Raw genomic sequence first — 234,368 nt, forward strand, 5'->3', positions numbered from 1 at the left:
TGCTTGCCTGTAATCCCAGCTACTCAGGAGGCCGAGGCAGGAGAATTGCCTGAACCCAGGAGGTGGAGGTTGCAGTGAGCTGAGATCGCGCCATTGCACTCCAGCCTGGGTAACAAGAGCGAAACTCCGTCTTAAAAAAAAAAAAAAAAAGGGCCGGGCGCGGTGGCTCAAGCCTGTAATCCCAGCACTTTGGGAGGCCGAGGCGGGTGGATCACTTGAGGCCAGGAGTTAGAGACCAGCCTGGCGAACATGAAACCCTCTCCCTACAAAAAATTCAAGAATTAGACAAGTATAGAGGCCAGGTGCAGTGGTCATGCCCATAATCCCAGCACTTTGGGAGGCCGAGGTGGATGGATCACTTGAGTTCAGGAGTTCAAGACCAGCCTGGCCAACTTGGCGAAACCCTGTCTCTACTAAAAATACAAAAATTACTCAGGTGTGGTGGTGTGGGCCTATAATCCCAGCTTCTTCGGAGGCTGCGGCTGGAGAATTGCTTGAACCCCAGAGGCAGAGGTTGCAGTGAGCTGAGATTGCACACTGCACTCCAGCCTGGGCAACAGAGCAAGACGCTGTCTCAAAAAAAAAAAAATTAGCTAGGCATGGTCAAGGGTAGTGGCACATGCCTGTAGTCCCAGCTACTCAGGAGGCTGATGTGGGAAAATCATTGAATCTGGGAGGTGGAAGTTGCACTGAGCCAAGATCACATCCCTGCAATCCAGCGTGGGTGACAGAGAAAGACTCTGTCTCAAAAATAAAAGAGATTTATTTATTTGTTTATAGCCCATCAGCTATCAGTGTATTTTATGTGTGACCCAAGACAATTCTTCCAATGTTGCCCAGGGAAGCCAAAAGATTGGACACTCCTGATAGAAGCTGAGCATGGGCAACAAAATTGAGAGCCCATCTCTACAAAACCAGAAAAATAAGCTGGGCATAGTGGCACACACTTGTAATACCACGTATTTGTGATACTGAGGTGGGAGGATCACTTGAGCCCAGGAGTTCAAAGCTGCAGTGAGCTATGATCATACTACCGCACTCCAGAATGGGCCACCCACACTTCTTCCCTCTCCTCTCGCTTCCTGAAGCACTCAGTTCTGTCATCATCTTGGGTTATAATGCACCACCATGCCCAGCTAATTTTTTTGTACTTTTAGTAGAGATGGGGTTTCACCATGTTGACCAGGATGGTCTCTATCTCTTGACCTCGTGATCCACCCACGTTGGCCTCCCAAAGTGCTGGGATTATAGGCGTGAGCCACCGCGCCCAGCCTCAGTTGAGATGATAAAAGGATGAGGTGCTTGATGGCTGGGGCCAGGAGTCATTTGGAAGTAACATCATTCATGTTTGGCAAGTTGATCTATACCAAGATGCTGGTAGACAGAGATCTTTGGCCAGAACATTTGTACATGGCCTATCCATGTGGCCTTGGATTTCTTACATGGAGGCTTGTACTCTAAAGGTGAGTGTCCCAAGAGAACAAAGCAGAAGTTGTATAGCCTTTTTTAGCCTCAGAATTCACCTAGCATCACTTATGCCACGGTGCCAGATTCAAAGATTCAGAGGAGGGAGCAGAGACCCCACCTCTCACTGGGAGGAGCATCGAGTCCACAGGATAAAAGAAGAGCATATGGGTTGGGAGATAATTGTTGAGTACATTTTGGGGATGTATTCTGAACAGCCTGCCACAGCATTCCCCAGGGCTGTCCTCTAGCTGCTTATCTCCCAGCTCTCAGAGCCCCCAAGTTCTGCCCGTGGAGTGGCCTCCCCTTGCCCAGTGCTCTGCCCTGGCTGGCTTCTCTGAATAAGCTGTGTACTAGGCCTTGAGTATGGGAGAGAATGGAAGCCTATGAACAGAGCTTTGCCATGAATAAATCATTTGAAATTCAGGATTTGACTAGAGCCTTTCTTCCCAAGGTTTTTTTTTCTTGAGACGGAGTTTCGCTCTTATTACCCAGTCTGGAGTGCAATGGCACGATCTCGGCTCACCGCAACCTCCGCCTCTTGGGTTCAAGCAATTCTCCTGCCTCAGGCTCCCGAGTAGCTGGGACTACAGGCGTGTGCCACCATGCCCAGCTAATTTTTGTATTTTTAGTAGAGATGGGGTTTCATCATGTTGACCAGGATGGTCTCGATCTCTTGACCTCGTGATCCACCCGCCTCGGCCTCCCAAAGTGCTGGGATTACAGGCGTGAGCCACCGCGCCCGGCAATCTTTTGTATTTTTAGTAGAGACAAGGCTTCACTACCTTAGCCAGGCTACTCCTGACCTCAGGTGACCTGCCTGCCTCAGCCTCCTAAGGTGCTGGAATTACAGGCATGAGTCACTACTTCCAACCTAATTTTTATATTTTTAGTAGAGATGGGGTTTCATCGTGTTCATCATGTGAGCCATCATGCCAGGCCAGGTTTGGGCATTTCTGTTTTTTTTTTTTTTTTTGAGATGGAGTCTCGCTCCGTTGCCAGGCTGGAGTGCAGCGGCGTGATCTTGGCTCACTGCAACACCTGCCTCCCAGGTTCAAACGATTCTCCTGCCTCAGCCTCCCGAGAAGCTGGGACTACAGGCGTGCACCACCACACCCAGCTAATTTTTGTATTTTTAGTAGAGATGCGGTTTCACCACGTTAGCCAGGATGATCTCGATATCTTGGCCTCGTGATCCGCCCCCCTCGCCCTCCCAGAGTGCTGGGATGACAGACAGACGTAAGCCACCTTGCCCGGCCAGCCGAATGGCCCCACCTGGACCTGCCAATCAGTTCTGTGGCCCACACCCAAGAACTGACTCAGCAGAAGAACAGCTTCGACTCCCTGGGATTGCATCCCGGAGCCAACCAATCAGCACTCCCGATTCACTGCCCCCCCCCCACCACCATATTATCCTTAAAAACTCTGATCCCCGCCCCCCCCAAAAAAGAAAACAAAAACTCTGATCCCCCAGTTTTCGGGGAGGATGATTTGAGTAACAAACTCTGGTGTCCCGCACAGCCAGCTCCGCGTGAATTACTCTTTCTCTTGGAATTCCCCTGTCTTGATAAATCGTCTGTGTCTAGGAAGCAGGCAAGGTGAACCCACTGCGCAGTTACAGGGCTGCCCTTCCACAGCACGCGATCTAATTGCTGAGAGAAATTAACCTAGTTAAGAGTTGCAAACGGGACACCGAGCAGGAAGGAAATCTGCAGTGTAAGGAACTTGTCCAGAGCCTCTGACCTACACTGGGGAGTCAGGGACGGTTCAGAGCAGGGGGCGACAGAACGTCCAAGGCCGGCGACCTCCCGCCCTTGCTCTTCCTCATCCCCGCGACTTTCCTTCATCCGTCCTCCACGCGAACGAGACGACGCCTCCCCGAGGAAGGCTCTGGGGCGCAAGGCTGGCGGGAGCCAAAAAAGGCCCCGCTGCAAGGCGTCAGGCACCCTTGCGCGTGGACGCCTCATGGTGACGTCAGGGACGCGACTCCCGGGATGCCCCGCGCGGCGCCGGATCCCAGGCGCAGGTTCAGATTGTGATCTCTGAGTTTCCCTCCGCCTTCCTGACGGTGCGAACTGGCGGCCCAGGGCGTGGGTGCTGCTATCGGACAGCCTGAATTCTTTGTCCTCAGTTTACATGGGAGGCCCCTCGAAACAGAGCACGTTACTTGCCCCGGGTCACCTGCGAGCGGCGAGACTGCCGGGTTGACTGCAAGGTCTGACATCCCCCTCCGTTTTCACCGAGGAGTGTGAGGATGTTGTTAGTAGCTGCCGCAAGGCTGGCGGACCTTACGGTTGGGTCCACCTGCCTCTGGACAGGCCTTAGCGTTCACTCGCGATTTCTCCCTGACTTTGAACCCAAACTCCCTACCCTGCAAGTCCTTCTCTGTTTGCCGAACTGCAAGTGACAAAAGAACTAAGTGTTGGCGAAAACTGATGTTTCAGAGGGTGCAGAGTAGAGGTCGGGGGTGGACGCCTCGCCAGGTGTTGTGTAAGGTAGCCCAGGGTCCTGGCACTGAGTCTCATCAGGAATGCAAGGGATTTGGATTAGATGGTTTCTTAGAGACCTAAATTCCCCTTTGCAGATGCATACCTAAGGAAACCGCTGGGGCTGGCGTGAACCAAGACAAACCCAGGAAGGGTTGATGGCCCTGTCCTTTAGCCACGCTTCTTCCAATGACTCAGGAGGGGCTCCTGGAGTCAGGTACATAGAACTTATCCATCATGTACCAAAACGCCCTTGTGTCTCATCCCTTCCTCTTCACAACCATGGCCACTTTAAATTGGTTTCTGTCACTTTAGATTTGTGTGTAATTTCTAGAATGTGTTTTTCTTTTTCTTTTCTTTTTTCGCCGCCTCCCTGAGTTTTTTTTTTCTTTTTTGAGACTCTTGAGACAGAGTCTCACTCTGTCAGCCAGGCTAGAGTGCAGTGGCATGATCTCGGCTCACCACAACCTCTGCCTCCCGGATTCAAGTGATTCTCCTGCCTCAGCCTCCCAGGTAGCTGGGATTACAGGCGCGAGCCACCGCACCTGGCCTAGAGTTTTTGTTTTGTTTTGTATTGTTGTGCCTTTTTTGAGATGGAGTCTCATTCTGTTGCCCAGGCTGGAGTGCAGTGGTATAATGTCAGCTCACTGTAACCTCTGCCTCTCAATTCTCCTGCCTCAGCCTCTCAAGTAGTAGTAGGCACACTATATACCACCATGCCCAGCTAGTTTTTTTTTTTTGAGACGGGAGTTTTGCTCTCCAGGCTGGAGTGCAATGGCGCTATCTCGGCTCACCGCAACTTCCGCCTCCTGGGTTCAGGCAATTCTCCTGCCTCAGCCTCCTGAGTAGCTGGGATTACAGGCACGCACCACCGTGCCTGGCTAATTTTTTGTATTTTTAGTAGAGACGGGGTTTCACCATGTTGACCAGGATGGTCTCGATCTGTTGACCTCGTTATCCACCCGTCTCGGCCTCCCAAAGTGTTGGGATTACAGGCGTGAGCCACTGCGCCCAGCCTGTGTTTTTTTTTTTTTTTTTTTTTTTTTTTAAAGAGACAGGGTCTCGCTATGTTGCCCAGGCAGGAGCGAAGTGGCTCTTAACAGGTGGGATCCCACTACTGATCAGCACAGGAGTTTTGACCTGCTCCATTTCCGACCTGGGCCGGTTCACCCATCCTTAGGCAAGCTGGTGGCCCCTTGCTCCCGGGAGGTCACCATATTGATGCCGAATTTAGTGCGGATACCAGATCAGCATAGTGCACTACAGCCCAGAACTCCTGGACTCAAGAGATCCTCCAGCCTCAGTCTCCCCAATAGCTGGGACTACAGGCACATGCCACCACACCCAGCAGTTTTTGTATTTTTTAGTAGAGACAGGGTTTCACCATATTGGCCAGGCTGGTCTCAAACTCCTGACCTCGTGATTCGCCCACCTCGGCCTCCCACAGTGGAGTTTTATATAAATACTCTCATAGGGCAGGTGTGCTGGCTCACACCTGTAATCCCAGCACCTTGGGAGGCCTAGGTGAGTAGATCACTTGAGGTCATGAGTTCAAGACCAGCCTGCCCAACATGGGGAAACCCTGTCTATACTAAAAATACAAAAATTACGCCGGGTGCTGTGGCTCACGCCTGTAATCCCAGCACTTTGGGAGACCAAGGTGGGTGGATCACGAGGTCAGAAGATCGAGACCATCCTGGCTAACACGGTGAAACCCCATCTCTACTAAAAATACAAAAAGTTAGCCGGGCATGGTGGCACACGCCTGTAGACCCAGCTACTCAGAAGGCTGAGGCAGGAGAATCACTTGAACGCAGGAGGCTGAGGTTGCAGGGAGGTGGAAGTTGCAGGGAGCTGAGATTGAGCCACTGCACTCCATCCTGGGCAACAGACTGAGACTCCATCTCAAAAAAAAAAAAAAAAAAAGTACAGCCTCTACAGCCAAACGTCCTGGGGTTTGAGTCCTAGTTCCACCATTCAGTTGCAATATTTTAGGCAAATTACCTAACTCTTTTTATTTTTTGAGACGGAGTTTCACTCTTGTTACCCAGGCTGGAGTGCAATGACGCGATCTCGGCTCACCGCAACCTCTGCCTCCTGGGTTCAGGCAATTCTCCTGCCTCAGCCTCCTGAGTAGCTGGGATTACAGGCACGCACCACTGTGCCCAGCTAATTTTTTTGTATTTTTAGTAGAGACGGGGTTTCACCATGTGACCAGGATGGTCTCGATCTCTTGACCTCGTGATCCACCTGCCTCAGCCTCCCAAAGTTCTGGGATTACAGGTGTGAGCCACTGCGCCCGGCCTTTTTTTTTTTTTTTTTTTTTTTTTTGAGAGGAAGTCTCATTTTATTGCCCAGGCTGCAGTGCAATGGCATGATCTCGGCTCACTGCAAACCCCACTTCTCAGGTTCACTCAGGTTCAAGTGATTCTCCCACCTCAGCCTCTGGAGTAGCTAGGATTACAGGAGTGTACCACCATGACTGTCTAATTGTTTGTATTTTTATAGAGATGGTTTTCTTTCTTTCTTTTTTTTTTTTTGAGACGGAGTTTCGCTCTTGTTCCCCAGGCTGGAGTGCAATGGCACGATCTCAGCTCACCACAACCTCCGCCTCCTGGGTTCAGGCAATTCTCCTGCCTCAGCCTCCTGAGTAGCTGGGATTACAGTCATGTGCCACCATGCCCAGCTAACTTTTTGTATTTTGAGTAGAGACGGGGTTTCACCTTGTTGACCAGGATGGTCTCGATCTCTTGACCTCGTGATCCACCCGCCTCGGCCTCCCAAAGTGCTGGGATTACAGGCTTGAGCCACCGCGCCTGGCCGAGAGATGGTTTTCATCACATTGGTCAGGCTGACCTCAAACTCCTAACCTCACATGATCTACCTGTCTCAGCCTCCCAAAGTGTTGGGATTACAGGTATGAGCCATCATGCCCAGCCAATTACCTAATTCTTCTGTGCCTGGATTTTCTCAACCTGTAAAAATGGGATTTATCAACATCTTACATCATTTTTAAGTATGTTCCAGCCACCATTTTGTTTATAAATTGTAATTCATTGCCAGGCGCGGTGGCTCATGCCTGTAATCCCAGCACTTTGGGAGGCTGAGGCGGGTGGATCACCTGAGGAGATCGAGACCAGCCTGACCAATATGGTGAAACCCTGCCTTAAAAAAAAAAAAATTGGCCGGGCGCGGTGGCTCAAGCCTGTAATCCCAGCACTTTGGGAGGCCGAGGCGGGTGGCTCACGATGTCAAGAGATCGAGACCATCCTGGTCAACATGGTGAAACCCCGTCTCTACTAAAAATACAAAAAATTAGCTGGGCATAGTGGTGTGTGCCTGTAATCCCAGCTACTCAGGAGGCTGAGGCAGGAGAATTGCCTGAACCCAGGAGGCGGAGGTTGCGGTGAGCTGAGATCACGCCATTGCACTCCAGCCTGGGTCACAAGAGCGAAACTCGGTCTCCAAAAAAAAAAAAAAAAAATTGTAATTTATTTAATCCTTGTAACAATTCTATGAGGTAGATACTGGGATTATCCTCTTTTAGCAGATGGGGAAACTGAGATACAGACTTCCCCAACTCCCTGCCAGTAAATGGCAGAGCAGGGGTTCAAACCTTGGCTGGCTGGTTCTAGAATCTATGCTCTTAATTACTACACTGATACCTACTTTGTAGGTAGTTATAGGATTAAGTAAATTAATATCCTATCCATAAACCACAGAAAACAGTTCCTGACACAATGAGAACTATATTGGCCAGGCTCGGTGGCTCCTACCTACCAATAATCCCAGCACTTTGGGAGGCTGACACAGGTGGGTCACCTAAGGTCAGGAGTGGTTTTTTTGTTTGTTTGTTTGTTTTGATTTTTTGAGACGGAGTTTCGCTCTTGCTACCCAGGCTAGATTGCAATGGCGCGATCTCGGCTCACTGCAACCTCCGCCTCCTGGGTTCAAGCAATTATCCTGCCTCAGCCTCCCGAGTAGCTGGGACTACAGGTGCGTACCACCATGCCCAGCTAATATTTGTATTTGTATTTTTTTTTTTTTTTTTTGAGACGGAGTGTCACTCTTGTTACCCAGGCTGGAGTGCAATGGCGCGATCTCGGCTCACCGCAACCTCTGCCTCCTGGATTCAGGCAATTCTCCTGCCTCAGCCTCCTGAGTAGCTGGGATTACAGGCACGTGCCACCATGCCCAGCTAATTTTTTGTATTTTTAGTAGAAATGGGGTTTCACCTTGTTGACCAGGATGGTCTCGATCTCTTGACCTCGTGATCCACCCGCCTCGGCCTCCCAAAGTGCTGGTATTATAGGGATGAGCCACCGCGCCCAGCCGGGTCATGAGTTTGATACCAGCTTGGCCAACGTGGTAAAAACCCCATCTCCACTAAAAATACAAAATATTAGCTGGGTGTGGTGACATGTTTCTGTAACCCTAGCTACTCAGGAAGCTGAGGCAGGAGAATTTCTTGAACCTGGGAGGTGGAGGTTGCAGTGAGCCAAGATCCTGCACTGCACTCCAGCCTTAGAGACAGTGTGAGTCTCAGTCTCAAAAAAGAAAAAAAAAAAGAGGCCAGGCGCGGTGGCTCATGCCTGTAATCCCAGCACTTTGGGAGGCTGAGGCCGGTGGATCACAAGTGGTCAAGAGATCAAGACCATCTTGGTCAACATGGTGAAACCCTGTCTCTATTAAAAATACAAAATTTAGCTGGGCATGCTGGCACAGCCTGTAGTCCCAGCTCAGCTACTCGGGAGGCTGAGGTAGGAGACTTGCTTGAACTCAGGACATGGAGGTTTCAGTGAGCCGAGATCGCGCCATTGCACTCCAGCCTGGGTAATAAGAGCAAAACTTCATCTAAAAAAAAAACTCTATTACTATTAGCTATTGTTACTACTGTAACTCTTCAGCTGCCCTCACTCTTACCCTCTGAGGTCCACACATTATTCGTCCTATTTCAGGGAGAGGCTTGACCTGACAGTTTGAGCAAGGTATTTGCCCAAAACAAGAGGCAGGAACAGCTGCAGAGTCCGCTTGCAACCTGGAACTGGGGCCAGTTAGCCAATGCCCGAGATCCAAAGGAGCCTGGAGTCAGTGCTGTGAGAGGAGATCACCCTGCTGCCAGATGGAATCTGATGATCTCCACACATGTCCTCTCCAGTTATATCATATCGACAGATAACCGTGGAGAGAGGATTCTCAGTGTCCCCAGTGCAGCCACACCTGGAATGATCCCTGGGTCCTGGACTGATAACATACAGACTTTACCTCTGCTGGGAAACTTATCCTGAACATGCCCTCTGTGGACAGTGAGGCTCCAAGCATTCAGTTATTCCACAGTTTGCCCCAATCTGGCTCCAGACCGAGGCCTGATCATGTGTTGGGAAAATAAGGATCAAATCAATTTCTTTTTTTGTTTTGAGATGGAGTTTTGCTGTTGTTACCCAGACTGGAGTGCAATGGCACGATCTCGGCTCATCACAGCCTCCGCCTTCTGGGTTCAAGCAATTCTTCTGCCTCAGCCTCCCGAGTAGCTGGGACTACAGGAGCGCACCACCATGCCCAGCTAATTTTTGTAATTTTAGTAGAGACGGGGTTTCACCATGTTGACCAGGATGGTCTCAATCTCTTGACCTCGTGATCCACCTGCCTCGGCCTCCTGAAGTGCTGGGATTATAGGCATGAGCCACCATGCCTGGCCTCAAATCAATTTCTTAATGCTCAGGGCCCAGCACCAGCTTGGACACTAAACAAACACTGAGTGATGATAAGTAGAATCACATGCCATGTGCCTTCTGATTGGAATCTTCCCCTCCACCTCCAGAATCATCCTCCTTATTATTTTTGTCCTCATCACACTTCTTCCACCCACTATTTTATTTCTCTCTTAAGAGAAAGGACAGCCCCATATGCACATTTTAAGCATCAGATCTTTACCATAGCTTGGCTTCTGGTAGGTATTCATGGAAGGGGTTTTACACATTCCATGTAAATTGAGTGGGTGCAAGGTTACAAGGCTAACATTTGGGGTAGAGAGTTAGAAAGGCTTGGACCTCAAATGAGAAAGCTAGGAATGCTAGTGTTTGAATTGTGTTTCGTAAAATATAGGGACATCCAACAAGGTGAAACCCCGTCTCTACTAAAAATACAAAAATTAGCTGGGCATGGTGGTGTGGACCTGTAGTCCCAACTACTTGGGAGACTGAGGCAGGAGAATTGCTTGAACCCAGGTTGCGGTGAGCTGAGATTCTGCCATTGCACTGCAGCCTGGGTAACAACAGCGAAACTCTGTAATAAAAAATATATATATATATGGACATCACCTGGCGCGGTGGCTCACACCTGCAATCCCAGCACTTTGGGAAGCCAAAGCGGGATGATTACAAGGTCAGGAGTTCAAGACCAGCCTGGCCAATATGGTAAAACCCTGTCTCTACTAAAAATATAAAAAAGGCTGGATGTGGTGACTCATGCCTGTAATCCCAGCCCTTTGGGAGGCCAAGGCAGGTAGATCACCTGAGATCAGGAGTTTGAGACCAGCCTGGCCGACATGGTGAAACCCTGTTTCTATTAATACAAAAATTAGCTGCATGTGGTGGTGCATGCCTGTAATCCCAGCTACTTGGGAGGCCAAGGCAGGAGAATTGTTTGAACCCAGGAGGCAGAGGTTGCAGTGAGCTGAGATCGCACCATTGCATTCCAGCCTGGTCAACAAGAGCAGATTACCTCTGGAAAACAAAAAACAGGCAGGGCGGGGTGGCTCATGCCTATAATCCCAGCACTTTGGGAGTGGATCATGATCCACCCAAAGCGGGTGGATCACGAGGTCAAGAGATGGAGACCATCCTGGTCAACAGGTGAAACCCCGTCTCTACTAAAAATACAAAAATTAGCCAGGCATGGTGGGATGGGCCTGTAGTCCCAGCTACTCGGGAGGCTGAAGCAGGAGAATCGTTTGAACCCAGGAGGTGGAGGTTGCAGTGAGCCGAGATCTTGCCACTGCACTCTAGCCTGGGCGATGGAGCAAGACTCTGTCTCAGAAAATACATATATATATGTATGTTGGGAACCAGCCCAACCCTGTTCATGGGTGCCCCTTGTCCTGGAGGTGAGGAGGGATTGAGAAAAGGAAATAAAGACACAAGACTAGAAGCTCACAGCATGGATTCAGGGGTCCAAGGCACTCTCTTAAGAGGTCAACTCTGGTGGCTCTGAGCTCTGGGATCTGCATGCATTTATTAGGTGTATACACTTGTTAATTGAGGGGTGGGTAAGCAGGGAGGGATGATCAGGGGAGAACTTGAAACTATTGGGAGAGGCCTTGAAACTAAGATGGGCAAGTAGCCAAGGGGGAGAGGTGTGGTCTGCAGTATTCAGTAACAGATGTGATTCTTATGCAAACTTAGAACACTGTGTTCTACCAAGGTGCATTTGCATCAGAAGCTGAGTGGATAAGGTGCTACCAGGTTTGACCACACCCAATGCATGAAGGTGCTTTATCTCCAGAGCATTCAGGACACAGAGCAATCAAGATTATTCCATATTCTGAGAACCTAGGCAGAGCCTGTGGCGTTCCTGTAATCTCTGCCCTGCAAGGCTTTTCCCCATTGCAAGCTCCCATTTGCGAAGACCCTCCCAGATGTTGTGAGCAGAGGTTGCCTCCCTTCTCAGAGATCTAACACAAGTCCTCTTTATGAGATCCTCATGCAACCTCTGCTCTGCACCCACCCCTCAGTGTTCCAGGGTTCTACAGCACTCTCAGATGGTCTTTGGTCCTTAGGCCACTTGATTTCTATTTTACTGCACCAATATTTGATATAGCTTAGTTTGGGGTATAAACTTCAGTGTACAATAAGCAAAGCAAGCTTATACTTATTTAACTAGAAATAACATAGGTCTACCCCGGCCAACTTGACTTACATATATATGAGACATCAAAGGAGATTCAGGTCGGGTCGGGGGCTTGTTCCTGTAATCCCAGAACTTTAGGAGGTCAAGGTGTGACATGGTAAAAGCCCCATAAAACTGCATACCTCAGTCATACCTCGGCTTTCTATTGAAACTGCTCTCTGTAACCCAAATGTGACAAGCAAGCAGTCCAAACCCATGTCATTTTGGCTCCTGCGACTTGTAATAAGTAATTAAGGACTGTAATTTCCACCCTACCCAGACAATGTGTAAACAAATGCTAATCTTGACTTTTGTGAACCACTTAAGTAACAATCAGAGTGTCAAAAGTCCCCTGGCCCTCGGAGTGTCCGGAGCCCCTCACCCTCATCTCCACCCAGGAGGTGATCTACAGAATCAACTAGCCCTCAAAACATCTGAAGCCCCTCACCCCCAGCCCTGCCCCTCACCCTCACTCCTGAGATGTTTTTTTTTTTTTTGAGACAGAGTTTCGCTCTTGTTACCCAGGCTGGAGTGCAGTGGCGCAATCTCGGCTCACCGCAACCTCCGCCTCCTGGGTTCAGGCAATTCTCCTGCCTCAGCCTCCCGAGTAGCTGGGTTTACAGGCGTGTGCCACCATGCCCAGCTAATTTTTTGTATTTTTAGTAGAGACGGGGTTTCACCATGTTGACCAGGATGGTCTCGATCTGTTGACCTCATGATCTACCTGCCTTGGCCTCCCAAAGTCCTGGGATTACAGGCTTGAGCCACCGCGCCCGGCCCGGTGTTGACTTTCTATGCTCGGGCCAGTACAACAAAGGCAGGCAAATCACTTGAGGTCAGGATTTTAAGACCAGCTTGGTCAACATGGTGAAAACCCATCTCTACTGAAAAAAAAAAAATTAGTTGGGTGTGGTTGCATGTACCTGTAGTACCAGCAACTTGGGAGGCTGAGGCACCAGAATCACTTTAACGCAGGAGAAGGTTGCAGTGAGCCCAGATTATGCCACCGCACTCTAGCCTGGACAACAGAGCAAGATTCTGTCTCAGAGAGAGATTTGGGCCAGGTGTGGTGGCTCACGCCTCTAATCCCAGCACTTTTGGAGGCTGAGGTGGGCAGATCACCTGAGGTCAGGAGTTGGAGACCAGCCTAACCAATGTGGTGAAACCCTGTCTCTACTAAAAATAAAAGATTAGCTGAGCATGGTGGCAGGCGCCTGTAGTCCCAGCTACTCAGGAGGCTGAGACAGGGGAATTGCTTAAACCCGGAGGCAGAGGTTGCAGTGAGTCGAGATCATGCCACTGCACTTCAGTATGGATGACAGAGGCTGGGCGCGGTGGCTCAAGCCTGTAATCCCAGCACTTTGAGAGGCCGAGGTGGGCGGATCATGAGGTCAAGAGATCGAAATTAGCTGGGCATGGTGGCGCACACCTATAGTCCCAGCTACCCGGGAGGCTGAGGCAGGAGAATTGCGTGAACCCAGGAGGTGGAGGTTGCGGTGAGCCAAGATTGCGCCATTGCACTCCAGCCTGGTAACAAGAGCGAAACTCCGTCTCAAAAAAAAAAAAAAAAGTATGGATGACAGAGTGAGACTCTGTCTTAAAAAAAGAAGAAGTGAGAGATTTGGGGTCAGATGCAGTGGCTCACATCCGTAATCATCACAGCACTTTGGGAGGACAAAGTGGGAGGATTGTGTAAATTCAGGAGTTCAAGACCAGCCTGGGCAACATAGTGAGACCCCTCCCCACCGGCCTCCGTCTGTACAAAAAAAATTTTTTTTAATCGAAACCTAAATACCAAGTCCTCTTAAACTATCACATACACCTATTGGCTGGGTACAGTGGCTCGCCTGTAATTTCATAACCCCAACACTTTCGAGGCCAAGGGTGGAGGATTGTTTGAGGCTAGGAGTTCAGGATAAGCCTGGATAACATAGCCAGACCTTGTCGCTAACTAAAAATTTGAGAGAGGGTGGGCACGATGGCTCACATTTATTATCCCAGCACTTTGGGAAGCCAAGGCAGGTGGATCACCTGAGGTTGGAAGTTTGAGACCAGCCTAACCAACATGGAGAAACCCTGTCTCTAGACCAGGCATGGTGGCTCAAGCCTGTAATCCCAGCACTTTGGGAGGCCGAGGCGGGTGGGTCACGAGGTCATGAGATCGAGACCATCCTGGTCAACATGGTGAAACCCCCGTCTCTACTAAAAATACAAAAAATTAGCTGGGCGTGGTGGTGCATGCCTGTAATCCCAGCTACTCAGGAGGCTGAGGCAGGAGAATTGCCTGAACCCAGGAGGCGGAGGTTTCAGTGAGCCGAGATCGGGCCATTGCACTCCAGCCTGGGTAACAAAAGTGAAACTCTGTCTCAAAAAAAAAAAAAAAAAAGAAACCCTGTCTCTAGTAAAAATACAAAATATTAGCCAGGCATGGTGGCACATGTCTATAATCTCAGCTACTCAGGAGGCTGAAGCAGGAGAATCACTTGAACCTGGGAGATGGAGGTTGCGTTGAGCCAAGATCACACCATTGCACTCTAGCCTGGGCAACGAGTGAAACTCCATCTCAAAAAAAAAAAAAAAAGACATTACAGAGAGAGAAACTTTGAAATAAAGGGTTGTTTTTCAGACACTTCTGTCCCACCCCCAGGAGGAACAGAAAAAAACAATACAAAAATTAGTTGGGCGAGGTGGCTTGCGCCTCTAATCCCAGCTACCTGGGAGGCCAAGGCAAGAGAATCCCTTGAACCCAGGAGGGCAGATGTTGCAGTAAGCTGAGGTCATACCACTGCACTACAGACAGGGCAACAGAGAGAAACTTTCTCTCAAAAAAAAAAAAAAAAAAATTAGCCTGACATGGTGGTGTGCACCTGTAGTTCCAGCTACTTGGGAGGCTGACGTGGGAGGATGGCTTGAGCCTAGGAGACAGAGGCTACAATGACCCGATATTGCTTCCGCTGCGTTCCAGTCTAGACCATAGAGCTAGACCTCATCTCTAAAAAATATTTAAAAACAGTATCACGCTGTATGTTCTCTTTTGCATTTTTTTTTTTTTTGAGACGGAGTTTGCCTATTTGCCTGTTGTTACCCAGACTGGAATACAGTGGCACGATCTCAGCTCACCGCAACCTCCGCCTCCTGGGTTCAGGCAATTCTCCTACCTCAGCCTCCTGAGTAGCTGGGATTACAGGCACATACCACCATGCCCAGCTAATTTTTTGTATTTTTAGTAGAGACGGGATTTAACCATGTTGACCAGGATGGTCTTGATCTCTTGACCTCGTGATCCACCCGCCTCGGCCTCCCAAAGTGCTGGGATTACAGGTTTGAGCCACTGCGCGCCCGGCCTCTTTTGCATTTTTTTTTTGAGACAGAGTCTTGGTCTGTTGCCAGGCTGGAGTGCAGTAGCACAATCTCAGCTCACTGCATACTTGGCCTCCCGGGTTCAAGTGATTCTCCTACCTTAGCCTCCCGAGGAGCTGGGACTACAGGAATGTGCCACCACGCCCAGCTAATTTTTTTGGATTTTAGTAGAGATGGAGTTTCATTGTGTTGGCCAGGATGGTCTCAATCTCCTGACCTCGTGATCCATCCCCCTTGGCCTCCCAAAGTGCTGGGATTACAGGTGTGAGCCACTGAGCCCAGCCTCTTTTGCTTCTTTTATCACAATTAGTTTGTAACTTATTTATATTTTATCAGTAATTTATTCCTTTGGCTAAGTAGTATTCCACTGTATAGATATATTTGTTTTTTATCTATAATTTGTCCAGTCACCTGTTGACATTTGGGTTATTTCCAGTTTGGGGCTGTAACAAAGCTATGTAAAAGTTTTGTGTGGATATATGTATTCATTTTTCTTGGAGTGGCTGGTGATATGATAGGTGTATATTTCTGTTTTTTTGTTTTTTTTTTTTTGAGACAGAATTTCGCTGTTGTTACCCAGACTGGAGTGCAATGGCATGATCTTGGCTCACCGCAACCTCTGCCTTCTGGGTTCAAGCAATTCTCCTGTCTCAGCCTCCCGAGTAGCTGGGACAAGAGGCGCGCACCACCATGCCCAGCTAATTTTTGTATTTTTAGTAGAGACTGGGTTTCACCTCGTTGACCAGGATGGTCTCGATCTCTTGACCTTGTGATCCACCCGCCTCGGCCTCCCAAAGTGCTGGGATTATAGGCATGAGCCACTGTGCCCGGCCCTGTTTTTTTTTTTTTTTTTTAAGACAGAGTTTTGCTTTGTTGTCCAGGCTAGGGTGCAGAGGTGCAATCTTGGCTCACTGCAACCTCTGTTTCCTAGGTTCAAGTGATACTTCTGCCTCAGCCTCCCAAGTAGCTAGGATTACAGGCACACACCACCACACCCAGTTAATTTTTTTGTATTTTTAGTGGAGATGGGTTCCACTGTGTTGGTCAGGCTGGTCTTGATCTTCTGACTTTGTGATCTGCCCGCATTGGCCTCCCAAAATTGGTGGGATTACAGGCATGAACCATAGTGCTGGGCCAAGGTTCTGCTTTCAATGAAGAAGGCATGTCCACATTAATTTATAAGGAGAGTGGGCAAGGGAAACCCTGAATTAAGGGACATGGAAGCTTCTAGCACTTAAGATATGTGTTAGTCTTCTGCTGTGGTAAGTGAAGTTTGCAGCAGCTGGCTGGACTGTGGTCAGGTGGCCAGCAGCTTCTGCAAGGGGGCGCTGAGGCCTGAACAGGGGCCAGAAGGCTGGGATTTGCGTGATCTCTTCAGCCTCAGGTCTCAGCTAATTTTTCTTCCACTCAGCACTGTTTCCAGGCCAGTGTGGCTTGATGCTTGGTACTTGGTAAATGGCAATCTAAAATAGAAAATCTTTGCTAAATCTCAGGAGAGATAGTCTCACTGTCTGTCACCCAGGCTGGAGTGCAGTGATGCTATGAACTCCTGGGCTCAAGCAATTCTCCTGCCTTAACCTCCCAAGTAGCTGGGATTACAGGCATGTGCCACCATGACAGGTTAATTTCGTAATGTTTTGTAGAGACAGGGTCTCATGATGATCCCTAGGCTGTTCTCAAACTTTTGGACTGAATCTGTTCTCCCACCTTGGACTCCCAAAGTGCTAGGATTACAGGCATATGCCACCATGTTTGGCCTAATCGCTGGGAGTTTAAACCCGAGGTAAACTGGATTCAATTCAAGAAAGCTTTGCCTGGGGCTTCTTATTACTGGGCCCAGGAGATACTGAGGTGCATTGAGAGGCCACCTAGACCCCAGGATGCTCCCAGTCCAAAGGGGGAAACGTGGAAGTCTACAGGTAGATCCCGGGTAGTAGACCCCAAATTAAATAGGAATCAGCCACGTGGGAGGGGCAGGAAATATTTCTGCCCCAGGTAGTAGCTCAGACAAAGGCAAAGAGGCTGTTTCCTTTGGCCAGGTCTGGGTGGTGGCCTGGAAGTTCCGATAAATCTGATTGTGGAGTAAGGAATTCATCCTGGGGGAGAGTAGGACAGTTTTTAAATTGTGGAAAGGTAAAGTTAGTTTTGCATTGAGGGAGAGTCATTCTTGCCCAGGGCTCACCCCTGGAATCCCAGCATATTGGGAGGATGAAGCCGTAGAATTGCTTGATCCCAGGAGTTTTCTTTCTTTCTTTTTTTTTTGACACGGAGTTTCGCTCTTGTTACCCAGGCTGGAGTGCAATGGCGCGATCTCTGCTCACCACAACCTTCATCTCCTGGGTTCAGGCAATTCTCATGCTTCAGCCTCCCGAGTAGCTGGGATTACAGACATACACCACCATGCCCAGCTAATTTTTTATATTTTTAGTAGAGACGGGGTTTCACCATGTTGACCAGGATGGTCTCGATCCACCCGCCTCGACCTCTCAAAGTGCTGAGATTACAGGCTTGAGCCACCGCGCCCGGCCAAAGCCCAGGAGTTTTCAAATCAGTCTAGGCAATATCGCAAGACCCCCGTCTGTATTAAAAAAAAAAAAAAAAAAATTGGCCGGGCTCCGTGGCTCATGCTTGTAATCCCAGCACTTTGGGAGGCTGAGGCGGGCAGATCAGGAGGTCGGGTTCAAGACCAGCCTGACCAACATGGTGAAACCCTGTCTCTACTTAAAAATACAAAATTAGCCGGGCGTGGTGGTGCACACCTGTAATCCCATCTACTTGGGAGGCTGAGGCAAGAGAATTGCTTGAACCCGGGAGGCGGAGGTTGCAGTGAGCCGAGCGCGCCATTGCACTCCAACCTGGGCGACAGAGCGAGACTCCGCCTCAAAAAGAAAAAAAAAAGTGTATTAAGGAGGGTCTATCGGAGGCAGGAGAGGAAGCAGGGAGAGACACAGACTGGTCTTAGTAGGGGTGAAGAGCCGCTTTAGGGTGGGGCTGCAGGGACGCAGAAGTGGCTAGGACTAGCGTGAGGGATTCCGCCCTGGCGCTTTCCCATGCTCCCGCCTCACTCCCCTTCCAAGGTTTTCGCTATGTGGGCTACTCCTGGGCACCCCAGACTGACACCTGAGCAGTCTTCCGGTGTCCGCTCTGCGACTCCGAAGTAGCGGCCGCAGCCCCAGTCACACAGCCAGCCCTAGCGGGTCTGGGCAGGTGCCTTCCAGCAAGCCCCGCCCCTCCCCGCCCCTCCTCCCCCGCCCCTCCCGCAGGCCCCGCCCCGCCGCCCGCGCGCGGGCGGCGCCGACGCGCTTGGCGGGAGATAGAAAAGTGCTTCAGCTCGCGCCGGCGGCGGCTGTAGTTCCTGCGAGCGGGGAGCGCGGGACCTGTGGACACGCTGACGACCTCGAGCGCCGCCCGGGGCCCGGAGCGGCTGGAGCAGCCTGGGTCTTGACCCCGGCCCGGCTCCCGCTCCGGGCTCAGCCAGCGGGCAGGCGAGCGCGGCGCGGTCCGGGCCGGGGGGATGTCTCGGCGGACGCGCGGGTGAGACGTGCCGGGCGGGCCGAGGGCCCCTCCCTCTCTCTTTAATCCACCCTTCCCCCACTCACTCCCCACACCCCCTTCAATCTGGGCGTCCGTGTGTGTGTGTGTGTGTGTGTTGGCTGGGGGGGGTGTTTTCGCGAGAATGCTGCGTCCTGGGCCCTCCGAGGCAGGGGACGCGGGCCAAGCTGGAGGGCTCTTGGGGGTCCCTCGCGGCTCCCCGAGCCTGCTGGGCCTCCGAGCTGGGACGGGCGGGTCTCCTGGGACCCGGGCCAAGCCTTGTATGATGTCATTTTGTCTCCCGCCTAATTGCGGGATGGGGGTGGACCGGCCAGTGTCAGCTGGCAGGGCCTTCGCCTGGGAGGGAGGCGACCCCTGGGAGGGAGAGGGAGTCTCCAAGCCCCAGCCTGTGGGAGGCCGAGCCTGGGAGACACTTGTCGTTCCAGCCTAGTTTTAGGTCAGCTTGGCGGGTGGGCTTTGCTCCTCAGCATTCCGGGGTGCACAGAGCCCCCCCAAGCCCTCTCCCCCCGACTGTGAGGGGGGTGCTGAGTTGGGGGCTCTTTGTCTCTCCCACCTCGGGTCCGTGCCCTACCTGGGTTCAGTTTGAGACCTCTTCCTGTTCCCATGAGGAGTTTTGGGCAGCTGGGGTCGAAGGTGCTAGGGAGAGCGAGTCCCTGGGGCAAAGGCAGGAACTGCGGTCTCCATTTTACTTATTTCCCCAGAGACTTAAGTGGCTGAGGCGAGCCCGGAGCCCGGATCCCGGATCCCGGAACTCAGTCTGTGGCTCTAGATCCCTGTCTTACACCTGTGTGCCTGGGGCCTGAGCTCCAGGCTTTTCAGCCCGCCTGGGAGACAGGATTGTGGAGTCCTGACCTCTTCCCTGTCTGGGTCCTTCCCTGCCTAGATCCCTGCCGCTCAGAGAACCTTTCGTCCCTCTTCAGATGATAGCTTCATTTAAAGATGAGGCCTTCCATCTCTCTAGATTTTTGCCCTTTCGGGCTGAGGATAGGGATCTGAGTGGTGGTTGGGGCGCCTACCACAGGGACTGTGTTCCTCAGGCCCCACTTTCCCAGGGCAGCGCCAGTGTCCAGGAAGAATTTGCTGTTCAGGCACCTATCAGACCCTGCTCTGATTTTTTTTTCTTCGTTTTTTTTTTTTTGAGGCAGGGTCTCACTCTGCAGCCCAGGTTAGAGTGTAGTGGTACAATCAATAATAGCTAACTGCAGCCTCAACCCTCCCGGGTTCAAGTGATCTTCCCACCTCAGCCAGCTGGGACTATAGGCTGGGTAGCTGGGATTATGGGCACATGCCACCACAACTGGCTACTTGTTTTATTTTATTTATTTATTTTGAGACGGAGTTTCGCTGGGAAACTCGCAGCGAAAAGTGCTGGGATTATAGGCGTGAGCCACCGCGCCCGGCCTAATTTTTGTATTTTTAGTAGAGATGGGGTTATAATCCCAGCACTTTGGGAAGCCGAGACGGGTGGATCACGAGGTCAAAAGATCGAAACCATCCTGGTCAACAAGGTGAAACCCCGTCTGTACTAAAAATACAAAAACTAGCTGGGCATGGTGGTTGCGCGCCTGTAGTCCCAGCTACTCTGGAGGCTGAGGCAGGAGAATTGCTTGAACCCAGGAGGCGGAAGTTGCGGTGAGCCGAGATAGCGCCATTGCACTCCAGTGTGGGTAACAACAGCGAAACTCCGTCTCAAAAAAAAAAAAAAAGTATATTATCTCACAGAAATGTCCCAGCTATCTGAGATGCTGACCGTATCAAACAGCACTGGAGGCTGGGCATGGTGGCTCACCGAGGCCAAGAGTTCGAGACCAGCCTGACCAACATAGTGAAACACCATCTCTACTAAAAATACAAAAATTAGACTCTCAAAAATAAAAAAAATAAATAGCATTGGAGCACCAGAGAGTGTACATGCAGACACCCTTCTCATCTTTGAAAAGAGTATTTGTGAGCTTCTGCTAGAAGCCAGGCCTTGTTTGTGCTGGATGCTGGAGAAGCGAAGATGGTTTCTGTCACGAGCAGTCTGGGGGCAGTTGTTTTTAAAGTCAGCTTCCTTCTGTTACTAGTATCTTCTGGATTTTTGCCTTTTATATGGCAATGGTGGTGGACCCATGAACTGGGTCAGGAATGAATTCCAGAGCCTTCTGTGACTGATGTATTGCTGGCAGTCGACACCATTTCTTCCTTTTTTCCCCCCCTTATTTATTTATTTATTTTATTTTTAAAAAACCGCTCCCTGTCCCCCATCTCTTCCTTTTCTATTCCTGAAAATTTTTTCTTTTGAAACCGGGTCTTGCCTGGCCTAAAAAATTTAATTAGTATTTCTTATCGACTACTAGGCAGCTGCTTTGCACATTTTTTTTCATTCATTTGTGGCGTATTTAGTCACTGGGCAAACATTTCTTAAGGCTTTTGGTGATAAGCCCTGGGATGCGGAGGTGGAGCTGACCTTTGTAGACTGTGTAGAGATAGGCAGTTGCAGTGTAAGGACCTGAGGCAGGAAGTTTTTCCATGTGCTGTGGAAATGTAGGAGTGACTCTAGGAAGGAATGGTGAGCTGTGGAGAACAAGGAGAAGGTAATGTGGATAGCACAGTAAGTCGCCTTTCATTTGGTCATGAGACCTAGACTTGCCTTGTTTGGAACCTGTAAGCTTCTTCCAGTTTACAAATGCATGACCTAGCAACTCAGCAGACCAAGATGATCTGATGCAGTTTCTGTTGTTGAGTTGGGGAAAGGTTACTAACTTTCCTCATGTGCCTGACATCTCTGGACGTGGATTGTGTGATTTCCATTTTTGTAACTATTACACTGGGTAAATACAAGGGCTTTTTGGAGCAACTTGGAAAATTCCCTTGTACAAGAAAAACACCCAGCCTTCAAAGCAGCTTGTACTTTTTTTTTTTTTTCCTCTGCAGCCATGTTAGAATATACTGTACACTGATTTTTCTTTCTTTTTTTTTTTTTTGTGAGACGGAGTTTAGCTCTTGTTACCCAGGCTGGAGTGCAATGGCGCGATCTCAGCTCACCGCAACCTCCGCCTCCTGGGTTCAGGCAATTCTCCTGCCTCAGCCTCCTGAGTAGCTGGGATTACAGGCACGCACCACCATGCCCAGCTAATTTTTGTATTTTTAGTAGAGACGAGGTTTCACCATGTTGACCAGGATGGTCTCGATGTCTTGACCTTGTGATCCACCTGCCTCGGCCTCCCAAAGTGCTGGGATTACAGGCTTGAGCCACCGTGCCCGGCCTCTTTCTTTTTTTTTTTTTTTTTTGAGACAGAGTCTTGCACTGTCTCCTGAGCTGGAATGCAATGGCGCCATCTCAGCTCACTGCAACCTCCATCTCCCGGGTTCAAGTGATTCTCCTCCCACAGCCTCCCAAGCTGCTGGGATTATAGGCGCCTGTATTTTTTTTTTTTTAAATCATGTATGACACCTGCTATTGAGGATAGGCGCCTGTATTTTTAGTAGAGACGGGGCTCAGTGTGTTGGCCAGGCTGGTCTCGAACTCCTGACCTCATGCTCTCTCCTCAGCCTCCCAAAGTGCTGAGATTACAGGTGTGAGCCACTGTGCCTGGCCAGTACACTGATTTTTCTTTCCATTAATTATGCCTGTGTGTAGGCAAGGATTGAAAAGGGATTTGCAAAAGAGAGAAGCGATTTGCAAAAATGGACATAAGCTGGATATGGTGGTGCACACCTGTAATCCCAGTTGCTTGGGAGGCTGAGGCAGGAGGATCACTTGAGCCCAGGAGTTCAAGATGAGTCTGGGCAACATAGCGAGACTGTCATTACAAAATAAAAGAAAAAGGGGCCGGGCGCGGTGGCTCACGCCTGTAATCCCAGCGCTTTGGGAGGCCGAGGCGGGGGTGGATCACGAGGTCGAGAGATTGAGACCATCCTGGTCAACATGGTGAAACCCTGTCTCTACTAAAAATACAAAAAATTAGCTGGGCATGGTGGTGCGTGCCTGTAATCCCAGCTACTCAGGAGGCTGAGGCGGGAGAATTGCCTGAACCCAGGAGGCGGAGGTTGCGGTGAGCCGAGATCGTGCCATTGCACTCCATCCAGCCTGGGTAAGAAGAGCGAAACTCCGTCTCAAGAAAAAGAAAAAAATCCAAGCACAAGCAACAACTTGGCCAGTTACGGTGGCTTAGGCTTGTAATGCCAGCACTTTGGAAGGCCAAGGTGGGAGGATTGCTTGAGCCTAGGAGTTGGAGTCTGCAGTGAGCTATGATTATGCCACTGCATTCCAGTCTGGGTAACAGATCCATTCTGTCTCAAGAAAAACAACAAATGGGCATAGTTACCGCTCAATTGTTGTTGTTTTTTTAGTTACTCCCGAGGTGGGAGAGTTCGAGATCACTCTGGGCCCCATGTCTGCATAAAAAATACAAACAATTAGCTGGATGTGGTGGCATGCCCCTGTAGTCCCAGCTACTTGGGAGGCTGAAGTGGGAGGATTATTTGAGTCCAGGAGTTAAGGCTGTGATCATGCCATACTGATCTCCAGCCCAGTGACATCCTTAACCTTTTGGCCTGCTTTCTCCATAGCGAGGAGTTGGATGAGCTGCACTACCAGGACACAGATTCAGATGTGCCAGAGCAGAGGGATAGCAAGTGCAAGGTCAAATGGACCCACGAGGAGGTGAGTGCCATGGGGAGGAGATGGCTGATGGTAGCTGGGGCTGGCCAGAGGAGCTGAGCCTGGAGTGTCTTCCTGATGTCCTGTCAGAGGGGATGAAGAGGAGGAGCCAGTGAAAGGATAGGTCCTCTGGGGGACTTAATTCTGAGGACTCGGTGGATGGGAAGGGGATGTGTGTCTCAGACCTTAGGGCCCATTGTGTCTCCTCAGCAGCTGGGATGTTCTGTTTCATGGACGTTGATTATGCTTCTTGCCATTTGACTGCTAGGAGGTTTGGCCAAGCCTGTAATTTCCCGCTTTCTTCTTTTTTTTTGTCGGGGGGTGAGATGGAGTTTTGCTCTTGTCACCCAGGCTAAAGTGCAATGATAAGACCTCCTTGGGTCACTGTATCCTCCGCCTCCCGGGTTCAAGCAGTTTTCCTGTCTCAGTCTCCCAGTAGCTGGGATTATAGGCATGAGCCACCACACCTGGCTAATTTTTGTAATTTTAGTAGAGTCGGGGTTTCACCATGTTGACCAGCTTTGGCCTCCTACAGTGTTGGGATTACAGGCGTGAACCACTGCCCCCAGCCAACTCTCCCTTTCTTTTTCTAAAAAACTATTGAACCTTGTAACATGAAGCCTGACTTGGTTTTCTTCTAGCTCCATCTTTTTGTTCTTTTTTTTGAGACGGAGTTTCGCTGTTGTTCCCTAGGCTGGAGTGCAGTGGCGCGATCCTGGCTCACCGCAACCTCCGCCTCCTGGGTTCAAGCAATTCTCCTGCCTCAGCCTCCTAAGTAGCTGGGATTACAGGCACATGCCACCATGCCCAGCTAATTTTTTGTATTTTTAGTAGAGACGGGGTTTCACCATGTTGGCCAGGATGATCTCGATTTCCTGACTTCCTGATCTGCCCGCCTGTGCCTCCCAAAGTGCTGGGAAAACAGGTGTGAGCCACCACGTCTGGTCTTTATTTTTAACCCACAGTTAACATCATAAATGTCTTTAATTTTAGGCTTGGTTGTTTTTGTTTGTATTGTATTGTTTATATTGGTTTCTTTTCTTTTTCTTTTTCTTTTTTATTTTTCTTTTTTTTTTGAGATGGAGTTTCGCTCTTGTTATCCAGGCTGGAGTGCAATGGCACGATCTCGGCTCACCGCAACCTCCGCCTCCTGGGTTCAGGCAATTCTCCTGTCTCAGCCTCGCGAGTAGCTGGGACTACAGGCACACGCCACCATGCCCGGCTAATTTTTGTATTTTTTTTTAGTAGAGACAGGGTTTCACCGTGTTGACCAGGATGGTCTCGATCTCTTGAGCTTGTGATCCACCTGCTCAGGCCTCCCAAAGTGCTGGGATTATAGGCGTGAGCCACTGCGCCCGGCCTTCTTTTTTTTTTTTGAGAGAGTCTCACTCTGTCGCCAGGCTAGAGTCCAGTGGTACAATCTCCTGAATAGCTGGGATTATAGGCGCGTTTCACCACACCCAGCTAAGTTTTGTATTTTTAGTAGAGATGGGTTTTCACCGTGTTGACCAGACTGGTCTTGAATGTCTGACCTTGTGGTCCACCCGTCTCGGCCTCCCAAAGTGCTGGGATCACAGTTGTGAGTCACTGAACCTGACAGATAAAAGGTTTTTAAAGCAGGGAATGATGTGAATGTAGCTGGGTTTCACAGGAGCTCATCTGTGTGGGGGATCAATGAGATACAGAGCAGGCTGGGGCTGAGAGACCAGTGCGAAGGGAGTGGGAGGGGGCCCTGTGCCAGGCAGGCAAGAGGTGACTGTGGAGAGGGCAGTGCGGGGATGGAGCTGACCAGGTGGGGGAGGCCCAAGAGGAATGGGAAAAGTCTAAGTTTGGAAAAGATAGTATCCATATCAGTTGTCAGGGAGGGTGGTGGTGCTGGAGATGGACTGGGGAACATGGGAGGAAGCAGGTGTGAGCCTGGCCAGGGGCGGGAGGGGCATGGTATAGATAGGGAAGGGTGTCCTGTGCTGGCTGTGGGTGGACATGTGGGTGTAGGCCTGGGCTGGCTCACCCAAAGGATTTACAGTGATTTTGCCTAGCCTGTGCTGGTTCTAGCTAAGATGTGGTTGAGGGCTTAGATTCCTGTCATGGGCCACATGGTGATGAATTTTTCTGTCTAGGAGCATATATACATATATACACACATAAATTTGTATGTTTGGCAAAAGCATCTCACTTTAAATTTATCCTCGTTTTCTCCCCCTTAAATCTACCCTGTTAACCACCTTTAACTTTGTAATTTCATGGTGTTAAGTATTTTCAGATTGTTTTGCAAAAGATCACTCAAACTTTTTCATGGAAACTTGATTGGGTATGGTAGTTTATGCCTGTAACCCCAGCACTGTAGGAGGCTGAAAAGCAGGAGGATTTCTTGAGTCCAGGAGTCCTTAGACCAGCCTGGGCAACATAGCAAGACCCTGTCATTAAAAACAAAACAGAAAATACCCACTAACTTGGCGAGTCACGGTGGCTCAGGTCTGTAAGGTGGCTCAGTTCTGTGATCCCAGCACTTTGGGAGGCTGTGGCAGGAGATTGCTTGAGGCAGTCTAGACCAGCCTGAGTAACATGTAAGATCCTGTCCCTACAAAAAAACAAAAATTAGCCAGGCGTGGTAGTGTGTGTCTGTGGTCCCACCTACTTGGGAGGCTAAGGTGGGAGGAACACTTGAGTCCATGAGGTTGAGGATGTGGTGGGTGTGTTTGTATCACTGCACTCCCGCCTGGGTGACAGAGCGAGACCCTGTCTCAAAAAAAAGGAGGAAGGAAAACTGAAACTAATTAAACATGAGTTACTCTCCTCCCACCCTCCAGTCCTTGGCAGCTACCTTTCTACTCTGTTTCTGTGATTTTGAGTATTTTATTTTTTTTCCAACAGTCTCGCTCTCTGAAAAAATTTCGGTTCACTGCATCCTCCACCTCCCAGGTTCAGGTGATTGTCTTGCCTTAGCCTCCCGACTAGAGGACTAGAGATGAGGGTTCACCGTGTTGGCCAGGCTGGTCTGGAACTCCTGACCTCAGGTGATCCGCTTGCCTTGGCTTCCCAAAGTGCTGGAATTACAGGCATGAGCCACTGTGCTTGACCTGATTTTGACTATTTTAGATGCTTTGTGTGAGTGGAGTCATGAGTATTTGCCTTGTTGCGTCTGGCTATTTGACATAGCATTGTGTCCTCAGCTTTCATCCATGACTTAGTAATATTTCATTGTATATATGCATCACATTTGCTTTCTTTTTTCTCTTTGAGATGGAGTCTCAGTCTTGCTCTTGCCCAGGCTGGAGTGCAGTGACATGATCTTGGTTCACTGCAACCTCCACCTTCCAGGTTCAAGCGATTCTCTTGTCCCAGCCTTCTGAGTAGCTGGAATTAAAGGTGTACGCCACCACACCCAGCTAACTTTTATTTTTATTTATATATATATATATATATATTTTTTTTTTTTTTTCTGAGACGGAGTTTTGCTCTTGTTACCTAGGCTGGAGTGCAATGGCGCTATCTCGGCTCACCGCAACCTCCGCCTCCTGGGTTCAGGCAGTTCTCCTGCCTCAGCCTCCTGAGTAGCTGGGATTACAGGCATGCACCACCGTGCCCAGCTAATTTTTTGTATTTTTAGTAGAGACGGGGTTTCACCATGTTGACCAGGATGGTCTCAATCTCTTGACCTTAAGTGATCTGACTGCCTCGGCTTCCCATGAGTGCTGGGATTACACGCCTAAGCCAACGTGCCTGGCTGATGTTTTCTTTAAATATTAATCAGTTTGATTGAGGAAAACTTTATATGCAATTAACTACGGCTGTTTATAGTACGATTCAATGGAACCACCAGCATAGCCAGGCTATAGAACATTTCCGTTGTCCCCAAGACATTCCTTGCCCCGCTTTGCTGTTCTACCCTTTCCAACACTGGCCTCAGAAACCACTTTTTGTCCCTATAGCTTAGTTTGCATTTTCTAGAATTTTGTATGGATGAAATCATATGGTGTGTACCCTTTTATGTCTGACTTTCATACATCATAGTGACTGAGATTCATGTTATTGTGTGAATTGGCAGTTCCATTTTGGGAGGAATTTTTTTTTGAGATGGAGTCGCCTAGTAGTAGGTATTCACTTTATGACGGAATGAATGAACAAGGCTGTTCCTTTTAGACTGGGCTCCATCACAGACAGCCCTGAGGTTTTCTGCACGTATGTGTGCTGAGCCCCTGTCTTTCTGGTGTTGGCAGGACGAGCAGCTGAGAGCCCTGGTGAGGCAGTTTGGACAGCAGGATTGGAAGTTCCTGGCCAGCCACTTCCCTGTGAGTACAGTCCCTCTGTGGCCCTCCCTTGGGGCAAGGGCTCTAGGAGAACAGTGTGCCTGGGACACACTTTCTGCCAAGGAGGAGAAAAGGGAGTTCCTTGCTAAGCCTCTCAAAACACAACCAAATAAAACAGGGCAAATTGACCTTTGTAGGATCTGTCTTCCCAAACTGGCATTCAAGGCACCCTGATGTAAACATCTCCAGGCTCCTCAGTGTGCCTGGTAGTCTTCAGACTGTGAGACATTTGCAGCATATGATGCATATCTGCATTTCTTCCTGTTAAGTCAGGAGTGAACAGGTGTTCGGTTTCTCAACAGTGAGACTGAAACTGAGGGGAAGTGATGCTTTCAGCAGGCTTCATGGTGAGGCCCCTACAGGGCTGTGAGGTGCTACCACATCTGAGCATTTAGAGTTTCCTGATGATGAGGGGGTCCTCCCTCAGGACCTCTTTCTCAGGCCCTCCCACCCCTGACCTGCAGGTGTCTGGGAGGGAGAGAGGGGTTATGGAAGGAGCTGCCCTGTGGCTTACCGCCTGGGATGCTCAGGGACCAAGTCACCAGACCCCTTCCTGGGCCATTTCCTCACCTCCCCCTCTTCTGTGTAATCTGAACTCTTCAGGGAATAAAAATGTTCTAGAAAAAAACAGGGGTCCCTGACATACAAGGAGTTAAAGACTTGTGATGGTGGCCCCTTGTGTTCAGATGGTGGGGGGGTGGCTTCCCACAAGGGCCCGATTTTGCCCTCTTGAAGCAAAGAGAAGCCTGTCTGCGTTCTGGGATTTGGAGGTGTAATGTGTGGTGGCCACATGGAACAGACACACCTACTTAAGGTGTGCCTAGTCCTAGGCCATTGGCCCCTGATCCTAGTACTTTTTTTTTTTTTTGAGACGGAGTTTCGCTCTTATTACCCAGGCTGGAGTGCAATGGTGCGATCTTGGCTCACCGCAACCTCTGCCTCCTGGGTTCAGGCAATTCTCCTGCCTCAGCCTCCTGAGTAGCTGGGATTACAGGCACGCGCCACCATGTCCAGCTAATTTTTTGTATTTTTAGTAGAGATGGGGTTTCACCATGTTGACCAGGATGGTCTCGATATCTGGACCTCGTTATCTACCCGCCTCGGCCTCCCAAAGTGCTGGGATTATAGGCTTGAGCCACCACGCCCGGCCCGAGCCTAGTACTTAACCAGGGTCCCAGCCTGAGGTCCCAGAAGTTCTCATGGATTGGTTTGTTCTTCTGTTCTTTTCCCAGAACCGCACTGACCAGCAATGCCAGTACAGGTGGCTCAGAGTTTTGAATCCAGACCTTGTCAAGGGGCCATGGACTAAAGAGGAAGACCAAAAGGTAACTGCTGTGGCAGTGCCTTGCACAGTGGGCCTTCACCCATCAGTGAATCTGGGGACTGTGAGATTGTCCCTGTGGGGTTGTCAGGCTAAGCACTGAGTTGTCTACCAGCAAGTCTGGACACTCCCATGCTGCCCTGGCTCTAGCCCCGAGATTCCAAGTCTCTGAATGTCTCAGATGATTTGGCTTCTCTTGCTCTAGCCATAGAGGGGAACAGCCACAGTGCAGCGTTGTTATGAGTTAAGCAGGTGATGCTTGTATGGGGCTTGCAGATCCTGTACATGGTGAGCTCTCAGCAAATGGCAGCTGCTGCTATCCCTAATTTAATGATGATTGTGCCCTGTGACCTTCTTCACAGGGCACAGAGCATCACATGTGCCTTCTTTTTTTTTCTGAGATGGAGTTTCGCTCTTGTTACCCAGGCTGGAGTGCAATGGCATGATCTCAGCTCACCGCAACCTCTGCCTCCTGGGTTCAGGCAATTCTCCTACCTCAGCCTCCAGAGTAGCTGGGATTACAGACACGTGCCACCATGCCCAGCTAATTTTTTGTATTTTTAGTAGAGATGGGGTTTCACCATGTTGACCAGGATGGTCTCGATCTCTTGACCTCGTGATCCACCCGCCTTGGCCTCCCAAAGTGCTGGGATTACAGGCATGAGCCACCGTGCCTGGCTCATATGCCTTCTTTTGATCCCCATGGCAGTCCTATGGAGGTGGGCAGAAGTTGTTGGTCTCATTTTATAGATGGGGAGAGTAAGACTCAGAGGTTGGGGATGTCCCCAGGCTAGAACCAGCAGTAGTATTACCACGACTGCCCTGGGCTGCCTTGGGAGTTCTGCATCTCTTTTCCCTGATGCCAGCCCAGAGGATGTCATTCCACCAAGGCAGGCATGGCTCAAGGGAAGGAGTGAGACATGGGAACTAGGCATTTTTAAATTAATTTCTTTTGAGATGGGTCTTACTTTGTTGCACCGGTTGGAGAACATTGGCTAATTTTTTATTTGATTGATTTTTTGAGGTGGGAGTTTGTGCTGTCATCCAGGCTGGAGTACAGTGGCACAATCACAGCTTATTGGAGCCTCGACCTCCTAGGCCCAAGCATTTCTCCTACCCCCAAGTATTCTTCCCACCTCAGCTTCCAATGTAGCTGGTACTACATGTGCCACCATGCCTGGTTAATCTTTTAAAAAATTTTTTGTAGAGACAGCATCTCGTTATGCTGCCCAGGCTGATTGAACTTCTGGGCTCAAGTGATCCTCCCACATCAGCCTCCCAAAGTGCTGGGATTATAGGTATGAGCCATCATTCCTGGTCTTTTTTTTTTAATTTGTAGAGATGGGGTCTCCCTGTGTTTCCCAGGCTGGTCTTGAACTACAGGGTTAATGGTATCCTCTTGTCTTGGCCTTCCAAAGTTCTGGGATTACAGTCATGAGCCGTGACCAGCACCTTGCCTTAAAATTAACTCAGTGCGGTGGTAGGGTGCCTTTACTCTGGAGGCTGAGTTGGGAGGATCATTTGAACCCAGGAGTTCAAGGCTGCAGTGAGCCATGATCACACCACTGCATTCTAGCCTGGGTGACAGAGTAAGACCCTGGCTCTTAAAATAAATAAATAAATAAATAAAATTTAGTTGGTGTTTTTTTTAGTTTTATTCTTATCTCTTCCTATTGCTTTGAGCAAAAATAAAAAATTTAGGTTTTTTTTTTTTTTTGAGATGGAGTTTCACTCTTGTTGCCCAGGCTGGAGTGCAATGGCCCTATCTCTGATCACTGCAACCTCTGCCTGCTGGGTACAAGCGATTCTCCTACCTCAGCCTCCTGAGCAGCTGAGATTACAGGTGCACACACCACCATGCCTGGCTGAGTTTTGTATTTTTAATAGACGGGGTTTGCCATTTTTGGTCAGGCTGGTCTTGAACTCCTGACCTCAGGTGATCCACTCACCTTGACCTCCCAAAGTGCTGGGATTACAGGCATGAGCCACCATGCCCAGTTTGAGACCTTGTCTCTCTCTTTTATTTTTTTCTGAGATGAGTCTTTCTCGGTTGCCAGGCTGGAGTGCAGTAGTGTGATCTCAGCTCACAGTAAACTTCGTCTCCTTGTTTTAAGTGATTCCCCTGTCTTAACCTCTTGAGTACGTGGGACTACATGTGTATGTCATGATGCCCATCTGGTTTTTTTGTAGTTTTTAGTAGAGATGGGGTTTCACCGTGTTGGCCAGAATGGTCTCGAGCTCCTAACTTCATGATCCACCTGCCTCAGTCTCCCAAAGTGCTGGGATTACAGGTGTAACCCACTGTGCCTGGTCTGATGCCAGGCTGGAGTGCAGTGGCAGTATCTGAGCTCACTGCAACCTCTGCCTCCTTGGTTCAAGTGATTCTGCCTGAGCCTCCCAAGTAGCTGGAATTACAGGCTCCCACCATGACTCCTGTAATTTTTTGAACTTTTAGTGGAGATGGGGTTTCACCATTTTGTCCAGGCTGGTCTGGAACTCCTGACCTGAGGTGATCTGCCCCCACCTTGGCCTCCCAAAGTGCTGGGATTACAGGTATGAGCCACCAAGCCCAGCCGAGACCTTGTCTCTTTAAAAAAAAAAAAAAGAATAAAATTTAATTTGAAAACCCTTTTTTTGGTTGGTTGTGGTGGCTCACACCTGTAATATCAGCACTTTGGGAGGCCGAGGTGGGCAGATATTCTGAGGTCAGGGGTTCGAGAACGGCCTGGTCAACATGGTGAAACCCTGTCCATTTCTATTTAAAAATACAAAAATTAGCTAGGTGTGGTGGTGTGCCTGTAATCCCAGTTTACTTGGGAGGCTGAGGCGGGAGAATTGCTTGAACCTGGGAGGCAGAGTTTACAGTGAGCTGAGATTATCCCACTGCACCCCAGCCTGGGCTACAGAGTGAAACCCAGTCTCAAAAAAGTAAAAACATAAAATCCCTTAAAAGAAAAATGAAAGTGATACGTGGTTGCTATAAAAATTTAAACCATACAGAAAGGAAGTCAAGTATTTCTTCACCCAAATCTTTGTCCAAGAGGCATCCATTCTTCATTTTGCTGTGGTCTGTGTGCACATGGGAACATGTGTGTCTGTTGCATAGGCTGGGTCTAGCCTGGCTCTTGTGGCTTCCTATGTTGTGGTTTGTGTCCTGAGCTAGGAAGCCTGCCTGAGAGGGCAAGTGGGGACTCGGGTCCAGCTAGGTCAGCCTGCAATGCCTGATACCACGGCTTAGCCTGTACCCTCCCAATTTCCATGAAAGTGCTGGAGGGTCTTGTGGCAGCCTGGGGCATGGCTGGGGTGGGAAAGTCTATTTCCCATCTTTAGTTTGGACCCCCCCATGTGGGTTGGTCCTCTTTATCCCTCTGCTTTTTTTTTTTTTTTTTTTTTTTAATGGATTGGAGGTTTCAGTGGGACGGGAGAATCACAAGGAATCAGGTGTTCAGAGGAATGTATTGAGTAGAGGTGAGGAACTAGGATGTTGAAAAGTAGAAAAAGGAGAGAAGGAGAGGAAGAAAAAGAGGGAGAGAGAACAGGAGTATTGCTTCATTCTAAAAATGGGTATTAATAATGGCCGATCAATATTTTGTGTATTTAAAATGGAGAACTCTATAAATATTTATTGAGTTTACTTGTTCCAGATCTGAGTTGAAGTCCTGGATATACTTAATAATTTTCTGTCTCGTTGAGTCTAAATCTCGTTATGGGTCTTATGTACCTGAGTATTAAGATCTCTTATTGTTGCATTGTCCTTTTACCACTGTATCTTTTTTTTTTTTTTTGAGGCAGAGTTTCGCTGTTGTTACCCAGACTGGAGTGCAATGGCATGATCTCGGCTCACCGCAACCTCCACCTTCTGGGTTCAAGCAATTCTCCTGCCTCAGCCTTCCAAGTAGCTGGAACTACAGGCGCGCACCACCATGCCCAGCTAATTTTTGTATTTTTAGTAGAGACAGGGTTTCACCATGTTGACCAGGATGGTCTCTATCTCTTGACCTCGTGATCCACCCGCCTTGGCCTCCCAAAGTGCTGGGATTATAGGAGTGAGCCACCGCGCCCGGCCTTGCCTTTTTGTTTTTTTGAGATGGAGTGGCACAATCTCAGCTCACTGCAACCTCCGCCTCCTGGGTTCAAGTCTCCTGCCTCAGTCTCCGGAGGACTGGAACTACAGGCGCCTGCCACCACCATGCCTGGCTAATTTTTGTATTTTTAGTAGAGATGAGATTTCACCATGTTGGCTGGGCTCATCTCCATCTCTCGACCTTGTGATCTGCCTGCCTTGGCCTCCCAAAGTGCTGGGATTACAGGTGTGAGCCACCACACCCAGTTTCCTCTGCTCTTTTCTACTTAACTTACTGGATTGAGCCCTGAAGAGGGAAGCAGAACTCTGGTTCCCTTCTTTACCCGACTTGATCACCAATCTAGAAAGAGTTTCTGGCATTTTTGGCCTGGATTTATTCCAGGCAGTAAATGAGAGGGAAGGTCAGATCCTTAGGTAGCCTCTGTGGGCTATACAAAGGCATCCTGGGTGGCATCCCCACAACCTGCTCAGTGGCTTCTGTGTTACCTGAGAGGGTGTGGTAAGTGGCGCCTCTGAGGGCCACAGCAAGGCTTAAGTGGATGTGAGGGGCTATGGTGGGCGAGGGAGGGGCCGGTGCCACTGGCTACCCAGAGGCTTTTCTCCAAGGTCATCGAGCTGGTTAAGAAGTATGGCACAAAGCAGTGGACACTGATTGCCAAGCACCTGAAGGGCCGGCTGGGGAAGCAGTGCCGTGAACGTTGGCACAACCACCTCAACCCTGAGGTGAAGAAGTCTTGCTGGACTGAGGAGGAGGACCGCATCATCTGCGAGGCCCACAAGGTGCTGGGCAACCGCTGGGCCGAAATCGCCAAGATGTTGCCAGGGAGGTGAGCTGTCTTCTTGGGGCTTAGGGAAGGCTCCCAGGAAGTCATGTCCGTGTTTCTGATAGAGGAGGTTTCCATGGTGGGTGCGGTGGTCTTGTTCTCTAACACCCAGCCTCGGCTCCAGGGCATGGTGGCTCATGCCTGTAATCCCATCACTTTGGGAGGCCCAGGTGGGTGGCTCACTTGAGGTCAGGTGTTCTGAGATCAGCCTGACCTCTTAAATCACTCTACCAAAACAGACTCATCTTTTTGAGTTCTTTATCACTATCTCTGTAAGTGATGTGCCATTTTACATGTTGATCTTCTGCTATAGGAGATGAGCTTTCTTAGGTTTTCCAACTTCACCATAACGTCTCTGTTGTTCCAATAATTTTTGATAGTTATTATTAAAATAATGTTTATGGCTGGGCATGGTGGCTTACGCCTCTAATCCCAGCACTTGGGGAGGCCGCCTCCCAGGTTCAAGCAATTCTGCCTCAGCCTCCTGAGTACCTGGGTTTACAGGCATGCATTGCCATGCCTGGCTGATTTTTGTATTTTTAGTAGAGATGGGTTTTACCATGTTGGCCAGGCTGGTCTAGAACCCCTAACCTCAGGTGATCCGCTTCCAAGGGCTGTTCTACGGGAAAGGTCATAGGTAGAAGTTGTTGGCAACACGCTGGGCAGCTGGGGGACTGGATGCGCTGTAGGTACAGAAGATTTTGCCCGGTGAGCATTGTGTCCCTGAGGGCTTGTGGTGCAGATCTGAGGATATCCTCTTAGACAGGGTGCTCAGTCAAGCTATTATTCCCTGTTCACTTTTGAAGGGAGGAGCACTCTGCTTGGCACTCCAAAAAAGCTAGTGCCTACTGTGTGTCAGCACCTCTGCCCTACTATGGCACTGTGTGTTGCTGCAGGGCCTTACTGCCTCTGCAGCTTACCTCTTGCAAGCTTCTCTGGTAGCACACCACCCTGCCCTCTGTACTCCTCTACCGATGCTTGCTGCCTTTTTTTTTTTTGAGATGGAGTCTCGCTCTGTCACCCAGGCTGAAGTGCAATGGCACAATCTGGCCTCACTGCAACCTCCAACTCCTGGGTTCAAGCGATTCTCCTACCTCAGCCTCACAAGTTGCTGGGACTACAGGTGCGTGCCACCATGCCTGGCTAATTTTTGTATTTTTAGTATAGATGGGGGTTCCACCATGTTGGCCAGGCTGGTCTCAAACTCATAACCTCAGGTGATGGGACTGCATTGGCCTCCTAAAGTGCTGGGATTATAGGTGTGAGCCACTGCACCTGACCTGCTGCTTGCTTCTCACCACTATACTTCTATACGCTTTCATGGTACCACCCCATTCTTCTCTATTATTCCGTGCCTCTCTGTTACTTACTACATGCTTCTCTACTAACCTACTCTCTGCTTTATGCTACTGTTCTGTTAAAGATGTGTCTTCTCCCTGAATCTTCAGTGAGTGTTGGAGTATGACATAGTCTTCTGACTTCCAGATAAAGAAACCAAGGCTCAGGGAGGTGAACAGTAGTGGGCCTTCTGATCTCTGGCAACTTACTGGTCTGTGGGAGGTGAACAGGCCTTGAGTCTGAGGTCAGCGTGAGACTCAGTGGGAATGAGCAGGCAGTGTTTGCTTATGGTTTCTACACATACAAAGTGGGCAGGGAAGGGGGTGAGAGTTCCAAGCACATATCTTCAGTTTTTGTTTTTTTTTTTTGAGACGGAGTTTCGCTCTTGTTACCCAGGCTGGAGTGCAATGGCGTGATCTCAGCTCACCGCAACCTCTGCCTCCTGGGTTCAGGCAATTCTCCTGCCTCAGCCTCCTGAGTAGCTGGGATTACAGGCACGCGTCACCATGCCCAGCTAATTTTTTGTATTTTTAGTAGAGACGGGGTTTCACCATGTTGACCAGGATGGTCTCGATCTCTTGACCTCGTGATCGACCCGCCTTGGCCTCCCAAAGTGCTGGGATTACAGGTGTGAGCCACCGCGCCCAGCCCATATCTGCGGTTTTATCATTTTTAAAATTTTTATTATTTTTTTAATTCTTATTTTTATTCATTTTTTTTTTTGAGATGGAGTCTCACTCTGTTGCCCAGGCTGGAGTGCAGTGGCATGATTTCGGCTCACTACAACCTCCACCTCCTGGGTTTCAGCAATTCCCATGCCTCAGCCTCCCAAGTAGCTGGGACTACAGGTGCCTGTCACCATGCCCAGCACCTCCCAAAGTGCTGGGATTACAGGCATTAGCCACTGTTCTGCTTTTACAATTTTTTAAAATTAAATGTTGTTGTTGTTGATTTTTTTTTTTTTACCTGAACCTGACAGTAGCTGATGTCAGTTTATAATTTTTGTCATAGCCTGAGTGATTCAGTTGCTTATTTTATAGAGTTTCATGGAAATGCTCTGTAAATCATTAGGGCTAGAGACTCATGAGACTTCATCTTGGAGCTGAAAGAGACCTTAGAGTTCATCCAGTGGAAGATTCATGTACAGGAGCAGGAGTGTGGCTTTGGGAGGTTAGTGATGTGTCTGGTGGCACCCCACTCACAGAACTAGGGTTCAGAGGCCCCCTGCTGCCCCCCCTGCAGGACAGACAATGCTGTGAAGAATCACTGGAACTCTACCATCAAAAGGAAGGTGGACACGGGAGGCTTCCTGAGCGAGTCCAAAGACTGCAAGCCCCCGGTGTATTTGCTGCTGGAGCTTGAGGACAAGGACGGCCTCCAGAGTGCCCAGCCAGCGGAAGGGCAGGTGAGACAGCTGCTCAGCCTCCAACTTGGTTTGATTTCACATTCATCTAACACCATCTCATTGAACACCTTGTCCGCAGCTATTCATCTGTTTCTGCCACAGAGTCTAAAAGTGGGCCATGTGCTTCAGGGGCCTTGTGACACCTTTGCACGTAACTGGCACTTGTCTGCCTCCAGATGAAGGATAGCAGAGAAAGCTGAATATATAAAACTATGAATTAGTTAAGGAGATCCTCAGCCTCCATCTGTCCTTGTTGGTGGCCTCCTTCTTACCTGTTGCTCATTCTCATTTTTTAAAACTGAAAGCATTTTTGCAATGAAAAATAAAACCAGATGTGACCCGTAATCCCAGCACTTTGGGGAACTGAAGCTGAGGTGGATTGCTTGAGCCCTGGAGTTGGAGGCCAGTGCAGGCAACATGGTGAAACCCCGTCTCTATCTTTTTACTTTAAAGAAATTAGAAAATGTATTGAGTTGTAATTTATATGCTCTAGTGTAGTTTTGAGTTACGACAAAGCATACAGTCATGTAACCACTGCCACAATCAAGGTATGCCACAATCAAGGTATACCAAAGTCCCATCACCCCAGAATTCCCTTGTGCTCTTTTTCTTAGCCTTTTTTCTACCCTTAGCTCCTTGCATTCTAATCTGTTTTCTGTCTCTATAATTTTGACTTTTCTAGAAATTAACAAATAATATATGGTATTACATTTGCAGTCTTTTGTTTGTTTTGTTTTGAGACAGTCTTGCTCTGCTGACCAGGCTGGAGTGCAGGGGTGTGATCTCGGGTTCAAGTGATTCTGATGCCTCAGCCACCTGAGTAGCTGAGATTACAGGTGTGCACCACCATGCCTGTCTAATTTTTGTATTTTTAGTAGAGATGGGGTTTCACCATGTTGGCCAACTCCTAGCCTGAAGAGATCCATCTGCATTGGCCTCCCAAAGTGCTGGGATTAGAGGTGTGAGCCAGCATGACTGGCACTACATTTGCAACATTTATTTATTTATTTATTTATTTAAAGAGATGGAATCTCACTCTGTTGCCCAGGCTGGAGTGCATGACTTGATCTCAGCTCACTGCAACCTCCGCCTCCCAGGTTCAAGCAATTCTCTTAAGTTAGCATCCTGAGTAGCTGGGATTACAGGTGTGCACCACCATGCCTGGCTAGTTTTTGTATTTTTAGTAAAGGCAAGATTTCACCGTGTTGGCCAAGCTGGTCTCAAACTCCTGACCTTAATGATCCACCCACCTTAGCCTCTCAGAGTGCTGGGATTACAGGTGTGAGGCACCGTGCCCCAGCTAACATTTGCAGTTTTAAAAATGAAATCAGTATATACTTATGTTAACATTCCCTGTTCTATACACCAGAGCAAAGTGTATATTTCTATTTTTGTGTTTGTTTGTTTGTTTTTTTGACACGGAATTTCGCTCATTACCCAGGCTGGAGTGCAATGGCACTATCTCAGCAACCTCCACCTCCTGGGTTCAGGCAATTCTCCTGCCTCAGCCTCCTGAGTAGCTGGGATTACAGGAACGCGCCACCATGCCCAGCTAATTTTTTGTATTGTTAGTAGAGACAGGGTTTCACCATGTTGACCAGGATGGTCTCGATCTCCTGACCTCATGATTGTGATCCACCCGCCTCGGCCTCCCAAAGTTCTGGGATTACAGGCTTGAGCCACCGCGCCTGGCCCCTTATTTCTATTTTTTAACGATCTCTGTAAGGTTATATTTCAAAATAAAAATTTGGGCAGGATGTGGTGTAATCCCAGCACTTTGGGAGGCCAAGGCATGTGGATGGATCTCTTGAGCCCAGGAGTTTAAGACCAGCCTGATCAATATGGCGAAACCCCATCTCTATAAACAGAAAAAAAAAACAAATTAGCTGTGCGTGATTGTGTGCACCTGTCATCCCAGCTACTTGGGAGACTGAGGTGGAGGTTGCAGTGAGTCAAGATCCTGCCACTACTTTTCAGCTTTTATTTATAAATAAAATAACAGTTTGAAGCAAGCATGACAAAACATTAAGATTTGGTGATGCTGGATATGTGGTAGGTAACAATTGTCCTCTATACTATATTCTAATCTTTTCTGTAATGGTGTGAACTATTTAATAATTTTTTAAAATCTTCCCCTCTTTTTATTGGCTAGAGGTAACTTGTTGACAGCTAAAATTCTTCCACAGTGCCCTGCTAGAGCAATATATTATGTTTTTTGCTCTATTTCTTGATTTTTCAATTTTAGAGACTGTCTCTCGATTTTTCCAATATGAATTCTCCTGTTGGATGACTTTCTTTTCTTTTTTTTTGTTTTTGAGACGGAGTTTCGCTCTTGTTACCCAGGCTGGAGTGCAGTGGCGCGATCTCACTGCAACCTTCACCTTCTGGGTTCAAGCAATTCTCCTGCCTCAGCCTCTCAAGTAGCTGGGACTACAGGCGCGCGCCACCACGCCCAGCTAATTTTTGTATTTTAGTAGAGATGGGGTTTCACCATGTTGACCAGGATGGTCTCGATCTCTTGACCTCATGATCCACCCATCTCGGCCTCCCAAAGTGCTGGGATTACAGGCTTGAGCCACTGCACCCTGCCCTGGATGACTTTCAAATGGTAGAGAAAGGTATAAAATGAACAGTAAAATGACTTCTTTTTCTAGTTTCAACTCCCTGTGCATCTCTTAACCAGAGGAGTCTTCTTCTGACAGTTTCTTGTACATCTAAGTAGTATGCTTTCGATCTTTTACTTCTGATTGAAGAAAAGATCTTTGTTTCACAAAGCGAAACAGTGGGCATCAGGCAACTCATAGAAGACTTTCAGCATAGGACAGAGATAACTGATGTTAGTCTCTCAAAACTCGACTGTGCTGAAAGCTAGTTATTGACTTGCCTTTTGTCCCCTGACACTTGGAGTGTTTGAAGTGCTGACTGTGCTGGGCTGCGACTGAGCCTCAGACCATGACCCTGAGGACAGGAGGTCAGTTTTTTTTTTTTTTCTTTTTCTTTTGAGACAGAGGCTCGCTCTTGCTCAGACTGGAGTACTGTGGCGCCATGTCTGCTTGCTACAATCTCCACCTCTTGGGTACAAGTGATTCTCCTGCCTCAGCATCCCAAGTAGCTGGGAAGTTGGAATTACAGGCATGTGCTGCCATGCCCGGCGAATTTTTGTATTTTTAGTAGAGATGGGTTTTACCATGTTGGCCAGGCTGGTCTCGAACTGCTGACCTCAGGTGATCCACCCACCTCAGCCTCCCAAAGTGCTGGGATTGCAGGCATGAGCTACTGTGCCCAGACTTGTTGGTTTCAGCCTTACTCATTCCTCTCCAGTGTCTTCTTTCTGGTGTGCTATTTATTTAATTAGTTTCTTTCTTTTTTTTTGTTGAGATGAAGTTTCGCTCTTGTTATCCAGGCTGGAGTGCAATGGCATGATCTCGGCTCACCGCAACCTCCGCCTCCTGGGTTCAAGCAATTCTCCTGCCTCAGCCTCCCGAGTAGCTGGGACTACAGGCACGCACCACCATGCCCAGCTAATTTTTGTATTTTTAGTAGAGACGGGGTTTCACCATGTTGACCAGGATGGTCTCGATCTCTTGACCTCATGATCCACCCACCTTGGCCTCCCAGAGTGCTGGGATTATAGGCCTGAGCCACCGCGCCTGGCCGCCTGTTTGCTTTTTTAAAGGCATAGTCTCACTCTGTTGAATTACTGGGCTCAAGTGAACTTCCTGCTCCAGGCTTGGAAGTAGCTGGAACTACAGGTGTGTGCCACTGTACCCAGCATTTTTTTTTTTTGTAGGGCTAGAGTCTCCATATGTTGCCCAGGCTGGTCAACAATGCCTGGTCTCAAGCAATTCTCCCACTTGGGCTCCCAAAATGCAGGGGTTACAGGAATAAGCCACAACACTCAGCCAAGAGGGTTCCCCCAAGCACCAAATGTATCTCTTCATCTCTAGGACATTCTCAAGACATAACTGCACAATGAAACAGTGCAGTTACTAAAAATACAAAAATTAGCTGGGCATGGTGGCACGTGCCTGTAGTCCCAGTTACTCAGGAGGCTGAGGCAGGAGAATTGCTTGAATCCAGAAGGCGGAGGTTGTGGTGAGCTGAGATCGTGCTGTTGCACTCCAGCCTGGGTAACAACAGCGAAACCCTGTCTAAAAAAAAAAAAAAAAGCAAACAGGCCAGGTGTGGTGGCTTACACCTGTTACCTCAGCACTTTTGAGAGGCCAAGGTGGGCGTGGTGACACTGGCCTGTAATCCCAGCTACTGGGGAGGCTGAGGCATGAGAATTGAGAATCACTTGAATCGGTGTGGCAGAGGTTGCAGTGAGCCAAGTTTGCACCATTGCACTCCAGCCTGGGTGACAGCGAGACTCTGTCTTTAAAAAAAAAATTAAAAATTTGAAAAAATGAACAGAAACCTCTTAATACATTTTCTTAGATTACTGCCAGAAGAATTTTGCCTGTTAATTCATATATGGGAACACACCCAACTGCCCCCACTCATGGTCAGTGCTTGCCATTATAAAATTGCTTCCTCTGCTTCAGAAGTAATGTGTGATCATTGCAAAAACTAACAACTTTTTAGGATTGGACAATGCAGAAGGCTGAGCCTGCTCATCTCAACTTTCATAAAGAATCAATATATTGTTGAATATGCCTGCCAACACTTTTTAAGGTTAATAAGCTTGCTTGTCTAGTTATTTATTCATTTAGAGATGGGGTCTTGCTCTGTTTACCTGGCTGGAGGGCAGTGGCATCATCTCAGCTTGCTGCAACTTTCACCTCCTGAGTTCAAGTGATTCTTCTACCTCAGCCTCCTGAGTAGTTGGGATTATAGATGTGCGCCACCACACCGGCTGATTTTTGTATTTTTAGTAGTGATGGGGTTTCACCATGTTGGCCAGTTTGGGCTCGAACTCCTGACCTCAGGTAATTTTCCACCCTTGGCCTCCCAAAGTGCTGGGAGTACAGGCGTGAGCCACTGTGCCTGGCATAAAATTAGATTATATCTTATTGTTTTACAGCTTTTTTTCTATTTAATACACCTTTCCATGTTGTTATATGTATTCAGATCTCCAACATTCCTGAATATGCTTTATCTTACTTAAAACCATTATGTTGATCTGTTACTATTTCCATCAGTGCTATAATGATTATCATTGTAACTATGTGTGGTTCATTTGTTTTTTTGAGATGAGTCTTGGTTCTGTCACCAGGCTGGAGTGCAGTGGTGAAATCCCGCTCACTGCAACCTCCACCTCCTAGGTTCAAGTGGTTCTTCTGCCTCAGCCTCCTAAGTAGTTGGGACTACAGGTGTGTGCCACCACGCCCAGCTGATTTTTGTATTTTTAGTAGAGATAGGGTTTCACCATGTTGGCCAGGATGGTCTTGATCTCTTGACCTCATGGTCCACCCTCCTCAGCCTCCCAAAGTGCTGGGATTACGGGTGTGAGCACGGTGCCTGGCTGGTTGATTTTATAGATGTGGATTGGTTGGGTAAAATTGTGTGGACGTTTGAAGATTTATCAGCATTACTGAATTACTGCCAGAGAGGTTGTACAGTTTAATCCTGATGTTGGCATTATATGGGACTGTTTGTTTTTTATATAACCATAGCCAGTACTGATAATGGGACCTCATTGTCAGTACTGGGTATGGTTATATAAAAAACATCTTTGCCAGATTTAATAAGCAACAAATTCATTACATGTTCTTATTTTAATTTAATTGAATTACTTTGCAGTTGGTCCTTTTTTTTCAGCTTTATTAAGATATAATTGACAAATAAATTGCATATGTTGGCCAGTCATGGTGGTTCATGCCTATATTCCCAGCACTTTGGGAAGCTGAGGCTGGCAAATGAATTGAGGCCAGGAGTTTAAGACCAGCCTGGCCAGTATGGGTGAAACCCCGTCTCTACTAAAAACATAAAAAATTGTCCTGGCGAGGTGGCTCATGCCTGTAATCGTAACACTTTGGGAAGCCAAGGGCGTCGGATCATGAGGTCAGTAGTTCAAGACAAGCCTGACCCGACCAACATGGTGAAACCCATCTCTACTAAAAATACAAAAATTAGCTGGGCACGGTGGTGTGTGCCTGTAATCACAGCTGCTCGGGAGGCTGAGGCAGGAGAATCGCTTGAACCAGGGAGTCAGAGGTTGCAGTGAGTGAGGTGATGCCATTGCACTTCAACCTAGAGAGAGAGTGAGACTCTGTCTCAAAACAAAACAAAACATTAACCAGGTGTGGTGGTGCATACCTGTAGTCCCTGGCTGCTCAGGATCCTTAGGCATGAGAATTACATGAACCTAGGATGTAGAGGTTTTAGTGAGTTGAGAGTGTGCCTCTGCACTCCAGCGTGGGCGACAGAGAGACTTTTCTCAAGAAAAAAAAACAAAAACCACAAAAGAAAAAGGAATTGCATGTATTTATGGTTTACAATATGTTTTGGTTTTCGTTTCTTTTAGTAATGAGGGTAAGAAATTGCCCCCTAATTTGTTATTTGCCTTGGTCTTCCCTTTTTTTTTTTGTCTTGTTTTTGATTTGTAAATTTTATTTGTATGTTAAGAATGTTACTCCTTTATCATGTAGTAACTATTTTTTCCCAGTTTGGTAGCTTTTTTTCTTTATCTTATAAAGATATAAAGGTATGATTTACATACAGTAAAATTCACTTTGTGGGGGGCGTGTTCGGAATTTTGCTCTTGTTGCCCAAGCTGGAGTGCAATGACCTGATCTCAGCTCACTGCAACCTCAGCCTCCTGGATTCAAGCGATTCTCCTGCCTCAGCCTCCTGAGTAGCTGGGATTATAGGCATGCACCACCACACCCACTAATTTTGTATTTTTAGTAGAGACGGGGTTTTCCCATGTCGGTCAGGCTGGTCTCAAACTCCTGACTTCACGTGATCGGCCTCCCAAAATGCTGGGATTACAGGCATGAGCTATTGCACCCAGGCTTTTTTTTTTTTTTTTTTTTTTTGAGACGGAGTCTTGCTCTGTCACCAGGCTGGAGTGCAGTGGTGCAATTTTGCCTCACTGCAACCTCTGCCTCCTGGGTTCAAGCAAGTCTCCTGCCTCAGCCTCCCGAGTATCTTGGATTATAGGCACACACTACCACGTCCAGCTAATTTTCTTTGTATTTTTAGTAGAGATGGGGTTTCACCATGTTAACCAGGATGGTCGCCATCTCTTGACCTGGTGATCTGCCTGCCTCAGCCTCCCGATGTGCTGGGATTACAGGCGTGAGCTACCTCACCCAGCCTTTTTTTTTTTTTTTTTTTTTAAATGAGACGGGGTCTTCCCCTGTACCTCAGTCTGGAGTGCAGTGGTGCAATCACAGCTCACTGCAACCTTGAACTCATGAACTCAAGGGGTCTTCTTGCATGAAACCTTCAGAGTTCTAAGATTATAGGTGTGAGACACTGCCCCCAGCTCCCTCTCTCCAACTTTTTCTTTTTATTAGACAGAGTCTTGCGATGTTGCCCAGGCTGGAGTGCAGTGGTGTGATCATAACTCATTGCAACCTTGAACTCATGAACTCAAGGGATTCTTTTGCCTCAGCCTCCCAAAGTGCTGGGATTACAGGCATGAGCACCTGGTCCTCTATCTAATTTTTAAATTTTTATTTAAGCATTAAAAGTTTTATTTTTTTTATTTTTTCAAAGTGGAGTTTTGGTCTTGTTGCCCAGGCTGGAGTGCCATGGTGTGATCTCAGCTCGCTGCAGCCTCTACCTCCCAGGTTCAAGCAATTCTCCTGCCTCAGCTTCCCAAATAGCTGGGATTATAGGTGCCTGCCACCATGGCTGGCTAATTTTTTGTTGTGTTTTTTTGTTTTTTGTTTTTTGTTTTTTTGAGATGGAGTTTCACTCTTGTTACCCAGGCTGGAGTGCAATGGCGCCATCTCACTGCAACCTCCACCTGCCTGGGTTCAGGCAATTCTCCTGCCTCAGCCTCCTGAGTAGCTGGGATTACAGGCACGCGCCACCATACCCAGCTAATTTTTTGTATTTTTAGTAGAGACGGGGTTTCACCATGTTGACCAGGATGGTCTCGATCTCTTGACCTCGTGATCCACCCGCCTCGGCCTCCCAAAGTTCTGGGATTACAGGCTTGAGCCACCGCGCCCGGCCTGTTGTTGTATTTTTAGTAGGAATGGTGTTTCACCGTGAAAATGTTGGCCAGGCTGGTCTCGAACTCTTGACCCCAGGTGATCCACCTGCTTCGACCTCCCAGAGTGCTGGGATTACAGGTGTGAGCCACTGCACCCAACCTCTGTGTATTACTTCTTTCATCTGAGCCCTTTGAGAGTTAGTTATGTAGCACAGATTCCTAAGAATAAGTCCATTTGCTTACATAAACACAGTAAAGCTAAATTCAGTACAGGGAATTTAAGCTTGATTCAGGATGCTTATCTACAGTTTATATTTCATGTTTTCCTGCCCATGATGTGGTCTAGAACCAGACATTGCATTTAATTTTGAAGTAAATGGTGTGGCTGATTCTTTTGTAGAATGTCTATTTGGGTTCATCGGAGTTTCCTTCTTAGATTCAGGTTGTGTCTTGTAGTTGGCAACTACTGTATAGTCTATATCTCAGCAAAATCCACACGGTGTATTCTTGTGTCTTACAGGGAAGTCTTCTGACCAGCTGGCCCTCTGGCCCTCCTACCATGAAGGAGGAGGAGAGCAGTGAGGAGGAACCTATAGTAGCCACCACTTGGAAGGAGCAGGAACCCATCCCTACAGATCTGGATGCAGTGCGAACACCAGAGCCCTTGGAGGAATTCCCGAAGCGTGAGGACCAGGAAGGCTCCCCGCCAGAAATGAGCCTGCCCTACAAGTGGGTTGTGGAGGCTACAAACCTCCTCATCCCTGCCGTGGGTTCTAGCCTCTCTGAAGCCCTGGACTTGATCGAGTCGGTATGTTGGTCGCAGCACTTCGCAGTGGCACAGAGCACTCCTGGCAGTAATGCTTCTCTTGTGGGCCCACATCGTTTTGCCCATTCTGTTGCTAACAGTTACTGACTTGATGCTGAGTGGCTAGCCCTGACTCAAGGGCTGTGGACACTAGGGTTGTCACCACGCAGTCCCTGTTCTTGGGGAGCTCCCAGTGTGTGCAGCAGGAGTTTGTGGTGGCATCTGACTTCTACGTATGGCACGGGGTGGGGTGGGAAGGCTGCCCAGAGGAGGTGTCACTGCACTGTGTCCTAAAGGTTGACTGGCAGGTGACAGCACAGGACAGCATGTTATTTGTGACGTCACACATGGTTGGGCCTCCCTGAAGAGGTCCCCAGGAAGTGTCAAGGCTTGGTGTTGGTCTTGGAGTGGTGAGTGGGTTCTGGTTACTCAGGGTGGGGCAGGCATTGAGCCCATGTTGTGGTTACTGTGTTGGCTGTAGGGTTGTGTCCTCTGAGGAGGGCTTCTTGGTGTGACACTCCAGCTTCTGGCTGCATTGACCAGGACTGCACTGTAGAGCGGGTTTTGGGAGGTGAGAGACCCAGAGGCCTGGTCATTGGGGTGGGGAGTTCAGTATGAGGGCTCCACATTTGCCTTCCCACGTGAGTGTCTGCCATCCTAGAACATCTACTAACTGCCAGGCTCTGAGCTACACATACAGTCTGCGTGGTATCCTGTGAAGTGTGTCATTTCTGTTTTATAGGTGAGACTGAGGCTCAGAGAGGTCAAGTAGTATACCCAGGGTTGCACAGCAAGTATGCTTGGTGGTCTTGACTGCCATGCTGTACTCCTGCTATTACCTGATGAAGGGTTGGAGGGCCATCTGCTCAGACCCTCTTTCACTGTAGGCCTCACCTCTTGACCCCAGTGGCTGGGACTGGAACCAGCTGCAGGGTCTGTCTGTGGTACCCCCACCTCCAGGGGGTTTTGGAGGAGTTTGACAGGCACCAGCACATTCATGGATTCTCAGCATAGCTCTGAAGCAAGCACTGGACACCATCTCTCCCGCCAGCCCTGAGGGGAGTGCCAAGATGGGAGTCAGTCCCTCTATGCCTGGCACATTGTGTGTACCACAGCATCATCTCCCTTTACCTCAGACCATTCTGTTTCCTTTTGCTTGGTAGGCATAGCTCACTTGTATTGAGCACACACTAATTGCCATACCTGATGCTTAATGAGTAATGACAGTACCTAACATTTGAGTGCTTGCCGCGTGCCAGGCCCTTCACTTGCTACCTAATGTGTGGGTTCTTCGTTGGTCTTTAACAACCTGTGAGGTGGGTAGTGAGAGCACCCCACGCTCCCAGGAACACGAGTCAGACCCTGCTGTCTAGCTCAGCACTCAGGCTATTTCCACAGTGATCTTCTTCATCTGTTGGGGGAGTTAGTGCATGTGTGGAAATTCCGTCCTCCCTTCCCTGCTCTGTCCACTCCAGGTGGTCCTTGTAGGATCTACTTCTTGTCTATCAGACGCCTGCAATGCTGGGGCCACCCTGAGGTTGGGATGTGGGCCTGAGGTCGGTCCTGCCCCCAGGTGGCCTTCACCTTTGGGAGTGAACTGCCCCAGGCTCCTGTAAGTCCTGGGAAGCAGAACTTACAATCAGCTCTGGGGTCCCCTCAGAGGCCAGATTTCCGCAGACCAAAGTGGAAGCCTCTGTGTCCAGAAGACTTTTGGTTTGTGTTGTGATTTATTGAGTAAAGGAGGGAAAACCTGGAATGATTCACGGGCTTCTTAGAAGCTGAGTAACTTCAGGGAGACTAAATCCCCTTAGCTCATCTTCCTTGGTATGAAGGTGAAAGCTCATCATGGGTCAGGATGGCTAGTGACTTCCCTAGGAGAATTGTAGGGATTGGAAACAACTTTTGTGAGCTGCCCCAAGCAGGCACCAATGATGAGTGACATCCCATTCAATGCTCTGTATTTCGTTCTGTAAAAATAACGTGCAGGTAGGGTACTGTGGTTCATGCCTATACTCCCAGCACTTTGGGAGGATCATGTGAGCCCACAAATTTGAGATCAGCCTGGGTAACATAGCGAAGCACTGTATATCAAAAAGCTTTTATCAAAATTAGCCAAGGCCAGGCACAGTGGCTCACACCTGAAATCCCAGCACTTTGGGAGGCTGAGGCAGGCGGGTCATGAGGTCAGGAATTTGAGACCAGCTTGGCCAATATGGTGAAACCCGTAACCCATCTCTACTAAAAATACAAAAATTAGCTGGGTGTGGTGGCACAAACCCGTAGTTCCAGCTACTCAGGAGGCTGAGGCAGGAGAACTGCTTGAACCCAGGAGGTAGAAGTTGCAGTGAGTGGAGATCGTGCCACTGTACTCCAGCCTGGGTGACAGAACAAGACTTAATCAAATAAATAAATAAATAAGAAATAAATTAGCCAAGAGTATCAGTACATGTCTATAGTCCCAGCCACTCAGGAGGCTGAGGTGGAAGGATCACTCGAGCCCAGGAATTCAAGCCTGCAGTAAACTGTGATTGTGATTGTGCTACTGTACTCCAGCCTGGGCAACAGAGACCCTGTCTTTTTTTTTTTTTTTTTTTTTGAGATGGAGTTTCACTCTTGTTACCCAGGCTGGAGTGCAATGGCGCGATCTCGGCTCACCACAACCTCCACCTCCAGGGTTCAAGCAATTCTCCTGCCTCAGCCTCCCGAGTCGCTGGGACAACAGGCGTGCGCCACCATGCCCAGCTAATTTTTGTATTTTTAGTAGAGACGGGGTTTCACCATGTTGACCAGGATGGTCTCAATCTCTTGACCTGGTGATCCACCTGCCTCGGCCTCCCAAAGTGCTGGGATTATAGGCGTGAGCCACCGTGCCTGGCCCTAGAGACCCTGTCTTTTTAAGGAAAAGAAAGAATCTGTGAAAATATAGATGTACAGTCATAGAAAACTGAGGAAATGCATGAGATATTAATAATTAGTCCTGGGCTATAGGTTCATACTTGACACTTAAATATTTCCCTTAATGGACAAGTCCTCTTGTATTAAAAGCAGAGTAATTGCAATTTTAACCTCCCTCCCTGGACAGGACCCCGATGCTTGGTGTGACTTGAGTAAATTTGACCTTCCTGAGGAGCCATCTGCAGAGGACAGTATCAACAACAACCTGGTGCAGCCGCAAGTGTCACATCAGCAGCAGGTCCTGCCACTCCGGCAGCCTGCCACCCCAGTGCCCAGTGTGACCGAGTACCGCCTGGATGGCCACACCATCTCGGACCTCAGTCGGAGCAGCCGGGGCGAGCTGATCCCCATCTCCCCCAGCACTGACGTTGGGGGCTCCGGCATTGGCACACCGCCCTCAGTGCTCAAACGGCAGAGGAAGAGGCGTGTGGCTCTGTCCCCTGTCACTGAGAATAGCCCCAGTCTGTCTTTCCTGGATTCCTGTAACAGCCTCACTCCCAAGAGCACACCTGTTAAGACCCTGCCCTTCTCACCCTCCCAGGTGTGTGGACCCCACTCTGGCTATTTTTTGGGTCGGTATAGACACCTGGTGTTCAGTGCTGGGGGCATGGGTGAGCAAACCAGAACTGGCTCTGCCCTTAGGCAGCTTATGCTCTGACAGGAAGACCAGTTAACTAAACAAGACCCAGAAATGTGAGAGGCAGGATGAAGGAGAAGGCTTATGGTGCTGCATACATGTATCTAGTGTGGGCAAGTCCAGGAAGACTGCCAGGAGGAAGAGGGGGGTGGTGGTAACTGGGTAATGAAGGGGAAGAAGAGAACTGTTGTGTTTGTTCAGTCCATTTATGGAACCTATTTTATAGCAGACTTGCTAGCATTGGGGAGCAAAGATGAAGATGATGGGGTGTCCCCAGTGCTGGGAAGACCTGGGATAGCCAGTGCTGAAGATAGGCTTGTGATGAATTAATCAGACTAGAGTGTGGGAGGTGCCATGGTGATAGCAATTGCAAAGTCACTGAGAACTCACTGTAGAGGTGTTGCCCCTGGGTGCTCTGTCGGGCACCACAGCGCCTCAAGGGAGCTGGGGACGGGTGCCAGGGTCTCTCTGAGATAAAGGTCGTGGGAGGCACCTGGTCTTCCTGCAGAGAGGTGTCTGGGCTGGATCTCCTTGAGCACCTTGACCAAAGGCACAGAAAAGGAAGGGCAGAATGGAGGTGTGGAGTTCAGGGCTAGAAGTGGTGGGTGGCGCAGGGCCTTGGTGGGCTTAGATATATAACCTAGGTCTTTGGCTCTTGTTAGGTCTGCTCTTCTCGTAAGGCTGCAGGAGAGAGCAAGGCTCTGAGGTGGCCTGGTGCAGGAGGCCACCCTGTCATCACTATGGCATTTTGAAACAGACCCTGTATTGGTTTGCTCCGGCTGCTTAACAGAGTACCACAGACTGGGTGGCTTTGACAAATTTAGCAACGTTGGTTTAGATGCTGGCTCATCCTGTGTTTTCACATGGTTGCCTGTGTCCTAATCTATTCTTTTTTAAAACCTCTTATTTTATAACATTATAAGGATACTAGTTACTGGATTAGGGCCTACTCTAATGACTTAAACTTACCACTTTATTTTTTTTGAGATATAGTCTCACTCTGTTGCTCAGGCTGGAGTGCAGTGGCATTATCTCAGCTCACTGCAGTCTCCATCTCCTGGGTTGAAGCAATGCTCCCACCTCAGGCTCCTGAGTAGCTGGGATTACAGGTGCCCACCACCTATGCCTGGTAAAGTTTTGTTTTGTTTTTTGTGTTTTGTGTTTTTTTTAGATGGAGTTTCACACTGTTGCCTGGGTGGGTATGTATGCAGTGGTGTGGTCTCAGCTCGCTGCAACCTCTGCCTCCCGGGTTCAAGTGAGTCTCCTGCCTCAGCCTCCCGAGTAGGTAGGATTACAGGCACCTGCCATCATGCCCAGCTAATTTTTTTTTTTTTTATTTGAGACGGAGTTTCGCTGTTGTTACCCAGACTGGAGTGCAATGGCGTGATCTCGGCTCACCGCAGCCTCCGCCTCCTGGGTTCAAGCAATTCTCCTGCCTCAGCCTCCCGAGTAGCTGGGACTACAGGCGCGTACCACCATGTCCAGCTAATTTTTGTATTTTTAGTAAAGACAGGGTTTCACCTCGTTGACCAGGATGGTCTCGATCTCTTGACCTTGTGATCCACCTGCCTCGGCCCCCTAAAGTGCTGGGATTATAGGTGTGAGCCACTGCACCCGGTCTAATTTTTTGTATTTTTAATAGAGACAGGATTTGAGTGTGTTGGCTAGGCTAGTCTCGAACCCTTGACCTCATGATCTGCCTGCCTCAGCGTCCCAAAGTGCCTGGATTACAGGCATGAGCCACCTCGCCCAGCCGAAGTTTTGTATTTTTAGTAGAGGTGGTTTAACCTTGTTTATTGGGCTGTAACTTACCACATTATTTATTTATGAGATGGAGTCTCACTCTATCTCACTCTTGGCTCCCTATAACCTCCGCCTCTAGGGTTCAAACAATTCTCCTGCCTCAGCCTCCCGAATAGCTGGGATTGCAGGTGTGAGCCACTGTGCCCAGCCTAACTTACCCCTTTAAAGGCCCTATTTTGGCCGGGCGTGGTGGCTCACGCCTGTGATCCCAGCACTTCTGGAGGCGGAGGTGGGTGAATCGCCTGAGGTCAGGAGTTCGAGACCAACCTGGCCAACATGGTGAAACCCCATCTCTAAAAAATAATAAAATAAAATAATAAAGGTCCTGTCTCCAAGTATTAATACAGTCCCACTCTGAGGTGCTGAGAGTTGGGACTTCAGGATGTAAATTTGAGGGAGACACAGGTTAGCCTTTAACATGCTCTAAGTGAGGGCTGCTGACTGGAGAAAGAAGATAGCGGGGCCCTGAGCTGCTATTTGGAAAGCTCAGGATGATGGAGTGAGGTGGCCACCCTGCTCCAGAGATCCCATTTAGAGTAGAGGCCCTGAGAGTTGCAGATGGCTCTCTATTTCAACACTTTCAGGGGCAGGAAGGGAAGAGAGGGTGGTGCTTCAAAGGATGGATGGTGGCTTAGATCTAGATATGAGTCTCACCTCTATTACTCAGCACAAGACTCAAAACCTAAGCCTTGGTTTTCTCATCTGTAAAAGGGGGATAGTAATGGTGCCTGTGTCTCAGGATTTGTGGAACTAAATAAAATTATTCATGTGAAATGCTTAGCGCTGGCAAGAGAAGGTGCTCTCTAATTGGTAACCCCTCTGCCACCAGCATCACTACAGCTATCACATGTCCTGTGCCTTCACAGGTCAGTTCAGAGCTAGTTTTATTTCTTCTGTGAAGGAGTCGCTCTCCTGCAGTTGGCTTCCTGTGCTTTAACTACCTTGTCAGCACTCAAGGGTAGAGATGGCAAAAGCTAGTATTAGGGTGACGGAAGCACAGAGGTCTGTGTGAACCTGCTTGGTGGCCTCCTGCCATCGATCTGTCTCAGTCCTTGTTCTCTGGTGTCTGATCGGTCAGGAGGGGACCTCAGTGTCAGAGAGCAGATGTTCTGGGGGAGGGACTTGGGTCTCTTCCCATGACCCCCTGAGGCTCAGGAATCCACATGCAGGTCATCATTTTGTCTTGTTCCCTCTCTCTTCTTCGGCAGTTTCTGAACTTCTGGAATAAACAGGACACATTGGAGCTGGAGAGCCCCTCACTGACATCCACTCCAGTGTGTAGCCAGAAGGTGGTGGTCACCACACCACTGCACCGGGACAAGACACCACTGCACCAGAAACATGCTGCGTGAGTGCTGCAGTGCCCCCCACCTTCCTGTTCTCTCCCTCATCAATTCCACACCATGGGCCTCAGGACCACTGGTGGAACAGTGGGGAGGGAGCACCCTTGGAATAACACTGGAGACTGTTTTAAGAAAGCCTTCTTTCTGGCCACCACGATTTATCATTTTTGTCAGTATAGTCTGGGGTTCCACCTTTGCTTTTCCTCATTTACTTTTTAATTTAATAGTTTCCCTTTTTATGATCCTCCTACCTCAGCCTCCTAAGTACCTGGCACTACAGGTGCATGCCACCATGCTTAACTAATTAAAATTTTTTAAGAGGCGAGGTCTTGCTACTTTGCTTGGGCTGGTCTTAAACTGGCCTCCAAGTGATCCTCTTGCCACAGCCTCCAAAAATGCTGGGATTATAGGTGTGAGCTACTGCACCTGGCCTGCATTTGATAATTTTCTAAGGAATGGAGAGAGTCCCAATTAGCCTGAAAAAACATAATCTCTTCCCCTTTGTCAGGTTTCAAGTGAAAATTTGTTGTGTTTGAGCAGCCTATGTGCAGGACGAAAAAGTGTCCCAGTCTCTCTGTCAGCAGTGGAGGCCGCATTCCTGCTGAGCTTATGGAGCACAGTGTTTTCTGTCTGGAAGCCTGTACAGGTTGCTTGCTAACCTGCTTTCATGGAGGTGCTTGTAAATAAGTTTACCTACTTGGGTCATCATAATTCTAAATTCCAAATAGAGACAGTTGCTTAACTATTCCTCTGCTTGATACATTTGCTGGAGGAGGAAATCACTTTTATTTTGTGATTCAGAAATAAGCTCAGGAATTTTAGCCCTGATAATGATACATAATTTTGGGGAAAGATTTGTAAATCTGTTAGTCAGAAATCAGTCTCCAATGTCTGACTCAGTGGCTCACACTTATAATCCCAGCACTTGGGAGGCTGAGGTGGGAGGATCACTTGAGATTAGAGTTTAAGACCAGCCTGGGCAACAACATAGGGAGACCATGTCTCTACAAAAAACAATTTTTTTTGAGACAGAATCTCTCTCTGTCTCCCAGGCAGGAGTGCAGTGGTGCCATCTTGGCTCACTGCAACCTCTGCCTCCTGCCGGGTTCAAGCGATTCTCCTGCCTCAGCTTCCTGAGTAGCTGGGACTATGAGTGCATGCCACCATGCCTGTATTTTTAATAGAGACATGGTTTCACCATGTTGGTCAGGCTGATCTTGAACTCCTGACCTCGTGATGTGCCTGCCTTGGCTCCCAAAGTGCTGGGATTACAAGTTTGAGCCACTGTGCCTGGCTTCTCCCTGAGGGATTTTTTTTTTTTTTTTTTTTTTAAAGACGGAGTCTTGCTCTGTTGCTCAGGCTCGAGTGCAGAATGGTGCAATATTGGCCCACTGCAATCTCTGCCTCCCAGGTTCCAGTGATTCTCCTGCCTTGGCCTCCCAAGTAGTTGGGATTTACAGGTGCCTGCCACCAAGCCTGGCTAAGTTTTGTATTTTTAGTTGAAACACAGTTTCACCATTTTGGTCAGGCTTATCTCGAACTCCTGACCTCAGATGATCTGCCCACCTTGGCCTCCCAAATTGGGAGGATTACAGGCACGAGCCTCTGTGTCCGGCCTCCTTACATTTTCTAATGTGTGTATATACTCTTTTTTTTTGTGAAACAAGGTCTCTCTTCTTCACCCAGGCTGGAGTTCAGTGGTGCAGTCATGGTTCACTGCAGCCTCAAATTCTGGGCTTGTGTGATCTTTCTGCCACAGCCTTCTGAGTAGTTGAGACTATAGGGAACACTACCATGCCTGGCTGATTTTTTAAATTTTTAGTAGAGATGGAGTTTCTCTGTGTTATCCAGGCTGTTCTTGAACTCATGGCCTCAGATGATCCTTTCATGGATTGCAGGTGTGAGCCACTGCTTTTGGCCATGTGTGGTGTGTGCTCTTAGTCCTTGTTGATGCCACAAATTAGAGAGGTTCTGGGATTTTCCCATGTTTCTTAGAAATGCTGTGTCCCGTGGAGATGCTTGAGTGGCCCAGATTCCCCTCTTTGAGTTGTGCTTTGAACTGTGAGATGTGTATATTTGACCTGTGCTTATCTGTCTTCACTCTTCCTTACAGAGGGGGATCTCTGTGTCCCAGGTGGGGGATAACAAGGGTTTGGGAAGAGACTGTGGATCCTGCCTAATCTCTAGGTGCTGAGGAAGGAAGAAAAGAATGGTCTGCGCTTGTTTTAGCTTTTATCTCCCCACGGAGTGGCTGGCCAGCTGCGGGAAGTGGAGGCGGCCAGGCCCCAGGCTGTCGTGTCTAGGAGTTGGCCTCTTCACTTGAATCCCTGGCTACCTGGGGCGTTTCTCTCATCCTTTAAATGCCCTGGTTATGCCACAACAGTCAGCCATGGTTGCATCTCCAGGTGACTAAGGTCACATACCAGCATAAGGGCTTGTGTTTGTGGAACCTGGTAGCTTCCATCAGAGCTGACATTTGACATTTGCCCACAGCCAGCTTGGCCTAGCCCCACACTGCAAGCCCTGGTTCTCTGGGGCGTGAGATGCCTCTTCTGATCCCTGCTCTAGGGGCAGGCAGAAATCACCCATGGCGGGTCCACATCTCATAGAAGCATCTTACAGTTCTGCTTCTGGACCAGACCGTCCTGGGTTCCTCTCTGCTCTGCTAGTTTCCCTCTGTGTGCCCATCAACTTAGTGAACTCTTGGGAGATCTGGGGAGATGCTGGCCTCACCTCTTGCCCCTCCTTTCCCTCATTGTGCTGCCACCATCCTGCTTACCACCGTTCTCCAGGGAGAGCTGGGCAGGGATGGGATCTTCCTGGGTTCCCGCCTTGGTCCGTGCCCGTCTTACTGCTCCTGAAATGTGGCCATGGGCTACCTTGTTTTCTGGAAAGTCCCAAGCCTGGACTGTGACTGAGCAGCATTCTCGGCTCTCTGCCACCCATCTGGTACTCCTGGCCCCTCTTAGATTCTCCTGTTCCTTCTGTTTCCCCTGAGCCCCTGACTTTGACCTGCAGGGTGGGGAGAGGGATGGGAAGAGAACCTGTGCTGGGGCCAAAGGTCATATTGGGGGAAGGGGGAGCCAGGGTAGCAGAGTACCTGGTGTTAGCCCTTTCTTGTCACTAATTCCCCCATTCTGGCCCCTGGCAGGTTTGTAACCCCTGATCAGAAGTATTCCATGGACAACACTCCCCACACGCCAACCCCTTTCAAGAATGCCCTGGAGAAGTACGGACCCCTGAAGCCCCTGGTATGTGGTGTGGTAGCTGCCACAGTTCTCTGCACAGTGGGATCTCTTGGGTTCATCCAACCATGTTCACTCCACAGGACCCTTCTCTCTGAGGTCTCACTTGATTCTTCTTCCTGAGAAGAGGCAGAGATCCCGATAGTATAAGTGGGGAAACAGAGGCTGTTCCTTGTCACCTCCTCTGTTCCTGAGCACCTGAATGTGCAGGCACGTGCTGGAGACGTAGTATCCTGTGACACTCAGCCTCAGGATGGGGGAGACTGATGTGAAACATTGTAGCTGAAACAGTTTCAGGCAAAGATAACACTGTGCTGAACACTGTGGTTCAGAGAAGTGGCAGGTTGCTGCTCTGGCCTGTCTTCTGACCAACTCCTGGTTCCCTGCAGAGCACTGGAAAGCCCCTCGTGGTTATTCCCCACAGTGTGCAGGCTGCCCTTCTCCCCCGCTGCTCTTCCCAGTTGTTGGGATGGTTGTATTTTTTCTCTGGAAAAAAAGGAGTTGGCACCTTGGGCTTTCTGTAGCATGCAGGTGTCTTAGAAATCAGTGGAGGGTGAGAGAAAGGCATGGTTGTGGAGGCACTGGACTGTGGACAGGGTCTGCAGTGGATCCCCTGCCCTCTCTACTGCATGGAGCCTCCTGTGAAGCCCAAGGTGGCTAGGGGCTGAGGCTCCCCTGGGCCTGTGATAGAGTCAAGCAGGCTTTCCAAGGACCCTGCTTGGCAGCTGTAATTGAAGTATGCAGGGGCTTTTTGTGTGACTTCTGAGCATTTGCTGTGCTTCGCACCTTACACTCTTTTTTTTTTTTGAGACGGAGTTTTAGCTGCTGTTACCAGGCTGGAGTGCAATGGTGCGATCTCGGCTCACCGCAACCTCCGCCTCCTGGATTCAAGCAATTCTCCTGCCTCAGCCTCCCGAGTAGCTGGGATTACAGGCGTGCGCCACCATGCCCAGCTAATTTTTTGTACTTTTAGTAGAGACGGGGTTTCACCATATTGACCAGGATGGTCTCGATCTCTTGACCTCATGATCCACCCGCCTCGGCCTCCCAAAGTGCTGGGATTACAGGCTTGAGCCACCGTGCCTGGCCATCTTTCACTCTTAGTAGCACTCTCCCTCCCCTGTTCTCTGCTGCCTGAAGCTGGAGAGGTCATTGGAACCCCCAGGCCTGAGAAAAGGAAATGGGTTTGAGAGCCCCCATTAGTGTGGAACAAGGGGTTGAGTGAGTCTGGGCTTTGAGCTGTCTGGGTCCTAATTCAGCAGCTGTGTGACTGTGGGCCAGGCTCTTGATCTCTGAGCCTCTGTTTCTGCCTGAGTAAGATGACAGTTATCGCACAGGGCTGTGTGAGGGTTACTATGCATCTCTGGGATGCTCCCAGCCATGGAAGGACCCCAGGAATCAAGATCATTAGCTACTTGTCCAAGGCAGCAGTTAGTGGTTGTGAATTATGCATATGAGATCAGCATCCTGGCATCAGGCCTCCTTCCTGCCTTACGCAGGATAGCCCAGCTGCAGCTGGGTTGGCCCCACTGTCCCACACACATGCAGTCTGAGTGTGGTATCTCACATGGGCTACCCCACACCTACCCACAGCCGCAGACCCCTCACCTGGAGGAGGACTTGAAGGAGGTGCTGCGCTCTGAGGCTGGCATTGAGCTCATCATCGAGGATGACATCAGGCCCGACAAGCAGAAGAGGAAGCCCGGGGTGAGTGGGGTGTGGGTGGGATAGCCCCCTGCTGCCAGCTCGGGCAGGGGGGTGTTGGAGCTGTGGCAGTGGGAGGCGTCTGGAGACAGGTAGTAGAAAGTGAGGTACTGGGGAGAATTGGGGTATAACATGTCACCTTTGACTCCTCTCTCAGGGTGGTTGTTGAGGAAACTGATAAGGTAAGGCAAGGCCAGTGTCGACTCTGGGAGCCTTCCCTGCTCGCCTTTAAAGAATTCACTCACTTACCCACCTTTGTGTTTGGACCCTGCTGAAGTGGGGCTGGGCTGGATGTGGTGGATTGAGCGACGATTAAGACCCAGACTTGATCACCCCTTAGTGTTCAATGGGCAGAGACAGATAGCTGTGACTGAACTCACAGGATGCCAAGGGCCACAGAAAGGGAGGTTCCAAGGTAATCCTTCAGATGGAGGCGAGCGGTCAGGATGAGGCAGCCAGGCGCCAGGCTGAGTGTCAAGCTGCATGAGCTGGGGGTGGGGGAATGGGTTCAGGTGAGGTGGAGTCTGCAAGGACTCCTGGACAGGGGGCAGGGAAGGGACTCTGTCCCAAGCCTCCATTCTATGCCAGACTCCCTTCCACTGCATTGTTGCTTTTGTGACAGTGGGCAATCCCTTCAAGTCTATTTGTGTTCCTCTTTTTCCCCAGGCTGCTCTCCTCAAGGGAGAGCTGGGCATGGTGGGATGTACAAGGGTGTTAGGTAAGGAGGGGAGGTGGGCGGTCAGCCAGGGCGGGACTTGGCTCGGGTTGGCACCCCGTGTACAGGTGGAGAGATCTTGGCTCCTCACCTCTAGGGCACTCCCTGGCCTCTCCTTGGTGGGGATGGTGGTTCTGAGCCATGGCAGCTGCTGCTGGGTGCACTGTTGGGTGGAGAGGGCTGTGGTTCTCAGAGCCCCTCCCTGGTATTGGAGCAGACCCTGGACCTACTTATGTGAGGTGCAAGGTTAGGGATGGAACATTCCTTGCTTGTATTAAGCGTTTGTAGAGGAGCTTGTCCCGAGGGGTTTATGCTTCCATAAACCTGTGGGTGGTATCTTAGGTGTTACTGGGATGATTCTCTGCTGGACCTGTTTGAGGGGCTGTGTCTGGTCCATTTGGGGTGAGGGCAGGCCACTTTGGTGGAGGCTCATGCTGTGTTCCTGCTCATGGTTGCAGTGCCTGGCAGGACAGGGTCTCCACTGGGCACAGTTTGTAATGGGGCATGAGGCCTAACTTTTCCAGTGCCCCTATTCTTCTCACAGCAGATCCCCACTAGCTGGGCCTTGCTCGAAGTCTGCACTGCAGCAGGGCCTGGTTTTGTGACCCTCCATGGCCATAACCATCAAGGCGCTGGCCATGGGAATCCTGACACCCACCCTATCCCCTTCCTATCTCCCAACCTCCAGGTGCGTCGGAGCCCCATCAAGAAAGTCCGGAAGTCTCTGGCTCTTGACATTGTGGATGAGGATGTGAAGCTGATGATGTCCACACTGCCCAAGGCTCTGTCATTGGTAAGGGTTCAGCCACCCCACCCCCCATTCCAGAGCTGCTCCCAGGAGGATGAGGTCTCCTTGGAAGCCTTTTGCCCTTGTAACTGGTGAGGTTTGGAGAGGTACCCTCAAGGTGGAGTTAGTCTGATGATTCTCCAACTGGGCTTCCAGAACACTGGGCTCTGAAGGGAGGGTGGGTCTGGGTACCCACTTCTGGCTTTAGTCAGCAGCTCTGCTTGTGTCTCACAGAAGGTTTTGTTTGGCAAGAGTTGAGTGGCTAGGATATATTTAAAACCCATGGGTCTGGGTCTCCAGCACTCTCCTTTGGGAGTAACCCAGAGAGGGTCAGTGAGGTCAGTGATGTGTCTTCTTTTTTTTTTGAGACAGAGTTTCGCTCTTGTTGCCCAGGCCGGAGTGCAGTGGCACGATCTTGGCTTACCGCAACCTCTGCCTCCCAGGTTCAAGCGATTTTCCTGCCTCCGCCTCCCAAGTAGCTGGGATTACAGGCATGTGCCACCATGCCTGGCTAATTTTGTATTTTTAGTAGAGATGAGGTTTCTACATATTGGTTAGGCTAGCCTTGAACTCCGGACCTCAGGTGATCCATCCACCTCAGCCTCCCAAAGTGCAGGTGTGAGCCACAGCGCCTGGCCTAGTGATGTGTTTTAAGGCACAGCCAGGAACTTGGGCACATTGATCCTGGGATGGGTGCTGTTTGGCCCCTGGGCCAGTGCACTCGCTGTGCCAGGTGCTACACTCAGGTTGACTTCAGGAAGGGGGCTGTTGCTTGTGCAGTGCCTGAGTCCCCAGAAGCCATGCTGTGCTGCTGATCCCTCCCTGCTCACAATGGGGTGAGCTGGCTCACCCTGGCTCAGAGTAGGGAGGCAGTGAGAGGCACAGCGGCGTCATGAGCAGAGGTTAAGCACTGCCTGATCTTCTAAGTAGACTGCTGCCCTCAAGGTCCTTGCAGAGAAACCTTGTCCTGGCCAGGGATCCCTAACAGTCTGGGGACTTAATGTGCACTGCAGCCAGATTACTACGAAGAAAGAAGTCACTGCAGGAGGTAAAGAGCACAGATGAGAGTCAGGTGGGCCTGGGTTTGAGTTCTGACACCATCTCTGCTCTTTGGGATCTTTCAGGTTCCCTGAGCCCGTTTTTTGCCTATAAAAGGGATACCAAGCCTAAGTCAGGAAGGCCCAGTGCCAAGCAGAGCAGAGAGCCTGGAAAGGCTTGGGAGGTGCTTCGTGCAACTCTGCTGTGCTTGGGGGTTGAAGCAGCATCTTGATGATGCTTGTGGATGTTTCTGGGCCCAGTAAAATTAGGAACAACCTTGGCTCCTCCCGAGGCTTCATGTGATAAAGGCATCATTCGTTATTGAGTATGTTGTTATTTGATAATGCTCAGTAATACTCTACATTTATTGATTGTGTTATTACGGACTGGGGGCTGCATGGCATCTATCCCAGGGCTCGTGTGCCCCTAAGTGCCTGACTGTGTCTTAAGACATCGCTGAATCAGGCTCTGAAATGCACACAGATGTTTTTTTTTTTAATACTTGATTTCGTTTTTTTTTTTTTTTTTTAAAGAACTTTAGAGCAGGATTAAGTTCTTTAGAAAAGTATCCTCTTCCACGTTCCAGCAATCAGGTGGTGGTGCTGGGGTGAAATTACGGGGTTTTTCCATCCTTCTACCAGTTTGTGGCAAAAGGTGACTCTTTGACTGGGTTTTGGTTTCAGCCGACAACTGCCCCTTCAAGCTCCTCCAGCCTCACCCTGTCAGGTATCAAAGAAGACCACAGCCTGCTCAACCAGGGCTTCTTGCAGGCCAAGCCCGAGAAGGCAGCAGTGGCCCAGAAGCCCCGAAGCCACTTCGCGACACCTGCCCCTGTGAGTGCCAGCCATCCCTGGGGGTCCTACAGTGCCAGCCTTCTTAGCTTAGGGCCTTTGCGTAGACTGTTCCTCTGCCTGGATGCTCTTCCTGCTACCTTCCTGTGGCTGCGTTTGCTTAACTTACTCTTCTCTCAGTCTCAATGCCGCTTCCTTGGGGAAGCCTTCCCTGACCCCACATACTGTAGAGACACCCTGCCGTTCTCTCTCTTATGGCCTGGGTTTCACTTGTAACTAAGTCATTATCTTTTTATTTGGTTTGCTTAGTGCATGTCTGCCCTCAGGCAGGGACTGGCCTCAGGCTACTGACCCATCTCACTACTACTCCTGGCTGTGGCTTCTCCTTGAGATGCTGGTGCTGCGTTTGGCAGCGAGGGAGTGCAGTGCATGGCCATGTGTCCTTGTCCAGCCTCCGGCTTTTCAGTTGAGGAAGCCTACAGCCAGGGAGTGGCTTGTCCAGTCACCAGGAATCTGGAGAGAGAATAGGATGGCTCTGGCTTCTAGGGAAGGGAGACTCAACTCCACCCTTCCCTGGCCAGGGTCACTAGGGTCTGTTGCGAGCACATAGTTCCTGCCTGGGTGGTCACCCTCTTGCCTCCTCCCAGATGTCCAGTGCCTGGAAGACGGTGGCCTGCGGGGGGACCAGGGACCAGCTCTTCATGCAGGAGAAAGCCCGGCAGCTCCTGGGTCGCCTGAAGCCCAGCCACACATCTCGGACCCTCATCTTGTCCTGAGGTGCTGGGGCAGGTCACGAGCCCATTCTCATGTTTACAGGGGTTGGGGGTGCAGAGGGGGTCTGTGAATTTGAGTGTCACTCAGGTGACCTTTCTGCAGGGAGTCTTCTGCCACCAGCCCTTCCCCAGACTCTCAGGTGGAGGCAACAAGGCCATGTGCTACCCCGTTGCCAAGCCCAGCTGTGGGCGGCTCCTGGTGCTGACAGCAAAGCCCCACACCCAGGCCTGCCTGGTTCCCTCCCAAAGGCCACAGGGAGTCCAGTCAGCTTCTCCCAAGCCCATGTCAGGCCTGGCCTCATCTCAGACCCTGCTTAGGATGGGGGGCGTGGCCAGGGGTGCTCCTGTGCTCAACCCCTCTTGGTGCATTTTTTTTTGGAAGAATAAAATTGCCTTTCTCTTCATGCTGGTCTGGACTCTACCTCTCTCCTGGGCCCTGCCCGTGGTTCCCCGGTGGTCCATGGGCCCTTTCTTGGATGTTGGGACCTGGATGTTCATTCTCAGAGGCCAGCCTTATCTGCACAGCCCAGGCCTGGGCCTTTGACCCTGTTCCCGCAGAGGGGCCCAGTGATCCTTGAGCAATTTCTCTCATCCCTGCACCCAGTAGGCATCTCTGCAAAGCTATGCATACTCTTGGCCATGGGGTGCGGTGGGGTGGCGGTGGGCAGAGACTGGGGGCAGGGGAGGCTGATGGGTTGGTACATTAGGGCTTTGCCTGGCCCTTGCCTCAGTGGCCAAGGCTGAGCAGGAGGGTGGGAGAGGCCAGAGCCTCTACCCTTGTGGCCCTAAATCCTTTATTGTGGCAGCAGTTACAGAGCACAGTGCTTGGCGGGTGGTTGAGAAGAGCCACTGGTGATTAAAGCAGCCAAGTCCAAGAAGGTTTAAATGAGGAAGTGAGTTTTTCAGCAGCCGGTTCCATGGGATGGGCACATGGCCATCCCTATGAGCTCAGGTTGAGCGGACTTGGGCAAAAGATGTGGCCAACCCTTTTGTTGGGACTGAGTTAATTAGGGTGCCAGAGTTCAGGTGTGTGTCTGGCTTCAGACACATCCCTCTCTCCCTCTGGAGCTCCCACCTAGGGTCTCCCTACCCCCATCCATCAATACCCAGTCATACTATGCTTGATCCTGGCAGTGTCCCAGTTCTTGCTCTAGAGTCGAGGAGGGCAGGGGGCTTGGCGCTTTCCACCCTGTATATCACAGCCCATGTGGCTGAGCCGTATGCACTTGCAGGTTCCATGGATGAACCATACCTAACTCATGCCCTGAGCTTGTGATTTGTCATCCTGGAGCCTATCCCCTCCACAGCTTCTTTTCCAGGCTCTGTCACTGGCTGCTCCCTACAGGCTTTGGTCACCCACCTACCTGCAGGGCTGTCAGCATTGGTGGATGAGCTATGTCCCACAGTGAGGATGGGGATGGCATTGCCTTGTCTCCTAGAGCTTACACCAAGACTCTGGAATAACTTTGTCACACTCAAATACAGCGTGTTGCAGGCTAAATATGCAAGTTCCCGGGCCTTCTGAGTCAGGCACCTGGGGTGGAGCCTGGAGAAAGGGATTTTTAGGTGCCACCAGTGGGTGCACATGCAGAGTGTCTGCTGGCTACACTTTGAGCTGACTGGACTGTGAGGCTCCAGGGGCTTGTACCCCATGCCTCTCCTGCCTGAGGTTTTGCTCATTCTCAGGGGCTGCCATAAAGCCCTTTCCTGTCCTGGAGGGAGGAGGCTGTAGAGAACAGAATGGCAATGGGTAACTGCAAGCTTAACACACCGTCCTCACTAAGCTCTGAGCACTGTGGGGTTGTTCTTTGGTTCATGCATTAAATAAATACTAGGCTAGGTGTGGTGTCTTACGTCTGTAATCTCAACACTTTGGGAGGCCAAGGTGGGCAAATTGAGTCCAGGAGTTCAAGACTAGCTTGGGCAACATGGTGAAATCATGTCTCTACTAAAAAAAAAATACACAAAATTAGCTGGGCATGGTGGCATGTACCTTTAGTCCCAGCTACTCAAGAGGCTGAGGTGGGAGAATCACCTGAGTCCAGGAGGTTGAGGCTGCAGTGAGCTGAGATCATGCCACTGTTCCAACCTGGGCAATCAGAATGAGACCCTGTCTCACACACAAACACAAAACCACATTTGTCGAGGGTCCCTCCAACCCTACCCCCACATGCCAGGCATAGTTCTAGTGCTGAAGATACCACAGTTAAAGGACAGAAGTCAGGCCAGGTGTGGTGGCTCATGCCTGTAATCTTAGTACTTAGGGAGGCTGAGGTGGGAGGATCATTTGAGCCTGGGAGTTTGAGACCATCCTGGGCAACATCATGAAACCCCATCTCTACAAAACATTTTAAAACCAGGCCGAGTGTGGTGGCTCACACCTGTATGTAATCCCAGTACTATGGGAGGTGGAAGTGGGCGGATCACGAGGTTAGGGGAGACAGACCATTATCTACTAAAAATACAAAAAATTAGCTGGGTGTGGTGGTGGCATGAGCCTGTAGTGTCCCAGTTATCGGGAGGCTGAGGCAGGAGAATCACTTGAACCCAGTAGGCGGAGTTTGCAGTGAGCCTGAGATCATGCCACTGCACTGGAACCTGGGTGACAGAGTGAGACTCAAAGCACTTTAGCTGAGCCTGATGGTACATGCCTGCAGTCCCAGGTACTAGGAAGCTGAGGTGGGAGGACCTCTTGAGCTGTGGCTGTGCCTCTCTACTCAGCCTGGGTGACAGAGCAAGACCCTATCTCAGAAATCAGAAACCACCTTATTCTCATGGAGCTTAAATTCTATAGAGCAGACAGATAAACAAAACAATCAATATAAGATGTGTCAGAGGGAACACGAACTTTGAAGTGAAGCAGGGGGCCATGAGGCCAGTCAGAGAAAGTGGGAAGAGCAGATTTGACACAGCTCCTGGCCACCATGGGGACAATGAGGGAGAGCTCACATGGAGGGAGATTGCCACTCAGGCAGTGCTGGGGCCCAGCTGCTGTTTGATCATGAGTTTGGGGAACTTGGTCATGAGGATTGATCCAGGCCTAGTGTTTCCCAGGCTAGTGTGGCAAGCAAGAGGGAGTTACCCAAATAGTGCTGAGGGGCAGAGGGCCTGAGTTCAGGATGGGAGTATAGGAGTGGGGTGTTCTGGTTGAGACTCCAGACATGTGAGTGAGGCCACCCTAAACCATCCAGCCTCACCTGATCTAGCCCAGACTGGAGGAACTGTGCAGCTCATCAGAGTCAGAATAATAAATCGGTATTGCTTTAAGCCCCTAAGATTGAGGATTGTTTGTTACACAGCAGAAGCTGACTGATACAGTTGCTGGCATGGGGAACTGGGACACCTGCGTTTTTTGTGGTTAATTTTATAAAGTGTTCTGCTTCTCAGAGTAAGGCAGGGACTGGGGCAGGAGTGGTCTAAAAGCCTATTTTGATACGCCAGGAATCGTTTGGGAGTCTGAATTAGCCCCCTCTTTTTTTTTTGGAGACAGTTTCCCTATTGTTGCCCAGGCTGGAGTGCAATGGTGTGATCTTGGCTTACAGAAACCTCTGCCTTCCAGGTTCAAGTGATTCTCCTGCCTCAGCCTCCTGAGTAGGTGGGATTACAGGCATGTGCCACCATGCCCGGCTAATTTTGTATTTTTAGTAGAGATGGCATTTCTCCATATTGGTCAGGCTGGTCTCAAACTCCTGACCTCAGGTGATCTGCCTGCCTCAGCCTCCCAAAGTGCTGGGATTACAGGTGTGAGCCACCACGCCTGGCCTAAGTAGCCACATTCTCAGCAGACCCTGGTGTATCAATGAGGAAAATGAACACTGAGCCATGGGCTCAACAGGGCTGGGGAGAAGCAGGAGACCTAGGGTTCCTGGAACTTTGCTGGAAATGAATGGGGTGAAGAATTCTGGAGTTCAAAGCCATTATGACCTTTGTGTCTTGATTGTTCCCCAGAACTGAAGCCTCATGGCTTCTGGCAGGCTCTCCCAAGTCCTCCTGGCAGTCCTGGATAGAGCTCTTTGGATCAGACAGACCTGGATGTAAACCCAGCTTAGCTCTTAGGAGCTGTGTTTCTCTTCACTGCACTGAGCTTTTTAGCTCCTTGGCTATAAAATAGGGAGAATCCTTCAGCTTCAGACTTGTTAAAAGGAATGGGGAGAACATGGTGCAGACTCGGTGCTCAGATAACATGGGCTCTTAGTATGTTATTAGTATGTTTTTACATGTTAGTTTCTCATTTCTTCGTTATACACATACCCTGCAAAGGAGAAATTAGTGCCCATGTTTCAGGTGAGTGCTGGGAGGGAAGATGGTAGATAGTGGTTAAGTCAGGACTTGAGCCCAGTCTTGGACAGCAAGTCTGGCACTTTAATTTGCCCCATTCCATGCTATCCTCTGTGTCATACTGTTACAGGATCATTGGGGTGTCACTTTTCTGCTCAAAAACCTCTGTGGCTGGTGGCACCTTTACCTTAGTTCTTGTCCTGTGTCCAGGAGGTATGAAGACAAGTGGAAGGTGAATGAGATTGAGAGCTTTATTGAGTGTCACAACAGTTCACAAGAGACCCGGAATGAGTAGCTTCTCTCTGTAGGCAGGTTGTCTCCGCAGTGTTCAACTCTCAGCAGAGAGGAGGCCCTGGAGAAAGAAGGTTGCTCCTCTCTGCTATTGTTTGTCCCGTTATCTCTAGTTATCGGCAGAGAGGGTAGCTCCTCTCTGCAGCTGGACATCCCTTCCTCTGTCTATCCTCTTCCCTGCTCTGGCTGAGACAGGGACTTTTATAGACCTCAGAGGGGGTGAAGTCCATGCTGATTGCTCCATGCGTGGCCATGGGCAGCAGGGAGGGGGCACCACAAGTCCCCACTCCAATCCTGGGGACTGGCAGCCGGTTCCCAGCCTTCAGGCCAGGAGTGGCCTCACCAAGGACCCACCCCTTTCTGTCCAGGAATCTGACTCCCTCTGCCATTCATGGCCTGGGGTGTGGCTCCAACCCCACTCCTAGATCGAAGCAGGTGCCGGGAGAAGAGAGTCCAGGCAGTAGGAGCAGACACCCCTGAGGCTGCAGAGATGCCCAGGTCCTGCACCTGGGTGGGCTGCCCTGCTAACTTGTTAGGGGCTCCTGCTTGGTTTGTGGAGCAGGAGGCCCAGATCTGTAGCCGCCAGTTGGGTGGCTGCAGCTGCACCCAGGCAGGCAGATCCTGCCTGCTCTCGGCCCCTCTAAGAGCCCAGGGAGGCTGCATCCACAGCTGCGGCTTGGGCAGCTGCAGCCCCGCCCAAGAGGGCAGGGCTCCTGCCTGCTGTATGCAGCAGGAGGTCTGGGTCTGCTGCAGGGATTTGGGCAGCAGCAGCGGCACCTGGGAGCACCTGGATCCATGGAGTATGCAGCTCCCACTGTGCCTCCCTGCCGCAGGTGCCTCCCTGCTACAGCCCATGTGATCGGAGCAGCCGCTGCCAATACCTGTCAGCCAGGAAAGGAGTATGCTGCCGTATAAAAAAATCAAGCATTAGATAGAGGTTCAGTTGCTAAAATGTTTCCATTGGAGTGCAACATTCAAACAGAAGAGTGCATGAATCCAAGTGGATGTGGATATGTTTTCACAACCAGCACCCAGATCAAACAACAGAACAAGAACAGCACTGGAAACCCCCTCTCCACCCATGAAGGGTAACCACCATCCTGACGTCAAACACCAGATTTACTTTGCCTTTTTTTTATTAAATACTGTATCAACAGAATTTCACATTATGTGAGTTTCATCCAAGTAGATCTGGGTAGTTATTATTTATTCATTCTCATGACCATTTTGTTTTCTTTATTTTACATTCTTATTTTATTTTAATTGTTTTAATTTTATACATGGTCTTATTTTGTCACCTGGGCTGAAGTGTAGTGATGTGATTTCGGCTCACTGCATCCTTGAAATCCTGGGCTCAAGCGATCCTCCCATTTCAGGTGTCCCGAGTAGGTGACTCAGGTACACCACCATGCTCAACTAATTTTTAATTTTTTTGTAGGTAGAGGGTCTCACTGTGTTGCCCAAGTTGGTCTCGGACTCATAGGCTCCTAAAGTGCTGGGATGAATTGCAGGCATGAGTCACTACACCTGGCCCATTTTATTTTTAATTGACAAATAATTGTATATGTTTATGGGGTATGATGTGATGTTTTGATATATTTATACATACACACATAGTAGAATGATTAAATAAAGCTAATTAACATATCCATCACCTCACATACTTTATATTTTAGTGGTGACACCATTTAAAGTCTACTCTTCTCAATTTTGAAATATATAATATTGTTTAGGTTTTCATTGTGAGACTTGCACAATTTACCCATTATCTCAAGGGACGTGTGGATTGCTTCCAGACTGGCTATTACAAATAGCGCTGCTTTACACATCTCATCCTCATGCTTTGGTGAACTCTCGTGCACATCTGGTTTATACATAGCTAGGAGTGTAATTGCTGGGGATGGATTCAATTAGGCCGGTTGCCACGCGAAAACTTTGTGAACCAAGGCACATTATTTAGCTTTTTTTTGCGACGGAGTTCTGCTCTGTTGCCCAGGCTGGAGTGCAGTGGCGCCATCTCAGCTCACTGTAACCTCTGCCTCCCAAGTTCAAGTAATTCTCTTGCCTCAGCCTTCCAAGTAGCTGGGATTATAGGTGTGCACCACCACACCCAGCTAATTTTTTTTGTATTTTTAGTAGAGATGGGGTTTCGCCATGTTGGCCAAGCTGGTCTCAAACTCCTGATCATAGGTGATTCACCCGCCTTGTCCTTCCCAAGTGCTGGAATTACAGGTGTGATCCACCATTATTTAGTTTTTCTGAAACTCACTCTTCATATCTGTATATCAGAAATGAAAATACTTGCCCCTCAGTGTTGTGGCCTGGACTCGATATAATTATTTCAGCAAGGCACCCGACCTGAATATGGTTCTTCTCTCTTTTCTCCTTCCTCTGCCAGCCAGAGCACCCTCTGCCCCAAGACACAGCTTTCCCATGATAGTCTCTTTGCCAGGAACCCTCAACGTGAATTTGCAAAGCTTGCCTGCTGCCCAGGGTTGGTAGGGTTGCTCTTCCCCACTGCCTGTTGACCAGCTCTCCTTTGGGAGCTTGAAGGATACCTTCAGAATACTCAACAGAATGCTCCAGGCTGCCCCTACATAGTGACAGATGTCAGCTCTATCTTGCTGTCTTGGCAGAGCCCCTGTGGGCAGGGCTTCCACTCAGACTCCCTCCCTCATGGCCTGATTCAGGGTGTTTCAGGAAGAGTAAGTTTTTCCTGGTCCTATGGCTTATAGACATATATTCTCCACATCACTTATTCCCCCTCTTTCCTGTATGTCAGTTCTCTAGTTCATGCACTTCATTAATCACTGTCATCCGGAATTTTTTTTCCCCCCAAGAAGTCTTTGTTTAATACTTCATGGAAACAGTTGAAGGGGCCAGCCAGGTGGCAAAGTTATGATTACTTAAAAAAATACTAGCAGCCTAGGCAGCATAGTAAGACTCCCATCTCTACAAAAAGGTAGAAAAATTAGCCAGTTATGGTGGCTAATACCTGTGGTCCCAGCTACCTTGGTAGGCTTAGATGAGAGGATCGCTTGAGCCTAAGAGGTTGAGGCCACAGGGAGCTGTGATTGTGCCACTGCACTCCAGCCTGGGTGACAGAGCGAGGACCCTGTCTTAACAAAAAACACAAACAGCAGTTAAGATTTCCTCCTGAAAAACTCTAAAAAGACAAACGTATATAGTTTAGATTTTGACCAGATAACATATTCACACGTAAAAGACACTAAAGAGTCAGTAGGAAAGAAAGGCTCTCTTTCTGGCCCCACAGTCACCCCGTTGCCTTCCTTGGAGGCAGCCAATATTAGTTTCGTTTTCTTTTTTTGAGATGGAGTTTCGCTCTTGTTGCCCAGTCTGGAGTGCAGTGGTGTGATCTCGGCTCACTGCAACCTCCGCCTCCCAGGTTCAAGCGGTTCTCCTACCTCAGCCTCCTGAGTAGCTAGGATTACAGGCACACTCCATCATGCCCAGCTAATTTTGTATGTTTAGTAAAGACAAGGTTTCTCCACGTTGGTCAGGCTGGTCTCGAACTCCCGACCTTAGGTGATCTGCCTGCCTTGGCCTTCCAAAGTGCTGGGATTACAGGTGTGTGCCACTGCGCCCAGTTGCCAATATTAGTTTCTAGTGAAGAGGTAAGCACATTTTTTCTATAAGGCAACAGGTTGAGAAGACATTTCAGGCTTTGTGGGCAGACCTCCATTCTAGAGTATCCTTCAAGAGAAATTATATGCAAAAAGAAGCACGTACATATTCATGTCTTCTCCCACAACTCTCCCCAAATGGTGGCATACTATATAGACTGCTCTGGACTTGATTTTTATCAATTAAACTAGAGGTTGGCAAACCATGGCCCACCAGCCAAGGCCAGCCCACCACCTGTTGCTGTAAGTCATTTTATTGGAACCTCTGCTTGTTTGTTTACATATTATCTGTGGCTGCTCTGGTGTTGCAGTGGCAGGGCGGAGTAGTTGCAACACAGACCGCATGGCTGACAAAGGCTAAAATGTTTACTCTCTGGCCTTTTACAGAAAAAGTTTGCTGACCTCTGAGCTCAACAGTGTCTCAACCCTTCCGTATCAGCTCAGAACGAGCTTCCTCACTTTTTTTTCAAGGTGGTGTACTATTCTGTTGTATGGCTGCAGTATAACTTATTTTTAATCAGGCCCTTTTAATAGATAGTTAGGTCATTTTTTACTTTTTTTTGTTGCTTAAGACAGGATCTCACTATTTTGTCCAGGCTGAGCTCAAGTGATCCTCTTGCCTCAGCCCCCAGTGTAACAGGCCATAGCTGTTATTCACCAGGTCTGGTTCATTTCTAACTTTTTTTGCTGCTGCAAATAACACTGCAATGAATAAGCTTGTACTTACCTCATTTCAGCATGCGTGAATATATTTCCAGGATGAGGCCTGGAAATGGAATCAAAGACAGTGTGTATTGATAATGTTTACAGTTATTGTCAAATTGCCCTCCATGGAGACTGTACCAACTGGTATTCTCACCAATGTTATGAAAGTGTCCATTTTGCCCTGCTTTTTTTTTTTTTTTTTTAAGTCAGAGTTTTGCTCTTGTTGCCCAGGCTGGAGTGCAGTGGCACAATCTTGGCTTACCGCAACCTCTGCCTTCTGGGTTCAAGCGATTCTCCCGCCTGAGCCTCCTCCCAAAATGCTGGGATTACAGGTGTGAGCCACCACGCCTGGCCAGGGCTGGTTTTTGGATATGATTCCCAGCGCTGTCTTTCTTTACCCTTTTGCTCTACTGAGGCCCACAGCAGCCTAGTCCCCTTGGGGGCTGGGGAAGGGTTTAAATTTATCTGGTGAAGCCTTTTGGTGTTCCAGCTTAACATGGGAAATGTTTCCTAGAAAACTCCCTCTCAGGTGGACCCTGCTCTTGTCCTTCTTGCCTTTCACAGAACTGAATATACACAATTGACAAATATGTCAGGGTGTAAGTGGTTTCGGTCCTCTGACGTTCTATTTACCTGTCTGGTGTTAAGTATAATTTTTTCTAAAAATTGGCCTTGAGCTCCCTCCCAACCCCTGACCCCTTTAAATTGTTTCTCAAGATCTGAGTGACAATAGAGAAATACCACAGTCCTGAATAGGAAGACTCAAAATCATAAACGAATATTCTCCATAAACTAAATTATATAAATTACATAGTCACCCTAAATTAATGTATAAATATAATGCAATTCCAAATAACTTTTATAGCTATATTTTATGTGCTGATGTCTGATAGAAGTCTCTGCTTGTTATTGGTTTTTTCCTCCCAAAAGCCTTGACTATCCTCAAGGATTTGTTATTCTAGATCATGTGTCAACAAACTATGGGCCCATGGCCCAAATCCCGGTGACTATCTGCTTTTGCAAATAAAGTTTTATTGAAGCACAGCCACACCCATTTGTTTACACATTGTCCATTGGCTGCTTTTGAGTTATATTTGAATAGTTGCAACAGAGTCCAGATGACCCAGAAACCTCAAATGTTTCGTCTGGTCCATTACAGAAAAAGCTCACCCATCCTATTTTTGATGGTGGTTGAGGAAGCCAACTGTATTCAAATCTTCCCTTCTACCACTTATCAGCTTCGTGACCTTGAGGGAGAGGTGTGTGTGTGTACGTGTGTGTGTGTGTGTGTGGTTCTTGGCATTTATTAAGCTCTTGATGGTGTCTTTTTAGGTAGGTTTGTAGTTTTCTATTTTTTGCACATTAAAAAAATTTAATCTACGATGCTTTTTTTTCTCTATTTTTTTTTTTTTGTCATTGTAAGTGACAGTTTTTCCATCTCTCCACATCCTAGCTATGGTGTTCAGCCCTTTTTGAACCTTGAAGTGATTGGCTTTGCCTATATTGTTACATAATTGCAAATGATTATGCGTGTGGGATGTCTTGTATTATATGACATGTGAACAATTTAGCAACATGACACTCACTGATGTCATAGTAAGAAATTGTAATGGGAATCCAGGTATAGAGAAAAGATTAGACAAAGGATTCTAAAAAAAGGCATCTTTCATAATCATGCCATTTAATTATTCTGGGTGTGCCAGTCAGGATAGGCAAGGTTAGGCTGCAATAACAGCGTCAAAACTTCAGTAGCTTAAAACAGCAAAGGCTTATGAGTCACTTTCATTTCATGTCTAAAGCAGATTTCTGGGTTGGGGAGGGGTGTTGGCGATCTGCTCCTTGTGGTCAGTGGAGCCAGGCTGATGAAGCCCCCACAGCCACACAACCTTCCCTCCAGAAGAAGGAAGGGGAGATGGTGAGTAATGCACTGGCTTTTAAAGCTGCCATTAGGAAATGATAAACACTTCTGCTATTGTTTCATTGTTCCAAGTAAGTCCTATGGCCCCACCTAACCTTAAAGAGCAAGGAGGTATCGTTCTTCCACACGCCCAGAAGGAGGAGACTAGGAACTTTGTGAAGTCCTGAGGGCTTCCCCCATCTGCCCTTCTAGTCACCAGCATTCATTTCTCTCTTCCTCACACATACAGAACATACTCCTCCCCATGGGAGAAAATCCGAAGTCCTAGCTCAGCGTCGGGGATCAATGGCTTTCTCAGTGCTCACCTGGGGCTTCTTGAGATCTTGAGATCTGGCCCTTACACCAGCCAGTGGAATTCTAGTGCCTCAAACCAAGCTGGCTTCTATGTGGAATGTGAGGCTGAGGAGTAGTGCTCCCTGCACCCCAACCCACTCGCCCTAAGGATAGCTCCTGGTTTTCTCTGCTGAGTGTCCTTGGTAAACTGTGCCTTCCATATCATGCATGTGACGCAGTACCCATTTTCTCCAAGCCTGCAGTCCACTATTAAAGGAAATGTGGCCGGGTGCAGTGGCTCACTCCTGTCCTCCCAGCACTTTGAGAGGCTGAGGTGGGCAGACTACTTGAGCCCAGGAGTTCGAGACTAGCCTGGGAAACATGGCAAAATCCTGTCTCCACAAAAAATACAAAAATTAGCCTGCTGTGGTGGTGTGTATCTGTAGTTCCAGCTACTCAGGAGGCTGAGGTGGGAGAGTCACTTGGGTTGGGGAAGTTAAGGCTGTGGTGAGCTCAAATTGTGCTACAGCACTACAGCCTGGATGGCAGTTTTTAAAAATAATATTTAAAAAAAGGAACTATAGTGTTATCCTTACTGGGAGATTACAGGGAGTTTAGCATCTACTTTTCCACAGCCCCAAGCCTGGTGCAGTGTCTGCTGATGATGCTGACACAGCAGTCTTTTCTTTCTTTCTTTTTTTTTTGAGACGGAATCTCTCTGTCACCCGGGCTGGAGTGCAGTGGCAAGATTTTTGCTCACTGTAACCTCAAACTGCTGGGCTCAAGTGATCCTCCCACCTCAGCCTCCTGACTACTGGGACTTACAGGTGCAACCCATCACACTTGGCTAATGTTTTATTTATTTATTTATTTATTTATTTATTTATTGAGACGGAGTTTCACTGTTGATACCCAGGCTGGAGTGCAATGGCATGATCTCGGCTCACCGCAATCTCCGCCTCCTGGGTTCAAGCAATTCTCCTGCCTCAGCCTCTCGAGAACCTGGGACTACAGGCGCGCACCACCAATCCCAGCTAATTTTTTTGTATTTTTAGTAGAGACGGGGTTTCACCTTGTTGACCAGGATGGTCTCGATCTCTTGACCTCATGATCCACCCGCCTCAGCCTCCCAAAGTGCTGGGATTACAGGCGTGAGCCACCACGCCCGGAGGCTGTTCTTAATTTGCTGTAGAGATAGAGTCTCTCTATGTTGTTCAGGTTGGTCTTCAATTCCTGGGCTCAAGTGATCCTCCCACTTTGGCCTCTCAAAGGTCTGAGAATTACAGGTGTGAGCCACTGTGCCTGGCTGACAGTGACTTTTAAACTTCTAGTGCCATAGTCTTTTTCATGCTCCTGACCAGAGGTGGCCCAGGCTGGAGTCTTCAGGCTTCTCCAGTTCTGGTTGTCTTTGATTGTTTGTGGTTTACTGTCTTGAAAAATTATTTGTGAGGGTTTCCCAAAGCCTAGGCTACATGTGCCCAGCTGAGAGAGGCTTGGCAATTCTGCATCTGGAGATCACAGTGGAAGCACTGTATCCATCACTGAAATCCACCTAATGAGGAATCAGACATTACTGTTGCAGGTTTCTTTGTGGCCAAGCACCTATCAGTGTGGCAGGCTGATATTCAGTCCATTATGGAGAGAGGGAAGGCTGGGGTTGTTTGTGCTTCTAATGGACATCTTGAATGGTCCTCAAGCCTGCAGCCTCCTCCTGGCACCTGCCCTGAGCCTGGGACCTGAGTGGTTTCTCACCATGGCAACCGAAGAGGAGACAGGGATGTACACACATCTGTCTGTGTGAAACTTTTCAACCCTGTCTGTGCATGTGTAAGTAAGATCAGACCTGCTTTCCTTTCACTCCTCTGCACGCCCCCCACACTGATCTTCATCCTGAGAGATGCTGCCAACAGCTGGTAACGCAGACATGAGAGGAGGAGGTCACATAGTGTGCAGAAACAATGTTTTCTGAAAATGAGAAATTGCATGTCCTGGTTAGCTTAGCAATTATCATTATGGGGTGAGACGCAGCCATTGGAGAAGGATTAGTCATTAAGAATCTGAAGTCTTCAGGCGAGGGAGAGTCTGATGTCATCAAGGCCAGCTCCTCTCCAGTTCCAGCATGCCTACCGCCCGCCCCTGCCTCAAGCATCCCTGGAGGATGGTCAGACAGCAGCAATGGGGAGCTCACTACCTCTCCAGACAATTCAGCTGTTAGGCTGTACGCTGAGCTAACTGCCTCCTCATATCCTATAGCAGTTTGTGTCAACACTGTGCCCTTTGCCCCAGGCACCTCCTCCAGGTTCAAGGAGGTCCTAAGCATGCCAAACTCAAGTTGTGTGTATGTGGCCCTAGCAGGTGGCGGCTGCTCTGTTTCTGGCCCCTTGATTCTCCCTGCCATGTCCAGGAGACAGCTGTGGACAGCACAGGTGTCCGGTGTCTGAGCATAGGTGTCTGAGCTCTGGCCGGGCTTCTCCATGCTGACTGTCTCTGTGGGCCACCCCTTGCCCAAGGGTACCTCTGGTCTCAGCCGTCTGGGCACCTGCCAGCCCCTTTGACTCAAGGACCTTATTTGAAAAACCCACTCCAGGGCGTGACAATGAGTGTAGCACCGTGTAGCACTTGTCAAAATACAATGTGGCCACAAATCGCTTGGGTTCTGGTTAAAGTGTCCGGCTGGGTGACGTTTGGTTGTCTTTGTTGGGTTCCATGTTACAGCTATGCTAGATTTGTAAACGGAACCAGACCACATTCTCTGTTTGTTTTTTGGATGGTTTAAACAGCCTACAAACATTTTTTGAAAGTCTCAGAGAACTCATCTACTAAACTCTCTGACCCACAGCCTTTTGGGAAATGGTCCTTTGTCAGTTTTAAAGTTGATTCTATGTTTTTTGTTGTTATTGTTGTTTTTTGAGTCAGAGTTTTGCTCTGTTGCCCAGGCTGGAGTGCAATGGCGCCATCTCAGCTCACTGCAACCTCTGCCTCTAGGGTTCGAATTATTCTCCTGCCTCAGCCTCCCAAGTAGCTGGGACTACAGGCTCCCACCACCCACCCAGCTAATTTTTTGTATTTTTAGTAGAGATGGGGTTTTACCAAGTTGGCCAGGATGGTCATGAACTCCTGACCTCAGGTTATCCACCTGCCTTGGCCTCCCAAAGTGCTGGGATTACAGCCATGAGCGACTGTGCCCAGCCGCTTCCATGGTTTTTTACTTATCTTGGCAATTCCCATTTTTCTCTAAAAGCATGCTGTTATGGATTGAATTGTGTCCCTCCCAAATTCATGTATTGAAGCCTGTGAACTTCAAATATCTCAGGTCTCAGTCCATTTAGAAAATTTATTTTGCCAAAATTAAGGATGCACCCATGACACAGCCTCAGAAGGTCCTGACAACATGTGCCCACGGTGGTCAGGGCAGAGTTTGGTTTTATGCATTTTAGGGAGACATGAGTCATCGATCAACATATGTAAGATATATATTAATTCCATCTGGACAACGACAAAGGTGGGAGGGGCTTCCAGGTCAAAGGCAGATAAAAGACAAAACAACCACATGCTTCAGAGTTTCCGATTAGACTTTCCAAAGGAAGCAGTCAGATATGCATTTATCTCAGTAAGCAGAAGGAAGACTTCGAATAGACTGGGAGGCAGATTTGCTCTAAGTAGTTCCCCGTTTGACTTTTCTCTTTAGCTTAGTGATTTTGGGGTCCCGAGGTTTATTTTTCCTTTCACAAGCCTTAACCCTCAATGTGACTTTTGAAACAGAGCCTTGACGGATGAAATGAAGGTTAAATGAGGCCATAAGGGTGAGGCCCTGATGTGACAGGACTGGTGTCCCTAGAAGAGGAGAGAGAGCTCTGGCTCTCTCTCACAGAGGAAAGGCCAGGCGTGCACAGAGCAAGAAAGACCCTAAGCATGCCAAACTCAAGCTGCGTGTATGTGACATCAGCAAGCCAAGAAGAAAGGCTTTACCTCTCTCCCTGCTGGCACCTTGATCTTGGAGCCTCCAGAACTGTGAGAAATAAATCTCTGTTGTTGAAACCACCCAGTCCATGGTATTTCCCTGGGGCAGCCCAAGCTGAGGAAGACACATGCGTTCTCCACCGACCTCTCCCAACTGCCTAGCATGCTGCATGCATTTAATACTGTCTTCTAATCCAAAACCTCTCCTCTGGGTCTTTGATTAAATTTCGCTGACTTCTCTAATGTACTTTTGTGTTCTCTCCCACTCATTTGCTTTCTGCCCCCCACCAACTTTATTGGGCTTCTGAAAGGCTAGGTATCTTACAGCTGTTTACAAGAAACTGAGCCTTAGAGTTATCAGTTGTATGGATTTTTATGTTTCCTATTTCATTAGTTTTTATCTTTACTCCAGCTTCTCTCCCTAGGTTTATCGTGTTGCTCATTTTCTAGCTCCTTAAATTGGATGCTTCATTTGCCTTCAGTCTTCCTTGTTGAATAACAAAAACATTTGGAGCTATGGGGAGTGCTTTGGTTTCATTCCCTAAGTATCACTACGTGGAGTTCCAATTGTCATTATGTTCTGAATGGCCCATAACTGCAGTTTTGTTCCCTTCTTTGATTCAAGTTATTTAGGCATAAATTTCCAAGTGATTTCACTTTTTTCTGTTGTCTATCCTTTTGTTTTTAATTTCTGTTTGTTTTTTTTTTTAAGATGGAGTTTCGCTCTTGTTACCCAGGCTGGAGTGCAATGGCGCGATCTCACTGCAACCTCCATCTCCTGGGTTCAGGCAATTCTCCTGCCTGAGCCTCCTGAGTAGCTGGGATTACAGGCATGCGCCACCATGCCCATCTAATTTTTTGTATTTTTAGTAGAGATGGGGTTTCACCATGTTGACCAGGATGGTCTTGATCTCTTGACCTCGTGATCCACCCACCTCGGCCTCCCAAAGTGTTGGGATTACAGGCGTGAGCCACCGCGCCCGGCCCTTTAATTTCTGTTTTTATTGCATGGTGGATAGATAAGGTGGCCTGAGAAAATGATTGCTTGTGCATACCTGGGAGGTCTTCTTGGTGGCCTACAATGTCATCAGTTTTGGTCACTTCCCTGCAGATGTTCGAATTAAATGTCTTTCCTGTTTGTATGTGTTTATTAAGTGAAGCTGCCATTGCTTGCAATTCGAGTCCTACAAGTTGTGCTGGGGTTTGCCACACTGTACTTCTGCTTCTCCTGGGGAATCCCAGTGGACATCAGCACTGGGAAGAAGTGCTGATCCAAGAAGGCCTAAGGAAAAGCCACCCATGAACCTTTGCTTAAAGTTGATTCCATGTTTTTTTTTTTTTTTTTGAGTTGGAGTTTTGCTCTGTTGCCCAGGCTGGAGTGCAATGGCGTGATTTCAGCTCACCGCAATCTCTGCCTCCCGGGTTCAAGCGATTCTCCTGCCTCAGCCTCCCCAAGTAGCTGGAATTATAGGCATGCACCACTTACGCCACCCATGAACCCCTCTTCCCTGGTTAGGGCCACGTTGGGACAGAGGGTAAGGAGAATTGGATTTGGAACCTAATAGACTGACAGCTTTGAAGAAACCAGTGACCTTCCAGTACAGGCTGCTTCTCTGTCAACTGAAGACTTTGACTAGAAGATCGTATTAAACACTGCCGTGTTCAGGACATTCTTTTCCTAGACTAGGCATTTAGCAAAGGTGAAGCTGATTGAATTGGGAAGTACATTCTAGCCCCATGGTTTCACCTATCCAGGTCTTTCAGCCTTGTGGAAGTGTGAGTGAGTCGATGTAGGCCAGTTCCACACAGCACAGCACTGGGTCACGGCCTCACTCGGCCAGGTCTGCCTTGTGTTCCAGTTCACATCAAGGCTTTCTAGCATGTGTCTGGCCTCCTCGCTGGTTTACATGCGAACATAGATTTCCCTGTGTTTTTCCTTTGACCATTTTAGAAAGCATTTGGCAGGGAGCAGTTCAATGGATCCCAGAGTCAGTCATCTGGAAATCCCTTTGGTTTTTTTTGAGACGGAGTTTCACTCTTGTTACCCAGGCTCAAGTGCAATGGCGCAATCTTGGCTCACCGCAACCTCCGCCTCCTGGGTTCAGGCAATTCTCCTGCCTCAGCCTCCCGAGTAGCTGGGATTACAGGCACACGCCACCATGCCCAGATAATTTTTTGTATTTTGAGTAGAGACAGGGTTTCACCTTGTTGACCAGGATGGTCTTGATTTCTTGACCTTGTGATTTACCCGCCTCGGCCTCCCAAAGTTCTGGGATTACAGGCTTGAGCCACCGCACCCGGCCAATCCCTTTGCTTTTAACCTTTCTGTAGCATTTTATTGGCCGTGGGCTTTTTGTAAACAAGCTATTTGTGTATGGGGAGGGAAAGCTCTGCCCTTTGTTCTCACCCTGCCTTCTCTCCAGGAGGAGCTGCTGACCTCAGTGGCCGGATTCCAGATTGAGGAACCCACTTTTCCTGGTGGGAGGGTCACTTCCTTTTTTATTTTGCTCCTCCTGGGTCTGGGAGGGGCCATCTGCCTCTTTCTTTGCCCTCATTTTCTAACACACCCGCTGTGGTATGCTGGGTTGCTACATGCGATCCAGGAGGCCAAGTTAAATTTCAGATAAACAATGAATATTTTTTTCTTTTAGCACAATGTCCCAAATATTGCTTGGGACATACTTATATTTAAAAAAATTTTAGGCCAGTTGCGGTGGCTTATGTCTGTAATCCCAGCACTTTGGTAGGCCTAGGCGTGCGCATTACCCGAGGTCAGGAGGTCGAGACCAGACTGACTAACATGTTGACACCTCATCTCTACTAAAAATACAAAAATTAGCTGGGCGTGGCGGTGTGCACCTGTGATCCCAGCTATTGGGGAGGCTGAAGCAGGAGAATCACTTGAACCCAGGATGCACAGTGAGCCGAGACGGTGCCATTGCACTCCAGCCTGGGTAAAAAGAGGGAAACTTCGTCTCAAAAAAAAAAAAGTTTAAGGTTTGTGTGAAATTTGAATTTAGGCATCTTCCATTTTTATTTGCTGACTCTGGAAACCCATATGCTCTAGTGACTATTCTAAGGGGGTCTCTAGAACAGCTTGTCGTCAGATCCAGATTTGGGTTTCCATTGAGCCTCTGGTCAGGTCTCCAACATCATAATAACGTGGAAATGTGTTTTTTGTTTTCTTTTGCTTCTTTTGAGAATCTGTTCCTTGGAACTTCATGAGGAAGGTTAATGGACAGGGTGGGACTTGGGCATTTCCCTCCAGTGAGCTGCCATCATATAGCATTACATCCTCACTTGGGCCAGGGGCAGTGTCATGTGCCTCAGGAAGCTGAGGCAGGAGTATTGCTTGAACCTAAGAGTTCAAGTCCAGCCTGGGTAGCATAGCAAGGTCCTGTCACTGAAAACAAACAAACAACAACAAAAAACAAGCCAAAAACAAAACACTAAACACCTCACACCTCACTTCTTTGAGGTCTAACCATTTGTAGTTTAGATTTTGTTTTTTGATTCAACCTAAGAGTTTCAGATGAATTTAACCCATGCACATTTATTGTGACAGCTGTTATGTCTGGTCTTACTTCTGTTATCTTACTATGCTTTTTGTTTTTAGTGAGCAATGTTTTCTTGAATTAATTTTCTTTGGTGTATTAGAAGATATACATCCTTTATTATAGCAGAGGTTATTTTACATAGAAAAATATTGAAACCATTTTCTTTATTTATCAAATAGCAAGAATAAAAATACCCATAATACCATCTCAGGGGTTGACAACATCACTCATCCACTTCCATTCATTCCTGCAAACCAGGAGTCCTGATTCCTTTCTTTTCCACCCCGCTACGTCTAATCCATCACCAAGTCCTGCCACTCTTAACTTCTGAACAGCTTTTGACTCTAGCCAGTTCTCTTCATCCTCATCACCACTGTTCTAGTTGTATTGGCTGTTATGTCTTGCCTGGTCTAAGGCAGTAGCCTACTAACTAGTCTCTCAATGCCCTTCTGGTCTTTCTCCTCTAGACCTGACCCTGAGGGAAGGTCTAGAAATGCAGGCAGGCTGTCCCCATTCTGCTTCCTCTACATTAAGAAATAGGATCCAAGCCTTGCACCCTCTGAGGGCTGCCACACCTGCATGTGTTTCCTTCCCACGCTGTCTGCACACCAGCCATGCTGGCCCATCTTGGCCATGCCTGGGCTCCGTGCTCTCTGCCACCACAGGGCCTCGGTATCTCCTGCTTTCTCTTGTCTTCTTTCTGTTCGTGCAGAAGCTCCTCGCTGGCCTTTGGAGCTCAGCCTCCCCTGAACTCTCTGACTCAGTTAAATTCCTCTATTCTTTTTTTTTGAGACAGAGTCTTACTCTGTCACTCAGGCTGGAGTGAAATGGTATGATCTTGGCTCACTGCAGCCTCTGCCTCCTGAGTTCAAGCGATTCTCCTGCTTCAGCCTCCTAAGTAGCTGGGATTACAGGTGCCTGCTACTATGCCCAGCTAACTTTTGTAATTTTAGTGGAGATGGGGTTTCACCATGTTAGGCTGGTCTCGAACTCCTGACCTCAGGTGATTCCCTCCCACCCCCCACCTTGGCCAAGACTCTTTCAAAAAAAAAACTTAGATAAATTAAATATGCAGAAACAGAGAAAGTATTAGGTTTTATTTTTATGCCTGAAGATATGGTCTGGGAAATTTATACTCATTACATAGACTAACCCCTTGTATTGGCTGAGATTCCAGCAAGGATCAGAATCTTATTCTGTTGGATTTCATGGACTATTAATAGAGAGGTGGGTGGGGCAAAGAGCCCCAAGTAAGGCTGCAGAGGCTTCCAGGCACCAGCAGCAATGGTAAGCCTGCAGGATTGTGCTGTTGACGTCCATTGACAGCTGGAGACAGAAAAGTAGAACCACCCAGGCTGGGTTGAGGGACTAAGCCACTGCCAGGAATGAGACCAGAAGAGGGAAGGAAGAAGGAAGAAATATCCCAATTTCTCTCTCTCCTCACAGCCTCTGAAACCTGGAAGCCAGCCAGCAATGGTGTGCGGGTGATGCGGTCTGCAGGTGCCAACCTTCCAGAGCCCAAGGCAGGCAGGAAAATGGGTGGAGTAGGGATTGGGTTAACGAACAGTGGGGCTGGGCGCAGTGGCTCCCACCTATAATCTCAGCACTTTGGGAGGCGAAGGCAGACAGATCACCCGAGGTTGGGAGTTCCAGACCAGCCTGGCCAACATGGAGAAACCTTGTCTCTACTAAAAATACAAAATTAGCCGGGTGTTGTGGTGCATGCCCATAACATGGGCATGCAAATAGCCATAATCCCGGCTATTTGGAGGCTGGGGCAGGAGAATCGCTTGAACCTGGGAGGCAGAGGTTGTGGTGAGCCAAGATTGTGCCATTGCACTCCAGCCTGGGCAGCAAGAGCGAAACTCCATCTCAAAAAAAAAAAAAAAAAAAAAAACAGAAGGGGAAACTGAAGCCCAGACAGGGAAGGACTCTGCTAAGGTCATTTAGCAATGGAAGGGTGCCATGAGGACTCAGCCCCTGGGACTTCTTGCTCAAAGCTGTGCTTGATGCCTCCACACACATCTGCCTTGTCTCTTCTCATTTTCAAATGTTATTGTAAAAAGAAGTCAGAAAATGCAAACATTGTATGAAGAAGAAAAGAATGTGCTGGCATCTAGTCTTCCAGGCTGCCTCTCTGTGCATGAACACATAGTTATTTATTTTATTTATTTATTTATTTATTTTTAGGGATGAAGGAAGGTAGGAAGTGGGGAGGGAGGGAGGGAGGTAGGTAGGGAAGGAAGGAATTCAAGCAATGAAAGAGACATTGCTGACCTGGATCTAGAGGTTTACAAGTTGATTTCTTTTTTTTTTGAGTGAAGGAAAGAAGAAAAAAATGAGTAAAGGAGAGGAAGAAAGAGGAAGAGAAAGAGGGAGAGTGAGTGGAAATATTGCTTTATTCTTAAAAAAAAATGGGCATTAATAATGGCCAATGAATGTTTCATTTAAACCTATGAGTAGGTGTGATGTGGTATTGACTAGAATGTTTATTTTGTGTATTTGAAGTGGAGAGCTCTATAAATATTTATTAAGTTTACTTGTTCCGGATCTGAGTTCGAGTCCTTGATATCCTTATTAATTTTCTGTCTCATTGAATCTAAGTCTCTATGTATCTGGGTGTTAGGATCGTTAGCTTTTGTTGTTGCATTGATCCTTTTACCACTATATCTTTGTTGCTTTAAAATCTATTTTATCCAATACGAGAATTGCAACTCCTGCTTTTTATTTGTTTATTATTTATTTTTGCTCTCCATTTGGTTGGTAAATCTTTCTCCATCCCTTTGTTTTGGGTCTTTGTGTATCCTTGCCTGTGAAACAGGTCTGGATGTAACATGCCGTTGGGTTTTGGCTGTGTCTTTTGATTGGGGGATTTAGTCGATTTAAATTTAGGATTACTGCCCTTTGATGTTAACTGGCTATTTTATCCATTTGTTGGTGTAAATTCTTCTTTATGTTGGTGCTCTTTACTTTTTGGTATATTTTTAGAAGGGCTGATACTGGTTGTTTCTTTCTGTGTGTAATGCTTCTTTGAGAAGCTCTTGTAAAGCAGGCCTGGTGGTAATAAAATCTCTGAGTTCTTGCTTGTTCATAAAAGATTTTATTTTTCCTTCAGTTGTGAAGCTTAGTTTGGCTGGATATGAAATTCTGGGCTGAAGGTTCTGTTCTTTGAGGATGTTGAATATTGGCCCCCACTCTCTTCTGGCTTGTAGAGTTTCTGCTGAGAGATCTGCTGTAAGTCTGATAGGCTTGCCTTTATGGGTAACCTGACCTTTCTCTCTGGCTGCCCTTAGTATTTTCTTCTTCTTTTCAGCCCTAGGGAATCTAATGATTATGTACCTTGGGGGTTGCTCTTCTTGAGGAATATCTTTGTGGTGTTCTCTGTATTACCTGGGGTTGAATATTGAACTGCTTTGCTAGTTTAGGAAAATTTTCCTGAATAATTTTCTGAAGGGTATTTTCCATCTTGGATTCATTCTCTCCGTCTCATTCAGGTACACCTATCAAACGTAGATTTGGTCTTTTCACATAGTCCCACATTTCTTGGAGACTTTGCTCATTCCTTTTTATCCTTTTTTCTCTAATCTTTTCTTTGCGTTTTATTTCATTAAGTTGGACTTTGACCTCTGATATCCCTTCTTCTGCTTGAACAATTTGAGTGTTTAAACTTGTGCAAACTTTTCGGAGTTCCTGTATTGTATTCTTCAGTTCCATTATTTCACCCATACTCCTCTCTAAGTTGTCTATTCTCAATAGGATTTCATCAAACTTTTTTTCAAAGTTCCTAGTTTCTTTACGTTGGGCTACAACATGTTCTTTTAACTCACCGAAGTTTGTTATTATCCATTCCCTGAAGTGATATTCTAGCATTGGGATGGGCTCGTTCTCCATCAAACCTTGTTCCATTGTTGATGTGGAACTGTGATCATCTTTAGAGGGAGAGGCATTCTGACTTTGAGTAATCTCAGCTTTTTTACGCTGGTTTCTTCCCGTCATTGTAAGTTTATCCTCCTGTGGTCTTTGAATTTACCAACTTTCAGATTAGGTCTCTTGAGAGGGGGTCCAGGTTGTTAGTTACCAGGGCCAGAGCAGTGGCGTTAAAACTGATGGTGCTTTTCTGCCCAGGATTCTCTTGTCTGGCTTCCTTCTTGTGTCCATAGTGGGCGACTCTGCCTTCCCGGGGCTCCAAACCTCGGTCAGAAGGGGAGCCGGTCCTGTTTACTCTGCGCCTCTGTGCCGAGTGCTGCCACGCCGAGGTGCCGTCACAGCCTCTGCGCCGGGCTCTGGTGTTGTGCTGGGGGCCCTTGTGGGTCCTCCGAACCTGTTTACTCTGCTCCAAGAGCTGCCGTGCCGAGGCGCCGGCAGTACCGCTGCGCCAGCCACTAAAGTCGCGCTGGCGACCCGTGTGATTCCTCCACTGGGGATCTTCTGCTCCGTGAGCGACCAGAATTTGTCTGAAAGTGTGGCTTCCTCTAGTTCTCCGCGCCTTCACTGAGAGCTGCAGTCCCGAGATGTTAGCGATCGGCCATCTTGGATCGGTCTCCCCATAGTTACTTATTTTTATTTATTTTTCTTTTTTTTTTGAGATAGTCTCCCTCTGTCGCCAGGCGCCAGGCTAGAGTGCAGTGGTGCGATCTTGGCTCACTGCAACCTCCACCTCCCGGGTTCAAGCAATTCTCCTACCACAGCCTCCCAAGTAGCTGGGACTACAGGGTGTGCACCAGCATGGCCAGCTAATTTTTGTATTTTTAGTAGAGTCGGGGTTTCACTATGTTGGCCAGGATGGTCTCAATCTCCTGACCTTGTGATCCTGACGCCTCGGCCTCCCAAAGTGCTGGGATTACAGGTGTGAGCCACCGTGCCCAGCCAATTTTCTTAATTTTAGTTTCAGGGGCTATTATGTCTCGCCAATATGTGTGGGCGGGTTTGTTCTGTTGGTATATATTGTGTGACATGGGTTTGGGCTTCTGCTGATCCTGTTACCCAAACAGTGAATATAGGACCCAATAAGTCGTTTTTCAACCCCTGCTCCTCTCCTTCCCTCTTTGCTTTTATTTGTTTATTTATTTATTTAGGAGACAGGGTCTTGCTCTGTCACCCAGGCTGGAGTGCAGTGGCACAGTCTCAGCTCACTGCAACCTCTGCCTCCATGTTCAAGCGATTCTTATGCTTCAGCCTCCAGAATAGCTGGGACTACAGGCATGCACCATCACACCCGGCTAGGTTTTGTATTTTTAGTAGAGAGGAGGTTTCTCTATGTTGGCCAGGCTGGTCTTGAACTCCCAACCTCAGGTAATCTGCCCACCTTGGCCTCCCAAAGTGCTGGGATTACAGGTGTGAGCCGCTGTGCCTGGCCCCTCCTTGCTTTTAAAGTCCCCAGGGTCTATTGTTCCCATCTTTGTGGACACACATTTAGTAAAAATGGGAGTGGGTTTGGTAAACCTAAAAGTACCTGAGACAGGTCTCAATCAGTTGAGAAGTTTATTTTGCTGAGGTTAAGGACATGCCCAGAAGAGAACACGAATCACGGAAACAATCGGTCTGTGCCTTTCTCCAAAGAGGATTTTGAGGATGTCAGTGTTTAAAGGGGAAAAGCAGGCTGGAGGGGGCCGAGGGGGGTGTGGTCACATTACTGAATTCACGTGTTGCAAGAGAGAAAGAGTAGGTGAGAGAATCATCAATTATGTATTCATCTAGTGCAGTAAATTGGCATTTTAAGTAAGATAAGGTCAACTGGAGTAATTACCCATAGAGATATGGCCTTTTATCTACACCTATCTGTTAGGCACAAAAGGAAAGACGGTTTCTTGCGTGACTCAGCTTTCAGCTTCATTTTTTTCCTTTTGGTGGAGTGAATTGGAGTTCCAAGTTTTATTTTTCTATCACAGTTTAGTGACTCTAGAGAGGCAGGTTCGCCTGCAAACTCACAGTGGGACCTGCACGCTGAAGTCCTTGGAAGAAAGAGGAGAAAAATGAAAAAAGAAAAGGGGTGGGGGTGGAAGGAGAGAGGGAGTGGTTGGTGCTTTGGCCAGCCTCCGTTTCCCAGCTGCTCCTTGTTGGGGCAGGAGAAACAGGCAAACTGCAGAGCACTTGTAGTTCCCACCTGCGCTCCTGTGCCCTGTGAGTCTGTCTCAGTACTGTCCTCCGTGCTGGGGATATCCCAGCTCCCAGCTTCCTGGAAAGGTGTCGTGTTATCCATGTTAACACTTTGTGCGGGGCTCAGCACTTGTAAGTGCCGATTTAGTCCTCAGAATCGCCATGTGAGGGGCCAGGTCATGCCTACCGCGTCCTAAAATGCAGTGTGCGCCACACTGGAGGTATGTGGGTGACGCTCCACGGTGTTTTGATAAACAGTTTTAATTTCAGTAATTACATATTGATATGGTTTGGGTTTGTGTCCCCACCCAAATCTCATGTGGGATTGGAGGCGGGGCCTGGTGGGGGATGATTGGATCCTGGAGGTGGATTTCCCCCTGGCTGTTCTCGTGATAGTGAGTTCTCATGAGATCTGATGTTTTAAAAGTGTGCGGCATTCTCTGTCTCTGGTTCTCCCGTTGTGACGATGTGCCTGCTTCCCCTCTGCCTTCTGCCATAATTTTAAGTTTCCTGAAGCCTTCCAGTCACACTTCCTGTACAGTCTGGGCAACTGTGAGTCAATTAAAACTCTTTTCTTTTTTTTTTGAGATGGCGTTTCTCTCTCGTTGCCCAGGCTGGAGTGCAATGGCGCGATCTTGGTTCATTGTAACCTCTGCCCCCCAGGTTCAAGCGATTCTCCTGCCTCAGCCTCAGAAGTAGCTGTGATTACAGATGCACACCACCATGCCTGGCTAATTTTTTTTTTTTTTTTTTTTTTGTATTTTTAGTAGTGAGGGGGTTTTCTCCATGTTGGGTCAGGCTGGTCTCAAACTCCTGACCTCAGGTGATCTGCTTGCCTTGGCTGGGATTACAGGAGTGAGCCACCATGCCTGGCCTAAACCTCTTTTCTTTATAAATTACCCAGTCTCAGGTAGTTCTTTACAGCAGTGTGAGAATGGACTAATAGCACGTGTTTTAATGCATCCTAGCAGAGCTGATCATAAACATACTTGACAACTGAATGGCATAGGCATCAACCAATCAGAACAGATGCTAGCAGTAAATAGCCATGAATGTCTCTGGGGCCCGTAATTGAACTGAAAGTAGCTCAGTTTTTCCCCACCCACCTGGTGATTGGGGTGCTAATAGTCGTGAGAGTGGGTTCCTGCTGTTTTCACCACACCACCCTGGCCTCCATAAATCCACTCGGAGCTTTGAGCTTCCATTCTGGGGGCTCAAGGGAGGGTAGGGAAGAAGAAAGGGGGGTGGGCTGCTGACTGAAGCTGCCTCTCACACAGGACCCCCTGGATGGTCACTCTGTTTCTGGGGTATTTGACCCCTGAAACTGTCCCCTCAGCAGCTGTGTCACCCCTGACCTGCTGTTCAGTGTCATCCCTCACATTTTTTTTTTTTTTGAGACAGAGTTTCACTCTTGTGGCCCAGGCTGGAGTGCAATGGCATGATCTCACTGCAACCTCTGCCTCCCAGGTTCAAGCGATTCTCCTGCCTCAGCCTCCCAAGTAGCTGGGATTACAGACGCCCATCACCACACCTGGCTCATTTTTTATAGTTTTAATAGAGATGGGGTTTCACCACGTTGGCCAGGCTGGTCTTGAATTTCTGACCTCAGGTGATCCACCTGCCTTGGCCTCCCAAAGTGCTAGGATTACAGGCATGAGCCACCTCGCCTGGTCACCCTCTACTTTTAAGAAACAGTGTGTCACTCTGTTGCCCAGGCAGGAGTGCAGTGGTGCAATCATAGCTCAATACAGCCTGAAACTCCTGGGCTCAAGCAATCCTCCTGTCTCAGGCAACCCTCCTGAGTAGCTGAGACTACAGGTGCATGCCACCATGCCTAGCTAATTTTTAAATGATTTTTTGTAGAGACAAGATACTGCTGTGTTGCCCAGGCTGGTCTCAGATTTTTGGGCTCAACCAATCCTCTTGCCTTGATTGCCCAAAGTGTTGGGATTACAGGTGCAAGCCTCTGCCCTTAGCCTCCTCTCTCCTACTTTCAGGTGTGCCTTTGTAAATTACTTGTATTTCACTGGTTACTTTTTGTTTCTATAACATGTTTTATTGTGACATAACAAAATGCAGGAAAAATGCATAAAGCTCATATGTGCAGGTTAACACAGGACTGTAAAAATGTCCTTCACTGGCTGGGTGCGGTGGCTCATGCCTGTAATCCCAGCACTTTGGGAGGCCAAGGTGGGTGGATCACGAGGTCAGGAGTTCAAGACCAGGCTGGACAATATGGTGAAACCCCATCTTTACTAAAAATACAAAAATTAGCTGGGCGTGGTGGCATGTGCCTGTAATCCCAGCTACTTAGAAGGCTGAGGCAGGAAAATCACTTGTACCCGGGAGGTGGAGGTTGCAGTGAGCTGAGATTGCTCCACTGCACTCCAGCCTGGATGACTTTTTCTTCGAAAAAGAAAAGAAAAGAAAAAAAAAATGTCCTGCATCAAGAAGGAGAACTGGCTTCCCTGGGACCCCCACCATCTCTTCCTGATGACAGCCTCCTGATCCCCAGAGAAAACCACTATCCTGACTTTTTTTTTTTTTTTTTTTGAGATGGAGTCTTGCTCTGTCACCTAGGCTGGAGTGCAGTGGCATAATCTCAGCTCCCTGCAACCTCTCCTGGGTTCAGGCTGTTCTCCTGCCTTAGCCTCCCAAGTAGTTGGGACTACAGGCGTGCACTACTATGCAGGCTAATTTTTGTATTTTTAGTAGATATGGGGTTTCACCATGTTGACTGGGCTGGTCTCAATCTCCTGATATCAAGTGGTCCTCCTGCCCTCGACCTCCCAAAGTGCTGGGATTACAGGTGTGAGCCACTGTGCCCAGCTATCCTGATTTTTCTTTGCTGTTCTTTGTAGTTTCACCATTTAGGAAAGCCCTTGTTTGTTTTGTTTGTGAAATGGTCTTTTTATTTACAAACATCATGGTAATCCAGGTTTAGTTTTCGTCCCCTCCCCACCATGGTCCCTCCTCTCCCCACCCTACCGTTTATGGCAAGTGAAAGCCACCCCTGTTAACTGTGGGTATTTCTTTCTCTCTTAACATGAATTATAAGGCCGGGCGCGGTGGCTCACGCCTATAATCCCAGCACTTTGGGAGGCCGAGGAGGGTGGACCACTAGGTCAAGAGATTGAGACCATCCTGGTCAACAAGGTGAAACCCCATCTCTACTAAAAATACACAAGTTAGCTGGGCATGGTGGCACATCCTGTAGTCCCAGCTACTCAGGAGGCTGAGGTAGGAGAATTGCTTGAACCCAGGAGGCGGAGGTTGCGGTGAGCTGAGATCGCGCCATTGCACTCCAGCCTGGGTAATAAGAGCGAAACTCTTTCTCTCTCAAACAAACAAACAAAAACCAAAAAAACCCCCCATGAATTATAATACATAAATATGTTTATTAAAAACTTTTTTTTTTTTTTTTGAGACAGGGCCTTGCTCTGTTGTCCAGGCTGAAGTGTGGTGGGCGATCATAGCTCCCTGCAGCCTCCAACTCCTGGGCTCAAGAGATCCATCCTCCTGCCTCAGCCTTTTGAGTAGCTGGGACTACAGGCTCCAGCCACCACCACACCCAGCTAATTTAGAGAAAAAAAAAAATTAAGTAAATATGGCCCGGTGCAGTGACTCATGCCTGTAATCCCAGCACTTTGGGAGGCAGAAATGCATGGATCACCTGAAGTCAGAAGTTTGAGACCAGTCTGACCAACATGGAGAAACCCCGTCTCTACTAACAAAACAAAAAAAACAAAACAAAACATTGGCCGGGCGTGGTGGTGCATGCCTGTAGTCCCACCTGCTTGGAAGGCTGAGGCAGGAGAACCCCATGAACCCAGGAGGTGGAGGTAGCAGTGAGCTGAGATTGCGCCATTGCACTCCAGCCTGGGCAACAAGAGTAAAACTCCGTCTCAAAAAAAAAAAAAGTTAAGTAAATAATAGCATGTATAAATGAGATGGGCAAGATGATAAAGGTGGTACCCAAAGAACTGAAGTTTGAGAAATCTTAATTATGTTCCATTTACGAAGGAAAGGAAAAGTCTTGGGGAGGTCTCTGGAGAGTCAGGGACTGGAACCCAGGTGTGCTGACCCAGGCCGATGTGGGCCACCAGGACCTCAGGCCCTTGGGGGCACCGGCGGCAGGTGTTTCTTCAGGGAGCCTAGAGGCCGCAGTGCCGCCACGCACCACCAGAGGGCAGCACGGCCCCGGCTTGCGGCGCCCTGCCGCTTCCAGCGCAGGCGGTCCGGGGTGGCTCTGGGCGGCTCTCCCTGGGGATTCGGGTTTGCCTGGACTCCCCTTAGTCCAGAGATCCTCGAACGAGTTCTGGGACACACACCCTTGTAAATTACCTGGGTGCTTTTTAACAGGGTAGAATTTGGGGCCTTCCTGGACCCATGGAATCAGCATCCCTGAAGCTCCAGGTGTGTGGCCTGGGAGGTGTGGGGTTTGGAGAGCAGGGTGCTGGTCACGGGAGTTTTGGGAACACTGCTCTAGGGAGGTGGGCACTGTCTCCCAGGGTCAGAGTTTGAGGGTGATGTGTGTGCGTGCAGAGGATTATCATACATGCCAAGAGGGGTTGCCGGGCGGGGCCTAGGCTCGTATTTGGGCCCGCCTCTTACTTGGAGGGGTGGCAAGTTCTTTGTTACACATTTAGCGTCTGTCCACCATCCATCATCTATGAATATATGATAACTGGGCTGGGCACAGTGGCTCACGCCTGTAATCCCAGCACTTTGGGAGGTCTAGCTGGGCAGATTACCCGAGGTTGGGTGTTCAAGACCAGCCTGACCGACATGGAGAAAACCTGTCTCTACTAAAACTACCAAATTAGCCAGGCCTGGTGGCGCATGCCTGTAATCCCAGCTACTCAAGAGGCTGAGGCAGGAGAATCACTTGAACCCGGGAGGCAGAGGCTGTGGTGAGCCGAGATCGTTCCACCTGGGATGATCCAGCCTGGGCAACAAGAGTGAAACTCTGTCTCAAAAAAAAAGTATATATGTATATATATACATATACATATATAAATATAAATGTATATATGTATATATATACATATATACTTTTGTATATATACATATATACATATTTAGTTATATACATACATATATATATATATACACATGTATATGTATATATGAGATAACTAAATCCTTACTATGTGTCCTTTCTACGTCTGGAGATATAGTGGTGGGCAACACGGACATCATTCCTGCCCTCCTAGGATTCATGCTTGTGTGGAGGAGCCAGATAATAGCAAATAATCCCTTAAATATGTAATTACATTTTAGGCTGAGTGCAGTGGCTCACACCTGTGATCGTAACATTTTGGGAGGCCAAGTTGGGAGGATTGCTTGAGGCTGAGTTCAAGACCAGCCTGGCCAAAATGCAGCCAGAACCCATCTTTACAAAAAATTTAAAATAAAATTACAATTTACAGTAGCTGCCTTGAAGGAGGAGGAATTCATAGGGTGCTTGTGGATGAAAAGAGTTCTAGGAACCTGAGGATGTGAAGGAAATTATGCTTGAACTGAGATCTGGAGTGAGAAGGGGGGAACCAGGCAGAGTCAGAGGGAACAGTGTTTCAGGCAGAGGAATCTCATGTGCAAAGGCCCGAGGTGGAGGTGAGCTTGCTGCCTTGTCAGAGCAGTGTGGTTGGAGCAGGGAGGAAGAGAGGGAGTGGCAGAGCAGTGTGGTTGGAGCAGGGAGGAAGAGAGGGAGTGGCTGGACCTGGGGTATGGGCTGTAGACAAGGACCAGTACCCTCAGGTTCTTAAATTTCCCATCTTCAAAAGGGGCAAGAATAATCTGTCTTGTAAAGAGGATAAAATGTAATGACAAGCCCAAAGCATCTAGTGTAGTGCCTGGTACACAGTTGGTGTCAATTTGTGTGTATGGGGGGATCTGGGCAGAGGGGATCTGGTTAGAGTGTTTTCCTGGTTAGGGAAGCACTGGGCAGCTGCAGGGACCAGCTGAGCAGCGTGTTTAACTATGGTGAACATTACCGTTGGCATCGCTCTCTTGTTGAAAACAAAGTGAAATTGGAGAACATGCTGTTGTCTTGAATGAGGCCAAGATGACTAATTATTAGACTCACTTCTGAAAGGTTACCATATACAGACATGCGATTAGGTAGAAAGGGGAGAGTTTGGAAATCTGATTCATTCTGAAACCCCAATAGATGGAACTCGTGCTTGGTTTCTGAGCATAATGACTGTGAGTGTTCGGTTTAACTCAGCTGTTGCCACAGCCAGGGTGCAAAACAAAATGCTTTGCATCATCTCCTTAGAGTGTCATGGGGCAGCTCATGGTAACCCTGGGGAGATCTCTGCTACATGGTGAAGAGTGTGCAACGTGGGAACTGGTGTTGGAGAACCAAACCAAAGCCACATGATCCACGTGCGGCAAAGCCATCCCTCGGACTCAGATCCCAGATTTGGGGTCTGGTGCCCCCTCAGTTTCCTCATCTGGAAAATGAAGGGCTAGACCAGATGTTCTCCAAGAACTTCCCTCGTGGTGGTGTTCTGTGGCATTCACTGGTGGTGCGACTTTGGACGTCATTTTCTGCTCCTTGGGTTTTTTGTTTCCTTTTGAGCATTTTAGAGTTCCCAAGAGTGTTGGCTTATTTCACTCCCCATTTGCTGCCCCCACCATTGGAATCTGGCGACTCTAAGTCCTCTTCTCCAGACCTCACTGAGAATCACCCTTGTTCCTTGCTCTGTGAGTCAGTGGTTTAATCTGGGGATGCGTGAGTTCATAGATCCTGTCTGGAGATGTATAAATCCACCGTGGCCCAATGTGGGGATTCCGAGTCCCTGGGGTCTAATCTGGGGATGCATGTGGTCCAGTACTCACAGACCCACGGGGCCCTGAAGGCACCTGGACCCCTTCAGGAAGCTCTTCCTGCCTCTGGAAATTGCAAGGGAACATTTGTGAAGCTGGTATCAGGGCTGAATGGGGATTGGGGCTTTCTAAGGGCCACGTGCAGTGCGAGGCACTTGGATGTGCACAATCTCATATCCTTCTCACATTATTCCCACCTCTGAGGGGCAGAGGGGCTAAGTAATTCTCCCAGGGCCACACAGGGAGCAAGGGGCAGGGGTGGCATCTGTGCTCAGGCCTATTTGATTCAAACTGTCGCTGACTTTAGAAACTGACCCCACCATCTCATTTATTTCTGACAGCAATAAATACATCCATTAACAGGTATCAAACATTAGAGGCTTCATGGCAAAACAGACTGGAGGCCTCATAGGTAAACAGGCAGCTTCCAGATTTCTCCACCCAGTCCCCACTTCCTGGCCTGGGACTGGAGGCAGGGAAGTTCCATTGCCTACGTGGTTGTGCGACTTTCCATTTGCTGGTTCCTGTGGTCAGACTCAGTGTTGTGAGACTTTCTGTGGTCGGACCGAATGATGCAAGAGTGTCGCTCTGTAGGGCTGTGGTCCTCCACAGTCCACTTTATTGGTTGTCTAAGGCATCTTCAATGGTGAAATTGAAAAGGCACAGGTTTTGCCCTGAATATTGGCCTTAGACCTAAGCCAGACTCGATAAGATGCCACATGGTGCGTGTCCTCCTGAGCATCCCACATCTCCCGCCTGCCTTGGATGTCTGACATCAAGTATGTAGGTGCTTGTGTCCGGACCTGAACTTCACTGCTAATAGTGGGGTGGGCCACAGGTCAGTTACCCATGTGAGAGATTATAGAGCCCTGACTGGTATTCTTCTTTTTCTTTTTTTTTTTTTTGGAGACAGGGTTTAGCTCTGTTGCCCAGGCTGGAGTGCGGTGGTGTGATCATGGCTCACTCCTGGGCTCCAGAGATCCTCTATATTAGTCTGTTCTCACACTGCTATAAAGAAATACCTTGAGGGCCAGGTGTGGTGGCTCATGCCTGTAATTTCAGCACTTTGGGAGTTTGAGTGAGGTGGATCACCTGAGGTCGGGAGTTCGAGACTAGCCTGACCAACATGGAGAAACCCCGCCTCAACTAAAAATACAAAATTAGCTGGGTGTGGTGGTGCATGCCTGTAATCCCAGCTACTTGGGAGGCTGAGGCAGGAGAATCGCTGGAACCCAGGAGGTAGAGGTTGCGGTGAGCTGAGGTCATGCCATTGCACTCCAGACAGGGCAATAAGAGCAAAATTCCATCTCGAAATGAAACACAACAAAACAAAATAAAATCAAACCCAAGACTGGGTAATTTATAAACTTTTTTTTTTTTTTTTTTGAGACGGAGTTTCACTGTTGTTACCCAGACTGGAGTGCAATGGTGCGATCTCGGCTCACCGCAACCTCCGCCTCCTGGGTTCAAGCAATTCTCCTGCCTCAGCCTCCTGAGTAGCTGGGACTACAGGCGTGCACCACCATGCCCAGCTAATTTTTGTATTTTTAGTAGAGACGGGGTTTCACCTTGTTGAGCAGGATGGTCTCGACCTCTTGACCTCATGATCCACCTACCTCAGCCTCCCAAAGTCCTGGGATTATAGGCGTGAGCCACCTTGCCCGGCCAAGACTGGGAAATTTATAAAGAAAAGAGGTTTAGTTGCCACATGTTTCTGCAGGCTGTACAAATGCTGGCATCTGCTTGGCTTCTGGGGAGTCCTCAGAAAGCTTACAGTCGTGGTGGAAGGTGAAGGAGAAGCACATGCATCGCATGGCCACGGTAGGAGGGAGCGGGAAACGGCACTGCTACACACTTTTAAACAGCCAGATCTTGCAGTAACTCACTCACTCAGTAAGAACAGCACCAAGGGGATGTTGCTAAGCCATTCGTGAAGGACCCCCCCCATGATCCTCCAGTCATCTTTCACCAGGCCCCACCTCCAACCCCGGGATCACAATTCAACATGCTCTTTAGCTGGGGACGCAGATCCAAACAGTATCCTCCTCCCACCTCAGCCTCACAAGCAGCTGGGCCTGCTGGTGTGCGCCCCCATGCTCAGCCTCTAGTTTTTCAAATTATATCTCAAATTGGAGCACCTCTCGCCACTTCCACTGCTACTTTTATTCAAGCCACTAGCCCGTGATGTGGGTTATTACAGAAACAGAAGAGCCTCCTCGCTCTTCTCCAAACTGGCTCACCCTGTGGGTGATTCTCTGTGCAGTGGGATCTGTGAAGCTTGAGTCAGACGGCACACTCTGATGGTTTCCCTTCCACCAGGAGTCGAAGCCAAAGGTCTCACTGGGGCCTCCATGACCTTACTGGGTCTGCCCTGGCCCTTCTCTGGGCTCATCTCCTGCTGCTCTTCTTTTGCTCTCCTTGTTCCAGCCTCTCTGGCTTCTGTGCTGTTCCTCCAGGCACATTTCTGTGCAGGGACTTTGCACTTGCTTTTCCCTCTACCTGGAGAGCTCTCGCCCCAGATATCCATAAGGCTCTCTCCCCTCCTTCCCGTTTCTGCTCAATTGTCTCCATCCCAGAGAGGCTCTTCTTGACCACTCTAAAGTATCAGCTTCCCGCAATAAAACATCAACTTCCTTCACTCTTTATTTCTTTTCCTTCTTAATTTTTTCTTGTATCTCCACCTGACATCTATTTGTTGATTCTTTCCCCACTAGAATATAAGCTCCGTGAAAGTCGCGTCTTTGGTCCTCTCCCTGCTACATCCTTAGAGTCAAGCCTAGTGCCTGACCACATCAGTGACACATCGGTTGAATTGAATGAAGGCTCAATAAAGGAATAAACTGAGGCCGGGTGCGGTGGCTCATGCCTGTAATCTCAGCACTCTGGGAGGCCAAGGTGGGTGGATCCTCTGAGGTCAGGAGTTCGAGCCCAGCCTATCATGGTGTAAACCTTGTCTCTACTAAAAATACAAAAATTAGCCAGGTGCGGTATCATGTGCCTGTAATCCCAGCTCCTTGGGAGGCTGAGATAGGAGAATTGCTTAAACCTGGGAGATGGAGGTTGCAGTGAGCTGAGATCACACCACTGCACTCCAGCCTGAGTGACGGAGCAAGACGCCCTCTCAAACAAAAAGCAAAGGAATAAAGCGAGCTTTCTGTGATAAGTATCTTTGCTCATGGCAGGAACGCTTCCCAACAGTTTCCTGAGTCACGCTTTCCGGTTTCTGCATTGCATGTACGTTGAAGTCATTCCCACGGTGGATCTGAGTCCAGGATAATCGGATATCCCTTTTCGGTATGTAGTTCCACATCATCATTTTCTCGGATGCCTTTAATTTTTCTTCACTTCTTCTTCCGTCCTGTCACCAACACGAGCAGTTGGATTTATTTTAGGGCCCTTTCTCACAAAAAGCAAAGTTTCATCACTTTGTGGGAGTAGCTGGGGACACACAGGACCAAGAGAGAGCCGCAGACCCTGCTGAGAGGCCCTGGTGGTGGCTGCCTCCCTCGCTGGCGAAGGGACCGAGCTTCAGCACCTGCACCTGGTTCTGCAGTGCACGACTTGAACTCATCCCTCAGTGGAATAACGATCCCAACCTAGTCCTTGAGGACAGTTTACAGATGATTCATGTGGAGTTCAAGAATGCCAAGGACAGTGGCTCATGCCTGTAATCCCAGCACTTTGGGAGGCTGAGGTGGGCGGATCACCTGAGGTCAGGAGTTTGAGACCAGCCTGACCAATATGGTGAAACCCTATCTTTAAAAAAAAGTAAAAAAAAAAAAAAAAAAGAATGCGAAGGCATCTTTGGGTTCATCTGCTCAGTCTCTGCCTGGCCCCATTGTCTCCATGTATTCTGAAGTTCTCTTTGTATACTCATGGTTCTAGAATCCCAACCCCTGGATTCCTGTCTAAGCCTCATTCTCTGCTAGGAGGAAAGACCTCTTACCAGATGCTGGGTAGTAAGATGGCTGTGTTTGGTCTCCCAGCGTTCTTGTGCGTGAAGGGCTTTTTAGCCATGTTCTCTCTGTCCCTTGATTTTTCTCTCACCTTGTGGGAAAGTAGACAGTGGGACCACCACCCCAATTCAGGATTGAAAACTCTGATTTTTTTTTTTTTTTCTGAGATGGAGTTTCGCTCTTGTTGCCCAGGCTGAGTACAATAGTGTGATCTCGGTTCACTCTTGTTGCCCAGGCTGGAGTACAATAGTGTGATCTCGGTTCACTCTTGTTGCCCAGGCTGGAGTACAATAGTGTGATCTCGGTTCACTCTTGTTGCCCAGGCTGGAGTACAATAGTGTGATCTCGGTTCACTGCAACTTCCCGGGTTTAAGCGATTCTCCTGCCTCAGCCTCCCGAGTAGTTGAGATTACAGGCATGTGCCACCACACCCTGCTAATTTTTTTGTATTTTTAGTAGAGACAGGGCTTCTCCATGTTGGTCAGGCTGGTCTCAAACTCCTGACTTCAGGTGATCTGCCTGCCTCAGCCTCCCAAGGTGTTGGGATTACAGGCATGAGCCACTGCAACTGGCCGCAACTTTTTTTAACTTTGCAAACTCATGATGGGTTTCTCTCCTTGGCATGAGGTCTCTTTTATTTCAACTGTATGTATTGAGGACCTACTGCCCTAGGGCACTCCATGGATATGTGGAGGAACAAGGCAAAGCTCTTGTGCCTCAAGACTGGAATCCAGAAAGAGGTGGGGATGGGTGTGGCAACAGCTCTGGAGTGGGAAGAGGGACGTAGGTGTAAGAGAGAGGAGAGAGCTGTGACTCCAGCTGGGGTGGGGTCAGCGAAGGACTGACTGTTTTCATAAAAATAGCACAGAGGAAGGCTGGGCACAGTGGTGGCTCATGCCTCTAATCCCTGTACTTTGGGGGGCCAAGGTGGGTGAATTGCTTGAGACCAGGAGTTCAAGACCAGCCTGGGCAACATGGCGAAATGCTCTCTCTACAAAAGAACCCCAAAAAACAAAAAAATTAGCTGGGCATGGTAGAATGCACCTGTTGTCCCAGCTACTCAGGAGGCTGGGGTAAGAGGATCACTTGAGCCCAGGGGGTGGAGGTTGCGGTGAGCTGAGATTGAACCACCACTGCACTCCAGCCTGGGTGACAGAGCCAGACCCTGTCTCAGCAGCAGCAGCAACAACAAAAAGGCACAGATGCCCTAAAAGGAAAAAAATGTAGAAAAGATACAATAGATAAACAAAGGACCACCCAAGTTTCCTCCCTGTAAAACCATCACTCAAGTATGTCTACGTGGAGTCTCTAGATGGAGAGACAGATAGGCCTACTTTTATTAAATGGGAGACTTTTGACAGTAAAAGTTATCAGAGGTAATTTTATTTAACATAAACAGAAGACAAGGAAATAAGTAAAACCAAAGGGCTCTGAATCTTAAATAAATATTACATTATCACCAACGGAATTGGTTCCTAAAAGATCCCTCTAAGTTTTTTTTTTTTTTTTTGAGATGAAGTTTTGTTCTTTTTGCCCAGGCAAAAAGTGCAATGGCTCAATCTCAGTGCACTGCAAACTCCACCTCCCAGGTTCCAGCGATTCTCCTGCCTCAGCCTCCCAAGTAGCTGGGATTACAGGCACACACCACCACGCCCACCTAATTTTGTATTTTTAGTAGAGATGGGGTTTCACCATGTTGGCCAGGCTGGTCTTGAACTCCTGGTCTCAAGCAATCCACCCACCTTGGCCTCCCAAAATGCTGGGATTATAGGCATAAGCCATCACACCCAGCTAAGATCTGTTTAACAAGAGATTAGGAGAAACACTGCAATTGGAGTTACATGGTTTTTTCAAATCTTTGTACTTTATTGTAAGCACAATTAACAATGGCATTCTCCTCAGACAAAATACTTAAATTAATGTAATGGTGGGATTTTGGAGAGAGTAATGTGAATTTGTCCTTCATTAAATCAGAAGACAGGCATATTCTATGAAAAGTCTGTGACCAACTTTTCCTTTTGTATTAGTCCATTTTCATGCTGCTGATAAAGACATACCTGAGACTGGGCAATTTTCAAAAGAAGAAGGTTTAATGGACTCACAGTTCCATGTGGCTAGGGAGGCGTCATGATCATGGTGGAAAGTGAAAGGCATGTCTTACATGGCGGCAGACAAGAGAACAGAACTTGTGCAGGGAAGCTCCCCTTTATAAAACTATCAGATGTCATGAGCTGTATTCACTATCATGAGACTAGCACAGGAAAGACCCACTCCCATGATTCAATTACTGCTCCCCAGGTCCCTTCCACAACACGTGGGAGTTGTGGGGGCTATAATTCAAGATGAGATTTGGGTGGGGACACAGCCAAACTATATCACCATCCTTGTCCTTTTCTCATGCACTCTTCACAGAAGTGTATGTTTAGTGCTTGGAGTTCTGAATAAGCACAACCATGTGTCCATCAAGATGTGCAGTGGCTCCATCATCGCCAATAGTCTCTTCCCTGATGGGCTCCTCCTCCCTCACTTGGACCTTGGCAATCACTGATCTGGCTTCTGTACCTGTAGCTTTGCCTTTTCCAGAAAATAATAGAAGATAATCTGCGTTAGTCCATCCTCACACTGCTCTAAAGATACTACTGGAGACTTGGTAATTTATAAACAAAAGAGATTTATTAGACTCACAGTTCTGCATGGCAGGGGAGGCCATGGAAACTTACAATCATGGCAGAAGGTGAAGGGGAAGCAAGGCAAATCTTCATCCTAATGTTTTCATCACCATGTCTCATACCTATTATTAGCTGTATATGATGTTCCTTTTCAAGTCTCTGGCTTCAATATCTCCAGGGAGTGAATCTCCCACCTTTTGCTGAGGGTAGGGAGCATCATTATCTGACTGTACGGGCTCATAAAAGGGGGCCTGGGTTCTAAATGCTAATCAGGCAGATGCTTAGCCACTTCTGTTTCCAGCCTCTATTGCACCCCAGCCTTCAGAGGGATTCTGGTCAATGCAGAGTTTTGTGGCTCAAATAGATTTTCTGTTCGCAGTTTCTTCACCCTGCAGGCACACACACGACTTAACTTTTTTTGATTTGCTGGGTCAGTTACCACTCATTCATTCACTTTTTATCTTCCAGATTTTGATGACATCTCTTATCTGCTGTCATCTCTGTTATATTTGTTCTTGAGATCTTATGCCTTCAAGATATTTAGTGTCATTTTGGTAGGATTTCAGGAGGGAGTGAAGATATACACTGTGGTTGACCTGTTACCTGTCTCAAAGAATTTCCTTATTTATTTATTTATTTTTGAGACAGGATCTTGCTCTGTTGCCCAGGCTGGAGTGCAGTGGTGTGACCACGGCTCACTGTACCCTTGACTTCCCAGGCCCAAGTCGTCCTCCCACCTCAGCCTCCCAAGTAGCTGAAACCACAGGCATGCGCCACTGTAGCCAACTAGTTTTTTTTCACTTTTGTAGAGATGAGGTCTCACTATGTTGCCCAGGCTGGCCTTAAACTCCTGAGCTCAAATGATCTTCCTGCCTCAGCCTTCCAGAATGTTGGGATTACAAGCATCTGCCACCATGCCTGGTTCCAAATTTACTCTTTATCCATGAAATTCAATGACTCAGGGTGTGTTGGTGGTGTGTATTCTCTATCAAATGTCCTATTCTGAAGAATCAGTTTGTCTTTATGTAAGGGAGATTTTCTTGTAACTTGGAATACTTTTTTCCTGTATTATTTGTTGCTGCTGTACCAAACTTTTTAGTGTAGGATCATCTTTGGCTTTCTTCAATATATATTGGCTTCCTTCTGATTACTTTCTATTCTTTTCTTTCCTTTTCTTGTTGTTTGTTTGAGACAGAGTCTTGCTCTGTCTCGCCAGGCTAGAGTGAACTGGTATAGTCTTGGCTCACTGCAGCCTCCGCCTCCTGGGTTCCAGTTATTCTCCCGCCTCAGCCTCCCAAGTAGGCAACCTCTGAAGTGATTCTCCTGCTTCAGCCTCCTGAGTAGCTGTGACTACAGGCATGCACCACCATGCACAGCTAATTTTTGTATTTTTAGTAGAGACAGGGTTTCACCATGTTGGCCAGGCTGGGCTCAAACTCCTGACCTTAAATGGTCCTCCTGCCTCGGCCTCTCAAAGTACTGGGATTACAGGTGTACAGCCACCACGCCCGGCCCTATTTTTGTTTTTTAAGACATGAGGCCTCGCTCTGTCATCCAGGCTGGAGTGCAGTGGCACAGTCACAGCTCACTGCAGCCTCAAATACCTGGGCTCAAGCAATCTTCCCACCTCAGCCTCCCAAATAGTGGGGATTACAAGTGTGTGCTACCATGCCCAGCTGACTCTCCCACATTCTAAAGGAAACTATGTTTCTGCCCAGGGAAGTGCACACCTAGCAGATTTTCACACCCTCAGAAGTGAGAACACATTTCTTCCAGAAATATGCTCTGCCCAGTGAGCTTTATTACTTTCCTTCCCTCATCCCGCCATGATCCCAGGCTAAAGGAAAATGTTCAAAACAAAAGATATCTGGACCTCAAACTATGGGAAAACCTATCACACACACACTGAGAAATGAGTCCATGTTCACACTGTATAACAGCAAAAATAATATTTGAACAGAAATGCCCACAAGCAAGTAAGAAACTGATGGAAACTATGCAAACACACTCCTACCAAAACCCCAAGAAGAAAAGCACCATAAGGACAAAGAATTCAGTCTAGAAGAAGAAATAACCCCAAACTGGAAGAAAATTTCACACAGGTGCTCTCTGATATAAAGGGACAGAACAGGCCACATGTGGTGGCTCATACCTGTAATCCCAGCACTTTGTGAGGCCAAGGCGGGCAGATTGCCTGAGCTCGAGAGTTTGAAACAGGCCTGGGTAACATGGTGAAACCACGTCTCTACTAAAAATACAAAAAATCAGCCAAGCGTGGTGGCGGTCTGTAATCCCAGCTACTCAGGAGGCTGAGGCAGGAGAATCTCTTGAACCTGGGAAGTGGAGGTTGCAAGCCGAGATCGTGCCATTGCACTCCAGCTTGGGTGACAGAGCAAGACTGTAAAAAATAAAATAAAAATAAAAAAGACAACAAGAACAGGAATTTGGTAAAACAAAATTTCAGAAATGAGATGATTAAACAACAAGATGACACAGAAAAGAGAGAGTTAAGGAAACAAACTGAGATCAAATAACATTACAGAACCCCAAATTAATTATAAATGGCAAAACCGGAAGAGACCCTGCTGAAAATGGAATTATGAATAGAGAGAGAACAGATGTTAAGAAAGACAAAGATATGAAAGCAATCAGAGCCAGGTGAGGTGGCTCATGCCTGTAACCCCAGCACTTTGGGAGGCTGAGGCATGAGAATCACTTGAACCCAGGAGGTGGAGGTTGCAGTGATTTGAGATTGTGCCACTGCACTCCACCCTGGGTAACAGAGTGAGCCTCCATCTCAGAGACAAAAACCAGAATGCAGGATATTTAATACTCAATGCCCCCAGCCTTGTTAGGGAGGGGCATGATAAGAAGAATCCCATGCAGCAACCTGAAACATATCAGTGAAGGTATTGGGGTGAGCCCAGTGGGGCAGCTGACGGCTGAGTCAGGCTGGTGGGGTGGAGGGAGCTGTGAGGGCCCCATAGCTTGGAGTAACCCTGGTCTTTTTAACAGCCACCATGAGAGTGAGCAGGCAGGGCCGGAGTCGGACAGTCCAGTCTGTAAATGCTAGCCGTGAACCAGTGCCCTGTTGTTGCCTTAGGAATGTGTGCCGGGATTGGAATCCTGCAGTTAAGGATCTGGAAGGTTCTAACCAGGTGGTTAAAGAATATGACTTCAGGCCAGGCACTGTGGCTCATGCCTGTAATCCCAGCACTTTGGGAAGCCAAGATGGTGGATCACTTGAGGTCAGGAGTTCGAAACCAGCCTGGCCAACATGGTGAAACCCTGTCTCTATTAAAAATACAAAAATTAGCTGGGCGTGGTGGGGCATGTCTATAATTCCAGCTACTTAGGAGGCTGAGGCAGGATAATTGCTTGAAACCAGGAGGTGAAGGTTGCAGTGAGCTGAGATTGTGCCATTGTACTCTGGCCTGGGTGGCAGAGCAAAATTCCATCTCAAAAAAAGGGTATGATTTCATAATAAGGTCATGTTGCCAGGGACCATGTATTGATGTTTCTAGGGAGAAATGAGAAGGAATACATCAACGGAATAAGACGATGCTCGTTTATGACATCCGTGATGTCTTTCAAGGCTTGAGAAACACTCTTTTGTCTAATTAGTCATTGTGACCACATCTCCATGGCGACCATTATGTTTGCACTCACAATAGACACATGTGCATCCATTAAAGGAACACCGTTGCCAAACGCACGCTCTGGGCCCAGGGTGGAGTGGCTTTTTACAGCACAGCCATCCAGGCTGCTGCAAAAGGTGTCAGAAAACAGGCAAGGAGCTGTCCCTGTTCATGAAGAGAGGCTTGTCTGGCATTAGGCCCTGGGTCTTAGGGAGTGTAAAACTCGGCAAGGCGGGAGGTGCTCACGCTCATGGCAAAGGCTCCAAAGGCATTGATTCATTCTTTGTTTTCTTTTTTTTTTTTTTAAATGTGTGCCAAATATTTTTTAAGCTCATTAATTAATGAAGGAACCAATAAGATGTTAAAAACTGGCTCAGGAGAGAATCCAGGGCAGACAGTAACACAGGTTATTAGGAAAGCGGAGGTGAGCTGGTCAAGAGACACCACATTGGCTTCTTCCAAGAGCGGTAAGGAGAATGGGGAGAAGATTTAGTCTTTTATTAAAGAGAAAATTGAGAGCCAACAAGGGCTCAGTAGAGTGAGTGGTGCTCGGATGGAGGGAGGACAGGCCGGATGGGACTAAGTGAGACTGTGCCACCCAGACCTGGGCGGTGCTGTGGGGATGCTGCTGGCTGGACTCTGTCCTTTTTGTGTTAAGTGTCCCCAACTCCCTGCACAGGCCCCAAATATGGTAAATGCACTGCAGACCTTGGGGCCTGAGGGAATGAGAGGGGACCTCCCAGAAGAATGGAGTTGGAACAGACCATGAAAGCTCGGGGTTGCAGACCCAACTCTGCAGTGGGACAAGGAACCAGAAAATTGGTCTCTTGTCCCATGGCAGAGAGGTGGCTCATGCCTGTAATCCCAGCATTTTGGGAGGCTGAGGCAGGAGGATTGCTTGAGCTCAGGAGCTTGAGACCAGCCTGAGCAACATAGTGAGACGTATCTCTACTAAAAATAAAAAAATTGGCTAGGCATGGTGCCACACACATGTAGTCCCAGCTACTTAGGAGGCTGAGGTGGGAGGATTGCTTGAGCCCAGGAGGTTGAGGCTGCCGTGAGCTGTGATAGCACCCCTGCACTACAACCCAGGTGACAGAGCCAGACCCTGGTTCAAAAGAATGAAATAAACATTTTAAAAGATTGCATAAGATAAATCTGCTGTAGTTTAGGGAGCTACTGTGAGGTCACCCCTGATGTGAGTCCTGCTCAGTCTTCTTCCTCCCTCTAAATGTTTTGTTTCTTGATCTGGGTGTTAGTTACCCAGGGGTGTTTATGAAAAGTCAGGGAGCAGTATGCTAATGTGCGCTTCTCTATATGCATATTATGCTTCAATAAAAAGTTTACAAGTTAGCGCTTATTATTGTTCTTAATATTATTATTGAATTAACTTACTGGAGCCTCAAACTCTTCATCTGTCTAATGGGGTTGATCATCCCTTTTTTCTGCAGAATTGTTAGAGGAGACAGTATTCACAGCATAATCATTAGTTTATTCAGCAGGTATTTACTGAGTGTCTGCAGGCTTGGGCACTGCTCTAGGTGCTGGTGATAAAGACGTGATTCAAACAGACAAAAATCATGGTGTCTACATGCTGGCGAGGGGAGAGAGACATGCGAGGTATTCGCTTACGGAGAACTGTGAAATTTGGACAGCACCCTCTGGTTCAGAAAACAGGATCCTGGAACACATCTCTATCCCATATGGTGAAAGTTGTTTGGTTTGGTTTTGATTTGGCTCCTTAAATAATTAACTCACTTGTTACAAAATCTTGGTTAGTGCAAAGTCAGATGAGTGAAAGCTGTGGATGCTGCATAAACAATGCCGGCCTTTTCCAGAATGTCTAGGTGCGATCAAATTGCGAATTAGAGCAAACTACCCTTCATGAGCTGCAGTGCTGCTGAGGACCAAGGCATGAACAGCCCAGCAAAGAAATGCTTTCTCCCTCCTGTTTTGAGGGACTCAGGTTTCGAAGCCCTGCACTCCACAGGCAGGAAAGCGTTAAGAAAGGAATGTGCATTTCCACTGAACAAGAAAATCAACTTAGAAAAGAAATGTGTATTGGAAAATATCTATTTGCCTGCAAAATAATGTAAAAATAATGAGCTCCTATTCCCCTTTGATGTGCAGCGCACGCTTTTAAGGAAAGATTCTGCATTTCTGAGATACTGGGCCTGGCGTGTAATGAAGTGGTTGTTATGGCAACAACTTTCAAAAGCAAGTATTTTCTGAGAGATGTGCTCCACACAGCCAGCGTGAGAGAGGAAAACATGAAAACAGAGACAGGGAGATGAGCTAAACAGAAGGCATTAGATGCCGAGAGCATCCGCTTCAGGTCCAAGGGGAAGAAATGTACCCGCTGCCCCCTGCCCCCACTACCCCAGCCTGGATTTGCAAAGCTGCAGGGGAAGCCAGACCCCTGCCCTGGAAGGGGCTCCTTGAGGAATGGAGCTGGGACAAGGCAAGGTTGGGGCTGAGACAGTGTGAGACTGTGAAGAGGGACAGGTGTCCTGAGCCTGGGGTCTCCATCACCTGTCCCTCGCCACGGCCCCTTCCTCCCAGCCTGACTCCAGCCTCAGCCTCTTGCCCTTCCCACCCTTCCTACTGTTCATTCATTCCAGGGACCAATCTTCCCACTGGCATTTGGGGCCTTCTGCCCACTTCACCCCTTCACATGCCTGGGAGTCCTGCCAGGCTGGGCATGGCATCGCTGGCATTTGTCACTCTCTTTGCTCTGCAGAGCAACCCCAAGTGCCTTGAACAGTGCCTGGCATAGTAGCTGCCTGATCTCTACTTGTGGAGGGAGTAGATGGTCCTTCTCTGACAGCTGCTGCTATTGTCTCCATTTTGTAGACGAGGTGGTTGAAGCTTGGTGCTGTTGAGTGATTTGCTGCAGCCCTGCAGGCAGTAGAGCTGGGCCGCCCACACCCTGCACTGTGCTGCCTCTCGGCGCCCCCATCCCAGCCCCCCGCCTTTGTTCATGCTGTGTCTCTGCCTGGCACACCCACTCCTGTCTTGTAAGACCTGACCCAAAGGCCGTCCCGGGGCCATGATGTCATGAAAACGCTGCCTCTGAATGAGACCCCTGGATGTGCCAGTGTCCAGGGACGGGGCCCTCACTACCTGCTAGGGAGTCTGGGCTGGGCACCATGTCCGGCAGCTGGGAACTGCCAGGAACAGAGCGTCCTCCATAGGGACTGTGTCTGTCCCAGTCACTGTGCTCCTCCCCATGCAATGCCAGGTACAGTGGCATCACTCAGGAACCCTTGGGTGAATGAGAGACTTTGGAACACAGAGAGTTTGGGAAGGTCCTGGTCGGTCAGGTTTTGGAGATCCTTGGGGCTGACCCCGCCAAAGCGTTCTTGCAATTGGATAACCTGCTCAAACACAGCGCAAGCTCATATTTGACAGTGATGGTGAGGAGGGGGGCATGTGAGTGTGCAAACGTGTGTGCATGGCCTCATTGGAGGGGCTTTGCTCTAAAAAGGAGTCTGGGCTACACACGTGTGTGCTGACTTCTCAGGGGTGGGGGGGATGAACGTGTGCACAGATTTGAGTTATCTACTGTCTAAAGGGACATGCAGTTAAATATGTGTTTCAGGAGCATGTGGTGTTTGTGTCTGTGTGTTCGTGCATGACCCTGATTGATGGGACTTGCTCTGGAAGGGGTGTGTGTTTATGTATATGTGTGCGTGCATGAGTGCATGCATTGTGTGTGCACCTGGTCTTGAACTGTGTGTATGTGTGTGTGTGAGATGAGCGTGAGAAGCAGTGTGCTGCAAGAAGAGGTTTGTATGAATGTGTGTATGTTGGGGGTGTACCTGGGAATGTGGGGATGGATGCCCAGCTTGAAGAGCAGTGGATGCGTTCCTGGCAGCTGCGTTTGTCAGGTAGAGGGAGCCTATTGAAGTAAATGGGCTGTGTTTTCGGTTCTCTGCTTTGGGAGAGCTTCTGCCAGCTGTGCTGGTAAACCTATGAGTCACAGAGAGAGAACTGTGCCGTGACACTGTCCTCTGGATCATAAAAGATAAGAGTTAGAGCCAGGAGCAGCCTTGGAAACCACCTAGTTCTATCCCTTGTGTTACAGCTGATGGAAAACAGAGAGGAGAAGCAAATTCTCCAGGTCACACAGTGAACTCAGGGTAGAGCTGGAACTTGGACTTGTGTCTGGGTCTGGGACTTCCGGATCCTCTACTCCCTGCTGCCAGGTCCCCGAGAAGGAGGGAGAGGGTTAACCACAGAGTAATTAATACCGGGCACCAGAGTATTATAAAATTTCATTTCCACTTTAATTAGGGGAACTTAAAAAAATAGAAGTCTTTTGTTGTGTCAATTAGTTGATTGACTGTCGTTGGTTTCTGGGTTAGGGAAACTTGATCTGCAGTGAATGAATTTGTTTATCAGGAAAAAGGAGCCAGGGGGCGGAAAGAGAAATTCAATTAAGTGTCAGGTTGCTGAGTGACAGGCTGCATTTGATAGAACTTTTAGCTTAATTGCTTGTATTTCATTAAGAGTTTTATTTATCAAGGGTATTCTTCATTTTAAAAATCTCAGGTGGTGTCTGAGTGGCTTTGGGCTATTTTTCTGCATTGATTAAGGACATTGAATTGTGGATCTGAAGAATTACCTGGGACCTCAGACACATTCCTGCTGGGCAAACACCATCCTTTATCCTAACTCCTGAGGCTTGAGGTCCTCTCATGCCTCCTGTCCCAAAGTTATATCCAAAGTCTAGTAAGTGCTGCATTTCTCTGGGGAGAAAAATCTGTATTTCTTCTTTAGATTTTCAAAGGGATAAGAGTCCCATAGACAGTAACACTCAGCCAGGCTGACCAAGTTGTTTGGTTTCGTTCTCTGTGGTGGTTTTTCCTTCCCCATAGAAACAACGTTAATTGGGTGCATAGCTGTAAAAATGTACATGAAGGCAGTGCTGGAAAATAAATTCCTGTTACTCTGCACTAGCAAAAATGACTTTAAAAATAACTATCCTTGAGAAGAAAATCATCCCTACAAGATTTAATTTAATTACAGATATGATTACTATCAGGGTTTTTCAAGAATGTCCTATAAGCTCAAAAGTAGATGCATTCTGTTATAAATCAAATGGGTCCTGGTGCTCTAGAGGTACATAACAAATACAGAGTGTGGCTAACTCGAGTTATTCTTTTCTGAAGGCTTCAAGACCCTTCTTGTGAGAATTGTCTAATGCATAATCTGTAATGGCTATAGACAGGGAGGGAGGAAGGAAAGGAGGAAGGGAGGGAGGAAGGAAAGGAGGAAGGGAGGGAGGGAGGAAGGGAGGGAGGGAAGGAGGGAGCAAGGGGGAAGGGGGTAGGAGGGAGAGGGAGAGGAAGAGAGGAGGGGGAGAGGGAGAGGGAGGGAGGAAGGGAGGAAGGAAGAGGGGGAGAGGGGGAGGGAGGGAGGGAGGGACAGCCTGCTGAGTCTTGGGGCTCCATCACCAGTCTGTTACCATGGCTCCCTCTGGCCCTCTCTATGCACCTGTGGTCCCAGCTACTTGGGAGGCTAAGGTAGGAGGATTGCTTGAACCCACAAGGTTGAAGGGGCTCACTTCAACCCCCTCTGGTCCTCTCTGAGTCTTGGTTCTCTCATTTATAAAACAAGATGATCACTTGTTTTATAAATAAGAGAAGCAAGGCTCAGAGAGGGCCAGAGGTTTTCCCAAGGACACACAGCCAGCCATGGGCAGAACCAGGACTAGCACTTGTTCTTCCTGCTTCTTTTCCAAGTACCTGGCTCTGTGTGGGGCCTCTGAGTGGCCTGGCTTATGTCCCACAGGGACAGTTCAGCAGGGCAGCCATTTCTTTTCCTTTTGATCTATTAGAGCAGGAGAACAGAGTGGTTAGGACTGCTGTCACTGCCTGGGCTTAAATTCTGGATCTCCTGATTGTTACGTGAACTTGGACAAATGCTTTGACCACACTGATTAACTGAGGATGGTAGGAGCATCTGTCTCCCTCACCATCAGGAGGAGTCCATGGGATATTCCACGCAATGCACTTAGACTATACCTGGTACGTAGTAAATGCTTAATAAATAGCAGCTATAATTATTATTGAGCTTCCAAGTACGATTTTATTTGAAAAAAAAAAAAAAGGTTCCTAATTCTCCTTTTTTTTTTTTTTTTTTGAGAAAGGAACTCACTCTGTTACTCAGGCTGGCGTGCATGGTGTGCAGTGACATGATCATAGCTCACTGCAGCCTCAACCTCCTGGGCTCAAGCGATCCTCCCACTTCAGCCTCCTGAGTAGCTAGGACCACAGGTGTACACCACCAAGCTCAGCTAATTAATTTTTTTTTTTTTTTTGTAGAGACAGGGTCTTGCTATATTGCTCAGGCTAGTCTTGAACTCCTGAGCTCAAGCAATTCTCCCACCTCAGCCTCACTAAATGCCAGGATTACAGGTGTGAGCCACCACACCTGGCCTCTAATTCTTAAAAATAATTGAGGAGCATTGTCCTGGAGACTAAATAGCTCCCACCCCAACTGGTTCTTCTTCTTTTTTTTTTTTTTTGAGATGGAGTCTAACTCTTTCGCCTGGGCTGGAGTGCAGTGGTGCGATCTCAGTTCACTATAACCTCCACTTCCCAGGTTCAAGTGATTCTCCTGCCTCAGCCTCCTGAGTAGCTGGGAGGACATGTCCCTGCCACTACGCCCAGCTAATTTTTTGTTTTTCTAGAAGAGATGGGGTTTCACTGTGTTGGCCAGGGTGGTCTCCAACTCCTGACATGGTGATTCACCTGCCTCGGCCTCCCAAAGTGCTGGGATTGTAGGTGTGAGCCACTGCATGTGGCCCCAACCGGTTCTTAAGAAGAAATAATTTACTCCAGGGGATGTGTGGACTTAGTCCTGGTCCATGATGAGTTCTGGGAACCAAGGTTTCTTTCTGCCTTGGGTTTTGCTCTTCCTGGCACTCCCTTAGTCTCTGAGTATTTTTCTTTTCTTTTCTATGGTACACATCTATTCTGGCTCTGTTCTCCTCTTTCCTTTTTCCTTCCTTTCCTGAACCATCCCAACCTCTCCCTCCCTCCCTTCCTTCTTCCCTTTCTTCCCTCCTTCCTTCATTTTCATCCCTCCCTCCCTCCCTCCATCCATCTGTTGGGTGTGGGAGCTGGCTTCTACAGTCTCTTAAGAGCTGATTGTGCCCATCTGTTTCTGACTCTGCATTTAATGATGTCACTTGATGGTTTGACAATCAGCCATGGTGGGAATATTTACACCATGGAAATTGGAGAATACTGCAAATAAGGGCCTTTTTGGGATTATTTGTTTGCTTTTTTTTGAAAACTATTTTTCAGCCTACTGTTTCATGCATCCATCCCTGCATCATGTATCCCAGACATCCAGCCACCAAACACTGTCCATCCATCTGACATGTATTAAACACTTCTTGTGGGCCAGGCCCTATACAGGCTCCACTGGGAGGGCAGAATTGGTGCGAGCCTGCTCCCTGCCCTTGAGGAATTGACCCTTTAGTGGAAAAGACATGTTACACACTCAAGGACTGTCCTGGACATCATCTCATTTGATGGTCTTGGTCAGTATTGGTATCTCAGTGTAACCATTGAGGACATTAAGGCCCAGAGAGGTTAAATAGATTGCCTGAGGTCACACAGCTGGCTGTCCATTCATTTGTTTACTTGTATGACAAGGCATAATGCTCAGCTTACAGAGGGGCTCAAATCCAGCCAGAATACCAAGGTGAAAACTGACTTTCAAACCTGTCCTTCAGAAATAAACCTTCTTAAAAAAATAAAAAGAAAGAAAAGAATAGGGAAAGTTATTTTTCCATCTTGCTTAGATGGGGACAGTTTTGAATTTATTTTTTTCAGATTGAACAATCGTTCCTCAAATGGATAGTGATAGGTGATCTAAAAAATAATCTTTAAAAATGTCGCCGAGTTGGGCATTTCCTCCCGGTGACATAACTCAGTGTGACAGAATGCATTTAAATGCACAGAAAAGGAATGGTGAGGAGTGCAGCTCAGAAGGTGTTTGTGTCTGCTGCCAGCTCCTTAACCCTCTCCTTTCCTCCCCTTTCCTCTGCTGCCCCTGGACCTGTGGGCATGTCCACTTCCCTCACTGCCTCCAGCTGTACGTCTACACACGCATCAGGCATCAAAAGCACTTCTGAATATCCTGGGGCCCAGGATGGAGGCAGGTGTTAGGCTGGGGGGAGAAGGTGTGGGTTTCCAAATGGGCCAAAGAAAGAGGTGCTGGGAATGCATGAGAGGTGATGTCTTCCTTCTCTTTGGATTCCTGTCTGTTCCCATTGTATTTCTATTCCTGTGCATGGCCACCATGATTATGAGGGGAGGGCTTTGCTTTGGGAAGGCTAGGGCCAGGCCAGGTGAGGCCCAGGGACAAAGGATCTGCTGGTAACTCAGCACTCAGTATGCGAGGAAACCATACCATGATTCCTCCCTGGTTTGGTGGGTGGCCTCCGTCTAAGAGACAGAACCCTAGGGCCATGCTAGGGTTGTAGCTGAGAATGTGGATGACAGCATGATGCTCAAGGAGTTGGAGTTTCTTTTGTGTGATATTTTAGTTGTACTTCCCAAGGTATGTTCCATTATCTGCACACTAGTTTCAGTTTCTGGCATTCTGTGTCTCTGCCATTATGGCTGGGAAAAAAGAAGGTAGATACCTCCTTAGAGAGGAGAAGGAGGATCTGATGGAGGGGATGTCTTAGGTCAGCTTTCCTAGATGGAGATTCTTGCAGAATTTTTTCAGAGAGTAAATTATTGCAGATGGGGAGTGAAGGGAGCTGGACATGGGAGGAGAAGGACCTGACACTAGAGGTCAACTTCAGTCTGATTCACGGGGAGCTCTGGAGCATGAATTGTACCACAGAGTGGACCCCGCTTGAGGCCAGGGGAATGGCATTTGTACTCCCATGTCAGTCACTAGCTACTGGTTGCCACTGGTGGGGATGGGAGTAAGAAGAGAGTAGCCTCTGAGAGGAGGCAGATCTGCCCAAGGCAAATCCCTGGGGAAGGGGGCAGGGAGAGCCTTTAAGCCTTTAGGACTCACAGGACCCAGGGACTAGTCTGATAAAAGGGGTGTTATGGTTTGAATGTGCCCCCAGATTTCATGTTGTGGAAACCAAATTCCCAAATCCGTATGTTGATTGGAGGTGGGGCCTTTGAGAGATAATTAAGATGAGATAATGTCATCAGGCTGGGCCCCCATGATGAAACTGGTGGCTTTAGGGGAAGAGGAAGAGAACTGAGCTGGCAGCTCCCTGGCTCTTATCATGTGATGCATTTCACCACATTATGACACAGCAAGAAGGGCCTCACCAGATGCAACCCCTTGGTCTTGGACTTCTCAGTCTTTAGAACTTTAAGAAAGACATGTTTTCTCTTTTCTTTATTTTTATTTTTTTTATAGAGACAGGGTTTCACCATGTTGGCCAGGATGGTCTAGATCTCTTGACCTTGTGATCCTCCCGCCTCGGTCTCCCAAAGTGCTGGGATTACTGACATGAGCCACCCTGCCCAGCACATGTTTTTCTTAATAAATAATCCAGACTCAGATATTAAGTTGTAGCAACAGAAAACAGAACAAGACAGGACATATGGGTTGGGAAGCAACAGCTACTACCAGGAGAACCTCAACAAGACAGGAAAAGGGAGGGGAGGAACTATTCCCCTCCGTGCCCTGGGAGACTGTGGGAGGAATTCAGCAGCAAGCAGAAGGCACTCTTCACCCACTGCTGCCCCCACCCCCCATGCCACTGTAGCAAAAGTTTGCAGAAAGTCCTCTTTTAATAACTGGGTGCCATCAAGGTAGGGGAAGAGACCTGAAAGCCACACTCATGAAAGAGAGACCGAGGCGAGAGATGCTTTATTTATTTATTTATTTATTGAGACAGAGTTTCACTCTTGTTATCCAGGCTTGAGTGCAATGGCACGATCTCGGCTCACCGCAACCTCTGCCTCCTGGGTTTAAGCAATTCTCATGCCTCGGCCTCCCGAGTAGCTGGGACTACAGGTGCGCACCACCATGCCCAGCTAATTTTTTTTTTTTTTTTTTAGTAGAGATGGAGTTTCACCATGTTGACCAGGATGGTCTCGATCTCTTGACCTTGTGATCTACCCGTGTTGGCCTCCCAAAGTGCTGGGATTATAGGCGTGAGCCACCGTGCCCGGCCTGAGATGCTTTAAATACTTACTGTTCTATGTATGGCTCCAGGATCAGCATCACCAGCATCACCTGGAGCTTGTCCAAAACGCAGGCTCTCAGATCCCACCTCAAGCTACTGAATCCAATCCAAAATTTTAGTAAGATTCTCAAGTGATTTGTGTATACCCTTAAAGTATGAGATGTTCTTCTTAGAAAAAAGGTATTACATCAGACATGTGCCTCTTGGCTGGACAGACAGCTGAAGCACAGTATCTTCATTTATTTTCTGTTCTTTATTTTGTTTGTTCTTTCAAGCCATCATTGTATTGAACATTGGTTTTCTGGGCAATGTCCCAGGGAAACAAACCTTCCTGCTCTCCTGGAGCTTACTGTCTGTGGGGGGAAGCAGACACTGGGCATGTAATTATACACGTCGTTTATTACAATTGCAATAAGTACCACAGAGAAGAAAAAGTACAGGTGACAGTAGAAGCATAACATAGGGGAGCTGACCTGGTCGGAGGCTTATGGAAAGCTTTTCTGAGGAAGCAACATTGAAAAATGGGGACAGCTGCATTCTAGGCAGAGGGAAGAGCTCATGCAAAGGTCTTGATGCAGGAAGAAGCTCAGAGATTTTGAAGATGTTTAACAAAATTCCAGTCCTGGCTGGGCCCAGTTGCCCACACCTGTAATTCCAGCCCTTTGGGAGGCTGAGGTAGGTGGATCACTTGAGGTCAGGAGTTTGAGACCAGCCTGACTAACATGATGAAACTCCTTCTCTACTAAAAATACAAAAATTAGCTGGGCATGGTGGTGAGCACTTGTAGTCCCAGCTTCTTGGGAGGCTGAGGCAGGAGGATCACTTGAACCCAGGAGACAGAGGTTGCCATGAGCTGAGATTGTGCTGTTGCACTCCAGCTTGGGCAATAGAGGGAGACTCTATCTAAAAAAAAAAAAAAAAATCCCAGTCTTTGCTGTAGACTCGAGAAGAATGAAAGAGAGAGAGGAGATGGGATGGAGAGATGGAGGCAGGAGTGCAACCCTGAAGGCCCTTACAGGCCAAGTTAAGGATTTTGGACTTTTATCATCAGAGCAGATGGCATCCTTGGAAATAATGTTTCATGTAACTCATAAGAGCATAAACTCTGCCACTCGCCAACTGTGAGACCCTGGACAGGTGGCTTAACCTTACAGCATCTCAATCTTCTCATCTGTAACAGAAGAACAACCTAGTGCCTATGGCATAGGGTAGTTTTTAAGATTAAATGAGTTGCTATATGTCAAGGACTTATAACAGTGAATAGCACATGGGAAGGGTTTTTTCCTCAGGAGAAGAATATGATAACATTTGTGGTGCTTCAAGAAATTTCTGTCACTACTGCATGAGGGAAATTAGACTGTAGAAGAGACACTGGAAGGCAGAGAGATCAGTCAGAAGATTACAGCTCCCCCAGGCTAAGATGATGGTGGTTCAGACCAGCGTGGAAGCAGTGGAGATGGAAAGAGGTTGGATGAATGGAACTTGGGGAATTGTTGGGTTTGTGTGCTGGGGCTGGAGGATGGGAGCGGGCATGAGGCAGCAGAGGAGTCGAGGATGCTTCCAAGGTTTCTAGCTTGGTTGTCTTGGTGGTTGGGTAGCCAGGTTTTGGTGGAAGATGGATTAAAATTTGGACATGTTAAATTTGGACATGTGAGATGTTAAAATGGAGATTTTGAACAGGGAGATGAGTTGTGGGGCTTCAGATAAAAATCTAGGAGTCACTAACATAAAGATGGCAAATAAAACCATGGGAATCCAGGCACCGTGGCTCATGCCTGTAATCCCAGCACTTTAGGAGGCCAAGGCAAGTGGGTCAGTTGAGGCCAGGAGTTTGAGACCAACCTGGGCAGCATGGCAAAACCCCATCTCTACTAAAAATACAGAAATTAGCCAGCTGGTGGTGCATGCCTGTGGTTCCAGCTACTTGGGAAGCTGAGGTGGGAGGGTGGCTTGAGCCCAGGAAGTGGAGGCTGCAATGAGTTGTGGTTGTGCCACTGCACTCCAGCCTGGGTGGCAGAGCCAGACCCTGTCTCAAAGCAAACAGACAAATATATACAGGCAAAAAACCAAAAGCCAAAACAACAGAAAACAAAACCAACCAACAAACAAAAAACACCAAGGGAAGAGATGAAACTGCTCAAAAATAGTGCATGGAGCTTGGAGTTTGGAGTCACATAGACTTGGGTCTGAATCTCCTCACCAGCTAGATTTTGGGAGAATTATTTAGTTTCTCTGATAATCAGTTTTTAATCTGAAAAATGAGAATATTTATAACTACACCCAGGGGTTATTGTGGGAGGTAAATGAGACAATGCGTATAAAACATCTGGCACGGAGCTCAATCATTATTAATCATTTATCTTCTTTTGCTCCTCCTTCCTCAGTCATCACATACGTTTTTTTCTACCTTGGTTTCTAAAGCCTTCTGCATCCAAGTACACCAGGCCTGCGTGCACCTGTTGCCCAGGTGCTGAATCCAAAGTAGTGCATGTTCAGAAGGGAACCTGGCTGCCCCAGGCAAGGCTGCCACACATAGGAGAGGCAGTCATGTGAAATGAACACTGGTCTTCGAGTCAGGTGGACGTTGATTCGAGTCTCATCTCTGCTTCCCACTTGCTTGGGATGTCAGGTAAATCAGTGCACCTGCCAGGGCCAGGCATTCACCTGCAAAGTGAAACATCGGGTGATTCTGCTCGGTATTAGTTTGCTAGGGCTGCAGTAACAAAGTGCCACAAATGGGGTGGCTTAAAACGACAGCCTTGTATTCTCTCACTGTTCTGAAGACTCAAAGTTCTGAGTCCGCAGGACCGTGCTCCTCTGAAACTCTGGAGAGGACCTTTTCTTGCATCTTCCTGGCTTTTGGTGTTGGCCACCAATCCTTGCCATTCCTTGGCTTGCAGCTGTGTCACTCTAGTCTCTGTCTCTGTGGTCACATGGCATCCTCCTCTTGGGTGTCTGTGTCTCTTCTCTTCTTTTTGTTTTTTTTTTGAGACAAAGTCTCTTGTTGCCCAGGGTTGGAGTGCAATGGTGCAAAACCTCAGCTCACTGCAACCTCCGCCTTCTGGGTTCAAGAGATTCTCCTGCCTCAGCTTCCCAAATAGCTGGGTTACAGGCATGTGCCACCATGCCTGGCCAATTTTTATATTTTTTTTTAGTAGAGATGGGGTTTCTCCATGTTGGTTGAGTTGGTCTCGAACTCTCGACCTCAGGTGATCCACCCACCTCGGCCTTCCAAACTGCTGGAACTACAGGCATGAGCCACTGTGCCCGGCCTCTTCTCCTCTTATAAGGCCACTGGTCATATTGGCTTAAGAGCCTACCTTACTGTGGTATGACCTCATCTTGACTAATTATATCTGCAGTGACCCTATTTCCAAAGAAGGTTACATTCTCGGCTACTGGGGCTAGGACTTCGACCTGTCTTTTTTGGGAGCACAATTCAACCCACAACATACTCCTAATATGTTTCTTCCTTTCAATCTGTAAAAAGAAAAAAAAAAATCTCCCCAGAGAATAAAGCCGGGGAACGTTAATTATATTTTCATTTGTTGTTAGAAAGCAGTTTTCTGACTGCTTAGAAATACGTGTTTTCTCCATTAATTATGATCTCCTTGTGGCAAGTGATCATTGCAGGCAAAAGCTCTTTCTCATTTAGAGATTGAACACAAAGGCAAGAGTTGGACCAGCTACATCTGGGGAGGAGAAACTTGTGTTAAATTGGAAAATACAACCCTTTTCTCCCTTCTGTGTCCTCGACACAACTTCTTTCTAGAGTGGGGGCATTACTGGTGGGGGGATCTTTTGTTTTCTCCGCTTCCGTTAAACTGGATCTCTAGAAATCGTTTGCCTTCTGCTGATAGAGGCAGCAGTACACCTTTGCCTTCTGCTTCAAGGATAATCCAGTGTCTGAGTGTGAGAGACTCCGATGGGCTCTCCATTCCATAGAATATCTTACCGGTCAGCTCCCTTGAAGAAGTTGTGTCTGAGGATGTTGGAAGTTAATAAAGGGCCCATGTCCAAGAGGTCTTGGGCACCCAAAACTCATGGCCAATCACACTTCTTAATATTTGCTCAAATGAGTCGAAAACTTCTGTCCAGACAAAATCTTATGCATGAGTGTTTACAGCAGCTTTTTCATAATTGCCAGAACTGGAAAGCGGCCACGATGTCCTTCAGCAGGTGGATGGATAAACAGCCTGTGGTATATCCTCAGAATGCAGCATCACTCAGGATTTTTTAAAAAAAGCTATCAAGCCACAAAAAGACATGGAAGAATCTTTTCTTTTTTTTTGAGACAGAGTTTTGCTCTTGTTACCCAGGCTGGAGTGTAATGGCGCGATCTCGGCTCACCTCAACCTCCACCTCCTGGGTTCAGGCAATTCTCCTGCCTTGGCCTCCCGAGTATCTAGGATTACAGGCACGCGCCGCCATGCCCAGGTAATTTTTTGTATTTTTAGTAGAGACGGGATTTCACTATGTTGACCAGGATGGTCTTGATCTCTTGACCTCGTGATTCACCTGCCTTGGCCTCCCAAAGTGCTGGGATTACAGGCGTGAGCCACGACTCCTGGCAAGACATGGAAGAATCTTAAAGGCATATTGCTAGGTGAAGGAAACCATTCTGAAAAGGCCACATACTCTCTGATTCCAACGATATGACATCCTGGAAAAGGCAAAACTATAGTAAAAAGATGATCAGTGGGATGTTCTTCACACATACCCCAAAACCTAAAACACGATAAAATATATATTTTAAAAAAAGAAAAATAAGCTAAAAAAAATGATCAGTGGTTTCCAGGGGTTTGGGAGGAGGTAAGGGGGGATGAATAGGTGGAGCAAGGGCATTTTTAGGGCTATGAAACTATTTTGTATGATGCTGTAATGGCAGGTACATGATCTTTGCCAAAGCCCATAGAATGTGTCACACAGAGATTGAACTCTAAACTGAGGGCTTTAGTTATTAATAATGTGTAGTATTAGTATTTATTCATCAAGTACAATAAATGCCCTACGCTAATGCAAGGTATTAAAAATAGGTCAACTGGGCTGGGCGTGGAGGCTTACACCTATAATCCCAGCACTTTGAGAGGCCTAGGTGAGAGGATGACTTGAGGTAAGGAGTTCGAGGCCAGGCTGGCCAACATGGTGAAACCCCGTCACTACTAAAAATACAATTAGCTAGGCGTGGTGGTGAATGACTGTAATCCCAGCTTCTCGGGAGGCAGAGGCAGGAGAATCACTTGAACCCGGGAGGCGGAGGTCGCAGTGAGCTGAGATCACACAATTGCACTCCAGCCTGGGCAACAAGAGTGAAACTCCATCTCAAAATAGTAGTAATATTAATAGGTTAACTGTTTGCAGGGTTCAGGGGAGAAGGAGAGGGAATATATGGGAGTTATCTGTACTTTCTATTCAGTTCAATAAACTTAAAACTCTTCTAAAAAAATAAACTCTATTAAAAAGCAACCAGACAAAGAAACAAAAACCCCTTACAGACTAGTCGCTTTGGGGAAGCTCCTGGGGTCTATGACCGTGGGACCTCTTGGGATTTTCCTTGGGAGGCAAAGTACTAATGCCTGATTCATCTCTTCACACCTGGGTGGCCTTAGTTCAACCAGTGCCCACGCTGTCTAAAAGGTTATCAGCTTTGAGTGGAGCTGCAGGTAAAAGGAGGTCCCATAGCTGGTTCAGCAACTGTGCAAGTGACCCCACACTTGGCAGGCCTGGTGGCAGATCGCGTGCTGTCTGTAGTCTGGAAAATCTTAAGAATCCTAGCAGATGGTGCTAGGCAGTGACTAGGATAAGGCAAGTGACACACTTCCCTGGGGCATGAAATTAAGAGGGTTAGCCAGGAAGCCTTAGCCATCGAGAGGCTACTATTTTACAAGATTTTACTAATAGTGCTATTTTAATGCAATACTTTAAAAACAACGCCAAGATGGAATCGAACCCTGCACTTGTGGAACGTGGCCGTGCTCATCTCACTCTTGTAGCGGGGGAGCCCACCACATCCTGCCTTGATTTACTATTTTGAGATTTTAGTCATCTTGGCATTATTTTTAATTTTAAAAGTTATTTTGGCAAAATATTGTTTATCTTGATGACTGAAATTTTGGGCCTCTTCCCTTAAGTTTTTTGCTTAAGGCAAGTGTTTGACTCATGTCACCCTAATCTAGGCCCTGCCCCTATGCCTCTCAATGATCAGGTTAATATATTCATTCAGCAAATATTAATTGTATACCATGGAGGTACTTGGTGGACAACATAACTCACCCCATGGGTATCCATCCTGCTTTTCCCCTGGTCAGCCCATTGTTCAAGGGACTCATGACCACGTGGCCACGGCAGTATGCCTGCATCCAGCACCAAGACTTCCTGGGCTATCGTCACTGCTCAGTGCTGAATGTTCCAGCAGCAGATGTCTTTACCAATGAGGTATCATATAGCACGTTGAGGGGATCTGATGGCTGGTTGATTAATAGGTCACCATTTGCTATGGAGGGGAAATACTTTGTTCTTACCAGAATAGACACATATCCCGGATTTCCATTTCCATCATGCCCTGGCAGCATCACCATCCATGCACTTGTGAAATGTGTCTTCATAGCCACAGTGTTCCCTTGGGCCACAGCGAGAGCCATGAGGCAATGGACTGGTGCTCACGGAATTTGCTACTTTCACCGTGTAGACATGAAGCGGCTAGCTTGGTGGAAGGATGAAGTGGACCACTGAAGGCTCAGCTCTGCCACCTTTAATGCTGGGCTGCTCTTGTACAGGACATAGTAGTATATGTTCTGAAGCAGCAGCTGATAACTAATGTGTTGTCTTCCATGACCAGAATACACAGATCTTCTCCTTTGACTTTGAGTTGCTTCTACGCAGAGATCCTGAATTACAGCAGAGACCACTCCTTGCCCAAGTCCTGTTTTTTCACCCAGCAATCCAGCTCCCCAAACTGCATTCCTGTATTGAGGACACCTACAATTTCTCACTATCTCCTCCTTCTGGCAGTGAGGCATAGGCCCCAGACTTTTGGGAGTAGCTTGAACTCTAGCTTTAAGCTGGAGGACACCAGAACCAGGATACTTCTGCTGATCTCATGGTGCTTATGCTTTCCCACTAGACTCTGACATCCAGTTCCTCTATATAGCCCATAGTTTGCTTTGAGTATGCTATGTACAGGAGTATAGGTTGTGTACTGCATAAGTCCATAGGACACCATTCAAATGTAATAGATGTGAACAGTGCCCTTGGACCTGTGCAATGCAGAAGGCTTGCCTGAGCAGTTAGGTATAAAGAACTTGCACCAATATATTGAAGGAAAGGGGCATGGCAGGCTGACTCTGGTGATATCAAGCTGGTGATAAAACAGAGGCAACAACTTCTAATGTTTTGCAGCATTGTGCTTAGCCTTGTATGTCCATCACAACAGTCCTGTTAGGTGGTATTAATATTATCCTCATATTACAGATGGGGGAACTGAGTCTCAACGAGGTTGGATAGCTTGCCCAGGACACACAGCCAGGAAGTGGTAGAGCCAGAATTTGAACCCAGGGAGGCTAACTCCCCAGCCTTAGCACTTAAACATGACTCAACACTGGTTGTATTCCTGACTTCGTTTTAAGAATGGAAGCTGGATCCAGTTCTCAGAAGAACCTGAGACCTTGCCGGGATCCTAAACATGTAACTGGAGAAAGAGACTTAGAACTAGGCAAATGGATCAAAGCCATGCTCCATCACTTACCAATGCAACTTTGGCTTCATCCCATTGTCTCTCTGAGCCTCCACTACCTGTTCCAATTTGCCTTTAATTGCTAAAAGGGATTGCACACTTACTGGATGTCAGACACAGCTAAGAACTTTAACCACATGACCTCCTTCAGCCCTTTCTGATAGGACCCTGGCCTGGAGGGACATCCACGTGAGAACATGCGTCGAAAGGGCTTTCTCAAAGTGTCACCTTGTGATATGGTTTGGCTCTGTGTCACCACTCAAATCTCATGTCGAATTGTAGTCCCCATAATTCCTGCATGTTGAGCAAGGGACCTGTGAGAAGTGATTGGATCACAGGGGCAGCTTCCCCATGCTGTTCTAGTGATAATGAGGGAGTTCTCAGGAGAGCTGATTGTTTTAAAAGTGCTTTGAAGTGCCCCCTTTGCAGCATTCTCTCTCCAGCCACCATGTGACGAAGGTACTTGCTTCCCCTTCGCCTTCCGCCATAACTGTGTTTCCTGAGGCCTCTCCAGCCATGGGAAACTGTGAGTCTATTAAACCCCTTTCCTTTATAAATTACCCAGTTTCAGGTATTTCTTTCTAGCAGTGTGAAAACAGACTAATACTCCATTCTATGAACATGTGTTCGTTGGGAAGAGTGACAGTTTCTAAGTCTACTGAACCCCAACTTACGTGACATGTTCTGCTAAACAGTCACATGCGGCATCTCGGTTAACCTTGCGGGATGGGTACTGCTGTTATTGCTACGTTCAGAGGCATCTGCACTGAGGCTCAAAGATGTGAAATAACATTCTGTGGGTCACAAAGCTAACAGGTGGTGGGGCTGGTTTTTTAACTGAGGCGGGCTTATCGCAAAGCCCATGCTCTTAAATGTTGGTACCCGAAGGCCTCTCTGGATGGTCTTTCCTCACAGGGCCCCTTCTCAGAGGCTGGATATTAACTTCCCATGTCAATTTCTTAGGTGAATGATGGTATATCAATATTTCAATTTGTATAAAATAGATTTCCAATGCTATTAACTTTACTCTGTGACCCAAGCTGAAGCATGGTAGTCACTGCACTCCAGGTCCCTGCATCCTGTCTCCCGCGTAGCTGGGACTACAGGCGTGCACCACCACGTGCAGCTGTTTTTTTGTGTGTTTGTGTAGAGATGAGGTTCTACCATATTAGCCAGGCTGGTCTCAAACTCCTGGCCTCAAGTGATCCTCCTGCTTCTGCCTTCCAAACTGCTGGGAATACAGATGTGAGCCACTGTGCCTAGTAGTGATTAATTTCTTTATGTTAAAAGCGAAATCAAATTTATTAAGAAAGTAAAGGAATGGCTACTCCAAAGGCAGGGTGGCCTCAAGGGCTGCTGGTTGGTTATTTTTATGGTTTATTTCTTGACGATATGCTAAGTAAGAAATGAATTATTCATGAATTTTCCAAGAAAAGGGCAAACAATTCCTAGAACTGAGGGTTACTCTTCTTTTTGGACCACGTAGGGTAACTTCTGGATGTTGCCATGGCATGTAAGCTGTCATGGCGCTGGTGGGAGTGTCTTTAGCAGGCCAATGTATTATAATTAGCATATAATGAGCAGTGAGGATGACCAGAGGTCACTTTCATCCCCATCTTGCTTTTGATGGGTTTTGGCCAGTTCTTTACCACATCCTGTTTATCAGCCGCCTCTTTGTGGCCTGTATCTTGTACCAACCTCCTGTCTCATCCCATGGCTAAGAATGCCTAACCACCTGGGAATGTGGCCCAGCAGGTCTCAGCCTCATTTTACCCAGCTCATATTCAAGATGGAGTCGCTGTGGTTGGAACCCCTGCCCTTTTACAAGGGGATTCTTAATCCTAACAGTTGTAGAGGGATGAAGGTCCATCTTCTGTTGCTTCTTTAGGTTGAATAGGGGCTATGATATTCCTGCCTAACTATTAGGGTCTCTCATATCCAGGTAGAGGAGATCAGTCCAGAAAGCGTTGGTATGCTGAAGGCTGTTCATAACTCCGAAATTTTGACAAAAGGTGATATCCAAAGTCAGCCAGTTGGTGCTGCAGTCTCTTTCCTTTGGGCCAGGCTTCTCTCCAGCATTGTCCCTCTGTGGTTTGCTAGGAAGAGGTTACTGGAAAGGGATCCTGATGTAGACTCCAAAGGAGGGTTCTTGGATCTGGTGCAACAAAGAATTCAGGGAGAGTCCATAGAGTAAAGCAAAAGCAAGTTTATTAACAAAGTAAAGGAAGGCCGGGCGCAATGGCTCACGCCTGTAATCCCAGCACTTTGAAGTCTGAGGCGTGAGCCACCACACCTGGCCCTGCATATATCTTAAACATTTTATTTGTAGGTTAAAAAAAATCTATCTATCTATCTGTCTGTCTGTCTGTCTGTCTGTCTGTCTGTCTCTCTGTCTGTCTGTCTATCTAGTTGTCTATCATTTATCAGTCTATCATCTGTCAACTGGGATCATCTCCCAGGGGACATTTGACAATCTCTGGACACATTTTTAGTTGTCACAACTGGAAACTGGCTACTGAGTCGTTTGCTAGGTGGAGGCCAGGGATGGAGCTATACATTCTACAATACCCAGGGCAGCCCCAAACACACGTTACCAGCGTCAGATGTCAGTGGTGCTTACGGTTAAGAAACTGTCATCTGTCTATTTTGTGAGTGAAGTCTTTTCCCCATGGATTGTCCTACTGGCATAGCAGTATTTTGGTCAGTAGCAGAGGAGACTCTGTTAAGCGTGTGAGGGGTTGGTCCATGTTCTCTGGGTGTTTGCTCCAAGCCCTGGGAAGAGCAGCTTCCCTCGAGAGGCAGCATCCCTTGACTTTCACAGAGCCCACAACATGATGGTGCAGGGCCCTTGACTGTGGCTCAGGCTCTTAGAGGTCTCTTAGAGAGACTTGGTGTCCCAAAGGAGGTATCTTCTGGGGAGAGACCAAGAAGGCCTGAAAGAAAACCCAGGATTACATTTAAATAAATGTCAAGAACTGGCAAAACTCACATCTGGTGACAGAACTCAGGGGTGTTGTTGCTGGGGCTGGGGAGAGGATTGAGTGGAGGGCCACAAGGGACATTTTGGGGATTATTTCTGGCACAATGAGCCTGAGTGATGGAGGACTTTTTTCCCCCAGGACGTTTTATTCTTTAAAAAACAAGGCACAACTATAGCTGCAGTATCCCCTCTCTTTTTTTTTTTTTGAGACAGGGTCTCGCCCTGTTGCCCAGGCTGGAGTGCAGTGGTGCAATCACAGCTCACTGTAGCCTCAGTCTCCTGGGCTCAAGTGATCCTCCCCTCTTAGCCTCCTAAGCAGCTGGGACTACAGGCATGTGCCACCATGCTTGGCTAATTTTTTTTATTATTTATTTTTGGTAGAGACAGGGTCTCACTATGTTGCCCAGGCTGGTCTCCAACTCCTGGGCTCAAGAGAGCCTCCTGCCTTGACCTCCCAAAGTGCTGGGATTATAGTTGTGAGCCACAGTGCCCAGCCATTAGAAGCCCCATGATATCCTGCTCCAGCCCTAGCTCATTCCCCTTTCTCTCTTTCCAGAGGCAGCCAATGTCCAGAAATTGATAAGTATCTTTCACATCCATGTCTTTGTATTTTTTCAAGCAGTGTAGTTGTGTGTGTGTGTGTGTGTGTGTGTTGTGTGTTTTCATTTTTTTTTTATTGCAGTAAAACATACATAACATAAAACTTACCATCTTAACAATTTTGGCATATTAAGTACATTAAGTAATTTAATTACTCACCTTATTAAGTAATTAGATAAATAATTTAGTATATTAGGTCTTCAGCATTTTAAGTACAGCAATATTAAGTACATTCATATTGCAGTGCAGCCGTCACCACCATCCACCTCCAGAATGCCTTTCATCTTGCAAAACTGAAACTCAATACTCATTAAGCAATAATACCTCCATTCCCCCAGCTCCTGACAACCACCATTCTACTTTCTGTTTTAATGAATTTTGCTATTCTAGAGACTTCATGTAAGTGGAATCATACAGTATTTGTCTTTTTGCGTTTGGTTTATTTCACTTAGCTTACTGTCCTCAAGGTTTATCCATGTTTTAACATGTGTCAGAATTTCTTTCCTTTTTAAGGCTGAATAATGTTCCATTTTTGTGTGTGTCTGTAAACACACACACACACATCACACACACACATATGCTGCGTTTACCACATTTTGTTTATTTGTCCTCTCATCAATGGACACGTGGGTTTCTTCTACCTTTTCACCTATTCACGTGGCTACCGTGAATAATGTTGCTGTGAACATGGGTGTATTTCTCTTTGGGATATGGCTTTGAAATCTTCTGGGTATAGATCCAGAAGTGTAATTGCTAGATCATAAGGTAATTTTATGCTTAATTTTTTGAGGAACTGCCATATTGTTTTCCACAGTGGCTGTCTCATATAACACTCCTTCCAACAGTATACACAGGCTCTGATTTCCCTATATCCTTACCAACATTTGTTTTTTTCTCTCTCTCTCCTTTTTTTTTTTTTGACATGGAGTCTTGCTGTGTCATCCAGGCTGGAGTACAGTGGCTCATTGCAACCTCTGCCTCCGGGGTTCAAATGATTCTCCTGCCTCAGCCTCCCGTGTAACTGGGATTACTGTCACGCACCACCATGCCAGCTAATTTTTGTATTTTTAGTAGAGATGGGGTTTACCATGTTGGCCAGTTTGGTCTCAAACCTCTGACCTCAGGTGAAGTGCTGGGATTACAGGCCTGAGCCACCACGTTTGGCCTCTCTCCCCGTTTTTAACAGTAGCTATTCTAATGGGTGTGAGGTGGTGTCTCGTGGTTTTAATTTGCACTTCCCTAATGATTAACGATGATGAGCATCTTTTCATGGGCTTATTGGCCATTTGTATATCTTCTTTGGAGAAATGTCTACTCAAGTCCTTTGTTTATTTTTAGATTGGGTTATGTATTTTTGTTGCTGAGTAGTGTGTTTTTAAACATTACACTTAAAGTACCACACTGTGCATATTTTTCTGAATTTTCTTTTTCACTTAATATTCTTTTTTTATTTTTTGAGACAGAGTCTCGCTTTGTCATCCAGGCTGGAGTGCAGTGGTGTGATCTTGGTTCACTGCAACCTCCTCCTCCTGGGTTCAAATGATCCTCCTGCCTCAGCCTCCCTGTAGTTGGGATTATAGGTATGCACCACTATGCCCAGCTAATTTTTGTATTTTTAGTAGAGACAGGGTTTCACCATGCTGGCCAGGCGGGTCTCAAGCTCCTGACCTCAAGTGATCTGCCAGCCATGGCCTCCTAAAGTACTGGGATTACAGGTGTGAGCCACTGCACCTGGACCCATTCAATATTCTTTATCTACTTAATTGATTTTAACTGCTGTATAATACTCTATTGTGTTGCATACTTCTCTTCTCCAGTGTTCTATTACTGGACATTTAGGTGGTTTCCAGTTGTTCAGTACGGCACTGCTTCAGTGAACATCACGACTTGTTTGTGTATATTTATTTTTTAACCAGTCATAATATTGTTTTTCAGTTGGTTCTCTTGCGTTCTCCAGAAGGACAATATTATCACAAACTGAAAACAATAATACTTTTGTTGCTTTCTTTCCTATAGTTATGATTCACGTCTATTTCTGGTCTGGTACATTGCTCAGAAATTTCAGAACAGTAGTAAACAGCAGTGGGAACAGGGACTATCCTTGTTCTGTTCTTGACATGAATGAAGTTGCCCCCTGAATTTCACTGTTAAGGATGAGTTCGGCTTTTGGTTTGAAATGCTAATTTTTATTTATCATCTTGAGGTATTATTTTTTATTTGAATATATTAAATGAATTTTATAGGCTAATTTAAATATTATTATAGTATGTGTTTTTCTTCTACAAATTATTAAAGACTTCTAGTATTGAAACAGCCTTGCAGTTTTTTGATGTATTATTCTCCTGATCTATTGCAGGATTATGTTAGCTTGTATCTTTTTAGTATTTTTGTCTGTATAACATATTCAGTGTGATTGGCCTGTTTTTGTTGTTGTTGACTATCTTTTAAGTCAGTTACAAGGTTTTTCTTTCCTAATAGGACATTATTAAGATATAATTTACATACAGCAAATTGCACACACCTTAAGTGTACAGCTTGATGAATTCTGACAAATACATGCACCTCCGTCACCATCATCCAGATCAAGATACAGCACATTTTCATGGTCCCATAACATTCCCTGTGACCCCTCCAGTCCATCTTCCATCCACACCCCAGCAACCAATTCCCTGATTTCTATCCTCAGAGATTAGTTTGGTCAGTCCTGTCCTTGAACTTGTTCTATATATGATCATATAGTTTATACTCCTCTGTATCTGGTTTCTTTCATTCAACATAATGTTTTTATTAAAAAATTACAAAAATTTTCTTTCACTTTTTTTTTTTTTTGGAGATAGAGTCTTAATATGTTACCCAGCCTGGAGTGCACTGGCTGTTCACTGATGTGATCACAGCTCACTGCAGCCTCAAACTTCTGGGCCTAAGTCATCCTCTAGCCTCAGCCTCCTGAGTAGGCAACTTCCGGGTGCCTGGGAACATAATGCTTTTGAGATTCATACAAATCCTTCTATCACTAGTTTCGCTAGCTTTGTAAAATGAACTGATAAGATTTACAACTTTTGACCAGATATGGTGACTCATGCCTGTAATCCCAGCATTTTGGGAGTCTGAGGCAGGAGGATCACTTGAGCCCAGGAGATTGAGGCTTCAGTGAGCCATGATGGTGCCCTGCATTCCAGCGTGGGTGACAGAATGAGACCCTATTTCAAAAACAAAAAGATTAATATCTTTTTCTTTTCATGCCCTAAAACAGCTAATGTTACAAAAGTTATTTGTTCTGTGAAAGGTGAAGTAACTCACCTGTGAAATCATCTGAGGCTATAACCATTTTAAGAGGCAATACTTTAATGACTTTCTTTGAATTTTTCTTTTATTATTGTTCTTTTCAGATAGTCTACTTTTTGTTGAAGCAATTTTTAAATGTTATTTTCTTGCAGAAAATAATCCATTTCACTGTAGTTTTGAAATTATAAGTATATAATTGTATGTAGAGTCCTCTTAGAGTTTTAAGACCTATAGTTTCCCTTTTGGCATTTATAACATTTGCATTTCTTTTTTTTTTTTTTTTTTAGGGAGGAAGGCAGGAAGGGAGGGAAGGAGGAAGGGAGGGAGGAAGGAAGGGATGAAGGAAGGAAGGAAGGGAGGAAGAGGGGAAGGAGGGAAGGGAAGGAAGGAAATCAAGCAATGAGAGAGACATTGCCGACCTGGATCTAGAGGTTTACAAGTTGATTTCTTTTTTTGAGAGAAGGAAAGAAAAAAAAAAACGAGTAAAGGAGAGGAAGAAAGAGGAAGAGAAATAGGGAGGGTGAACAGAAATATTGCTTTATTCTGAAAAAAAATGGGTATTAATAATGGCCAATCAATGTTTCATTTAAACCTATGAGTAGGTGTGATGTGGTATTGACAAGAATGTATACTTTGTGTATTTGTAGTGGAGAGCTCTATAAATATTTATTAAGTTTACTTGTTCCAGATCTGAGTTCGAGTCCTTGATATCCTTATTAATTTTCTGTCTCATTGAATCTAAGTCTCTATGTATCTGGGTGTTAGGATCGTTAGCTCTTGTTGTTGCATTGATCCTTTTACCACTATATCTTTGTTGCTTTAAAATCTATTTTATCCGATATGAGAATTGCAACTCCTGCTTTTTATGTATTTATTTATTTATTTATTTTTGCTCTCCATTTGGTTGGTAAATCTTTCTCCATCCCTTTGTTTTCGGTCTTTGTGTATCCTTGCATGTGAAACAGGTCTGGATGTAACATGCCGTTGAGTTTTGACTGTGTCTTTTGATTGGGGGATTTAGTCGATTTAAATTTAGGGTTACTGCCATTTGATGTTGACTGGCTGTTTTATCCATTTGTTGATGTAAATTCTTCTTTATGTTGGTGCTCTTTATTTTTTGGTATATTTTTAGAAGGGCTGATACTGGTTGTTTCTTTCTGTGTGTAATGCTTCTTTGAGAAGCTCTTGTAAAGCAGGCCTGGTGGTAATAAAATCTCTGAGTTCTTGCTTGTTCATAAAAGATTTTATTTTTCCTTCAGTTGTGAAGCTTAGTTTGGCTGGATATGAAATTCTTGGCTGAAGGTTCTGTTCTTTGAGGATGTTGAATATTGGCCCCCACTCTCTTCTGGCTTGTAGAGTTTCTACTGAGAGATCTGCTGTAAGTCTGATTGGCTTGCCTTTGTGGGTAACCTGACCTTTCTCTCTGGCTGCCCTTAGTATTTTCTCCTTCGTTTCAACCCTGGTGAATCTAACAATTATGTGCCTTGGGGTTGCTCTTCTTAAGGAATATCTTTGTGGTGTTATCTGTATTACCTGGGGTTGAATATTTGCTAGTTCAGGAAAATTTTCCTGAATAATATCCTGAAGGGTATTTTCCATCTTGGATTCATTCTCTCCGTCACATTCAGGTACGCCTATCAAACGTAAATTTGGTCTTTTCACATAGTCCCACATTTCTTAGAGACTTTGCTCATTCCTTTTGATCCTTTTCTCTCTAATCTCGTCTTCTTGTTTTATTTCATTAAGTTGGACTTTGACCTCTGATATCCTTTCTTCTGCTTGAACAATTCGAGTGTTTAAACCTGTGCATACTTCTTGGAGTTCCTGTATTGTATTCTTCAGTTCCATTAATTCACTTATTTTCCTCTCTAAGTTGTCTATTCTCAATAGGATTTCGTCAAACCTTTTTTCAAAGTTCTTAGTTTCTTTACATTGGGCTACAACATGTTCTTTTAACTCACAGAAGTTTCTTATTATCCATTCCCTGAAGCATGATTCTGTTATTAAGATGCGCTCGTTCTCCATCAAGCCTTGTTCCATTGTTGATGTGGAACTGTGATCATCTTTAGAGGGAGAGGCTTTCTGATTTTGAGTATTCTCAGCCTTTTTATGCTGGTTTCTTCCCATCATTGTAAATTTATCCTCCTGTCGTCTTTGAAATTACCTACTTTCAGATTAGGTCTCTTGAGTGGACGTCCAAGTTGTTAGTTCCCAGGGTCAGAACAGCGGCGTTAAGATTGATGGTGCTTTTCTGCCCAGGATTCTCCTGTCTGGCTTCCTTCTTGTGTCCGTAATAGGCGACTCTGCCTTCCTGGGGCTCCAAACCTCGGTCAGAAGGGGAACCAGTCTCGTTTACTCTGCGCTGAGAACTGCCGCATCGAGGTGCTGTCACAACCGCTGCGCTGGCCTCAGGAGTCGTGCTGGGGACCCGTGTGGGTCCTCCAAACCTCGGTCAGAAGGGGAGCCAGCCTTGTTTACTCTGCTCCATGAGCTACCGGGCTGAGGTGCCGCCAAAACCACTGCGCCGGCCACAAGAGTCGGGCTGGCAACCCGTGTGGCTCCTCCACTGGGAATCTTCTGCTCCATGAGTGACCAGAATTTGTCTGAAAGTGTGGCGTCCTGCAATCCCGAGATGTTAGTGATCGGCCATCTTGGATCGTTCCCTTTTTTTTTTTTTTTTTTTGAGACAAAGTCTCACTCTGTCACCCAGGCTGGAGTTCAGTGGCACAATCTCAGCTCACTGCAACCTCTACCTCTTGGGTTCGAGATTCTCTGCCTCAGCCTCCCAATTAGCTGGGACTATAAGTGCACCATCACACCTGGCTAATTTTTGCATTTTTTGTAGAGATGGGGTTTTGCCATGTTGGCCAGGCTGGTCTTGAACTCCTGGCCTCAAGTGATCCACCCACCTTGGCCTCCCAAAGTGCTGGAATTACAGGTGTGAAACACCACACCTGGCCTATTTGTGTTTCTTCTAATGGTAGTAGCAAAGCTTTTTTATGAACCAACTCTAAAAATAATTTATTAATCCTGTCTTTCTGATTGTTTAGATTACTACTCATTAATGTTTGCTTTTAACTACGTTTTACAGCTTTCTTCCTCGGTTGTTTTGATTTTTTATTAAAACAAAATTAGTTAAATGAAAGTTTATTTTACCTATTTTTATTCTTTTTTGATTACCCATAAAGGGCTTTTAAGGCTACAGATTTGCCTATCAATCAGCTTTGTCTCATCCCATAAGATTTCTTATATGTTTTCTCTTTTCCATTGTTTTTAGTCTGTTTGCAGTTTTGATTTTTGATCTTTAGCTCAAATATTATCCAGGAGAGCACGTAAAAATATCTAAGTGATTCGGTTGTTTAGTTTGTGTGATAGGAAAGAAGCGTCTATTTAGAATTCCCCATGACTTCTAGGGACGGTGGTTCCTGTCTCTGTATCTTCCTTTGCCTTTTACACAGCAGTGAGAAGTGTAGGTATAGGAACTTTAGGGGAGCTCAGTCTGAGTCCAATTAGTCTGCATAAAAAAGGGAGCAAGGCTGATGCCTCTTCAGAGCCATCAGGGAGATGTGAGAGGGGAAGGGTGCAGGTGACTGTGGCTGAGACACAGAAACTCACAGAACTCATAAGTAAATGGGCCTGGTTGGAGTTGGAATGTGGGTAGGATGGGAGCTGGCTGAGAGTTAATTTTGGAGTAGCATATTGGAATGAGCGAGATTTAACTACTTTACTTGTATCGACTAACCTGTGGACAGTGAGGAATCGTTCAGGGTTTCTTGCATGTAAGTGACATGATTGAGATTTATTCTCAATGTTAAAATCCCACTCACCTCCCAGAATGCTGGTAGCCAGTCAGAAGATGGAAAGATTCTTTTTTGGAGCATATGACAAGCCCAAAGGTAGAGTCCTAGAGACATTGATGTTGGAGTCTTTTCAACAAAATGTCCTGTTCAGATCTCCTTGTGTGACTCTTAGTTGGAAAGCTCAGAGGTCCCAGTCAATTTTTAGTGTCTCAGTGTTTAATATGAGCAGAAAACCAAAGGTCACTTGATATTTAAGAAAAGCCTCTACGATGAAGGACAGAGACCCAAAGAAGCAAAGAAAAAAAGCAGCCCAGAGGTAGACTATGCAAGGAGAAGAAATCTTAAGAGCATTAACATTCTCAGAGATACAATAGAAAGATAGAGCATTCATGAAACAAGTAAGGAGTGCTGATGAAAAGAACACACAAAATTCAGAGAATAATAAAACACCATAAGCTCAAAGAAACTAAAAGCAAAAAATGCTCAAACCTGAAAAATTCACTGGAAGGATTGAATGATAAAGTTGAGTTAATATCTCAGAAAGAAAGTGATACCTACAAAGAAATGGAAAATGAGAGAAAAAGATTTAAAAATTTAGAGAAACAGACTGGGGGGTCCAACATCCAAAAAACATGAGTTTGAGAATGAGAGGACACAGAAAATGAAAGGGCAAACATCATCAAAGAAATAATTTAAGGAAAATTCCTAGAACTGAAGGATGTGGAATTCTAGATTGATGAGACCCATCAAATGCTCAACAAAACTGACCTATACCTTTGGAAAGAGATTCTGGTTTACTTAGAACATAATAAATGCTGCATTCTCATCTGGCTCTGTCACTAATTCACCAGGAAGCCTTGGGCAGTGACTCGTTGCTCCCTGCCTCAGTTTCTTCTTCTGTTAAACAAGGAGGGGTCTCATACTTTCCCAAGTGCCATGCCGCCAGGATCCTCGCTATTCTCTGGAGAGTACAAATTAACTTTAATGCCAAAGTTGGAAAATACAAGTTAACTTGTGATTTGCATGTTGCCAGAATGGATATGAAAGGACTTCCGGCTGCATCTGATAACAGAGTGGACCGGTGTAATGTCAAAGAAATGGATATTCCTATAATGAGAGAATGTCGTGTAGAAATGTAGGATCCTAATTTTTAAAGTATTTTAGATTTGGTTGGGAGAACAATATGTCACTTACAAAATAAGAAGGAGGAAAAAACAAACTATTTATTTTTTATTTTTTTGAGACGGAGTTTCGCTCGTTTCCCAGGCTCGAGTGCAATGGCGCGATCTCGGCTCACTGCAACCTCCGCCTCTTGGGTTCAGGCAATTCTCCTGCCTCAGCTTCCTGAGTAGCTGGGATAACAGGCATGCACCACCATGCCCAGCTAATTTTTTGTATTTTTAGTAGAGACGGGGTTTCACCATGTTGACCATGATGGTCTTGATCTCTTGACCTCGTGATGCACCTGCCTTGGCCTCCCAAAGTGCTGGGATTACAGGCTTGAGCCACCACGCCCGGCCCCAAAACGAACAATTTAATATATTTTTTAGAGCTGTACAGTTTACAAAGTGCTGTAGCCTATGTGTGATAAACTATCTAAATTAATCTTTTTTTCTCCACGCCCGGCCCCAAAACGAACAATTTAATATATTTTTTAGAGCTGTACAGTTTACAAAGTGCTGTAGCCTATGTGTGATAAACTATCTAAATTAATCTTTTTTTCTGGAACAATATGAATATATCAATTAATCTTAATAATGCAAGCAAGGCATTATGACTTCCATTTTGCACATGAGAAAGAGGCTCAGAGAGGTTAAGCAAATTGTCCAAGTTCATAGAGTTTGCAGGTGGCAGAGCTGGGATTTAAATGGCGGCCTCTGATTCTCTTGGCCTGTCCCTTATCATCACCTCGAGGTCACAAGATGGTTGAAGGAAGAAGGAGAAAAGGTGGAAAACAAAGGGCAAAAAAGAATGTGTGCCAGCTCTGCCTTTCGTGACATCGCTCTGAAGTCCACCCAGCAGTCTCTTCTTAAGTATCACTTGCCAGTACGTGGCCACCTCTCTTGGCAGAGGAAGCTGGGAAATGCAGCGTTTTAATTGGACTGCTTCCTTGGGTGAAACCAAAGCTCTGTTAAGAAGAAAGATTTGAGTTGGCAGCCAGGAGTCTCTATGAAAGCTGGGAACAAAAGCAGCTAAGGTGTCCCTTTTTTTGGCTAGCTAGAAGCTGTTTACATGGATAGTTGTTTTTTCCTTTTTCCTTGGATTTGGATAATGTGGATTATTTTCATGCAGTAGAATCAGATTTTCAATATGGTGCATGTATTTAATATTTAAATACAGGGAGTTCATTGGCTTTTTCTGTCCTCAGACAAGATTTTTATGATGGTCCCAAATCCTGTTAAGATTTAGTCTGAATTGTTCTGCTAAATAGCACTCAGTGTTTTCAGCTCCCTGAAAGTGGTTACGCATAGTTTTCTAGGCGTTTCTTTCTGTGCCCTCTTCCTCAGGACCATTTCCACTCTGTCCTCTTCCCCACTTTCCCATTCTCTTTCTCCACCAGTTCAATTGTTGTCACTGCTTACTGAAATTGAGCTCATGGAATGCCAGAGAGAATCTCTAGTTCAACCAGCTCATGTTACAGACAGGGAAGGGAAGGGCCAGAAAGTCAGGGAGATCTTTGGCAAGGACTAAAGCCCTCTGTCTCTACTCAGTATTCTTGAAGGAAGGTCAGTGATTCTTATTGCCAGGAGGAAAGACAGAGAGTGAAGGGACTGAAGTGGGAAAGAGACTGGGGATATTCGAAGAAAGAAGAGGAGGCTGGCATGGCTGCAGTGCAGCAAGTGAGGCTGAGAGTGGCTTGAGCCAAAGCTAGAAGGGTCCTCAGGACCATGGGAAGCCAAGGCATGCAGGTAATGCTGAGGATATGGGTGTATTGGCTTCTGAAGGATATCAGCTGGGAAATGGTGTAATTTAGCTTAAAATCTTAAAGAGTGCTTATGCCTGCTTCATACATACTGGGGAGGGCAAGAACACAAAAGAGGAGAAGAATGAGGGCCACTGCAGTTGTCCTGGTGGAGATAACAAAGGCTTGAACTAACGTAGAGGCAGTCAGGTTAGAGGATGAGCAGATTGACATAGCGTATGTTGTCAGGCTTGGATGACAGGTTTGGGGATGGGATCATGGAAGAGGGGAAAGGGAAAGAATCTGGGGGTTCTGTCTTGTATAAATAAGTAGATGAAAGAGCCCTTCGTGGAATTAGGGAGCACTGGAGGAGGAGAGTATTGGAGTGGAAGATCCAAAATTCACTTTTGTGCTGAAGTTTCTGCAGTACATTCTCATGGAGATGTCAGTAAGGCAGCTAGATGGATATTCTTCTGTGATATTTCTAATTGGCTATTGTTATATATTGGAAAACTATTGCTTCATACAAATATACTTTTTGTTTTTTGAGATGGTCTCACTCTGTTGCCCAGGCTGGAGTACAGTGGTGGGAACATGGTTCACTGCAGCCTCAACCTCCTGGGCTCAAGTGATCCTCAAATCTGCCTGGCTAATTAAAAAAAAACAAAAACAAAAACTTTTTTTGTGTGTAGAGATAGGGGTCTCACTATGTTGCCCAAGCTGGCCTCAAACTCCTGGGTTCAAGCAATCCTCCTGCTTCAGCCTTCCAAAGTATTGGGATTATAGGCATGAACCATTGAGTCCAGCTGCAAATATACTTTGTATTAGACCATTTTACTGGCCTCTCTGATTAGTTTGAATAGCTTTTCTGTGACTTTTTTTGGTGTTCTGATATATAATTATATTGTCTGCTAATAATGATAAACATGCTTCTTCTTTCCAACCATTTTATCCCTTATTATTTTTCTTGTTCTATCACATTGGCTATAGTAGAGGTCCTTTTACAGTTAGCTTTTTAAAACAATATATAATTTTTTATAAAAAATATGGAATGCTTCATGAATTCGCATGTCATCATTGTGTAGGGGCCATGCTAATCTTCTCTGTATTGTTCCAATTTTAGTATATGTGTTGCCAAAGTGAGCACTACAGTTAGTTTTAATGGTGAAAATAATATTGATATTTGAGCAGCTGAGAGGAAGATGGTTTTGAGATAAAGCTTCAAGGCAGTGTGTACAGCTCAGAAATTATCACAGAAGTTTAGATGTGGTATGATAATGCCTTTGAATAAGGTGATATCTTAGCTCCTGCTGCTATAACACATATCACTGACTGGGTAATTTATAGTAAGCAGAAGTTTATTGGCTCATGGTTCTGGAGGCTGGGAAGTCCAAGATCAAGGGGCGGCATTTGACAAGGCCCTTCTTGCTGTGTCATCCTATGGTGGGAGGGCAAAGAGAGGGTGAGAGGGTGAGCGAATGGTCAAACTCTTGGCCTCAAGCCCTTAAATTCATTCATGAAGGAGAAGTCTTCGTGACCTAAACACCTCCCATGAGGGCCCCCCTCCTGACACTGTTGCATTGAGGATTCTGTTTCCACACATGCTTTTTGAGAGACACAGTCAAACCACAGCATAACTGAAGACATAAAAAGAGATATAAATACCAACGCTCTTACCCTCATACTCATAGCCAGAAGAATGGTCTCGCCATAAAACATGATCACAATGCTTCAAACCTGAACTATGGTGGTCAAATTGACAGGAAACTATGAATATCTAAACAGTAAGTGTTAGGTTGGATAGAGTGTGTTCATTTGAAAAAGAGAACAGAGAAGAAATTTATTGTCAGTCTCAGTTTATGAACAGCTGTAAAAAGGTAGGATCAAAAGAAATAGGTAAATTAAAAAAAATATATATGTCCATGGTTGAAACTTAATCTTCTTCCAAAATATCCTGTAACAACTATAATTTATGTAATGGTAGTGTACATGTAATTTATTACTTGGTTTCCTCAACACCTCAGTGATATGGGTAGTAATTCACATTTATCCACAATTTGACATTTTTTAACATGCTTTGCTTACCTCATTTGATGTTTACATTCCCAGGGCTTACTCCCTTGCAATTAAGGCTCCAATAAAAATCAATCTGCTTTTAGTTCTTTGAATGCAATATCATGCATTCTCTCCACTAAGCCTTTGTTCCTGTGGCCCACATTGTGATGCCTGTTTCTCCTTCACAACCCAGTTCAGACCCAAGGAAAGGCCTCTGTTCCATTGCCGGAAGGGAGAGGTGAGTGTAGCCAGCAAGGTCTTGAAGGAATCTAAGCCAGTTAGCAGGTATAGCACAACTCAAATATGCTGCTGTATTTGACACTGCACCGCCTACTGGCCTAAGCTTTGCTGAGCTCTCTTGCTTTAGGGAAAAAAAGAAAAAGAGAGTCCTCTTTAGCTAGCTGCATTTCCTTTTTCCATTTCCAGAGTGTACCAGGGAGGTATACATGTAATTGACCATGGGCTCATCTTGACCCGTCACTCTTCTGGGACAGATGCCAAATCATGCATCTCACGATGCTAGAGCTTCATGGGGGTGAAGCAGGGCTGGGTGCTGTCTAAGAGCTCAAGAGTGTCCAGAGCTCCAGGTCTGGACAGTCTGAGGCCCTCTTGCTGGGGACTAGCATTTTGGGAACAATGAAATACACTTGGCAGGATCTGAAACTTTCTGCAGTTAGGATTGGTTGGGTGGAAGGGGATCAAGCCTTGGAGATCCCCAATCCAAGATCTATAAGGACAGATTCCTAGACCCTTTCTGCTTATCTGCATCATAAGTGTTTGCCACTCTGCTGTGCAGGCCCCAAGTTGTCTCTGCTGTCAGGCTGCAAGATCATTGTGGAAACAGGCTGAGCCTATTCCGTCTCGCTCAGTCACAGGGCCTTGTCTGGTGCCTGGCACACAGAGGGCCGCAGCAAGTGTTGGTTGATTTGAAACCAGAGTTGAACCTCCTGCCTCAGCGTCTGTCATTGCTCCATAGCCAGTCACGTGGCTGCCTAAAGGAGAAGAAGATAAAACAATCCCAGGTGACTTTGTGGGTTAAAAAGGTTTTAAAGCTCCTGCTTTAGAAGCTCAAGTAAAACTTTCGTCCTGTGTTGACTGGATAAAGCATTCTGTTAGCCAGCCGTGGCCTCGCCTGGAACTGGGGGCAGGGGAGAAGGGAGAGCCATGTTGTCACTTTAATTGCATTGGCATAAATATTTGATATTCAATAAATTAGATCTGGAGCAAGGAAAACATTCTTGCAAATGGATTTTTTACCTGGAGCCTAGCCCCATTAGCAGAGGAGTAGAGGGCAGCCTGCCCCAGGGCCAGTAATTAACTCAAGTGGAGCAGAACTAAGCACTTTTGACAGCCTTCCTAGTCTGGAATTAACTGTCATCTTGGAGGAGAAAGAAAGTGCACTGTCACATTACGGCTTATGAGAGGTTCTCCAGGGCTGCCAGCCCCCTTAGTTTCCTGATGTCTCCGAAGTGTTTTTTTCATCATTAGAGACAAGTTTAAAAGCAGCTAACGATGTATTTTATATCCACGTACCTGAATCACAGATTTCACAAAAAGAGAAGACATTAGCGTGGTAATTCAATTTTTTTTTCCTTTTGGCAGTTGTAATGAAACAAGATACAGTGGATGCTGTTAGAAGTCACAACGCTGTGATATCTGAAGATAGTACAAGCTGGATTTTTTTTTCTCCTCTCTGTATCAGTACTTGCCTGTAATGAGCATAGCTTAGCCACTGTCTGTCTGTGCTGTCTCCCCCGCCCCCACCCAGTGTTTATGAAAGTAGCAATTGCTTCGGAGAAAAGGCAAAACTGTTGGAGCCTGAAGCCCTTCTAGAAGCCACTGCTTGTCTTGTTTTGTGGAAACTGATACAGTGGAAATTGGAGTTGTGCCAGGTCTGGTCTTGCTGATGTCTGTGCAGGCCATTTTTTATAAGGTTGCGGATCTCAGCCAGACTCTCAGCTAGGTTGGGTGTGTGGATGGGGTCTCCAGCAATGCTCAGCTGGTTGTGGATCTCAGCCAGACTCTCAGCTAGGTTGGGTGTGAGGATGGGGTCTCCAGAAATGCTCAGCTGGTTGCGGATCTCAGCCAGACTCTCAGCTAGGCTGGGTGTGAGGATGGGGTCTCCAGCAGTGCTCAGCTGGTTGTGGATCTCAGCCAGACTCTCAGCTAGGTTGGGTGTGTGGATGGTGTCTCCAGCAATGCTCAGCTGGTTGCGGATCTCAGCCAGACTCTCAGCTAGGCTGGGTGTGAGGATGGGGTCTCCAGCAATGCTCAGCTGGTTGCGGATCTCAGCCAGACTCTCAGCTAGGTTGGGTGTGAGGACGGGGTCTCCAGCAATGCTCAGCTGGTTGCGGATCTCAGCCAGACTCTCAGCTAGGCTGGGTGTGAGGACGGGGTCTCCAGCAATACTCAGCTGGTTGCGGATCTCAGCCAGACTCTCAGCTAGGTTGGGTGTGAGGATGGGGTCTCCAGCAATGCTCAGCTGGTTGCGGATCTCAGCCAGACTCTCAGCTGGGCTGGGTGTAAGGACGGGGTCTCCAGCAATGCTCAGCTGGTTGCGGATCTCAGCCAGACTCTCAGCTAGGTTGGGTGTGAGGATGGGGTCTCCAGCAATGCTCAGCTGGTTGCGGATCTCAGCCAGACTCTCAGCTGGGCTGGGTGTAAGGATGGGGTCTCCAGCAATGCTCAGCTGGCTTCGGAAGGAAGGTCTGCCTGTGCACTTGTGTGTATTGAGAGGGGAGAGTTGTGTAGCCTGGTACACAGATCGTGAATATCTGCTCCTCCTATGTTTTCTGCCTACTTCCACAGCAGTAAAACCACGACTCACCGCCTTTATCACTCAGCCTGAACACTGCTTCCTTCATGCCCTACAGCGAATGGGAGCTGGGATCTCCCTTGATTTCCCCTTTCTGCCATCTTAAGCACAGTGGCTCGAGGCTGACCCTCCTCTTAGAACTTGACCCTTTGCCTCTGTCTGGCACCGCTCCTGGCACAGTGTTAAGTCTGAAGATGCAATCATGTTTCTTCTCTGCTTGAAAGTCTCCTTGAGCTGGGCATGATGGCTCACGCCTGTAATCCCAGCAGTTTGGGAGGCTGAGGCGGGTGGATCACCTGAGGTTGGGAGTTTGAGACCAGCCTGACCAACATGGAGAAATTCTGTGTCTACTAAAAATACAAAAAATTAGCCAGGCATGGTGGCACGTGCCTGTAATGCCAGTGACTTGGGAGGCTGAGGCAGGAGAATCGCTTGAACCTGGGAGGCAGAGGTTGCAGTGAGCTGAGATTGTGCCATTGCACTCCAGACTGGGCAACAATAGCAAAACTGTCTCAAAAAAAAAAAAAAAGGAAGTCTCTTTGGCTTTGGCTTTCTTCTTGATGCCCCAGCAGGGGCCCCAAACCTTGGCTGCTCATTAGAATCTTGGAGACTCAGCCTGGCTGGACCAAAGTCCACAAAGTTGATGCCCAGGCAGTGCTGATGACAACCCATGGAATCAAGCCCTGGAATCTTAGCCTAACATCTTAACCTCAATGGCCTCCTCCCCTTTGGCCCCAGAAAACATGGGGCTCGACCGCAACCCTGAACTGTGCACCTTCCCCTCAACTCTTCCCCTGGTTCACATCCACTTATCCTTTAAGACCCAGTGAAATGTCACCTCCTCTCTGAAGCCTTCCCTAACTTCTCTAGGCAGAATTATGGTCATTCATTCATTTGCCCAATCTCATTCAGCAAATACTTGCAGGACACCTGCAGGTACCACGTCTTGTGCAGGGTTCTGAAGATGACTTAGCAGCGAAAGCACAGATGCCAGGAGCTTCTCCGCTAGTGGGGAATACAGAGGAGACAGGAGCAGAGCAGACAGAATCAGGGAAGGCTTCCTAGAGATCAGGGTAATCTGAAGGGTGCATATGAGACATAGGAGTGAGGGTGGGGAGGGGGAAGACTTTGGGTAGGGAGAAAATGTGTTAGAGGATAAGAAGGGTGAGAGCAAGGTGTAAACAGGCCAGATTGCAGCCATTTCTCCACAGCGTGTGGTGTGTCTCTAGTGGGAGAGTGCTCAGTAGGTTTTTATTTTTTATCTATTTATTTATTTTTTTTAAAGAGTGGGTCTTGCTGTGTTGTCCAGGCTAGAGCGCAGTGGTGTAGTCATAGCTCACTGAAGCCTCCAATTCTTGGGCTCAAGTGATCCTCCTGCTTCAGTGGCCTAAGTGGCTGGCTCTACAGGAATGTACCACTGCACCTGGCTAATTTTAAAATTTTTTATAAAGACAGGGACTCACTATTTTGCCCAGTTGGTCTTGAGCTCTTGGCCTCAATGGATCCTCTGCCTTTGGCCTCCCAAAGTGCTAGAATTACAGGCATGGGCTGCTGCACCCAGCCTCAGTAGGTGTTGTTGGTGAAGTGCAAGTCAAAACTAGAGGGCCAGCTGTGGGGCAGTGGTGGACATTGAAGTGGACAATGTCAGGGACGGGACAGGATATGCTGTCTATTAAATTATAGGTGATGGGGTGTCCTTGCACTTTAAAAATATACACATAAGTTTAGGGCTCTGTGAGGCTAGTAGTAGTATTTCCATTTCATACAGGTGGAATTTGAGGTTCCAAACAGCTAACTGACATGCCCATGATCATTCAGTGAGTAAGGGGCAGAGCTGGGATTTGAACCCAGGCAGGGTTGCTCTGGAGCCTGCACCTTTAACCCAGACTATATCATGCAGCCACAGCCTGAGCTGGCTTCTCACCAGAGCTGGTCATTCTCTTTCACCCCCTCCAACCAGCCCACGCCTGGCTCAGGGCTGACTCCTGGTGTCTGTGGGACATTTGAATGTTCAGCGATGATGTTCAAGAGGGAAACAAAAGTTTTGAAAAGGGAGTTCAGAGCCCTCTGAGAGCATGACCTCAGATCCTGTGGAAGACTGCCAGCTGTTGGAGAGATGCACGAGCAGTCAGCTGCCCTCCTGAGGGCCAGGCCTGGGGACAGCACAAGTCGGCAGCCCCTTGTTGCTGCTAGGCTCCCAAATGCTTGGGGAGCATTTTCTGTGCTCTGTTCATATGGCACAGTGGCTCATGCCTGTAATCCCAGCACTTTGGGAGGTGAAGGCAGATGGGTCACCTGAGGTCAGGAGTTCAAGACCAGCTTGGCCAACATGGTAAAACCACATCTTTACTAAAAATGCAAAAATTTGTTGGGTGTGGTGGCGGGCACATGTAATCTCAGCTACCTGGGAGGCTGAGGTATGAGAATCACTTGAACCTGGGAGATGGAGTTTTCAGTGAGCTGAGATTGCGGGTGACAGATTGAGACTCGGTCTCAAAAAAAAAAAAAAAAAAAAAAGAGAGAGAGAGATCATTGACACAGCAAAATGCACAGATCCAAGAGTTCAGCTTAATTCCTTTTTTTAAAAAAACAGTTTAAAAAAAATTTGAGATAATTTGTAAAAATATTGTGAAAGTAGCACAGAGTCCCCATATACTGTGCACTTAGTTTTCTTAACGTTAACACCTTGCATTACCCTAACACAATTATTAGCATTAAGAGGACAGGGGTGGTGGCTCACACCTGTAATCCCAGCACTTTGGGAGGCTAAGGCAGGAGCACCGCTTGAGCCCAGAAGTTCAAAACCAGCCTGAGCAACATGGCAAGACCCCATCTCTATAAAAAATACAAAAATTAGCTAGGCTTGGTGGCATGTGCCTGTAGTCCCAGCTACTAGGGAGGCTGAGGTGGGAGAATCGCTTGAGTCCTGGTGGTCAAGGCTTCAGTGAGCCAAAAATCATGCCGCTGAACTCCAGCCTGGGCAACAGAGTGAGACCCTGTCTTAACAAAACAAAAAACAAATGAATAGCATTGGTGCTGACTATGTACAGAATGCCAGGCCTGGCTGGGATTTCATCCACTTTTCCATTCATATCTTCTTCTGTTCCAAGACCTCATGCAGAATCTCACATTTCATTCAGGTGCATTCACATGGCACTCAGACGCATTCACATGGCATTCAGACGCATTCACATGGCACTCAGACGCATTCACATGGCACTCAGGCGCATTCACATGGCACTCAGGCGCATTCACATTGCCCTCAGGCGCATTCACATTGCCCTCGGGTGCATTCACATGGCACTCGGGTGCGTTCACATGGCACTCAGGCGCATTCACATGGCACTCAGGCGCATTCACATGGCACTCAGGCGCATTCACATTGCCCTCAGGCGCGTTCACATGGCACTCGGGTGCGTTCACATGGCCCTCGGGTGCGTTCACATGGCATTCAGGTGCATTTACATGGCATTCAGTTGTTGGGTCTCTGGACTGTCTCAGTGTTTCTTTGTTTTTACTGACCTGATCAGTTTTGAGAAGTACTGGTCAAATATTTTGTAGACTGTCCTTCAATTTGGGTTTCTCTGTCATGCTGCTCATGATTAGACTGGCGGTAGCTATTTGGGTTTCTCTGTCGTTCTGCTCATGATTAGACTGGCAGTAGCTATTTGGGTTTCTCTGTCATTCTGCTCATGATTAGACTGGTGGTAGCTATTTGGGGATGAATACTCACATCACACAGGGGCACATGACTTATCCCTGGTGATCAATGCCATTTTTTTAAGTGCATATAGTCGGGCACCGTGGTTCACGCCTGTAAATCCCAGCACTTTGGGAGGCCGAGGTGGGTGGATCATTTGAGGTCAGGAGTTCAAGACCAGCCTGGCCAATATGGTGAAACCCCATTTCTACTAAAAATACAAAAATTAGCCAGTCATGGTGGTGCATACTTGTAATCCCAGCTACTCGGAAGGCTGAGGCAGGAGAATTGCTTGAACCCAAGAAGGGGAGGTTGCAGTCAGCCGAGATTGCACCACTGCACTTAAGCCTGGGGGACAGAGCCAGACTCCATCAAATAAGTAAACAAACAAACAAATGAATAAATAAATACATAAAGTGCATATGCCCATTTACCACTACCCAGATCTAGATATAGAACATTTTCCGATTTCCTAAAAGTTCCCTTGTGCCCCTTTCCAGCCAATCTCTGCTTCCCACCGCTAGGCAGCCACTGTGCAGATTTCTGTCACTCTAAGTTAAATTCTTGTGCCTGTGCTTGAATTTCATATGATAACCATGGCTATATTGTCCTATTTCGCTTGGCTTTATTTGCACAACATAACGTTTTTGAGATGCATTTAGTGTTGTTGCTGGTGGCTGTAGATTTTTTTTTCATTGTTGTCTAGTATTGTGTTGTAGGAATACATGCAATTTCTCCATTCTCCTGTTGATGGACATTTGGGTGGCTTCCAGTCTGGGGCTATTAGATATAAACTGCCACGAACATTCCTGTGCGGTTGAGTCTGTGGACAGGCTGTGCTTCAGTTTTGACAGTCCAGGTGATGGTGGAACTTTCATCTCTTCAGCTCTAACTCCCAAAGACTTTCTAAAAATACCCTCATTTGCTGTCTCTCTTCAAATGGATGAGGGAAGAATAAAAGCTCTATAAGGAACAGAGGGAAAAGCTCTTGCTGGAGATGGACATGAGCGCATCAGCAAATCTCATTCGCTGTAGCTCCGCAAGCTTTCTTAAATGTATCTGTCTCTGTTTACCCAGCTCCCACTGGGGATGGGGCCATGTCCATTTTTTCCCTCCTCTCTGATCTGGTCTTCTCAATTGTGCACTTGTAAACCCATAGTTTATTCTCAACATGGGAGCCAGAGAAGTCTTTTCAACACCAACCCTCCCCCAACCCTCCATGTACCATCAAGGTTCCCCAAAGCTTCCTTCTGCCTTAGGAGAAACTTTAAATTCCCCATCCTGTACTCTAGGCCTGAGAGCATGTCGTTCTACCTACCTGCCCCACCTCCTATTCCCTTCCCACAAGCTCACAGTCTTTGCACTGGCTGTTCCCTCTGCCTGGAATGTGCTTCCCAAGAGAATCTGCATGACACTCCCTGTCAGGACTCCATTCTAATGGCACCTCTGTAGAGAGGCCTTCCCTGACCACTCACTCAGACATAGCATCCCCCTCCTCTGCGACACTAATCTGTTTTCTGTCTCTACATATGTGCCTATTCTGGACATTTTATATGAATAGAATTATACAATATGTAGCTTTTTGTGTTTGGCTTCTTTTATGCATCATATGGTTTTCAAAATTCACCCATGGTGTAGAAGAACTCAGTACTCAACTCCTTTTTATGGCTGAATAATATTCCATTGTATGGATATACCATAATTTATTTATCCATTCATCGATGGATAGGCACTGGGTTGTTTTCACTTCTTTGAGTATCATGAATATGCTGCTGTGAGTATTTGTGGACATGTTTTTGTTTCGTGTTTTCACTGCTCTTGGCTATTTACCTAGGTGTGAAATCACTCAGTCCCTCTATGTTTAGGTTTTTGAGGAACTTCCAAATTTCTTTCCCAAAACAGCTGCATGATTTTACATTCCCACCAGCAATGCACAAGTCTTCCAGTTTCTCCACATTCTTGCTGACATTTGTTATTCTCTGTCTCTTGGATTATAGCCATCCTAGTGGATGCTAAGTAGTATCTCATTGGGGTTTTGGTGTACATTTCTTTCATAACAAATGGTCTTGAGCATTTTCTCCTGTGTTTCTTGGCCACTTGTATATCTTTGGAGAAATGTCTAGTTAAGCCTTTTGCTCATTATAAAATTGGATTATGTGTCTTATTATTGTTGAGTTTTAAGAGTATTTGATATGATCTGAATACTCTTCCCTTATAGGATACATGATTAACAAATACTTTCTCCCATTCTATGAGCTGACTTTTCATTTTCTTGAAAGTATTCTTTAAAGCACAAAAGTCCTTTTTTTTTTTTTTTTTTTTTTTTTTTGAGACAGCCTCACTGTTGCCCAGGCTGGAGTGCTGGAGTGCAGGAGCATAATCTCAGCTCACTGCAACCTCTGCCTCCTGGGTTCAAGTGATCCTCCTGCTTCAGCCTCCTGAGTAGCTGGGATTACAGGTGCATGTGCCACCACACCCAACTAATTTTTGTAATTTTTAGCAGAGATGGGGTTCTGCCATGTTGGCCAGGCTGGTCTTGAACTCTTGACCTCAGGTGATCTGCCCACCTCAGCCTCCCAAAGCACTGAGATTACAGGTGTGAGCCACTGTGCCCGGCCAAAAGTCCTAAATTTGGATAAACTCTAATTTATCTATTTTTTTTCTTTTGTTGCTTGTGCTTTTGGTGTCATATCTAAGAAATTCCTGTCTAACTCAAGGTCACAAAGATTTCTACCTAACTTTCTTCAAGAGTTTTATAGTTTTAGCTCTTACATTTAGATCTTGCATCCATTTTGGCTTAATTTTTATACAGAGTGAGTTAGGGGTTTGACTCATTCTTATGGTAAGAATTTTTTTTTGACTAATTATCCTAGTACCATTTGTTAAAAAGATACTTTTCCCTCTCTGAAATTGTTTTGACACTTTTGTTAAAAATTAATGGATCATAAATGTAAGAGTTTATTTCTGATCTCTCAAATCTGTTCTTTTGGTCTGTTTGTCTCTATTTGTGACAGTCTCACACTGTTTTGATTACTGTAGCTTTGATATATATATATATATATATATATATATATATATATATATATATATATATTTTTATTTTTGAGACGGAGTTTTGCTCTTGTTACCCAGGCTGGAGTGCAATGGCGTGATCTTGGCTTACCGCAATCTCTGCCTCCTGGGTTCAAGCAATTCTTCCGCCTTAGCCTCCTGAGAAGCTGGGATTACAGGTGCGAGCCACCATGCCCAGCTAATTTTTTGTATTTTTAGTAGAGATGGAGTTTCACCATGTTGACCAGGATGGTCTCGATCTCTTGACCTCGTGATCCACCCGCCTCGGCCTCCCAAAGTGCTGGGATTACAGGCTTGAGCCACCGTGCCTGGCCTATATGTTTTAAAATTGGGAAGTTTCAGTTCTCTTACTGTGTTCTTCTTTTTCAAGATTACTTTAGTTATTAAAGGTTCCTTGTATTTATATGTAAAGCTTAGGATCAGTTTGACAATTTTTGCAGAAAAGCCTGCTAGGACTTAGATTGAGGTTGCAAATCTGTAGAACAATCAAAGAGTTTTGCCATCTTAGCAAATTAAATCTTGCAGTCCATGAACATGGACATTTTCCATTTGTTTAGGTTTTCTTTGAATCTTTTCAAGGCTGTTTTTTAATTTCAGTGTAAAAGCCTAAGTGTTTTTATTTTGTTACTATTTGAAATGGAATTGTTTTTTAAATCTCATTTTCTGGTTGTGCACTTCTAGTACACAGAAACACAATTAATTTTTGTATGTTGATTTTGTATCCTGCAACCTTGATGAACTTGTTCATTGACTTTAACAATTATTTTGTGAATATTTTTAGGATTTTGTATATACAGGATCCTGTCATCTGTGAATACAGGCAATTACTTCTACTTTAGAAAAATGGGTGTCTTTTATTATTTTTTCTTGCCTGATTGTCATGGCTAGACCTTCTAGTACAATGTTGAACAGAAATTATGAGAGGAGATATCCTTGTCTTTTTCCTGATCTTAGTCATAAAAAGTACAGTCTTACACCATTAACTATGATGTTAGCTGTGGATTTGTTTGTTTGTTTGTAGATGGCCTTTATCAGATTAAGAATGTTTCCTTCTTTCAATTTTTTTTTTTAGTTTTTTTTTCTTTTATTTTTTTGAGATGGAGTTTCGCTCTTGTTACTCAGGCTGGAGTGCAATGGTGCGATATTGGCTCACTGCAACCTCCGCCTCCTGTGTTCAAGCAATTCTCCTGCCTCAGCCTCCCGAGTAGCTGGGACTACAGGAGTGCACCACTATGCCCAGCTAATTTTTGTATTTTTAATAGAGACGGGGTTTCACCTTGTTGACCAGGATGGTCTCAATCTCTTGACCTCGTGATCCACCCACCTCAGACTCCCAAAGTGCTGGGATTAGAGGCGTGAGCCACCACACCAGGCGGTTTTTTTTTTTAAATCAAAAAATATGATTAGATTTTCTCAGTTGTTTTTTCTGCATCCTTTGAGACAATCATGTGGTTTTTGTCCTTTATTCTATTAATAGGGTGTATTATGTTGATTAATATTCATATGTTGAACAAATCTTGTATTCCTGGGATACATTTCACTATGTCATGGTGTATTAGTCTTCTTACAAGTTTCTAGATTTGCTTTGCCAGTATTTTGTTGAAGATTTTTATGTGTATTCATAAGGGATATTGATCTGTAGTTTTCTTTCTTGTCTGATGTCTTTGTCTAGTATTAGTATTAGGTTAATACTGATCTCAAAGAATGAGTTAGTAGGTTCTCCTTCATTTTCTTTATTTTGGAAGAGTCTGTGAAAAGTCGGTATTAATTCTTCTTTAAACATTGGATAGAATTCACCAGTTAAGCCATTCGGTCCTGGGCTTTGGTTTGTGGGAAGTGATTTGATTATTAATTGCTTTGTTAGAATTCTATTCAGATTTTCTATTTCTTTTTGAATTGGTTTGATAGTTTTTGTCTTCCTAGGAATTTCTCAAATTTCCTCTAGATTATCTAGTTTGTTGGATTACAATTATTGATAATATTCCATTGTAAACATTTTTTTTTTTTTTTTGAGACAGGGTCTTGCTCTATCACACAGGCTGGAATGCAGTGGTGCAAGCATGGCTCACTGCAGCCTTCCTTTCCCAGCCTCAAGCAATCCTCTCCCACCTCAGCCTCCATAGTAGCTGGGATTACACGCATGGGCCACCACACCTGGCTAGTTTTTTTTTTAAACGAAGTCTCACTCTGTAATCAGGGTAGATTGCAGTGGCACAATCTCAGCTCACTGCAACCTCCGCCTCCCAGGTTCAAGCGATTCTCCTGCCTCAGCCTGCCGAGTATAACCATGCCTGGCTAATTTTTTGTATTTTTAGTAGAGATGTGGTTTCACTGTGTTAGCTAGGATGATCTCGATCTCCTAACCTCATGACTTGTCCTCCCAAAATGTTGGGATTACAGGGGTGAGCCACTGCGCCTGGCCAATTTTTGTATTTTTTTTGTAGAGATGGGGTTTCTCCAAGTTGTCCAGGCTGGTCTTGAACTCCTGGACTCAAGCAATCTTCTCGCCTTGGCCTCCCAAAGTGTTGGGATTACAGGTGTGAATCACTGTGCCCGGCTTATAAGCCTTTCTCTTTCTGTAAGATTGACAGTAATGTTATTTCTTTCCTGATTTAATAATTTCAGTTCTTCTCTACTGTTTTCTTGTCAGTGTAGGTAAAGATTTGCCAGTTTTGCTGATCCTTACAAAAACCAACTTTTGCTTTTATTGATTTTCTCTATTAATTTTTATTTTCTATTTCATTTATTTCTGCTCTACTCTTTATTATTTCTTTCTTCTTCTTGCTTTGAGTTTAGTTTGCTCTTATTTTTCTAGTCTCTTAAGATGGAGGTTTAGGATATTGATTTGAAATCTTTCTTAGTTTATTAATATTGGCATTTACAGCTATAAATTTCCCTCTAAGCATTGCTTTAGCTGCATCCCATATGTTTGACATGTTGTGTTTTCATTTTCATTCATCTCAAAGTATTTTGTAATATGCTTGAAATTTCTTCCTTTTTGTTTTTTATTGATACATAGTACTTATATGCCTTTATGGAGTACCTGTGATATTTTGTTACATGCATAGGATCTGTAAAGATCAAGCCGAAGTATTTAGAATATCTATCACTTTGAGCATTGGTCAGTCAAAACTGTGTTAATATCCACATTTGTGAATTTTACAAGTTTTCTTCTGGTAATAATTTATAATTTTATTTTATTGTGGTTAGAGAATATACTTTATATATTTTCTGTCATTTTACATTTATTAAACCTTGTTTTATGGCCTACCATATGGTCTATCTTTGAGAATGTTTCTTGTGCACCTAAGAAGTTCTTTGCTTTTGTTGGGTGGAATGTTCTATAGATGTTAGTTCTGGTTGTTTATAGTATCGTTCAATACTATATTGAACTTTATCTATATTGAACTATATCTATTTTCTTGTTGACCTTCTGTCTAGTTATCCCGTCTGTTATCATAATGGGTTATTGAAGTATCCATTATTATTACATTTTTGTCTTCTTCCTTCTTCAATTCTGTTGAGTTTTGTTTCATGTATTTTGAGACTCTGTTGTTAGATTCATGTGTGTTTATACAGGTTAATTTCCTTAATCAGAAAATCTGACATCTGAAGCACCTCAAAATTCAAACCTTTTTGAGTGCCAGCATGACTCCACAAGGAACAAATTCCAGTCCTGACCTCACATGCTTTCTGATGGTTCAATATACCTGTATATAAACTTTGTTTCATGCATGAAATTATTATTATTATTTGAGACAGAGTCTTGCTCTGTTACCCAGGCTGGAGTGCAATGGCACAATCTCAGATCACTACAACCTCTGCCTCCTGGGTTCAAGCAATTCTCCTGCCTCAGCCTCCTGGGTAGCTGGGATTACAGGTGCGCACCACCATACCCAGCTAATTTTTGTATTTTTAGTAGAGATGGGGTTTCACCATGTTGGTCAGGCTGATCTTGAACTTCTGGCTTCATGTTCTGTTCACCTTGGCCTCCCAAAGTGCTGGGATTACAGGTGTGAGCCACTGTGCCCAGCCTCATGCATAAAATCATTAAAAACATTGTATAAAATTACCTTCAGACTATATATACAAAGTGCATATGAAACATAAATGAATTTCTTGTTCAGACTTGGGTCTCATCCCCAGAATATCTCATGTATGTGCAAATATTTCAAAATCTAAAATGCTTTTGGTCCCAAGCACTTTGGATATAGGATACAGCCTATAATTTTTGTGTAGATTGATCCTTTTATCATTATAAAATTTCCTTTTTCATTTCTCATAAAATATCTTTGTCTTACCATCTATTTTATCTGATCTTAGTATAGCTACTCCACCTCTCTTTTAGTTACTGTTTTCATGGCGTATTTGTTTCCATCTTTTTACTTTCAACTTATTTGTGTTTTTGAATCTGAAGTGTGTCTCTGTAAATAGCACATAGATGAATAATGTTTTAAAATCCATTCTGTCAGTATTTGCTTTTTGATTGGAGTGTTTAATCCATTTATATTTACTGTAATTACTAATAAAGTACAATGTCCATTTTGCATTTACTATTTGTTTTCTATATATATTGAATCTTTTGTATTCCTCTATGTGTCCATATTGTCTTCTTTTGTATTAGATAGGTATTTTCCTGTGTACCATTAAAAAATACTTTTCTTTTCTCCTTTACTATAGGTTTTTTGAAGTTAATTTCTTAGTGATTGCCCTGGGGATTGTAATTAACAACTTGTAATAATAAAGTTCAGATTTATACCTTTTTAATTTTAATAGCATATATAAGCTTTAAAAAATATAATTCTATTACCTCCCTCATAATTTGTGCTGTTTTTGCCATAAAGATTACATCTTTACATATTGTATACCTATCACTACAGTTTTTTTTTAAATTAAGAGATAGAGTCTCATTCTGTCACTCAGGCTAGAGTTCAGTGGCATGAACATAGCTCACTGCAGCTTTGAACTCCTAGACTCAAGTGATTCTCTGCCTCAGCCTCCTGAATAGCTAGGATGGCAAGTGTGTGCCATCATGCCTGGTTAATAAAAAATTTTTTGGTAGAGACAGGGTCTCACCACGTTGCCCAGGCTAGCCTCAAACTCCTGACATCAAGCAGTTCTCCTGCCTTAGCCTCCCAAAGTGCTAGGATTACAGGTATTAGCCAACACACCTGGCCTCCATACAATTTTAACACCATGCAAAGATTAGGGTTATGCTTCTATAAGCCAAGAAAGCACAAAAATCTAGGAGAGAAGTTTGGGACACACTCTTTCCTACCACTCTCAGATAAAGCATCCATGCCAGCCACCCTGATCTCTGACCTGCAGACACCTTGTTCTCAGACTTCCAGCTTCCAGAACTGTGAGATAATCATTTATTTTTATTTTATTTGTTTATTTTGAGACAGAGTCTCATTCTTTTCGCCCAGGCTGGAATGCAGTGGCGCAATCTCAGCTCACTGCAACTTCCGCCTCCAGGTTCAAGTGATTCTCCTGCCTCAGACTCTTGAGTAGCTGGGATTACAGGTGCCTGCCACCACGCCTGGCTAATTTTTGTACTTTTAGTAGAGATCGGGTTTTGTCCTGTTGGCTAGGCTGGTCTCCAGCTCCTGACATCAGGTGATCCACTCACCTCAGCCTTCCAAAGTGTTGGGATTACAGGCATGAGCCACTGTGCCCGGCTGAGGTGGTTTAAATTTACGCTGCTGAGTTTGTAGCACCTTGTTACGGCATCTCCAGCGAACTAACGCAGTTCAGATATGAGTACAAAATGGTTTAGCTTTTGTCTAGCTCCAGTGCAGTCACATAATGGCCCTGTCTGACGTTGGTGTTCTGTAAGACTGTTTATGTTCCACAAGAAAAACACCAGGTCCCAACCATGAGTGCCTGGTGAGCTCCCCAGTGCCAGGGGCTGCTTTTCTCTTTCTCACTACAAGGTCTTTATTCATCAGATAAATGTTCATTTTATGTTGTCTTTAAGGGCTTATACTAATTCTTTTCTTTCTGTTTTTTTTAAAATTTATTTTTATAACAGGATCTCACTCTATCGCCCAGGAGAGCAGTGGCACAATCATAGCTCACTGCAGCCTCAATCTCCCTGGCTCAAGCGAACTTCCTGCCTCAGCCTCCCAACATAGCTGGGACTACAGGTGAGTGTCATCACGCCCCACTAATTTTTTTATTTTTTATTTTTAGTAGAGATGAGGTCTGGTATGTTGTCCAGATTGGTCTCGAACTTCTGGTCTCAAGGATCTTCCTACCTTAGTCTCCCAAAGTGCTGGGATGACAGATCTGAGCCACCATGCCTGGCCTAATTCTTTTTTTAAACATTTAAATATTCAATCCAGCTGCCATTTATTTTGGAGTGGGGGATGGAGGGAGAAATGTGTGGCCTCAGGTAGAGGGTGTAAGGTTAGAAGTGATTATAACGGTGTTGGGGCTGAAGCTGCTGAGGTCTGCATGGACCTGGGTGGTTGACCTGGCAGGTGCTGTGGTCTGAATGTTTATGTTCCTCGCAACTTTGTATGTTGAAATCCTCAGCCTCAAGGTGATGGTATTAAGAAGTGGTGCCTCGGGCCAGGCGCGGTAACTTACGCCTGTAATCCCAGCACTTTGGGAGGCCGAGATGGGTGGATCACGAGGTCAAGAGATCAAGACCATCCTGGTCAACATGGTGAAACCCTGTCTCTACTAAAAATACAAAAAATTAGCTGGGCATGGTGGCGCGTGCCTGTAATCCCAGCTACTCAGGAGGCTGAGGCAGGAGAATTGCCTGAACCCAGGAGGTGGAGGTTGTGGTGAGCCGAGATTGCGCCATTGCACTCCAGCCTGGGTAACAAGAGGGAAACTCCGTTGGGAAAAAAAAAAAAAAAAAGAAGTGGGGCCTTTAGGAAGTGATTTGGTCGTGGAGCAGAGTTCTCATAAATGGAATTGGTGCTCTTACAAAAGAGGCCTGAGAGAAACCCCTCACCCCTTCCACCACAGGAAGATGCAGCAAGAAGGGTGGCACCTGTGAAGTACAAAGTGGGACCTCACCAGACAGCAAATATGCTGGTGCCTGATCTTGGCTTTCCAGCCTTCAGAACTATGAGAAATCACTTTTGGTTACAAGCCACCCAGTTTATGCTGTTTTGCTCTAGGAGCCCAAAAGGACCAAGACACAGCTACCGAGGCTGGCTTAGACCAATCGTTTTTAATTCCCCTTAAGTTGACTTGTACATAGAAATGACCTCAGAACAACCACTCAGAGCATGCTTTTCCTTGTTGCTTTTGATGGAAGGAACAGTGCCAGGCCACCCATTGAAGTTACCACGTGTCATGGCTGTGAGTGCCTTCACTACTTGGAGTAGGCTCATTAGCAGACAACCCTCCCAGAGCCCTACGTGCAACCGGCATCTATATGGTCTGTTCGGGTAAGTGCAGTTCAGGATCAATTATGGATGAGGCTCCACAGCAGATGAGTAAGTGGGCTGTTGTCTACTTTGAAAAATTAATGGGACCTGATTAATACAGGAGAACACTCCCTCTCTTCCTCAACCCAGAGAGGCTCGGATCTCTGCGGAAGCTTGGGGGTTGGCGTTGGGGGAGGAAGCAGCTCCTGTGTCTGTGGGTGTTAGGTTTGATTCATAGGATCATGCTTTGGAACTTTCTTCTCCTTTGACAGATGAGGCTGCTGAATTCCATCAGGGTGAATCAATTTGCTCAGACAGGTAGAAGGAAAGAGAACAGTCAATTATTATTTTTAAAATTTAAAAGCTTTTCTCATATGGAAATTAAAAACATTTATAGAAGTAGAGAGAGATTGATATCATGTAGCCATTCTCAAACTTTTTGATCTTAGGAATGTTTTATACTTTCAAAAAATTATTGAGGACCTCAAGGAGCTTTTGTTTATTTGGGCTGCACTGTTGATACTAGACATTGAAATTCGGACGCTTATAAATATTAACTCTTAAAAATAACAAGAATCCCATTACATGTTTAACACCAGATAACATTTTTGTTTTTGACACTTTATTTCTACTATAAGCTTTCAGATGACAATTATACATTCTCCTTTAGATTTTATTTCATTTTTATTGTAGTAAAATATATGTAACAGGAAATTTATCATTTTAACCTTTTTTTTTTTTTTGAGACAGTCTTGCTCTGTCGCCCAGGCTGGAGTGCAGTGGTGTAATCTCGGCTCACTGCAACCTCTGCCTCTGAGGTTAAAGTGATTCTTGTGTCTCAGCCTCCTGAATTGCTGGGACTACAAGCATGTACCACTATGCCTGGCTAATGTTTATATTTTTAGTAGAGATAGTGTTTTGCTATGTTGGCCAGGCTGCTCTTGAACTTCTGGCCTCGAGCAATCCACTCACCTCAGCCTCCCAAAGTGCTGGGATTACAGGTGTGCACCACTGCACCTGGCTCCGTCTTAACCATTTAAAATGTACAGTTCAATGGCATTGCGTACACTCGCATTGTGTGTAACCATCACTATTATCCATTTCCAGAATCTTTTCCTCATCTCACAGTGAAACTGTGTCCCCATGAGCAACTCTCCATCCGCCTCCCCCAGCCCCTTATGAGTGCTGTTCTACTTTCGGTCTCTCTGATTTTCACTACTCTGGGTATTTCATGTAAGTGGCATCATGTAATGTTTGTCCCTTTGTGAATGACTTATTTCACTTATCATAATGTCCTCAAGATTCATCCAGATGCTGTAGCCCGTGTCTGAATCGCCTTCCTTTTTGAGGCTGCATGTTCCCTTGTATGTATACACCACTGAGTGTCCATCTGCTCATCCATTGATGGAGACTGGGGTTTTTCCCACCTTTTGGCTACTGTGAATGCAAACACTGGTGTACAAAGATATATTTTTGAGACTCCACTTTCAGTTCTTTCGTGTGTTTACCCAGAAGTGGAATTGCTGAATCGCACGGTAATTCCAATGTTTTATATTTTGAGGAATCGTCACGCTGTGGTCCATCGTGACTGAACCATTTTATATTCTCACCAGCAGTGTGCCTGTGCTCTAATTTCTTCACCTTCATGTCAACACACGGATTCTGTTTTTATATAATAGCAATCCAAATGTTAAATACATTCTTAATTTAAAAAACCCCATATTTCCCAAATAAAAACATTTGTGAGAAAAGGACATTGTTTTACATTTTGTAAATCTTGAATGTTCGGCTGACTGAGCAGCTGGAGTCTCATATCTGCTTTTTCATTTAATCTTTGTGACATCACATGCCATGTGGCCTCTGGAAACTCCACAGTACCCTCATGGGAAAAGGAGAGAGAGAAAGGCAAATGACATGCTAGTATTATTAGGAAAATAGGGCTTTTTTTTGAGATAGAGTTTCATTCCGTCACCAACCCAGGCTGGAGTGCAGTGGCAGTGCGGTCTCAGCTCACTGCAACCTCTGCCTCCCTGGTTCAAGTGACTCTCATGCCTTAGCCTCCAAAGTGGCTGGGACTATATGCATCCGCCACCGTGCCTAGCTAATTTTTGTGTATTTTATAGAGATGGGGTTTCACCGTGTTGGCCAGGCTGGTGTTGAACTCCTGATCTCAAGAGATCCACTTGCCTTGGCCTCCTAAAGTGCTGAGATTACAGTCATGAGCCACCATGCCTGCCCAATATTATACTGTTTTCTAAACTTGACCTCAGACCATGAGCACACCTGCTGGGTTGGCCCTGTCTGTGTCTTTTTCCCACTGGGACTTTGGGAAAAGCTCTTGTTTCCCTCCCTGCCTTCATCTCTCACAAGTGGGGGCTCTTTTGGTAGCTTTTTGAGTAGCCCTCTAGCCAGGCCTCGCATAGGCTGCTGGACAGATAGCTGAACTGGATGCAGCTGTTTGAAGCAATTCTGGATATTGTGTTCTGAATCATGAGTGGAAACACTTCCACTCACTGTAGAATTAGTGGAGTTCACACAATACAGGATCCAAGGTCATCCAGTCCTGACCCTCTCCCCAGACTGAAACCCTCTGAAACGCTCTGCTCAAAGGGCATCTGACCTCTGCTTGTATACCTCCAGTGACAGGGAACTCACTACCTACCTCAGCAGACAGCCAGACCATAGATGGTGCTCTCTATGAACATGCCACCACCTTACATATCATTGTGGGAACAACCCAGATTCATGCTGTGGTGGGAAAAACTCAGACTGGGAGTTGAGATTCCTGGGTGTAAGATTGCGATCACTGTGGTTAAGCCCCATCCTTGGAGTGTTTCAATTTCTTCCCTGTGAAGAGCACTTATCTCTGGTTCCTTTTACCATTAATATTCTGATGCATTTTCTAATTTGGCCACCTAGTCTACAGGAGCAGCCTTGAAGGACTTGGAGAAACTGAGTCCCTTTAAGTGTGGCCCTCACCATCCTTCCTGGTGCACTGTCTCCAGCTATCCATCCAGAACCATCCCAGTCTGCTCCTGGCCTCTGCATGGAGCCTGACCCCAACACAGACCTCCCAAGAGGTTCTGGATTCACTGATGCTGCTCCAGCCCTGAGCAAAAACGCAGCTGCTTCGTTTACCACCCCCCAACATAAGCTGTCCTCGGACTTTACAGAGACTTTGAGATTGCACAATCCACAAGACTTTCAGTGCTTTTGCTCTGTATCTCAACTAACTCTCAAAGAGAGGGAACTTCTTACAAGAAGAAGGAGGAAAAATAAAGTGGAAAAACACCTTGATCAGCTAATTGAGGGAGAACTGGGGCTCAGGCTGCCTCTTAGTTTGGAGAGGGTGTGGAGGTGGCTAATCTGGCCCTGGCCTGAGAGAAATTCCAGGCTGGCAGGCTGGACCGCCTGTCTCCATAGCAACTGTTGTTATTGGTAACCGAATAACCATTTCCTAGAACAGCGGCTGGAGCTGCTGATGGTTTTCCCTTCTAGTTAGAAGTGAGAGGAGCCAGGCTTTTTGCTGATTGATCCTAAGTGCTGAGCTCTTTGCTCCCAAATTGGGATCTTCACTTGAAGCCAACCATTCTGTTTCACCTCTGACCTCTGCCAGCAGAGAGGGTGGGACAAACCGACTTCATGTCTGTTTTCCAGCTTCTTCTAAGAGGTTCAGAAAGGTGTTCAGGGGCATTTAGCTAGCGAGATCTAGAACTTGAACTTTGCCCTGTCTGATTCTGAAACCCGTGCTTGTGACTACAGGGCTGTTGTGACTCTGTCCCTTTCCTCTGAGATCTCATGAAAACCTGATTAGCCTTCTCATGACACCATGAGCTGCCTAGTTATTCGTGAGGACACGTAGCATCTTACAGTGATTCATGGTCTGCACAAGGCTTATTCTAGAAGCTGTCTTACTTGGTTATCCTGCAGTGGGGTCAGTGGGGCCTTAAAATGCTATAGCCCTAGAATTATTAGGGTCATGCTCATCCCGGTCATTGCCTCAAACTTCCTGCTCTCCCTTCTGCATGCTCTCTTCATCCTGAGGAGTGACATGCAGTGGAGCAGTCCTGGCCACTGGAGTGAATTTCAGACCACTCTCATGGAGGAGCTTAGGCTACTCCCATTTGTTACCAAGCCAAAGGAGCTTGCTGCCCAATGCACTAGAAGCCAGTGTGATGACTCTGAGTTTTTGAGAAATGAAAAGCTTTTTCTCTTTTCTTTTTTTCTTTTTTTTTTTCTTAGTTGGAGACTCACTCTGTTGCCAGGCTGGAACGCAGAGGTGCAATCTCAGCTCACTGCATCCTCCACCTCCTGGGTTCAACCAATTCTCCTGCCTCAGCTTCCTGAGTAGCTGGGACTACAGGTGTGTGCTGCCATGTCTGGATAATTTTTGCATTTTTAGTAGAGACAGGGTTTCACCATGTTGGCCAGGAGAGTCTTGATCTCATGATCCACCCACCTCGGCCTCCCAAAGTGCTGGGATTACAGGTGTGAGCCACCACGGCTGGCTGAGAAATGAAAAGCTTTTTAAGTTGACTATCAGGGAGACACGAGTCCAGCTCAAATCTGTCTTCCTGTGCTAGCATTCACAATTTCATTCACAAAGTTGGAAGGGGTGGATTCTGGGAAAGCGGGTGTTTGGTGGAAGGAAAGGGGAGGTCTGGAAAGTCCTCAGGCATGCACAGTTCTCTCTCCATGCCACCTCATGTGCAAATTTGTGGGGAGTGTTAGTGTGAATTGGGCAGTGTTTCATGTTTCCAGACCAGGCAAGGTGGCTCACAAGTGGCTCTATGATCTGGAGAAAGTCAGCAGGGAGGGTTGTGATTTGTAATTATAAAAAATTAACAAACTACATCCTCAATGTGTTTAACTCCTAGTCCCTTTGAAAAGGATCTTTGCGTATCTAATTGACATTTTAAGAGACATATTGGCTAGTTAGACATCAATTGACATCCTTATTAAATATCAATTAACACATATCCTAACGTGAGATTTAATTAGCGTGCTGTAGCTATTCTTTTAAAAGTCAATTAAATGCTTGGAATATTCTTACAAGCCAACTCCACTGATAGCAATTATGTATGATTTACTGTCATGAGTCATTTTTAGTGGGTCGCAGGGCAAGCTGATTCGAATATATACATCAGGTCTTTCAAGAAGAATTTAAAAATCAGTCATTAGATATCTAATGAATGCTCTTCTCTGCTGATTGTGAATAAAAGGCACGTTCGGCACTTGGACTGTGGTTCATTGCATTTTGATGTGTTTGTTGGGACTCCAGATCAAACAGAACAGACACCTGCCTCCAGGGAGAGTCGTGCTTCATTTGAAAAAAAAAATGTGGTAAAATAAACATAACATAAAATGTATCATCTTAACCTTTTAAAAATGTACAGTTCAGTAAAGTACATTTGCATTGTACAACCAGTCTCCAGAATTCTTTTTATCTTGCGAGACTGAAACTCTCATACCCATTAAATAATGATTTGCCTTCCTCTCTCCCTTCAGCCCTGGCAATCACCATTCTAATTTCCATCTCTAGGAGTTTTTGACTACTTTTGGTGCCTCATATATAATTAGACAGTTTTGTTTTTGGTGTGTGTGGCTTATTTTACTTAGCATAATGCCTTCAAGGTTCATCCATTTTGTAGCATGCATTAGAATTTCCCTCCTTCTAAAGGCTGAGTAATATTCCATTGTATGTCTAGACCATGTTTCGTTTATCCGCCATCTCTTAATGGACACTTGCACTGCTTCTACCTTTTGGTTATTTGGAATAATGCTGCTATGAACACGGGTGTACAAATATCTCTTGGAGACCCTGCTTTCCATTATTTTGGGTACACACCCAGAAGTGGGATTGTTGGGCCATAGAGTGTGGTCTGTTCTCATGCTGCTAATAAAGACATACCTGAAACTGGGTAATTTATAAAGGAAAGAGATTTAATGGACTCACAGTTCCACATGGCTAGGTAGGCCTCACAGTCATGGTGGAAGGCAAGGAGGAGCAAGTCACATCTTACATGGAGGGTGGCAGGCAAAGAGAGAACTTGTGCAGGACAACTCCTTTATACAACCATTACATCTCATGAGACTTACTCACTATCATGAGAACAGCACGGGAAAGACCCGTCCCCATGATTCAGTTACCTCCCACTGGGTCCCTCCCACAACACGTGGGAATCGTGGGAGCTACAATTCAAGATGAGATTTGAATGGGGACATAGAAAAACCATATCATAGAGTAATTCTGTTTTTAGTTTTTTTTGGTGGACATACTTCATTTTTATTCTTATTTATATATTTTATTGCATTTTAGGTTCTGGGGTACATGTAAAAAACATGCAGGATTGTTGCATAGGTACATACATGGTGACGTGGTTTGCTGCCTCCATCCCCCTGAACTATATCTGGCATTACTCCCCATGTTATCCCTCCCCAACTCCCTACCTCCACTGTCCCTTCCCTATCCCCCACCACAGACCTCAGTGTGTGATGTTCCCCTCCATGTGTCCATGTGTTCTCATTGTTCAACACCCACCTGTGAGTGAGAACATGCATTTCTTGGATGGACGGATAGAGAGATGAATTGATGGACAGATGGACGAATGGTGGTTGGATGAGTAAATGGATGAATGAATGAGTAAAGGAATGTATACATGGTGGATGGATGACTTCCAGCTCACATATTTTCAGCTATAAACTTCTCTGTGCAGTCAGGATATCCTTATATGTAGATTATCAGCAGAGAGCTGAGCTACGTGTGTGTTTCATTTCCAGTTCCTGTGGACAAGAATTATGACTTCTCTGGGAAATCACTGTAGTGAATTGATTAGCAGCTAATTACAAGAGGACATTTTTATGTTTTGACCCCAGAATTAACCACATGAACTTTGATGAAGAGGAAAATCAAGGACTGGGTGAATTCATTTAAATTTAGTTTAATATGTCCTTTCAGCATTTAAGCAGCTAATAAAAATGGATATCTTTCATGTGCAAATCTCCTCTGAAGGGTCCTCCGTGGATGTTCTAGGGTCACAGCTACTTCTCTTTGAAGTGTGGCCCAGAGATCTCTGCAGACAGGTTCATGAGCTTTGTTAAAATATAGATTCTGGGGTCCACCCCAGACCCATTGAATGGGAACTTCAGAAGGGGGGCCTAGGATGGGACCTTTCTGAAGTATTCTTGGGAGAGCTTAGGCCCCTAGGAAACCTTCTAGGACAGAAACTAACAGATGATGGAAGCGGCCAGCCAGCCACAGTGGCTCATGCCTGCAGTCCCAGCACTTTGGGAGGCCTAGGTAGGCGGATCACTTGAGGTCAGGAGTTTGATACCAACCTGGCCAACATGGTGAAACCCCATCTCTACTAAAAATACAAAAAAATTAGCTGGACATGGTGACACGTGCCTGTAATCCCAGCTACTTGGAAGGCAAAGACACAAGAATCGCTGGAGTTTGCAGTGAGCTGAGATTGTGCCACTGCCCTCCAGCCTGGGTGACTGAGGGAGACTCTGTCTCAAAAAACCCCAGAAAATTATTATATTTTAAAAAAAGAAAAAGCAGCTGAGGCCAGAGGGGCAGTGAACTATTCAAGGCCACACAGCAAAGCCATGGCACAGCTCAGACTAGAACCTTCTCTTTCGTCTACCAGACCAACAGCCTGTTCTTGATGATGGGTGAGAGTGAATGAAATTTAGGGTTAAAATAATCATGTTGCTTCCATCTTAAACTTACATTTTCCAGTCCCAATTTTCTACGAATAATGTCCATTAAATAATTAATGTTCCTGAAAATACTCTGGGCTCCCTCATGCCTTTTTATTCCTGGAACATCAAACCCTTTCAGATCATAATTAATTAAGACCCTTGATGTCCCCGAGAGGTAGCCAGACACCCACAGAAACTTGGTAATTGGTTCCGAATACCAAGAGACACAGTCTGCATTCTAGAATTTCCCTGATTTGAGAAGGGGATGGGACTGGAGAGAGACTAACGTGTCTCTGAGGGCTGCCATGCACCAGGCAATGTGCAAGTTGCTTCTCATACATTCTCACATCCCAGCCTCATGGCACTGGAGTTATGTGGAATTATCCCTATTTTACAAATAGAGGCAATGGAGGCTCAGACCATCGAAGGTCTCTTCAGCCTGGTGGCATTGAAGGAGGTGGCAAATCTGTGTTGTAGAACTCATCACACTCCCACAGATTCAGGTCAGGTGGTGGTGGTTCTACCCTGTTTTAAAATTTTTTTTTTGAGACTGAATCTCGCTCTGTTGGCAGGCTGGAGTGCAGTGGTGTGATCCTGGCTCACTGCAACCTCTGCCTCCCAGGTTCAAGTGATTCTCCCGCCTCAGCCTCCTGAGTAGCTGGGACTACAGGCACTCACCACCACACCCAGCTAATTTCTGTATTTGTTTTAGTAGAGACGGGGTTTTGCCATTTTGGCCAGGATGGTCTCGATCTCTTCACCTCATGATCCACCCACCTCAGCCTCCCAAAGTGCTGAGATTACAGAAGTGAGCCACTGCACCCTGCCCTGTTTTTTCGTTTTGTTTTCTTTAGAGATAGGGTCTTGCTCTGTAACCCAGGCTAGAGTTCAGTGTGGTCCAATCACGGCTCACAGCAGTCTTGACCGACACAGCAGTCTAATGCTTGGTCACAGCAGTCTAATGACCAGTGATGATGAGCATTTTTTCATATGTTTGTTGGCCTCATGTATGTCTTCTTTTGTTAAGTGTCTGTTCATATCCTTCGCCCACTTTTGAATGTTTTTTTTTTTTTTTCTTGTAAATCTGTTTTGGTTCTTTGTAAATTCTGGATATCAGCCCTTTGTCAGATGGGTAAACAGCAAACATTTTTTTCCCATTCTGTTGGTTGCCAATTCACTCTAATGACTGTTTCTTTTTCCGTGTAGAAGCTGTGGAGTTTGATTAGGTCCCATTTGTCTATTTTGGTTTTTGTTGCCAATGCTTTTGGTGTTTTGGTCATGAAGTCCTTGCCTATGCCTATGTCCTGAATGGTTTTGTCTTGATTTTCTTCTAGGGTTTTTATGGTGTTGGACTTATGTTAAAGTCTTTAATCCATCTGGAGTTAATTTTAGCGTAAGGTGTCAGGAAGGGGTCCAGTTTCTGCTTTATGCACATGGCTAGCTAGTTTTCCCAACACCATTTATTAAAGAGGGAATCCTTTCCCCATTGCTTGTTTTTGTCAGGTTTGTCAAAGATGTGTGTTGCCTCTGAGGCCTCTGTTCTGTTCCATTGGTCTATATCTCTGTTTTGATACCAGGACCATGCTGTTTCGATTACTGTAGCCTTGTAGTATAGTTTGAAGTCCAGTAGTGTGATGCCTCCCACTTTGTTCTTTTTGCTTAGAATTGATGTGGTTATGTGGGCTCTCTTTTGATTTCATATGAAGTTTAAGGTGGTTTTTTCCAGTTCTGTGAAGAAGGTCATTGGTAGCTTGATGGGGATAGTGTTGAATCTGTAAATTACTTTGGGCAGTATGGCCATTTTCACAATATTGATTCTTCCTAACCATGAACGTGGAATGTTTCTCCGTTTGTGTCCTCTCTTATTTCATTGAGCAGTGGTTTGTAGTTCTCCTTGAAGAGGTCCCTTACGTTCCTTGTTAGTTGTATTCCTAGGTATTTTATTCTCTTTGTAGCAATTGTGAATGGCAGTTCGTTCTTGATTTGGCTCTCTTTAAGTCTGTTATTGTTGTATAGGAATGCTTGTGATTTTTACACATTGATTTTGTATCCTGAGACTCTGCTGAAGTTGATTATCAGCTTCAGGAGATTTTGGGCTGAGATGATGGGGTCTTCTAGATATACAATCATGTCATCTGCAAATAGAGACAATTTGGCTTCCTCCTTTCCTATTTGAATACCTTTATTTCTTTTTCTTGCCTGATTGCTCTGGCTAGAACTTCCAGTACTGTATTGAAAAGGAGTGGTGAGAGAGGGCATCCTTGTCTAGTGCCAGATTTCAAAGGGAATGCTTCCAGTTTTTGCCCATTCAGTATGATATTGGCTGTTGGTTTGTTGTAAATAACTTATATTATTTTGAGATACGTTCTGTCAATACCTAGTTTATTGAGAGTTTTTAGCATAAAGGGCTGTTGAATTTTGTCAAAGGCCTTCTCTGCATCAATTGAGATAATCATGTGGTTTTTGTCTTTGGTTCTGTTTATGTGGTGAATTACGTTTATAGACTTGCGTATGTTGAACCAGCCTTGCATCCCTGGGATGAATCCTGCTTGATCATGGTTGATAAGGTTTTTGATGTGCTGTTGCAATCGGCTTGCCAGTATTTTATTGAAGATTTTTGCATCTATGTTCGTCATGGATATTGGCCTAAAGTTTTCTTTTCTTGTTGAGACTCTGCCGGGTTTTGGTATCAGGATGATGTTGGTCTCATAAAACGATTTGGGAAGGATTCCCTCTTTTTGGATTATTTGGAATAGTTTCAGAAGGAATGGTACCAGCTCCTCTTTGTATGTCTGGTAGAATTCGGCTGTGAACCCATCTGGACCTGTGCTTTTTTTGGGTGGTAGACTCTTAATTGCTGCCTCAACTTCAGACCTTATTATTGGTCTATTCAGGGTTTCGACTTCTTCCTGTTTTAGGCTTGGGAGGAGGCAAGTGTCCAGGAATTTATCCATTTCTTCCAGGTTTGCTAGTTTATGTGCATAGAGTTGTTTGTAATATTCTCTGATGATGGTTTGAGTTTCTGTGGAATCTGTGGTAATATCCCCTTTATCATTTTTTATTGCATCTATTTGGTTATTCTCTCTTTTCTTTTTTATTAATCTGGCTAGTGGTCTGTCTATTTTGTTGATCTTCTTGAAAAACCAGCTCCTGGAGATTTATTGATTTTTTGAAGTGTTTTTTTGTCTCTATCTCCTTCAGTTCTGCTCTGATCTTAGTTATTTCTTGTCTTCTGCTAGGTTTTGAGTTTTTATCTTGCTCCTCTAGCTCTTTCAATTTTGACAATAGGGTGTCAATTTTGGATCTCTCCTTTCTTCTCATGTGGGCACTTGTTGCTATACATTTTCCTCTAGAGACTGCTTTAAATGTGTCCCAGAGATTCTGGTATGTTGTGTCTTAGTTCTCGTTGGTTTCAAAGAACATCTTTATTTCTGCCTTCATTTCATTGTTTATCCAGTTAACATTCAAGAGTCAGTTGTTCAGTTTCCATGAAGATGTGTGGTTCTGAGTTCGTTTCTGAATTCTGAGTTCTAACTTGATTGCACTGTGGTCTGAGAAACTGTTATGATTTCCATTCTTTTGCATTTGTTGAGGAGTGATTTACTTCCCATTATGTGGTCAATTTTCGAGTAGGTGTGATGTGGTGCTGAGAAGAATGTATATTCTGTGGATTTGGGATGGAGAGTTCTGTAAATGTCTATTAGGTTTGTTTGTTCCAGGTCTGAGTTTAAGCCCTGGATATCCTTGTTAATTTTCTGTCTGGTTGATCTGTCTAATATTGACAATGGAGTGTTAAAGTCTCCCACTATTATTTTGTGGGAGTCTAAGTCTCTTTGTAAGTCATTAAGAACTTGCCTTATGTTTCTGGGTGCTCCTGTATTGGGTGCGTATATATTTAGGATCTTTAGCTCTTCTTGTTGCATTTCTCCTTTTACCATTATGTAATGTCCTTCTTTGTCTCTTTTTATCTTTGTTGCTTTAAAGTCTGTTTTATCAGAGATGAGAATTGCAACTCCTGCTTTTTTTTTTTTTTTCTCTCTCTGTTTGCTTGGTAAATCTTCCTCCATCCCTTTATTTTGAGCCTTTGTGTATCCTTGCATGTGAGATGGGTTTCCTGGATACAGCACACTGATGGGTTTTGGCTTTTTATCCAATTTGCCAGTCTGTGTCTTTTGATTGGGAATTTAGTCCATTTACATTTAGGGTTAATATTGTTATGTGTGAATTTGATACTGCCATTTTGATGCTAGCTGGCTGTTTTGCCCATTAGTTGATGCAGATTCTTCATTTTGTTGATGCTCTTTAGCATTTGCTATGTTTTTGGAATGGCTGGTACTGGTTGTTCCTTTCTATGTGTAGTGCCTCTTTCAGGAGCTCTTGTAAAGCAGGCCTGGTGGTGACAAAATCTCTGAGTACTTGCTTGTTTGCAAAGGATTTTATTTTTCCTTCACTTATGAAGCTCAGTTTAGCTGGATATGAAATTCTGGGTTGAAAGTTCTTTTCTTTAAGGATGTTGAATATTGGCCCCCACTCTCTTCTGTCCTGTAGGGTTTCTGCTGAGAGATCTGCTGTGAGTCTGATGGGCTTCCCTTTGTGGTTGACCCGACCTTTCTCTCTGGCTGCCCTTAGCATTTTCTCCGTCATTTCAACCCTGGTGAATCTGACGATTATGTGCCTTGGGGTTGCTCTTCTTGCGGAATATCTTTGTGGTGTTCTCTGTATTTCCTGGACTTGAATATTGGCCTGCCTTGCTAGGTTGGGGAAATTTTCCTGGATAATATCCTGAAGAGTATTTTCCAGCTTGGATTCATTCTGTTCATCACATTTAGGTACACCTATCAAATGTAGATTAGGTCTCTTCACATAGTCCCACATTTCTTGGAGACTTTGTTCATTCCTTTTTGCACTTTTTTCTCTAATCTTGCCTTCTCATTTTATTTCATTGAGTTGATCTTCAACTTCTGATATCCTTTCTTCTGCTTGGTCAATTCGGCTATTGAAACTAGGGCATACTTTGTGAAGTTCTTGTTTTTCAGCTCCATCAGTTCACTTATATTCCTCTCTAAGTTGTCCACTCTCATTAGCATTTTGTCAAATCTTTTTTCAAGGTTCTTAGTTTCTTTGCATTGGGTTAGAACATGTTCTTTTTTTTTTTTTTTTTTTTGAGATGGAGTTTGGCTTTTGTTACCCAGGCTGGAGTGCAATGGCACAATCTCAGCTCACTGCAACCTCTGCCTCCTGGGTTCAGGCAATTCTCCTGCCTCAGCCTCCTGAGTAGCTGGGATTACAGGCACACACCACCATGCCCAGCTAATTTTTTGTATTTTTAGTAGAGATGGGGTTTCACCATGTTGACCAGGATGGTCTCAATCTCTTGACCTCGTGATCCACCCACCTCGGCCGCCCAAAGTGCCGGGATTACAGGCATGAGCCACCACACCCGGCTAGAAGATGTTCTTTTGGCTCACAGAAGTTTCTTATTACCCACCTTCTGAAGCCTGATTCTGTCATTTCATCACACTCATTCTCCATCCAGCTTTGTTTCCTTGCAGGTGAGGAGTTGTGATCCCTTGTAGGAGGAGAGGTGTTCTGGTTTCGGGTATTTTCCTCCTTTTTGCGCTGGTTTCTTCCCATTTGTGGATTTATCTACCTGTAGTCTTTGTAGTTGCTGACTTTCAGATTGGGACTCTGAGTGGACATCCAGTTTATTGATGATGAAGTTATTTCTCTTTCTTATTTTTCCTTCTAACAGTCTGGCCCCTCTGCTGTAGGCCTGCTGAGGTCCACTCCAGGCCCTGCTTGCTTGGGGATCACCTGCAGCAGCTGCAGAACAGTAAGGATTACTGCAAATTTCTTCTTCTGCTATCTTTGTCCCAGAAGGATACTCACCAAATGTCAGTCTGATCTCTCCTTTATGAGGTGACTCTTTGGATATATGGGGGTCAGGGAGCTGCTTGAGGAGACAGTCTGTCCTTTGTAGGAGCTCAAGTGCTGAGCCGTGAGCTCCGTTGTTCATTCAGGGCTGCTGGGCAGGTACGTTTAAGTCTCTGCTACAGCAGAACTCATAACCCCTTTTTTTTTTTCCCAGGTGTTCTGTCCTGGGGAGTTAGGGCTTTATTTATGAGTTTCTCTTGTGGTGCTGCCTTTTTTTCAGGGCTGCCCTGCCCAGCCAGGAGGCAGCCTAGTCACTGTCTGCCTGCAGAGGCTTTGCTGAGCTTCTGTGGGCTCTGCCCAGCTGCTGTGTGAACTTCCCTGTGGTCCTGTTTATATGGGTGTAGTTAGAACTGCCTCGGCCATGGTGGCCCACCTCTGTAATGGCGGACTCTCTCTGTAATGGCAGGTTGCCTTGGCAACGGCGGGCTGCCTCAGCAATGGCGGACTACTTCTGTAGTGGTGGAGTACTTCGGTAATGGTGGATACCCCTCCCCCACAGAGCTGGACCATCCCGGGTTCAGCTGTGCTTGCCGTGAATCTCTCAACCCAGAGCGTTTCCAATTGCTGGTTTTTTTGTTGGGGTGGGACCAGCTGAGCCTGATCCCCTGGCTCCCTGCCTTAGAGCCTTTTTTTTTTAGTTAAATGGTCAACTCTCTCCCAGATGTTCCAGTCACCTGTTGAAAAGGCACCGGGATCTGTGTGATTTCCCATGCAGCTGCACCGGCTGAAACAGTGGCACTGAGATTTGTGGTGCTTTTTTTGCCTGGGAATCTCCTGGCCTGGCTTCCTGTTTCAGTCCCCTTTTTAATCAGATGAATGGGTGACTCTGCCTTTCCAGAGCTCCAATTGCCAGCTAAAAGGGCACCCAGATCAGTGTATTTTGTAGAGAGAACCGCCATGCTGGGGTGCTGGCAATACAGCTGCGCCAGCCAAAACAGCTGTGCTGGCGACCTGTGGGGCTTCTCTGCCTGGGAATCTCCTGGTCTGTGGGCAATAAAAATCCGTCTGGAAATGCGGAGTCCACTTACCCTCTGCGCGTTCACTGGGAGCTGCAATCCTGAGCAGCTCCTAATCAGCCATCTTGGATCTTCTCTCCCTTATGCTTATTTTAAAACATGCTTGGCCAGCGTGGTTGAGAGGAGTGGAGTGGGTGTTCCTAGGATGCACAGGGAGGGCAAATGAGGAAGGGTCAGTAGAGCTGGGGTCTGTGGTTAGACAGAGGCCATGCTGCAGAGAACCTGCCTCCAGGCAAATAGTTTGTTTTGTGCTATTTAAAATAACCACCCCCCACATCCATCAAGGCCTTCATGGGGGTACCACACATAACCACCCCTAGCTGTTCATTCACTCATTCATTCATTCAACAAATATTTACTGAGCAACTGCTGTGTGCCAGGCACTGGGGAAACAGCAGGGACCTTGGTAACTACACAGATAGTAAAGCAGCAAGCAAGTTCATGACTGAGGGACCTTGAACAACTCAGGGTTTGGGGGTGCCAACCCCTACCCTATGCAGTTGAAAATTCTCATGTATCTTTAAAACTGAACTAATAGCTTACTGTTAGCCAAAGCCTTACTGATAAGCACTTGATTCACAAATATTTTATATGTTTATGCATTATATACTGTGTTCTTATAATAAAGAAAGCTAAAGAAAAGAGAATGTAATCATGGGCTAGGCGTGGTGGCTCACGCCCGTAACCCCAGCACTTTGGGAGGCTGAGGCAGGTGGATCATGAGGTTAGGAGTTCAAGACCAGCCTGGCCAAGATGGTGATACCCCTTCTCTACTAAAAATACCAAAAAAAAAAAAAAATAGCCAGGCACCATGGTGGGCACCTGTAGTCACAGCTACTCAGGAGGCTGAGACAGAGAATTGCTTGAATCTGGGAGATGGAGGTTGCAATGAGCCGAGATTGCGCCACTGCACTCCAGCCTGGGTGACAGAGTGAGACTCCATCTCAAAAAAAGAAATTATAAGGAAGAGAAAGTTGATTTATTAAGTGGAAGCGGATCATCATAAACACCTCCATCCTCATCGTCTTCATGTTTAGGCTGGGGAGGAGGAAAAGGAGGAGGAGGGGTTGGTTTTGCTGTCTCAGGGGTGGCAGAGGTGGAAGAGGTAGAGGAGGTGGAAGGGGAGGTAAAAGGCAGACACACTTGGTGTAATTTTATTGCCAAAAATCTGTGTCTAAGTGGGCCTGCACAGTTGAAACCTGTGTTGTCCAAGAGTTGACTGTCACTAATAAATTACCCACAGTGACCCATTTGATGAAGGTCCAGGGTGTTGGGGCTGTAGAGAGGGCAGTTAGGGAAGGCTCTGTGCCCTGCTGTTTTAGGCTGAGAGCTGAATGCTGGGGAGGAAGCAGCTGGGGAAGGCAGGGGACAGTGAGCTTAGGCTCAGAGCAGGGGGAACCGTGCAGTGCCTTAGGATTGTGAACCGTGGACTGAAAAGAAGACTCCCATCCCTGCCATTCCTGCACCAAGGAGGGGGAGCGGGTGTGCAGGGAGGGCGGGACGAGGTGGTCCTGGCCAGTTGAGCAGCAGTGTTGGAACGTGAGGGTGCTTTAACCCTGGGTTAGGATATGTGGGGCCATGGAGGAGTGGGGGCGAGGAGTGACGTGGGCTGACTTAGGACGGGTAAGGGTCTTGTGGCTTCAGTGTAGACTCCAGATGGGGGCAGGTGGGGGCTGTAGGTGGCTGTAGGGAGCCCAGGTGAGGGGTGCTGGCTGCTTGGCCTGAGGAGGGAGGGATGAAGGCCTGAGTCAAGGGCAGACCCAGATATCTCTAGCTCAAGGAGCGCACCTACGCAGGCTGACTTTTGAGTATTTGGAGACTCGCTCTGGGCCAGGGCGGGGACTTTTCTCCCATTCAATTGGTGGCAACGCTGAGGTCTCCAAAGTGAAGTGATGTGCCTGAGTTCTCTGCAGTATGTGCGACGCTACACAAAGCCTCTGCCCAGTCTTGCGGCCTGGCTGGACTGGGGACCTTGTCCCTCAGGAAGTAAGTGAGGCCAGCTCAGGAGAGAACCCAGCCCTGCAAGTGCTCGGGGTGGACACAGCCTTGATTTACAGTGACCCCCTCCCCTGGACTGGCCAAGGAGGGCTCAGAGAGGCTTGAGATGGAGCTGGTCTTGGGAAGAGGCCACTGTCAGGTGAGAGAGGAAGAGGAGAGCCCCAGGCGCAATTACATAATGACACTCAGCTGTGGCTGAGGACAGGCACCTCTGATGGTGGTAGTGGGGAGTGGGGAGGGGCAGGTGCATTTCAGGAAGGGAGAGTGGTCAGAGAGGCCTTCCTGGGGGAGATAATCAGACCAAAGACATGGCCAGCAGGGTATGAGAGATGCCAGTGAGAGCAGAGGGTGGGTTTGGGTGGGAGAAACCCTCTAGGTGAGAAGGTGGGGTGTAGGGTATTTTAGGATTAAGGGCAAAGTCTCATCATCTTGGCTGGGGGGCAGGAGGCCTGGCCTGTGGCCCTAGTGCTTCCCTGAGTGACCAGCTGCCTTAAGTGTCCAGTCACATCTCCTCTGGAGAGCCCTTTCCCCAACTGAGTCTCGAGTGGGGGCCAGTCTTGGCAAAACAAGCTTTCCCCATTCATGGTAAAAATAATCTCTCCAACCCCCTTAGAAGACTTGTAATCTCTTTCATTTCTTTCATATGGTACATGTTAAAAAGTAGTTAATTATTTAGATCAGCATACTGCTACAGACTGTATTACAAAGTTCATGTTTAATGCAGAAAAAGACATTTTTAAAATCCCTTCCCTTGAAAAAGAGATACACACAATTTCTTGTGAATTAATTTCTTTTGAATTAATTATGTAATAAACAGCACAATTTGTTGACAAATATATCTTTGAAGAACATCTCATGTCTGATTTGGAATAAATGCTGATGAGAATGTAGATTGATGTTTCATTCCGCACATCATCGAAAAACCGCTTTCATAGCCGGATGATAGGGATTTGTGTGTTCTGTGCCTAAAATAAAAGACGTGGGATTATTGGTGAATTTGGAGGTTTTGTTTCAAATTGACTATAAATAGGAGAGAAGGCTCCAAGATGCTGTTGGTGAGACCCACTCTAGGAACCCATTGTGGTGTGAATAGCTTTTTTCTCCTCCAGTAAATGAAAAAGTTAAGTTGTTGTGCCCATCTCTGTATTTTCACTTTGTAATTGGTTTTTGTGGTGCTGGAAACCTACGGATGTGTTTTATAAGAAACTCTGATAAGACGGCGCCAATGAGGTAGCACGAGGCACATCCAGTAAATTATCATCACTTCAGCGATGACCATTCACTTGTGTTTCAACGTCACTGTCCCCTGGCTTCCTGTTCTTAGCTAATATTCTGTTGTGGATATAAATGAAACAGGTTAAGAGTAAGAATGTGAGCAACTTGAACTGTTAAACAGCCAACATCCTACAAACAAATGTAAAATTACAATAGTGATGAGGTTCATAAGATGCTTATAGTCAGTAGCCAACAAAGGTTAGCTATGGCGATGACGATGATGACGGCTGAGAGAGGGAGTGCTCTGGCGCTAAAGTGCTGTGTGACCATGGGTAAGCTGCTTACCCTTTCTGTGCTTCAGTTTCTTCATTTGCAACATGGAGACAATTAAGGTACATGCCTGGTAGGTTTGTTGTAAGGTTTAAATGAATTAACATAAAAAATGCTTCGAGTGTTCTGAGCACATGCTAGGCACTAAAAAATGTTACCTATTAAAAAAAATCATTTTCGCTATTATTCTCATAATTAGTCAAGGGAGGCTTCCCAGAGGAAATGACATGGAGCTGAGCTGTGAAAGATGAGTCAGCAGTAGCAAGGCAACAATGGAGGGATAAGCATTCCAGGCAGAAGGAACAGCATGTACAAAAGTCCTAGGGTAGGAACAGACTGTGGTGCATTTGAGGAGCTGAATAGGGCTAGCGGGGATGGAGCAGAGTGATCAAGGAGGAGCGGGAGGAGACTGGAGGCTGGAGAGACCAGCTGGGGGCCTGAGGAGGTAGGGCCTGGTGGCTTTTTTTAGGGATTTTGGTTTTATGCTGAGAGCAATGAAGGCCAAGGGGATTTTAAGCTAGGGAGAGGCAAGATCTCCCTGTGGATTTGAAAAGCTCCCTCTAGTGGCTTTGGGGAGGGCTGAGGATGGTGGGGTGGGGCTGGGAGGGATGGAGAGGTGATTGCAGAGAGGAGTCTAAGATGTGGCCCCCAAAGAAGTTGGTGATGTGTGCGGTGGGTGTGCAGGGTGAGGAAGAGAAAGGGGACAAGGACAATGCCCTTCTTTCTTGGTTTGTGTAGCCACTGGGTGTATAGCGGTGCCTGAGATTGATGGTGTGGGGGGGTGAGATGACTTCTCTGAGCCTCAGCTTCCTTATTTGTGCCCCCAGCCCGTGGTGCGGATTATTAAGTGAGAGAACATGTGAAAGAGTGGTCAGCCCCCACGACGTGTCTTTTCTCCCCAGACTTATCACTCGGGACCTGCCTCCTTCCTACCATGGGCATTGGTGGAATGGAAGGTAGAAATCACCCATGCCCATCTCTGGATCTTGTTTTCCTCATCCATATGACAGGGACAAGGGCCCTTTACCCACAGGTTTCTATGAGAGTCACAGGATGACGCAGGTGGGGAGCTTTGTGTGTATGAAGGGCCGTGGACTGTGGTCAGCAACCAGCAAGCCTGAGTCCAAGAGACGTTTCCTCTTCCTATCTTCTTCTGCAGCATGCTCTAATGTACACTATTTTTTTTGAGATGAAGTCCCACTCTGCTGGCCATTTGCAGTGCAGTGGTGCAATCTTGGCTCACTGCAACCTCTGCTTCCCATGTTCAAGTGATTCTCCTGCCTTAGCCTCACGAATAGCTGGGTCTACGGGTGTGTGCCACTACTCCTGGTTATTTTTTTTTTCTTTTTTTTTTAGTAGAGACAGTTTCACTGTGTTGACCAGGCTGGTCTTGAACTCCTGACCTCAAGTGATCTGCCTGCCTTGGCCTCCCAAAGTGCTGGGTTTACAGGCATGAGCCATTGTGCATGGCCCTAACATATATATGTTTAGGTGCATGAAACATATATGTACACACTTGTGCTCACACATCCCTCCTGCCAATTTCAGCCCTCAACACAAGCATGCATGCACACACATACACACTCATGGTACCCACCTGCACACACCCCTTGAAAAATTCAAACTCAGGTCTCTAGAGCTCCACTTGCTATCAGTGGAAATACAATGCAAACCATATATATCATTTTAAGGTTTCTTGTAGCCACATTAAAAGTACAAAGAAACACTGAATTTTTTTTTTTTTTCTGAAGACAGAGTCTCGCTCTGTCGCCTGGCTGGAGTGCAGTGGTGCAATCTTGGCTCACTGTAACCTCCACCTCCTGGGTTCAAGTGATTCTCCTGCCTTAGTCTCCCGAGTAGCTGGGACTACAGGTGCACATTACCACACCTGGCTAGTTTTTTATATTTTAATAGAGACCGGGTTTCACCATGTTGGCTAGGATGGTCTCGATCTCCTGACCTCGTGATCCACCCACCTCAGCCTCCCAAAGTGCTGTGATTACAGGCATGAGCCACTGCGCCTGGCCTGAAATTAATTTTAATACAATATTTGATTTAACCCAGTATATCTAAAATATCATTTCAACATGTAATCAAAACAAAACCTATTTGAAACTTATTCAAAAGTATTTTGATATTCTTGGTGGGGTTTTTTGTGCAGTATTAAAAATCCATGCGTATTTCACACTTACAACACAAGCCACCTTTCAAGGGCACAGTCACCACATGTAGCCTGTGCTATGACATTGGATAGCACAATTGGGGATTATCTGCTCCGAACCCTCATTCAACAGGTGGGGAAACTGAGGCCCTGAGCGGGACAGTGACTGCTCTGAAGAATGCAGAACATAACACACTACTGTGTGAGGGATCCAAGGCCCCCATTCACCCCTTCTGTCTGCAGAGTGGCCCCAGCACACTCCATATCTGGTCTTCCAGCAGAGGTGCTGCCCATGCATGGATCAGGCTTGGGGTGGCCTGTAAAGCCACTTGTTTAACCTACTGGTCTGTGATCCTCTTCTGGGGGTGCATCATCTGGAAGCGGCGGGGTTCACTGCAGGGAGGGAACACTTGGGTCCTCTCCCTTCTCTTACAGCCCCCGCATGGGGTGGCTGGAATGCGACCACTTGGAAGCCAGGCAAAGGTAAGACAAGGGAACATGGTGACTCTCTCTCCCTGGTGGGCCTGGTCCCGGGGTCAGGGAATTCATTCTGCCTGCCTTGGTTCTGCCATTAGCTGCTGAGGCCAGAGTTCATGGACAGCAAGCAAGGGGCTGACACAGATCCCATATCCCTTCCCAGCTGTGAAAGCTTCTCTGCCAATCAGCCACCAGAGTCTTCAAGGCTAAATAAAAGGTAATGAGTCTGCTAGAAAAATGGGTCAGAGGCCCATTAACTCAGGCTCAGATGTGGCCGAGAGCCTGCTTTAACTATGGCAGTGCCTCCAGCATGAGGCAGAGCCTGGGGATCGAACCCTTCAGGAGAGGGCTTGAAGACTGAGCCTTGAATGCCGGGGGTGTCCAGGGCTTGCAGTGAATCAGAGTCCCAGCCAGCTTCCTGGGGACTTGTTACCTGCTGTTGCACCTGGCCCTTGGAAAGGCGACAAGAGCGTGTGCCACATACTCAGTGCTCTGAATATCACCTCATTTAACCCTCTCAATGACGCCGTGTGGGATGCTGTACAGTGGCTGCCTCCATTTCACAGATGAGGAAACTGAGGTGTTGCCAGGGAAGGAACCTGCCCAGAGTCTCACAGTCAGTAATGGGAGGAGCTGGGATTCAAACCCAGGTGAACTTGACTCTGGGGTAGGGGTGGAAGGTGCACTTTCTGTTATAGTTTCACCCAGGGTCAAAGCCAGGCTCATTTAGGCCAGGCTCTTTTGTGCAGCCAGATGTCTCTCTGAGTTCTTGTTCCAGAGAGCCAGCTGCCCTGGGAGGTATCTTTATGGGTCCTTGGTGCCTCACGCCCTCCACACTCAAACCTGATCTCCCCTGACCTGCCCCTGTTCTGTTCCCTCATGGAGACAGTAGGCTCTCTGCATGGAATTATACTCCCAAAGCCATTCTGATCTGCAGCTGCACCCTCAGCCCCACACCTGGTGATCCTTGCAATAAACATGCATTGAGCACCTATGTTGTGCTGGGCACTGTTCTAGGTTCAAAGGAGAAACCAGTGGACAAAATCAACCAGCATTTATGCATTCCATCTCGTGGGGGCTGATTCAGAGGAAACATGAATAAGCAAATGACATGTCAATGCCTTGGAGGAGGTGGAGCAGGATGTGGAGCTGGGAATCTTGGAGGAGTTGCATTATTTATTGGGGGTAGTCGGAGTATGCCTTATTGAGAAGTTAACACTTCAGCAAAGATTTTTTTTTTTTTTGTGACAGAGTCTTGCTCTGTCACCCAGGCTGGAGTGCAGTGGCCCAATCTCGGCTCATCACAACCTCCGCCTCCTGGGTTCAAGAGATTCTCCTGCCTCAGCCTCCCTAGTAGCTGGGACTACAGGCATGTGCCAACATGCCCAGCTAATTTTTGTATTTTTAGTAGAGATGGGGTTTCATCATGTTGGCCAGGATGATCTGGATCTCTTGACCTTGTGATCTGCCCACCTCAGCCTCCCTAAGTGCTGGGATTACAGGTGTGAGCCACCACGCCCGGCCCTGAGCAAAGATTTTTAGAGGATCAAGGGAATGAGTCATGAGGATACAGGAGGGGAGAGCATTCTAGAGTAGAGGAACAGCCAGTGCAAAGGTCCTGAGGAAGAAATGGTGCTTGCAAGCTCAAGGAATGGCAGAGTGTGGGTGGAGAGGAAGGAGCAGGAAGAGAAGAGATGTTAGCAGGAGATGTGGTCAGAGAGAAGATAAGGAGGGGGCAGATCATGCAGGGGCTTGTAGAACCATGCAAGGCCTGGCTTTGACCCTGGATGAAATGATGCTATTGGATTTACCTTCAAAAAAGCTCACTCAGAGAGCGGAGGCAAGGAGGCCAGTGAAGTGGCTGCAGCCAAATTCAGGTGAGAGAGGAGAGGGTGGCTGGGACCAGGGAGAAGGAGTCAGATTTGAGTGTGTGGTGAAGCTGGCAAGGCTTCCTGATGGGCTGGACAAGGTGACGGTTGAGAACAGGGAGGCTGCAGGCGGAGAAGCTTTGGGGGAAGATCATGAGTCCAGCTTTGGAGCTGTGGGGTGGAAAGGCCTTCTAGATATCCCAGTGGAGCTGTTGGGAGAGAGTCAGGATTGTGGGCTTCCAGATGGGGACAGAGGTCTGGGCTAGAGTGGCTGGCATGTGTGTAGATATGAAGCTACAGCCTGGATGGTCAGCAAGGGCTGAGCCCCAGGGCCCTGGGGAGAAGATGAGGGATGAGCAGAGGCAATGAGAAGTAGTAGTTATAGGGTGGGAGGAAAACCAGGAATGCTGAGCTGTGCTGGGTCAGGTAAGACGAGAACTGAGCATCGCCCAGGAGACTTAGTGATATGGAGGTCATCAGTGGCCATGTGGGCGACGCCTGGCAGGGGTGATCCCCGGGTCTGAGCAATCTGCCTTTTATCCATGTGGTGGCTGAATAGCAGCCACCTGAGGTGCCAGGCACTAATCCTGGCAGCCCCTAAATATTAATATTAGCGTATATGGCAAAATGGTCTTTGTGGCTGTGTTAAGGATTTTGAGATGGAAAAATTATCTGGGAATATATGGGCCTCCCTATAAGAGAGAGGCAGAGGGAGGTTTGACACAGACCGATGGCAATGTGACACTGAGGTAGAAATTGCAGTCATGCTGCTACAGGTTAAAAAGTGTCACAGCCGCCAGAAGCTGGAGGAGGCAAGGCATGGATTCCGGCCTTGAGGTTCCGGAGGGAGCACAGTGCCCTTGCTGCTTTAATTTCAGCCCAGTGATAATGACTTCAGACTTCTGGCCTCCAGAGCGGCAAGAGAATAAATTTCTGTGGCTTTAAGCCATCATGTTTATGGTAATTTGTCACGGCAGCCACAGGAAACAAACACGCCCCTTCTGGCATCAGGTCCCCCTCTTCCCACCCGCCTTAGTCATCCTCTGTCCCTCATCCAGCAATTGTCACATCCTCATCACCAGTCTCCTGCCTCCAGGCTGCCCCAGAGCCTGCCCTCCACACACAGAGCCTGATGGGGTAACTTCTGTCCCTAATATCCTCTGCATGGAGCCCACATTCGCTAGCCCGAAGCCCAGGGCTTTTCCTGAAAAAACCCTAATACTCTCCACACTCATTTCTCACCACTGGCTCCCACCACTTATGCTCCATAACCTCCGTGCAATTTTCAGCTGCTACATGTTCTCTGAAGCTTCTGAGCCATTGTGCTTGCTGTTCCCTCTGCCTGAACACCCTTCCCCATCCTAGACATAGGCTTGGTTTGTTTCCCCATTGGATTTAGGTCTTTACCCAATGAATTTTTCTGATGATCATTTTAAAAGTGCAACTCTCTCTTCACCCCCACGTTTCTGATTCTCTTCCCCTACCTTGTTTCTCTCCATGGTACTTATCACTACCTACGTATTTAACTTACTTGTTCATTGTCTGATGCCTCCAATTGGAATTAAATTCCACAGAGGCGGGATATGTAATCTGTTTTGTTTACATCTGTATCTCCCCCACCAAGGAACACGTCTGGCATGTAATAAGAACTCAATAAATATACGCCGAATGAATGAGTGAGTGGGCCTATGAATGAAAGAGCAAAAGAGACAAAAAAAAAATTAACCAGGTGTGGCGGTGCATGCCTGTGGTTTCAGCTACTCAGGAAGCTGAGGTGGGAGGATCGCTTGAGCCTGGGAGGCGGAGGTTGCAGTGAGCTGAGATCACGCCACTGCACTCCAGCCTGGGTGACAGTGTGAGACTCTGTCTCAAAAAAAAAAAAAAAAAAAAAAAAAGAGAGAGAGAGAAAGACTCAGAACAGAAGGAGAGACGAATGAGATAGGAAGAAAGAAAGCCAGGAGCACATGGTATCTCTGAGGCCAAAAGAGTTAAGTATTTCATAAAAATATAGAAACTTCCGAGTTATCCATCGTAAAAATGAGTCAAGTCTGTGTATAATGTTAATTATTATTATTTTTTTTTGAAATGGAGTCTTGCTTTGTTGCCAGACTGGAGTACAGTGACACGATCTCAGCTCACTGCAACCTCCGTCTCCTGGGTTCAAGCTATTCCCCTGCCTCAGTCTCCTGGGTAGCTGGGGCTATAGGCATGTGCTACCACGCCCGGCTAATTTTTTGTTTTTTTTTAGTAGAAACGGGATTTCACCATGGCCAGGATGGTCTCGATCTCCTGACTTCGTGATCTGCCCGCCTTGGCCTCTCAAAGTGCTGGGATTACAGGTGTGAGCCATTGTGCCCGGCTGCTAATGTATTTTTATTGCATAAAACTTTTTCTGGGATTTGATTATTGGCATAGCCTACCTGTGAGCCACAGTATTTATTCAACAAAAGACCCAAGCAGCTAGCTCTGCCAAACGCTCACATTCTTTGAGGATGAGGACACCTTAAGTGCCAAGCCCTGTGCTCAATGCTTCATGCTGTGATTTTCCCACCAACCCTTTCCATGGGGCGTGGGGGGCAGGTAAGCAGTGTGGCCCCTCACCCTTTCCTCATCCCATTTCCAGGAAGTAACCAGCAGGAAAAGCTTGATGTGTAGCGTGGTGTATCTATATAAGGAGACACAAAGCTGCGTCCTTTTGAAAGTGAAATTCCATGAATCCTATTATCCTGCAACTGTTCCTCCTTCCCCCAAGTAATCTGTGGATACCTTTCCATGTCATTATTGAAAGATCTGTGTCATTTCTCCCATCACTTTAGGGCCACCTCATCTCACCCTAGAGTGACTATGGAGACGAGTTTACTGTGCACCTTTTTTGGTATGTGTGAGCCCTGTCACAATCTGTCTATATAAACATACAGATATGTATACACAAACAGCTCTGTGGGGAGGGATGCATGCCTTGTCACAGAGCAGCAGCTGCTTTCTTCAGACCAGCTCTGGGAGTCCCTACCCTACCCCTTCCCAGCCTCTGCAGAAGTCCAAGAACAGGTTTGGGCTCTCCAGGGAGGTCATGGTGGAGAAAGGAGCCCTTTCTGTCAGAGACGAGAGTGGGGAGCTGGGGATGGCCGTGTTAATAGTCCCCTCCTGCAGTACACACATGCTACTTTATTTTTAGCAGGCCATGGCATCACACTTGAATATCGGCCTGCGTCTTGCTTCCTTCACTCACCAGCTCATCTTAGAGCACTGTTCATGTGGATATGTGCAGATCCTCCCCACTGTGAGTGAGGGCTTCGTAGAATTCAGCAGGATGGCCAGGCCACACTGTATCCAGCTTCCCTACCGGGGATGGATCCCCACGTGGCTCTGATCTTCTCCTTGCATGTTGGAGACCGTGACTTTTATCAATATCTTTACACACTGAACTTGACTTTGGGTAGGTAGATTTCTACACAAGGAATGGAGTTGCTAGGTCAAAGGGCAGGACATTTAAGATTCTAGCTGATGCTGCTGCCAAGTTATTTTTTGCTGTGATGGTAGCAAATCACACTCTCCCTCTGTGTGGGTGAATGCATCCAGATGCACGTGGTTGTCAGTCCAGGCAGGGAAGTGGCTGAGTAGGGGGGCACAAGGGAGCATAAGAGGAATGGGAGTGAACTCTGCCTTTTTTTTTTTTTTGGGAGACACAATCTCACTATGTTGCTCAGGCTGGTCTCGATCTACCCCCCTTGGCCTCCCAAAGTGCTGGGATTACAGGCATGAGCCACTGTGTCCGGCACGAGCTCTGCTTTGCAGAAAGGATGCTGGGGCTGAGCTGTATGAAAGACAATGCAGCAGAGTGGATGCGACTACCTCCCGCACCCATGTGGACTTCTTTCCTATTCTTTTTTTCCCATGAGCCCCTTATATCCCTGGGCAGGAAGGAACACCCAAGTTCAGGCTAGTGAGCACCTCCTTAAATTTTGCACTTTGTCCCAGACCTGGTAAAACCATACCCATTTTACAGATGAAGAAAGTAAGGCACGGGGCACTGCAATGAGTGTGCAAGACCATAGGACCTGCAGCTGTGTCCCCTCTCGAGGACGCCTGTGGAATGTAAGAGAGGCAGTATGGGATCCTCCAGGGAGAACAGCCTGGCCAATGGGAAGAAGGGGCCTGGAGTCAGGGTGATTCTGGGGGTGCCGCTAACTTAGCTCCGCCATCCTGGTTCCCCACCTCTCAGACTACAACTATGGCACCTGGAAAATGGGTGGGTGGACTTTGATTAAGGGTTACAGAGGAACCAGGAGACAAGTAGATCTGGTGGGTGCACAGCTCTGAGACGTTGTGGATGGTAGGCCTGGCACTGTGTGATGATGGTGCATGCCAGGGCCTGGGCACTACGGAATACTGCAGGCTGCTCCCTGGCTGGAGGAGCAGCCTCTACTCATCCTAGGAGCTGGATCCCGGGTGGGGCAGGTGCAGTGTTGCCAGCATTTTGTTGGAGAAAGTGAAAACTCAGGTTTTCCACCCCCTTTTTTTTTGTTTGTTGAGATGGAGTCTTACTCTATCTCCCAGGCTGGAGTGCAATGGTGTGATCTCGGCTCACTGCAACCTCCGCTTCCTGGGTTCAAGCTATTCTCCTGTCTCAGCCTCCCAAGTAGCTGGGATTACAGACACATGCCACCCCGCCTGGCTAATTTTTGTGTTTTCAGTAGAGATAGGGTTTCACCATGTTGCAGACTGGTCTTGGACTCCTGACCTCAGGTGATCCACCCGCCTCAGCCTCCCAGAGTGCTGAGCCACTGTGCCCGGCTCAAACTCGGGTTTTCGTGCAGTGTGGAGTTGTGAAAGGCTGGCTGTTTCCGGGGTTTTCGTGCAGTGTGGAGTTGTGAAAGGCTGGCTGTTTCCGGGGTTTTCGTGCAGTGTGGAGTTGTGAAAGGCTGGCTGTTTCCGGGGTTTTCGTGCAGTGTGGAGTTGTGAAAGGCTGGCTGTTTCCGGGGTTTTCGTGCAGTGTGGAGTTGTGAAAGGCTGGCTGTTTCCGGGGTTTTCGTGCAGTGTGGAGTTGTGAAAGGCTGGCTGTTTCTGGGGTTTGGGAGCCACCCATTAGGCCTCCTGGGACTCTCACCCCTTTACAATCCTCATGATCAAAGACTCCTGACCTTTCTGAGCCATGGGCCTCTTCTCTGAACAGGTCTTCTAAATGCACAGAATAAAAATACATTAGATTACAAAGAATTTCGATTATGTTGAAACAGTTATCAAAATATTTTAAAAAATGCTTCGGATACAGTAACAAATGTATTTCTTCATTAATGCACTAAATAACGAGAACTGGGGACGGGTCTAATCAGCATCTTAGCTTTGAAGTGGTCCTGGGTATAAACGATCTCTGGAGGTAGTAGCAATGACTGTAATGCGATATGAAAACATCTGTGCTTCTTTTGGTGACAAAGTCAAGAACGCCACTAATACTACTGTGGTTTGCTGTCGACATTCTCGGGGGAAGGAAGGCTAACTTTCAGTTAGGAAGTGGTGCTGAAGAGACAGATATGATTTTTTTCCACCTCCCAAGTTTACCAGTTCCTTCCAAGAAGGTCCCCTGTCATTCATGGGGTTAGGGGTGAGCAGAGAGGGGCTTGGACCCCAGGGCATAGTGAAGTTCTCATGACCAGAGGCCCTTCCATGGCTAAAACTGGTGGGGGGGAGGTAGGGGTGGGCAACAGGGGCTGATCCCCAGGGCAGGCCTCCCACCAGCAGGCAAACCTGAGATCAGGGAAGGGCCTGCCCTTCCTCCCTGCAGCCCTGTGAGTCACAAAACGTCCTTTCTCAGGAAGACCAAATATAAACAGTTCAGGATTATCTTGAGAACAAGATGTTTGTTTACTTTCTAAAATTGCAGACATGGCAAAGTGCTTAGGCCTACAACTGCAATTAATAATAATTTGGACCCATCGCTCTTGGGGCAGAGCTGCAGCTCAGCATTAGAGGCAGAGACCCAGCTTTTCCTTATTTTGTCTTCACGCAACATGAAGTTTGTTTCTTCCTAGTCAGGATATTTTTATTGCTTGTAACACCCCAGGTTATACATGCAATACATGCTCATTGTAAAAATTCCAAAACACTATGGAAAGTGAAATTTTCCCCATATTTACTCATTCCCAGAGAAAACCACTAACAATGTATTCGACCCACTGTGTTTTTTGTCTCCACGCATATACTCACATGCGTTACTGTTCATAGAATTTCTTTTTCCAAATGGCATTCTGTGAAAATTGTTCTACAATTTGTACTTCTTCTTTTTTTTTTTTTGAGACTGAGTCTTGCTCTGTCACCCAGCCTTGAGAGCTCGGCTTACTGCAACCTCCACCTCCCGGGTTCAAGCGATTCTCCTGCCTCAGCCTCCCTGGGACTGCAGGCACCTGCCACCACACCTGTCTAATATTTGTACTTTTGGTAGAGATGGGGTTATACCATGTTGGCCAGGTTGGTCTCAAACTCCTGGCCTCAGGTGATCCACCCACCTCGGCCTCCCAAAATGCTGGGATTATAGGAGAGAGCCACCACGCCCAGCCCCAGCCTGTACTTTTCACTGAAGATGTCATAAATATTATTTGTCTGTATGTTTGTTTCCTCAATTAGAAATTAGAGTTTCAGAAAAGAAAATACAGGGCTTTATAAATCTTTTTAAATAGAATGCACCTTATCCAACAATTCGTACATAATAGGATTCAACAATTATTTGCTGAGCTACTGACCAAATTAATAAATACATACATTTGTTATTCAAAAAATGAATTGCGAACACCTTTGTATGTTCATTCCACAATGCTGCATTGTTCAGGGTGCCAGAGGACTAAGTCGTAGGGACGTGATGGAATTTTTCGGTGGCCACTCACAGGTACTTGGGTTGTTCCTTATTTTTCAAACCTGTTCTACCCCAAACTTCCTCATAACGTATATATCTTTGCATGCTTCTTTATGCATTTCTTAGACTCAAAGAAAGGCCTATTTAGATTGTACCAAATTACAAACCTAACACCACAGAATCTTTTTTATCTGTTCCCTCACTAACATGGAGTGTTTATTTATTTAATGGATTTGAACACACTTTATTCAACAAAAATCAGGCCTATTTGAAATATGCCAAAGGTGCTTCTATAATTCTTTCTACTAAATTTCTAATAGGATTTTTGTTCTTTTGAATATTTCAAAAGATAATATATTTTGAGCAATTTCAAGCTTGTGGAAAAATTGTTAGAACAATACACAGAACTACCATATACCCCTCATCCAGATCATCAAATTCTTAACATTTTATCCAGTTCTGGCCTGTGCGGGTGTGCTCACTCTCGCTCTCTCCCCGCCCCCCCACCACTCCATTATTCTTTTTCTGAATCTTTGGAAAGCAAACTGCAGACATAATATTCCATCATCTCTAAACACAGTTGTGTGTGTATTTCAGCAGACCAAGTTCATTCTCTACCTAACCCTGATGCAACCCTCCAAATCAAGAAATCAGCGTCAGTGCAAACACCACCATCCAATCCATGCACCCTATTCCAGCATCCCAACAATGTGTCTTTTCCCTCTGGTCCAGAATCTTCTTCAAGAACATGTATTGCATTTAGTTCTTGTGTGTTTTCAGTTTCCTTCAAGCTGGAACAGCTCCTCATTTTGCCCCGTTTTTGACTTCTCAACGGTTTTAAAGGGTTCCATTTTCTAGAACGACACTCAACTCAGATCCATCTGAAGTTTACTGTGTCCACACTCAGCTCATGTTCCTGGGCAGGAAGGCTGCAGGATGATGCTGTGTGATTTCAGTGCATTATTTCAGGAGGCACAAGACAGTGGCCATCTGTGGAGGTGTTAGCCTCAAGTACCAGGTCATCTTGGTGCCTGCCAGCTTTCCCCACCATATACTTCATTTTTAAAATTAATTATTTATTTAATTTTTATTAATTAATTAATTTTTGAGACAGAGCTTCACTCTTGTTGCCCAGGCTGGAGTGCAATCACACCATCTCAGCTTATTGCAATCTCCGCCTTCCGGGTTCAAGAGATTCTCCTGCTTCAGCCCTCCAGGTAGCTGGGATTACAGGTGCCCACCACCATGCCCAGCTATTTTTTTTATATATTTAGGAGAGATGGTGTTTCACCACGTTGGCCAGGGTGGTCTCAAACTCCTGGCCTCAAGTGTTCTACCTGCCTTGGCCTCCCAAAGTGCTGGGATTACAGGCGTGAGCTACAGAGCCCGGCCTAAGGTTTTGCCACCACAAACTCACCATTTTCCTTTTGTAATTGATCAGTATGTTGTGTGGAAGTTTTCTGAGATGATGCCAATATTTTCTGTTCCTTGTTAAACCCCCTTCATGGATGACTTCTGGATCACTCACCTTTGTGATATTGGCCAAATGGTAATTTTTCTATTCTCATTTCTTCGACACCTATGAGCTGGTATTCTATTGTAAGAAAAATCTTTTCCTTTTTCTTCATGTATGTACGGGTATATGTATAACAGAAGGAGCTCATGGAGTCCTATTTTATAATTCATTTCTATCATTACCTAGTTGATGATCAAAATCTTGTTTTCAGCCTGGGCGACGGAATAAGACCTGTCTCAAAAAGACTGAACTCTAATCATTAACAAGGTTGAGTATCTTTTCTTCTTGTTCATTTATTTTGCCCATTCTTCTACTAAATTCGGCTATTCTCTTCTTGATATGAGTTTTTTGTATTATAGAGATGTTGGATCTTGGCTATTTGTAACCAATTATCTTTTGATTTTGCTTATGGTATATGTTACAATTTAACATTTTTATGTAATACAATAAGACTTCTTTTTTAGGGTTTTATATTCCCCAAGTTTTATATAGATATCTTTTTCCTACCATTTTAAACATTTGAAAAATATATACATCACTCATCTCTCTGGAATACATTTTGGTATTTAAAGGAAATTTGGAATATTTTTTCCTTCCAAATGCATAGCTGTTTATCCCAACATCTTTTCTTTTTTTTCTGGACGAAGTCTCCCTCTGTCATCCAAGCTGGAAGGCAGTGGTGCAATCTCGGCTCACTGCAACCTCTGCCTCCTGGGTTCAAGTGATTCTCCTGTCTCAGCCTCCTGAGTAGCTGGAATTATAGGTGCCCGCCACCATGCCCAGCTAATTTTTGTATTTTTAGTAGAGATGGGGTTTCACCATGTTGGCCAGGATGGTCTCAATCCCCTGACATCAAGCAATCTACCCACCTTGGCAACATGCTGGGATTATAGGTATGAGCCACTGCGCCTTGCCTCTATATCTTTTTGTATAATCCATAAACTTTTGACTATTTCAAACTGCTGCCTTTATTACAAATTAAACTTCGGTATACACTTGGGTCTAATTTTGATTATCCATTCTGTCTCACTCATTTGTCTGTGTCTTTAGGCAATACAATCTGTTATTGATGACTGTAGTTTTATAATACTACAGTAAGTTTTAAATATCTGGTAAGGAGAAGCCCCCTTTAATGCTCTTTTTAAAAGATCTTTACAGCATTATACATTTATTTTTGGGGGCAGGATTTAGTATTATTTTTTATTAAAATCCCAAACTTTTTTTGATATTTTAATTTGGATTACATTAAAGTTTAGAGTATTTTGAGGAGAATATCTATTTTTATGGTGTTAGATCTACATAAAAGGTACCTATCACTATTCATGCAGTCTTTTCTTATCTATTATGTTTCTAAGCTGTACTTTACATTTCTCTGCGTTACAGGCTCTGCACGTTTCTTATTATGTTCATTCCTAAGAATTTTCTTTTTTTTTTGGATATTGGGAAATGAATCTTTTATTCCATTATATTTTCTAACTAGCTATTACTTATATACGTCAGAGTACAGTGGGAGGAAGTGGTCCCTGCTGGGTAAACACATGGGCTTTGGAATAGGACCACCTGGGTTCTCATCCTGGTGCTGATATTCGAAGCTGTTTGAATGCAGGCTGGTGACATCACCTCTCTGAGCCTGTTTCTTCATTTATACCGTAAGGGTAAAAATAGCATCTATTTCATGGAAATGTCCCGCTACATAGTAAGTCCTTAACAAATGTGAGCTATTATTTAAAATTGTTGTAAGGAGCCATTTCCTGAGCTGTTCTATTGTATACATTTTTCTAACTTACTATATTGTTATTCCCGTATTATCATATTATATTGAATTATGTTGTTTCTAATGGTTTATCAGTTGACTCTCTCAGGTTTTCTAGGAAGTTAATTATATAATATATAAATGTTTTGCTGCCTTTTTTCCAAAAGTCATATCTTATTTTATTTTTATTTATTTTTTTCTGCAGAGATGAGTCTCGCTATGTTGGCCCCAGGCTGGTCTTGAACTCCTGGATTCAAGTGATCATCTTGCCTCATCGGCCTCCCAAACTGCTGGGACTACAGGTATGAGCCACCACGCCTGCCCCCTCTTATGTTAATTTCTTATTTACTTGTGGATGCCCTGATTCTGTTTCTGCTTTATCAGAAGAAATGCTCCCTTGGCTGAAGTTTTGAGTAAGATGTTAGTTATTGGAGACGTAAGTATGTCTCCATCCATAGTTATCTATAGATAGCTAACCATCTGGGTATTTAGTCATCTAGATATTTAATAACGTTATAAAATTATTTTTAACTTTTTCATTTTAAATTGATATTTCATTTTGCCAAATATCTTTTGGGGGGCATGTAGGGAGATGACCTTGTCATTTTTCTATTTTAACCCGTTGATACGGTAAATCATATAGAGTTCCTAACGTTGTACTATCCTTCTAGTCTTGGTGCAAACCCTGGCTGGGACGTATTATGTAAGTGATTCATTAATATTTGATTTAATGTTTCGGATCAATTTACTTTTTTCTTGTTGTTTTTCAGCTTTTAGTGCTACTTTTATGTCTGCTTTATTTAAAATTCAAAAAAGTCTTTTTTCTAAATTCTCTGGAACACTCTTTTTATTCCTTAATTATATTTTTGAAATTGTATTTTATCATATAGTAAAATTGACTTTATTTGGAGAGTGTGCAGTTCTATGAGTTTTGACAGATATATATATTCGTGTAATCAGCACACAGTCAAGGCATAGAACAATTCCATCATTGCATAAAGCTCTCTGGTGGTTGCTAACCACCGGCAGGGAAGGGGCGGGGGAAGAGGACTAAGAGGAAGGGGAGGGAAGAAAGATGGAGGGAGGGAGAGAAAAGGAAAGAGAGAAAGAAAGAGAGAGAAAGGGAGGGAGGAAAGGAGGGAAGAAGAGAGGATGGGAGGGAAGAGAATAAGAAAAGGGAAAGAGAGGTGAAGGGAGGGAGAGAAGAAGTGTGAGAGAGGGAAGAGGGAGGAAGGGAAGGCAGAGGCAGGGAGGAAGGAGGGGAGAGGGAAACGGAGAAGGGGAGAGAGGATGGTGATGATCAGAAGGAACTTATGGAACAGAATCAGACATTCCTCGGGGATTTGGAGAATTGTTTTTATGGGGAAACTTGCAAAAGGATAGACTATGTTGGGATGGCTAAGTGGCATAGTAATTTACATCTTTTTTTTTTTTTTTTTAATCAGAGCCTTGCTCTGTCACCAGGCTGGAGTGCACTGGCGCAATCTCAGCTCACTGCAACCTCTGCCTCCCAGGTTCAAGTGATTCTCCTGCCTCAGCCTCCAGAGTAGCTGGGACTACAGGCATGTATCACCCACCACATCCAGCTACTTTTTGTATTTTTAGTAGAGATGGGGTTTCACCACGTTGGCCAGGATGGTCTCGATCTCTTGACCTTGTGATCCACCCACCTAGGCCTCCCAAAGTGCTGGGATTACAGGCGTGAGCCACTGGCCTGGCAGTAATTTGCATCTTAAAATTACTTTCTGGCCACAGACTGTTGAAACCTGAGCAAGATCTGTGAGTGTTTGTAGGAATGTAACTGTTTAAGTCTATTAATTTTCTTCCAAATACAGCTTTAGCTGTTTACTTCTTCTTTCAGCCAGGAGTTGTTTGGGGAGAAATGTCTGATTTTTAATTTTTTTGTTTGCCTTTACTATTAATTTATGCTCCTATTGCATCAAGGTTAGAGCTTAGGAATTGTATTTTATTTACCTTTAGATTTTTTACATTCCTTTGTAGCCTAGCACATGTCAAATATTCCACTGGCATGTGAAGAAAAGGAATATTCTCTGTTTTCTGTGGACAGATTTTATTATATTATATACATACATATTTGATCATTGTCATTAATTATATTATTTAAAGTATTTATGGCTTTAACTATTTCTGAGAGAAGGGAGTTAGAGTTTTCTACCTTTGTGTTTCTCTTGATTTCACATTGTAACTAAGAGTTTTTGCTTCTTGTCTTTTGATGTTATATTATCCGGAATGATGTCATGACAATCATTTTTTTAAAATTTATTTTTTCCTGGCCTGCTTTGCATGTAATGACAATCATTCTCATTGTGTTTTCTATCCTTTATCATCATGGGTGATGCTTTGTCTCATCTAATAATTTTTGGTTTCATTTCAACTTTGTTGCTATTAATGTCATGAATCATAATTATTTTAGTTCCTATTTGCCTGGCAGGTTCTCAGAAATCTTTTTTTTCCATCCCTTCCCAGTCCTTTCCTTTTCTCTCACTCCCTCCTGTCCCATCTTAACCAATCATTTACTGATATAGTTCATCACGTTTTTACTTTCTAAAACGATATATTTATCTGTCTTTTTTTGATTTCTCAGCTCAAGATATAAAACAATGTATAACAGTGTATAGTGACTCTCCACCATAAAAGATTACAAGATCTGTGGATTCATGCTTCCTCCTTATTTAAACTTTGTTATGATCTTAGATTTTTATTATAGGCTATTATAAGTATTCTATTTTAATTAACTATTTTTACATAATATAGATTTTCTTTGAGGAGTTCTAGTTTTGACTTAAGTTTCACAGTTATTGAGGGTTGATTTTATATTTAAAAGGATCCAAGATTCACTTTTTTTTGTTTTTTTTCTGAGACAGGGTCTTACTCTGTCACCCGGACTGGAGTACGGTCTGCAGTCACAGCTCACTGCAGCCTCCACTTCTGTGGCTGACGTGATTCTCCTACCTCAGCCTCCTGAGTAGCTGGTGCTACAGACATGCACCATCACACCCAGCTAATTTTTAAATTTTTGTGGAAACTGGGTTTCTCTATGTTGTCTAGGCTGATCTCGAACTCCTGGGCTCAAGTGATCCTCCTGCTTCAGCCTCCCAAAATACTGAGATTACAGGTATGAGCCGTTGTGCTGGGCCCAAGATTCACGTCTTAACCTCTTCTTTCCCTTTCCTTCAATAGCTTCCCTGTTCTTGACTTCTTTCATTATCTCTTTGTTGTCTGGGCTTTATTATTAAAAAGCATTTTTTAAAGGAAATGTTGCTGAATCCTGCAGTCCCTGAATTTAGGTACTTTACTGCACACACAGAAAATTATGTGAGATGATGAATAGGTTAATTTACTTGACCGTAATATTTATTCCATTGGGTATATCTACATCAAAGCATTATATTGTATACCTTATATAGATACAATGAATTTTGTAGAAGGGGAAAAAATCTGAGAAACAATGACAAAAACACAAAAGCCTCACATCAGTTTATTGGGCATAAACTTCTTAAGTCGTATTTTTATTCCCTCAAACCTTTGCAGATGTTATGCTGGTCTTCTGATATGAAATACTAATATGGAGAAATCAGTGAGGGCAGCCTGATATCCTCCCTTTAATCGATAACTTGGTAATACTGGCTAGGCACTTACATAATTATCCTTTTTAAATGCTTAAGTTGAAAGTCTTTATCACAATATGTCTAGATTTTCCTCTTTCTCTACTAATGTTTTTTTTTGAAAGCCATATAATTTTTCAGTCTTCACATTCAGTATTTTTTCTTTAGTATCTGATGGATTCTTTCCATGCCACACTTTTTTCTGTTCTCTCCTTTAAGGATGCTACTTATCGGTATATTTACCTCTGTTGTGTATCAAACATAACAGTCACCTTCTCTCAATTGTTTCTAACTCTCCAACCTTTTCCTTAGCATTTTGGGTGATTTTTCTATTATCTTATCTTGAATTCTCCCTCTTTATGTTCCTGCTGTTGTCGGATCTGTCCTGGCCGTTTCTGATCTACTTAATAGGAGCATAATACAATTATTCTGGTTCACAACTTTTTACTTTGGCTCTGCAATTCTCCCGATCGCATCCTGTTAAATTATCATCTCATCTTTTGCTTCTCTGAGACTATGATACATCTGTGGTCTCATTTTTTTTTAACGTTTCTAAAACGTCTTCTTCCAACATGAAATCTTAACATTTAGCATGATCTATTTCTTCCTTTCCTGTTGTTTTTTGAAAATGTCGGTAGCTTTGATGTTATTTTTGTGGTTGCTGCTGTTATTCCAGCTTATCTTTGAGGCAGGGTGGTTTTATCTGGTGTATTGTTTGCCCAAATATGGGACACTTGAGTCTCCCTGGCTTCCTCCCGTTTCCCTGGCTCTTCGCTGTACCTCTCTGATCTTGAGCTTCAAGTCTGCTCTTCTGTTGCCTAGAAGGCTCCACTGGGGCTGGGACAATGGTGATATGTGAAACTTCTATGACTTCCTCTCTTCAGTACATGGCTTACCGCCCTGCAGGGAAGTTGCCCTTCCTGGTTGGGGAAACATCCAATCGGGGGTGGTAGGAAGGAGGGACACCCTTGATTTCAGGTCATCCCCAGTTTCAGAGAGAGAGAGAGAGACCAGCTTTTGAGGACATGTCTTCACTGTAAGAACAATCAATTCCAGGCCATGAGTGCAGCCAAGCTCTTCTGCCTTCTCATGAGATTGCAGTCTGTGGACTCTGGCTCGTTTGTATATTCGCAGTGAGGGAAGGAGGCCACGTGGGTCGTTCTTTTTTTATTATTATTTTAAAAATTATTTATTTATTATTATTTTTTATAATTTTGGCATTTCTCCCCATGTTATCCCTCTCCATCCTCCCCTCCCTCCCCTCCCTCCCCATCCCTTGCTGTCTCTCCCCTACCCCCCTTCAACTGCCCCCAGTGTGTGATCCTCCTCTCCCTGACTCCACGTGTTCTCATTGTTCAACACCCACCTATGAGTGAGAACATGTGGTGTTTGGCTTTCTGTTCTCATGTCAGTTTGCTGAGACACCATGGAATACTACGCAGCCGTAAAAATGGTGGGTCATTCTTTACACTCCACATCTCCCCCTGGGCTACCTCTCTCATGGGAGATGTTTTCTCTCTCCATTCTGTGGGCTTTGTTTGCAGTCAGTGTTATCTTGGTGTTTACCTCCTTGAAAGAGTTCTGCTTCCCTCTCGGTTAGAGGCAAGTAGCATGGGTTTGTCTGGGTTTGGCCAACTCCCTACTTTCTGGAATAAAAAAGGGTCTTCTAGACTGGTGATTCTCATCTGGGGACAATTTGTTCCCCTATGACCAGGGGACCCTTGGCAAAGAATGGAGACATCTTTGGTTGGCACAACTTGGCAGGGCTTGCTGCTGGCATGAAGTGAGTTGAAGCCAGGGATGCTGAGGTCATACCACACAGGACAGTCGCCAGCAACAGAGAGTGATTTCATTCAAAGTGTCAATAGTGCCAAGCTGAAAAATCCTTTTCCAGATCAACATTCCCCGGCTTCTCTCTTGGGCTGTGCATTCTCCCTGTCTCCATCTCACCAGACGAGGTGATGTCATGAGGTTCCTCTGAATTTCATTCGACATTTCACCATTGCAGAGATGAGCAGCATGTCTGCTCTGAGTCTCCTTCCAATTTGGTCTGAACTTTCCTTTTAGGAAGATCTTTTCAAAATTCAGCCCATGTGGTTGAACCCTGTCTTGTCTGTCTGTGCTGCTATAACAAAATATCTGAGACTTGATAATTTTTAAAGAACAGGAATAGATTTCTTATAGTTCTGGAGGCTGGGAAGTCCAAGATCAAGGCACAGGCATTTTATGTATTGTGAGAACCTACTTGCTGCATTCTCACAAGGCGAGAGGATGAAAAGGGCAAAAGAGATGAAAGCTGTGAAGAGATGGAAGAACGAGAAAAGGGCCTGGTGAGTTCCCTTGAGCCCTTTTCTAAGAGTGCTCATTTCATTCATGATGGCGGAGCTCTCATGACTTAATCACCTCTCGAAGGCCCCATCTTTTAATACTTGGGGATTAAGTTCCAATGTATAAATTCTGAAGCAACACATACCTTCAAGACATAGCAGGCCCCATGACTGGTGTCAGAACTGCTATTCTTGGTCATTTAGAAGTGTATGTCTGGCCGGGCATGGTGGCTCAAGCCTATAATCCCAGCACTTTGGGAGGCAGAGGTGGGTGGATCACAAGGTCAGGAGATCGAGACCATCTTGGGCAACATGGTAAAACCCCATCTCTACTAAAAATCCAAAATTAGCTGGGCATGGTGGTGTGTGACTGTAATCTCAGCTACTCGGGAGACTGAGGCAGGAAAATCACTTGAACCAGGGAGTTGGAGGTTGCAGTGAGTCCAAGATCACATCCTTCCCTCCAGCCTGGTGATGGAGGGAGACTCTGTCTCAAAAAAAAAAAAAAAAAAAAGTGTATGTCTATTTGTGGCTGTCATTCTATGCAGTTTGTGGAGAGGGACATTGAGTGAGCCTGCATTTACCTTCCCATCTTTCCTCAGATGTTTCAGATAATTTTAGAGGAAACCTCACCAAATAATTTAGTTGTTCAATTCCATATTTCAAAAGCAGCTGTAATTACTCTTTGCAGCACATTTTCCTATCACCCTTTCCTTGCATTACCTCATTTAATCCTCCAGCAGCCTATTGCGATAGGAATTATTATGCCCATTTTCTAGTAGCTTTCACTCATCCAAGGCAGTGAGTTGATGTGGATTAGATCTGTTCAGCTCTAAATTTTGTATCTTTTCCACTACACTGCATTCCTTTTCAACAAACGAAATAATAACCTCCTTGCTCTACGCTGGCGAGTGTGTTCGTCAGAGAGATTGGATTCTATAAGGCGTCGCTCACCATATCTACTTTACCATGTCTACTCCACCGTGTCTACTCCACCGTGTCTACTCCACCGTGTCTACTCCACCGTGTCTACTCCACCGTGTCTACTCCACCGTGTTTACTCCACCGTGTCTACTCCACCATGTCTACTCTACCATGTCTACTCTACCTGAGGGTATGTTTAATTGAACTTAATTGGAACAACTATGCAGGGTTTAAAATTTTGTTATTTTTTTTCTCTCTCATTCTTAAGCCAAAAACTCACCAACATTTAAAGCAGGTGTTGTTATAAGTTCCACTATATATAAATGTGATATTCTTCTCTGTCTATTGGAAATAGGATAAATATAACAGAAGTAGTGGCTCACCATTGGGTTGGGATTTTCAGCTGCCTCTTTTTTCTGCTCCACTCGGATGGACCACTTTCTTCAGGATATGCAGTGGAAAGAACACTGCGGTCCTTGTCTTGACTGTGTGACCAGAACAAGTTACTTAACATCTCTGGGCTTCATCTCTCTCTGCTGGGAATGAAAATATAAGGTCATATACTCTTCTTACCTTTAAGGTTTCAGATTTCATGAAATCCAAGTCCGGGAACTGACTCCAGACCATAGCTTCAGTATGGGCTTGGCTATATTGCTGGGTGGTCTTGGGAAAGTTCTTTCCTTTCTTTGGGTCTCAGTTCGCCCATCGGTGAAATAGCCTTGTTAGGTAAGTTCAGTGGTTTTCTCCTTCCTTCCTTCCTTCCTGCCTTCCTTCTTCCTTCCTTCCTTCCTTCCTTCCTTCCTTCCTTCCTTCCTTTCTTCCTTCTTTCCTTCCTTCCTCCCTCCCCACCTTCCTTCATTCCTCCTCCCTACCTTCCTTCCTTCTTTCCTTCCTCCTCCCTTCCTTCCTCCCTCCCTTCCTCCCTCTCTTCCTTCCTTCCTCCCTCCCCACCTTCCTTCATTCCTCCTCCCTACCTTCCTTCCTTCTTTCCTTCCTCCTCCCTTCCTTCCTCCCTCTCTTCCTTCCTTCCTCCCTCCCTTCCTCCCTTCCTTCCCTTCCCTTCTTCCTTCCCTCCCTTTCCTCCCTTCCTTTCATCCCTCTCTTCCTTCCCTCCCTTCCCTCCCTCCCTTTCTCCCTTCCTCCTTTCCTTCCCTCCCTTCCTTCCTCCCTTCCCTCCCTTCCTTTCCTTTCTTTCCTTCCCTCCCTCCCTTCCTTCCTTCCTTCACCTTGCTCTGTTGCTGAAGTACATTGGGACAATCCTACCTCACTGCAGCCTTCAACTCCTGGGTTTGAGTGATGCTCCTGCTTAGCCGCCCCCCACCCCAAGTACCTAGGACTACAGGTACATGCCACCACATCTGGCTAATTTTTCAATTTTTTGGAGACACAAAGTCTTGCTATGTTGCCCAGACTAGTCTAGAACTTCTGGCCCCAAGTGGTCCTCCGCCTAAGCCTCCCAAAGCATTGGGATCGTAGGTGCGAGCCACTGCACCTGTCAAGTATGCTTCTTTAGTTTGTATACTGTTTTCTGAGATTCCCCCTTTACCTCTTGGCGGTCAGGCAGTCTGAAGTCCTTATTCATTTTTGCATTGAGAGGTTCTCCTAGGCTCTGAGAAGGAAGTCTCATCACAGCGAGGCTCATGTTTAGAGGCTCCCCATCTTTCCAGCCTGCCTCTCTTTCCACAAGTTTAGAGAGCCCGCAACCTGGTTGTCTCAGGACATCTTTATAGGTTGCTCCAAAGATACCTCCGACCCAACACCTCCCTTCACATCTGACCGCCTCTTTCCCACGAAGGCTTCTCCTCTCTGTGCGTGGTGGAAGCCTGAGACTCATTTTGGATTCTCCCATCTTCCTCAGCTTCGCCATCCAATTAGTTACCACCCTAGGTGGTCCTGGCACATCCTGTAATCTCTCTGGGCCTCAGTTTCCTCAGGAAGGAAGAAAAAGGAGGGACAGAAAGATAAAAAGGAAGCATCATTTACTGAGCTCTTTCTCCTTGCTATAGACAAGGAATTTCACGCCAACCAGACCGGGCGGGATTCAATCTGGCTACTTCTTAGTTTCGTGCTCTTGGCAAAAGAACCCCTTCCCTTTCTGAGCTTGTTTCCTCATCTCTAGAGTGGGGGGTAATGTATGTGTTTTGAGGATGAAATGGCAGTGGGCCTGGCCTAAGCGTTTGGTGTATGTTAGCTGGTGCGCCTGTCCTCCCTCCCTTCCTCTTTCCTTCCCTGCCTCGCTCAGAGCCTGTCTGTTCGGCTGTGTTTTTCCACCCAGGCGACTGCTCCGCCCACAAGTGTGTGCAGTGTTTGGGAGTCTGGGCTGTGAGATGAGGTTATGCGTTGCAAACACAACTGCTCCTCCAGCTTCCGTCGCTGGCCGACAAATGTCACGTTCATCCAAATAGCAATTTCTTTGGGCACACTTCTTTCCTGATTTGTTGGTGCTTCTGAAAAATTAAATGGAGAGAATATCGAGGTGCCAAAAAACATGACGAGCTCATTGCAGAAGCAGAGCCAGCTCTTCCTCCACCCTCCAAAGCTCTAAAATTAGACTCGGCAAACCCTATGAGGAAAGCTCTGCCCGCTCTGACCCCAAAGCAAAGGTGTCGCATTTGCCATGAAGTCTTGGGTGGCCTGAAGGCCCCAATTTGGGGGACAGACCCTAAACACTGAAACATCGCCTGTTAAGTCTCTCCTACCTCTGCTTCCGTCTGGAACTGGTGCCACTGGAGACACTGAGTGCTGACCAGCCAACATTTAATTGTTTCTTCTTTTAGAATCAACTTTATTGGGGTATAATTGATGTATGATAAAATGCACCAGGCTGGGCATGGTGGCTCATGCCTGTAGTCCTAGCACTTTGGAAGGCTGCGGGGGGTGGATCACCTGAAGTCAGGAGTTCCAGACCAGCCTGGCCAACATGGTGAAACCCCATCTCCACTAAAAATACAAAAAGAAAAAACAAAACAAAATAAAAAACCTGGCTAACAAGGTAAAACTGTGTCTCTACTAAAAATGTAAAAATTAGCGAGGCATGGTGGTGCATGCCTGTAATCTCAGCTACTGGGGAGGCTGAGGCAAAATTGCTTGAACCCGGGAGGTGGAGGCTGCAGTGAGCCGAGATCATGCCACTGCACTCCAACCTGGGTAACAGAGCAAGACTCTGTGTGAAATAAAATAAAATAAAATAACATATATAAAAAAAGACCCATAAAATGCACCTATTTCAGGTGTCCAATTCAATGCGCTTTCACAGATGTCCACATTCATAGAACTCTCACCACAATAAAAACACAGAACATTTCTATCACCCCAACAATTTTTATCTAAAATTCAGAAATGTTACAACCACCCAGAAAAGTGCAGAGATTAGTATGATGAAATAATGCTTACGAATCTACCACCAAGGTTTAGCAGATGTTACTGTGTTGCTACGTTTGTCCTAGTTTCTTTCTCTCTCTCTTCCTCCCTTCACCCCCACTCGGAGAAAGAAAGAAAATTAAATAAAAATTCTTCTAAAGAAATGAAACATTATCAGTACAGTCAGAGCCTTCCTTATTCCAATACTCAAAGGTAACCGCTGTCGCTACCCATGTTTTAAAGGCACATGTCTTCCTCATGGTTAAGAACTTACTGGACTATGTATGGTCACAAAGAACATACAGCTCTGTTAGGTGGGCTTTTGACATTTATGTAGAATAATAGTGTATGTGTCCTTTTGCAACTTACTGTAACTTGACATGTGCTTTTAGGATTTATTCACCTTTTTACAAGTCAATCTAGTTCATTGGTCTTCAATTCGTATTCTAATGTAAGAAGGATTTAAAATTGACTTACCCAATCTTCTACTGATAGGCATTTAGCTTGTTCTCTTTATCTTCCCAATAATATCAGGGCTGCAGTGCAAATTATGAGCCCATGTATAGGAATTACTCTTTTGGGATATTTATCTGAAACTGGACTTGTTGGATCATGAGGCCCCAGGGCATGGACACGTCCAGCTTCACTAGATATTGACAAATTGCTCTCCCAGGTCAGAGTATCAGCACTCCTTTCCTAAAAGCTCCTGTCTTTCCCACCTCCTCTGCAACATTTCGTTAGATTTTTTTTCCCCAACCTGATGTTTATGAAATAGTCTTTCAATTGCTTAAATTTGCATTTCCCTGGTCGACAGCGAAGCTGAGCATGTGTTTATAAATTGATTGGGCTTTAGAGTTTCTTCTGTGAATGCTTGTGGATATTTTTGCCTCTTTTTCTATTTGCTTTTGAAATTGGATTGTAAAAATTCTTTATGTATTATAGATATTGATCCCTTGTCAGTTATATGTATTGTAAATATTTTCTCCAAGCCTGTGGCCTCTCTGCTAATTTTGGATTTGGTGCTTTTTGGTTACAGCAATGTTAAGTTTTAATGCAGTCAGATTTTTCTCTGTGGTTTATGCTTTCTGTGAATTGTTTAAGAAATCCTTCACTACTCCAACAGCGTCTCCTACATTTTCTTCTAAAAGAGATAAGGGCTATTCCCATGCTATGCATAAAGAAATGGGGAAATGGAAGAAGTGACTTGTCCAATGTCCATGGACGTAGGTGGCAGATCCAGGACTGGCCCTCTGTGTGCTGATTCTACATCCAGCACACTTTCCTTCACTTCGGGCCGGATCTGGGAATCAGATGATCATGGCTCTGTGTGCTCTTGACCTTGACCTATGGTGGGAGGACACTGGGCAGAGCAGGTCCCCTCTCTGTGACTCCTCTTGGTGGTCCTATGGTCAGGCAGGCTCACGACTTTCCCTTTGCCGGATGTGTTGGTGAATACCGAGTTTCTAGAAGGTCAGCTCTGGGAGAGATTTGGGGCCTTGTGTTACACACGGAGAAACTGAGACCCTGATTTGGGGAGAGACTTGCTCTGAACTTGTCTGTGGCTTATCCTGCCTGCCAAGGGCACAGTTCCGGCACTGCCTGGCTCCCATTCTGAACCCACTTGGGCCTCACCACACTGGCCTGGCCACTGGACAACAGCAGCCATCAATGGGAAGGACACATGCCACCTGCCAGGTGACCGCACATCTGCCCCTTGACTTTGTTCTCACAGCAGCCCTAGGGCTGGTAGCTGTCACCTCCATTTGACAGAGGAGGAAGTTGAAATTTAGAGACGGTGATTGCTTCGGTCGAAGTCACACACAGAGGCAGGAAACCCTGATCCCTGTGACTCCAAAGCTCATCCTGTGTGAGCCAGGGTTCTGCTCTGTTTTGGAGGTGACTGAGTCAAAACTGGAGAAGCATCTCCTGCTCTGATTCACCCTCAACTGTTAGAGAACCTGTGTCCCCCACCCCACATAGTCACCTCTGCCCTGAGCCTCCCCTCAGTGTCTCAGAGCCTCAAATCCTGACTTGGTTGCTTATCTTATTTTTAATTTTTATTTTATTTAATTTTTTGAGACAGAGTTTCGCTCTGGTTGCCCAGGCTGGAGTGCAATGGTGTGATCTCAGCTCACTGCAACCTCTGCCTCCTGGGTTCAAGCAATTCTCCTGCCTTAGCCTCCCAAGTAGCTGGGATTACAGGCATGCACTGCCATGCCTGGCTAATTTTGTATTTTTAGTAGAGACAGGGTTTTGCCATGTAAGTCAGGCTGGTCTCAAATTCCTGACCTCAGGTGATCTTCCAGCCTTGGCCTCCCAAAGTGCTGGGATTACAGGCATGAGCCACCACGTTCAGCATGGTCTCTTGTCTTAAAGCAAGGAGGTTTTCACAGCTCCTGGCCCATCCACACATAGCCTCTGCCACTCACACATCAGACTGAGTGGGCAGGCAGTGTCCTACATTCATCCATTCATTCCTTCACTCCTTCACTTAATTTTAACTGAGCATCTGCCACGTGCCAGATGTTAGAGAGTCAGGGTGACGTGTAGCCTTGTCTGAGTCCTGTGCCATCTTTCTTGACTCTCAGAGCCTCAGTTTCTTCATTTATAACATGGGCACAGTGACCACTCAACTCCTCAAACTGCTGTGAAGGTTGACTGAGAGGAACAGGGCTGTGGTTATGATTCCGTGGCCAGTTTACCGTGGGGTCTGTGAGTGCTGCCCCGGTTCTGTCGTCTGAGCTCAGGGCTTCCAGGCTTGGAATGGTGGGGTGGATAAGAGCACAGGCTCTGAAGCCAGAGTGCCTAGGTTCAAATCCTCCCAACACCCTGACTAGCTGTGATTTTCAGCAATATACTAAGGCTTTCTGTGCCACATTTCGTCATTTAAAAAATGCCTACCCTATGACATTGTCATGAATATGAAAAAAGTTAATACATGTTAAACACAAAAAGCCATGTAATTATAGACAAAATTGTGTTCCCCTCCCCCCCCCCCACCCTGCCCCAAATTCATGTGTTGAGGCCCTAACCCTCAATTTGACGGTATTTGGAGGTAGGGCCTTTAAGGAGGTAATTAGGGTGATATGGTTTGGCTGTGTCCCCAGCAAAAGCTCACCTTGAGTTGTAACAATCTGCACATGTCAAGGGTGGGCCAGGTGGCGATGATGAAATCATGAGGGTGGTTTCCCCCATCCTGTTCTCGTGGTAGTGAATAAGTCTCATGAGATCTGATGGGTTTATCAACGGGATTTCCCTGCACAAGCTTTCTTGCCTGCCACCCTGTGAGATGTGACTTTGCTCCTCATTTGCTTTCTGCCATGATTGTGAGGCCTCCCCAGCCTTTTGGAACTGAGTCAATTAAACCTCTTCCCTTTATAAATTACCCAGTCTTTATTAGCAGAGTGAGAACAGACTAATGCATAGGGTTAAATGAGGTCATAAGGGGAATGGGAGGGACTAATCAGATAGGACTGATGTCCTTGTAAGAAGAGAAGAGGACCGGCATGATGGCTCATATGGTGCCTCACGCCTGTAATCCTAGCACTTTGGGAGGCCGAGGCTGGCGGATCACGAGGTCAAGAGATCGAGATCAAGAGATTGAGACCATCCTGGCCAACATGGTGAAATCCTGTCTCTACTAAAAATACAAAAATTGGCTGGGCGTGGTGGTGTGTGCCTGTGGTCCCAGCTACTTGGGAGGCTGAGGCAGGAGAATCGCTTGAATGAGGGAGGAAGAGGTTGCAGTGAGCTGAGATCATGCCACTGCACTCTAGTCTGGGCGACAGAGTGAGACCCCATCTCAAAAAAAAAAAAGTAAAGAAAAGAGACAGCTGAGATAGATCTTCCCCCCATGCCCTTTCCCTCTCTTTCTTGTGTAAACAGAGGAAAGGTCATGTACAGACACAGCAAAAAGGTGGCTGTCTCCAAGCCGGGAAGTGCAGCCTCACCAGACAGCAGCCCTGCTGGCTCCTAATCTTGGACTTCAGCCTCCGGGACAGAAATCAATTTCTACTGTTTAAGCCCCTGTCTGTGGTGTTCTCTTACGGCAGCCTGAGCAGACTAATACACACACCAAACTCATGCTAAGTACTAAAGAAAAGCTAATTATCTGATAATTTTCTGATAATAATTTTGTTTATTATTATTAATACAATTGTGGTTGTAACTGAAAGACTAGATTCAGGTATCTCCTGTAGTGTTGATAAGAGAGTGGCAAGGTGAGGGCCTGGGGCTGGTGTCAGCACCCTGTCCAACAAAGGCCTTCCCCTCCCAGGCAGCCAACAAAAGGCTGGGCCAGGCTGCAGGTGGTCAGGGAAGCCTGGCCTCCTTGTCACTTCTGCCTCTCATCACTGGAGCACAGGCCTGCTCTGGGCCAAGGGTATCAGAAAGCTTTGCCTGTGCTGTTACTCTGACCCAGTGTCCTCTCCTTTTTCAAATGCCTAAAAAGGAGATGCCCCTTTCAGACCTGCCCCCCAAGCCACTTCGACATTGGTCAGTAACAGGAGAGAAGATGGACAGGTTAGGGGAGGGATGGGAAGCTGTCTTCTGATTACTTCTCTTTCTTTTACAAAATAAAAGCAAGGTCAACAGCTGAGAGTGGAAGTGGGTAGGAATTGGAGGTTTGAGGAGGGGTAGATAAGGAATACAGGTTATCTTGCTTTTGGTCGCTAGAAAGCAGACCCCAAGATAAGGATCCCAGAGCACGTAGTTTATTTCAAAGGGGATCCCAGGACAGGCAGGGGACTAGGGCAGTGAGACAGGAAGGGAAGGGAGCCTAAGCTCATTATTATGGTGGGCAGCTGAACGCCGGTCAATCCCACTGGGCTATCGTGGGGGCCACCCAAGATGGGAAGTGACCGGAGTGATCAACATTCCAACTAGGGACAGTTTTTGCTTAAAGGTTTCTCCTGGTTGAAAGGTCAAATCTTTGCCTCCAGTTCCCCTCCCCAAGATAGCCCTATCCATGCAGATGAGGGCAGCTAGCATTGGGGCAGCAAGGAAAGGGTGCTGGCCAAGGGTCATGGATGGGACCTTGCCCACATCTGCTTTGGTGAAGGAGTGAATTAACCAGCAGCAAGCGATGGTCCTTCAGGGTTAATGGTGACTGGTTTAAAGTCAGCCAAACAGCATAAGTCGTCAAAGGAACTTAGTCATCCTGGATTACGATGCCTGGCAAATTTTACTATTTTTTATAGAGATGAGAGTTCTCTGTGTTTGCCAGGCTAGTCTCGAACTCCTGGCCTCAAAACTGACTTACAGACGACATGAACTATAGAGCCCCCAGAAGAACCTTGCACAGAAGGAAAAAAAAAACCAAACATTTTATAAAGCAGTTTCTTAGGACACAAAAGTAAAACATGATTATTGGAGAAAATTCAGAAAATATAGACAGAAAATTTAAAATCACCCAGAAACCTGTAACCCAGAGACAGCCACTTTCAACAATGATCTGTGTCTCGCTAGTCTATTTCCTAAGCATATGTTTATTCGTATAGTTTTTTTCCAACAAAATTTCATTATATGTACACATTATATGTAATAGAACGTGATTTTTTCATGTTACAGTATAATCACGTATCTCTTTCCAGATCATTGAATGTTTTTCTGCATAAATGTCTAGGGCCACACAATATTCCATTGTTAAACATTGGAATTGCTTGCATTTTTTCATTATTAGAAATACCACCGGAGTTAATTTCCCAGAAACTCACTCTGAGCATAACCAGGAATATTTCCTAAGAAGAAATCCCTAAGAATGGAATGGCCAGCTCAAAGAGTAAGCACTTTTTAAGGCATTTTTTGATAATTTGTCAATTTGATAAACTTTGCTAACTTTGGAAATGACATGACTGTTTATTCAGTTGCTCAGTCCAAGATTCTTGAGTCATTCTGCGTATAATAATTCTGTGCTTTGTGGTAGGATTTCTGTAGGGTCCTTTGAAAGGGGACATAAAAAGGTATGTTCATTTGCCATTTTGATAACACTGCCAAATTATCTTCTGAAAGTATTTAACCAAACTGAATGTTCTTCTCCAAAAACACACTACTTCTCTCTTTTTTTTTTCTGTTAAATACTTCGGAAGAGTTAAATTGTTGTTCCTTTCTCATAGGCATCCTGCACATTTTAAAGCTTTTCCTTAGTTATCTTTTGATTTTTATTGCTGGCATGAATGAAATTTTAAAAATCGGTTATATTTTCTAGTTGGTCATTGTTGAAAACCTAAAAAAAACTATATATTTTAGTATATTTATTTTTAAGCTATCTGTCTTACTGAATCTATTATTATTTCCATCAGGTTTTCGATTCATTTCTTGTTTTTTTTTTCTCAAGGTAGAAAATAATAAAATGTGCAAATATTCATCATTTTACTTATTTTCCTAATAGTTGTATCTCTTATTTCATTCTCCTGCCTAGTGACATTGGTGGCACTTCCAGAAGAGAGCACAAAAGCAGTGACAGCATCAATCTCCTTAGTCTTTTCTCAGATTTAGGGGGAATCTCATGTGTGTCTTCCCTTTGAGAATGACACCAACACTCATTTGATGTACCTGTGCAAATGTTTTTGTTATGGAACTATCCTTCTATTCTTGTTTTATGAAACATTGACATCAGGGATACATGGTACTTTTAAAAATTGTATTTTAGGGCAGGGCGTCATGGCTCACACCTGTAATCCCAGCACTTTGGGAGGCCGAGATGGGTAGATCACTTGAGGTCAGGAGTTTGAGACCAGCCAGACCAACATGGTGAAACCCAGTCTCCACTAAAAGGATAGAACTTATCTGGGCACGGTGGCACGTGCCTGTAATCACAGCTACTTGGGAAGCTGAGCTAGGAGAATGGCTTGAACCAGTGAGCCAAGATCATGCCACAGCACTCCAGCCTGGGTGATAGGGCAAGACTAGGTCTCAAAAGAAATAAAAAATTGTTTTTTAGGTATTTATTGAATTATTTTCTTTTTATATTAACAGCCTACCAAATTTTGAATAACCCTGGCTTATTCTCACAAGTTTTCTTTTAATGTCCTATTTAGTTTTTGCTAATATTTTGTTGTTTTGCATGTGTATTCATAATTGGGTTTATAGTCTTTTATTTTGTGCTTGTCTACTTTTTAAATACTAAATTCTGCATAATTTGTAAAATTAGTTGAAAATTTTCTTTCATCATGCGTTGGGACGATTTGAATAGCAACAGATTTCTATGACGTTGGGATTTTTGAAAGAGTTCTACTTCTTCTGATGTAATCATGGCTCTGCTTTCTTCTTTGCTTTCCCTCAAACAATTTTTTTTTTGTTGTTGTTGTTGTTGTTGTTAATCAATGAGAGCTTGTAATGTTGCTCAGGTTGGCCTTGAACTCATGGCCTTACCTCCTCAAGCACCAGGACAACTGGCCGGAGCCACCGCGGCCCCCCGAACAATTTTTTTGAACAAGTTTTGCTGGTCCTCTTACTTATAGTCTTTCTGAATCATTTTATTTTACGTAAATCTTTGTGGAGTTACATTTTATATTTTAATTCGAGTAAGTTTTTTAAAAAACTGTTTATTTCATTTTCATTTATTGTCTCACAATTTCTGTTGTTTAAAAGTGTTCTTAGGTTATTTTGTTTGTTGTGATTCATTACAGTTTAATTTGCTTTGTATTTTTAAAGTAATTGAATGCCCATATAGATTCTGCTTTTAGATCTATTGATCATTGAAGAACTTGATTAATCCTAGATTTTCCAATTCATCAGTTTTAGAAGTAAGGTCTCGCCCTTTGTCTTTCTCTATGAATGAGAAGATCAATTGCACGCTTTTGCTTCCTCCCATTCTCTCCTCTGTCAATATCAATTCCAAATCCACCTTACCGGATTTGTGTATTCTGAATTTTTGCCCCCCCCTATTATAAGGAACTTATCATTCATATTTGTATTAGGTGTCCTTCTTTGTCAAGGAACTTAATATTCTTGTTCTTTCTTATAACAATATTTTTCATGTTTATTTAGTCTTCATTTCGTGTTGAGAATTTGGATGCAATTTGGATAGATTTGGCTCTTCCCCCAGGCTTTCTACAATACAGCTTTCCTATTCAGAAGTATATACTTATTCAACTAGTTCTTGAGAGAGTATTTACGTGATCTCCTGCTAAAATTTTCTGATGTTTAATAACACCCTGTCTGTTTCCTTACCAGGTGACTGGCATCTGACTGGGATTAGAATTTGGGGGCTTAGAACTCGGGATCGTATTTCTTTTCTTCCTTTAAACGCTGACTTGTCTTCTGTCAGCGAACTGTATGGCAGAAACATCAGAGTCCTTCTTCAGTGCGGATATTTACAGACATTTTTGTTTATAACTAAATTGAAATAATTTTGATTAGAGTTTGCCCGGCATTGTCTTTTTTCATATTAGGAAAGAGCTCTTCTTTCATGTTTCGATCACTGTTTCTGTCTAGGTTGTTCTAGCCTCTTCTTTAGGAGTACCAATTATCCTACACTCCATCTCTTTTTTGTTCCTCTGTGGTTTCCCTCAATTCTTTGGCTTTTGCTTCTACATTCTGCGTTATTTTCTCTCTAGGACCCTCCATCTTGCCAATCTGTGTTCCTTCAATGATGAATCTCTTCTCCCTCCCTTCCTACCCATTAAAAAAATGTTCTAATAGCATTATTTCGTTTCTTACCATTTTTTTGGTATCGTTGCCCATTCTTTTGCAAACCCAGTCTAAGGTTACAGGAGCTCATTTTTCATCCTTTTTTCCTTTGGAGTCCTTGAACTTTTTCCCATGTCACTGGGAGTAGAAAGTAGATTTGCCCCAAAATTTCATCTGTCTTATGGGTTCAGTTTTAGAAACATGGTCTTCATCTCTCTATACTGCTGTGTTCATTTCCTTTTCATTGGTTGCTAAGTTCTTGGTTCTTGCTCAGTTTTCACCTTTGGATAGGATTCTACTTAGGATTTGTACTTGCCTTGGGCTGGCATGAATAGATTTTCCTTTGTGATTCCCCTCACTTCACACTCTACCCTAATGTATCTGGGTAGTTTCAAAATCATCTTACTAGTACTGTCTCAGTGAATATATATCTGGATGCATTTTGAGAGATTCAGAAGGATACAAAACCAATAGAAAATATTGGTTGCTTTAAAGTAAGATTAAAGGGAAAGACTATTGACCTTTAATTTAAAAACCTCTCTTGAAAAGTGGGCAAACATTATGAATATCTGATAGAATGTATAAATGGCTAATCTGCTATGTAAAAAGATGTTTGGCCTTGCTGATATCCAGTGAAATGCAAATTAAAACCACACGAGACATCACCACTTGCACATCAGATTCAAAAAGATTTACAATTTTATGATGTCCAATATGGCAAAGATGTTGAGACAGAGGCACTATTTCAAGACATTTTTTTAAAAAGGGAACTTGGAGACTGGATCATGTAGCTTAATTTTAAGCATTTAAAACTCAGACTGAAATGGGCTTGTGGACAAGGTGGGTTAATTTAGTCTTTATGTATTTTCTTTTTGCTAAATAAATATCCGTTATACGTTTAAGAAACCTTATAAACAAATTCAAGCGCAGACTTTAGTTTGCATTAGGATTGCCTTCAGTTTTTCTCTAGTGTTATGTTTTGCCTAGAATGCTGATTTCTTCACTGCTTTATCAAGAGGTGGACCTGACCAAATACATCAGCATTATAAAATAAATATACAGGGCGTGAGGGCTTCAAGTTCCTGTCAAGACGACCTAGAAGCCACATTGATGGTTCTTGCCATGAACTCTACCCTGGAGAAACCACAGAAATAGTAGAAAACATGGATTGGAGGAACTAACAAAGAACTGTTGGAAGCTCCTAGAAGGGTCTCACGGCTGCTGTTTTTTTTTTTCCTTGAGACAGAATTTCTCTCTTGTCACCTAGGCTGGAGTGCAATAGCATGATCTCTGCTCACTGGAACCTCTGTCTCCCAGGTTCAAGCAATTCTCCTGCCTCAGCCTCCTCAGTAGTTAGGATTACAGGCGCCTGCCACCACGCCTAGCTAATTTTCTTTTTTCTATTTTTAGTAGAGATGGGGTTTCACCATGTTAGTCAGGCTGTTCTCGAACTCCTGACCTCAGGTGATCCGCCTGCCTTGGCCTCCCAATGTGCTGGGATTACAGGCATGAGCCACCATGCCTGGCCCTCACGGCTGCTTTGAACTGGAGTGTGTGTGTGTGTGCGCGTGCGTGCACACACTCATGTATGTTGGGGGCAGTAAAGGATGGGACAAGCAAAGGCAATGGTGGGAGGGTGGGTTAGAGCAGTGATTTGCAATCCTGGTGCACGTTAGATGTCATCTGAGAAGTTTTAAAAACTATTCGCACCAGATAACCGGGAAATATAGGAGAATGTCCTCCTCCTTAGTTGATTGATGTTGAATTACTAGCTGTCTGCAACTTATTTCCAAATGCTTTGATGAAACAGAACCCCGAGTACATGGAGAAGAAGAGAGAGAGAGAACGAGAGCAACCGTGGCAACTTTTGGTGAATCCGGGTGAAGACAGCAGTGATGCTCTCTGTACTGTTTTTTAAGACTGATTTGTTGATTCAATTTTTGTTTTCAAAATACAATGCTGAGAAAATCAATACTCACCTCCAAGCCTCCTCCCAGATATTCTGATTTCATTAGTCTGTGATGCTGTGGCATTTGAAAAATGTTCCACATGTGCATCTAATGCTGAACCAAGATTAAAACCTACCAGCTTGGCAGGAAGCTTTAAAAAAGCTCTTTTCTTGGCCGGGCCCGCTGGCTCAGGCCTGTAATCCCAGCACTTTGGGAGGCTAAGGCAGGCGGATCACAAGCTCAAGACATGGAGACCACCCTGGCCAACATGGTGAAACCTTGTCTCTACTAAAAATACAAAAATTAGCCGGGCATAGTCGTGTGCACCTGTAGTCCCAGCTACTCAGGAGGCTGAGACAGGAGAATTGCTTGAACCTGGGAGGCGGAGGTTGTAGCAAGCTGAGATAGCGCCACTGCACTCCAGCCTGGTGACAGAGCAAGACTCTGTCTCAAAAAAAAAAAAAAAAAAAAGAAAGAAAGCTTTATTCTTGCTGCTTCTCCTGAAATGCCTTGGTATCATCTTTGACTTCCACTTCACCATAGAAATTGGAAGCAACAGCCCAGACTTCTGTAAACATGGGACAGCTAGGTGCTCTGCTGAGCAAGAAATTGATGCAAAATGAAATCCCAACCAGAGTTGTCAGTTACAAGGGCAACAAAGAGCAGTGGCTAACTATTGTTTTGTGGTAGTTGAGCTTCTCTACCCAGGGGCTCATCCCTCTACTTAACTGACATTCATCCACAGGGACATAGATGAGAGCCTGGCTCTTTGAGGTTCCATTCATTTTGCTAAACAAAGTAGTTGATTCCATTGTGGGAACATGAATTCACAGGCCAAGATACCTAGATATCTGAGAAATACTTCTGTCTCTCTCTCTCTCTCTCTTTTTTTTTTGAGATGGAGTTTCGCTCTTGTTACACAGGCTGGAGTGCAATGGCATGATCTCGGCTCACCACAACCTCTGCCTCTTGGGTTCAGGCAATTCTCCTGCCTCAGCCTCCTGAGTAGCTGGGATTACAGGCACGTGCCACCATGCCCAGCTGATTTTTAAAAATATTTTTAGTAGAGATGGGGTTTCACCATGTTGACCAGGATGGTCTCGATCTCTTGACCTCATGATCCACCTGCCTCGGCCTCCCAAATGGTGGGGTTAGAGGCGTGAGCCACCGCACCTGGCCCCCTTTTTTTTTTTAAAAGACAAACTGAGTACATTCACCTGAAGTGCAATTATTCAGAGATGGCTTCAGAATTTAAAATAACATTATAAACATAATTAAGAAAATAAGAGAAGATTTTAAGCATGTGAAGAAAAAGTAAGAAATCATTGACAAGAACCAAGTAGAAATATCGAGTATGAAAGTATAATAGTTGAAGCAAAAATTACAAGAGATAGAATTAATAGCAGGATGGAAACAGCTGAAGAACAAATTAATGTAATGGAGGATTAGGTAGAGGAATTATTCTGAGGCCATAGAAAATGATGAAGAGGGAGAAAATATGTATTTTCAAAATGCTTTGAAAGATGGATAGAAATAAAAGTGTTAATATTTTAAAAATGAAAAACTAAGAGCAGAAACAAATCAAAAAGATGAAATATTTAAAGAAACAGTGAAGATTCAGCTTCCTAAAATTGAAGACAAGAGTCTCTGGCTTGAAAAGTTCTATAGAACACCAAAGAAAAGAGATAAAGAAAAACCTATACTTAACTGGGTGTGGTGGTTCATATCTGTAATCCCAGCACTTTGGGAGGCCAAGGCAGAAAGATTGCTTGCATCCAGGAGTTCAAGACCAGCCTGGGCAACATAGTGAGACCCCTACTCTACAAAAAATAAAAAATTAGCTGAATGTGATGGTATGCACCTGTAGTCCCTGCTACTTGGGAGGCTGAGGCAGGAGAATGGCTTGAGCCTGGGAAGTTGAGCCTGCAGTGAGCCATGATCCTGCCACTGCACTTCAGCCTGGTGGATATAGTAAGACTGTCTCAAAACACAATGAAGCAAAACAAAAACCAAAACAAAACACACAAAAGGCTGTACCTATGTTAGAGTGAAACATAAGAACATCAAAGACAAATTGTAAATGCTTTTGAACTTGAAGCAGATCGCCAACAAACAAGAATCAGACCAACGTCAAGTGGGTACTACAAGTGATATGAAAAACATGGAAGACTAGATTTAAATTTAGTCAAGTTCAGGAAGTAGGAAAAATAAACTTGAGTATGGGTCTTTACTTAAGGGTAACTGACATCAGACCCAAAGAAAAATACATAGTTTTTGAACCAGCAAAAGGAAATTCTCCCTATCCAAAAGAAAACTGGATAGAAGACGGAAAAAAGACAAAGAAATCCCTATAAGTGTAAATTGTGAAATACATTATAATATAACAGTAATTATAAGAAATGAATTAGATTCATGGACATCTCAGAGTAGATTTTTTAAAAGAAAGAGACGATACTATGTTTTCAAAATAAGAAATAAGCAATACAAAAGGCAAAAAAGTTGAAAAATCAGACTGGATTCCAGGCAAACATGAAAATATTGATAGTTTGGCAATTTCAACATGTAACAAAATAGCATTTAATCCCCAAGCATCATCGTGAACAAGGCAAGAGGTTATATACTCATAAAAGGAATGACACAACAAAAACCCAAACAAACATATATGGACCTAAAAATATACACTAAAAATATATCAAGCAACAAGTGACAGAGCCACAGGGAGAGGGTGATAATGCATTATTTGCAGTTGAATCTTTTATTGTATTCCTCCCAGAAATGGACAGATTAGGTAGTCTAAAAATGATCAGAAATACTTAAAAAAATCTTCTCTTTGCTCCCAGTGTTCTGGAATTTCAAGATGATATGTGTTAGCACGGGTCTATTTTTGTCCATCGTACTTGCTACTCACAGGCCTCTTCAATCTGGCATTCTTGTCCTTCTCTTAGGGACATGTTTTTATGACTGTTTTGTTGCTGATGTACTCTTCGATGTTTCTCTGTTCTCTCTGGAACTCCTTTTATTTGCTCGGCATCTTCTGGATGGTTTCTCTAGTTTATTTATTTTTTGACCTTTTCTTTCCTGTTATCTGTATCTTTGTCTTTTCGATCTACTTTCTGGGAGAGTTCCTCATCTATAGCTTCCAAGCCTGCTGCTGACTTTAAAATTTTTCGATCATATTTTTAACTTTATGAGCACTCTTTTGGTTTCAGAATGTTGCTTTTCTTAAAATAGAATCTTGTTCCTATTTCATGTTTGCAATGCTTCATCCCTTTGAAGGAACTAATACTTTTGAAAAAGAGATTTTCTTCTTTCTGGATCATTTCTGTTTCTCTAAATACCCCTGTACTGGCTTTTATTGCTGCTGTTAAAAAATTAACACAATATGAGTGTATTATCTTATAGTTCTGTAGGTTAGACGTTCAATGTGGGTTTCACTGAACTGAGATGGCGGTGTTGGAAGGAACATGTTTCTTTCTGGAGGTTCTAGGGCTAATCTGTTTCCTTGTCTTTTTCGGCTTTAGAGAACAGTCACATTCCTTCACTCATAGCCCGTTTCCTTCCATCTCTGTCTCTTTTCTCGTTGCCACATTTCCTTCTGACTATGGCAAAGACAAATTTTTGGCTTTTAAGGACTCATATGATTAGATAGGGCTCACCCGGATAATCCAGCATAATCTCCTTATCGCAGAAATCAGAACATTAACAACTTTAATTCCATTTGCAACCTTAAATCTGCAAAAGTGCCGCGTAACATGATACATTCCCTGATTCTGGGAATTCGAACATGCACATTTTGGGAGGCTGTTATTCTACCTACTATACCCATCCCCATAACCCATCTTTTTTCTGTTTGGTTTTGTTCTCTGATTTTCACTTTAGAGGTTTTCCTCACATGTCTGGTAATCTCTAATTATCTGCACATATTTACTAATGAGAGATTAAAAAGTTTATTGGAAGCTCTGAAAACATGAGTGGAGCTTATTGGCTGTATAACTGTGGATGATTCAACAGACCAGTTCCCTGGTAACCCCCAGTTCCAAGTCAGTATCTCAGGGTCTTTCCTGTTGGGCTGGTCAATTCCCCAGAGAAGACTTGTGTAGTCTCCTCCCTAGAGGCAGAAGGGCTGGCCACCAGAGACGTACTATCTGAGCAGGGGAAGAGGCTTAAGAATTTCAAGATCCGGGATGTGTGTGTTTAGACTTAATTCTCTTGTGTCTGTCAACTATACCTGTCATCCCTTTTGGAAAAACTAGACATTCAGTCATCTGCCTGGGTATAAAGAGTCAGGGGGAAAATGGGGCAGGGGAGTCCAAATGTCTCTTAAACAGACTTTCAACAACTCTTGAATTTTTAGTCCAGTCCTCACCTTTACTTCCAGAGATCCTGGATAGTAATTGCTGAGTGATTGGGGTGTTCTTTAGTATAAACTGGGTTGGTTCTTGGATTCACTCTCTGTCGGCTTATAACTCAACTTTCTCAGTCCTCAGCTTGTTTATCTGCTTTCCAGCTTCCAAAATTTTGATGTTGCTTTTTTTTTCCTATTGGTCCTTGTTAATAGATCCTTACTGATTGTTGTTAAAACCCTCTAGTGTTGCTTTAATGGAATTTCCAAAGAAAGCAGAGCTCAAAGCTTGGGTTCAATTCATTATCTTTAAACTGGAAGTTGGTATATTTTTTCCGTATTTGTTGAACCCACTGTGCAACATGAGCCACGGAAGTGCCCTGTCCCACTGTGGATGCCTCATCTGACTTATGTCTTTCTCCTTTTTTGGGGTAGAGTAACTACATCAGAGACATCAAGCTAAAGGAAAAGCTCATAACCATAGGCTTTCTGTGTTGAAGGCTGCTATGATGTTCAATGGCAAAAACCACAATTATTTTTGTACCAACTTAATAATGTTCCCAACCCAACAGGTATTTGTTGATGATATTGGTCTATAGCTCTGAGAATATTTCCCAAATGATATTTTCCAGCCTCCCTGATTCTGCTGTTGCCTTCCTGACATCCATGTATGTGCCCACTTGTGTGTGCTTGCATACACTCACACACACACTCTCTCTCTCTCTCTCTCTCTCTCTCTCTCTCTCTCTCTCTCTCTCTCTCTCTCCCTCTCCCTCCCTCTTTTGGAGTGTACCCTTATCAGTGTTAAGAATCTGAGTCAGAACAATGGGAGGGCTTTGGTCTTCTTGTTCAGTCCGATTACCGTGGCTCAGAATGCTATGTATGTTGGGAGATGAGTCCCTGATTTTTTTCATGACCCATCTTTCCCTCATACCACCAAACTGAAGATAATGCTATAACTTTGCATTTAGTTTTGTAGCCCTAGGAATATCTAGTACCATATATGTTTAAATACAGGACAACCCAGAACATAAAACATCTCCATTCCTTTTCCAGTTGAGAATAGTCCCCCTCATTTTGGCCAATTTAAGTATAAATAACCTTTAGAATTTTGTTGAAATTGATGTTTACTTATGAATTTTGTTGGAGTACTTTCATTACATATATAATTTAAATACATTATAAAAGTAATTTAATTTATTGTTTTTTTTCCTACTCATATAATAATAAAGTTGTAATAGACAATTTTATTCGAACTCCTCACTGGTGTCTGGGACATTAGAGTCTTTGTCATCAGTAGAGCCATTTTCTTTTCTAATTGTCCAACACAGTTTTCCACAGCACGTTATCTTCATTTCCATCTGAGGCATTGTGACACATCTATGTTTGTATCTGTGCATTTGCTTCCACAGAAACTTTATCCCAAGCCACAATAACCCATTACGTGAGGACAGATTTTTGGTTGTTTAATTTGCCTGACGGTGTATGTGCAAGATTTCTACAGACAACCATTTTCTGTATTGATTTTCAAGTGAGCTTTAGGAGGATTGTTTACAAAGACATTTGACACTTGCAATTGTGAGGTGATACCTTTAGCAATAATTACTAAATCTGTGTCAAATTTCTTTGCCTTCCTTATTTACTGATTCTGTCAGGTGACGTCTCTAATCATTGCAAACCAGTATTGATTGAGGTCATTTCAGGCTGATGTTTCTTTGCCAAACAAGATTTTTGTTCAAAATAAAGAATTCGTGGCTGAGTGCGGGACTCATGCCTGTACTCCCAGGACTTTGGGAGGCCGAGGTGGATGGATCACCTGAAGCCAGGAGTTAGAGACCAGCCTGGCCCACATGGTGAATCCCCATCTCTACTAAAATTTGTATTTTAGTGGACACAAATTAGCTGGGTGTGGTGGTGGGCGCCTGGCATCCCAGCTACTCGGGAAGCATTGGCACAAGACTTGTTTGAACCTGGGAGGTAGAGGTTGCAGTGAGCCGAGACTGTGCCACTGTACTTCAACCTGGGTGACAGAGCAAGACTCTGTCTCAAAAGATAAAATAAAAATAAAAAATAAATTGAAAGTTCATTTTTAGAATAGTGCATTTCCAAATTGGTCTTCTTGTTCAGCCTTATTGCTGCGGCTCAGAATGCTGTCTATGTAGGGAGATGGGTCCTTGTTTTTTTCATGGCCCATCCATGCCTTTCCCCTCATGCCTCTTCTTATAAATTACCCAGTCTCAGGTAGTCTGTTATAGCAACACTTAAATGGACTAAGACACCCTCTCTTCAGACATCCACAGGATGAGATCTTTTTTAAGGAGATAAATTTAGAGCAATTCTTTTCTGAGAGTTAATTTTTAGAAATTATCATATTTGGAGTAGATTCCACACACAGTTGGTTTCATTGCTTATTGTTGATCCTCTTTTATCTCGATCTTCTCATTTCTGGGTCCAACGCTTTGATCTAATAGCCAATGGGATTTAAATATCATGATTTAAAATATCATTTCCACATTGATGATTCTCAGTGTTGTACCTTCGGTCTTGACATTTTCCTTGATCTTTAGCTTATACATTCATCTGTCAACACCTCTAAGCCAAAACCCGAATTGATGTTTAATAGGCTTCTCAAACTGAAAAATGTCCAATACAGAATTAGCTCTCCCAGAGTTGGATTTTGTAAAGCCAGGATGCCCCTTGGTTTTCGTCTCTTTGCATGTATCCGCTGCCCCTTTGACCTTCTCCACCATGTTATGATGCAGACCAGTAGCCTTCAACATAAGCCTGGGCCATACCCTTGAACTTCTTAGCCTGCAGAACTGTGAGCTAAATAAACCCTTCTTCTTTATAAATTACCCAGTCTCAGGTATTCTGTTATAGCAACAACACTAAATAGACTAAGACACCCTCCTTTCAGATATCCACAGGACTCTCTCCATCATTTAATTCAGGTCTCTGTTAAGATGTTATCTTCCCAACAACAGTAGCTCCCCACTGACACACCCTAGTCATCCTGTTGTAACCCTTCATCCTGTGTTCTTTTTCTTGATAAAACTTACCATTTACTGTAATTTAAATATGTATTGTTTACATTATACTCACTTGTTTATTTTCTGTTTTTCCACCAGAATGTGGGCTCCATTAAGGCTAAAACTTTGTTTTGTTCACGATTTATTCTCAGTTTCTAGCACCCAGTCTGTGTCCAATAAATATTGGTTAAATGAATTAATGAGTGAACAAATTGTTTTCTTTGGAAGCGCCGGTTTTCCACATGGCGGAGCACGTATTTAGTTCTCCTTCTTTCATGTTTTTCCTTTTAACAACGGCGTTCCTGCTTTCCCTTTTATAATTTTCATCCCTTTTCTTTTGTCACCACATTCCTGACATCTTGTCAACATCGATGACTTGGGGGTGCATTTGCTTTGCCCCAGTACTTTATTACTGCTGGCACAGTCGGAAATTCTGCTATAGCATTGTTCATTTCTTTTATTATTAGTTTCTCGAAATAAAAACAATCTCCAGGCTTCTGTTCATCCCATTCTTCTGCATTATTATTTCTTCTCTCATCTTACATTTCATAGGCTCTACATTTTCTTGAATTTTATTGGGAACTTAAACTTTTCTTCAGAAGACCTTTTCTTTTGCTTCCTGGTGGAGTGTTTAAGGCGTGTCTCAATATCCACACAGAACCGCAAGGTGAAGAATGGGAGATGTGTTGGTCTGAGGCATTAAAGGAAATCTCTTTTTAATCATTAATGGCTAAGCTAACCAAGCAGAGGCTTCAGCGGCAACATGTGACAAAGAACGTAGACTTCACACAATAATTTAAAAATACACTTAAAAACAGCAGCAACAACAAATAATAAGAACAAACTCTGGCGAGGGGGAGAATCTGATTTCCAGAGTTGCCATATTATATTATTTTAAAGGTCTGCTTTTTCAACAAAAAATATAAGTCATGCAAAGAAATCAGAAAATATGGCCTATAAACAGAAAAAAGGGGGGAAAAGAATTAAGAGAAACTCTACTGAGGAAGCCCAGATGTTGGATTTATTAGACAAAGGCTTTAAATTAGCTATTTAAAATATGCTTAAAGAACTAAGGAAATTATATCTAAGGAACTAAAGAAAAGTTGGAAAATATTGTCTCATGAAATACAAAATATTAACAAAGAGAAGTTATAAAAACAAAAATTCTGGAGTTGAAAGTACAGTAACTGCAATGAAACATTCACTTAGAGGAGCTCAGGAGAACATTTGAAAAGGCAGAAGAAAAAGAAGTCAGCCAACCTGATGACAGGTCGGATGATACTTTCTGTCTAAGGAAGAGAAAAATAAAAAGAATGAAGAAAAACGAAGAGTCTGAGACCTATCAAGCATACTGAGCTATACTGAGAATATAAAAATGTGCATAATAGGGGTTCTAGAAGAGAAGATAGAGTGGCAGAAAGAATATTTGAAAAAAAAAAAAGATGGCTAACACTTCCCAAATTTGATGAGAAACATTCGCCTACATGTTCAAGAATCTCAACAAACTCCAACTAGGATAAACTAAGAAAGATCCACATCATAATTAAACTGTTAAGAGGCAAAGACAAAGAATATCTTCAGAGTATTAAGAGAGAAGTGACTCACCATGTATAAGAGATCCTGAATAAGATTGTCAGCTTTTAATCAGAAACCATAGATGTCAGAAGACAGTGAGTGGGATGGTATAGTCAGAGTGCTGATCAACCAAAAATTCTATATCCAGCAAAACTGTCTTTTAAAAATGAAGGAGACATGAAGACATTCCCAGAAAGATAAAAACAGAGGCAGTTTACAGGTATTTCAGCCTGAAGACTGAACATTTTAGTATTTCTCTACCAGAAATACTAACGAACATTCAACTTTTATACAAGAAATATTAATGAACATTCAGTCCTTCAGGCTGAAATGATAGGATAATAGGAAGTAAGTCAAATCCACTTAAAGAAATAAAGGCACCACATAGATAAATACAAAGGGAAAAACAAATATAAAGGGAAAAATACAATTTTTTGGTAGCTCTTTTTCCTCCTATTTGTTTTAAAGGACAGCTATATGAAGCAAAAATTATAAATCTATGTTGATGGCCATAGAATGTATAAAGATGTAATATGTATGACAAAAATAGTGCAAAAGTTGGGGAGGGAATGAAGCTATATTGGAGAAAGGTTTATATATATAATTGAGATGAAGTTAATATTAATCCAATCTAGGTTGTTATAAATTAAGATGTTAATTATAATCTCCAGGGCAACCACTAAGAAAATAACTAAAATATATATAAAGAAATGACAAAAGAATACTAGAAAATATCTATTTAGTACAAAAGAAGGTAATAATGAAGGAATAGAAGAAGCCAGAAAGAAGAGACATATATACAAACACACATCAAAATAGGAGACATGAAACCTACCCTAGCAGCAATTACATGAAATTACTCTACGTAATCAAAATGTAAAACTTTTCTGTTTCATTGGACACCGTCAAGAAAGAGCAAGACAACTCAGAATGAGAGAAAAGTTCAAATTATATATCTGATAAGGGACTTGTACCTAGAATATATAAAGAGCATCCACAGTTCAACAATAACTAGATAAATAACACAATTAAAACATTGTGCAAAGAATCTGAATATACACGTCTCCAAAGATTACAAATGGCAATAAGCACATAAAAAGATGCCCAACATCATTAGCAGGGAGGGAAGTGCAGACTAAACCAACGACGAATACATTTTTTGTTTTTGTTCTTTTTAAGAGATGGGGTCTCACCATGGCACCCAGACTGGAGTGCAGTAGCTACTCACAGGCACATTCAAGATACACTGTAGCCTTAAACTCCTGGGCCCAAATGATGCTCCTACCTCAGCCTCCCAAGTGTCTGGGACTACAGGCATGCGCCACTGCACCCAGCTGAAAACAGTGAGACAGTACTTCAGACCCACTAGCATGGCTATGATAAAAATGCTGGACAATAATAAAGGTTCGTTGAGGATGTAGAGAAATTGGGACATGCCTTCACTGATGGTGGGAATGTAAAATGGTGCAGCTGCTTTGAAAGATTCTGGAAGTTCCTCATAAAGTCAGACATACAGTTAACACATGAGCCAGCAATTCCATTCACAGGTATGTGACCCCCAGAATTGAAAAATCTATGTTCACACAAAAACTTGCACATAGCAAGCATTATTCATAATAGCCAAAAAGTGGAAAGAATCCAAATGTCCATTGACTGATGAACGGATAAACAAAACATGTATTTCATCCACACAATTGAATATTAGCCTTAAAAAGGGATGAACTACTGATGTGTACAAAACATAGATCAACTTGAAAACATTTGTTAAATGAAAGAAGCCAGACACAAAGAGTCATTGTATGATTCCATATATATGAAATACATGGAAAAGACATAACCCTAGAGACTGAAAGAAGATTAGTTGTTGCCAGGGGCTTGGAGAAGGGGCAGTGCAGAATGGTTCTGATGGTTAGATTTCTAGAAAATCTAGAAATGGTTAGATTTCTAGAAAAATGTTCTGGAAATTGATAGTGGTGACTGTTGAACCACTCTGTGGATATATGAAAAACCACTGCATTGCAGTTGAAGGGGTGAATATTCCAGTGTGTGAATTATATCTTAGTTTAAAAATGAAGTGGAGTTGTGACTAGACCTCTAATGTGCAAGGGACCTCCTCCCATGTCCTACCTCTGTCACCTGGACATGTCTAAGTGGCCCTCCTGACATCACCTTGACCCCTCTTGGTCGCTCTATTAGTCAGGGTTCTTCAGAGAAATAGAACCAATAGGATATCAACATCAACATTGGTATTGACACCAATACCTATACTGACAAAAATATTGATATAGATACATAGAGAGATCTAGATACATAGAAAGAACAGCTGTTCACCCCACAAGCTCCTTCCTGTACCCTTTGGGAGCTCTATTATTATTATTTTTTGAGACGGAGTCTCACTCTGTTGTCAGACTGGAGTGCAGTGGCACGATCTTAGCTCACTGCAACCTCCGCCTCCTGGGTTCAAGCGATTCTTCTGCCTCAGCCTCCTGAGTGGTTGGGACTACAGTTGTGCGCCACCATGCCCAGCTAATTTTTTTTTTTTTTTTTTTTTTAGTAGGGACGGTGGCTCAAGCCTGTAATCCCAGCACTTTGGGAGGCCGAGGCGGGTGGATCACGAGGTCAAGAGATCGAGACCATTCTGGTCAACATGGTGAAACCCCGTCTCCACTAAAAATACAAAAAATTAGCTGGGCATGGTGGCGTGTGCCTGTAATCCCAGCTACTCGGGAGGCTGAGGCAGGAGAATTGCCTGAACCCAGGAGGCGGAGATTGCGGTGAGCCGAGATCGCGCCATTGCACTCCAGCCTGGGTAACAAGAGCGAAACTCCGTCTCAAAAAAAAAAAAGAGCCTAAGTTTAGTCTAACGTTCCCTTTTCTAGAATATGATCCTGGTCCACCTGCCTGGTCTCTTAAGCCATGTCCCTTCAGTTCCTGTCTTCCTTCTGCAGGACACTTGACCAAACATTCCAGAGACCTTGATGTCTCCCTCATGCCTTGAACATGCCATGCACAATGCCATGGAGAAACTGGACTTGGGATACAGGGAGACCTGGTCAGCAAGTCCAGCTCTGCCAAAGACTAGCTCGGTAACCTTGGGAAAGTCACTCTACCTTCTGCTTATTTTCCTCATTTGTCAAAATGAGGAATGAGTCCACCTGTCTCAGTCAGTGGTCATGAGGTTGAAGTGACAGAGTATCTGAAGGGCCTTAGAGAACCAGTTTGGCCTAGTCTAGCATCCCCTTCCTGGGGGAAGAGGCCTCTCTCCTACTCCCACCCTTTGGTTCTGTGGGCTGCTAGTCAGGGTCACTTTTACATCTCTAGACACACAGGTGAGAACGTGGATCTCTTTGGGAACTTTCAAACTGGAGTTAAAGAAGGATTGATTGCCTCTTTAGGATGGAAGAGCCTGGAAGATGTGAAGTGGGGAGTCAGTGGTGCCATTTGGCCCGGAAAGCCAGTGTGTGAGCATGGAGAGAGCTGCAGTGGCATTTAATTTTGGGTTCTGGTTATTTCTGCAGTCAGCCGCAGTTCTTTCGACATTAAGCAAACTCACCCATCAATTACCCTTTGACCCAAGCTGGATGAAGACAGGTTTCTGATCCTTGCATGAAGTCACCCGGTTAATTCAGAAGTCAGGGATTGGGGGACCCTTCCCCAACCCCTCATTGCTCCAGGTTTGTGTTCTTATTCTCTGCTCTTACCTTTCCCATGAGATCTGAGGCTCTGTGTAGGCAGGAAAGTAGTCATTAGACTTGCTCTTCCCTGTGAGCCAGCTTGAGGTTCAGTCAGTGTTAGGGCTTAACCCTCGCAGCTCACGCAACGTCAGCAGGGCAGTGAGAGCCTTTGCTCAGGGAGTGGAGGCACTTAGAAAACTTCGAGATGGGTGCCAGGGCTTCTCCAGCTTCCAAGGGAGAACTAAGTTTCGACTTCTGTGAATCTCAATGGCTAACCCGCCTTCGTTTCCACTCAGACCCACCAAATCCAAGTTTCTGGAATCGAGGCCTGAGAATCTGCATTTTTTCAAGCATCCAGGTGATTCTCATGTGGCCTAAACTTGAGAATCTCTGGGCTGAGTCTTTGATGATGCCCTGAGTTCATCGTTTTACTTCTTCAGATTCCTGAGTAGAGCACTGTGGGGAAAGTTAGACCCAAACAAGCCAGTGTGCTAGTTTCTTATGCTAATGGTCACACAGATCTCATAATTGCATGGAGGACACAAGTGTCTCATAATTAGCGTCTGCTGTTCTGTTCCTGGGGGGCAATTGTTCTGCGACAATGGCCAGGCTCAGTGCTGGACCACCAGCTTCCCTCCCCTCCAGCACATTCCAATCCCCTGAGAGAAGAGCCCCGAGTTCTCAGGACTTTAACCCTTTCCTGCCAGGACCCCCAGGGCCAGTGCTGAGGTGGGGGAGGTTCATGATCAGATGCTGGGCCTCCAGAGGGAAGCAGGAGAAGAAAACATGGAATGACTATTTGGGGCCCGAGAGCACTTTGCATTTAAGGCTGTGTTTCCCACTCAGACCTAACGAAGCATAGCTTACAGGGTTGAGGTGCAGGAGCCCCCCTGGGAATTCTGATTTTACTAGGATTTGAGGCTCACTGGCCAAATCTTTACCTCTTTCAGGCGGACAAGTTGCCTGAAGGGCAGGAGGATTTACTCCAATCCCGCATCTGCACTTAAACTATCAAATAGCCTTCTGCCTTCTCAATGGGATTAGGAGTGACCAAGCGGAGGAGGCAGCAGGATGTGGTGACAAAAACACACCTCTGGCCCTAAAACTTGTGTTACCTCCTGGCTGCCATTCACTAGCTATGTGAGTTTAGGAAAGTTGTTTCACCTCTGAGCTGCAGATTCCTCATCTGTAAAATGAGGAACACCTCTCCCTAGTAATAGGGTATTTAGATTGTTTCCACTTTTTTACTTTCTTTTACCATATTCTTAGCATTTTGAGTTTAACTTCAAGGTTCTGACCAATGAATGATCCCAGGAGTGTTCACAAAAACCCCTGGGGGAAGCTTTTTAAAGATTGAAGTCTGTTGAGCTGGAATTCATAATTCATAAATTCATACTCGGAATGGAGTATTTGGATAAAGTTCTTCAGGTCTTCCTAATGCACACTTTTGTTTTTTAAATGTTTTATGATTTATTTTTTTTACAGACAGGGCCTTATTCTGTTGCCCAGACTAGAATGCAATGGTGCAATCACAGCTCACTGCAGCCTCAGCCTCCAGGGCTCAAGTCATCCTCCTGTATCAGCCTCCCAAGTAACTAGGTCTACGGGCATGTGCTGCCATGCCCAGCTAATTTTTTAAACGTTTTTGGTAGAGAGTGGGTGATATAGTTTGGCTATGTCCCTGCCTAAATCTCAACTTGAATTGTATTTCCCAGAATTCCTATATGTTGTGGGAGGGACCCAGGAGGAGGTAATTGAATCATGACGGCTGGTCTTTCCCGTGCTATTCTCGTGATAGTGAATAAGTCTCATGAGATCTGATGGGTTTATCAGGGGTTTCCACTTCTGCTTCTTCCTCATTTTTCTCTTGCTGCCACTATGTAAGATAAGTATGAATCACCTCCTGCCATGATTCTGAGGTCTCCCCAGCCATGTGGAACTGTAAGTTCTATTAAACCTCTTTTTGTTCCCAGTTTTGAGTATGTCAGCAGCATGAAAACAAACTGATACACTGGGTTTTGGTATGTTGTCTAGGCTGCTCTCGAACTGTCCTCAACTGATCCTCCTGCCTTGGCCTCCCAAACTGCTGGAATTACAGATGTGAGCCACCACACCTGGCCCCCTAATGCATACTTTTATTCAAACTCATCCATGAGAGGCCTGGAGGGACTTTGACATGGTTAAAAAAAAAAAAAAAAGTGTGATTTTGTTTTGCAGAAGCATTGATTTAAATTGTGCACACTGATATCTTAGAGCAAGTAAGTTAGCAGGGAGTGAGCCTAGACAAGTACCCAGCCTCGACCTCCCTGTCTCCTTTCTAAGATTTCCAAAGGCTAAACACTTTACTTATTATCTTATTTAATCCTAAATTTGTATTATTGCTCTGGGCTACTCCCAGGCCCCTAGACCATATATCCAGCTACCTGCCTGATCTCACCACTTGGATGGGAATAAATATCTCCAGTGCTGCTGATCCCATGGAACTTCCGATTCCCCCTAAACCTGCTCCATCCTCAACTTTAATGGCAACTTACTTAATAGCAATTAAATTCTGATGATTTCTCAGGCATTTTGAATATATCCTTAAATATTCCCTTTCTCTCACATCCTACATCCTATTCTTGAGCAAATTCCACTGACTCTATCCTTGCAAAACATCCAGAATCCAAAAAGTTCTCATCATACTCATGGCAAACTCTCTGTCCTAAGGCACTTTCACCTCTCTTCTGAACAGTTGCCATCATATTAAGGCAATGTCTCTGATTCTACCCTTGACCTGCCATGGTCGAATGCCACCTTAGCAAGAGTCCTTCCATGAATACTCCGCCTCAAGTGCCCTCCATCCCAAACGCCCTAATCCATTCCATTTCCATGCTTTATTTTTCTCCGGAGCACTGACTACCGGTTCTTGGAAGTCTGCTTGTTTTGTTGTTGTCTGTCTTCTTGTAGAATGTGAGTTCAATCTAAATACCCAACTAAATGCCTAAACTTTAGATTGCTGGGAAATAATATAAATACCTAAACTCATGTAAGGCAAGGACTTTTATCTGTTTTGTTAGCACTGGAACCCCCATGTTTAAAACAGGGCCAAGTGTATGATAGCCTCTCACTGTTACCCATCTATTATCTATCCGTGTCTCTCTCCCTCTCAATCTATCTGCCTACCTACCCACTTACCTATCATCTCTCTCTCTCTCTCTCTATCTACCTATCTGTCCATCTATTGAATGAATACTCACAACATCTAGGTATTATTTTCTTCATTTTACAGACAAGGGAGTGGAGGTCCAGAAGATATTTTTTCCAAGGCCACAATGTGAGTAAATAGAAAAGCTGAGAGGTGGGTGCGGTCATTTTCCCACACATAAAGGAGGAGCCACTTTTTGTAATCGAACTACGATTTCCTTCTAAATGTAGCTCTTGCATTTGCATTTCAGATTGAAACTTGAGACTGTGATTCTCATAAATCAACATGGAGGCTCAATTTTAAGACAAGCCTTCTTTTTAAAATTTTAAATAATTTTTTATTTTATTTTTTAAATTAATTAACTCTTTTTTGAGATGGAGTCTTGCTCTGTCGCCAGGCTGGAGTGCAGTGGCATGATCTTGGTTAGCTGCAACCTCTGCCTCCCTGGTTCAAGTGATTCTCCTGCCTCAGCCTCCCAAGTAGCTGGGACTACAGGCACACATCACCACACCCAGCTAATTTTTGTATTTTTAGTAGAGACATGGTTTAACCATGTTGGCCAGGATGGTCTCAATCTCTTGACCTCATGATCCGCCCACCTTGGTATCCCAAAGTGCTGGGATTACAGGTGTGAGCCACTGCGCCTGGCCTTTTTATTTTATTTTCTGGGACAATGTCTTACTCTGTCACCCAGGTTGGAGTGCAGTGGTGCAATTACAACTTACTGCAACCTCCACCTCCTGGGTTCAAGTGATTCTCCCACCTCCTTTCCAGAGTAGCTGGGATTACAGGTGTGTGCCACCACGCCTGGCTAATTTTAGTGTTTTTAGTAGAGATGGGGTTTCACTATGTTGGCCAGGCTGGTCTCAAACTCCTGACTTCAAGTGATCTGCTCACCTCGGCTTCCCAAAGTGTTGGGATTACAGGCTTGAGCCACCGTGCCCAGCCTAGACAAGAGGCCTTCTTATCCCAGTCTCCTGAATCTCTCTGAGCTATGCCATGCCAACTCTGCAGGAATCCAGACAACTCTAGTCAGTGTAGACCTGAAAAGGAACTGGAGCCTCCATGGCGTTCTTGCTCATTGTTTCCGCTTGTAAGGAATCCTAAGGAGAAAAATGGAAGACTCATTTGCACAAAGATACTTATCTCTGAATTGCGACTTATTCAGTAGAAATCTTGAGAATTGCAAGTCTGAGCTCTGGAGCCCAATGCTAAGAGGTCTGGGGGAAAAGGCTGGTGCTGTGGCTCACACCTATAATCCTAGTACCTTGGGAGGCTGAGGTGGGCAGATCACCTGAAGTCAGGAGTTCGAGGTCACCTTGGCCAACATGGTGAAACTCCCCTCTCTACTAAAAATACAAAATAAATTAGCTGGGCATGGAGGCCCATGCCTGTAATCCCAGGCTGAGGCAGGAGAATTGCTTGAACCTGAGGGGCAGAAGTTGCAGTGAGCCAAGATCGCGCCACTGCACTCCAGCCTGGGTGACAGAGCGAGACTCCATCTCAAAACAAAATAAGAGGTCTGGGAGAAGAGAAAGAACCAGTAAAAGACTCCAGAAAGGAGTGACCTGGGAGGCAGGAGGAGACCAGGAATGTGCTGTGTCCTGGAAGGCAAATAAAAGCATGCCTCGAGGAAGATTCCTAGAAATAAGATCAGAAATTGGTCTGCTAGGAAAAAAGCAACGAACCTCCACTGAAGGATATGAAATAGGACTTCAGTCAATGGACTCACATCTTTGGTAGAAAGTTTTAGTATAGAATGTATGCTCTTCGTCGATGAGTCTTTAACTCAATGTAATTCTAGTGAAAACACCCTACTCAAACTGATGGGAACTTAATGTTATTATAAATCTGGGGCAATTGGTATAAAAGAATAGAACTGAATTTCCTGAAAAGGAAGCATAAGAAGTGGAGCTTTCCGTACCTGTTTACCAAAACATAGTATAAAGGGAAGTTGATGGAAACCGAACCACAGTGGCTTGGTGTGATGAATGAGGGGCCACCCAGTGCAGACATGGGCTTCAGCATCCACGGCTGTGCAGCGGATAATGAAATTGACACTTCACATTTGGAGAGGAAATAATGAATTACTTATTAAATTGTATCTAAATTAGATTAGTCATTTAGATTAAAAAAAAAATAAGCTAGAAACTGTCCCTGAGTCTTACTCCAAAAGACACTTCAGAAAAATGGAAGATTAAAAAAAAAAAAAGCAATCCATACAGTATACAAGAAAACACAACAGAATAGGTTAGCAATCTTTAGAAAAATGAAAAGACTGACAGATTTAATTGTACCAAATAAAAAACTTCTATGAAGCAAAATAAATCAAAATTAAAAGATAAACACAACTGTGAAATAAAAAAAACCTTTTTTTTTTTTTTTGAGACAGTCTCACTCTGTCACCCAGGCTGGAGGGCAGTGGCACAATCTTGGCTCACTGCAACGTCTGCCTCCTCGGTTCAGCCTCCTAAATAGCTAGGATCACAGGAGTGCACCACCACCCCTGGCTAATTTTTGTATTTTTAGTAGTGACAGGGTTTCACCATGTTGGTCAGGCTGGTTTCACACTCCTGACATTATGATCTGCCCGCCTCGACCTCCCAAAGTGCAGGGATTACAGGTGTGAGCCACTGTGCCCGGCCAAAACTTTTAAACATGTATGAGAGAAATGGTTAATATCATTAATGTTAACTTTGGGGTGAAAGTAAAGTTGAGAGCTAAATAAATACTTTGGTAAGGAGAGGAAGAGGCTTAAACTCTGTCCATCAACTTCTTTCTGCAAGTATCGGCTCCCTGTACCTGCGCCAGGTCAGGCTACTTCCAAGGGGCCAGGGGAGGTTCCTAAGTACCTAGAGCTGAAAGTCCCACTTCTACCACTCCTCCATCCTGGTGGCCCACTTGGACCCTCCTGCCCCTCTCTGCATTAGGTGTGATGATAGGGGACAGGAGGAGTACCAGAGACCCCTTTTCTCAGGAAGCAAGACCAGGCTGGCATCCAAGCTAAAGGCAGGGTCTAGGGCTGCTGGGCGGAGGGATGGAGTGAGTTCTAGCTCAGAAGACAGGAGAGGGAAGGCTGAGCACAGCAGTAGGGAGGGGAGGCGAGGAGGAGAAAAAGCAGAGATGGGAGTCGGGGCAGTCGGGCAGCAGAGGTGGGACAGCTGAGGTGGGGGTGTCCCTCCAGGCCCCAGAGCTGCCACTTTACCCCTCCCACTCATCCAATTTGCAATGAGCTCCGTTTACTACATGGAAAATATCCTCCTGAACTTGTTTGCAGGAAACAACACAAGGTGTGAATGCCCACTTTGAGATGTTAATTACTTATTTGGTTCATTTATTAAAAAAATAATGTATTGATTATTTACTCTGAGTCACACTGTGCTAGGCACTGGGAATGCTTGGAATACTCACCACACCCATGTGTTTATAAATTTTAAGACAATGTGAGAATGCTTAGATTTAAAATGGAAAACCACAAATGACAGGTTTCTCTGCCAACTCTACTCAACTGCCTTTCACCAAGGTCAGAGAACTCCAGGGTGTGGCTTTCCTCCTAAATTTACTGAGCCTGCCATGGGCCAGGCAGCACTCTCGGCTCTGGGGTTAGAGTGCTGACTATCCTCATGCATTTATTAATTTAAAATGAAGCCCAAACATGGGGTCACACGGTATCCAAAATGAAATAACCTTTGGACTGACACAGCTTGTTTCAAAGCAGCTGAGATCCGTTGCCTTTTTGGCATTTGATCTGTGGTACTGGGCCAAAAAAACGGGGAGGTGTATATGGGAGGGGATCATAAATGCAGATATTTAATCCACTGTCACTTTGTAAGAGCCCCATTGAATTTTTGATGGGAAAATGTTTTTGTCGGGTTGAGCTTCAGGACAAAAGAAATACAAGAACACAGAGCAGAATTGATAGTGTTTAAAAATATGTTAAAAGATCTTATACTTTGTAACAAAGTCGGCCAGCTATAATGGAAGAATTACTGACACAGCAGAGACCTAGCCAAGCCCTTCCCTGGGGGCCCTGGAGGCTGAGGCGGGTGGATCACGAGGTCAAGAGATCAAGACCATCCTGGTCAACATGGTGAAAATACATAAATACAAAAAATTAGTTGGGCATGGTGGCGCATGCCTGTAATCCCAGCTACTCGGGAGGCTGAGGCAGGAGAATTGCCTGAACCCAGGAGGTGGAGGTTGCGGTGAGCCGAGATCACGCCATTGCACTCTAGCCTGGGTAACAAGAGCAAAACTCCGTCTCAAAAAAAAAAAAAAAAAACTAATCGTCCTGCCTGATGACCACGTGCCACCCTCTCGATGTTTGGGAACAAAATTGTGATGTGACAGACTACACTGTTTGTCCAGAAGAAGACAAAAATGTGTTCTGGAGAATCAGTTTAGACTTAGGGTATCTGGTGAGCCAGTACAGGACTAGGAAACAGATGCCCTGGGTTCTAGTCCCCGCTTCACGGGAGTGACCCTGCCCAAGGCTTGTTCTGTCTCTCAACCTGTTTGCTCCTCTATGAAAGAGGGATAATGAGCGAAAGGAGCTCCATCTCCCAAGACTAAGTGAGGATCAAATATAGTCATTAGTGGGGGAGACAGCCACTCATGCTTTGCTCCTTCCCCGCCCGCATATCATCTCCGTGTTCCAGTTAGAATCTTGGGCAAGGCCAAGAGCTGAATTCAGGGTGGCTGCTTATGTCCTTGGCCACTGCCACAAATTTGTGCCTTGAGGCCTCAGTTTCCTCTATTTCTGTCACTTCCTATGTCAGTGCACCCAAAATCTCTACTAGCCCTTCCATGGTGTAAAATTGTTTTGAGGAGGCATCTTTCCAGTCTAGACTACATTTCCCAGCCTGCCTTGCATCTGGGGTTTAGCTATATGAGAAGTTCTCATCAAGGGAAGGAGAGCAGAAGTGATGTGTCACCTCTGGGCTGGGGTTTATGTGAAGCAGGGGGATGGTAGAGCCAGTGATAGAGGAAGCCTGGATCCCTGAATCACCATATGGAAGAAAGCTGTCAGCAAACAGGGAACTGGCCTCTTCAGTGAACTGGACTCATCAGTGAGCAGGAAACAGACTTCTGTTCTGAGATTAAGCCACTGAAATTCGGGGCCTATTTATTGCAGTAGCTAATGTCACCCAGAAGATACACACTATCCACACACTCACCTCCCCTGGCACGAGCTGTCATTTCAAACCTCTCAGACATTCACAGATCACATCTACACAGATCCAGGGGAACTGGATCACTGATAAGTAGCCGTTGATGGAACAAATATTTATAACTCATCTGCAATGTGCAAGGAGCAAGGCTGGGCATCCCTAACATAATGCAGATCCCACCCCACCCTTCCTGGAGGAGGTCATGTCCAGATCTCCTCCCAAGTCCAGCTGCTGTCCAGAGGCCCTCATTCTCCTGCCTGGGGATCCAGCCCACTCTTAGATTCCTGGTCCTGGACTTACTCTTCTTCAAAACCCAGCCCCTAAGCACTGTGGACAATATATCCTAGAGCAGCAGTTCCTGTTAGGAGCCAGGCAGCACAGCAGGAGGTGAGCGGCCAACAAGTGAGCATTACTACAGCATTAGATTCTCATAGGAGCACAAACCCTATTGTGAACTGTGCATGTGAGGAATCTGGATTACACTCTCCTTATAAGGATCTAATGCCTGGGCTAGATGAGGTGGCTCACACCTGTAATTCCAGCACTTTGGGAGGCTGAGGCGGGCGGATCATGAGGTCAGGAGATTGAGACCATCTTGGCCAACATGGTGAAACCCTGTTTCTACTAAAAATACAAAAATTAGTGGGGCATGGTGGTGCCTCAGCTATTCAGGAGGCTGAGGCAGGAGAATAGCTTGAACCCACGAGGCAGAGATGGTAGTGAGCTGAGATCACACCACTGCTCTCCAGCCTGGGTGACAGAGACTGTTTCAAAAAAAAAAAAAAAAGAACCTAATGCCCAATGATCAGAGATGGAACTGTTCCGTTCCTAAACATCCCTCCCCTATACTCCCGGTCTGTGGAAAAATTGTCTTCCACGAAACTGGTCCCTGATGCTGAAAAGATTGGGGACCACTGCCTTAGAGACTGTCTTCCCCGTAGGACTGCTACTCCCCATCATGAATGTAAAAATACAACTGGAAGTCCTCACCATTCCATCCTCAGCCTTCTCACCTTTCCTCCAACTGCATCCCATGGAGACCTCCCAAACCCAAACCCCCTCCTTTAATCATTCTCTGCCCCCCTCCTGCCTTCCCTTCACTCTTAATCTAGGATTGACCTGAGAGCCAAGCATTTTCACTGGTACTGAGCAAATGCCCTCCCCACCGGTACAGAGGTCAGGGTGCATGTTCAGTCATCCCTGGCAGTCCCAGGAGCTGCTCATAGTTCTCCAGAGCCTTCTCGTTTGTCCTGATTCTTTTGCCTGGCTTCCCTTTAGATGTGATGCCTCCTTTCCCCACACCACACACACACACACACACACACACACACACACACACACCCCACTCGGAGCTGAGGACATCACTGTCCACCCCTGGAAATGGAAACATGAGTTATGGACGCCTTTGTAAGATGATCCTGGTGCCTCTTTAAGTGAAGGGTTTAACTGTGGCCACAGGGCTTGGCCAGCAGACCATAGGGCTGGATTTCAACTTCATTGACTTCCTTTATGCAGTACACAACCTATACAACTGTACATGGTCGACTTGGCTTTGAGTTCCTAAACCTGGCTGGTGAGGTCCTCCCTCTGGCTTGCCCCTCTGGCTGTATTCAGGCCATTTCTGGATTGAATATAGCCAGAGGGGCAAGCCAGAGGGAGGCAATCCATTCTGCCATGCCCTGGATTCTCTACCAATAGGCAGCTTCATGGGGAGCCCTGTGTATAGTGGGTTACTTCGAACCCCCCTGTCTTTGCTCTCACTGTGTCTCTGACTAGAGAATTCTGCTTTGCTCAGCCAGTTCCTGGTCATCTCTGAGACGTCGTTTGGGAGTGCCCTCATCCTGGAAGTCGTTCTGCATCCCGTCTTGCCTCTTACAGCCTCCACTCCCAGCTCCTACGGCCCCCGGGTAACCCCTATTGGCACTCATTGCCCGCCACTGCCATTCTGCCCACACATCTGTCTGAACACAGCCTTTCTCCAGCAGGGATCACATCTGCAACCTTGGTAGCCTGCTCCAGTTCTGGACCTGGCAGCAGAGGACAGCAGGAAATGGAATGAAATGAGGAAAATGGCTTTAATCTAAAAGAGGGCTTGATAGGATGAAATGAATCCATTCTGATAGATTCACTCATTCATGATTCACTGGGTCAACAAATACTTTTTGAGCACATGCTGTGTGCCAGGCGCTGTGCTGGCCCTGGGGCACCGTGAACAGCCATTTCTGGCTACGTGGGAGTTCCCAGCTTTAGCTTACACATACATCATGGGGTCAGAAAGAGAAGCGTAAATAATGATTCTGGTCGGGGCAGTATGAGAGGAAAGGAAAAACTGGGCCTAACCTGGCGGGGTCTGGGGTGGAAGCGATGATTTGGGGAGCAGAAGAGGGCCATGGGCTGCAGCCAAGGCCTGGGGGCTGTTCCCTGCCCACCTGTGACCTTTAAGAGCCTAGGCCTGGAAGTTAGGATCCTGGGCTCCCAGGCCTCTCTCTCATGTGAGTGGCTCAGAGAGCTTGAGCAAGGCACTGCCCAGCTCTGGGTTGCAACTTCGAAGGAGAAGAATCCAAGGCTGAATGAAGCTTGAGCCCCCAGGTCTGATCTCAGTCCATGGGGGGGCCTGTCCTTGGCATAAGCCCCTTGCTCTTGGGTGCAGAGGACACTACAGAGCCAGAGATAGCCAGGGCCTCTTTCCCAGGCTGCTTGCTAACATTCGAAGAACCCATCTGCTCACCCACTGCTGCTAGAGTTGCCATTTTAATAACCAAGTCTAGGAGATTCAATTAAGATTGGGAGCCCCATCCCTCTTCTAGGGAGGCCTCACAATTGGTGTTTTTCTTTGCGAAAGCATGAGTGGGGCCCTTTGCAGGGGTTTTTGTACAGCAAGCAGCACAGAGAGAGAGAAAAAAAACTAACAACTTTGTTCAAAGATGCCAGTAATAGGGGGGTTTCTTTCCCGTCTCCCCATGGAAGGTTGTCAACAGTACAGGCACAATCAGGCCGGCTGCTGGCCTGCTCAGAGAGGGGGACGTGTGCTCCTTTGTTAGGATGGGCTGAGTAGGATGCCCCTGCACCCAGACCTGGTCTCCCGGCTAACAAAGGGCCCCTTTATCACCCTGGGCAAAGAGTGCTGCTGAGGTTGCCACAGCAACTCGGGGACACAGACTTAACGTGCAAGTGACATTTCAGATGGTAACCGGGCATGCAAAAATTCAAATTTCTTTATGTAGAGTGGTTTCCTTCTCTGGATATTTTAAGGGAACCATATCACAAACAAAAGAAAAAAATAAATAAGCTAAGAATAAATAATATACAGTCAAGCCAGCAAAGAGAATATTGCAATTCAGAATGCTGGTTCCTCCCCTCTTGATGAAAAAGTTGGGTGAAAAGTCTTGCTGAAGGCATCGCTGGAGGCCCCGGGTAAGCTGAGGGTTTTTCCTATTTGAAAGGCAATTGGACATCATTAAAGAAAGTTTGGGGGAAAAAAATAATCTGGCATTGCAGTCACTAGACACAGGACACTGTTCCTTGTCTCTGTCTGTGTTTACCAAACACTGCTGGATGATATGCGACATTCCAGGCCGAGAGCTGGGCTGGGGTATGCAAAGAGACGTCAGGCTCCTGCGGCCCAAGGTGGACAGTAAATCGGGCTCCCATGTAAACGTGATCTCCATACATCACTGCATTGCCTTTAGTTGAGGTCAAGGCAGTTGCCTCTCAGAGGAAGTAATGCATATGGCATGAGCAGGGAAAATGGAACTTGGATTTGCTGCCAACCCAGTGTTGATACTTTGTTGCTATTCGCTGGATGGAATGAGGGAGACCCTGAGGGAAGGAAGGAAGAGGAGGAAGGGCAACCTCTACATTCTTCTCTGGTGGAAAGCAGGGTAAATAGCATGATGCAGGCACAAATGTTTACCCAACTGCCACCATAACACAGAAGGTATTTTTCCTCCACATTTTATTATGACAGTTGAATAAACAATGTGGACGGAATATGACAGCGAACACCTGTATATCCGTCACCTAGATTCCACCGTTACTTTCCTCCCCTGGTTTTGTTACACACTTACTGTCCATCTATCTGTTTCTCTATCCATTGATCAAGCTCTCTTCTTTTGGGGGTGCATTTCAAATTGCAGACATCCTTTCACTTCCCCTAAAATACGTCAGCATGTGTATCATCAGTTAGAGTCTGGTATTTGTTTACAATTTTTTTAATGTGAAATTCACATACGATGCAATGTACCAACCTTAAATGTACATTTTCTGAGTTTTGAGGAATGTGACTGCCTATGTAACCTGAGCCTTCACTAAGATATAGTATATTAGGGTTACCTCAGAAAGTTTCCTTATGTTCCTGCCCAATCTCCCCCACTGGCCAACCATTATAGCAAAAATAACGTTCTCATGTTGCTTTGTAGTCGTTACGGTAATACATTCTTCTGTTCACTTAATTCATTCTTTAGTCACACAGGGCCTTCACTGGCCCAGGCACTTGGTACATGTCCCCATATGCGGTGATGTGTAAAGGCTCTGGGTTTGAATCTCAGGCCTAGAGTTTTGTAGGGCAAGCCATCTAACCTCTCTGAGCTCCACTTTCCTGACATGTAAACTGGGGATGGTAACATTAGCAACAGCCTCACAATGGGTAGATTATGTGAGATGATACATGCCAACCACTTAGTACATAGTAAGTGCTCAATAAACATATTGTCTTGATGGACACCACAGCTGAATGGTTGCTGTCAGCACTCCGGAACTTTAAAACCCTTTGTCCATTAACTCGACTATTGTCTCTGTCTAATTTTGGCTACTGAAAGCCCTGCTTCTCTGAACGTTTTTGGACAAGGACATTTAGGCTTCTGCAGAACGATTTTCCAAAGCTCAGTGGAGACTTGGAAGGGAGTGACCAGAGAGTTGTACATCTTTTATTTTTGTGTTCTTGTCCTCACGCGCCCCTTAAAGCGGGCCTGCTCCTGAAGCCACCAGCAGTTGGGGAATGGCCATCACCGGAAGGGGCTTTGCCAAAGGTTGTCCTCAAGGTGAGAAGTAGTAGCTGACTCTATCTTTATTCTCCTTTGCCCAAGCCTGTGCTATAGCAGATGATAGAAAATATGGCACCAGAGGGGCATCTAGAACCAAAGCGGAGTATCGTTATTCTTAGAAGGGAGAAACGTGAGTAGACATTCTCCTGTGGAAACGAAGGAGATTTAAGATCACAAATTCCTGCATCTGGGCACCTCACCCTCGCTCAGAGCTGTTTCTGAAGAGAAGTCCAAAGGTAAGGCCAAGAAACAGCCATCTCTTTCACCTTCCTAACTCCTACTTATCCTACAGTGCCCAGCTCAGCATCACCTCCCTCAGGAAGTCCTCCACTCTAAGTACAAAATGTTCCCAAGCCACTTTGTACTTAACTCTATTATGTTAATCATACTGTATGTAATTGGCCATTTACCTGTCTGTCTCCCCAATTCAGCTATGAGCACAAATCATATCTCAATCATAGCTTGAATCTCTAGTCCCTGGCATGTGCTAAAAAATATCTTTCTTATATTAATTTAACCAATTGGTCAAATCCTTTCTAAGTACTAGAGCATAGGTAACAGATACAAGAGCATTAAAAAAATCATAATACTAAAGACATGTTTACCACAATACATTTGAAAAACCAGGTGAAATGAACAATGTTCTAGAAAAGCATACCAACATTTACTAAGAAAAAATATGATCCAATTATAATTTAAGAAGTTGAATCAGTTATTAAAATTCTTCTTTCCCATTCATTAGGCAAAACCAGTATAACTTTGATACAGACAGCTTGGCAACAACAGCATAGAATTTTAGATAAATTTTGCTTATTAACATGAATGCAAAAAAAAAAAAAAACCCTAAGTGAATTCACTGCAAATGGAGTTTAGCAGTGTATTAGAAAATAAATTATGGCTGGATGTAGTGGCTGATGGCTGTAATCACAGCCACATAGGAGGCTGAGGCAGAAGGACCACCTGGGCCCAGGAGTTTGAGGCTGCAGTGAG

At 45.8% G+C, this 234,368-nt stretch overlaps 1 protein-coding gene, 2 long non-coding RNA genes and 1 other non-coding gene across 7 annotated transcripts; 2 read left to right on the forward strand and 2 right to left on the reverse strand.

Moving 5' to 3' along the window:
- The first annotated feature begins 18,541 nt into the window (after positions 1 to 18,541).
- Positions 18,542 to 61,786, forward strand: MYBL2 (MYB proto-oncogene like 2). Of its 3 annotated transcripts, none has more exons than XM_078371726.1 (14): positions 18,542 to 18,731; positions 23,304 to 23,397; positions 27,615 to 27,686; positions 28,937 to 29,029; positions 33,716 to 33,936; positions 36,514 to 36,676; positions 45,307 to 45,594; positions 48,674 to 49,087; positions 52,195 to 52,334; positions 55,481 to 55,580; positions 57,168 to 57,281; positions 58,682 to 58,786; positions 60,502 to 60,651; positions 61,257 to 61,786. In XM_078371726.1, the coding sequence occupies exons 1-14, from the start codon at positions 18,712 to 18,714 to the stop codon at positions 61,383 to 61,385; spliced, it is 2,103 nt and encodes a 700-aa protein (XP_078227852.1). In that variant the 5' UTR covers positions 18,542 to 18,711; the 3' UTR covers positions 61,386 to 61,786. The 3 variants fall into 3 exon arrangements, with proteins under 3 accessions (XP_078227852.1, XP_078227853.1, XP_078227851.1); XM_078371727.1 differs by lacking the exon at positions 18,542 to 18,731 and adding an exon at positions 21,224 to 21,342; XM_078371725.1 differs by lacking the exon at positions 18,542 to 18,731 and adding an exon at positions 21,224 to 21,325.
- A 41,482-nt stretch (positions 61,787 to 103,268) lies between these two features.
- Positions 103,269 to 234,117, forward strand: LOC128932047 (uncharacterized). 2 transcript variants are annotated; one of them, XR_008481316.2, is made up of 6 exons: positions 103,269 to 103,668; positions 152,363 to 152,477; positions 153,608 to 153,740; positions 186,747 to 186,843; positions 223,250 to 223,294; positions 230,132 to 234,117. It is a non-coding gene; the product is annotated as an uncharacterized LOC128932047 (long non-coding RNA). The 2 variants fall into 2 exon arrangements; XR_008481317.2 differs by having other exon boundaries at positions 230,136 to 234,117.
- Positions 135,727 to 135,833, reverse strand: LOC118154212 (U6 spliceosomal RNA). Its single transcript, XR_004744103.1, has one exon. It is a non-coding gene; the product is annotated as a U6 spliceosomal RNA (small nuclear RNA).
- LOC118153606 (uncharacterized) lies at positions 188,432 to 199,670 on the reverse strand. Its single transcript, XR_004742877.3, has 4 exons — positions 197,256 to 199,670; positions 194,965 to 195,865; positions 193,802 to 193,954; positions 188,432 to 192,463 (listed from the first exon to the last, which is right to left on the reverse strand). It is a non-coding gene; the product is annotated as an uncharacterized LOC118153606 (long non-coding RNA).
- Positions 234,118 to 234,368: the final 251 nt, after the last annotated feature.

The sequence above is a fragment of the Callithrix jacchus genome, chromosome 5, assembly GCF_049354715.1.
Source record: "Callithrix jacchus isolate 240 chromosome 5, calJac240_pri, whole genome shotgun sequence".
NCBI classification, from domain to species: domain Eukaryota; kingdom Metazoa; phylum Chordata; class Mammalia; order Primates; family Cebidae; genus Callithrix; species Callithrix jacchus.

Coding starts and splice junctions, on each gene's coding strand:
- MYBL2 (XM_078371725.1), top strand. CDS start 21,261: ATGTGCTGTGGAAATGTAGGAGTGACTCTAGGAAGGAATGGTGAGCTG. Junction 33,937..36,513: donor GCCAAGATGTTGCCAGGGAG/GTGAGCTGTCTT, acceptor CCCCCCCTGCAG/GACAGACAATGCTGTGAAGA. Junction 60,652..61,256: donor ACTTCGCGACACCTGCCCCT/GTGAGTGCCAGC, acceptor GCCTCCTCCCAG/ATGTCCAGTGCCTGGAAGAC.